The sequence below is a fragment of the Nerophis ophidion genome, linkage group LG01 (genome assembly GCF_033978795.1).
Source record: "Nerophis ophidion isolate RoL-2023_Sa linkage group LG01, RoL_Noph_v1.0, whole genome shotgun sequence".
Classification (NCBI taxonomy): domain Eukaryota; kingdom Metazoa; phylum Chordata; class Actinopteri; order Syngnathiformes; family Syngnathidae; genus Nerophis; species Nerophis ophidion.
The window spans coordinates 38894222-39178734 of record NC_084611.1 but is presented as its reverse complement, the minus strand read 5'-3'; the positions used below and the strand labels follow the sequence as shown (position 1 = coordinate 39178734).

The window sequence follows — 284513 nt, the reverse complement described above, 5'->3', positions numbered from 1 at the left end:
TATATATATATATATATATATATATATATATATATATATATATATATATATATATATATATATATATATGTATATAAATATTTAAAAAAAAAATATATATATATATATATATATACATACATACATACACACACAGGGACCATAGTCCCTGTTTACTTTATAGAACTTGTGTTGTGTAAAAGGGTACTGACCCCAATCAACAAATGAATTTCATTGCCCAGACCGAACGTCACTGCTGTGCTGCAGCCGTCGTTGTGGTATTCCTCAGTGGAGCAAAAGTCTATCTTGATGACACTCTGAAGCTGCATCAAGAAAAAGTAGCAAAAAAAGTTTTTTCAAGTCGTTAAATATACTATAATTACAAACCCCGTTTCCATATGAGTTAGGAAATTGTGTTAAATGTAAATATAAACGGAATACAATGACTTGCAAGTCATTTTCAACCCATCCATCCATCCATTTTCTACCGCTTATTCCCTTTTGGGGTCGCAAGGGGCGCTGGCGCCTATCTCAGCTACAATCGGGCGGAAGGCGGGGTACACCCTGGACAAGTCGCCACCTCATCGCAGGGCCAACACAGATAGACAGACAACATTCACACTCACATTCACACACTAGGGCCAATTTAGTGTTGCCAATCAACCTATCCCCAGGTGCATGTCTTTGGAAGTGGGAGGAAGCCAGAGTACCCGGAGGGAACCCACGCATTCACGGGGAGGACATGCAAACTCCACACAGAAAGATCCCGAGCCTGAATTTGAACCCAGGACTGCAGGACCTTCGTATTGTGAGGCGGACGCACTAACCCCTCTGCCACCGTGAAGCCCATTTTCAACCCATATTCAATTTAATATGCTACAAAGACAGCATATTTGATGTTAAAACTGATAAATATATTTTTTTTTTGTTGCAAATAATCATTAACTTTAGAATTTGATGCCAGAGTGCGGGTACTTTCCTGGCCTGCCTGCAGTCCACACCTGTCTCCCATCGAAAATGTGTGGCGCATTATGAAGCGTAAAATACGACAGGGGAGACCCCGGACTGTTGAACGACTGACGCTCTACATCATTGGTGTCAAACTCTGGCCCGCCGTGTAATTTAATTTGGCCCTTGAGGCATTATCAAATTAACATTAGAGCTGGCCCGCCGGTATTATACAGCCGCGTTCACTGCTAATACTCATACTTGCCAACCCTCCTGATTTTCCCGGAAGACTACCAGATTTCAGTGGTCCTCCCGCACAACTCCAGGGGGCAATCATGTTCCCGAATTTCTCCCAATTTCCACCCGGACAACAATATTGGTGGCGTACCTTTGACGTCCACTTTTAAGACATAGAACAGCGTGCTGGCCCAGTCACACAATAAATGCGTTTTTTACACACACACACACACAAGTGAATGCAAGGCATACTTGGTCAACAGCCATACAGGTCACACTGAGGGTGGCCGTATAAACAACTTTACCATTGTTACAAATATGTGCCACACTGTGAACCCACACCAAACAAGAAGGAAAAACACATTCCGGGAGAACATCCCCACTGTAACACAACATAAACACATCAGAACAAATACCCAGAATCCTTTGCAGCACTAACTCTTCCGGGACGCTACAATATACACCCCCCGCTACCACCAAACCCCGCCTACCTCTGGTTGCCTCAGCTCAAAGCCTGAGCCCCGACATTAATAAACTAGCATCCAAGAAAAGATGCCAGGGCACATCAGATTAGATTAGTGGGTCGCAAATTGAGCAGTAAAAAGGCCTGAATGGTTGATTTATTCAATATTTTATTTTCAAATTTATTAGCCTGTGAAAAAATTTAATTTTGATATTTACCTCAGAAGGCTGCAAATAGAAAAGAGGCGTTCAATGTTTTATTTAACATTTATTTAATATACCATTGATGTTTTTTTCGATTGTTTTTTGAAAGTTAATTTTGCACTATTAAGTTATATAAGCGTTGCTTGTTCCATATTCAGTGTTGAAGCAAATCAGTGTAGCAAACTGAGCAATAATTAACGTTTTATTTATGCACTTTCTCTTGCTACTTCAAGGCTTGAATGTTTCATTCATTCATTATTATTTTATTTTGACATGAATTATTAGCCTGTGGACAAAGATTTTGATATTTATCTCAGAAGGCTGCAAATAGAAAAGAGTCATTCCATTTTTATTTAAATGTTATTTGATATGCCATTGATATTTTTATTATTAATATTATTATTTAAAACTCGATTTTACATGTCATTATAAAATTATATAAGCCTTGCTTGTTCAATATTCAATGCAAAACTTGTTTGGGTACCTATTAAAAGGTTAATTTGTTCAATCTTGGCCCGCGGCTTTGTTCAGTTTTACATTATGGCCCACTCTGTATTTGAGTTTGACACAATGCTCTACATAAAACAAGAATGGGAAAAAATTCCACTTTCAAAGCTTCAACAATTAGTTTCCTCACTTTCCAAACAGTTATTGAGTGTTGTTAAAAGAAAAAGTGATGTAACACAGTGGTGAACATGCCCTTTCCCAACTACTTTGGCATGTGTTGCAGCCATGAAATTCTAAGTTATTTGCAAAAAAATAAATAAAGTTTATGAGTTTGAACATCAAATATCTTGTCTTTGTAGTGCATTCAATTGAATATGGGTTGAAAAGGATTTGCAAATCATTGCATTCCGTTAATATTAACATTTAACACAATTTCCCAACTCATATGGAAACGGGGTTTGTAACACCAACATTTTGAATTAGTTGCCAAGTTTTTGTACATACAAATACGCATGCACGCACACACACACACACACATAAATAGTGTAAGGAATTTTCACATTTCAGATATAACGGTCTCTCGCTAATTATTACCTGCTTGTAATTATCCTCTGTGCAGTTTCAACAAACTTCCAGGCTATAATTACAGCATTTGTACATGTACTTTTATTTATTTTTTTAACTTACGTTTTTCAAAGCGGAAATATCCATACTTTCATTGGCTGGGACAAAAAGAAAAAAACAGCGTTAATAAAAAGGCTCTAAGTTGTATTGGAGTGTTGTATTGTTGCATACCTGTTTTGATCTTTGCCAGATAAAGGTTCGTAATATGAAAGAAGCCATCGTTCGTGACAAGAAACACGTGGTACAATCCTATAAGGGGGGGAAAAAAATGACACTTTGCACGTGTGGAGCAGAAATGATGCAATAAGACATTCACGGTCAGAGTTCACCTTGTGACGCCGTGTCTTCCTCGGTGATGAGAGAATGATATGTTTTCATCACCCCACTGCTGGCATTGGCTACCAATGTCTGGAATCACAACATACAGTCATACTTATCTGTACATATTTAAAAAGAGCATTGATGTACAGTAAAGATACACGTGACCTGAATGAACTCATACTTTGGTGAAGAGAATTCTCTTCTGTGGAACAAAGATCAAATGGAAGTTCCCATTTCTTTCGCACACCACCACAAACTGTCCTTCCAGGCACACGTCAATGGCGTCAACATCAGTTTCTGGAGAAAAGAAACCAGACGATTTGATATCACAGCAAGGTGAATATGGCGATGAAAATGGCATTTTGTCACCTACCAAAGTGAAGCAGCAGCAGTATTGTCTGACAGTTCTGGTCGAAGAGGATAACCGTCTTGTCAGCAACAAGAATAGTCCAGTTTGAGCCATTGATTGAGGAAAGTTGGGGGTCAGACTGCACCTGAAAGGCAAGTCAGCATTGTTTTAGTTACCCTAAAATGACTTAAAAGTGACACATTTGTGACAAAAGTCCTGTTGAAAGTGTCATTGTTGAACCATCAATGACAGTATTTGTGTTTATATATACCGTTTTTCCTTGAATAGCCGCCAGGCATGTAATATGCGCCTGCCTTGGATTACTGCCGGGTCAAACTCGCTCCCCATTTATTAGCACATGCTTACTTTTACCGCCGGGTCAAATTCAAGACGTCACGAGTGACGCTTCACCTGTCGTCATTTTCAAAATGGTGGGGGAGGTTTTTTTAGTTGTTACAATATGTAAACCAGAAGTTTACACATTGTAACAACTAAACAAACAACTAAATAAACCAGAGGTTTACACATTGTAATACGCAGTCATACAGATCACACTGATGGTTGTGATATAAAACAACTTTAACACTCTTACTAATATGTGCCACACTCTGTGAACCCACACCAAACACATTTCGGGAGAACATCAGCTCTGTAACACATTATAAATGCAACAGAATAATTACCCACAATGCCATGCATCCATGACTCTTGGCTATATTATACACCCCACTAGCACCAAACCCCGCCCCCCTCTTCGTGCGTCGGTTGAGGTGGGCGGGGTTGGGTGCGCGTGTATAATATAGCCAAGAGTCATGGATGGATGGCATTGTGGGTAATTCTTATGTTGCGTTTATGTGTTACAGAGCCGATGTTCTCCAGAAATGTGTTTGGTGTGGGTTCACAGAGTGTGGCACATATTAGTAAAAGTGTTAAAGTTGTTTATATCACAACCATCAGTGTAAAAGGTATGGCTGTTGAGCAAGTATGCGTTGCAATCTCATATGAGAAGCAGCGAAATGCATGCGTCCGGGCGGCACGCTGATAGCGTTGTGTAAAGACGGTCGTGATGACATGTTGTAGAGCAGTGGTCCCCAACCACCGGGCGCGGCCGCAGAAAATTTTTTTATAAAAAATTTTTTCTAATCACACTCAATTTTTTACTGCAGGCCATTGGTAAGCGCAGGGGTGAGAAGAGGTTTTAAAATTATTAGCGCCTGAATAAGCGCAGGAGTGAGAAGAGGTTTTAAATTAATTAGCGCTCCGGCGGCTATTCATGGCAATACGGTATATATATATACACATATATATACACATATATATACACACATATATATATATATATATATATATATATATATATATTTCATTTTCTATTTCGCACAGAGACAAATCTGCGATATATCGCCCAGCTCTAATATATATACATATATATATTTATTTTTTATTTTTTATTTTATTTATTCATTCAGAAGATCATCGGCCCCCCTCTCCCCTCTCTGATGGACATCTACACCTCCCGCTGCCTCAACAGAGCCAGTGCCATCATCAAGGACAGCACTCACCCTGGCTCTGACCTGTTCCACCTGCTGCCCTCTGGGAAGCGCTACAGGTGCACTAAAACCAAGACAAACAGGCTAAAGAACAGCTTCTTCCCCAGGGCCATAACCACCCTGAACGGACTGCTCCATTGACCCTCATAACTGCCTTCTCTTCGGTGCAATAACCCATTCCACCAACCACCCTGTTTTTTCATGTAGATATTCATGTATATATTAATTTCACCCACTGTATAGTGGACATTTGTAAAAAAACACTTCTATATTTTTTTATCACTTCTATACTTTTTATCACTTCTATATTTTTTCTTATTTATATATTTACACCTTGTTTTCTTGCTTGCACACATCGCACTGTATGGAATGGCCTCAATCTCGTTACCCTGCGTAATGACAATAAAGCTGATTCTGATTCTGATACTGATGCGCATCTAGCGTCATATGCTCTCACCGACCAGAGAGGTAGCAGCATGGCTAACGTTAGCTGAGGCAGGTCGTACAAGCAGAGCGGAGCAGAGCTTGTGACAATACAAGAGAGAGAAGGTGCGAAACTGATCACAAATGGAGGAAGAACAATAAATGCCCAAAATAAAGAGCAGGGTATCCATCCTCAGGCGGTGGTTTGGCATCAAGTGGGAAGATATTCAGCAGACAACAGCAATAAGCAAAGTATGCAGCAGGAGTGTTACTACAAAAAGGTAGCAGCTAGAACTATTAATTTGTTCTTTCATTTAAAAAGTCACCCGGGAGAGAAGGTAGAGTTTTTAATAAATACAGTTTTGGTCAATTGACTTAGTTGTGATTTCCCTCTCTGCATGAAAGTTTAAAAGTAGCATATATTAATGCAGTATGAAGAAAAATGTTTTAATGTATACACACGGGGGGGTTGGTCATCTAGCAAAGCTGAATTCGACCAAGCAACCCCCCCCCGTACCAGAAAGCACTTGATGAAAGCGGATACAACTTCACCCTCACATATGAACCCACTCCAGGAAACCAACCAAAAAAGAGCAGAAAACGAAACAACATCATCTGGTACAATCCGCCATTCAGCAAAGACGTCTCAACCAACATCGGCCGCAAGTTCCTCACTCTGATCGACAAAAACTTCCCCAAAGGCAACACCCTAAGAAAAATATTCAACAAGAACAACATTAAATTGAGCTACAGCTGTATGAATAACATGCAACAAACCATTTCAAACCACAACAAAGCAATTGCAAAAGGACTGCCTACCCCCAGACTAAACGACTCTGAAACCAATAATGAATGTAACTGTCGCAAGAAACCTGATTGCCCTCTCAACGGAAGGTGCTTACAGACATCAGTCGTTTACCAAGCAAAGGTAACACGCAAGGACATTAACACATCCGACACGTACGTAGGATTAACCGAAGGAGCGTTCAAAACAAGATGGAATAATCACAACGCCTCCTTTAGTAACCAGACTTTGCGGAATTCTACAGAACTCAGCAAACACATTTGGAACCTCAAAGACAATAATGTTGAATATTCAATATCAATCAATCAATCAATGTTTACTTATATAGCCCTAAATCACTAGTGTCTCAAAGGGCTGCACAAACCACCACGACATCCTCGGTAGGCCCACATAAGGGCAAGGAAAACTCACACCCAGTGGGACATTGGTGACAATAATGACCCAGTGGGACGTCGGTGACAATGATGACTATGAGAACCTTAGAGAGGAGGAAAGCAATGGATGTCGAGCGGGTCTAACATGATACTGTGAAAGTTCAATCCACAATGGATACAACACAGTCGCGGGAGTCCAGTCCAAAGAGGATCCAAGACACAGCAGCGAGAGTCCCGTTCACAGCGGAGCCAACAGGAGCGGAGCCAGCAGGAAACCATCCCAAGCGTAGGCGGACCAGCAGCGCAGAGATGTCCCCAGCCGATACACAGGCGAGCAGTACATGGCCACCGGATCGGACTGGACCCCCTCCACACGGGAGAGTGGGACATAGAAGAAAAAGAAAAGAAACGGCAGATCAACTGGTCTAAAAAGGGAGTCTATTTAAAGGCTAGAGTATACAAATGAGTTTTAAGGTGAGACTTAAATGCTTCTACTGAGGTGGCATCGCGAACTGTTACCGGGAGGGTATTCCAGAGTACTGGAGCCCGAACGGAAAATGCTCTATAGCCCGCAGACTTTTTTTGGGCTTTGGGAATCACTAATAAGCCGGAATCCTTTGAACGCAGATTTCTTGCCGGGACATATGGTACAATACAATCGGCAAGATAAGATGGAGCTAGACCGTGTAGTATTTTATACGTAAGTAGTAAAACCTTAAAGTCACATCTTAAGTGCACAGGAAGCCAGTGCAGGTGAGCCAGTACAGGCGTAATGTGATCAAACTTTCTTGTTCTTGTCAAAAGTCTAGCAGCCGCATTTTGTACCAACTGTAATCTTTTAATGCTAGACATGGGGAGACCCGAAAATAATACGTTACAGTAGTCGAGGCGAGACGTAACAAACGCATGGATAATGATCTCAGCGTCTTTAGTGGACAGAATGGAGCGAATTTTAGCGATGTTACGGAGATGAAAGAAGGCCGTTTTAGTAACGCTTTTAATGTGTGCCTCAAAGGAGAGAGTTGGGTCGAAGATAATACCCAGATTCTTTACCGTGTCGCCTTGTTTAATTGTTTGGTTGTCAAATGTTAGAGTTGTATTATTAAATAGAGTTCGGTGTCTAGCAGGACCGATAATCAGCATTTCCGTTTTTTTGGCGTTGAGTTGCAAAAAGTTAGCGGACATCCATTGTTTAATTTCATTAAGACACGCCTCCAGCTGACTACAATCCGGCGTGTTGGTCAGCTTTAGGGGCATGTAGAGTTGGGTGTCATCAGCATAACAGTGAAAGCTAACACCGTATTTGCGTATGATGTCACCTAGCGGCAGCATGTAGATGCTGAAGAGTGCAGGGCCAAGGACCGAACCCTGGGGAACTCCACACGTTACCTTAACGTAGTCCGAGGTCACATTGTTATGGGAGACACACTGCATCCTATCAGTAAGATAAGAGTTAAACCAAGACAGGGCTAAGTCTGACATACCAATTCGTGTTTTGATACGTTCTAATAAAATATTATGATCGACGGTATCGAAAGCAGCGCTAAGATCGAGGAGCAGCAACATAGATGACGCATCAGAATCCATCGTTAGCAATAGATCATTAGTCATTTTTGCGAGGGCTGTCTCCGTCGAGTGATTTGCCCTGAAACCGGATTGAAAGGTTTCACATAGATTGTTAGACGCTAAGTGTTCATTTAACTGCTCCGCAACAATTTTTTCAAGGATTTTTGAAATAAAGGGAAGGTGAGACACCGGTCGGTAATTTACCATGAGGTCAGGATCGAGGTTAGGTCTTTTAAGAAGAGGATGAATAACCGCTTTTTTGAATGCTAGGGGAACAGTGCCCGAGGAGAGTGATAAGTTTATAATATTTAGCACTGATGGACCTAATAATACAAAGAGTTCCTTGATCAGTTTCCCAGGAAGAGGGTCAAGTAAACATGTTGTCTGTTTTATTCCCTTAACACGTTGTAACAATTCCTCTAATGTTATTTCCTCAAAACGAGAGAAACTATTTTGGAGGGCAGTATCCGCCGTATATGCAATCGTGTCAGTGTTAATAGAACCCCGTTGTAGCTGGGACGCATTGTCTTTAATCTCCTTTCTAATGACTTCAATTTTCTTACTAAAGAATTGCATAAAGTCATCAGCTGAGTGGGTTAAGCTACTGGAAGGAGTCCCTTGTTGGGTTAGCGATGCTACCGTACTAAACAAAAATTTAGGATCGTTTTTATTACGGTGGATGAGATTTGAGTAATATTTAGCTTTAGCTAAGGTAAGCATGCGTTTATAAGTTATTAAACCATCACTCCATGCTTGATGGTGCACCTCAAGTTTAGTCGTGCGCCATTTGCGTTCCAGCTTTCTGCATAATAATTTCTGAGCTCTAGTTTCTTCTGTAAACCACGGGGTGCGCTTTTTTGGAGCCTTTTTTAACTTTAGCGGTGCTATGTTATCAATGGTTTCGCGCAGGGCGTCGTTAAAGTTGTTAGTGAGGTTATCAATAGAGCCCACATACTTTGGGAATGGTGCCATTACCGAGGGCAGTAGGTCCGCAAGAGTTGTCGTTGTGGCTGTATTAATGTTGCGGCTGCTATAGCAGTTATTATTATTATTAGTTTGACGAACATGCGTCTGAACCTCGAATTTTATAAGGTAATGATCGGACAATACTTTAGTATACGGGAGTATCGTAACTTTGGAAACGGTGATGCCCCTGACAAGCACTAGGTCTATCGTATTACCGTTGCGATGCGTGGGTTCATTTATTATTTGTGTGAGACCACAGCTATCAATTACAGTCTGGAGCGCTACGCACGGTGGGTCCGATGGGGTATTCATATGGATATTAAAGTCCCCCATTATGATTATATTATCGGCGTGTGTCACTAGATCAGCAACGAACTCTGAGAATTCATTAATAAAGTCCGAATAGGGCCCTGGGGGGCGGTAGATAACAGCCAGGTGTAGAGGCAGCGGTGTGACAGACCTCATAGTAAGCACCTCAAACGATTTATATTTATTATTTATGTTAGGACTAAGGTTAAAGTTTTCGTTGTATATTAGTGCAACCCCCCCACCCCTTTTGAGCGGACGGGCAATATGCGCATGTGTAAAGTTAGGAGGACATGCCTCATTTAGCGCAAAAAAGTCGTTTGGTTTAAGCCAGGTTTCGCTGAGACCGATGACGTTAAGATTGTTGTCTCTGATAATATCATTAACTAACAACGTTTTGGGAGACAATGATCTTATGTTTAAAAAACCTACATTATAGGTAGTGGGCTGTTTTAGGGAGTTTTTGATCAAATTATCCGTAGTAGCAATATTAATAATGTTGTGTTTATTATGCCCAGTGCATTTAGTATAGTTACGACCATATCTAGGAATTGATACGACAGGAATTTTCCGATTGTTTGATTGTTGCTTTGATAAACTGCACGCATCATGGTTAGCCACCTCAGTAACGGGGATTTTCCGATTGTTTGTTTGTTGCTTTGATAAACTGCACGCATCATGGTTAGCCACCTCAGTAACGGGGATTTTCCGATTGTTTGTTTGTTGCTTAGATAAACTGCACGCATCATGGTTAGCCACCTCAGTAACGGGGATTTTCCGATTGTTTGTTTGTTGCTTTGATAAACTGCACGCATCATAGTTAGCCACCTCAGTAAAACACATGTCCAACTCTGAAACACTCAAAGCAGAAACAACTTGTTCTAATTTAACTGACTCCTTACCCAGACCAGTAGTCGCGCATTTTCCATCTAAATCCGTCTTCGGGATGGAGGAAAGTGGTGTTCTGTGGGGATTAGCCTTCTGCTTTGTTTTTAGCCCCGCTCGGCATCCGCGTTTCCGATCACACCGCTGGCGTCTGCTCCGTAGACGGCCCCCACTGCTACTAGACTCCCCTGCTTCACAGGCCGCTGGATGTAGCCGCCGATGTAATCCCATGCTAGTTAGCAAGTCTAGCACGCAAGTGTCTATCGGTCCAAAACGGCCCGATGTGTCCACATCCAGAAGTGTCTGGCGGTCGTACGTGATCACGGAGTGACCACGATGTGAGCCAGCCATAAAGTTTGTGGAATTGTCCGGTATTTCTGCCAAATGTTCCATCTTTAGCAGCAGCTCCTCGAGAGCGCAGCCCGTCCGGGCGCCGCCATCTTGGATAACATGGCAAATTCTTGCATCCAGCACACCTTACAACAGTGGTAATAAAAGATGCAACCTATGCTTAAAAGAGAAACTGTTTATTATATATCATCCAGATCTATCATCCCTCAACAAGCGCAGTGAAATCTTTTCAACATGCCGCCACAGACAGAAACACCTCCTAGGTAACACATGAGCCAATCACCACACCCTACGCCTGCTTGTACCCACCCACTCTGTGCCCTATATAAACCATTGTATGTGAATGCTTCCATTAAAATCTCCTGATGATTGAGGGAACCCCTCATGAAACAGTTCTGTAGAGATGAAGTAGTCTTGTGATTTTTTCCCACACCTATATATATATATATATATATATATATATATATATATATATGTGTGTGTGTGGAAATTGTGTTAGATGTAGGGCTTCATGGTGGCAGAGGGGTTCAATCCCGGGCTAGGAATCTTTAAGTGTGGAGTTTGCATGTCCTCCCCGTGAATGCGTGGGTTCCCTCCGGGTACTCCGGCTTCCTCCAACCTCCAAAGACGTGCACCTGGGTATAGGTTGATTGGCAACACTAAACAGTCCCTAGTGTGTGAATGTAGTCTGTCTATCTGTGTTGGCCCTGCGATGAGGCGTCGACTTGTTCAGGGTGTACCCCGCCATCCGCCTGATTGTAGCTGAGATAGGCACCAGCGCCCCCCACGACCCCAAAAGGAATAAGCAGTAGAAAATGGATGGATGGATGAGTGTTAGATGTAAATATAAATGGAATACAATGATTTGCAAATCATTTTCAACCCATATTCAGTTGAATATGCTACAAAGACAACATATTTGATGTTCAAACTGATAAACTTTTTTTTTCGTGCAAATAATCATTAACGTTAGAATTTGATGCCAGCAACACGTGACAAAGAAGTTGGGAAAGGTGGCAGTAAATACTGATAAAAGTTGAAGAATGCTCATCAAACACTTATTTGGAACATCCCACAGGTGTGCAGGCTAATTGGGAACAGGTGGGTGCCATGATTGGGTATAAAAACAGCTTCCAAAAAATGCTCAGTCTTTCACAAGAAAGGATGGGGCGAGGTACACCCCTTTGTCCACAACTGCGTGACCAAATAGTCAAACAGTTTAAGAACAACGTTTCTCAAAGTGCAATTGCAAGAAATTTAGGGATTTCAACATCTACGGTCCATAATATCTTCAAAAGGTTCAGAGGATCTGGAGAAATCCCTCCACGTAAGCGGCATGACCGGAAACCAACATTGAATGATTGTGACCTTCGATCCCTCAGAATGTACTGTATCCAAAACAGACATGGCACTGTATCCAAAACAGACATCAAACTCTAAGGGATATCACCACATGGGCTCAGGAACACTTCAGAAAACCACTGTCACTACATACAGTTCGTCGCTACATCTGTAAGTGCAAGTTAAAGCTTTACTATGCAAAGCGAAAGCCATTTATCAACAACATCCAGAAACGTCGCCAACTTCTCTGGGTCCGAAATGATCTAAGATGGACTGATGCAAAGTGGAAAAGTGTTCAAGTCCACGTTTCAAATTGTTTTTGGAAATATTCGACATCGTGTCATCCGGACCAAAGGGGAAGCGAACCATCCAGACTGTTATCGACGCAAAGTTCAAAAGCCAGCATCTGTGATGGTATGGGGGGCGCATTAGTGCCCAAGGCATGGGTAATTTACACATCTGTGAAGGCACCATTAATGCTAAAAGGTACAAACCCCGTTTCCATACGAGTGGGGAAATTGTGTTAGATGTAAATATAAATGGAATACAATGATTTTCAAATCATTTTCAACCCATATTCAGTTGAATATGCTACAAAGACAACATATTTGATTTTAAAACTGAATAAAAAATTTTTTTTTTGCAAATAATCATTAACTTTAGAATTTGATGCCAGCAACACGTGACAAAGAAGATGGAAAAGTGGCAATAAATACTAACTAAGTTGAGGAATGCTCATCAAACACTTATTTGGAACATCCCACAGGTGTGCAGGCTAATTGGGAACAGGTGGGTGCCATGATTGGGTATAAAAAAACGGCTTCCATGAAATTCTAAGTAATTCACAAACAAGGATGGAGCAAGGGTCACCAATTTGTAAGCAAATTGTCGAACAGTTTTCTCAGCGAGCTATTGCAGGGAATTTAGGGATTTTACCAACTACGGTTCGTAAAATCATCAAAAGGTTCAGGAGAAATCACTGCATGTAAGGAATGATAGTACGGACCTTTGATCCCTGAGGCGGTACTGCATCAAAAAGCGACATCAGTGTGTAGAGGATATCACCACGTGGGCTCAGGAACACTTCATAAAACCACTGTCAGTAACTACAGTTGGTCGCTACATCTGTAAGTGCAAGTTAAAACTTTACTATGCAAAGCGAAAGCCATTTATCAACAACACCAAGGAACGCCGCCGGCTTCGCGGGGCCCGAGCTCATCTAAAATGGACTGATGCAAAGTGGAAAAGTGTTCTGTGGTCTGACGAGTCCACATTTCAAATTATATTTGGAAACTGTGGACGTAGTGTCCTCCAGAACAAAGAGGAAAACAACCATCCAGACTGTTATTGACGCAAAGTTCAAAAGCCAGCATCTGTGATGGTATGGGGGTGCATTAGTGCCCAAGGCATGGGTAACTTACACATCTGGGAAGGCACCATTAATACTGAATGGTCCATACAGGTTTTGGAGCATTATATGTTGTCATCCAAGCAACGTTATCATAGACGCCCCTGCTTATTTCAGCAAAACAATGCCAAGCCATGTGTTACAACAGCGTGGCTTCGTAGTAAAAGAGTGCGGGTACTTTCCTGGCCCGCCTGCAGTTCAGACATATTTCCCATGGAAAATGTGTGGGGCATTATGAAGCGTAAAATACGACAACAAGACACCGGACTTTTGAACAACTTAAGCTGTACATCAAGCAAGAATGGTAAAGAGTTCTACTTTCAAAGCTTCAACAATTAGTTTCCTCAGTTCCCAAACGTTTATTGAGTGTTGTTAAAAGAAAATTTGATGTAACACAGTGGTGAACATGCCCTTTCCCAACTACTTTGGCACGTGTTGCAGCCAGGAAATTCTAAGTTAATCATTATTTGCAAAAAAAAATAATGTTTATGAGTTTGAAAATCAAATATGTTGTCTTTATAGTGCATTCAATTGAATATGGGTTGAAAATGATTTGCAAATTGTTGTATTCTGTTTATATTTACATCTTACACAATTCCCCAACTCATATGGAAATGGGTTTTGTACATACAGGTTTTGGAACAACATATGCTGCCATCTAAGCGCCGTCTTTTTCATGGACGCCCGTGCTTATTTCAGCAGGACAATGCCAAGCCACATTCAGCATGTGTTACAACAGCGTGGCTTTGTAAAAAAAGAGTGCGGTTACTTTCCTGGCCCCCCTGCAGTCCAGACCTGTCTCCCATCGAAAATGTGTGGCACATTATGAAGCGTAAAATACGACAGCGGAGACCCCGGACAATTGAACGACTGAAGCTCGACATAAAACAAGAATGGGAAAGAATTCCACATTCAAAGCTTCAATAATTAGTTTCCTCAGTTCCAAAACGTTTATTGAGTGTTGTTAAAAGAAAAGGTGATGTAACACAGTGGTGAACATTCCCTTTCCCAAATACTTTGACACGTGTTGCAGCCATGAAATTCTAAGTTCATTATTATTTGCAACAACAAAAATAAGTTTATGAGTTTGAGCATCAAAAATCTTGTCTTTGTAGAGCATTCAATTGAATATGGGTTGAAAAGAATTTGCGAATCATTGTATTCTGTTTATATTTACCAACCCTGTTTCCATATTAGTTGGGAAATTGTTTGAGATGTAAATATAAACGGAATACAACGATTTGCACATCCTTTTCAACCCATATTCAGTTGAATGCACTACAAAGATAAGATATTTGATGTTCAAACTCATAAACTTTTTTTTATTTGCAAATAATAATTAACTTAGAATTCCATGGCTGCAACATGTGCCAAAGTAGTTGGGAAAGGGCATGTTCACCACTGTGTTACATTACATTTTCTTTTAACAACACTCAATAAACATTTGGGAACTGAGGAAACTAATTGTTGAAGATTTGAAAGTGGAATTATTTACCATTCTTGCTTGATGTACAGCTTAAGTTGTTCAACAGTCCGGGGTCTTGTTGTAGTATTTTACGCTTCATAATGCGCCACACATTTTCCATGGGAGACATGTCTGGACTGCAGACGGGGCAGGAAAGTACCCGCACTCTTTTACTACGAAGCCACGCTGTTGTAACACGTGGCTTGGCATTGTTTTGCTGAAATAAGCAGGGACATCCATGATAACGTGGCTTTGATGACAACATATGTTGCTCCAAAACCTGTATGGACCATTCAGCATTAATGGTGCCTTCACAGATGTGTAAGTTACCCATGCCTTGGGCACTAATACACCCCCATACCATCACAGATGCTGGCTTTTGAACTTTGCACCTAGAACATTCCTGATGGTTCTTTTCCTCTTTGGTCCGGATGACACCACGTCCAGTTTCCAAATATAATTTTAAATGTGGACTCATCAGACCACAGAACACTTTTCCACTTTGCATCAGTCGATCTTAGATGAGCTGGGGCCCACGAAGCCAGTGTGTTGTTGATAAATGGCTTTCGCTTTGCATAGCGGAGTTTTAACTTGCACTTACAGATGAAGCGACCAACTGTAGTTACTGACAGTGGTTTTATGAAGTGTTCCTGAGTCCATGTGGTGATATCATTTACACACTGATGTTGGTTTTGATGCAGTACCGCCTGAGGGATCAAAGGTCCGTAATATCATCGCTTACGTGCAGTGATTTCTCCATATTCTCTGAACCTTTTGATGATTTTACAGAGCGTAGATGGTAAAATCCCTAAATTCCTTGCAATAGCTCGTTGAAGAATGTTGTTCCAAAACTGTTCAACAATTTGCTTGCAAATTGGTGACCCTTGCCCCATCCTTGTTTGTGAATTACTTAGCATATCATGGAAGCTGCTTTTATACCCAATCATGGCACCCACCTGTTCCTAATTAGCCTGCACACCTGTGGGATGTTCCAAATAAGTGTTTGATGAGCATTCCTCAACTTTATCAGTATTTATTGCCACCTTTCCCAACTTCTTTGTCACGTGTTGCTGGTGTTGTAAGCATTTTGCTGGTGTTGTAAGCATTTCACCAATCTCGCGGACTTTGCAAATTATACGTTATTTCCATTGTGCGCAAGCAATTTGCATATCGCAAGACGAAATATAAGACAAGATTGTGTTTAAAAATGGCGCGACCGTGCAAATGGATGGTTTGAGGACGGCTGAAGAAGAATTTGCGGAATTCTGCACAGAAAGCTACATCGAACAGAAGAAGAACAGCAAAACAGTCTCCCAACACTGTGTGGATGGCATCAAGGGTTAGGGTTAGTAGCCAGAACGTCCAACACAATCAATATATAGCTGGAAGCAATTTCCAAAATTGACAAAAAGATTGTGCAAATTTGTATAATGCACAATCAGGTTGCGCATTTTGCAAATTGTGCCCGTTGATTTGCAAAATGTGAACCACACATTAGTCAAATATATAGCTGGAAGCAATTTGCAAAAAGATTGCGCATTATACAAATTTGCAAAAAGCGGTTGCGCATTTTTGCAAATTGCTCCCATTGGTATTGTGCTTACAACACCGGCATCAAATCCTAAAGTTAATGATTATTTGCAAAAAAAAAATTATGTTTATCAAGTTTGAACTTTAAATGTGTTGTCTTTGTAGCATATTCAACTCAATATGGGTTGAAAATTATTTGCAAATCATTGTATTCCGTTTATATTTACATCTAACACAATTTTCTCAGAGTTCGTTGCTGATCTTGTGACACACGCCGATAATATAATCATAATGGGGGACTTTAATATCCATATGAATACCCCATCGGACCCACCGTGCGTAGCGCTCCAGACTGTAATTGATAGCTGTGGTCTCACACAAATAATAAATGAACCCACGCATCGCAACGGTAATACGATAGACCTAGTGCTTGTCAGGGGTATCACCGTCTCCAAAGTTACGATACTCCCGTATACTAAAGTATTGTCCGATCATTACCTTATAAAATTCGAGGTTCAGACGCATGTTCGTCAAACTAATAATAATAATAACTGCTATAGCAGCCGCAACATTAATACGGCCACAACGACAACTCTTGCTGACCTACTGCCCTCGGTTATGGCACCATTCCCAAAGTATGTGGGCTCTATTGATAACCTCACTAACAACTTTAACGACACCCTGCGCGAAACCATTGATAACATAGCACCGCTAAAGTTAAAAAAGGCTCCAAAAAAGCGCACCCCGTGGTTTACAGAAGAAACTAAAGCTCAGAAATTATTATGCAGAAAGCTGGAACGCAAATGGCGCACGACTAAACTTGAGGTGCACCATCAAGCATGGAGTGATGGTTTAATAACTTATAAACGCATGCTTACCTCAGCTAAAGCTAAATATTACTCAAATCTCATCCACCGTAATAAAAACGATCCTAAATTTTTGTTTAGTACGGTAGCATCGCTAACCCAACAAGGGACCCCTTCCAGTAGCTCAACCCACTCAGCTGATGACTTTATGCAATTCTTTAGTAAGAAAATTGAAGTCATTAGGAAGGAGATTAAAGACAATGCGTCCCAGCTACAACGGGGTTCTATTAACACTGATACGATGGTATATACGGCGGGTACTGCCCTCCAAAATAGTTTCTCTCGTTTTGAGGAAATAACATTAGAGGAATTGTTACAACGTGTAAATGGAATAAAACACACAACATGCTTACTTGACCCTCTTCCTGGGAAACTGATCAAGGAGCTCTTTGTATTATTAGGTCCATCAGTGCTAAATATTATAAACTTATCACTCTCCTCGGGCACTGTTCCCCTAGCATTCAAAAAAACGGTTATTCATCCTCTTCTTAAAAGACCTAACCTCGATCCTGACCTCATGGTAAACTACCGACCGGTGTCTCACCTTCCCTTTATTTCAAAAATCCTCGAAAAAATTGTTGCGGAACAGTTAAATGAACACCTAGCGTCTAACAATCTATGTGAAACCTTTCAATCCGGTTTCAGAGCAAATCACTCCACGGAGACAGCCCTCGCAAAAATGACTAATGATCTATTGCTAACGATGGATTCTGATGAGTCATCTATGTTGCTGCTCCTCGATCTTAGCGCTGCTTTCGATACCGTCGATCACAATATTTTATTAGAACGTATCAAAACACAAATTGGTATGTCAGACTTAGCCCTGTCTTGGTTTAACTCTTATCTTACTGATAGGATGCAGTGTGTCTCCCATAACAATGTGACCTCGGACTACGTTAAGGTAACGTGTGGAGTTCCCCAGGGTTCGGTCCTTGGCCCTGCACTCTTCAGCATCTACATGCTGACATCATACGCAAATACGGTGTTAGCTTTCACTGTTATGCTGATGACACCCAACTCTACATGCCCCTAAAGCTGACCAACACGCCGGATTGTAGTCAGCTGGAGGCGTGTCTTAATGAAATTAAACAATGGATGTCCGCTAACTTTTTGCAACTCAACGCCAAAAAAACGGAAATGCTGATTATCGGTCCTGCTAGACACCGAACTCTATTTAATAATACAACTCTAACATTTGACAACCAAACAATTAAACAAGGCGACACGGTAAAGAATCTGGGTATTATCTTCGACCCAACTCTCTCCTTTGGGAGGGACGGCGTGGCGCAGTGGGAGAGTGGCCGTGCGCAACCCGAGGGTCCCTGGTTCAATTCCCACCTAGTACCAACCTCGTCACGTCCGTTGTGTCCTGAGCAAGACACTTCACCCTTGCTCCTGATGGGTGCTGGTTGGCGCCTTGCATGGCCGCTCCCTCCATCAGTGTGTGAATGTGTGTGTGAATGGGTAAATGTGGAAGTAGTGTCAAAGCGCTTTGAGTACCTTGAAGGTAGAAAAGCGCTATACAAGTACAACCCATTTTGGAGGCACACATTAAAAGCGTTACTAAAACGGCCTTCTTTCATCTCCGTAATATCGCTAAAATTCGCTCCATTCTGTCCACTAAAGACGCTGAGATCATTATCCATGCGTTTGTTACGTCTCGCCTCGACTACTGTAACGTATTATTTTCGGGTCTCCCCATGTCTAGCATTAAAAGATTACAGTTGGTACAAAATGCGGCTGCTAGACTTTTGACAAGAACAAGAAAGTTTGATCACATTACGCCTGTACTGGTTCACCTGCACTGGCTTCCTGTGCACTTAAGATGTGACTTTAAGGTTTTACTACTTACGTATAAAATACTACACGGTCTAGCTCCATCCTATCTTGCCGATTGTATTGTACCATATGTCCCGGCAAGAAATCTGCGTTCAAAGGACTCCGGCTTATTAGTGATTCCCAAAGCCCAAAAAAAGTCTGCGGGCTATAGAACGTTTTCCGTTCGGGCTCCAGTACTCTGGAATGCCTTCCCGGTAACAGTTCGAGATGCCACCTCAGTAGAAGCATTTAAGTCTCACCTTAAAACTCATTTGTATACTCTAGCCTTTAAATAGACTCCCTTTTTAGACCAGTTGATCTGCTGTTTCTTTTCTTTTTCTTCTATGTCCCACTCTCCCCTGTGGAGGGGGTCCGGTCCGATCCGGTGGCCATGTACTGCTTGCCTGTGTATCGGCTGGGGACATCTCTGCGCTGCTGATCCGCCTCCGCTTGGGATGGTTTCCTGCTGGCTCCGCTGTGAACGGGACTCTCGCTGCTGTGTTGGATCCGCTTTGGACTGGACTCTCGCGACTGTGTTGGATCCATTGTGGATTGAACTTTCACAGTATCATGTTAGACCCGCTCGACATCCATTGCTTTCCTCCTCTCTAAGGTTCTCATAGTCATTATTGTCACCTACGTCCCACTGGGTCATTATTGTCACCGATGTCCCACTGGGTGTGAGTTTTCCTTGCCCTTATGTGGGCCTACCGAGGATGTCGTGGTGGTTTGTGCAGCCCTTTGAGACACTAGTGATTTAGGGCTATATAAGTAAACATTGATTGATTGATTGATTTCCCAACTCATATGGAAACGGGGTTTGTAGTAATTCCAGTCAGACTTGGCAGTGAGTGTTTGGCACTTTATAAACAAACATATCTCAATAAGTGTGAGGTAAAATCGAAATGTTTGATTTCAATGTCCAAATAGTCATTACCTTGCCTGAAGATGAGATCTTGACCAGAGTGTCTACTTGGTACAAACTGCTGCCATTTTCCTCTGACACACTGCCGCAGCGGACATTGTTTGTATCATCGTTGATCAGAGGCTCTATGTCGTCCCACATCACGACTGTTTAGAAGCTCAAACATATAAAGACTGATAAACTATTACCACTGTTAGATAACACCCCGTGGAGTTATAATACATGGATCATTGATGACATGTTGTCCCACTTCATCCAGAGCAATGGAAGTCAGATTTTAGCGGGCAATTATCCCTACGAGTTCCTCATCACAGTCTGTCAGGCACGGTTTCATGCCTGAGAGGACGCGTAAGCCTCTAGTTTTGTTGGGATTGCCGCATGTTAAACCCAAACCTCATACCTACTGTTGCTATAAGATATTATATATCAAGAAAAATACGTTTTCTAAAATAAAATATAGTTAAATACAAGATACCGGTGAATAGCGTCTGCCTGAAGATGGAAACCCAGGGCAATGTACTACATAAGCGATAAAGGCTCGCCCAATTAAAGTGCGCATGCGTCGCTTTGAAAGGAAACCTGTCTGTCTACGCATGCGCGACGGGTACATCGCTTCCTATCAACTTGTTTCATTTTCGTGCACGCTGGCATAAACATCTAATTTTATTTTTTTTATTTTTTTATTTTACAAACCGTTATTTATAAATTTCATCATCTACAAACAGTTGAGAAATAATCGAAAGAGTAAATGAAACCAAATTTCCAGGTATAATGATTGAGGCTAAATTGGACTGGAAATCTCATGTAAAAAATATACAACATAAAGTAGCAAGAAACACATCAATAATGAATAAAGGAAAACATGTTCTAGACCAAATATCACTTCTTAGGTTCTACTGCTCGTTTGTGTTACCATATCTGAGATACTGTGTAGAAATATGGGGAAATAATTACAAAAGTACTGCGATGAGGTGGCAACTTGTCCAGGGTGTACACCGCCCTTCGCCCAAATGCAGCTGAGATAGGCTCCAGCACCCTCTGCCACCCCGAAGGGAATAAGCGGTAAAAAATGAATGAATGAATTAATGTTCTAAACCAGGGGTGTCAAACTCATTTTAGATCGGGGGCCACATAGAGAAAAATCTACTCCTAAATCGGCCGGACTGGTAACTTCACGGCACGATAACTTAAAAATAAAGACAACTTTAGATTTTTTTCTTTGTTTAAAAATAGAACAAAGACATTCTGAAAATGTACAAATAATAATGTTGTTGGGGGTTTTTTTACACTTACTTGTTGCGGTTAGTAGTATTGATTGATTGATTGATTGAAACTTTTATCAGTAGATTACACAGTACAGTACATAATCCGTACAATTGACCACTAAATGGTAACACCTGAATAAGTTTTTCAAATTTTTGAATTCGGGGTCCACGTTAATCAAGTAATGTTTTTTTTTTCTTTAGTTGTCGTTATTTATACTTTCTGAAAAAATTACGTGATAATGTTCATCAGTTAACTCATTGGAGTTCTTTTTCAATCTATCAAGATAAAACAATGATATCAAACCAAATAAAAAGATGTTATTTATGTAGTTTGCTCATTTTCCTTGACTAGTGCACTAACATCAAGTGGTTTATTTATTTTTTACATATGTAGCATCATCTGCAAAGATACAAAGAATTGCTATTGTGACATCTAGTGGACACATTTAGAAAAGCAGTTTCTTTCATTCAAAAATTACGGCTCGATTTTATACTTAGCAAACTCATCCCCCGGGCCAGATAAAACCTGTTGGTGGGCCTGATCCAGACCGGGGGCCACACGTTTGACACCCCTGTTCTAGACCAAAAATCACTTCATATTCTCTACTGCTCGCTCGTGTTGCCATATCTGAGTTACTGTGCAGAAATATGGGGAAATAATTACAAAAGTACTGCGATGAGGTTGTTACTTGTCTAGGGTGTACGCCGCCTTCCGTCTGAATGCAGCTGAGATAGGCTCCAGCGATCCCCAGCGTCCGCAAAAAGGGACAAGCGATAGAAAATGGATGGATAGAATTACAAAAGTACACTTCATTCACTAACGGTGTTGCAAAAAAGATCAGTTACAATAATACATCATGTTGGATACAGAGAACATAAAAATAATTTATTTATTGACTCAAAAATACTGAAATTCCACCACATAGCAGTGACTGGTGTCAGGGGAGGCAAGTGAGGCAGTGCCTCCCCTTGCCACCATGAGGGGTAAAAGGCTTAACTATGAGATGTTCAAAAAACAGAGTAATAAAATAAGTTTTAATATTTCTCTTTTGGTCTATGCTTTCTATGTGATTTTGGTGTGGTTCCTGTATATTTGGATCATTTTCATGGTCAAAATCGCGGAAAGTCTGTGTTTCCTGATCAAAATAACGCAGCAGACCAGATGTGAGGCAGACAAAGGTGGTGCCTCCACGGCTACACACAAAGTGTATTGAGCGTGTGCGTGAGAGGGGGCGCGTTGTTGATGCCATGAGGAAAAGGCAGGCCATGAGGTGGCAAGTACCTCTGCCTCAAAGTAGGGGGCGATATATTGTTCAATGCCTCAGCAGTACTCTGACTCGCCACACAGGGAGAAATGGGGGCGCTAAAGCTAGCAGACACATGTCTCTCCAGCGGAAGCCAGCATTTTTTCTTTTTTCTTTATTAAACTGTATTTATAACAAACATGGCATTTTTATTAGAGTAAGCCAGCGTTTGTGGGTGTTATTGCTGCTTCAGGTACAAATACAGAAAGGTAAGATACACTCACAATACTTGATTTATTTTGTTAAAAGAAAATGGGACCAAAATGTAACAACTTTGTCAAATACTTTTTGGACCAATTTGTCAAACCATATTATCATTATGATAACGTTTTTATGAAAGCAAATTACTCCCTTTGTTTTCTTGTTATTCTAATGTGCAACCTCAATCAACAAAGGTAGGAACTGCTCATATGAATTTAAGTAAAAAAAATTTAAAAAAGAAGAAAAAAAAACTCTAGAAGTATCTATGTCTCACCTGGTGTATAGTTCACCGCACGTCACTGCCACATAGTGAATTTGCAAACAGCTAATTTTATACACAAAGCAAACTATAACCTGCTACCCAAGAATATACAACAAAAAAAGAGGAGAAATATAATCCAAGAGAAAAATGTAATTTAAAACATTTGTACGCACGTACAACACATAAGACCTTCAGTATACCAGTATGTGGAATTAAATAATGGAATGGATTAAGCAAAGCAATCAAACAATGTACTAATATGATCCACTTCAAGAAACTCTTCAAATTTAAAGTGTTTACAAAGAACAAAGACGAAGAACCATGATAAACATTCTGAATTTATCTCATCCATCCATTCATTCTCAAAATAATCTTACTTATCTCATCATATGAACTATAACTTGTTTTGCCAATTATTATTTATTTATTTATTTATTTATTTATTTATTTATTTATTTATTTATTTTTATTGTGATTACTTATGGAGTATATTGTGGATAAATCGAGAACAGGAAGTGAACAAAGGTTTTAGCAACTGTTGTGTAAAGGACAAAGGGTAGGATTAAATAAGCTGTGCTTCTTCCGACTCCTTTTCCAACATGTTGGAAAGAGAAACTGGAGATTGTGATGTATCATGTTGTATGTTTGCATGTTCCAAATAAACTCAAACTCAAACTCAACCTCAAACTCAATAATAAACAAAGTAAGTATAAAAATATTACAAAAACAGGACAAAAACAGCACAGAACAGTAGCAGGGTGGTTGTAAATTCAAAGTAACGCCGCAGAGGCCACCACAGTGCATATGTTCGTTTTACTTTTTATTCATTGCTGTATTTAGAAGTGGCTGGTTGCATCAGCTCTGCTCTTTTAATGTTGTTAATGTTATTTGTCTTCTTTGATGTTTGATGTTTCCCTCTTACACACATGTAAGAGGGATGTGTGCTATGGCTATACGTTGTTTTTTCCCTTGGCCTCAGTCTGGACCCCCTCTCCAGGGGCCCAGACTTTGACCGATTTTTTGACCCGCCCAATGTTTACCTGTATCTCACCTCTTTTGTAAGGGGCGCCAGAAGTTGGCAGACCCGTCAGCGATCCTATTCTGTCTCCCTGTAATGTTTGTCTGATCTTGAATGGGATTGTGATGAAAATTAAAATTTCCCCTCAGGAATTAATAAAGTATTTCTGATTCTGATTCTGTAACTAAAATACAATGCAATATATATATATATATATATATATATGTCTTGATTGGATTATCCAGAGAATAGTGCTCGATACCGTGGTAGAGCGCAATATGTAGGTGTGGGAAAAAAATCACAAGACTACTTCATCTCTACAGATCTGTTTCATGAGGGGTTCCCTCAATCATCAGGAGATGATTGAGGGAACCCCTCAATACAAGTACAACCCATTTATCATTTATTCATTATATATATATATATAATGAATAAATGATAAATGGGTTGTACTTGTACAACCCATTTATCATTTATTCATTATATATATATATATAATGAATAAATGATAAATGGGTTGTACTTGTATAGCGCTTTTCTACCTTCAAGGTACTCAAAGCGCTTTGACCCTACTTCCACATTTACCCATTCACACACACATTCACACACTGATGGAGGGAGCTGCCATGCAAGGTGCTAACCAGCACCCATCAGGAGCAAGGGTGAAGTGTCTTGCTCAGGACATATCGGACGTGATGAGGTTGGTACTAGGTGGGGATTGAACCAGGGACTCTCCGGTTGCGCACGGCCACTCTCCCTGCGCCACGCATCTCCATAGAGCTTTTCAACAGATACAGCTTCAATAGCTGTATTCCCATGGTCAAGTCACTCCTGAACTCTAGACAATGGAAGTTCCCTCAGTCAGCAATGGTTTGGGGAGCCATGTCAGCTGCTGTTTTTGGTCCACTGTGTTTCATCAAGTCCAGAGTCAATGCAGCTGTGTACATACTTCCATCTGTTGTAAAGCTCTATGGAGATGATGATTTAATTTTCCAGCATGATCTGGCACCTGCTCACAGTGCCAAAACGAGCAGTAACTGGTGTACTGACCATGGCATTACTGTCCTCCATTGGCCTGCCAACTCTCCTGACCTAAACCCCATTGAGAATTTGTGGGATATTGTGAAGAAGAAGCTGAAAGACACCAGACCCAATAATGCAAATGAGCTAAAGGCCGCTATTGAAGCATCCTGGGCATCCATAATACCTCAGCAAAGCCGATTGCCTCCATGCCATTGCCGCATTGATGCAGTAATCCGTGCAAAAGGATTCCCAACCAAGTACTGAGTGCATTAATTGACATTTTCAAATGTTTGATTTTGTTTTGCTGTTATAAATCTTTATTTTTACTTAGTCTGAGGAAATATTCAAATTTTTTGGGATAGGATTTTTGAGTTTTCTTAAGCTGTATGCCATAATCAGCAATATTAAAATAATAAAAGGCTTGCAATATTTCAGTTGATGTGTAATGAATCCAGAATGTATGACATTTTCATGTTTTAGTTGCATTACAGAAAATAAAGGACTTTATCACAATATTCAAATTTTCTGAGACAGTCCTGTATGTATATATATCCATCCATCCATCCATTTTCTACCGCTTATTCCCTTTTGGGGTCGCAGGGGGCGCTGGCGCCTATCTCAGCTACAATCGGTATATATATATATATATATATATATTAGGGGTGTGGGAAAAAATTGATTCGAATACGTTGTACAATTCAGAATCGATTCTCTTTTTTTTTTTAATCGATTTTTTTTTTAATCCAACAAACCACTACACAGCAATACCATAACAATGCAATCCAATTCCAAAACCAAACTTGACCCAGCATCACTCAAAACTGCAATAAACAGAGCAATTGAGAGGAGACACAAACACGACACAGAACAAACCAAAAGTCGTGAAGCAAAAATGAATATTATCAACAACAGTGTCAATATTAGTTATATTAAAAATCCCTCATCGACATGATCGTTAGACAATTATAAAAAAAAAAAAAAAAGATCAATAGTGTCACAGTGGCTTACACTTGCATCGCATCTCATAAGCTTGACAACACACCGTGTCCAATGTTTTCACAAAGATAAAATAAGTCATATTTTTGATTCATTTAATAGTTAAAACAAATTCACATTATTGCAATCAGTTAAAAAAATATTGTCCTTTACAATAATAAAAGCTTTTTTTTTTTTAAATCTACTACCCTGCTAGCATGTCAGCAGACTGGGGTAGATCCTGCTGAAATCCTATGTATTGAATGAATACAGAATCGTTTTGAATCGGAAAAATATTGTTTTTGAATCGAGTATCGTGTTGAATCGAAGAAATCGATATATTATCGAATCGGGACCCCAAGAATCGTTATTGAATCGAATCGTGGGACACCCAAAGATTCGCAGCCCTAATATATATATATATATATATATATATATATATATATATATATATATATATATTATATATATATATATATATATATATATATAAAAAAAAAATATATATATATATATATAAAACAAAGTGCACAGGCATACGCTCACATACAGTGAGCGTATGGCTGTGAGTGTAAGTGAACATAATCTGGACTGGACCTGGTTTTAAGAACCCTTTAATCCAGAGGTCGGAAACCTTTTTGGCTGAGAGAGCCATGAAAGACAAATATTTCAAAATGCATTTCCGTGAGGGCCATATAATATTTTTTAACACTGAATACAACTAAATGCGTGCATTTTTAAGTAAGACCAACATTTTTAGAGTACAATAAGTCTCTTATTCTTTTTAATAATATTTTTATTCTGAAGTTAACCAATAATAAATATAATAATTCCTACCAATAATGCGACATCTTGGACAGGTGCGATAGAAAATGGATGGTTGGTTTAAAATGCATGAAAATGTTTTATAATTTGAACTTTATTTTTAACACTGTGATTACCAGCGGAATTATTAATTACTTATCGTGTTAAGCAATGTCAGCTAAGATTTATCTGAGAGCCAGATGCAGTCATTAAAAGAGACACTTCTGGCTCTAGAGCCATAGGTTCCCTACCCCTGCTTTAAACAATCTAATTTTATTGACAGCCTGGTCTGGTGAAGATTAATTGATGGATTTATTGAGTGATTGAAACTTTTCTTAGTACATTGCACAGTACAGTACATATTCCGTACAATTGACCACTAAATGGTAACACCCAAATAAGTTTTTCCACTTATTTGGGTCCACGTTAATCAATTCATGGTAAAAAATATATATATATATAAAGATATGGTCCTTTTTAAAAAAAAATTAATAAATAAGATCAATAAATAAAAAATATTTTCTTGAATGAAAAATAAAGTAAAACAATTACACAAAAAATGGTAATTAATGAAAATGTTAGTGGACCAGCAGTTTCTATTTTTTTTTTTTATAATATTTTTTTTATTAATTTAATAGAGAACTCATGATACAGGTACTGAGAAAACAGACACTTTCCCCCCGCACCCCCCCCCCCCCTCAAAAAAAGAAAAAATGTATTTAAAAAAAATACAAAAATAAGGAACAACAAGGCACTAACCAGCACCCATCAGGAGCAAGGGTGAAGTGTCTTGCTCAGGACACAACGGACGGGACTAGGTGGGGATTTAACCAGGGACACTCGGGTTGCGCACGGCCACTCGCCCACTGCGCCACGCCGCCCCCATTGTTCTCTACCACATGTCAACTGGCAGGTTTCGGTGAGAAAATTGTGGTAATAAGTCGGCTCTTGTCGTAGACATGAGCGGAGCTTGTGTCGTTCCTCCTGCAGCTGTCAAAGAGGCAGTTGCGACTCTCTTGCCTCCTCCGTGGCTTCCCTCAGAGACACTGGGGGTCACCACACCCGTGGCCACACCCCTCCGACTTTCAGGTACGACTATATAATCTCACTAAAACACTAGTAACACAATAAGCGGATAAAGGATTTTCCAAAATTATCCGAGTAAATGTGTTTAATAACATCTGAATCGCTCCCACTGCCCTGTCCTATTTTTTTTTTTGTAGTCCTTCACTCTCACTATCGTCATCCACAAATCTTTTATCCTCGCTCAAATTAATGGGGAAATCGTCGCTTTCTTGGTCCGAATCGCTTTCGTTGCTGATGGCCATGATTGTAAACAATGTGAGGATGTGAGGAACTCCACAACCCGTGACATCACGCGCACATCGTCTGCTACTTCCGGTACAGACAAGGCTTTTTTATTAGCGACCAAAAGTTGCGAACTTTATCGCCAATGTTCTCTACTAAATCTTTTCAGCAAAAATATGGCAATATCGCGAAATGATCAAGTATGACACATAGAATGGACCTGCTATCCCCGTTTGAAAAATAAAATCTCATTTCGGTAGGCCTTGAAAGAACGATAATTTGTCGTTTCCCATCTGGCAACACCGACAGAGCTCAAGCGGTGTTAGCTTCGAGTTAATTAAGCTTCGCAGCGAAGAGACGTGGCCTCCAAACTCCACACAAAACCTCATTTTCCAATTTCACCCTCGGGATATACATTTCATACTTCTTTTATCGTCATCATCATTTTTTCTTCATCGTCATCATTTATTTCTATTCCTTTCATGAAAATGCATATATGCAAGCCACGTACAGTTGACACTTTCATTGTTTTTTTGTTTCTTATACATTTCCATGATCAGTAAAGAGCAGATGGAAGAATACTATTTTTATATTTATTTATTTATGATGTGCTTTTTATACTTATTTTTTGTAAATTATTTTTGCCCGTTTTTTGCACTAACCAGTTGGAAGCTAATGAGCTGGCTTAAAAGAGAAGAAAATTCCTGTCGAAAGGTAAGATCTCGCCTAGACAACCATATACTAGTATTATGACATTAATATTTTCTCCTTATATTTACTGTTGATGTATATAACAATGTTATACATGGTATACATGTTTAAAAATGAAATATGCATTAGTGACTGTGCATTTTTTGGGGGGGGGGCTTCACGATGGTGGAGGGGTTAGTGCGTCTGCCTCACAATACGAAGGTCCTGCAGTCTTGGGTTCAATCCCAGGCTCGGGATCTTTCTGTGTGGAGTTTGCATGTTCTCCCCGTGACTGCGTGGGTTCCCTCCGGGTACTCCGGCTTCCTCCCACTTCCAAATTCATGCACCTGGGGATAGGTTGATTGGCAACACTAAATTGGCCCTAGTGTGTGAATGTGAGTGTGAATGTTGTCTGTCTATCTGTGTTGGCCCTGCGATGAGGTGGCGACTTGTCCAGGGTGTACACTGCCTTCCACCCGATTGTAGCTGAGATAGGCGCCAGCGCCCCCGGAGACTCCAAAAGGGAATAAGCGGTAGAAAATGGATGGATGGACTGTGCATTTTTGCACTTTAACATTACAAGAAATGTTCAAACTAAGATATGCTTGTATTGTTTGGTTTATCAGTGCAGGTACTGAAAAATTACTATGACCAATTGCTGTGCGTTCTACTTAAGTTTCAGTTACACTATTGCTTATAACGTGACGAACTGGCGCCTTTTTTTAAATGTGTAGACTTCATGTTTATTTTAAAAGTGATGTAGTAACCACTTCACGTCACTTGGTGGCGGCAGCGTTATTCTCAGTGGCACAAGAAGAAAGCCGGAAGTCGTATGTTGACACAAAGGCGGGCTCGACGATTGAATTGATGAAATGTTGATCGAACTGCTAGTTTGCTTTTTGCAATGATGATCTACAAACAAACAACAGTTATGTATTTTTCATTGAAGACTATGCATTGGTGTTTTTGGTTGAATGGCACCGTTATGAGGCGAATGTATGAAATATTTATTTCTCCGCTTACTATTGGACCGACGTGAACCACGTGACCATTAGACGCTAGACAAACCGGCAGCAATTCCGTTCATAAAAAGTATTAACGTCATTCAAAACAATGCAGTCATTCACCAACTGCATGGTTGTTGTTTGGTGTGTTGATACGTGACGTCATCGGTATTTGCTGTGTGTGTAACAGTCAGTTTAGATTGTTGTGTTAGGAATGAGTTCCTCCCTCCTGATTGTTGAACGGCATCGCTTCTCGGCCGTTTGGCTAAGATCAAGTGTAGTATATGTACTTATCGCGTTAATGTCTGATACGTCCCCTCTCCGGGTACCATACATTGAAATGATTTTTGGAATAGGGAGACGGAACAGGGGCCTGCCCCGTCCACTCCACGCATCGTCCTGGTATTGCAGTACTTCTAGGAATGGTGCACCCCCCTGTATTGTTACAATCAAATATAAAATGCTGTAATGGCATACTAATTTTATTTTACTCCTCAAATTTAATATTAGGTATTGTCAGCTGTGTATTTAAGCGTTAATCGGATTAATTTACTCTCTTAATGTAAAGTGCCCGAAAACCTGGCCAGCCAGCATATAGGAGTTCTTCCTTTAAGAAGAAAAAAAAAAATATATATATATATAAAGTTACAGGCCTACTGAAATGAGCTTTTATTGTTTAAACGGAGATAGCAGGTCCATTCTATTTGTCATACTTGGATTAGATTAAATTAGATAGTACTTTATTAATTCCGTCAGTAGAGTTCCTTCAGGAAAATTACAATTTTCAGCACAATGCCATTCAAGATCAGACAAACATTACAGGGAGACAGAACAGGATCGCTGACGGGTCTGCCGGCTTCCGGCGCCCCTTACAAAAAAGATGAGATACAGGTAAACAAGGGGGGGATGGGGAAAAAAATAGAAGGTTAAAATAAAATTAAAAAATCAAAAAAATAGAAGGTTAAAATAAAATTAAAAAATCGGTCTTAGCCTGGGCCCTGGAGAGGGGGTGCAGACTGAGGCCAAGGGAAAAAAACAACTCATAGCCATAGTACACATCCCTTTTATATGTGTGTAAGAGAGAAACATCAAACATCAAAGAACGCAGAGGACATTAAAGACATGATCATTTCTTGATCATGTCTTTATGATCATACTTGATAATTTCGCGATATTGCCATATTTTTGCTGAAAGGATTTGGTAGAGAACATCCACGATAAAGTTCGCAACTTTCGGTGTTGAAAGAAAAGCCCTGCTTCTACCGGAAGTTGCAGACGATGACGTCACACGTGTGGGGGCTCCTCACATATTCACATTGATTTTAATGGGAGCCTCCAACAAAAAGTGCTGTTCGGACTGAGAAAACGACAATTTCGCCATTAATTTGAGCGAGGATGAAAGATTCGTGTTTGAGAATATTCATAGTGACGGACTAGAAAAAAAAACGTGATTGCATTGGGACGGATTCCGATGTTTTTAAACACCTTTACTAGGATCATTCTGGAAAATCCCTTATCTTTCTATTGTGTTGCTAGTGTTTTAGTGAGTTTAATATTACCTGATAGTCGAAGGTGTGTGTCCACGGGTGTGTTGACGCTAATGTCTCAGGGAAGTCGACGGCAGCTTCATGGACGGCCCAAGCTCAGCTTTTCTCCGGTAAGAAGCGACTTTTTAACCACAATTTTCTCACCGAAACCTGCTGGTTGACATTTGGTCTGGATTCATGTTCGCTTGACCGCGCTCTGATCCATAGTAAATTTTCACCTCCGGGAATTTTAAACAAGTAATCATTCACCAACTGCATGGTTGTTGTTTGGTGTGTTGATACGTGACGTCATCGGTATTTGCTGTGTGTGTAACAGTCAGTTTAGATTGTTGTGTTAGGAATGAGTTCCTCCCTCCTGATTGTTGAACGGCATCGCTTCTCGGCCGTTTGGCTAAGATCAAGTGTAGTATATGTACTTATCGCGTTAATGTCTGATACGTCCCCTCTCCGGGTACCATACATTGAAATGATTTTTGGAATAGGGAGACGGAACAGGGGCCTGCCCCGTCCACTCCACGCATCGTCCTGGTATTGCAGTACTTCTAGGAATGGTGCACCCCCCTGTATTGTTACAATCAAATATAAAATGCTGTAATGGCATACTAATTTTATTTTACTCCTCAAATTTAATATTAGGTATTGTCAGCTGTGTATTTAAGCGTTAATCGGATTAATTTACTCTCTTAATGTAAAGTGCCCGAAAACCTGGCCAGCCAGCATATAGGAGTTCTTCCTTTAAGAAGAAAAAAAAAAAATATATATATATATAAAGTTACAGGCCTACTGAAATGAGCTTTTATTGTTTAAACGGAGATAGCAGGTCCATTCTATTTGTCATACTTGGATTAGATTAAATTAGATAGTACTTTATTAATTCCGTCAGTAGAGTTCCTTCAGGAAAATTACAATTTTCAGCACAATGCCATTCAAGATCAGACAAACATTACAGGGAGACAGAACAGGATCGCTGACGGGTCTGCCGGCTTCCGGCGCCCCTTACAAAAAAGATGAGATACAGGTAAACAAGGGGGGGATGGGGAAAAAAATAGAAGGTTAAAATAAAATTAAAAAATCAAAAAAATAGAAGGTTAAAATAAAATTAAAAAATCGGTCTTAGCCTGGGCCCTGGAGAGGGGGTGCAGACTGAGGCCAAGGGAAAAAAACAACTCATAGCCATAGTACACATCCCTTTTATATGTGTGTAAGAGAGAAACATCAAACATCAAAGAACGCAGAGGACATTAAAGACATGATCATTTCTTGATCATGTCTTTATGATCATACTTGATAATTTCGCGATATTGCCATATTTTTGCTGAAAGGATTTGGTAGAGAACATCCACGATAAAGTTCGCAACTTTCGGTGTTGAAAGAAAAGCCCTGCTTCTACCGGAAGTTGCAGACGATGACGTCACACGTGTGGGGGCTCCTCACATATTCACATTGATTTTAATGGGAGCCTCCAACAAAAAGTGCTGTTCGGACTGAGAAAACGACAATTTCGCCATTAATTTGAGCGAGGATGAAAGATTCGTGTTTGAGAATATTCATAGTGACGGACTAGAAAAAAAAACGTGATTGCATTGGGACGGATTCCGATGTTTTTAAACACCTTTACTAGGATCATTCTGGAAAATCCCTTATCTTTCTATTGTGTTGCTAGTGTTTTAGTGAGTTTAATATTACCTGATAGTCGAAGGTGTGTGTCCACGGGTGTGTTGACGCTAATGTCTCAGGGAAGTCGACGGCAGCTTCATGGACGGCCCAAGCTCAGCTTTTCTCCGGTAAGAAGCGACTTTTTAACCACAATTTTCTCACCGAAACCTGCTGGTTGACATTTGGTCTGGATTCATGTTCGCTTGACCGCGCTCTGATCCATAGTAAATTTTCACCTCCGGGAATTTTAAACAAGTAATCACCGTGTGTTTGTGTGGCTAAAGGCTAAAGCTTCCCAACTCCATCTTTCTACTGTGACTTCTCCAATATTAATTTAGCAAATTGCAAAAGATTCAGTAACACGGATCTCCAAAATACTGTGTAATTATGGCGTTAAAGCAGACGACTTTTAGCTGTGTGTGTGCGTAGCGCTCATACTTCCTAAAAACGCGTGACGTCTTGCGTACACGTCATCATTACATGACGTTTCCAAGATGAAACTCCTGGGAAATTTTAAATTGTAATTTAGTAAACTAAAAAAGCCGTATAGGCATGTGTTGCAATGTTAATATTTCATCATTGATATATAAACTATCAGACTGCGTGGTGGGTAGTAGTGGGTTTCAGTAGGCCTTTAAAGGTAAAGTGCCAATGATTGTCTCATACACACACTAGGTGTGGCGAAATTATTCTCTGCATTTGACCCATCACCCTTGATCCCCCCCTGGGAGGTGAGGGGAGCAGTGCCAAGGAGGGAGGTAATGTGTCCCATTTTTATGGTCTTTGGTATGACTCGGCTGTGTTGACATTTAATTTCGAATTGCACAAAAACTTGCAAGATTAAACTTGATTATTTTACACAATTTGCCAATATGGACTTTAAAGGCCTACTGAAACCCACTACTACCGACCACGCAGTTTGATAGTTTATATATCAATGATGAAATACTAACATTGCAACACATGCCAATACGGCTTTTTAGTTTACTAAATTGCAATTTTAAATTTCCCGCGAAGTATCCTGTTGAAAACGTCACGGTATGATGACGCGTGCGCGTGACGTCACTGATTGTAGCGGACATTTTGATCCAGCCCCGTTCCCAGCTATAAGTAATCTGCTTTAATCGCATAATTACACAGTATTCTGGACATCTGTGTTGCTGAATCTTTTGCAATTTGTTCAATTAATAATGGAGACGTCAAAGAAGAAAGATGTAGGTGGGAATCGGTGTATTGCGGTTGCCTTTAGCAACACAAACACAGCCGGGGTTTCCTTGTTTACATTCCCTAAAGATGACGTTGAAGCTTTACTATGGAACAGAGCGGTCAAGCCAACATGGTTCCCTACCACATGTCAACCGGCAGGTTTCGGTGAGAAAATTGTAGTAATAAGTCGGCCTCTACCGTAGACATGAGCGGAGAGCTTGCGTCGTTCCTCTTGCCCCTGTCGAAGAGGCAGCTGCGGACTCTTTTGCCTCCTCCGACCGGCCTCCCCCAAACGTGGGATGCTTCCACCGTGGAGGAGGGGAAAAATAAATAATCTCAGCCCGGCCCCAACGGCTGCCTTCGCTTCGCCTCGTCGAGAAACGTGGCTTCCCTCAGAGACACTGGCGGTCACCACACCCGTGGCCACACCCCTCCGACTTTCAGGTACGATTGATTGATTGATTGATAGATACTTTTATTAGTAGATTGCACAGTTCTGTACATATTCCGTACAATTGACCACTAAATGGTAACACCCGAATAAGTTTTTCAACTTGTTTAAGTCGGGGTCCACGTTAATCAATTCTTGGTAACGACCATATAATCTCACTAAAACACTAGTAACACAATAAGCAGATAAAGGATTTTCCAGAATTATCCTAGTAAATGTGTCTAATAACATCTGAATCGCTCCCACTGCCCTCGTCTTTTTTTTTTCTTCTAGTCCTTCACTCTCACTTTCCTCATCCACAAATCTTTCATCCTCGCTCAAATTAATGGGGATATCGTCGCTTTCTCAGTCCGAATAGCTCTTGCTGCTGGTGGTAATGATTGTAAACAATGTTCAGATGTGAGGAGCTCCACAACCCGTGACGTCACGCGCACATCGTCTGCTACTTCCGATACAAGCAAGGCTTTTTTATTAGCGACCAAAAGTTGTGAACTTTATCGTCAATGTTCTCTACTAAATCCTTTCAGCAAAAATATGGCAATAATGCGAAATGATCAAGTATGACACATAGAATGGACCTGCTATCCCCGTTTAAATAAGACAATCTCTTTTCAGTAGGCCTTTAATGGATGGATAGTGAGAATTATTTTTAAATACCGCAAAATTATTTATCATAAAATAATTTTGGTTGCACAGGGGTTAGTGCAGGGGTCAGCAACCTTTACCACTCAAGGAGCCATTTTGACCCGTTTCACAAATTAAAGAAAACAGTGGGAGCCACAAAACTCTTTTGACGTTTAAAATGAAATAACACTGTCTAATCCCCATCTTATCCCCACAATTTCCCCATCTGTCTTACTTTTTTTCCTCTTTCTATCCCCTCCCGGCTGCACCAAATGATACTATAAATACATTTAATAAAGTCAAATTTAAATAAGGCAACAAGAGAAGTATCCTACACTTCTCTTTTGTAAAGTAAATCTGAACAGCCGATATGGGCATCTACATCAACAATATGATTTAGATATTTATACCATGAATTGATTAACGTGGACGGCGACATAAACAAGTTGAAAAACTTATTTGGGTGTTACCATTTACTGTGGGGCTAAAGAGTATTTAGTCAGCCACCGATTGTGCAAGTTCTCCCACTTAAAATGATGACAGAGGTCTGTAATTTTCATCATAGGTACACTTCAACTGTGAGAGACAGAATGTGAAAAAAAAAAATCCAGGAATTCACATTGTAGGAATTTTAAAGAATTTATTTGTAAATCAACTGTGAGAGACAGAATGGGGGGAAAAAATCCAGGAATTCACATTGTAGGAATTTTAAAGAATTTATTTGTAAATTATGGTGGAAAATAAGTATTTGGTCAACCATTCAAAGCTCTCACTGATGGAAGGAGGTTTTGGCTCAAAATCTCACAATACATGGCCCCATTCATTCTTTCCTTAACACGGATCAATCGTCCTGTCACCTTAGCAGAAAAACAGCCCCAAAGCATGATGTTTCCACCCCCATGCTTCACAGTAGGTAAGGTGTTCTTGGGATGCAAGTCAGTATTCTTCTTCCTCCAAACACGACACATTGAGTTTATACCACAATGGATACATGGATGATACAGCAAAGGATTGGGAGAATGTCATGTGGTCAGATGAAACCAAAATAGAATTTTTTGGTATAAACTCAACTCATCTTTGTTGGCATCTCCGTCCTGCAGCAGCCTGTGTGCTGCCATGGGCGTGTCCCAAGGTTTAACAAGCAGAGCGCAAGGGTGAGGGCGCATTCCAATGCGCCCTGGCCGTGACAGGCTGAGTCGCATCAGAGTGATCAAAGAGCCGCATGCGGCTCCGGAGCCGCGGTTTGCCGACCTCTGGGTTAGTGCATGTGCCTCACAATACACAGGTCCTGAGTATAATATCAGCAGGCCGATAAATGCTTTAAAATGCCATCCATCCATCCATCCATCCATCTATTGTCTCCCACTTATTCCTTTCGGGGTCATGGGGGATGCTGGAGCCTATCTCAGCTACAATCGGGCGGAAGGCAGGATACACCTTGGACAAAACGCCAGGTTAGACAGACAACATTCATACTTGCCAACCCTCCCGATTTTCCCGGGAAACTTCTGAATTTCAGTGCCCCTCCCGAAAATCTCTCAGGGCAACCATTCTCCCCATCTCCATTCAGACAACAATATAGGGGGCGTGCCTTAAATGCACTGTCTTTGTGTTTCTGACTAATCACATAATATCTACCGTTTTTCACACACAGATGAGTGAATGCAAGGCATACTTAGTCATCAACCATACAGGTCACACTGAGGGTGGCCATATAAACAACTTTAACACTGTTACAATTTGATTGATTGATACTTTTATTAGTAGATTACACAGTTCAGTACATATTCCGTACAATTGACCACTAAATGGTAACACCCGAATAAGTTTTTCAACTTGTTTAAGTCGGGGTCCACGTTAATCAATTCATGGTAAAAATAAATATACGCCAGACTGTGAACCCACACCAAACAAGAATGACAAACACATTTCGGGAGAACATCCGCACCGTAACACAACGTAAACACAACTGAACAAATACCCGGAACCCCTTGCAGCACTAATTCTTCCGAGACGCTACAATATACACTCCCACTACCCCCCCACCTCATCTTCCTCATGCTCTCTCAGGGAGAGCATGTCCCAAATTCCAAGTTGCTGCTTTGAGGCATGTAAAAAAAATAATGCACTTTGTGACTTCAATAATAAATATGGCAGTACCATGTTGGCATTTTATTCCATAACCTTGTTACATTGTTTAATGCATCCAGCGGTGCATCACAACAAAATTATGCGTAAAAATATATTAATTCCACAACTGTATATATCGGTGTGGAGAGACGGAGCCGACGAGCCGACAGCAGGTTCGGACACACGGTGGTCCTGCCCAAGATGGCGGCGAGAAGGCGGAGCATGCAATGAAGCAGAGAGGCGGGGCGCACTCGGAGCGACGCTGCAGCCAGCCGAGTCAGGTGCTTAAACTACACTGTAAGAAATTTCACCGTTTAATTACAGTAACCTACTGGCAGCTAATGGTTCCAGTATATAACTGTCTTTCTACAGCACACATACTGTGATTTATCACTACAGTATATTACTGTAAAAGGTATCACAGTACTGTGCTGTATCAAATATACGCTTCACAGCATAATACTGTCATCTGTTTAGCGGCATTACACTGTTATTTTAGTGTATCTACTGTAATATGCATGACAGTTAATTACAGTAAAATAATTGTAAGCACTATAGACTGAGCTTTACAGTATAATGCCACAAGAAGTTAATGAGTTGAACTTTTAATTTTTCAAAATCAAAACCCCTGCAATCTGCTGGCATAAAAATGACTGGAGAAATGGCCTTGCAAATTTATGCTTTTATTAACCAATTATTTTTAAGCGCATCAAACACATTTAATGTACATTTAGTGCATTCTTCTTTTTTTCAGTGAAGCATTTTAACATTTAGAACAATGTTAAGCAACTTTAGCATCAGAACAGTCCATAGAACTAGATAATCAAAATGAAAATGTCCATTTAGATATCCTCCCACCAGGACACACCCACACCCCCAAACATAGTGCCTCTGTTGTACCATCCGAGAGAGCACACACATTTTAAATTAACATTTTAACATTTAAAACAATGTTAAGCAACTCCTGCAATCGGAACAAACGATGGCATCAGAGAACGTGGTTCCTACATCCGGATAACAATCAAAACGATCAAAATGAAAATGTCCATTTGGATATGATGTAAACATCCCCCCCACACACATCTCCATACATAGTGGCTCTGCTTCACCGTCAGAGAGGGCACACACATTTTCAAAGAACATTTTTAACATTTAGAAAAAAACAAGTTGGGATCATGTGCAATAGAAAAATTTGTAATACAAAACTGAACTGCACAATTGACTAAACTAACAGAACATGACATACCCAGTGTTCAGTGGTCGGGCAACATAAAGCACCACCAAAGTCTGTGAGAATTTTTATAAGGGTGGCTACGTGAGGATTTACAGTTGCTGCCTTTTTCTGGACCAGCTTCCTGGTCTTCTTGGACACCACCTTTCCGTTCCCCTCTCAGGGTTAATGCCAATGAATCGCCTAAAAAACAGAGAAAGCATATAAGATATTCTGTTGTGATTGAAGATTACTTGCAGTCGATACAGAACTCTCCTCATATTGTTAATTTATGAATATGCACTGCACAAATATTCATATCAATTTTAGGATATATGTGAGCCTATACCATAACCACAGCTATAGATGAGTGAATGCTCTAAAACCCATTAAGACAAATTCAGAGAGGAAGGCAATGCTAAAACCTCCCAAATCCCTCTCTCTATTTATGTATTTCTCTCCGTCTATCTTTTGCCATCTTTTGATAGCACATTTATAATTCCTTCATTGGCAGACAAAACAACCATGTAATACATTGTGTTTCTGTCATATTACTGCACAGGAGCATGCAACATGGATACTTCTTTGACACGTTTACATAATTACCTCTGCCTAGGAGGTTATGTTTTTGTTGATGTTAGTGGATTTGCAAAATTTGGAAACAGCTCAAACAGATTTTGATCATATATTCGCACAAGGTGGGTATCCAGAAAAAGAACAGATTGTTAGATTTTGGTGGAGACCCGGATCACTGTCTGGATCCAGCATTTTCTTTTTAAGGATTCTGTCAGAGACCCCACTGTTATAAGCTGTGATAGAGGCTAAGAGCCAGGAGTAGTCCCCAGCGCACTAGAAAATAATTTCCTACCTAAGGTCATATCTGGACACACCAAAATATTGCTGCCAGTGACCTTATTGTGGTGGTCTGCACTCTTCACATGCTTTTCTAGTTGGTTATGTAGTGTTTTGGAAACTTACCTACTGTAATACAACTTAATCTGTTGTAATGCATGCCAAAAAAAACAACAAAAGGCAGGGTATCACAAGAGGGAGGGCAGAGACAGATTCATTCTCTTCACCTGGCTTTATGTCCATTTCAAAGCACAACCCGCCTCATTTTGGTAACCATGTTGGTCGACTGGATTGTTCAGACCGGTTGGAACAAGTTGCACAAAGATGAGGTAGCTGTGGTTTGAGATGTTGATATGTTTGACAGACTTAGGTCTGGTGGCCAAAAAGAATTACTCTAGATCAAAAAACATTTAATGTGGTAATAATTCATTCACTCTGAATCCAGCATCACACTTTGGATGAACATGCCATCTTCAACTTGCTATCAAAAGAAACATTTGTAATAAGAAGGTCCACAAAGGAACAGAAGAGTCATTGATTTAAGGCACAAAATTGGGGAAATGACAAGTGAAATTCCTGAACAGAGGTGAGAAAAGGGGCAAAATATCCTAACAGTATTTAACAGTATCAAGAGGATTTACCTTTGAACAAATTCCAATGTCCGAGCACCTTCATCTTGGTATTCCAAGTTGAACACATAGTAGGTGGCAAGAAGGGCAGCAAGCCCTTAGATGAAGCTAGGTTGGACGCCTTCGCAGATGACATCACCTTCCATGCTGATCATCTAACGTTTTATTGTGACTTTGTCACCAGCAACTGGAACAGTCAAGAAATGCAGTTTATGTTCCTAAACAGTATCCAATATGGGTAGCATTTTAAAGGTATTTTGAATGGCCACATTACACCCAAAAATATATCGCTTTCTCTTTACTCTGTTTACATCTAGTCTCCCAAGGCAGTGTTTCTCAACCTTTTTTCAGTGATGTACCCCCTGTGGACAATTTTTTAATTCAAGTACCCCCTAATCAGAGCAAAGCATTTTTGGTTGAAAAACAGAGATAAAGAAGTAAAATATAGCACTTTGTCATCAGTTTCTGATTTATTAAATTGTATAACAGTGCAAAAATATTGCTCATTTGTAGTGGTCTTTCCTGAACTGTTTGGAAAACAAAGATACAAAAAAAAAAAAAAAAATGTGTTGAAAAATAAACAAGTGATTCAAGTATAAATAAAAATTTCTACACAGAAATAATCATCAACTTAAAGTGCCCTCTTTGGGGATTGTAATAGAGATCCATCTGGATTCATGAACGTTAATTCTAAACATTTCTTCACAAAAAAAGTAATCTTTAACATCAATATTTATTGAACATGTCCACAAAAAATCTAGCTGTCAGTTCATAAACTGTGAAAATAAATGCAACAATGCAATATTCAGTGTTGACACCTAGATTTTTTTGTGTGGACATGTTCCATAAATATATAATTTATTTTTTAACACTTTAATGAGTAGGATCCTTTTGGATCCCCAATAATTTTAGTGTGATTTGTTTTTAAGTGTCATTGCTCGAAAAATAATAATGAATTAAAATCAATCGTGATATTAGTTATTGACTTTTTTTTAAGGCTCCAATTAATAATCTCAAATATTTCACTTGAAAAAGTTATTGGGTGAAAATATTGCATATTTTGTGATTTTTCCATTAAAAAAAAACATTTTGTGACAAAAAAAGGCATACAACTTAAATATTTAAAATCATTATATTGACAGATAGACCTAATGCAGATCTGGAGATTTAAAACTTGAATAATAATAAAAAAAAATTATACTGAATAATGACACATTTTTATATATTTTTGACCAAAACCCTTTGGAGTCCCTGGGATCAAGCCTGAGTGGAGACATGTATATTTTTATACATATATTGTATTGTTTTTTAAAATAAAAAATATGAAAATGGCCCCCGCTTGCTTTGATTTTTCAGTGTGCGGCCCACAGTGGATAAAGTTTGGACACCCCTGTAAAGTAGACCGAGTAGTGGAGTTGCCAGGTCACATGAGTTTCAGTATTTTGGTAAATTATTAAAAGTAAAATACTTTCCATTCAGACCCCTAATACCTGTTCATATAGTTTTTAAGTTTAATCATTTAAAGCGTTCTGGGTTGTTTATGCTCTACTTTTGCGATACATTGTTTTCAGCATTACTTTATGTTTTGTGAGGGTAATCGGGTGAAATCTGGCAACTCGTTTAAACCAGCTTCCGAACTGGCTAGCAGCTTAGCATTAGCATGCGTGTACTTGATATGAGTCAGTCGGACGACGACGAATGCTACAAAGAGTTGTCCTCTATTTTGTCTGTAAGTATCATTACTAAACTGTAAAGACGACGCACATTGATAAGGTATCATTCTAGAAACAGTGTTATGTACTTTGCGATGTTTAAACATCGTTTGTCCTAAAAATCGCAAAAAAGCTATCATTTTAAACGTTGGAGGCCCAGCTAGGCCACATGACTGGTCGACAGAAGAATGTTTTATCATTTATTGGGATAAATAATTTTTTATTTTTGGCCGGCTGGGCAGATAATGTCTATTTAGGTTCGACACACTAAGACAAATGTGGTTTATTCTTCTAAGGTTACTTAACGGTGGCTACAAACCACCCAGCTAGTAAAATGACTACTCATCAAAACGTACTGTTTACCCATGGCAACGTATCGTTGGACTGCTATCAAAGCTAAGCAACTAACATGTTCTGTGGGCCAACTTTGTAAGAACCCTTTGCTATTGATTTGTGTTTACATTGTATTTTTTTATCTCTTTCAAATTGCAAGCCTTAAGTTTCACACGCAAGGATCTTCGATACCACAGGAAAGGTTTGCAATTTGGATGACCAACTACTGGTACGTGACATCCAACCATCCATTTTCTAGAAAAAAGAAATTAAAATGACACCATTGCAAAGACCTAGCAACAGGATATTTGGACTATTGTGATTGGCCCAAAATTAGGGGGAGATATAAATATTTGAAATTCAAAATTGAATAGTGTTTTTGTCCTGGATTATCCCTTTAGGACAGGGGTGCTAATTACGTCGATCGCGAGCTACTTGTCGATCTCGGAGGATGTGTTAGTCGATCGCCAGCCAGGCATTTAAAAAAGTAGACCTAAAAATTTGCGATCATCAATCTTCACCAAGACGTCACTTGATTGACATTCGCGGCACCCGAGGGTCTTGTGAGATGACACTGGCTGCTGCGAGCTTATTATTAAGAAAAAGTGATAGACAGGAAGGCAAGGAACACTTTTTATTTCAACCTATTCACGCCGTACCTGCTGTCAAAACTCTAAAGACCGACTGCACAGTTCCTATCTTAACAATAAAGTAGGCGGTGTACACCCTGGACATATAACCCGGCGTGGCGAAGTTGGTAGAGTGGCTGTGCCAGCAATTTGAGGGTTACTGGTTCAATCCCCACCTTCTACCATCCTAGTCAAGTCCGTTGTGTCCTTGGGCAAGACACTTCACCTTTGCTCCTGATGGGGTCCTGGTTAGCGCCTTGCATGGCAGCTCCCGCCGTCAGTGTGTGTATGTGAATGGGCGATTGTGGAAATACTGTCAAAACGCTTTGGGCTCCTTAAAAAGGACTAGAAAAGCGCTATACAAGTACAACCCATTTACCATTTAAAATCACTTAATGGAATACATTAAAAATAGGTTGATTGGCAACACTAAATGGTCCCTAGTGTGTGAATGTGAGTGTGAATGTTGTCTGTCTATCTGTGTTGGCCCTGCGATGAGGTGGCGACTTGTCCTGGGTGTACACCGTCTTCCGCCCGAATCCAGCTGAGATTAGCTCCAGCGACCCCAAGCGGTAGGAAATGGATGGAAAACATAAAAAATGTGATTGATTGATTTTTAATTATTTAATTAAGTCAAATGACATGCACCTGGGGATTGGTTGATTGGCAACACTAAATGGTCCCTAGTGTGTGAATGTGAGTGTGAATGTTGTCTGTCTATCTGTGTTGGCCCTGCGATGAGGTGGCGACTTGTCCATGGTGTAACCCGCCTTGCGCCTGAATGCAGCTGAGATAGGCTCCAGCACCCCCCGCTCTCCAAAAAAGCACAAGCAGTAGAAAATGGATGGATGGAACACATGAAAAATGTGGTTGTTTGATTTTTAATTATTTATTTAAGTCCAAAGACATGCAACTGGGGATAGGTTGATTGGCAACACTAAATGGTCCCTAGTGTGTGAATGTGAGTGTGAATGTTGTCTGTCTATCTGTGTTGACCGTGTGATGAGGTGGCGACTTGTCCATGGTGTACACAGCCTTCCGCTCGAATGCAGCTGAGATGGGCTCCAGTACCCCCCGCAACCCTGAAAGGGACAAGCGACAGAAAATGGATGGATGGATAATTAAGTTGAGGAGAAACATTACAATTATACAAAAAATAGTTCCTTAATGTCTATATTTCCTGGAATTTTCAAATGGGGGTTTCAACAGAGGGTATCTTTCAAAAGGCAATCTAAAAACAAACCTTTTACATTAAAAAACATCATAAAATGCCATTTAGAGCGAATTGAATTAAATGATGGCAGCGAGAATCATGGCTGCTGCCTCGAAAGGACCTAAACTATGATGGAATTTGCAGACAGACTTCATATTTCAGTATTGTAAAGACAGACATATATACACACAGTACCATATATAAGTAAAGCGATATTAACTTATCTTAGTGTATATTTCTTCACGGTCGTGTGATGTACAATTTTGCGTGTTGATTTTTTTTTGTCGTCCTTTTACAGACCTGAATGTTTCGATGTCGAGGCACTTCCGTAAAATGTGAACTTTGTCCTCTACCTATGTGCTCGTCAATTGGTACAAAAATAACCCTAAACAGAGAAAACGACGACGCACATCACAAATCACCTCAAACTGGCCGGTCACAAGCCACTGCAGCAATAGAGATGAGTAGGTCAGCGGCAGATATCACGTACCAACCTACTGCAGAAACTGTAGTCAAAGATCCACAATATTATCTACCGCAGAAACGCTGGCCAAAGATCCTCTAAATTCGAATTCTGAATCAGCTTTACTGGCAAAATATGTTTAACACAGGGAATTTGACTTGGTAGACTGCACTTTGTTCAATGTAAACTACATATTACTATTAAATAATAAATAGGAACATTGCGTTCTGCTGTGTTTTTAAGGACTTACTATAAGAACACTTGTCAAAGGTCCTATCTACCGTATTTTTCGGATTATAAATCGCTCCGAAGTATCCGTCGCACCAGCCAAAAATGCATAATAAAGAATGAAAAAAACATATACGTCGCACTGGAGTATGAATCGCATTTTTGGGGGAAATTTATTTGATAAAATCCAACACCAAGAATAGACATTTGAAAAGCAATTTAAAATAAATAAAGAATAGTGAAAAACAGGCTGAATAAGTGTACGTTATATGACGCATAAATAACCAACTGAGAAGGTGCATGGTATGTTAACGTAACATATTATGGTAAGAGTCATTCAAATAACTATAACATATAGAACATGCTAGACGTTTACCAAACAATCTGTCACTCCTAATCGATAAATCCCATGAAATCTTCTTCCTCGATGTCGCTTTTAAACAACTCTGCCAACTCCAAAGGTATGCGCCGCTTCCTCTTGTCGTTTTCTGCTGCATATTTCACTACGTCCATCTTGTAATCTGCAGTACATGATTTCCTTTTCGGTGCCATTTTTGTTCAGCCCTTCTCAGTTTTTATAAGTTACCGCCAACGTTAAATGATCCATTTTAATAGCTACGTCAGTAGCATATAGCAGTTAGCATCCCATGACCCACAATGCACTTCTGCCATGACCCTCCCCCGCCAAATTCTTATTGGTTGACGTATATGTGACAATTGCTGACTTTTTCTTTGTCTCTTCCACGAATGGGATGAATAATATTATTTGATATTTTACAGTAATGTGTTAATAATTTCACTCATAAGTCGCTCCGTACTATATGTCGCACCCAAACTATGAAAAAAAACTGCGATTTATAAGTATGAAAAATACGGTAATCTGCTGCAAAAAGTTAGTTTCTCATACATTTTGAACTTTACACCTAAGCCAGTCTAACAACACTCAGGTATCGTAATTGGACCTTGAACCACCAGTTGACCAGCCCTGTACTAGCAGGTGGAATATTGCAGAAAAATAAAAAGTTTTGTCTATTGGATAATGATACATTCACTCACTGTGTGCTTCTGAATGCTAGCTTGTTACCCAACGTTCAATAATAATATAATATAATATTTTCAGGAAGGTGACCACTCTGTAGACAATAGCAGATCTGACTCACCAGTCCACCACAAAAAAAGAAGCAGCATGGACTCCTCCAAATCTCCCAGAAGATCCAAACACTGCCATTCTCGCTCACGGTCTCGCTCCAGGGACAGAAAAAGTGAGTAATGATCACAGCAGCACGCTTGTTCCCCCTCCCTCTTTCTGTAAGACTTCTTAATCCTTATGCTTTCATTGTTGTTTGCAGAGAACCGGAAGCACAGATGCAGTCGCAGCAGGAGCAAAGAGGTGATTAATTAGCAGCTTCATTTCTTTGATTAGAAGCACATGAATGTGACTTTGAAGCTCATCAGTCATAGCTGTAGTTAAATAGTAAATCAAGGTGAGTATGTTAGTCAGTAACCAGGGAATAGATGATTTGACATAAAGGTTCATTCTGAGATATTTGTCAATGTTTGCAACCATATATTGTGGTGAAGATGAGACATAAATATATATATAGAAATATATATTTTTGTAAAATTCTGTGTAGATCACATGATAACATTTCTACAATAAATCATACTCAGCGTGCTAAAGCACGAAGATACTGAACAGAGGACCCTGCTGACATAGCAAAATAATATGTCTACCACGGGGACAGGTAACTATCTGCTATTCAAACCCTTTTTTTTCCTGACACTTTTGTTGGAAAGAATGCAATTTACTTTTGCATCTGTTGCAGCTACAAATCGCTTTCACTGAATGTAGTTTTTAAAAACTGTAATGCAGATTTACCTGACGTCTTCCTCTTTAGTTTTGTCATGTCACGTTCACGTTTCGTGTTGGCGACTTCACGCCAGATAAACATGTGGAAACGCCTGATTTTTAGAAGATTAATAACACTCCTATGATTTCAGGGGTGTCCAAACTTTTTCCAAAGAAAGACTGAGGGGATATTTTGATACATTATGTGCATTAAAGGCCTACTGAAATTAGATTTTCTTATTCAAACGGGGATAGTAGGTCCATTCTATGTGTCATACGTGATCATTTCGCAATATTGCCATATTTTTGCTGAAAGAATTTAGTAGAGAACATCGACGATAAAGTTCGCAACTTTTGGTCGCTAATACAAAAGCCTTGCCTGTACCGGAAGTAGCAGACGATGTGCGCTTGACGTCACGGGTTGTAGGGCTCTTCACATCCTCACATTGTTTGTAATCATAGCCACCAGCAGCAAGAGTGATTTGGACCGAGAAAGCGACAATTTCCCCATTAACTTGAGCGAGGATGAAAGATTCGTGGATGAGCAAAGTTAGAGTGAAGCACTAAAAAAAAAAAAGGCGACGGAAGTGGGAGCGACTCAGATGTTATTAGACACATTTCCTAGGATATTTCTGGAAAATCCCTTATCTGCTTATTGTGATAATAGTGAGATTATAAAGTCATACCTGAAAGTCAGAGGGCTGCGGTGACCGCCAGTGTCTGAGGAAAATGGAGGCGCCAGGATCACAGCTGCCTTTTTGACAGCTGCTGCAGGATGCCGTATAATCCGCTCAAGTCTGCGGTAAGAGACGACTTAATATCACAATTTTCCCATCCAAAAACTTGCTGGTTGACGTAGGGAAACATGTTTGCTTGACCGCCCTGTGTCAAAGCTTCACAACAAACAAAGAAACACCGGCTGTGTTTCAGTTGCTAAAGGCAGCTGCACTCCACCGCTTTCCACCAACAGCATTCTTCTTTATAGTCTCCATTATTAATTAAACAAATTGCAAAAGATTCAGCAACACAGATGTCCAAAATACTGTGTAATTATGCGATAAAAACAGACTACTTTTAGCCGTGAGTGCTGCTGGGAGAACATGTCCGCTCCAACCAATAACGTCACAAGCACACGTCAACATAAGCGTCATCATTCCGCAACGTTTTCAACAGGATACCTTGCGGGAAATTTAAAATTGCAATTTAGTAAACTAAACCGGCTGTATTGGCATGTGTTGAAATGTTAAGATTTCAACATTGATGTATAAACTATCAGACTGCGTGGTCGGTAGTAGTGGGTTTCAGTAGGCCTTCAAAGATGATAAAACCAACCAAAAGTAGCTCAATATATGCAAAGCTATCTGAAATTTTTTTTTACATATTAGTGTAATAGTAGTTATTAATACATTCATTTTATTCTTGTAATATGCCAGTGGCCAATTAGAAAACTATATGGGCCATATGCAACTCTTTGGCCACCCCTGCTTTAATCCATTTTACTGCACACTGTACTTGTCATTTTCTAAAACATTATCATTGTGAGGTGTAGATACCAATAAGACATTTTCAGAGTACTCCGATCAAAGACGTGACATTATTGTCCTTTATTCCCCCAAAAATATGCGAGCAATGGATGTGAAATGAAAATGCTTTTTCATCTTGTCACATTTATTTGCATACATTCTGCTGTGCAAGCCATGGTACTAACTCTCTTTGTTGCACTATTTTCCTGAAAGAGACAACTTCTTCTTAAAACAGGCACGAAAGAGGGACTCTGACAAGCCGCCCAAGTCTCACAAGCACACGGAAGACCACCACCACGAGAGACTTTCGGCCGAGGACGGAGACGAGCGGTCCAAGCGCAAGGAGAGAAAGTCCCCGAGAGGGCGGAGCTCTTCCCGGTCGCACTCCCGGGACAGGTCAGTTTGACGCGCATTGCCTGTGCAGAGCAGACGTGGCAACTGTAAAGCTGGCAGTTAACGATTCATCGATTTTTAAATGCATCGCAATTCGGACATGGACAGTTATAGAATCGATTGGTAAACGTCAATAATGGATTTATTTATTGTAAATAAAGTCATGCAGACAGTTATAACATTTGGCTGGCTGCAGTGAGCCACCTCACCGAGAGATCCCACCAGCTGCTTTATTAAAGGGCAGTTATTTTCCAGTTTTGCACACATTTTCATTAATTTAATAAATGTGGTAATTAATTTTACTGTTTCTTATCACAAATGCACTTTTTTTTAAAGTTGCCAGTAGGGGTGTAATGGTACACAAAAATGTTGGTTTGGTTCGGTTCATTTTCGGTACAGTAAGAAAACAACAAAATATAATTTTTTTTGGTTATTTATTCACCAAATTTGCAAAATCTTCCACCAAAAATATTTTTCTTAGTGGAATATTTGATGTGAAGTAATGGGAACCTTGGATAGGTCAATAATTCATAATAACATTGATTTTGATTCAATATTATGCTTTGAGCAATGACCGTTTGAAAAAAAAAAAAAAAGCTTTGTTTTATTATTCAACAGTGCAAGTTTTTCTAAATTACATTTAACCTTCAAGTTTTTTATTTCACCTTTGTTGTGTTTTTGTTTATTTTAATAGTATTTTTAGAATGTGCCGTGGGCCTTTAAAACATTAGCTGTGGGCTGCAAATGGCCTCCGGGGCACACTTTTGACACCCCTGCTAAAGATAATAAAAGATTAAATCTGATAAATCAATGGATAAAAAACAGAGCCTGTAGACGCATGCGCGTTTATCATAACTCTCTCGCTCTCAGCCCCTCCTTCACGAATGCTGCTGCTGCGCGCACAATTTGTTTTGTTTTTAACCGCTTCTTAACCCTGAACGTACATTGTTAATTAATACACGCAACCATAACTCAAAATGCCGGACATTTGAGGCATTTAAGAAACTCTGCCCTGGCAGCCCCGCAAAGGAGGACATGTCCGGTAAAAAGAGGACGTAAGGTCAGTCTATCCTAGCCCGATCGCTGCTAGCACCGGACATGTCCTCTTTTGCTAGCATGCTAGCAGTGACCGGGCCAGGATAGACTGACCTTACGTCCTCTTTTCACCGGACATGTCCTCTTTTGCGGGGCTGTCAGGGCAGAGTTTTTTAATGCCTCAAATGTCCGGTATTTTGAGTATTGTTAACGCTACTAAATATGTCTGTGTGGAAACTCGTTTGGTACACCTCCGCACAGAACCGAAACCCCTGTACCGAAACGGTTCAATACAAATACACGTACCGTTACACCCCTAGTTGCAAGTGATACACACATATTTAGTAAAACAAAAAGAAATGTAAAACTGAATCAATATGCATAAATTAAAGATGCATCAATTATGGATTTTTAATCAAATCGTAGCCATTGAATCGTGAGTTGTTCAAAGATTCCCACCTCCAGTTAAGGCATTATGTGACCCTGGCCATTCTTTGAGAACATATGGTTGTAAACCGTTTTATTAATGGTTTAATGTTAATTAAATTGACCAACTACACCATTGGTAGAGCGGTTACACTGCAATAAGCAGGAAAATGCATGCTAGATGGTGTCGCGTTATGATGCAGCCACAGAGCACATTATGCAGACTCAAAACTGGAAAAATTTAGTTATTATTCAATCAAAAAACATGAACAATCATTTGGAAGCCGTGTTATAACAATTTGACTTAATTTACCTTAGTGGTTTGCTAAATTTGTGCAAGAGTTATTGTATTACAGCGGGCAAAAAAGTATTTAGTCAGCCATCGATTGTGCAGGTTCTCCCACTTGAAATGGTGACAGAGGTCTGTAATTATCATCACAGGTGTGCTTAATTGTGAGACAAAATGTGGAAAAAAATCCAGGAAATCCTATTTTAGTGTTTTAAAAGAATCTATTTGCAAATTTTGATGGAAAAAGTATCTGGTCAACAACAAAAGTCCAACTCAATATTTTGTAATACAACCTTTGTTGGCAAAATGTTTCTTGTGAGCATTCACCAGGTTTGTACCCAATTTAGCCGGTATTTTGGCAAATTCTTCAATGCTGATCTCCTCTTGAGCAATGTGTTAGGGCTGTCGCTGGACATCACAGACATTCAACTCCCTCCACAGATGTTCTATTGGGTTGAGGTCTGGAGACTGGCCAGGCCACTCCAGGACCTTGAAATGCTTCTTACAGAGCCACTCCTTTGTGGCCTGAGCGGTGTTTTGGGGATCATTGTTATTCTGGAAGACCCAGCCACGTCTCATCCTCAATGCTCCGTTGATGGTAAGCGTTTTTTGCTCAAAATCCCACGATACATGGCCCCATTCATTCTTTCCTTACACGGATCAGTTGTCCTGTCCCCTTTGCAGAAAAACAGCCCCAAAGCATGATGTTTCCACCCCTATGCTTCACAGTAGGTATGTTGTTATTGTGATGTAATTCAGGATTTGTCTTCCTCCAAACACCTCAGGTTGGGTGTTTATCAAAAAATTCTAGTTTGGTCTCATCTGACCACATGACATTTTACCAATCCTCCTCTGGATTAACCACATGGTCACAGGCAAACATTAGATAGGCCTGGACATGTGCTGTCTTAAGCAGGGGGCAGACACGTCTTACACTGAAGGATTTGATTTCCTGTCGGTGTTACTGATGGTGGCCTTTGTTACTTTGGTCATTCACGAGCTCCCCCTATTTAGTTTTGGGAAATTTGCCCACTGTTCTCATGATCAGTTTGATCCTTCTGGGTGAGATATTGCGTGGATCCCCAGCTCTATGGAGATGATCAATTCCCATGTATGTTTTCTACATTACTAATAATTCCTTCCACGGTTGATTTATTCACACTGAGCAGGTTGCCTATTGTAGATTTACTCTTCCCAGCCTTGTGCATGTCTACAATTCTCTTCCTAGTGTCCTTCAACAGCCCTTTGTTCTTGGTCATGGTAGAGTTTGGAGTATGACTGTTTGAGGATGTGGTCAGGTTTCTATTATACAGATAAGCCAAAATAGCAGCTACAGTGTGTGAAGACGTACTGGAACCGTTTGACCTCTGTCATTTCCAACAAGACACTGATTTGAACTTTTGTTATTAACAAAATACTTAAGTTTCACTTTTATTTGCATATAAATTATTTAAAAAATCCTACAATGTGATGTCCTGGAATTGTTTTCACTTTCTGTCTCTCACAGTTGAAGTGTACCGATGACGAAAATTACAGACCTCTGTCATCGTTATCTGATGACCTCCTGGTGTAGATGGCTCCTGTGATAACATGTCTCCTCTGTACTCAGCCATGCATTCATTTGTTCATATATACATAGGCATATGTGCATACTTGCCAACCTTGAGACCTCCAATTTCGGGAGGCGGGGGGCGTGGTTAAGAGAGGAGGAATATTGTCACATATGCATGATTGATTGATCGAAACTTTTATTAGTAGATTGGACAGTACAGTACATATTCCGTACAATTGACCACTAAATGGTAACACCCAAATAAGTTTTTCAACTTGTTTAAGTCGGGGTCCACGTTAATCAAATCATGGTACAAATATATACTATCAGCATAATACAGTCATCACACAAGTTAATCATCATAGTATATACATTGAATTATTTACATTATTTACAATCCGGGGGATGGGATGAGGAGCTTTGGTTGATATAATATAATAATAATGGATTAGATTTATATCGCGCTTTTCTATTGTTATATACTCAAAGGGCTCACAGAGAAGTGAGAACCCATCATTCATTCACACCTGGTGGTGGTAAGCTACATCTGTAGCCACAGCTGCCCTGGGGTAGACTGACGGAAGCGTGACTGCCAGTTTGCGCCTACGGCCCCTCCGACCACCACCAATCATTCATTCACCAGTGTGAGCGGCACCGGAGGCAAAGGGTGAAGTGTCCTGCCGAAGGACACAACGGCAGCGACTTTGATGTCAATAGGTGGGAAGCGAACCTGCAACCCTCAGGTTTCTGGCACGGCCGCTCTACCCACTACGCCATGCCGCCCCTCAAAACGTGAACAATCATTTGAAAGCCATGTTATGACAATTTGAGTTATAACAGTACTTCAGTCATCAACAATTACATCAACAGAGAAATGGACATTGAAACCCGGTCGGTCTTACTTAGTAGGATATGTACAGCGAGCAGAGAACATAGTGAGTTCAGATAGCATAAGAACAAGTATATACATTAGAAATACATTCGATTATTTACATTAGGTTATTTACTATCCGGGGAGATGGGATGTGAATGGAAGAGGGTATTAGTAAAGGGTTGAAGTTGCCTGGAGGTGTTGTGGTGCATGTACAGTAGATGGCAGTATTGTTCTGTTTAAGTGTCACAACATTGCGGTGTACGGCAGACGAACTGCTTTACGGTAGACGAACTGCTTTACGGTAGACGAAAACTTGACTGCTGTTGTGTGTTGTTACTGCACTGGGAGGACGTTAATGAAACTGCCTAACAATAAACCCACATAAGAAACCAAGAACTCGCCTTCAAACATTCTACAGTTATAACGTCATTGGGCCGACACTCTGTTTATATCGTGGGAAAGCGGACGTGAAAACAGGCTGTTCTCACTCAAGTCCACATGGAGCTGGAGGGGGCGTGGCCTCCAGCTCCGCCTGAATTTCGGGAGATTTTTGGGAGAAAATTTGTCCCGGGAGGTTTTCGGGGGAGGTGCTGAATTTCGGGAGTCTCCCGTAAAATCCGGGAGGGTTGGCAAGTATGTGTGTTTGTGGTAGTTGTGTGTGTGTGTGTGTGTGAGCGATAATGGAGGATGTGGGTTATTGGGGTATTGTTTTTAAGTTTGTAAAGCACTTTGTGTTGCATTGCATTTATGTATAAAAAGCACTTTATAAAAAAAATTTGGTTTGATTATAAGTGGGAGAACTCATTAGTATCGCGGTATTGTTGAATGCATTCAAAATGTACTTATGCACACACTGAAATCTTTTGACCAAGTTTTTTTTTAATGACTGAAATGAATAGACACTGTTAAAAATCAGTGTTGTGCATGTTTTGTGTTTCTTATGCTTCACTAACAGTGTTTTAGTCTGAGTGTGTTTTAATGGCTAAGCTTTTATTGTTTTGCACTACGGCACTTCTAAAATTTATTTAGATAAAAATTTGTAACAAATCTATCGTTATTATTTGTCATTTCTGGCGGGCGTTTTGTCGTCCTGGTTCGCAGCAATCTTTAAACGGACCGTAAAAACACATCTGTCTCGTATTCTTGAGTATAGAAGAATAACTCTGTTCTAAGCTGTATTAAAAGAATAAAACAACTCAATTTAGTGAAGATTAACTGTTTTTATAAGTTGAGATATAAATACAACCCTGGACTCCAAAGGGTTAATCATGCTTTTAATGCTTTTTATATGTTGGGAAGTATGAGGAAAGCTTAGAAAACAAAACATTGTAGGAGACTACAATTAGAAACTATTTACAAAAGAAAATTTGTACATTAATGTATCTGTTTGTTCAGGCGTCATCACAGCAGAAGCAGAGATAAGCGACGATCGCGATCACACAGCCGTGACAGGAAGAGGAGGCCTCGCTCACGTTCAAGGTCCAAACACCGGCATCAAAGCAGAAGTCGCAGCAAGAGCAGGTGTGCACCGTCAGCATCTTTTTCTGTCGAGACTTGCGTACGTGTCTCATGTCTCATTCCGCTCATTCCAGGGAGCGAAAGAAAAAAAGCGAAAAGGTGCGCAGGAGGAGTCGTAGCGGGACGCCTAAACTGCTGGTCTTCCGCGGCCGAAACACAGCGATGGACGCACAAGAGGCTCTTGCCAGAAGGTAAACGCTCGTCTTTGTTGCTGCAGTTTCGGCCAGCAGGACACTCCACTCTACATCCTGGTGATTCTTCAAACAATGACTGCGTCATAAAATGTAGAAATGGTTCAAGATGACCGCATCGTCACCCACTGGTCATGCTCCAATTTTTTATAGTAGTGTAAATTAGTGGTTCTCAAACTTTTTCACAAAGTACAACTTCAAAAAACGCTTGGCTCTCGAAGTACCACCATAATGACCAACATTAAAATACATTAGTGTGGTAGGCTTAAGAACATGTTAAAACAAGACACAGGTTTTATTCAACAATCCTATTTAATAGTTTGGGCCATACATTCACACAGTTTGAACAGTGACACTGGTAAGTTAAAACGTTAAAGTACCAATGATCGTCACAAACACAGTAGGTGTGGTGAGATTATCCTCTGCATTTGACCCATCACCCTCAACCCCTGGGAGGTGAGGGGAGCAGTGAGTAGCAGCGGTTGCCGCACTCGGGAATACTTTTTGGTGATTTAACCCCTAATTCCAACCCTTGATGCTGAGTGCCAAGCAGGAAGGGAGTGGGTCCCATTTTTTATAGTCTTTAGTATGACTGAGTTTGAACTCACAACCTAACAATCTCAGGGCGGGGACTCTAACCACAAGTGTTTAAATATAGGAAAACAAAACACTGTACTTCAATCAAGGGGTTCTTTGGCGTACCACTAGATGGCACCTACGTATCACTAGTGCAGGGGTGTTCAAACTATGGGCCGTCGACGTCTTCAAGTTGACACGAGCGATACGTTAGATTAATAGGGATTCGAAACCACTTGGAGATTGCAGTCGTTTTAATAGTCTGACAATTGTGAAGATGCTATTATGGCATCATTTAGTGTAAAACCGGAATAATGCACTCTGTGTGGGAGTGTTTGCATCATGCACTAATATTACCTAATGCAAACAACCCTCCCGAGTCATGGTGCAAAATTAAAAAAACAACAACACAACATGTCAACAGACATGGTGAAAAATAACACAACCTGTTCACTAAACTGTGTGGACACCATACAAATGTCCATACACCATAAAAAAATTCTAAATCACTCCGGATGGGGAAAATGCAAAAACACTCCACACTTACCCATTTTTGGCGCATTACAGCTGCTTAATATTTGATCGATGACAAAACTTTCAGATGGTCGTCACGGATGCAAATAAGGTAGAAGTTGAACTTTAACATATTCTTAATATCCAGTTATTTTAATTATTAATTATTTATCCATTATATTAATATAACATGTACACATATGTACAGGCCATTTATCCATATACACACACACACACACACATACATATATATATATATATACACACACACACATATATATTTAATATGCAGTCGGCTTTTGGCCCTAGGCCAAATTTTTTTAGTCCAATGCGGCCCCCAACCACAGTTTGAGAATAACTGATGTAGATTAAGGAGAAACATAATTGTGTTATTGATATTTAAAAAAATGTTAGTGTGGAATTAATTATTTACCTTAAATGTTCTGATACTAGCCGAAGTATTTACTTAACCAGCAAAGAGAATGGGGCATTAATTGGCAGCAGGCTGATGATTTGAAATGAATGAGAAAGTACAAAGAAAAATATAGCAATGCCACAGCCATTTAGAAACATTTTAAAGCGTATGTAGAGTTAGATTAGTAGCTGCTAAATACTGATCATTCAATTTTAAAATGTAGCTGCTGCCATCTTGTGGAGTTAAGCCTTGTGTACCGGTAATCCTGGAGCCCAAAATGATCATTGCTTGTTCCTTATGTGATATATACATTTTATAATATTGCATTGGGTTTTTAAATCCAACATAGTTAAAATAGGATAAAAAGTAAAGTATTCACACTTTCTCTGAAGAACTCTTTTGGCCCATTGACTCTCATTATAACTGTTATTTTTAACAGACTGTAGTCCGGTAACCCCATAACCATCAAATGATGCATAATTCTCAGTGTTTGATGAGTGTAAATAAGATTAACTGAAACACCGCTCAAATTGAATGCAAAAGATCTTAGGCAGTCATTTATTAAATGGCAGATTTATAAAAAATACTTGTTTGAATCCACACTTAACCAAGTCTTGCCAGTTTTCTCTCTCTTTTTGGCTGGCTGTAAAAATATATTTTTTGTCGATGTTTCCATGAATTATTGACTTTATTTCTGTCAAAATGGTCTTTAAAATATAAAACTTTGTATTAATAGATGGATCTCAAGTTGTTAAAATATTTCAAATTATATACATTTACATATAAATGTATTTCTGACTTAGGGAACTTTTTCGGAGCGGGTCCCTTTTGGATCTTAAGAGTGTGTACAGTCAATCTTAAGCTTGCGTAAGGGTTATTAAGAACTACATCACTTTAATGAGGTCGTTTGTCCGTGCTTCCAGGTTAGAGAGAGCCAAGAAACTCCAGGAGCAGAAGGAGAAGGAGTTGTTAGAAAAACGACAGCAGGAGATTGTTGCAGGTGAGGAGTTTGTTAAAAAAACATATATACTTTTTTTGTTGAATTACCTCATAATGACGTGAATATTTGTCATAGTCGCTTCCCCGGTTGCTGCAGCATCCGCTGCTACCTCATCAAACCCCGCCCTCAACGTGGCGGCTCTGTTGGCCTCCGGGACACAGGTGACGCCGCAGATTGCCATGGCGGCGCAGATGGCGGCGCTTCAAGCCAAAACGCTGTCAGAGACTGGCATCGCCGTTCCGAGTTTCTATAACCCGTCTGCCGTCAATCCCTCAAAGTTTGCCGAACAGGAAAAAAAGAGGAAAATGTTGTGGCAGGGAAAGAAGGAAGGGGTAAGTTGTTTTTACTTGCCGCATCTTAATGTTGGCTTTGTTTTGCATTTGTGTTTGATTTACTTTCTGTCTTTCCAGGACAAGTCTCAGACAGCAGAGTTGTGGGAGAAGTTGAACTTTGGAAACAAGGACCAAAATGTTAAATTTCGCAAATTAATGGGGATTAAAGTAAGTATTCATTACCAGATAAAGTGGACAAGTAGCACGCCAGCCTCCATCTTTCAATAACTGTTGGAACAAAAACATGCATGTTAGGCTAATTGGTCAGCTGGGATAAGCTCCAGCACTCCCATGAGGAGTGTACACCATATTAAAAAAAAAACGATGAATGATTGTAAATATTCTTTAATTAAGTCACGACCAGTCTGTTCTTCTCATCTGAAGTCAGCTGGGATAGGTTCCAGCTAACCCGTGATACCACTGAGAAAAAGGGGTATCAATAAAATAATCTAGTCTGTGCCTCTTGGACTAAGTCTGCTGTGGTAGGGTCCAGCTCACTTGTGATTCTGAAATTGATTTTTTTTTTTTTTTTTTTTTTTTTTTAATGTATGAATGAGTAGCTGTCTACAAATGCTCTATGATTAAGTTGCAACAAGTTAGGCCCTCTCATGCTAAGTCAGCTGGGATAAGTTCCACTCCTCCTTAGACCATAATGCGAACAAGGGGTATTAAAAAACGGATCAATGGATGGGTTGTATGTAAGTGCCCTATGATTGACTATTGACTGGTCTAGGCTTTTTTCCCCTCAAAGTCAGTATGACTAGATATATGTCCGATAATATCGGACTGCTGATAAATGCTTTAAAATGTAATATCGGAAACTCTCTATCTGTTTCAAAAAGTAAAATTTATGACTTTTTAAAACGTACACGGACGTAGGGAGAAGTACAGAGGACCAATAAACCTTAAAGGGACGGCCTTTGCGTGCCGGCCTTTGCGTGCCGGCTCAGTCACATAGTATCTTTTCACACACACACACAAGTGAATGCAATGCATACTTACTTGGTCTACAGCCATACATGTCACATTGAGGGTGGTCGTATAAACAACGTTAACACTGTTACAAATATGCGCCACACTGTGAACACACACCAAAAAAAGAATGACAAACACATTTCGGGAGAACATCCGCACCGTAACACAACAGAACCCCTTGCAGCACTAACTCTTCCGGGACGCTACAATATACACCCCCCGCTACCTTGCCCGCCTCAACAACCTCATGCTCTCTCAGGGAGAGCATGTCCCAAATTCCAACCTGCTGTTTTGAGGCATGTTAAAAAATATAATGCATTGTGTGACTTCAATAATAAATATGGCAGTGCCATGTTGGCATTTTTTTCCATAACTTGAGTTGATTTACTTTGGAAAACCTTTTTACATTGTTTAATGAATCCAGCGGGGCATCACAACAAACTTAAGCATAATAATGTGTTAATTCTACGACTCTATATATCTGTATCGGTTGATATCGGAATCGGTAATTAAGAGTTGGACAATATCGGATATCGGCAAAAAAGCCATTATTGGACATCTCTACTTATGACCCTAGTGGATACTCGCGCTATAGAAAATGGATGTTGAAAGCTGTTTCCGTAGTGACTCCAATGTTTGTCCTCACAGGGTGAAGATGAGGGGCAAGCTTCCAAACCACTAAACGACGAAGGAATCAGGACACTCCAAAAGCAAGAGGAAATGTTTCGGAACCTTGACGTCCAATACGAGATGGCTCGATCGCAGACTCACACCCAGCGAGGAATGGGCCTGGGCTTTTCCTCAGCTTTTTCCCACGGAATGGATTCCTTCTAGCGCTGTGATCCACACCCGATACCAACATCGTACGGGACTTCCGGCTCACGGCTAGCTTGCATGGATCATTTATTCATAGAAGAAGATGAATATATAACAAGAAGCTGAACTCAGCTCTGCATTCATCAGTGTTCAGTACATGAAGCATCACCTTAAAATGGATGATGGTACTTACAAAATATGATTTTTGTGGATTACTGTGGTAGTTTTTTTTTTTTTCTAACTTGTGATTGGCTGAAAATGACATGCATTAACATGAACAATGTTTACGACCAATTAGCAAAAGGGTACTAAAAAGATTCCATACAGCATTTCCATTCGGATTTGGGAATGACACCACATGATGGCTTGTCTTAAGGCCGGTTGTGCAAAATTGCTCTGGCATTTATTTTAACAGGAGGGGGTTCTAAACAGGATCAGCCTTACTTCTTGTTTTCAGGAACGATTTGGAAATACCAAACAAAATTGAAAAAAAGTATAATGGTACTCACAAATAAATTTAGCATCTGAATTTGTATTAAGTGTCAAAGTAATCTTGAATTATATTTTTTTCTCTGACTAATTAAAGTTGTAGCTTTGGAAAAGTCATTGTGGGGAAAAAATCTTAAACATTTTTTTTTTTACTGACCTTTATTTTTATATGTAGCACATGCATTATCAGAAATAGAGTTAATCGACATAAGTGTCTTAGAACAAGAAGTTTTCTTTATTACAATTTTTGTGAATGTTGGTCTTTAGGCGTCTTTAAAAGTATATTATACCACCAAAAAGGGACAAGGATATACATTTGAACCAGATCAACCCTAAATAATGTGTTTAGACAATTACTAGTAATTTAAATATAGCACAGTAAAAGTAGTATTTAAATTTAGTCATTAATACATGTTTGTTTTAGAATATTTGATTGTTGCCATTTTCTGTTCGATGAATGTATTTTTACATTATTATGTTGACATCATGGCACTATCAGCTATGGAAGACTTTCCTACTATGTGAAGCACTTTTTTCTGTTAATGGTTAGGGGCCTTAGGGGGTTATAAAATGGTACAAATTAATAAGATATATAAATATACAGTACAGGATAAAAGTTTGGACACACTTCATTCAATGCGTTTTCTTTTTTTTCATGACTTTTACATTGTAGATTGTCACTGAAGGCATCAAAACTATAAATGGACATGTGGAGTTATGTACTTTAACAAAAAAGGTGACCTAACAGAAAACAGGTCGACAGGCGGATTGGTGCGGCGTCTTCAGTAATGCGGACGCTGTATCGATCTGTTGTGGTGAAGAAGGAGCTGAGCCGGAAGGCAAAGCTCTCAATTTACCGGTGGATCTACGTTCCCATCCTCACCTATGGTCATGAGGTTTGAGTCATGACTGAAAGGACAAGATCATGGGTATAAGCGTCCGAAATGAGTTTCCTCCGGCGGGTGGCGGGGCTCTCCCTTAGAGATAGGGTGAGAAGCTCTGCCATCTGGGGAGAGCTCAAACTAAAGCCGCTGCTCCACATGGAGAGGAGCCAGATGAGGTAGTTCGGGCATCTGGTCAGGATGCCACCCGAACGCCTCCCGAGGGAAGTGTAAGTGTTTAGGGCACATCCGACCGGTAGGAGGCCACGGGGAAGACCCAGGGCACATTGGGAAGACTAAGTCTCCCGGCTGGCCTGGGAACGCCTCGGGATCCTCCGGGAGGAGCTGGACCAAGTGGCTGGGGAGCGGGAAGTCTGGGCTTCCCTACATAGGCTGCTGACCCCACGACCGACCTTGGATAAGCGGAAGAAGATGGATGGGTGGAATGACATTTTAATTTCTTCAAAATAGCCACCCTTTGCTCATTACTTTTCCGCATACTTTTGGCATTCTCTCGATCAGCTTCAAGAGGTAGTCCCCTAAAATGGTTTTCACTGTACAGGTGTGCTTGAATCGCCCTGCGATGAGGTGACGACTTGTCCAGGGTTTACACTGCCTTCCGCTCAAAATGCAGCTGAGATAGGCTCCAGCGCCACCCCGAAAGCAACAAAGCGGTAGATAATCGATGGATGGATGGGTATGCTTTAATCTGAGATAATGCAAAGCAGTAATCATAGCAAAGGGTGGCTATTTTGAAGAAACTAGAACAGAAAACATGTTTTCAGTTGTTTCACCTTTTTTGTTAAGTACATAACTCCACATGTGTTGTGACGTCTTCAGTGACAATCTACAATGTTAAGTCATGAAAATAAAGAAAACGTATTGAATGAGAAGGTGCGTCCAAACATTTGGCCTGTACTGTATATAGTGTATATATTGGTTTTAGACCGCATGATATTTGAACAAAATGTGACAAATATAGCAGTGGTCCTCATCTTGTCTTATAGTTGTACTGTAAAAAGTCAGTGTTCAAAAACAAGAAAAAAAAATTACAAAAATGAAGGGTATTTTATTTCCTTCCATCCATCCATTTACTACCGCTTATTCCCTTTGGAGTCACAGGGGGCGCTGGTGCCTATTTAAGCTACAATCGGGCGGAGGAAGGCGGGATACACCTCATCGCAGGGCCAACACAGAAAGACAACATTTACACTCACATTCGCACACTAGGGACCATTTAGTGTTGCCAATCAACCTATCCCCAGGTGCATGTCTTTGGAAGTGGGAGGAAGCCGGAGTACCCGGAGGGAACCCACGCATTCACGGGGAGGACATGCAAACTCCACACAAAAAGATCCCGAACCCGGGATTGAACCCTGACTACTTTTCTTGGTAGAAAAAAAAATTAGACCTTTTTGCTCAATATGTATAAAAATATTCTTAAATGAAGTAAATGCTAGTGCTGTTATCTTGACATACCAATATGCGCTCAGCATCATGATTTTTTTTTTCATGCTTGAAGAAATTATTACTTTAAAAAAGTAGTTTTATACAAACCCCGTTTCGATTTGAGTTGGGAAATTGTGTTAGATGTAAATATAAACGGAATACAATGATTTGCAAATCCTTTTCAACCCATATTCAATTGAATGCACTACAAAGACAAGATATTTGATGTTCAAACTCATAAACTTTTTATTTTTTTGCAAATAATTATCTTAGAATTTCATGGCTGCAACACGTGCCAAAGTAGTTGGGAAAGGGCATGTTCACCACTGTGTTACATCACCTTTTTTTTTTTAACAACACTCAAACGTTTGGGAACTAAGGAATCTAATTGTTGAAGCTTTGAAAGTGGAATTCTTTCCCATCCTTGTTTTATGTAGAGCTTCAGTCATTCAACAGTCCGGCGTCTCCGCTGTCGTATTTTACGCTTCATAATGCGCCACGCATTTTCGATGGGAGACATGTCTGGACTGCAGGCGGGCCAGTAGAGTACCTGCACTCTTTTTTTATGAAGCCACGCTGTTGTAACACATGGCTTGGCCTTGTTTTGCTGATATAAGCAGGGGCGTCCATGATAACGTTGCTTGGATGACAACTTATGTTGTTCCAAAACCTGTATGGACCATTCAGCATTAATTGTGCCTTCACAGATGTGTAAGTTACCCATGCCTTGGGCAGTAATACACCTCCATACCATCACAGATGCTGGCTTTTGAACTTTGCGCCTATAACAATCTGGATGGTTATTTTCCTCTTTGTTCCGGAGGACATCGCGTCCACAGTTTCTAAATATAATTTGAAATGTAGACTCGTCAGACCACAGAACACTTTTCCACTTTGCATCAGTCCATCTTAGATGAGCTCGGGCCCAGCGAAGCCTGCGGCGTTCCTGGGTGTTTTTGAAAAATGGCTTTCACTTTGCATAGTAGAGTTTTAACTTGCACTTACAGGTGTAGCGACCAACTGTAGTTACTGACAGTGGTTTTATGAAGTGTTCCTGAGCCCATGTGGTGATATCCTTTACACACTGTCAGTTTTTGATGCAGTACCGCCTGAGGGATCAAAGGTCCGTAATATCATTGCTTACGTGCTGCGATTTCTCCAGATTCTCTGAACCTTTTGAGGATTTTACCTAACGTAGATGGTAAAATCCCTAAATTCCTTGCAATAGCTCGTTGAGAAATGTTGTTCTAAAACTGTTCCACAATTTGCTTACAAATTGGTGACCCCCGTCCCATCGTTGTTTGTGAATTACTTAGCATTTCATGGAAGCTGCCTTTATACCCAATCATGGCACCCACCTGTTCCCAATTAGCCTGCACACCTGTGGGATGTTCCAAATAAGTGTTTGATGAGCATTCCTCAACTTTATCAGTATTTATTGCCACCTTTCCCAACTTCTTTTGTCACGTGTTGCTGGCATCAAATTCTACAGTTAATGATTTGCACAAAAAAAAATGTTTATCAGTTTTAACATCAAATATGTTGTCTTTGTAGCATATTCAACTGAATATGGGTTGAAAATGATTTTTAAATCATTGTATTCCGTTTATATTTACATCTAACACAATTTCCCCACTCATATGGAAACGGGGTTTGTATTTGTGAGTGTTGATGACACAGCTTTGCAACAGTTGATATTCTAGTTTCAAGCATGCTTTACTCAATATAGGTCATCAAAGCTCAACAACAAGCTGTAATATCTTACTGAGATGATTTAGGACCAAAACCTTTAAAACGAGTAAAAGACTCTTAACACAAAAGTGAGAAGAATTATCTTATCAGACAGAAAATAAGCAAATATTCTTATTTGAGATATTTTATCTTACTTCAATTTCAGTTTTTGCTGTGTGAAAGAAGATGCAAAATCATTCGATTCCAAAACGTTAAACAAAAGTATCTTTGACTAAATAACTAGGACATTTATTTGCATATGAGCGTGGAGTAGAGGACGTGAGCCACGCCGGTGATGAGGTTGTGGTTGGCGAACTCCAGGATGAGAAGCAGGATGGGATACTCGCTGCGTCGCTTGGCCGCGTCCGCCTCTTGGCTCAGTCCCATCCAGTGGAGCAGCAGCGTCCTCATGGCCTCTGGGAAAAGCTCGGCGGCCACCTCCTCGGCCGGCGGCAGCTCGCTGATCCTCTCGATGTGCCGCTCCTTGAAGCCCTCCACGCCGCGGCTCACGCTCCCGTTGGCCGAGCTGAACTGGCCGCCCAGCCACCTGGCGACGGCGTCCAGCAGCGGGCTGGAATAAACGCAGCTCCATTCTTTGGACTTGAGCAGCGCCAGCACCGAATCCGCCACATCTTGTTCCTCCAACGTCCCGCCGAGGCATCGCTCCGTGTGATCCAAAAAAAGCAGGATTGTTTCCAACTGCTGCTCGTTGAAGCTCTCAGCCTCGGAGGAAAGTTTAGCATCCAAGCGCTGAAGTTTACTCTTGAGCGTCAACACAAGCGGACGCCTTTGCTGTGAAAAGTAGCAGTGGTCGTGTTCTTTTGAGATGTTTGCTGTGTTGGCCTCCAGATCCAGACCGTCCATCCTGGTGTCGGAGGGATCAGCGTCCAGCTGCATGCTGAGGCTGTAGCTCGTCTTCAGCGGGCTGTCGTTTATTTGAGACTTCCACAGGTCCTACAGAGGGATCAAGTACAAGCTCTAGTACAAAGGCAGGGACGCAGAACCAAATTATGGGCACCCATCCCAAACTAAACCCAACTATTGCGTAAATGTAGCTTTTTGACCAGCTATTAAAAACATTTTCCCCCTTATGTGGGGTCTGAACCGAGAATGTCGTTGTGGCTTGTGCAGCCCTTTGGGACACTTGTGATTTAGGGCTACATAAATAAACTGATTGATTGATGACATTTAAAACCATACAGGTTTTTTTTTTTTTTAGTTCAAAACATGAGAACATATCTAAAGAACCCTACAAAATAATTGTTAAAAAAAAAATTTGCACAAAAAAGTGCCAACAACAGTGGTTTTATGAAGTGTTCCTGAGCCCGTGGGGTGATATCCTTTACACACTGATGTCAGTTTTTGATGCAGTACCGCCTGAAGGATCAAAGGTCCGTAATATCATTGCTTAAGTGCTGTGATTTCTCCTGATTCTCTGAACCTTTTGATGATTTTACGGACTGTAGATGGTAAAATCCCTAAATTCCTTGCAATAGCTCGTTGAGAAATGTTGTTCTAAAACTGTTCGACAATTTGCTTACAAATTGGTGACCCTCGCACCATCCTTATTTTTGAATTACTTAGCATTTCATGGAAGCTGCTTTTATACCCAATCATGGCACCCACCTGTTCCCAATTAGCCTGCACACCTGTGGGATGTTCCAAATATGTGTTTGATGAGCATTCCTCAACTTTATCAGTATTTATTGCCACCTTTCCCAACTTCTTTGTCACGTGTTGCTGGTATCAAATTCTAAAGTTAATGATTATTTGCAAAAAAAAAAGGTTTATCAGTTTTAACATCAAATATGTTGTCTTTGTAGCATATTCAACTGAATATGGGTTGAAAATGATTCGCAAATCATTGTATTCCGTTTATATTTACATCTAACACAATTTCCCCACTCATATGGAAACGGGGTTTGTATTTGTGAGTGTTGATGACACAGCTTTGCAACAGTTGATATTGTAGTTTCAAGCATGTTTTACTCAATAATGGTCATCAAAGCTCAACAACAAGCTGTAATATCTTACTGAGATGATTTAGGACCCAAACCTTTAAAACAAGTAAAACACTCTTAACACAAAAACTGCTTAGTGAGAAGAATTATCTTATCAGACAGAAAATAAGAAAATATCACTCTTATTTGAGATATTTAATCTTACTTCGATTTCAGTTTTTGCAAAATGAATTTAAATAATCATAAGTTGCGGCCCACAGGTGTCAAATTCTAAAAGTGCAGCTCGGGTTTTATTTTCCCGCAAAAAACACTAGAAAAGTATAAAGAAAATTAAAAAAAAAAAATAGATATGGTCAAAAATTTGTGATGGAATGAGAAAAAGCTGACTATTTGATACTAATTACTCAGGGGTGTACTGTAAAGTCAAAAAGGGGGCCATATTTCACTGTTTGCTGATTTGTTGTTACGTTTCACTTGATTGTAAAATATGTCAATAGAAGGGGGGTGTAGCATTCATATTTTGTCAATATTCAGTGTTGTATCCATAGAAAAATGTAAAATTCCATTACGTTTTTAAAGACAGTCCGTCACAATGTTTTTAGCATTCAATAAGACATTATTGTGAGGTTTTGTATTAGTGATCCTAAAAATAGATATACCGGCCCCCAGACACATTTTTCTCTCTAAATGTTGCCCCCGAGTCAAAATAATTGCCCAGGCCTGTCTTAGACTTTGTTCCTGCAATGTTATTATTGAACTTTCACAGCTAGATTTATTTCACATTAGTGGGCCTGTCTCCTCTATACTCAACCATACATTAATTAAAAAGCATTTTGTAAATTAAGTTTGAATGGATTTAAAGTTTGATATGTGAGGATATGTGACATTAGATTTAGGGCAGGCCTAGGCAATTATTTTGACTCGGGGGGCCACATTTAGAGAAAAAAATGTGTCTGGGGCCGGTATATCTATATTTAGGGACACTGATACATAAATTCCCAATAATGTCTGATTGAATGCTAAAAACGTTATGACAGACCGCCTTAAAAAACGTAATGGAATTTTACATTTTTCTATGAAGGATAAAACACTGAATATCGACAAAATATGAATGTCACACCGCCTTTTGATTTACATATTTTACAATCAAGTGAATCGCAACAAAAAAAAAAAAAAGGAAATATGAACGAAGGGTACAAAATAAACCGACCTACAATCTGACACATTTGATACATCATTAAGCTTTAGAACTTCGTTGTGAAAATCTCCTTCCGCGTCTGTGGAAACGCTTCCCGACCACACTGCTTGGTGCCTCGTCTGAGCAGCTGTGACGTAGATTACCATAATAACTAATTAGATTACCATAGTAACTAGTATATCATGCAAAAGTGCAGATTCCAACCATTGAAATACTTTGTATAAATGAAGACTTACGGTCATGAGAAAACATCTCTGTACATTATAATGGCAGCTACACTTTCCATCATAAAGATCTAAACAAATATTTGGGAATGTCCGGCGGGCCAGATTGAAAAGCTCAACGGGCCGCATGTGGCCCCCGGGCTTTAATTTGCCCAGGTCTGATTTAGTGTGAAGTGCGGGGAGTCTATTCATAATAATAAGAAAAAAATGCGAAAATTGCATGACGCAAACTCTGCATTAGTATAGTGAAGTAACATTTAAAAAAAGCTGTTTTGGTTACCACCTGGGGAGTTCAGTCATACCTGGAAGTTCTCCACCACGGCAAGCTGCTCCTGCTTGGTGTACGTTTCAAAAGCCACTCGAAAAAGCCCGTGAATGCTGTAGAACCAAAGGCTGTTGTTGGACGTGGGCACCTTCAAGCCACGGAACCTAAAGGCTAAAACACATCAAATGCCGGTCAAGATCACCCGATTGGGGGTGACTTTGTTTTTATTTTGTTGTTACCGGAAGAAAAATTTATTTTGGTGGCGAGGCCCTTCCTGGCATATTTGGCGTGACAGCGGGGATGATTCTCGGGCCGGATATCGGAGTTGGAGAAGAGATCGGCTCCTAAAAAGAGCGGCACCGCCGCCGCACCCTGAAACACAAATCCTTTTGTTGGTCATGTTACAATGAATTGATTAACGTGAACCCCAACTTAAACAAGTGGAAAACTTATTCGGGTGTTAGCATTTAGTGGTCAATTGTACGGAATATATACTGTACTGTGCAATCTACTAATACAAGTTTCAATCAATCAATCAAAGTTGTGTATTAAAAAGCATGTCCAACTACTTCCAGCAAGGGCCACTCTAAGATGATTGACGTGAAGCTTTTATGAGTAGATTGCACAGTACAGCACATATTACGTACAATTGACCACTAAATGGTAACACCCCAATAAGTTTTTCTTGTTTAAGTGAGGGTCCACGTTAATCAATTTATGGTACAAATATATACTATCAGCATAATACAGTCATCACACAAGTTAATCATCAGAGTATATATATTGAATTATTTACAGTATTTACAATCTGGGTTGGTGGGATGAGGAGGGATGAGAAGAGGAAGTTGATATCAGCACTTCAGCCATCAACGATTGCATCATCAGAGAAATGGACATTGAAACAGTGTAGGTCTGACTTGGTAGGATATTTACAGTGAGCAGAGAACATAGTGAGTTCAGAAAGCATAAGAACAAGTCTATACTTTTGATTATTTACATTTCATTATTTACAATCCGGGAAGGTGAGATGTGGTGGTGTTAGGGTGTTAGTCTAGGGTTGTAGTTGCCTGGAGGTGTTCTTTTAGTGCACCTTTGAAGGAGGATAGAGATGCACTTTATTTTACACCTGTTGGGAGTGCATTCCTGGTGTTGTGGTTATGGCGGTCATTCACGTTCTGGAAGTATTTGACATGCACTTCGGTATCAGGGAGGTGTAGCGGATTTTATAGACTAGGCTCAGTGCAAGTGGTTGTACGCTGTCCTCCACCCTGAGCCAGCCCCCTTTGAGAAGTGGGTAGGAGTGAGGTGTGATCTGGGGTGGAGGTCTAGAACAGGCCTGTGCAAATATTTTGACTCGGGAGGGCCAGGTTTAGAGAACAAAATGTGTCTGGGGGCTGGTATATCTATTTTTAGGGACACTAATACAAAACTTCACAATAATGTCTGATTGAATGCTAAAAACGTTATGGAATTTTACATTTTTCTATGAACGATAAAACAGTGACTATTGACAAAATATAAATGTCACACCCCCTTTCGATCGAAATATTTTGCAATCAAGAGAAACGCAACAAACAGTGAAATATGAACGCAAAGGGTACAAAATAAACCCACCTACAATCTGATATATCTGATACATCACTAAGCTTTAGAACTTCGTTGTGAAAATCTCCTTCCGCGTCTGTGGAAACGCTTCCCGCCCACACTGCTTGGTGCCTCGTCTGAGCTGATGTGACGTAGATTACCATAGTAACTAATTAGATTACCATAGTAACTAGTATATCATCCAAAAGCGCAGATTCCAACCATTGAAATACTTCGTATAGTTCAAGAGTTACGGTCATGAGAAAACATCACTGTACATCATAAATGCGGTTACACTTTCCATCTTACAGATCTAAAAAAATATTTGGGAATGTCAAGCAGGCAAGATTGAAAAGTTTAACGGGCTGCATGTGGCCCCCGGTCTAGAAGTAACCTGACTAGCTTGTTCTGGGATGTTTGGAGTCTACATTTGAGGGTTTTGGAGGTGCTGGGGTACCAGGAGGTGCATGCAAAATTGAAAAAGAGTTGAATAAGAGTTACCGCTAGAACAGACCTGGGCAAATTAAGGCCCGGAGGCCACATGCGGCCCGTTAAGCTTTTCAATCTGGCCCACCGACAGCCGGTCCCTGAAAGTAATGCCTATATTAAACCAACCCGTGGTGCAAAAAAGGTTGGGGACCACTGCTCTGACTCACTACATGCATTTTTTTTTTGGTCAGATCCAAGAACATTGTTTACAGCTGGCTGCAAATAGTGAGGATTATATATCCGGGATCAAATACTTCTCCAAACTGGACTTACATACAAAACAGAATTGTTCATACAAAGTTTTCATGGGGGATAGTTGATCAACTAAATCTGCAAATTAAAGGAAAGTCCACCAATGTTTTTAAATTATATCAAAGTAAATAAATGGGACCAAGAAGTATTCATGAAACTTGTATTAACAGTTATTATGGCATATTGATTTAATTAAAAACAAAACAAAATTAATGCCTCACTTGACGTAAAAGTCACTGCACTTGACTGGAAACAGATACATTAAATTTCACTTGTATTGATTCAACAGCCCTAAAATGGAGTGAAAAAAGACTAAATATCTGAAAATCCATTGGATCACTCAATGCCTACACGATCCATACCAGCGTTTTTCAACCTTTTTTGAACCAAAGCACGTTTTTTGCGTTGAAAAGATCCGGAGGCACACCACCAGCAGAAATCATTAAAAAAAAATGAAACTCAGTTGATAGAAACCCACTACTACCGACCACGCAGTTTGATGGTTTATACATCAATGATGAAATCTTAACATTGCAACACATGCCAATACGCCCGGTTTAGTTTACTAAATTGCAATTTTAAATTTCGCGCGGAAGTATCATGCTAAAATGTCCTCTACAATGCGTGCGCGTGACGGCACGCATTGTACAGGACATTTTGGTCCAACACCGTTCATAGCTATAAGTCGTCTCTTTTCATTGCATAATTCCACAGTATTCTGGACATCTGTGTTGCTGAATCATTTGCAATTTGTTCAATTAATAATGGAGACGTCACAGAAGAAAGATGTAGGTAGGAAGCGGTGTATTACGGCTACCTTTAGCAACACAAACACAGCCGGTGTTTCCTTGTTTACATTCCAGAAAGATGACGGTGAAGCTTTACTATGGAACAGAGCGGTCAAGCGAACATGGTTCCCTACCACATGTCCACCGGCAGGTTTCGGTGAGAAAATCGTGGTAATAAGTCGGCTCTTACCGTTGACATGAGCAGACAGATTGCGTCGTTACTCCTGCACCTGTCAAAGAGGCAGCTGCGGACTCTCTTACCTCCTCCCACCGGCCGCCTCCGACCGTCGGATACTTCCACCGTGGAGGAAGCATTGGCTGCCTTCGCCTTGTCGAGAAACGTGGTTTCCCTCGGAGACACTGGTGGTCACTACACCGGTGGCCACACCCCTCCGACTTTCAGGTTGTACAGGTGCGACCATATAATATCAGTAAAACACCAGTAACACAATATGCAGATAAGGGATTTTCCAGAATTATCCTAGTAAATTTGTCTAATAACATCTGAATCGCTCTGCCGTCTAGTTTTTTTCTTTTTTTCTAGTCCTTCACTCTCACTTTCCTCATCCACGAATCTTTCATCCTCACCTAAATTAATGGAGAAATTGTCACTTTCTTGGTCAGAATCGCTCTCGCTGCTGGTGGTCATGATTGTAAGCAATGTGAGGATGTGACGTCACAGGTTGTAGAGCTCCTCACATCCTCACATCGTTTATAATCATAGCTTCAAGCAACAAGGGCTATTCAGACCGAGAAAGTGACGATTTCCCCATTAATTTGAGCGAGGATGAAAGATTTGTGGATGAGGAAAGTTAGAGTGAAGCACAAAAAAAAGGAGAAAAGAAAAGAAAAAGCGACGGCTCCGGGCGCCGGCAGTGTGAGCGTTTCATATGTAATTAGACACATTTACTAGGATAATTCTGGAAGATCCCTTATCTGCTCATTGTTTTAATCGTGTTTTAGTGAGATTGTAAAGTCATACCTGAAAGTCGGATGGCTGCGGTGAACGCCAGTGTCTCTGAGAGAAGCCAATGGAGGAGCCAAGATCACAGCTGCCTTTTTTGACAGCTGCTGCAGGAGGAAGTATAATCCACTGATGTCTCCGGTAAGAGCCGACTTAAAATCACAATTTTCCCATCCAAAAACTTGCTGGTTGACGAAGAAAAACATGTTCGCTTGACCGCTCTGTGTTAAAGCTTCACAACAAACAAAGAAACAAAGACTGTGTCTCGGTTGCTAAAGGCAGTTGCAATCCACCGCTTTCCACCAACAGCATTCTTATTTGACTTCTCCATTATTAATTGAACAAATAGCAATAGATTCAGCAACACAGATGTCCAAATTACTGTGTAATTATGCGATGAAAAGAGACGACTTTTAGCCGTAAGTGGTGCTGGGCTAATATGTCCACTACAACCCGAGACGTCACAAACACGCGTCATCATACTCGTCATCATTCCGCGACGATTTCAACAAGAAACTAGAAACGCAGTCTGATAGACTGCGTGGTCGGTAGAAGTGGGTTTCAGTAGGCCTCTAAGCTTCAATGCCTTTTCTTAGGGGCACTCACCTTTTGTTTGTTTTTGGTTTTAGCATTAGACACCTTTTTTTACCTGTACCCTGCCTCCCGCTGTTTCCAAAATAGTATGACACGGTTAGACTGCCGAGCTCTAGACAGCGCAGACACTCAAAAACTACACATCATTTGCAGACTATAATTACTGGTTTGCAAAAAAATATTTTTAACCCAAATCGGTGAAATTACAGCGCCGTGAAAAACACTGACTTTACGTACCTTTCGTGGACACTCTGTCAGAGCAAAAGACGAATCATTGACCAAGTAAATAAAACGAATCTTTTTGAAGCCTCCATCCCAGTGGGGTAAAGACAAATAGACAATGTTTGACATTTTTTTTAAGAGTTGAGAAGTTTACTCAACTACAGGAAATATAAAATGTAGCAAACAGAATAAGATAGCATGACGCATTGAGCAGGAGACAACACACGTCTTGGGTTGTTAAACCCAGAAGTTTGTCTTACAGGATAACATTAACGAAGATCACGTCTTTGGGTGACGTCACTCACGAAAATGGTTTTGTCAGGCTATGTTAAACCAACGTTCCTTTTACGAATAGTTTATTAGGGCTTCTAGAAATATGTAATATAAAAAGTGATTTTCGAACATTATTTTGTAAAGAAGACATTGGAATACGCGACATAATTACAAACCAGACAGCAATTCGCCTACACATTCAGATTATTATCGATGTGTTTAAGTAAGTTCAGGTAGTATTTTGTCTGGTGTGTCCGTGTTTATCTTTCTGCCATGGTGCGTGAATAATACAGCACATGTGAGAGTCTGTAAAACCACATTGTGGGCTAAACTTTCGCCACTCTTAGACCATGTGATATGTCACGTGACTTAAACAACCAATGAACGCCAAGCGTTCTCTCCTGCAGCCAGAGCCATCGAGCGGGATGACAAAAACAAAAATGGCCGACGTTGATTTTGGAGATGTGGAACTCTTTCAACAATTAGATGACTGTGTGCCACCGGCCCCTACCCACATTCGCTTCCAGGATGACGCAGAAGACCACGGGGAAGTGTCGGTGTTGCAGGGCCGGTTGGAAGAATGTGATGGGAACATTGAGAAGCTAACTGAGGAAAATATCCTTTCGGCTAACGAGCGGCGCTCACATGCTAACTGCTAGTGAAGCGTCCACCTTAGGAACATTCTTTAGATAGTTAACGACTCTCTTCGTTATTATTATTATTTCGTATATAATGTGATGCTTTAAAATTTCACTTCACCATGAGGCTGAAGTAGTCATCTTTTTCCGCTTATCTGGGGTCGGGTCGCGGGGGCAGCAGCCTAAGCAGGGAAGCCCAGACTTCCCTCTCCCCAGCCACATCGTCCAGTTCTTCCCGGGGTCCCCGAGGCGTTCCCAGGCCAGCCGGAAGACTTAGTGTATTTCCTTGAATTGCCGCCGGGGCGCTAATTAATTTAAAACCTCTTCTCACTCCTTCGCTTACCAAAGACATGCGGTAAAAGTAAGCATGCGCTAATTATTTTAAAACCTCTCCTCACTCCAGCACTTACCAAAGGCATGCAGTAAAAAATTGAGTGTGAGCCTGGACCTTAAATCATACTTAATAGCTCTTAATCTTCTTCCCTTCATGCGATTTCAAATTACCGGTAATGAAATCAGCCTCCTCCATTTTAAAAATGATGACAGAGGAAATGTCACTCGTGACGTCACGAGTTTGACCAGGCGGTAATAGCAAGCATGCGCTAATTATTTAGCGAAGCGAGTTTCAAGGCAGGTGCATACTATATGCCCTGCGGCAATTCAAGGAAATACGGTAGTCTTCCCAACCTGTCCTGGGTCTTCCCCATGGCATCCTACCGGTTGGACGTGCCCTAAATGCCTTCCTAGAGAGGCGCTCGGGTGGCATCCTGACCAGATGCCCGAACCACCTCATTTGGCTCCTCTCCATGTGGAGGAGCAGCGTTTTTACTTTAGGTTCCCCCCGGATGGCAGAGCTTCTCACCCTATCTCTAAAGGAGAGCCCTGCCACCCAGCGGAGGAAACTCATTTCGGCCGCTTGTACCCTTGATCTTTTCCTTTCGGTCATGACCCAAATATCATGACGATAGGTGAGGATGGGAACATAGATCGACCGGTAAATTGCTTCCTCCCACCTCCAAAGACATGCACCTGGGGATTGATTGGCAACACTAAATTGGCCCTAGTGTGTGAATGTGAGTGTGGATGTTGTCTGTCTATCTGTGTTGGCCCTGCGATGAGGTGGCGACTTGTCCAGGGTGTACCCCGCCTTCCGCCCGATTGTAGCTGAGATAGGCGCCAGCGACCCCAAAAGGGAATAAGCGGTAGTAAATGGATGGAAAATGGATGCGTGGCTGGTTATGGTTTGAATTCATATCCAACAATTGCAACAATGACTTTTTACTGTCAATATCAACTCCCGAGTTTAAATTTTTAATGTTTTCTGCTGGTGGTGTGCCTTTGCATTTTTTTAATGAATAAAAATGTGCCTTTCCTCCAAAAAGGTTGAAAAACACTGCTCTAAGATGCAAATTTAGGAATCTGTGGCTGTCAAGTGTCAACCCAATACAAGACCAGTGTCACTAATACCATTTCCATAAAGCGCACAGCCTTAACTTACAGCTCACATAAAGCTTTGAGAAGAAAGTTGAACATTCTGACACGCCCTAGGTGATAACTTTCCCTTTCAATTTCTAACCAAAATGAAAATGCTGATGTTTATAATGTTTTGTGTTCGTCTTTACAGTGGTATTACTATCGAAGATGTCAACATCGACGGGCCAGTCGTTCAAATTATATATTCAAACAATGTCATATCAAAGTAAGTTACCATTTCTGCCAAGTCAAAATGGACTTATTTAAAGTGGGCCATTATTGATATCTGAGGTATATATATTGGGGCGGTATAGCTCGGTTGGTAGAGCGGCCGTGTCAGCAACTTGAGGGTTGCAGGTTCGATCCCCGCTTCCGCCTTCCTAGTCACTGCCGTTGTGTCCTTGGGCAAGACACTTTACCCACCTGCTCCCAGTGCCACCCACACTGGTATAATTGTAACTTAGATATTGCGTTTCACTATGTAAAGCGCTTTGAGTCACTTGAGGAAAAAGCGCTATATAAATATAATTCACTAATTCACTACTGCAAATGGAGATGCCTCAGATACTGGTCTTCCTGGATTCTAAGATGTCAACCATACCTAGATAAAATCTCCTGTCAAGTGTGAATTAAAACTCCAGAAAACCTATTGGAGTTGATAAAGTGTCCTTTGGATTTCTCAGCTCTTCCAAGTTGAGGCATGCTCGATCACACAGTAACTTGATCATTTTTATGCGCTTATGTCATTTTAATGTAGTTGTCCAACTCAAACATAAGTTTGCATTATTTATGTTTGAAATTGTGAAGTATTCTTGTGTACTACTTAATGTAAATGTTACCTCCTTCAGTTTATAGCGCACTTGTGTAGTTTTTTTAAGCTACTAGAAAGTAAAAAACAATTTATTATTCAGGCAATGCCGGCAAGAAATCGAAGATAGCATCTGCAGTGTCATACAGCGACAACAGACAGCAGGCAACACAAAGACCCATTCCTCTTCCACCTACTTGAAGCCTCAGGTATGTGCGTGAAGATGTAATATTTATATATATATAAATTGTAAGTACTAAATAATATTATCTGTCCACTTTGAAGCCTTCTTCATTTGCAATGGATGAAGACCCAGAGAAGTCAGCCAGCACTAGTGTCAGAACAACAACAGAAGCCTTTAAAGTGAGTACATACGCAATGATTGTCACATACAGTGGAACCTCTTAAGTAGGGCTGCACAATGACTACGATTTTTCTCACAAATTTGGCGGCCACGATTAAATTAGGTAAACGTCGGCAGTATTGACATTTAAAAAGCAGGCTTTGCTGCATATCAAATCAACCCCTTTCACAGCTGCGCGATGGCAGGAGAGCAACAGTGGACTGAGTAATTGTGTACGGGCACAGAGCTCCATGACTTCGCCGACAGGTATCAATAGACTTCCTGGACTGCCGCAGCCGGTTGCCTCGTTTACCGACTTTTGTGGAGTCTAACCCGGAGTCAGAGGTGGGTACGAACGCGCTACATGTACTCCGTTACATCTACTTGAGTAACTTTTGGGATAAATCCTACTTATAGGAGTAGTTTTAATGCAACATACTTTTACTTTTACTTGAGTATATTTATAGTGAAGAGATGCTACTTTTACTCCGCTCCATTTATCTACATTTAGCTCGCTACTGATTTTTATCGATTTGTTAATGCATGCTTTGTTTTGGTTTGTCAGACAGACCTTTAAAGTAGGATCCATCACATGCCTGCGTTTCACCAATCAAATGCAGTCACTGGTGACATTTGACTCCTTTTCACCAATCAAACAGCCAGGCGGTCACATGATTAACTGCACATTTTTTTAATAAACCTTTATTTATACATTTCAACATTTACAAACAGTTGAAAATAAAAATCAAAGTAAGTACAAAACAGTATAAAAACCGTGCAAAACAGTGCCAGATGGTTGTAAATTCAAAGTAACTAAAATAGAATGCAAAAAAAAAGTGCAAAGCCATAGGCTCACTCAATTTCAGTAAATAACTTAAATTTGGAACACAACATCATCGTTTTCACAGCTTTTTGGTTGTTAGAGGTTGAGTGTTTTAATGTAGAGTTTTAAATCTTTTTTAAAGGCACAAAAAACAGGTCGGGTATTGAAAAACTTACATTTCATGAATATGAATCTTAAGCCAATAGTATAATGAGGTTGCAAAGGTGAAATTCATTTTCAATTTTTTTTTCAATAGAGTGTAAAACCAAATATATATTATTTAATATATATTATTGTTTTAGTTGCTTAAGAGCTATTCCTGGCTCAGAATTTGTCATTGCTATTTTAATGTTTTTGTGCATTACTTGTTACCGTCATTAAACGAACAGGTTACTCAGCACTTGAGTAGTTTTTTCACAACATACTTTTTACTTTTACTCAAGAAATATTTGGGTGACTACTCCTTACTTTTACTTGAGTAATAAATCTCTAAAGTAACAGTACTCTTACTTGAGTACAATATCTGGCTACTCTACCCACCTCTGCCCGGGGTGCATCAAAGATTGATCAGCTGTCCTTAGATGACAACAGGTGTGGACACCAGCACAACACGCTGCTTTACTTGTCTGCTTGGACACACATGCAACCCATTTTTCATCTGGTGCATCTTGAAACAGCCACACTACATTTTTTCAGAGAGTCCTGTATTTCAGCTGAAGTTATTTGTGGATTTTTCTTTGCATCTCGAACAATTTTTCTGGAAATTGTGGCTGAAATCTTTGCCGGTCTACCTGAATCCCTCATTTTCCACTTTTTAATCAGCATTTGAACACTGCTGATTGGCATTCTCAATTCCTTGAATATCTTTGTATACCCCTTTCCTGTTTTATGCAGTTCAATTACCTTTTCTCGGAGATCCTTTGACAATTATTTTGCCTTCCCCTATGACTCAGAACCCAGAAACATCTGTGCAGCACTGGATGAAAGATGCAATGGTCTGTCAGAAGCCCAGAAACTCACTGACCTTTTATACCCACACATTAATTACAAACAAACAGGTCACAGGTGAGGATTGGAACCTTGATCAGCCATTTAAACCTGTTTGTGTCACCTTTTGTGCATGTTATCAGATCATAGTATGTAAACTTTTGATCAGGGTTATTTGGGTTCTTTTGTCATTTTGATTTAAAAAGAGTAAACACAGTTGTTTGCCAATTAGTAGCTTCACACAACCGTTAAGCATGAGTGGAAGAAAGGCTTTTGTGTTCATATTCTCTGAAGAATGGCCAAGAAATCATAAACTCTCCCAGGGTATGTAAACTTAATGAGCACAACTGTATATATAAAATTGTTTTAGCCAAATGCAGCCCTCAAGTCAATAAGTTTGGACACCCCTGATGTAGCCCCACTCTGAAGTCGGATTCCGGCCTCTATTGTGGGGAACAAAAAGTCTATAAAGTTACACAAAACTGTCATCTTGTGAAGTAGAAACATATTTTTCCGCGAACAGTAACTTATGAAGTTTCACGTTTTCATGACGCCAGCAAAGAAAAGCCTATGTGGTTGTTTATTGAGTATGTCATAGTCAGCTCCACATCATACATGTAGTACATTATATACATTATTGGACCCCAGGAAGAATAGTCTCCTCTGCGGTGTAGACTAATGCGGATCCTTAATAAACTAAACTAAAATATACATACATATCTCCAGAGAACAATGTTGTGCTCAATGGCAATATTATTATTTCACAAAAAAGAAAATTAAATTAAATTAAGCATATCTCAAAAGGGTGATGGAAAGAAGTATACACTATTTTAATCCCCTCCTAGGGTGTGTCCTGTTGACAAGTGCAAAGCCTACTTTCTCCATCCATCCATTTTTCTACCGCTTGTCCCTTTTTGGGGTCGCGGGGGTGCTGGAGCCTGTCTCAGCTGCAGAGGTCCAACAGCTGGCTTCATGGTGTGCTAAAAACAACTTGGTTCTTAACACTAACTAAACCAAATAACTAATTGTAGACTTCCGCAGGAAATGGCAGAAAGAACACCCTCCACTTGTAATTAATAACAATTTCATAGAAAGGGTCAAACAATTCCAATTTTTAGGAGTGACCATCACAGAAGATCTATGCTGGGACATTAACACTGCTTCTACAGCCGGAAAGACCCAACAACGTCTTTTCTTTCTAAGGAAACTAAAATGCGCAAACATTCCGCAGAAATCAATGGTAAACTTCTACAACTGTGCAATCAGCAGTGTCCTCACCTACGGCTTTTTAGTGTGGTTTGCTAGCTGCACTAAAGCAAACCAACAGGCCCTCCAGCGAGTGGTTAAAACGTCAGGGAAAATTACAAGGACTATACTCCCAGAGATGAGTGCCATGTACACAGCTCGCTTCTTAAAGCGAGTACGCAAGATCCTGAAGGACAAATACCATCCAGCACATGGCCTCTTCAACCTGCTACCTTCTGGAAGGAGATACAGATCGATTCGTGTCAGGACCACCAGAATGTCTCACAGTCTGTATCCCCAGGCTGTGAGACTGCTAAATGAACAGCATGCCCCTTTACTGCCCCCGACCATCTTATTACCTCACTCTTCACCACCTCAATAATTGTGCTCTGGACATTGCAAAGCTGCAGCATCAACGCAACACCCATTAGACATCTGAATGTCCCCCACGCCCCACGTCCCTCTGTACGTGTTCTCATAGACAAATGCTAAGCTAAACTGTTAACTATGGTCAACCTGCACATCAATGCAGTTTCTATGCCGCTAGACAAAGCTCAAACAAAATCTCGTTGACATGTATGACTTAAGTGTTATTTATGACAATGACAATAAAGGAATTGATTGATTGATTGATTCAGGCGGAAGGCGGCATACACCCTGGAGAAGTTTCTCGTGGTTGTAAAAAAAAAAACAGCTGAATAAGCCTGCTGCTTGTATAAATTCTCCAATTTCAGCAAATACCCTAACCTAGCACAATGTTGCTGTTAAAATGTGAATGTGATAGTAGCGCTGTAACTGATACATGCTAGTGGCGATAATTTCTGTGTCCTCCTGTCCCACTCCTCAAGGTTACATTGTTGTATAAGATTATGGCGTGTATTACGTTGGACAAGGGAACACTTACAGTGTATATGTAAAAAGTAGGTTCTCCTATGAGAAACCCTAATGGGAACACACATAATTTATGTCCGTAGCTTTAATGCTAACGAGCTGTGTTTCTCTCCGACAACGCGTGTCCAATACACCTCTTAGGTAGACTGTTTTATGGAATCTTCTGTATGTTTTTATGTCACAGGTGGTTGGAAGCGTCTTGTACTTCACCACTTTCAGTGTGGACAAACTCGGACAACCCTTGCAGAATGAAAACCCTCAGGCGACTGAGGGGTGGGAAGTGCCAAAGTATCTTTCAAGGGACGTAAACCGGTGTGTGCTTGTCATGATGTTCTCCAAGTTTGTTTCGTAGTGTCAAAATAAGCAGAAAAAAGCGCAGAAACTTCCTTAAATGCTGCAAAGCTATCAGCAGGTTTTCAACCAAGTCATTGGCACAGATGGGCAGGACATAGAGACAAAAGAGAAAAGGTGCATTTAAAAAAAAAAAAAAGTACTTCCTTGTATACATCTTTAGCCTCTCGATTAATTAATATCCCATTATCCCTGCAGGCTCAAATCTATGTGTTTTAACTGTGGATCAAGTGGCCATCAAATGAGAGACTGCCCTAAGGTGAGTAAACCTACATTTGCTACAAAAGCACACATTCCACCTTTACAGATTTGATCGATACATTATGAGAGAGCTTACATTTTGTTTACTGTATTGACATCAGAAGAGCAAAATATGTCTTATATACAAGCAGCTGTCAGTATGATGCAGTTCTGTACGTAAATGTACTAATATGTATGTTTTTTTCACCCTATACCAGGGGTCGGGAACCTTTTTGGCTGAGAGCCATGAAAGCCAAACATTTTAAAATGTATTTCCGTGAGAGCCATATAATATTTTTTAACACTGAATACAACTAAATGTGTGCATTTTAAGTAAGACCAACATTTTTTGAGTATATTAAGTATCTTATTCTTTTTAATAACATTGTTAATCTGAAGCTAGTAATAAATAGTAATAGTAAATAGTAAACCAGTAATAAATAAAATAATTCTACAATTAATGCAACTTCTTGAACAGGTGCGGTAGACAATTGATGAATTGATTAAAATGCATGAGAATGTTTACTATTTTGAACGTTATTTATATTTTGAGCCTAATTATTAATTACTTATTGTGTTTAGCAATGTCAGCTAAGATTTATCTGAGAGCCAGATGCAGTCATCAAAAGAGCCACATCTGGCTCTAGAGCCATAGGTTCCCTACCCCTGCCCTATACTGTTCAGCTTTTTAGCTAGTGCCATCTTGTGAAGTTAATCAATAAATAATTACTTATAGGGGCCCTATAATGCAAAACCAAAATGTTTTCACCTATAAGTACCTGCTTTTGTGCATTTGGGATCTGCATAAGTTCAGAAAGTTTGAAATCAATGCGTGGAGGCTTTGCGGAGATATTTATCTAATTGGTAACATTGTCAGCGGATAATCCATATTCGGTATACAGTGAATCTAACCAAACTGCCTTGCTTATATGTTATGCATCCGTAGATAAGGAAACAAAATGGCCAAGATACTAACTGAAGGATATTATAATGTTATTGGTTGTATTACCAAACTCAGGACACTATTTAAACCAACAGTTTCATCTGAAAAGGTTAAAACGGCCTGGCTGACGTTTTTGTTTCGTGGCAATGTGGTTTTCACAGTGAAGAAGTGTGTGGGAAAAAAATAGTCCTGCTCTACCCACAAACCTACACAAAAAGATGGATTTTCTGAAAAAACTTCTTTAAATGGTGCCAACTATTTATGGCAATGGATGAAGCAATGAAACAGTGAGTAATAACTGTAGGTTAAAAATGTGTGAATGAGACATTAGCAATGTTACCTCAAATTTGTTGTGTAGCAAGCTTAACCTTCTACTGTAAGACAATAGCATCACCTTCCTCTGGCACAAAAAAGAATGTCATCCATTTTCTACCGCTTGTCTCTCTCGGGGTAGGATTCTCATTGAAAACAAAAAAAATAGTTTTAAATGGATCAGTGCCTACTGTCTTTGGCAATGGACGATTAATTTGTACAAACCCCGTTTCCATATGAGTTGGGAAATTGTGTTAGATGTAAATATAAACGGAATACAATTATTTGCAAATCCTTTTCAACCCATATTCCATTAAATGCACTACAAAGACAAGATATTTGATGTTCAAACTCATAAACTTAATTTTTTTTGCCAATAATAATTAACTTAGAATTTTATGTCTGCAACACGTGCCAAAGTAGTTGGGAAAGGGCATGTTCACCACTGGGTTACATCACCTTTTCTATTAACAACACTCAATAAACGTTTGGGAAGTGAGGAAACTAATTTTTGAAGCTTTGAAAGTGGAATTCTTTCCCATTCTTGTTTTATGTAGAGCTTCAGTCGTTCAACAGTCCGGGGTCTCCGCTGTCGTATTTTACGCTTCACAATGCGCCACACATTTTCGATAAGAGACAAGTCTGGACTGCAGGCGGGCCAGGAAAGTACCCGCACTCTTTTCCACGCTGATGTAACACTTGTCTTGCTGAAATAAGCAGGGTCGTCCATGATTACATTGCTTGGATGACAACATATGTTGCTCCAAATCCTGTATGGACCTTTCAGTATCAATATTGCCTTCACAGATGTGTAAGTTACCCCTGCCTTGGGCACTAATACACCCCCATAATATCGCAGATGCTGGCTTTTGAACTTTGCGCCTATAACAATCCGAGTGGTTATTTTCCTCTTTGTTCTGGAGGACACCACGTCCTCTGTTTCCAAATATAATTTGAAATGTGGACTCATCAGACCACGGAACACCTCTCCACTTTGCTTCAGTTCATCTTAGGTCAGCTCGGGTCCAGCCGAGCCGGCGGCGTTTCAGGGTGTTGTTGATCAATGGGTTTGGCTTTGCATAGTAGAGTTTTAACTTGCCCTTACAGATGTAGCAACCAACTGTAGTTACTGACAGTGGTTTTATGAAGTGTTCCTGAGCCCACGTGGTGATATTCTTTACACACTGATGTCGGTTTTTGATGCGGTACCGCCTGAGGGATCAAAAGTCCGTAATATCATCGCTTACGTGCAGTGATTTCTCCAGATTCTCTGAACTTTTTGATGATTTTACGGACCGTAGATGGTAAAATCCCTAAATTCCTTGCAATAGCTCGTTGAGAAATGTTATACAACTGTTCGACAATTTGCTTACAAAGTGGTGACCCTCACCCCATGCCTGTTTGTGAATTACTTATCATTTCATGGAAGCTGCTTATATACCCAATCATGGCACCCAACTGTTCCCAATTAGCCTGCACACCTGTGGGATGTTCCATATAAGTGTTTGATGAGCATTCCTCAACTTTATCAGTATTTATTGCCACCTTTCCCAACTTCTTTGTCACGTGTTGCTGGCATCAAATTCTAAAGTTAATGATTATTTGCACAAAAAAAAATGTTTATCAGTTTGAACATCAAATATGTAGGGGTCAGAGGCTCACGGAGCCTCTGAAAGGGAGAAAAAAATGGCTTGAAAATAGGTCTGAAAAACAATATTTTTGCAAATCATTCCGTTTGTGATTATTACCCAAGCCCAAAGACATGGCTGCCATTACTGAGAGGCGAAAGGAGTTTCAGAGCAACAACCAGTCCCTGCAGAGTAACCAGCGGTACCACGCTGATGAGGTGGAAGAGCGCTTCTCTAAATACAAGCCTGGAATCTTAAGGCAAGATGTATTGTTATTTGGTCATGTGACACACCCTTGTATGTTGACTAACAAAAGTTTTTTTCTGTGTCTTTCATGCAGCGAGGAGCTTTTGTCGGCGCTGGGAATCGACACAAACACTCTCCCTCCTCTCATCTATCGCATGAGGCTGTTGGGATACCCGCCGGGTTGGCTCAAAGAGGCAGAAATGGAGGACTCAGGTTTAACACTGTATGACGGAAATGGTACTTTGCATTTATGTATCTATGCTATTTTATGGGAAAACTGCACTTTTTTATTTATTTTGTCTATAGTTCACAATCCTTAACATGTAGTTGTACAAACTTTGTTTCCATATCAGTTGGGAAATTGTGTTAGACGTAAATATAAACGGAATACAATGATTTGCAAATCATTTTCAACCCATATTCAGTTGAATATGCCACAAAGAAAACATATTTGATGTTCAAACTGATAAACATTTTTTTTTGTGCAAATAATCATTAACTTTAGAATTTGATACCAGCAACACGTGACAAAGAAGTTGGGAAAGGTGGCAATAAATACTGATAAAGTTGATGAATGCTCATCAAACACTTAGTTGGAACATCCCACAGGTGTGCAGGCTAATTGGGAACAGGTGGGTGCCATGATTGGGTATAAAAGCAGCTTCCATGAAATTCTAAGGAATTCACAAACAACGATGGGGTGAGGGTCACCACTTTGTAAGCAAATTCTCGAACAGTTTTAGAACAACATTTCTCAACGAGCTATTGCAAGGAATTTAGGGATTTTACCATCTACGGTCCGTAAAATCATCAAAAGGTTCAGAGAATCAGGAGAAATCACTGCACGTTAGCGATGATATTACAGACCTTTGATCCCTCAGGCGGTAATAGATCAAAAACCGACATCAGTGTGTAAAGGATATCACCACATGGGCTCAGGAACCCTTCATAAAACTACTGTCAGTAACTACAGTTGGTCGCTACATCTGCAAGTGCAAGTTAAAACTCTACTATGCAAAGCAAAACTCATTTATCAACAACACCAAGGAATGCTGCTGGCTTCGCTGGGCCCGAGCTTATCTAATATGGACTGATGCAAAGTGTAAAAGTGTTCTGTGGTCTGACGAGTCCACATTTCAAATTATATTTGGAAACTGTGGACGTGGTGTCCTCCGGAAAAAAGAGGAAAATAACCATCCGGATTGTTATAGGTGCAAAGTTCAAAAGCCAGCATCTGTGATGGTATGGGGTGTATTATTGCCCAAGGTATGGGTAACTTAGACATCTGTGAAGGCACCATTAAGACTGAATGGTCCATACAGGTTTTGGAGCAACATATGTTGTCATCCAAGCAACGTTATCATGGACGCCCCTGGTTATTTCACCAAGACAATGCCAAGCCGTGTGTTACAACAGCGTGGCTTCGTAGTAAAAGAGTGTGGGTACTTTCCTGGCCCGCCTGCAGTCCAGACCTGTCTCCCATCGAAAATGTGTGGCGCATTATGAGGCGTAAAATAAGACAGCGGATACCCCGGACTGTTTAACGACTGAAGCTCTGCATAAAACAAGAATGAAAAAGAATTCCACTTTCAAAGCTTCAACAATTAGTTTCCTCACTTCCCAAACGTTTATTGAGTGTTGTTAAAAGAAAAGGTGATGTAACACAGTGGTGAACATGCCCTTTCCAAACTACTTCAGCACGTGTTGCAGCCATGAAATTCTAAGTTAAATATTTGCAAAAAAAAAATAAAGTTTATGAGTTTGAACATCAAATATGTTGTCTTTGTAGTGCATTCAACTGAATATGGGTTGAAAAGAATTTGCAAATCATTGTATTTCGTTTGTATTTACATCTGACACAATTTCCCAACTCATATGGAAACGGGGTTTGTAGCTTGTGCAGCCCTTTGAGACGCTATATAAATAAACGATTGATTGATTGACTTAATAAAGACATGACGGATTAATTTTTTTAATGCATTCTAAATAACAAACATAAATTAAAAGTCCGCTTACAGCAGAAACAATGGAATACAATCCGATAAATCATTCAAAAAGCGCCAACAATACTCTATTTACATTTTGTGACTTGAATATTAACCAAGTATTAGTAATATTGTAATAAGCGTTAACACAGACTAACTATATTGACGACATGATCACTTCCATATGTGCCTATAATAACATCATCGAGTGGTCTGCTGCTTATCCCTTCCCTGTTCCTTGCAAATTTAATCTAGATCATAAATCATGCATGGTAAATGATAAATGGGTTGTACTTTTATAGCGCTTTTCTACCTTCAAGGTACTCAAAGCGCTTTGATACTACTTCCACATTTACCCATTCACACACACATTCACTCACTGATGGAGGGAGCTGCCATGCAAGGCGCTAACCAGCACCCATCAGGAGCAAGGGTGAAGTGTCTTGCTCAGGACACAACGGACTTGACGAGACTGGTACTAGGTGGGGATTGAACCAGGGACCCTCGGGTTGCACACGGCCACTCTTCCACTGCGCCACGCCGTCCTGGAAAGTAGATGGCTGAGTATTTAATCCGGCAAATTGGGACACTGACAGCCATTTACAGTTGTGATCAAAATTATTCAACCCCCACACAATTTTGGTGTTTTAGCAAGTTGGACATTTATTCCGTATTTTGTTTATAGTCATATCAAATAAAGATGTGTCAAATAGACAAATGCAACTTAAATTGTAACACTGTATTTCACAAAATACCCAAAAAAGGACATTTTTCTTAATATCTCATTGACAAAATTATTCAACCCCTGAGTTACATGCCTCTTTAGTACTTAGTAGAACACCCTTTGGCAGTAATTACATCCTTCAAACGTGATACATAACCGGACACAAGCTTCTTGCAACGATCTACAGGTATTTTAGCCCATTCCTCTTGGGCAAAGGCCTCTAGTTCATTCATATTCTTGGGCTTGCGTGCTACAACTGCCTTCTTCAAGTCCCACCACAGGTTTTCTATAGGATTTAGGTCTGGCGACTGTGAAGGCCACTCCAGAGTCTTCCAGCCCTTCTTCTGCAACCACTCTGATGTCTATTTGGAGGTATGCTTGGGATCGTTGTCCTGTTGGAAGGTCCAACGTCTCCCAGGCCTCAGCTTTGTCATTGACCTCATGACATTTGCAGCTAATATATCCTGGTAGGAAATAGAATTCATAATGCCTTGAACGCGCTGGAGATTCCCGGTACCTGAGGCAGAGAAACAGCCCCAGAGCATGATTGATCCCCCACCATGCTTAACAGTAGGAAAGGTGTTCTTCTCTTTGTAAGCTTCATTTTTTTCTCCTCCAGACATAATGTTGATTCATAGGCCCAAAGAGTTCCAGTTTTGTCTCATCACTCCATAGAACAGTTTCCTAAACGTTTGGGGTTTGTCCAGATGATTTTTGGCATACTGGAGTCTATTTTTCTTGTCCCTGGTAGTCAGAAGTGGGGTGCGCCTGGGAGTTCTGGCATGGAGGCCTTCATCTCGTAGTGCGCGCCTTATTTTCTGGGACGAAACCTGTGTTCCCCCCTCTGCAATGTCCTGTTGTAGTTCCTCAGCTGTTACCCGGGGGTTTTTCACCACTGTACGCTTCAAATACCGTACAGCAGTTGCACACAGCATCCTCTTTCTACCACGCCCAGGTAGTGTTTCCACTGTGCCTTTGGCTTTAAACTTGCGAATTATGCTCCCAACTGTGTCTCTTGGAATGTGTGATGTCTTTATTTTCTTATATCCATATCTTTTCTTATGAAAATAAATTACCTCCTCTCTTGACTTCTTTGACCACTCCCTGGACTTCACCATGTTGCAAATACACCATTGACCATCTACAAGAAGCTTAGCGTCACAGTCTATTTCAATCAGTTTAATTGTTGCTTGTTATGGTTCTAATCACATCTACAGGTGTTTTCAACACCCTATTGAAAAGACCTTGTTCAAATTCTGTTCTTAAGAGTTATGATCTTTAAGGGGTAGAATAATTTTGTCAATGAGATATTAAGAGAAATTACACTGGTATGTTACAAAATATACTGTTGTAATTCAAGTTGCATTTGTCTGTTTAATGCATCTTTATTTGATATGACTATAAACAAAATACGGAATAAATGTCCAACTTGCTAAAACACCAAAGTTGTGTGGGGGTTGAATAATTTTGATCACAACTGTAGGAACTGGCGAGAAAGACATGAAAAGCGCTCGGTCCCCTCTCCGGCGGCCCCAACGCTTTTCCTTTGCAAGGCTTATGAGACATTTTTTCATTTAAATGGGAATATATGAACATCTAAACAGTCGGCATCCTAATGACAGCAGACCTTATACCAGTGGTCGGCAACCCAAAACGTTGAAAGAGCCATATTGGACCAAAAATACAAAAAACAAATTTGTCTGGAGCCGTAATAAATCAAAAGCCATATATATGTTATAATGAAGACAACATACGATGTAAGTGTCTACATATGCTATCATAGCCTACTATCAAAATGACTATGTGTCGCAGGCTGAAGCAAATCTTAGTTGACAGAAATGTTGAAATTTAATATGAATTCCTAAAATTTTTACATTAGAAACCATTAGTAAATCAGAGGCTACTCAGCAGGTGAGGTAACTCTTGGAAATTACTGGCTTTTAATGGCCAAAGGATTAGATGTGTGTGTCCAAGTTAAAAGAAACGTCAGGCTGTCTTCTCTAAAATATTTATTACAATATTTGGCAAGCGAGGTAATGTTTGCTGTGGTCTGGAACCACATGGCACGCAAACAACTATCTGAAACACAGTCAGTATTACATATAGGTAATGTGGATGGAGACATGCAAAACTAAATTATATACAAAGAGGATAAAAGTAAAGGATATTACATGAGCTCAAATACACCTACAAACAAGGAATAATGATGCAATATGTACATACAACTACCCTATATAGCATGTTAGCATGGATTAGCTTGCAATCATGTGCTTACCAAAATGCCTGATTAGCACTCTACAAAAGTCAATAACAAGGATCACCTTTGTGCATTCACGCACAGTATAAAATGTTTGGTGGACAAAATGAGACAAATAAGGAGTGGAAGATTGTACATGTAAACAAACTGTTGCGTTTGTTTGTATTCCCCCCCCATGTTGTTGAGTTTTCAATCCTTTTTAAAAAAAAAATGCTCCTGGGAGCCACTCGGGCGGCACATAAGAGCCGCGGGTTGCTAACCCCTGCCTTATACAGTATGTGATGTTTTATTATGTTTGTTGGCTCTCAAAGTCTGCAGTGGGCAGAAATCAGTGATAAAGAAAAAACCCCCGCAAACTTTGTGATGCGTTATTGAATTTAATGTGCAGCGAATGCTTAAAATGGTCAAAATATGTAAATATTGAATGTTATTAATGTGCCTGTTTTTACATTACATATATACTTTCACCATGTTTATAAAACCTTAATGGAGGTGTTTAGATGTTTTTAGGGGCTCTATAGGCAGAATTGAGCGGCTCCCATAGACTCCATTGTAAGCAAACTTTTGATCACATTTATTTAATATTTAGAATGCATTAAAAAACATCCATTGTCATGTCTTTCATGATATGACTGTGGATGATAGGTAAAATTCCCAAAAAAGGTGCAGTTCCTCTTTAAGGGTTCACATTTTTTTAAATAAATGTTATTCTTCTTGAGTGCCCAATGACAGCATCGTGACCAACAGCACCACGACATATGACGTTACCAAACTGGTAGACTTTCCAGGCTTCAATGTGCCAGTGCCGCACACAATGAAAGACGTAAGTCCATGCCAGAGTTCTCCTCAATTCTTGTTAACAGTGTGTAATTTAACTTGAAACCAATGATGTGTGTGAGTTGCCAATGAATAACATTGTTCACAATTTAACTATTGTCGGTTAATGTGATATTCAATGTTATTTTGTAAATGCAGGAGTTCATGCGCTACAGTTCCATTCCAATGCAGAGCAACCACATGAAGCAGAATTATGCTGCCTACCTGTCCAGCAACTTTGCTTCGGTAACTATGTCAGCTCCTATCCCCACACCACCCTACCTCTCAGTATTTGGGTGTATCCTGTTGACAAGTGCAGGACACACCTTTCACTTGTGTTGTTAAGTACTAATGCAACCACAAAGTACCAGTAAATATTTATTCACTATTATAGTTCCATGCTATATTGTCACAACTCTGTATTGCAGGGGTGACCAAACTACGGAACATCTCGAAATATTTAATAACCTAATTAATTACTTGCTCACGTACATTGCGAATATTGTTAGTGACTGACCATGTATACAACATTAAACATTTAAGAGCATAGTATGTATTTATATGAAACAATCCATACAACCTTTCCCACTCGATGCAAATTAATAAAAGCCAACACATCAAGTTAACATAACATAAACAATGTTACCTGCCCACTGAAATATGTGGACATTATGAAAATTAAATGTTCAAGCACCATATATCATTGGTCCCCAACCTTTTTGTATCCGCGGACCGGTCAACGCTTAATAATTTGTCCCGCGGCCCGGGGGGGAGGTTGTGTGTCCTTTTTTTTTTTCTTCTTTTTTTTCTCTTCTTTGTCATGAAAAAGGGACGTTTTTGTCATGAAAAAGGGAGGTTTTTGTGGTTGGTGCACTAATTGTAAGTGTATATTGTGTTTTTTATGTTGATTTAATAAAAAAAAAAATTTTTTTATTTATTTTTTTTTTTTTTTAAATAAAAAATTCTTCTGCGGCCCGGTACCAATCAGGCCATGGCCCGGTATCGGGCCGCGGCCCGGTAGTTGTGGACCACTGCCATATATGATTCAAAGTTACACCCATCCAACGCCACTACAAAGCATGATGGTTAATGTGCCAAACTTTGCATCACCACACTTTATCATATTTGACGCATTTTATCTGTATTTGATGTTTCTGATTCATCACAAAACGTTTAGGAAGTTGTCAGGGATGTAAACAATGTTGAAGTTGAACTTTCATATTTTATTATTTAATGTTTTATCGTTTGTACTTCATAGTTTGTCAGGGATGTAAACAATGTTGAAGTTGAACTTTCATGTTTTATTATTTAATGTTTTATCGTTTGTACTTCATAGTTTAGTGTAGTTACAGTCAAATGGGAAAGAATTTCTTCATTGCAAAAACAAAACGGGCTACTGTCGACTGCGACCAGGCCATAACAACATCCGCAAACTCAACAGTCCTCAGTGCGCACCAACAGACACACAGTGGCGTATTCACAAAACTCTACGCACCGCTTTCATAAGTGGAGCAAACAAGTGAGGAAGATGGTAGGTGTTTGTCACATTTGGTCTTCATAAAGAAGCTCTAGGGCAGGGGTCTCAAACTCACTTTCCCTGGGGGCCAGTGGATGCAGAGTCTGGGTGAGGCTGGGCTGCAATAAAAGATTAAAAGAAAAAATGTTTGCATACTCCTCAGCATGTCCAGTTGTATAATGACATTTCAAATTGTATCGTTTGTGCACCACAACTTTCTTTGTGCAAATAAGACACATCGGGGTGCCCCTGACCTCAAAGAAATATTGCATCTCCCACTTTTCCTGTTATTACTGACGGACAGGCACGTAAGAAAACCCTTGTCTCCATTGCAACGTCTCCGTCGCTTTCATTAATTTTCCGCTTTTCCACTAATCCAGGGGTAGGCAACCCAGAACGTTGAAAGAGCCATTTTGGACCCAAATAACACAACGCTGTCAAGCGCCATTCATATAAAACTTGCGGGCCGCACTAACATTAAACTTTCGTATTAAGGTGGGGGCCGCAAAATAACATATTGCAGCCCGCAGACCGCGTGTCTGAAACCCCTGCTCTAGGGGCATATACGGTATTGTATTACTTTACAAATGTCATCATCAAAAAGTCATAGGGGCTGTGGTTAAAATGTACATTTGTCTTTTCAAACAGCCTGATGGTCCAAGCAACAAGAGACGACACGAGTCGGACTCATCTCAGTATCACAGGAAGAAGCCAAAATCCAGCCCTGATGGGAACTCTGATATGGATATTGAATCAGGTAAACATTTCCTTGATGCATTGTTTGATGTTCTCCTGTTCAGTCCAAATTTGGTCCCCAGATCCTGGAACACCTTACAACAGTCGCCGTCAAGGTGACTTTCTTTTCCAACCGCCACTGCCGCCTGGCTCGCCGTGTGTCGGCTCGCCCCCTCCTCTACCCCACGGCACCCCGCCTGCCACTCCCACACGCCCGCCTCTACCGAAAAGCACGCCGCCTCACACGCCCACCAATGGGTCCCCCAGGACAGTGCGGGGATCCAACTGGGTGGCGGCGGACAAGGCGGGGGAGGGAAAGGAGGACGATCTCACTCTGGAAGAGTTGGAAGAGCAGCAGAGATTGATCTGTGCGGAGCTACAAAACACTGACACCACCACAAGTAGCGACTCGGAGACGCCTGTGGCGGGAACTCCCATGGGAAGTTCGCCGAGCGTGTCCACCTCGGCGCGGGGCGATTCTGAAATGGATGAGGTTGAAGAAGTGATGGACAAAAGGCTTCCTAGTGACAAGAGTCAGACCCCGGTTGAAGGGCAGAACGACAGCCCTCAAAGTCCCGATCCAATCGAACCCCAAGATAGTCTTGCTGTGGCCAAATTTAAAGATAGTCCAGGTCCACCTAAATCCGAAGATAACAGTTCTGTTAAATCCCAGGAGAACAGTACCCAAAGTCCTGATGCCATCAAGCCTCATGAAGACAACCCCGAAAGTCCTGGCCTCGTCCAATCACATGAAGACAACCCCGATAGTCCTGGCCTCGTCCAATCCCAGGAAGACAACCCCGAGAGCCCCAACCCACCAGCCTCACAGGATGTAAACGGATCCTCCCCAAGCACCAACAGGGTTTCAGCGGTTCCTCATCGGCACAAGTTTGCAGAGGGCATCGTGCCTTTCGAGGACACTCCGGAATACACAGAGGTGGCCGAAGCCACGGGGACGTACCTCCGCATTAGAGACGTGCTTAAGAGTTCCCCCCGAAGTTTAGCTAAGAAAAAACCGGAGTGAATACTTTCTTGGCCATCTTATGAGATAATGCTTTTTAACTCACTTTTTGGAGGTACAGTGTCTTGGAGGCAAGAAGGGACATTGAACCACACAACAAACATTTTTGTATTTTATTTTTTTTTATTGTATTTTTATTTGTGCAAAAATTTAATTTATTGACAAATTAATTTTTTGCCCACCATGTAAATTACGTTTTGAAGTAAACATTTCTGATTTGCATCTGTGTGGTTTTTTTGTTCAATATAGTCCGGTGTGATGACTAATATGAACGGACATGATAGAAAATGGACAAATAAACGTGCCATTGGGGGCGGTATGGCGTAGTGGGTAGAGAGGCCGTTCCAGAAAACTGAGGTTTGCAGGTTTTCACCCCGCCTCTTGACATTCAAATCGCTGCCGTTTTGTCCTTGGGCAGGACACTTCACCCTTGTCCCCAGTGCCGCTCACACTGGTGAATGAATGATGCATAAATGATAGGTGGTGGTCGGAGGGGCCGTAGGCACAAACTGGCAGCCTCGCTTCCATCAGTCTACCCCAGGGTGACTGTGGCTACAAATGTAGCTTACCACCACCAGGTGTGAATGAATGATGGGTTCCCACTTCTCTGTGAGCGCTTTGAGTATCTAATAATAGGAAAGCGTGATATAAAATCTAATACATCATCCATCCATCTTCTTCCGCTTATCCGAGGTCGGGTCACGGGGGGCAGCAGCCTAAGCAGGGAAGCCCAGACTTCCCTCTCCTCAGCCACATCGTCTAGCTCCTCCCGGGGGATCCCGAGGCGTTCCCAGGCCAGTCGGGAGAGATAGTCTTCCCAATTTGTCCTGGGTCTACTCCGTGGCCTCCTACCGGTCGGACGTTCCCGAAGCACCTCCCAAGGGAGGCGTTAATACATCCATCCATCCATTTTCTACCGCTTCCCTTTTGTGTTTGCGGGGGGCGCTGGTGCCTATCTCAGCTACATTCGGGTGGAAGCCTTAGTACACCCTGGACAAGTCGCCATCTCATCGCAGGCGTTAATACATTATTATTATTATTTTTAAATAATTGTTTTTAATGGCTTTATTGGGTCACAAACACAAACGTGTTGCTTTTTGTGTAGCATTTTTATACTAGACAGTATTGATGATGGGTACATTATATATTAAAAAATTTAATTTATATACTGGACATTTTTCTAATGAGCCAATATATCACTTTTTTTTGTCTTGCTGACATTTTATGCAATTGGTATTGTCGATAGATGGACAAATATGTGATCAAAATTGCAGTTATAATGGTTTATTTTGCACAGGGGTTAGTGCATCTGCCTCACAATACGAAGGTCCTGAGTAGTCCTGGGTTCAATCCCGGGCTTGGGATCTTTCTGTGTGGAATTTGCATGTTCTCCCCGTGACTGCGTGGGTTCCCTCCGGGTACTCCGGCTTCCTCCCACCTCCAAAAACATGCACCTGGTGATGATAAGTTAATTGGCAACACTAAATGGTCCCTAGTGTGTGAATGTTGTCTGTCCATCTGTGTTGGCCCTGTGATGAGGTGGCGACTTGTCCAGGGTGTACCCTGCCTATCGCCCGAATGCACCTGAGATAGGCTCCAGCACCCCCTCGCAACCCCAAAAAGGAGAAAAACGGTCGAAAATGGATGGATGGATTTTTAGTCATCACATAAGTGTCATTTTATTTTAGTGTTACTATTTATTACGGCTGCAAATCTTTGGGTGTCCCATGATTCGATTTTATATTGATTCTTGGGGTCGCGATTCGATTATATATTAATTTTTTTCGATTCAACGCGATTCTCGATTCAAAAACGATATTTTTCCAATTCAAAACGATTCTCTATTTATTCAATACATAAGATTTCAGCAGGATCTACCCCAGTCTGCTGACATGCTAGCAGAGTAGTAGATTAAAAAAAAAAAAAAGCTTTTATAATGATAAAGGACAATGTTTTATCAACTGATTGCAATAATTTAAATTTGTTTTAACTATTAAATAAATAAATGGGTTGTACTTGTATAGCGCTTTTCTACCTTCAAGGTACTCAAAGTGCTTTGACACTACTTCCACATTTACCCATTCACACACACATTCACACACTGATGGAGGGAGCTGCCATGCAAGGCGCCAACCAGCACCCATCAGGAGCAAGGGTGAAGTGTCTTGCTCAGGACACAATGGACGTGACGAGGTTGGTACTAGGTGGGATTTGAACCAGTGACCCTCGGGTTGCGCACGGCCACTCTCCCACTGCGCCACGCCGTCCCTATTAAATGAACCAGAAATATGACTTATTTTATCTTTGTGAAAACATTGGACACAGTGTGTTGTCAAGCTTATGAGATGTGATGCAAGTGTAAGCCACTGTGACACAATTGTTCTTTTATTTTATTTTTCATAAATGTCTAATGACAATGTCAATGAGGGATTTTTAATCACTGCTATGCTGAAATTATAACTAATATTGATACTGTTGTTGATAATATTCATTTTTGTTTCACTGCTTTTGGTTTGTTCTGTGTCGTGTTTGTGTCTCCTCTCAATTTCTCTGTTTATTGCAGTTCTGAGTGTTGCTGGGTCAGGTTTGGTTTTGGAATTGGATTGCATTGTTATGGTATTGCTGTGAAGTGGTTTGTTGGATTGATAAAAAAAAAATCGATTTAAAAAAAAATGAGAATCGATTCTGAATCGCACTAATTATTCGATTTGATTCGTATTTGAATCGTTTTTTTTCCCACACCCCTACTATTTACATTCCATTCTTATGCATTCAACACAGTCACAATGGTTTAGTATTAAAATGGCACAAAACTGGTTGAGGGTTCATTTTAAATTTTCATAATTGAACTCTTTTAATTTATATTTTGGTAAACACATTTAGATCAACGCCTTGTAATATTGCGGCAGAGCAGTTGTCCCTCTTACTGACACACGATCTTTGTACACGGACGTCCGTCTCGGTCGTTTTTTTTTTTTTTTTTTCCCAACAGGTGATCTGAATTAGATTTAAACTCGGTGTACTCGGTTCTTTAAAAATGCATGTTAACTGTTTTATTAATGTACATTCACCCGCATACTAAAAATAATTGTCTTGAGTTTCTCAATAGGGGGCGTTTTATGTGCCAGAAAACATGTGCCGAGTGCTCCCTCGTACCCAACATAAAACATCTTTGTGCACGCACAAGACGTCAACGTTGTAGGAAAGTCTCGTTCACGCGCCGGTGTCAGCCGGGAGTGTGAAGAAGTCGCTTGCCGGAAAACTCTTCTCCTCTTCGGGGGTGAAAGTGGTGGGCTCCTCGCACCCATAACCAGGTTGGTGTTCTCTCGCTACGTGTCATTTTTTTTCACGTCTATTAAAAAAGTCAACATATTGTACCATTAAAGGAGTTGAGTTGGCACAAGTTGTCCAGGTAACGTCGACTCGACTTGAGGCGTCAGGTCGGCTAAGAAGCTAGCTAGCTAAGGCAGCCCTTCCCTCGGCTGTGACTACTGTTGTGTTGCCTGGGCCTCCTCGTTGTCGCTTTTACCCTGATAATAAAATATATTCTTGGATTTGAAAAGCTGATTATGATCGTGGTGGAAGGAGAAGAGGTTTATTTTTCTTTTTCTTTTTGCTCTGTAAAAGTTAGCGGGGGAGCTGTCGTGACAAAGCGGTCACTTTGGCCAGAGATGAGGACTGGTCGCCGGCCGCAGTTACTGTGGTCGATGGGTGAATTGATGAAATAATATACTAATACTAATAATAATAATGCCACTTGAATATTTGCCCATTTTATCAATAATTTAAGTTGAAGCTTTTCTTGGTGCCATTTCCTCTTCTTTCCAGATGTGCCACTTCACCTCAATCCGTTAGCTTCCAGTATAAAAGTCACCTTACCATTTAACTTTTATAGGTTTTTTTTTTTATCAGTCATTTCAGATATATATAAAGCAGGCCTGGGCTATTAATTTGACTCGGAGGGGGTCACATTTAGAGAAAAAAATGTGTCCGGGGGGGCTGGTATATCTAATTTTAGGGACACTAATCCAAAACTTAAAGGCCTACTAAAATGAGATTTTCTTATTTAAACGGGGATAGCAGGTCCATTCTATGTGTCATACTTTATCATTTCGCAATGTTGCCATATTTTTGCTGAAAGGATTTAGTAGAGAACATTGACGATAAAGTTCGCAACTTTTGGTCGCTAATAAAAAAGCCTTGCCTGTACCGGAAGTAGCAGACGATGTGCGCGTGACATCACTGGTTGTAGAGCTCCTCACATTGTTTACAATCATGGCCACCAGCAGCTAGAGGGATTCGGACAGAGAAAGCGACAAATTCCCCATTAATTTGAGCGAGGATGAAAGATTTGTGGATGAAGATAGTGAGAGTGAAGGACTAGAAGGGAAAAAAAGATGAGGGGAGTGGGAACGATTCAGATGTTATTAGACATATTTACTAGGATAATTCTGGAAAATCCCTTATCTGCTTATTGTGTTGATAGGGTTTTAGTGAGATTATAAAGTCATATCTGAAAGTCGGAGGGCTGCGGTGAACATTGTTCGCTTGACCACTATGTGTTAAAACTTCACAACAAACACCGGCAGTGTGTTTCGGTGCTAAAGGCAGCTGCAATCCACCGCTTTCCACCAACAGCATTCTTATTTGACGTCTCCATTATTAATTGAACAAATTGCAAAAGATTCAGCAACACAGATGTCCAAAATACTGTGTAATTATGCGATGAAAAGAGACTACTTTTAGCCGTGTGTGGTGCTGGGAGAACATGTCCGCTTCAACCAATAACGTCACAAGCACGCGTCAACATAAGCGTCATCATTCCGCGACGTTTTCAACAGGATACCTCGTGGGAAATTTAAAATTGCAATTTAGTTAACTAAACCGGCTTTATTGGCATGTGTTGCAATGTTAAGATTTCATCATTAATTTATAAACTATCAGACTGCGTGGTCGGTAGAAATAGGTTTCAGTAGGCCTTTAAGTTGAAGCTTTTCTTGGTGCCATTTTCTTTTCTTTCCAGATGTGCCACCTCCTCTCAATCCGTTAGCTTCCAGTTAACGGCGTGCGCAACCCGAGGGTCCCTGGTTCAATCCCCACCTAATACCAACCTCGTCACGTCCGTTGTGTCCTGAGCAAGACACTTCACCCTTGCTCCTAATGGGTGCTGGTTAGCGCCTTGCATGGCAGCTCCCTCCATCAGTGTGTGAATGGGTAAATGTGGAAGTAGTGTCAAAGCGCTTTGAGTACCTTGAAGGTAGAAAAGTGCTATACAAGTACAACCCATTTATTTATTTATTTATTTATTTAACCTCACCTTACCGTGTAACTTTAATAGGGTTAGTTGTTTTTAACAGTCATTTCCGATGTGTATAAGGCTGGCCTGGTTAATTATTTTGACTCAGGGGCCACATTTAGAGAAAAAAATATGTCTGAAGGCCGGTATATGATGTATTTTTAGGGACGCTAATACAAAACTTCACAATAATGTCTGATTTAATGCTAAAACGTTATGACAGACCTCCTTAAAAAATGTAATGGAATTTAAATGTTTTCTATGAACGATGAAACATTGAATATTGACAACATTTGAATGTCACACCCCCTTTCGATCGACATATTTTGCAATCAAGAGAAACGCAACAAACAGTGAAATATGAACGCAAAGGGTACAAAATAAACCCACCTACAATCTGATATATCTGATATATCACTAAGCTTTAGAACTTTGTTTTGAAAAGCTCCTTCCTCGTCTGTGGAAACGCTTCCCGCCCTCACTGCTTGGTGCCTTGTCTGAGCTGCTGTGACATGGATTACCATAGTAACTAATTACATTACCATAGTAACTAATTAGATTACCATAGTAACAGGTATATCATCCATAAGCGCAGATTCCAACCATTAAAATACTTAGTATAGTTCAAGATTTACGGTCATGAAAAAACATCACTGTACATCAGGCCAGGGCAATTATTTTGACTCAGGGGGCCACATTTAGAGAAAAAAATGTGTCTGGGGTGCCGGTATATCTCTATTTTTAGGGACAATAATACAAAACTTCACAATAATGTCTGATTGAATGCTAAAAGACCCCCTTAAAAAACATAATGGAATTTTACATTTTTCTATGAACGATAAAACACTGAATATTGACAAAATAAGAATGTCATATCCTCTTTTGATTGACATATTTTGCAATCAAGAGAAAATCTTAAAATAATTGTCCTCTATTCTAAAGTCACTGTACATTGCTCCATTCATCTCAGTCTAGTCACGGAGATTACAAAGAAGCCGCTGTCAAATATTTCAGAGCTGCGGCATTTCTCTGTGGAGAGAGAACCTTCCATCCATCTTCTTCCGCTTATCCGAGCTCGGGTCGCGGGGGCAGCAGCCTAAGTAGGGAAGCCCAGACTTCCCTTTCCCCAACCACTTCGTCCAGCTCCTCTCGGGGGCTACCGAGGCCTTCTCAGGCCAGCCGGGAGACACAGTCTTCCCAACGTGTCCTGGGTCTTCCCCGTGGTCTCCTACCGGTCGGACGTGCCCGAAACACCTCACGAGAGAGGTGTTCGGGTGGCATCCTGACCAGATGCTCGAACCACCTCATCTGGCTCCTCTTGATATGGAGAGCAGAACCTTTCAGAAGGAAAACCATCTCTGCAGCAAACCAACAATCAGGCCTGTATGGCAGAGTGGCCAGACGGAAGCCATTTCTTAGTAAACATTTTGCCAAAATGCACCTGAAAGACTCTCAGACCATCAGAAGCTAAATGATCTGGTTTGATGAGACAAAGCTTGAACTCTTTGGCGTGAATGCCAGGGGTCATGTTTGAAGGAAACCAGGCACCGCTCATCCCCAGGCCAATACCATCCCTACAGTGAAGCATAGTGGTGGCAGCATCTTGCTGTGGGGATGGTTTTCAGCGGCAGGAACTGGGACATTAGTCAGGATAGAGGCAAAGATAAATGCAGCAGTGTACAGAGACAACCTGGATGAAAACCAACGTTTCCCATCCCAACTGATGACGCTTAAGAGGTGCTGCAAAGAAGAATGGGTAAATCTGCCCAACGATCGGTGTGCCAAACTTGTGACATCGTATTCAAAAATACCTAAGGCTGTAATTGTTGCCCAAGGTGTATCAACAAAGTATTGAGCAAATAGTTTGAATACTTATGTACATGTGATTTATGAGGGTTTTAAAAAAATAAATTAGCAAAAAATTCAGCTTTTTTTTTTTCTTTTTCTTCTCCCTGTCAGGATTGGGTGCTTAGTGTTTAATAATGGGAAATAAAATCCACTTTTTTTATTTTAGCGAATTGGCTGCAAGGAATCAAAGTGTGACAAATGTAAAGGAGTTTGAACACTTACCATACCCACTGTCTAGTTAATCAGTGACCGTGTAGTCTAAGGGGAGCTACATTTTTCTTTCCACCTCCTCATCCAGGTTAGAAAAAATAACAAAGGAAATAAATGACTCTCCAATTAGCACCTGCCTTCTTAATTATTTGTTGCTTAATGGAATTAGCGCCCTGTGTATTAGTAGGACTTTAAGGTAGAGCAATTAGTGTATCTGAATGTGTGATGCCGTGCACACACATTTATGGCATTATATGGCTGTAGTGCTCTTCATGGATAACTAAGTCCATTTTTTTTTAGCGCTTCTCACAGTGAGCTCTCACAAAGTACTTCACTTGGTTCAAATACTAACAGTACAATCAAATATCAGTAAATAGCATAATTAAACGGACATAACAAATACAATTATAGGAATACGAAATTGTTGGAATATTAAAGTACCGTATTTTTCAGATTATAAATCGCTCCGGAGTATACGTCGCACTGGCCGAAAATGCATAATAAAGAAGGAAAAAAACATATATACGTCGCACTGGAGTATAAATCGCATTTTTTGGGGAAATTTATTTGATAAAATCCAACACCAAGAATAGAGATTTGAAAGGCAATTTAAAATAAACACCCAACGGAAAAGGTGCCTGGCATGTTAACGTAACATATGGTAAGAGTCATTCAAAAAATAACTATTACATGTAGAACATGCTATGCGTTTACCAAACAATCTGTCAATCCTAATCGATAAATCCGATGAAATCTTCTTCCTTGATGTCGCTTCTAAACAACTCTGCCAACTCCAAAGGTATGTGCCGCTTCCTCTTGTCGTTTTCTGCTGCATATCTCACTACGTCCAGCTTGTAATCTGCAGTACATGATTTCCTTTTTGGTACCATTTTTGTTCAGCCCTTCTCAGTTTTTATAAGTTACCGCCAACGTTGAAATGATCCACTTTAATAGCTACGGCAGTAGCATATAGCAGTTAACATCCCATGACCCACAATGCACTTCTGGCATGACCCTCCCCCACCGAATTCTTATTGGTTGACGTGTGTGTGACGATTGCTGACATCTTCTTCGTCTCTTCCGCGAATGAGATAAATAATATTATTTAATATTTAACGGTAATGTGTTAAAAATTTCACACATAAGTCGCTCCGGAGTATATGTTGCACCCCCGGCCAAACTATGAAACAAAACTGCGACTTATAATCCGAATAATACGGTAATATAACTGAAAACGCACGCCTAAACAAATGTGAGAAATTGCCTTAATGGGCAGCTCTCAGCTCATATAGTAATGCATTCCACCATTTCTACTATCGGTCTACCCCAAGGCAATTGTGGCTACAAATGTAGCTTACCACCATCATGTATATGTGGAGTAAATTAATTATGGGTTCCGCTTTTCAGTGTCATCCTCCTTTGAGTCGCTAGAAAAAAGTGCTCTAAAAACTATTATAATTATTAATTAGAAGGAAGTTGGCAGCTGACTCAGAGGCGCTCTCACCTTTTTTTAGTTAAATTGTGCGCAAGGTATATCAAGTACAAGGCAGTTAGCAGGCTGCACTGACATAACAGGACAGTGAAAAGACACAAAATCTACGAAGCATGCAGGCGCCTGACCATATAGGACCCTGTATGTGATGGATTTCATGTTGCATTATATTCTCAAATTCACAGGGAGCCAGTTGATAGATGCTAAACCTACTCAGTGGCCTAGTGCAGTGGTTCTCAAATAGGGGTACGCGTACCCCTGGGGGTACTTGACATTTTTGAAAAATATTCTTAAAATAGCAATAATTCAAAAATCCTTTATAAATATATTTATTGAATAATACTTCAACAGAATATGAATGTAAGTTCATAAACTGTGAAAAGAAATGCAACAATTCAATATTCAGTGTTGACAGCTAGATTTTTTGTGGACATGTTCCATAAATATTGATGTTAAATATTTATTTTTTTGTGAGGAAATGTTTAGAATTAAGTTGATGAATCCAGATGAGTTTCTATTACAATCCCCAAAGTGGGCACTTTAAGTTGATGATTACTTGTATGTGTAGAAAGCTTTATTTATAAATGAATCGCTTGTTTATTTTTCAACAAGTTTTTAGTTATTTTTATATATTTTTTTCCAAATAGTTCAAGAAAGACCACTACAAATGAGCAATATCTTGCACTGTTATACAATTTAATAAATAAGAAACTGATGACATAGTGCTGTATTTTACTTCATCTTTTTTTTTCAACCGAAAATATTTTGCTCTGATTAGGGGTTCTTCAATTAAAAAAATGTTCACAGGGGATACATCACTGAAAAAAGGTTGAGAACCACTGGCCTAGTGGTTAATGTCCGCCCTGAGATCAGTAGATTGTGAGCTGAGTCATACCAAAGACTTATAAAAATGGGACCCTCTACCTCCCTGCTTGGCACTCAGCATCAAGGGTTGGAATTGGGGGTTAAATCACCAAAACTGCTCACCTGACCTTCCAGGGAGTGAACAAGGGGATGGGTCAAATGCAGAGGACAAATTTCACCACACTTAGTGTGTTACAATCATTGGTACTTTAACTTAACTTTAACTAAAACGGAACCAATATTGAATCTGAAATCTTGAGCAGAGCCTGGTGGCAGCGTTCTGGTCTAATTACAGGTGACCTATTAAGGTTTTGCTGGAAAATTAATGATAATTTCTAGCTCGGAATAAAATACTACGTATCTTGAGTTTTGAAATGTTTCTGAGGTAGAAAAAAGCAGGACTGTTATACTTTTGATAAGCTCATCAAAAACATGGTGTGATCAAATATGACCCCAATATCTCTCAAAATAGCGGGCACATTTGTACCAAGGGAGTGTTGGCAGTTGGCTACTTTTGAAGTTGCAGTGTCAGGTGCAAATGCCAGATTGACAGTTATGACAATGCTAGATTTCTGTGTAAAAGGGACTTCATTAAGATACTTGTCCTGCCAGGGTATTTCCCCACCTTCCTGCCAGTACTTGGGGCCTCCATCATAATAATCCGCCCAGCAGATGTTTCCTCAAAAAGCAAGACTTTCGGCTTACTATGGGATAGGGCTGGGCGATATGGCCTTTTATTAATATCGCGATATTTTTAAGCCATGTCACGATACACGATATATATCTTGATATTTTGCCTTAACCTTGAATGAACACTTGATGCCTATAATCACAGCAGTATGATTATTCTATGTGTCTACATTAAAACATTCTTCTTCATACTGCATTAATATATGCTCATTTTGAACTTTCATGCAGAGAGGGAAACAGCAATTAAGTCAATTTACCAAAAGTGTATTTATTAAACAGTTATTAAGCAGTGGCACAAACATTCATGTCATTTCAAAACAGAAAGTGCAAGATTGTCAGAGACATTTTAAAACCAGCTATGAGTGCACTTTTGTGCATGATGTCACTAAGATTACATATCACAACAACACTAAATTAAAGTGCACTTTTCGTACAGAACACCACGACAATAGTTAAAAACAAATAAAGTGCACTTTTGTGCATGATGTCACAGAAGATATTTCAATAACTGTCCAATAAAAATGAGCTGCGTAACAGGAAATCAAATAGTGTATGTCCTTTGCTATGTGGTAGGTTACTACGGACGTTATTAAATTCTGTTGTTGACTATTTTTTTCATACGATCTGGAAATTGTTGCTTCGGCATTTTGTGGGTATGGCATTGAACAGAGATGTTGACATCCAGTTTCAAGCACTCTTCTTTTCTCTATCGGGGGACTTTTCAAATGATGCTACAAATTAGCAGTAGGTGCTACTTTTTGTAACAACGCTTTGGCCGCATACTTGTTCGACATATTCCCGCTTGAAGCCAAACCACCGCCAGACAATGGACCCCATGCTGTTTTTATTGGGAATTAATTCTTCCTTCATTTGTTACCAGATTGGCACCTTCTTTCTCTCCTATTACCACCCTCACCACTCCGCTAGCATCACAGCTAATGTTACCCATGCTGCTACCTCTCATGCCAGCAGCTACAAGCAACTGGGTGAGAACGTATACTCGAATATCACGATATAGTAATTTTCTATATCGCACAGAGACAAACCCGCGATATATCGCCCAGCCCTACTATGGGATTAATATGATCAAAAAAGCTAAGAATATGAATGAACGTAAAGGTGTGAGGTCATATTTTTGTGCTGTTGTGAGTTTTTTTTTTGTCAGGTTTGCAAGTATTTGCTGAGGAAACTTAAAAGGCTAGCAGAGTAGTTCAACATGGCAGTTTATCTTTTTGACCATCTGGATTAGCCGAGGCCAGTCGTTAGTTTGTTTTACGTTTGTGTAAATCGTGGGCTCCATCGTTTGGCTTCCCTCCTCTTTGCCACAGATTAGCGCAAGTGGAGTCGCGGCTCAAAGATTAACATTACTGTAGTGGGAACCTCTCCAGACCTAAGTGGATCATTTCACATGAATGCATCCACTCACCACTCCATGATCTACTTCTCCATCTTTTTTGAGAATGAAGACATTATAAGGGTGAATTAGCACCCCCACCACGATATCATCAGTGATGTCTCTCTCTTCTTGACTGTCCCGACAACCCGAGGGCACACAACGCTATCCTTCAATGGCACGGCGGGTGAAAACTAGAACGCTCTTGTTAAACTGGGTCGTTGCTGATGGCTGCCCTTCATTCTTCTGGCTGAGACACGTCTTGGGAGAATGTGTGGAAGAAAGAGTGAACTCTTGCTTACTGGAAGCGAGTGCACACATTGAAAAATATGCTGGTAATCAGGGGTTGGTGTCTTAGCACATTATAGTTGCCCACAGAAATCATCAGTTGGTGTTTGAGAGAACTGTTTTAAACTTTCAGTTTGTTTGGAGTCCAAATACATTTGAGGAATTGAATCTTAACGATAGATTGCACTAGTAGGATCGTCTCCCCCAGTGCTAATATTATACCAGTACGTCACCCACTTTTACAGCTCTTGGTTGGGCAGTTGTGAGGAACACCCAAAATCCTGCTGCGTTACCGAGCCATGAATTGACAGTAATGCGATTGCTCCTCAGTCTTAACTTGTTCAATATGACAACAGTCATCATGCGATTGAACATCAGTCCTTAGTAGGGATATAATGATAAGTAGTATAATGATCAACCTCGGTAAAACTTCCGACAGTTGAATCCCTCCATCCATGTTCTTCCGCTTATCCAAGGTCGGGTTGCGGGGGCAGCAGCCTAAGCAGGGAAGCCCAGACTTTCCTCTCCCCAGCCACTTTGTCCAGCTCTTCCTGGGGGATCCCGAGGCGTTTCCTGGCCAGCCGAGAGACATAGTCTTCCCAACGTGTCCTGGGTCTTACCCGTGGCCTCCTACCGGTTGAACGTGCCCTAAACACCTCCCTAGGGAGGCGTTCGGGTGGCATCCTGACCAGATGCCCGAACCACCTCATCTTGCTTCTCTCCATGTGGAGGAGCAGCGACTTTACTTTGAGCTCCTCCCGGATGGCAGAGCTTCTCTCACCCTATCTCTAAGGGAGAGCCCCGCCACCCTGGGGCGGAAACTCATTTGGGTCGTTTGTATCCGTGATCTTGTCCTTTCGGTCATAACCCAAAGCTCATGACCATAGGTGAGAATGGGAACGTGGATCGACCGGTAAATTGAGAGCTTTGCCCTCCGGCTCAGCTCCTTCTTCACCACAACTGATCGATACAGCCTCCGCATTACTGAAGACGCCGCACCGATCCGCCTGTCGATCTCACGATCTACTCTTCCCTCGCTTGTGAACAAGACTTGTAGGTACTTGAACTCCTCCACTTGGGGCAGGGTCTTCTCTCCAACCCGAAGATGGCACTCCACCCTTTTCCGGGCGAGAACCATGGACTCGGATTTGGAGGTGCTGATTCTCATCCCATTTGGGATGTAATGATGAATGGTATAATGATGAACCTCGGTAAAACTTTCGACAGTTAAATTACTGTTTTAAATGAAAATTATTGTAAAACCGTGGTTTATAACCACACTTTGATATACTCACGGACCGGTGACACTGTTCATTTAACGGAGAAGCCGCAAGCTTAATAGCTAGCATGAATACAAGAGTCATTAATGCCTTTCCCCATTACGACATACCCCAATCTGAACTTATATAAAAACATTGCTGTCCAAGCAACTATATTCCATTGTGCTCAATGAACCTCAAGGCTGTGCTATTTAAGAACAAAGTGATTGTTTCATACTCTTGAGATTTATTACATGGTGTCCACAACAGGAAGTGAACTTGTGTGACATCACAAACTGTAAGTGAAGCACCCAACACCTGTTTATCCTCATTTAAAAAAACAAGAACTTTACAAAGTAAAATGGAAGAATATACACATATTTAAACACTCAAATAAAATATTTATTGCTCTTGAAAAGGCCAAAACCATATATAATGTTTATTCTGCCTAGAAAGTAGATGGTGTGTCTATTTGACATGTTTTATACGTTAACATTTTGTAAAAATATTTCAGTGTTTACATAAGTACTTTTTCAGCACATTAAACAATACTGACCATCACATTAACAATAGGATTTAGGGATTTAGGATAGGGATGTGCCAATCGATTGGCCACCGATCAGTATCGGACAATTTTCCTGAAAATGTATATGATTGCTAATAGTGTATCTTCATTCACAGTGTGACGACACTCCCCTAAGTTAATCACCAACTTCGTTACAACAAAAAAACACAATTTCTTAGTATATTTAGTAGGGGTGTAACGGTACGTGTGTTCGTATTGAACCGATTCAGTACGGGGGTATCGCTTCGGTTTGGAGGTATACCGAACGAGTTTCCACACAAACATATTAAATAGCGTACTGCACGTTGTGTTAACAATGCACAACACACAGCATGCTAGCAGCGACAGGGCTACGATAGACTCACCATACCTCCTCTTCACCGGATATGTCCTCTTTTGCGGGGCTGTCCGGGTGGAGTTTCTTAAATGCCTCAAATGTCCAGCGTTTTAAGTTAAGGTTGCGTGTATTTTCAATGTACGTTCGGGGTTAAGAAGGGGTTGAAAACAAAACAAATTGTGCACGCAGCAGCACTCGTGAGGGAGGGGGAGACAGAGAGAGCGAGAGAGTTATGATGAATGCGCATGCGTCGCCAGGCTCTGCTTTTAACCCATAGATTTATCAGATTTTATTTTCTATTATCTATAGCAGGGGTGTCAAAAGTGTGCAATGGAGGCCATTTGCGGCCCACAGCTAATGTTTTAAAGGCCCACGGCACGTTCTAAAAATATTATTAAAATAAACAAAAACATAACAAAAGTGAAATAAAAAAGCTTAAAAGTTAAATTTAATTTAGAAAAAGTTGCAATGTTGACTAATAAAACAAAGCTGTTTTTTTTTCTTTCAAACTGTCATTGCTCAAAACATAATATTGAATCAAAAACAATGTTTTAATGAATTATTGATCTATCCAAGGTTCCCATTACTTCACATCAAATATTCCACTAGAAAAAAAAATTTGGTGGAAGATTTTGGAAATGTGGTACATAAATAACCCAAAAAATTATATTTTGTTTTCTTACTGTACCGAAAATGAACCGAACCGTGACCTCAAAACCGAGGTACCTACCAAACCGAAATTTTTGTGTACCGTTACACCCCTAAGATTTAGTATTATTGGTATTAGGACAAGGTTAAACATGTTGCACAAATAGACACCAAGAGAAAGTAGGAGCAGGCTTGCTAAGCTTGCTAGCCGTTAAGACCGCTCGAAAAAACAGAATGAATAAATTCATAATAAAATTTAAGAAGTGTAGATAGAAGCACCTAACAGCAGAAAGTAAGCAGTTATTTACTGGAAACTAACGAGTAGATAAATAAACGCTAGCGAGTGGATAATATAGCAGCTGCTAAATGTGTCAGCATTGTTGCAGTCAGAAGTGAACAACACTTTAGGAGGGTGAATTAATCCATGAACTGGTGGTGTCAACACCAAGGGAAATATCAGAATATGTTCGATACTAGAGTGATTATTTTTATTTTCCTAAACAATTTTTGTTTAGTTTTTGTTATGGTTTTCAAATTCAGCAAATAATTATTTGGACAAAGGGGGGCTTTAAGGGCAAAAACCCAAGCCTTTAAATGAGTAATTGATGGTAGTTTTTTCTTTTTTTTTTAGTTAGTTATTGTGTGGTATTGAATTTGTTTTGATCTAACAATCGTATGTGGGGAAAAATCATCCATCCATCCATTTCCTACTGCTTATTCCCTTTGCCTATCTCAGATACAATCGGGCGGAAGGCGGGGTAGACCCTGGACAAGTCGCCCACTCATCGCAGGGCCAACACAGATAGACAACATTCACACTCACATTGAGTTAATTTAAATATTATGCTGATATTTTTCAACTCAATAGTACTCACTATAATAAAATAATAGAAAAATGTACAGGTAGGACTTGTGATCAGTATTGGTATTGGCCAATCTCTCTAGTATCGGAATTAGCAGCATAAATCTCTGATCGGAGAATCCCTAGTCTCGGGGGTCAGCAACCCGCGGCTCTCGAGCCGCATGCGGCTCTTTAGCGCCGCCCTAGTGGCTTTCTGGAGCTTTTTCAAAAATATGTGAAAAATGGAAAAAGATGAGGGGGAAAAAAAACCTATTTTTTGTTTTAATTTGGTTTCTGTAGGAGGAAAAAAATGACACAAACCTCCCTAATTGTTATAAAGCACACTTTATATCAGTGGTCCCCAACCTTTTTGTATCCGCGGACCGGTCAACGCTTAATAATTTGTCCCGCGGCCCGGGGGGGGGGGGGGGTCCTTTTTTTTTCTTTTTTTTTTTTTCTTCTTTGTCATGAAAAAGGGATTTTTTTGTGGTTGGTGCACTATTTGTGAGTGTATATTGTGTTTTTTATGTTGATTTAATAAAAAAAAAAAAATATATATATATATATATTTTTTTTCTTTTTATAAAAAATTATTCTGCGGCCCGGTGGTTGGGGACCACTGCTTTATATTAAACATGCTTCACTGATTCGAGTATTTGGCGAGCGCCGTTTTGTCCTACTAAATTTGCCGGTCCTTGAACTCACCGTAGTTTGTTGACATGTATAACTTTATCCGACTTTCTAAGACGTGTTTTTATGCCGCTTCTTTGTCTTTCTCATTTTGTCCACCAAACTATCAACGTTGTGCATGAATCCACAAAGGTGAGTTTTGTTGATCTTATTGACTTGTGTGGAGTGCTAATCAGACATATTTGGTCACTGCATGACTGCAAGCTAATCGATGCTAACATGCTATTTAGGCTAGCTGTATGTACATATTGCATCATTATGCCTCATTTGCAGGTATATTTGAGTTCATTTAGTTTCATTTAGGGCATACTGTACATACTATGATGATTAACTTGTGTGATGACTGTATTATGTTGATAGTATATATTTGTACCATGAATTGATTAACATGGACCCCGACTTAAACAAGTTGAAAAACTTATTCGGGTGTTACTATTTAGTGGTGAATTGTACGGAATATGTACTGAACTGTGCAATCTACTAATAAAAGTATCAATCAATCAATCAATCAATCAAAAGCCTCATAATTCAATTGATATCTCATGACACGCTATCTGAAGGTAATATGGCTTTTAATTTTTTGCGGCTCCAGACGGATTTGTTTTTGTATTTATGGTCCAATATGGCTCTTTCAACATTTTGGGTTGCCACCCCTGCCCTAGTTCTATTCGGTTAAATATGATAACTGTCACGTTTTACGAAAGAAATGGGTAACTCCGAAAGAATGCAGTAAGACAAAATTGTCAAAAGGCTTGTCCGTCCCTAAAGTTTTGTTCTGTTTTTGTTTTTGTTTGTATGGTACTGTTCTTGTATTATATTGTTTGTTAATTGTGGTATGAGTGAGAAGTGTTGGGATATTATAAGCATCTGCTTCATCCAACCCCTTTTTAAGCCTTGCAGAAATGTCTCTGCCAAGATGTAAGCAAAATGTGTTGTACTGTGCAGCTTTGAAATAAATACCTCAATTGAAGTACTGTATAGGAGTTAACTAATGTGTCAGTGTAGTTAATTGTCCTGAAAGTGGAACATGAAGGCAATCTTGTCTTTGAATACTGCTTTTGGTGATTAGTTCTATAGTCTGGCTCATCGGTGACACCATTGTGAAAGACACACACACAAAAGGCAAATAAAATACTTAAGCTATAGGCCTACTGAAATGAGATTTTCCTATTTAAACGGGGATAGCAGGTCCATTCTATGCGTCATACTTGATCATTTCGCGATATTGCCATATTTTCACTGAAAGGATTTAGTAAAGAACATCGACGATAAACTTCTTAACTTTTGGTGCTGATAAAAAAGTCTTGCCTGTTCCGGAAGTAGCAGACGATATGCGCGTGACGTCACGGGTTGTGGAGCTCCTCACATCTGAACATTGTTTACAATCATGGCCACCTCCAGTGAGAGCGATTCGGACCGAGAAAGCGACGATTTCCCCATTAATTTGAGCGAGGATGAAAGATTTGTGGATGAGGAAAGTGAGAGTGAAGGACTAGGAAAAAAAAAAGACTATACAGTGGGAGCGATTCAGATGTCATTAGACGAATTTACTAGGATAATTCTGGAAAATCCCTTATCTGCTTATTGTGTTACTACTGTTTTAGGGAGATTATATGATCGTACCTGTACGACCTGAAGGTCGTCCCTGCACCTTTCTACAGCACCAGTCGACAAGCGGTGGCGATGCCCATCTCTGCACTTCGCAAGGGACCCTACGAAACACGATCTTTCAAAATCATTGCTGTATAATACACTGTACTTTTTGTGTGTGTGGTCCAATCCAACCGTGTTCGCTTGACCGCTCTGTTCAATAGTAAAGCTTCACCGTCATCTTTCAGGAATGTAAACAATGAAACACCGGCTGTGTTTGTGTTGCTAAAGGCTGCAATACACCGCTTCCCACCCACAGCTTTCTTCTTTGACGTCTCCATTATTCATTGAACAAATTGCAAAAGATTCAGCAACACAGATGTACTGTGGAATTATGCAATGGAAACAGACTACTTATAGCTGGGAACGGTGCTGGAACAAAATGTCCTCTACAATGTGTAACGTCACGCGCACGCGTCATTATACCGCGAGGTTAGAGCAGGATACTTCTGCGCGAAATTTAGAATTGCAATTTAGTAAACTAACCCAGCCGTATTGGCATTTGTTGCAATGTTAAGAATTTAATCATTGATATATAAACTATCAGACTGCGTGGTAGGTAGTAGTGGGTTTCAGTAGGCCTTTAAGCTATAGGCTGGTTTGCTGGTATAGTTGTGTACCTATTTCCCTTTCAATTTGAAACCTACCTCCATATTTTTTAACTTGGGCAATCACTTTGCTGCAGTGAAACATTTAAAATGACCTCAGCCTGACTTCTGCTGCCTAAAGGAGTATTGATTTGATAGAACTAGTGTAATGAATGTCTCAAGTGTTTTGAGACCTGAGGTCCACCATTAGTCAGTTTGTATCTAGATTTACCAGATAATCCATCTTGATGTGACGGGCACACCATAAGGTAAAGAATCTACTCAGAGGGTGCTTAATTTAAAATTGGACATGCATCCAATTGCTTTTTTGCAAGGCGCTAATCCGAAAAATAGGATTATCCGATGCTGCTGGTGGTCGTTTTCCCACTCCATCCGCTGTAATCCAGTTTTAGCTGCCGGACTAGACTTGCAGATTTTTTTTATTTGGCAAAATGAAATTGTGCGACACCGTGTTAGTTGACGGGGTGGTGCAGGAGATGAAAAGGTATTAGTTGTGCCGGCGTATCGTCTGGCCTCTGGCGGATATTTTTAGGTCGGTGGTCTTTGCTGTCATAACAGGAACAGAATGCCTCCTATGATGGGGCTAGCAAAACACAGTTGCTGTGCATGACCTGAGTAGTTGTACTAACTTTTTTATTTTCTGTAGTAAGTTAGTTAAATTACTGCCAACTGTGCTATCTGCAGCAAATGTCACCCTAATAAAGCCTTTTTTAATTTTCTCTCTCTTATCCAAACAGGGTCCTCTTCCAGAGCACCATTTTTTTTACCCCCTACCCTACTCCCTTTTTGTATTGTTTTTTCATTACTGTTGTTTTCTTGAGGATAAGAGAAAACTTCACTGTCCAAGAGCCTTAAACGGTAGTTTACATGGTCTGGGTTCAGACTGTGTCTTTTGACGGACAACAGCCTCGTGGCTCCATCAGATCACAAGAGGAAATATGAGCTCAGCCAAGCCCAGTGGGATCAAAGGGCCCAGTAAGATAGCCAGACCACTTGGGACAGGCGCACCTAAGACCAGCCACAGCACAGGTAGGATCATCAATATCTAAATAAAAAAAATATTTGGCCTGTATGGGAAAAAAAAAATGCTTAGTTCAAAATTTGCACTGTGAGGTGTTTGTAATAAAATGACTTTCTTGTCTTAATTAAAATAACAAAAATATGAAACACAACTGTCAATATGAATTTGACAGTTTGGAAGCAACCTTTTAGCAATTGTTAGCCAACTTAAAGACTTGGTTGCGCTGTAAATTATGAATTTTTGTGGCCCATTACATGTTGTTTTTCTTGGCCCTGTGCACAGTCCAAAGCAGGTCTTCAACAGGGGTCCGCAGAGGTACTACAGTGTGGTCGTGACATTTTTGGTTGATTAGGCTTTTAACAACATTGTATTTTAGGGATGTTACAATCAACATTTATGGCCTTTGATCCCAATCCGTTTTTGTTTTTTTTGCATCAGATCCAATCCTATTTCGAGTCCCGATCCTAAAAATAGGTGCACCACAATATTGTGCGCTCTATTGGTGCAGTCTTGCGCTTATTTTACTCTAACAAACCTTGGAAGCAACAAAATACAAATCAAATATTTTTTGTCATTGAATTTCTCGATTAATGATTGCCGCCCTAACTGGGTCACAGCCGTGGTAAAGATCGGCTGGGCTCGGCAGCTCATCAGCCGATCACCAATCATTTAAAAATGGCAAAAATCGACCCTGATCTCATTCCATGTTCGGGATCTGGACACCTATTGCAGGGTTTCCAGCAGCGCTTTGTTGCTAAGGCGGCCGCCTTAACAACAAAGAGCCACTGCCTAAACTCACGTTTTAACAAGATCTCCAGCCACATGTGCGCATTTAAAAAACTATCTCTGTCCCCAAGCAAACGCATACACTGAGTGTCATACACATGCCAAAATACTGGGGGCGCTGTAGCCTAGGACTTAAGACCATTTTAGCCAATCAGAAACATCCAAAACGTTATTTCCGGAGGCGGCATATAGCAAAAATAGCGGGTTACAGCAAGAAAGAATAATATATGTGGACTGACAGAAGTAGAGCTACAGCCACAAGCATGACAGACTAAAACGAAAACTTCCAAGTTGTTGAATGCAGTAGAAGAAGATGTCCAGATAAAGAAGAGACTTCTGAACATGATGGAGACATCAGAGAAGCGATCGTCTGACAATTTAGACAAACTAACATCAAATTACGAAGTCAAAATATTGACTTACTAATAATGACATACTTGGTATCTCAGGTAATTCGGACTGTTTTGTTTATACCTCACGGAAAAAATACCAAGATATATATTTGGGTGTGGGAAAAAATCGATTAGAATTTGAATCGCGATTCTCACGTTTTGGGATTCAGACTCTATTCTCATTTTAAAAAAATCGATTTCAAATTTTTTTTTTTATTATTATTTTTAATTTTTTCAATCAATCCAAAAAAACAATACACAGCAATACCATAACAATGCAATCCAATTCCAAAACCAAACCTGATCCAGCAACACTCAGAACTGCAATAAACAAAGCAATTCAGGAGACACAAACACGACACAGAACAAACCTAAAGTAGGGAAACAAAAATGGATATTATCAACAACAGTATCCATCCATCCATCATCTTCCGCTTATCCGAGGTCGGGTCGCGGGGGCAACAGCCTAAGCAGGGAAACCCAGACTTGCCTCTTCGTCTAGCTCTTCCCGTGGGGTCCTGAGGCGTTCCCAGGCCAGCCGGGAGACATAGTCTTCCCAACGTGTCCTGGGTCTTCCCCGTGGCCTCCTACCGGTTGGACGTGCCCTAAACACCTCCCTAGGGAGGCGTTCGGGTGGCATCCTGACCAGATGCCCGAACCACCTCATCTGGCTCCTCTCGATGTGAAGGAGCAGCGGCTTTACTTTGAGTTCCTCCCGGATGGCAGAGCTTCTCACCCTATCTCTAAGGGAGAGCCCCGCCACACGGCGGAGGAAACTCATTTCGGCCGCTTGTACCCGTGATTTTATCCTTTCGGTCATGACCCAAAGCTCATGACCATAGGTGAGGATGGGAACGTAGATCGACCGGTAAATTGAGAGCTTTGCCTTCCGGCTCAGCTCCTTCTTCACCACAACGGATCGGTACAACGTCCGCATTACTGAAGACGCCGCACCGATCCGCCTGTCGATCTCACGATCCACTCTTCCCTCACTCGTGAACAAGACTCCTAGGCACTTGAACTCCTCCACTTGGGGCAGGGTCTCCTCCCCAACCCGGAGATGGCACTCCACCCTTTTCCGGGCGAGAACCATGGACTCGGACTTGGAGGTGCTGATTCTCATTCCGGTCGCTTCACACTCGGCTGCGAACCGATCCAGCGAGAGCTGAAGATCCCGGTCAGATGAAGCCATCAGGACCACATCATCTGCAAAAAGCAGAGACCTAATCCTGCGGTTACCAAACTGGAACCCCTCAACGCCTTGACTGCGCCTACAAATTCTGTCCATAAAAGTTATGAACAGAATCTGTGACAAAGGACAGCCTTGGCGGAGTCCAACCCTCACTGGAAATGTGTTCGACTTACTGCCGGCAATGCGAACCAAGCTCTGGCACTGATCGTACAGGGAACGGACCGCCACAATAAGACAGTCCGATACCCCATACTCTCTGAGCACTCCCCACAGGACTTCCCGAGGGACACGGTCGAATGCCTTCTCCAAGTCCACAAAGCACATGTAGACTGGTTGGGCAAACTCCCATGCACCCTCAAGAACCCTGCCGAGAGTATAGAGCTGGTCCACAGTTCCACGACCAGGACGAAAACCACACTGTTCCTCCTGAATCCGAGGTTCGACTATCCGACGTAGCCTCCTCTCCAGTACACCTGAATAAACCTTACCGGGAAGGCTGAGGAGGGTGATCCCACGATAGTTGGAACACACCCTCCGGTCCCCCTTCTTAAAGAGAGGAACCACCACCCCGGTCTGCCAATCCAGAGGTACCGCCCCTGATGTCCACGCGATGCTGCAAAGTCTTGTCAACCAAGACAGCCCCACAGCATCCAGAGCCTTAAGGAACTCCGGGCGGATCTCGTCCACCCCTGGGGCCTTGCCACCGAGGAGCTTTTTAACTACCTCAGCGACCTCAGCCCCAGAAATAGGAGAGTCCACCACAGATACCCCAGGCACTGCTTCCTCATAGGAAGACGTGTTGGTGGGATTGAGGAGGTATTCGAAGTATTCCTTCCACCTATCCACAACATCCGCAGTCGAGGTCAGCAGAACACCATCCGCACCATACACGGTGTTGATAGTGCACTGCTTCCCCTTCCTGAGGCGGCGGACGGTGGTCCAGAATCGCTTCGAAACCGTCCGGAAGTCGTTTTCCATGGCTTCCCCGAACTCTTCCCATGTCCGAGTTTTTGCCTCCGCGACCGCTGAAGCTGCACACCGCTTGGCCTGTCGGTACCTGTCCACAGCCTCCGGAGTCCTATGAGCCAAAAGGACCCGATAGGACTCCTTCAGCTTGACGGCATCCCTCACCGCTGGTGTCCACCAAGGGGTTTTAGGATTGCCGCCCCGACAGGCACCAACTACCTTGCGGCCACAGCTCCGATCTGCCGCCTCGACAATAGAGGTGCGGAACATGGTCCACTCGGACTCAATATCCAGCACCTTCCTCGTGACATGTTCAAAGTTCTTCCAGAGGTGGGAATTGAAACTTTGTCTGACAGGAGACTCTGCCAGACGTTCCCAGCAGACCCTCACAATGCGTTTGGGCCTCCCAGGTCTGTCCGGCATCCTCCCCCACCATCGCAGCCAACTCACCACCAGGTGGTGATCGGTAGAAAGCTCCGCCCCTCTCTTCACCCGAGTGTCCAAAACATGAGGCCGCAAATCCGATGACACAACTACAAAGTCGATCATGGAACTGCGGCCTAGGGTGTCCTGGTGCCAAGTGCACATATGGACACCCTTATGTTTGAACATGGTGTTTGTTATCGACAAACTGTGACGAGCACAAAAGTCCAATAACAAAACACCACTCGGGTTCAGATCCGGGCGGCCATTCTTCCCAATCACGCCTCTCCAGGTTTCACTGTCGTTGCCAACGTGAGCGTTGAAGTCTCCCAGTAGGACAAGGGAATCACCCGGGGGAGCACTTTCCAGTACTCCCTCGAGTGTTCCCAAAAAGGGTGGGCACTCTGAACTGCTGTTTGGTGCATAAGCACAAACAACAGTCAGGACCCGTCCCCCCACCCGAAGGCGGAGGGAGGCTACCCTTTCGTCCACCGGGTTGAACTCCAACGTACAGGCTTTGAGCCGGGGGGAAACAAGAATTGCCACCCCTGCCCGTCGCCTCTCACTGCCGGCAACGCCAGAGTGGAAGAGGGTCCAATCCCTCTCGAGAGAAGTGGTTCCAGAGCCCTTGCTGTGCGTCGAAGTGAGTCCGACTATATCCAGCCGGAATTTCTCGACTTCGCGCACTAGCTCAGGCTCTTTCCCCCCCAGTGACGTGACGTTCCACGTCCCAAGAGCTAGCTTCTGTAGCCGAGGATCGGACCGCCAAGTGCCCTGCCTTCGGCTGTTGCCCAGCTCACAATGCACCCGACCTCTATGGCCCCTGCTATGGGTGGTGAGCCCATTGGAGGGGTGACCCACGTTGCCTCTTCGGGATGTGCCCGGCCGGGCCCCATGGGAACAGGCCCGGCCACCAGGCGCTCGCCATCGTGCCCCACCTCCGGGCCTGGCTCCAGAGGGGGGCCACGGTGACCCGCGTCCGGGCGAGGGAAATCTGGGTCCATGGTTTTTCATCTTCATAAAGGTCTTCGAGCTGCTCTTTGTCTGATACAACAGTATCATTAGTTATAATTTCAGCATAACAGTGATTAAAAATCCCTCATTCACATTATTATTAGACATTTAAAAAAAGAACAATAGTGTCACAGTGGCTTACACTTGCATCACATCTTGACAACATACTGTGTCCAATATTTTCATAAAGATAAAATAAGTCATATTTTTGGTTCGTTTAATAGTTAAAACAAATTTACATTATTGCAATCAGTTGATAAAAAATTGTCCTTTAAAATTATTACAAAAGCTTTTTTTTTTTTTAAATATACTACTCTGCTAGCATGTCAGCAGACTGGGGTAGATCCAGGCTGAAATCCTATGTATTGAATGAATAGAGAATCCTTTTGAATCGGAAAAATATCATTTTTGAATCGAGAATCGCGTTGAATCCAAAAAAATCGATTTATAATCGAATCGCTACCCCAAGAATCGATATTGAGTCGAACCGTGAGACACCCAAAGATTCGCAGCCCTAATGTATATCGCCATTCTGCAAATGGAGCGGAAAACAACCAAAAATTGTAGGCTTCTTTATTTCTGTAATATTTTATTATAAGATATTATTTGGTTACTTTTTAATAAACAGAGTGTTCAATGTAATCAGTCTGTAGTTTATTAACCCCCACCCCTGTCCCAGGTTGTGGTGGCAGCAATGAGGTGGAAACGTGATGGCGACACCACCTTAACTAACACATTTTCTGGGAGAAACACTGTTTTATATTCATTTTATTGTCTTTCAATACACATTAACATCCATCCATCCATTTTCTACCGCTTATTCCCTTTCGGGGTCGCGGGGGGTGCTGGCGCCTATCTCAGCTACAATCGGGCGGAAGGCGGGGTACACCCTGGACAAGTCGCCACCTCATCGCATTGGTTTATAAATGGTAGTGACATAGCCACTTGCTCACTGTACCTTGGAGGTTAAAAAACTAATACATAATTATACTGTATTTTTGTAATAATCTTAGCATGTAAGACAGCTAGCTGTTAGTTCTCTAGTTGCCAGCTACCTATTAGCCGTGCTATACTGAATTCTTTGAATGAAAACATTGAAGACCCCCTGGTCTAAAAAGTAAAATTAAACACATGTAATAAATTTTAATTTTTTATTTTATACTTTTTCCTAACTCCTCTGGTTAAGTGTTCTTATGCAGTTTTCCTAATAATCAGCTGATTGGTACTGTACATTTTCTTTATTGTCCTTTGTCATATTGTTAACAGGAAGTAAGGCTGCACCAGCAGAAAAATTTCCCGCCGACGTTGAAGATGCCCTTAGTGCCGGCGATGCCTTCAGGATGGGGGAGCGAGTTTGGGTGAATGGGAACAAGCCGGGGTGCATCCAGTTTTTGGGAGAGACACAATTCGCCCCTGGACAGTGGGCTGGCATCGTTTTGGACGAGCCCATTGGAAAGAATGATGGTTCTGTGGCCGGCGTGCGCTATTTCCAGTGTGAAGCTTTGCGGGGGATATTTACCCGTCCTTCTAAGCTGTCCCGCACGGAAGGGGAGGCCAATGGAACTCAAACGGCACCATCGTCCCGCGCCGCGTCCCCCACCCCATCAGTGGGCAGTGTCTCCTCCCAAGCGCATGCACCAAAATCAACACTTCCCTCGTCAGTAGTAGCCAAAAAGGCCTCAACCCCTGCTCGACCTGCGCCCGCTACGGCGTCTTCTAACCTGGCTTGTACGAACAGTGAATCCACCTCCAACCTCTCAGAGAGCGGATCAGTCAAAAAGGGAGAGCGGGAGCTGAAGAATGGCGACCGTGTGTTGGTAAGATTTGTTATATAAGTACATAACGGTAGTAATGATAATAATAATCTCACTGCTGAACTGCTATGCTTAAAAGGGTGAACATTTGTTGAAACACCCCAACTTTTCTTCCCTGTGCTATTATATTTCTGACGAATGTGCCACATGGCGACACTCTTATTCAGCCCCGAAGTTTGACTTGACAAAGCAAAACATTTTTGCATTGGCACCAGTAGGATTTAGCAAACTAATTGTCCATAAGTCACTTCAGAATCAGAAATACTTTATTAATCCCCTAGGGGAAATCAAAATTTTCAGCACAATCCCATTCAAGATCAGACAAACATTACAGGGAGACAGAACAGGATCAAAGATTACAGGGAGACAGAACAGGATCGCTGACGGGTCGGCCGACTTACAAAAAAGGTGAGATACAGGTAAACGTCTTTGTTACATGTATGCTGACATGTATTCCAAAGCATTTTGACCGCAACCAACTAGGTGGCGACACTAGTTCTAATTCCATCCATCCTTTTTCTACCGCGTGTCCCTTTTTGTGGTCGCGGGGGGTCGCTGGTGCCTATCTCAGCTGCATTCGGGTGGCAGGCAGGGTACACCCTGGACGAGTTGCCACCTCATCGCAGGGCCAACACAGATAGACAACATTCACACTCACATTCACATACTAGGGAAAATTTAGTGTTGCCAATCAACCTATCCCCAGGTGCATGTCTTTGGAGGTGGGAGGAAGCCGGAGGGAACCCACTCAGTCATGGGGAGAACATGCAAACTCCACACAGTAAGATCCCCAACCTGGGATTGAACTCAGGACTACTCAATTATCCGATTTCTTTATTGATCCCTACATTCATATCACCAAACACTGAAAAACACAAAGGGTATAAAAAAAGAAAAACTGAAAAAAACTTCAGTTGGTTGTGTTTCTGACGACACAGCAGTGTTGCCCACAGATCGGCAATCTATTTGTGACAGTGGGGGCGTGGCCAGGGGTGTGGCGTTGTCAATATGACGCCATTTATGATTTGCATAGATGGCTATGATGCATTTATTTTCTTTTAAAAAGGCTAAAAAGATGTAAAAAGGAACAAGCTGTAGAAAATGGATGGATTGGTGATTTATAACATAATATATTTAAAAACAAATCAATGTTAAAATATGTTTTTCTAGTTACATTATGTCCTTTTGCTGTTATTTTCAATGATTGCTGTTTATTTTATGACTACAAAGTAACACAGGTTACACTGTGTACACCCAACGTCTAATGACATGTAATATACTATCTGTCCTCCCTGAATGTTGGAATTAAGTTTGGCAGCTATGTAAACTGTCCTGGAGTAATAAACAGGAAAAAAAGCAATGATATGATATAGGACATGGGTACCCAAACTTCTATGGGCCAAACATTGATTTTAAGCTTACAGCTGCACAATAAGGGAGTAGTTTAATCGCATACCGCCATTATTTAAGGTAGCGGAGATTATTACGTTTGACAGTTGGCAGCTTTTTAGCTTTGCGGACATGCCAGCAATAATTTTGTGAGCTTAAAAGAGTATGACTATGTATTGAATTAATGGAAGCCACCCTTTGGCTGCCCAAAATAAACTACTCTGGAGTCCAAATTTGGCCCGCGGGCCCCACATTGAGCATAACTGATGTACTATAGGATAAAAGTGACCTCTTATGCCGCTAGCTTAATGCTAACATACAATAGACGAGGCCATTGACAGGCTAACGGAAATTAGCATTGCAATGGTTTTAAAGTTGTACAATCATTTAACAAATTATATTTTAAGGCAATAACATTTACATAAAGGAAAAAATGAATTTTTACTGCGAGGCGCATAATTACCAAACTTTGTGGGACTAAATATTGACTTATAATTTTGTACTACTAGTCCAGTCTGTTGTTTTCCGCACTCTGGTATCTTGCTGAAACCTCAAACTCATTTTTTTTTTCATAAAATAATGCTATTAAACTAAACAATTTAGTGGAACAATATTACCCAGAAGGCGAAGTGTTACTCTCTTTTATCGCAAAATATTAAAACAAAAAGTTTTTTTTGAATGTATAGGAAACACTGTATGGTATGATGTCACTTTTGCTTCTTTTAAAAGTGCTGCCCTTAACCATTTTCCAAACTTCCCAACTGTGTGTTCAAATAGTTGAAGGTCAAAAATGAGTTGCCTATGTTGACAGTTTGACCTCAATCTGTTCAAGGATGGCACATGTTTGTGTTACTTTGATGGAATTATGTCATTTAGGATTTTATTCTAGCAAAGCTGATTACTCCCCAGGGACTCTCTTATCTACTGAGGAGGGGCTTAAATATCGACTAAGGTACCGCGTTATATCTTTCAGGTTGGTGGAACCAAGGCAGGAGTGGTCCGTTTCTTGGGAGAAACAGATTTTGCCAAAGGCGAGTGGTGCGGCGTGGAACTGGATGAACCTTTGGGAAAAAATGACGGGGCCGTGGCAGGCACAAGGTACAAGCGCTCAGAAATCTCTGCGCTTGAGCGTCTGTCCATCGTGTCATGAAATGTTTCAATTGATCACTTTGCTGTCGGCAGGTATTTCCGGTGCCAACCAAAGTATGGCTTATTTGCGCCAGTGCACAAAGTCACGCGCATAGGCTTCCCTTCCACCACGCCTGCCAAGGCAAAGACGACGGTTCGTAAAGTGGTGGCCACCCCAACAGGGTTGAAGCGAAGCCCCAGTGCCTCCTCCATCAGCAGCATGAGTTCCGTGGCCTCCTCTGTCAGCAACAAGCCAAGCCGCACAGGCCTGGTAAGGTTCTTTTCAAAGCTGTAATCGTCTTTTGTTATGGATGTTGTTGACCTGTTATCCTTTTTGTCTGTATGACTGCAGCTAACAGAGACGTCGTCGCGGTACAATCGCAAGATTTCAGGCACCACAGCCCTGCAGGAGGCGCTGAAGGAAAAACAGCAACACATTGAGCAGCTTATGGTGGAGAGGGACATGGAGAAAGCCGAGGTTGCCAAAGCCACGGGCCAAGTTGGGGAGATGGTGCAAGAAATCACGCTGCTCAGGGACGACCAGGAGCAGGTTGCCTACCGTTATTGTTTAATGCTTTTAGATGAACTACAATCAAGTATTGGACAGGACGTCGGAAATGTGTAAACAAAGTTGTACTTTATACAGCGAGGCAAAAAAGTATTTAGTCAGCCACGGATTGTGCAAGTTCTCCCGCTTAAAATGATGACAGAGGTCTTTAATTTTCATCATAGGTACACTTCAACTGTGAGAGACAGAATGTGGAAAAAAAAAATCCAAGAATTCACATTGTAGGAATTTTAAAGAATTTATTTGTAAATTATGGTGGAAAAGAAGTATTTGCTCACTTCAAACAAGGAAGATCTCTGGCTCTCACAGACCTGTAACGTCTTCTTTAAGAAGCTCTTCTGTCCTCCACTCGTTCGTTACCTGTATTAATGGCACTTGTTTGAACTCGTTATCTGTATAAAAGACACCTGTCCATAGCCTCAAACAGTCAGACTCCAAACTCTACTATGGCCAAGACCAAAGAGCTGTTGAAGGACACCAGGAAAAGAATTGTAGAACTGCACCAGACTGGGAAGAGTGAATGTACAGTAGGCAAGCAGCTTGGTGTGAAAAAATCAACTTTGGGAGTAATTATCAGAAAATGGAAGACATACAGGACCACTGATAATTTCCCTCAATCTGGGGTTCCACGCAAGATCTCATCCCGTGGGGTCAAAATGATCATGAAACGGTGAGCAAAAATCCCAGAACCACACGAGGGGACCTGGTGAATGACCTGCAGAGAGCTGGGACCAAAGTAACAAAGGTTACCATCAGTAACACACTACGCCGACAGGAAATCAAACCCTGCAGTGCCAGACGTGTCCCCCTGCTTAAACCAGTGCATGTCCAGGCCCGTCTGAAGTTTGCCAGAGAGTACATGGGAGAATGTCATGTGGTCAGATGAAACCAAAATATAACTTTTTGGTATAAACTCAACTCGTCGTGTTTGGAGGAAGAAGAATACTGAGTTGCATCCCAAGAACACCACACCTACTGTGAAGTATGGGGGTGGAAACATCATGCTTTGGGGCTGTTTTTCTGCTAAGGGGACAGGACGACTGATCCGTGTTAAGGAAAAAATTAATGGGGCCATGTATCGTGAGATTTTGAGCCAAAACCTCCTTCCATCAGTGAGAGCTTTGAATGATTGACCAAATATTTTCCACCATAATTTACAAATAAATTCTTTAAAATTCCTACAATGTGAATTCCTGGATGTTTCTTTCACATTCTGTCTCTCACAGTTGAAGTGTACCTATGATGAAAATTACATACCTCTGTCATCATTTTAAGTGGGAGAACTTGCACAATCGGTGGCTGTCAAAATACTTTTTTGCCCCACTGTATAGAAAAAAATGGGGATACAAAACGATACAAATCGATCCTTTTATCTTTTTATCTGTCGTTCATACATTCACCGTAGGCTCGTAATGCTGAATCTCAACAACCACAATGCACTTGCTCCCAGTCTTTTTTTTAACATCCGGTTTGCCGCAATGAATTGTAGAACCTTCAGTATCTTAGTTAGCCCGTTGTTAGGCTATTGAGTAGAAAACAACTCAACTCACTGTCAGTGTTTCTCAAATAATCAATATCCAATACATGTATACCGGTAATCAAATCAATTCCCTTTTAACTCTTTAACTGTGAATAATAATAGATTAATTTATCAGCAATTAAATGTAGTATGCAAATTATGAATGATCATCACACATGAATTATATAACCCATAAGTTACAACAATGCTGCTTTATCTCACTGATAGATGGCTGACTTGAGTGCTAACTTTCCACCGTGCTGCAAACCCGCCTCTTCCTGCTCGAGCATTAAAAATACGAGTGCTTATTATCATCAATCAATCTAAGTTTACTTATATAGCCCTAAATGACGAGTGTCTCAAAGGGCTGCACAAGCCACAACGACATCAATTAGTTATGCTTGTTGCCTGTTATGGATAATGATTTGGCAAAGTTTAGCTGAATGTAGATACGATTAATCAATTAATTTGAGGAGAAAAAAGCTTAGGTTTTTTTTATTTTTGCTTCGGTTATCCATTTAATGATTCTGATTATTAGAGCGCATATTACAGCAGTGCTGTGGGTTGCGCTGTAGTTGGAACAGTGATGTAGTGACGGCGAGAGATGGCTCAAAGAAAAACAATGGGGGTAAACACGAGAGAACGTTTTCTGCGATTGTTTCAAAATGAAAAACCTGAACAGTGCTGGCATTTTAAAATAGCACTTCATCAATGATCTTCCCCCTGGGTATAAGTTAGACTCTAACTTGTCACCAGAAAGAAACCTTCGAATGTTCTGAGATAGCAATTAAAACCTGTTAAAAGTCTATTTCTGCCTACTAACACTGCCTTCTCATTGATCAGACTTATATGAGGAGGCAAGATATCCTGTTGGTTGATGAGTTCTTTGTATACCAAAGGTGTCAGGTTATCAAGACCTTGTTACATACATACAACAGCTTCCGTGTACCGTCAACAATATTCTCAAATCAACTTCCTGCTCCCATTCCTACAGGATCATGGGAAATGTAGTTCTTTTTCGCCTAAAGAACAACCCTGCAATTGCTCTTTTCAGTCTTATCGCTATATAAATGAGTACACATTGAAATACGTGAATATAAACAGCTCAGCATTAATCATATAAACATATAATTCAAATGAGCTGTTAAACAATATACCGAATTTTTCGGAGTATAAGTCGCTCCGGAGTATAAGTCACACCTGCCGAAAATGCATAATAAAGAAGGAAAAAAACATATATAAGTCGCACTTTTGGGGGAATTTTATTTGATAAAACCCAACACCAAGAATAGACATTTGGAAGGCAATTTATAATAAATAAAGAATAGTGAACAACAGGCTGAATAAGTTTACGTTATATGACGCATAAATAACCAACTGAGAAGATGCCTGGTATGTTAACGTAACATTATGGTAAGAGTCATTCAAATAACTACGACATACAGAACATGCTATACGTTTACCAAACAATCTATCACTCCTAATTGCTAAATCCGATTCAATCTTATACGTCAAGTCTCTTACATGAATGATCTAAATAATGTTTTTTGATATTTTACGGTAATGTGTTAATAATTTCACACAAAAATCACGCCTGAGTAACTATGAAAAAAAACTGCGACTTATATTCCCCAAAAATACGATACTTCACAACAGATGGCATAGGCAAGTCTGAGTTCAGAGCAAGTTGACATGTTAACGTTTTGCACTACAACATTGAATTATCTTAAAAACAAACTCTGACTGTTCTAATTGTCATTTGGAAAGCATTTTTGTTAATTTAATTTGTCAATTTTTCTTATATTTACCAGGTTTTGGGCAATGATCGTTTTTTTTATGAATTTTTAAAAAAAAATATTTTTTACTTTCGAACCTTTTTTTTAAATGTTTCAAGCACCGGTATATCAAGTTAAAATGCAATGACGTAAATTTATAGGAACAAGGGATAAAGGTCATCAGGAAAATAATATTTAAACTATTTTCTCTAAAGTGAGGCTACAAAGTTTGTTTTATTCAATTACTTGATTAATTTAAAAATATATATTTATTTGTTTCATAAAATAAAAAGTGTTTATTTTTTTTAATTTAATTTTATTTTATTTTATTAATTTAATTTTAATTTTAATTTTGCTAAATAGCTGCAGCTCTGATTGAATGCATTTTCACAACAGCTTGACCTCAAATTATTGAATGCGTCTGAGACCGCTTTTGTGTGTGTTTGCATGCTCCGTGGACATGTATGTTTATGCCTGACGGCCGTGAGTAACAGCCATGATTGCCAATCATCCTATTGGGATTAATTAACAATTTACAACCATATTTATCGAGTTTTAATTTGAAAAAAAAAATATATATATATATAGTATAACTTTTTTTTTGTACAACATAATCCTTTTAAACCACTATTGGTAACATATGCAAACCGGTGGTAGTCTTTCTGTATTTTTTGCTTGAAAAATACTTTTAAGACATAAAGCAGCTATAAAAGCAGTCTTTTGGCTTGTTTAATAATAACTAAAACAATACACCCTATTTGACCTGAACACACAGGATGTCGAACCAAGCCCTTTTTCTGTGTAATTTGTAACATCATTAATTCCTCTCAGGTATAGTTTAAGCTCCTTGCGTTGACATATTCTACCCTTCTATTTTGACAGTTACGTGCCTTGGTGGAAGTGGCAGACAAAGACAAGGTCGATCTGATGAACCAGCTTGAGGAGGAGCGTAGGTAAGCAGTACTTAAATGCTAAATAATACTTCATATTATGTGTGTTTTGAGCTTTTGAAATGTTTTGTTTTAAATAGAAGGGTTGAGGACCTTCAGTTCCGTGTAGAGGAAGCATGCATCACCAAAGGGGACTTGGAGGTAAATTTGTGTCACAGAACCACATGATTACAATGAAAACATCAATTAAACTAGCCACTTGACAGATTAATTTCAATTTAAGATGATTTCCGTATTTGAAAATAATTTGTGTTTTTCCACGTTTGTCATATCATAATGTTCCAACTGTCATAACTGTAACTCTACTGTATTACTGGAACTAAATCTGATCTAAGGATTTGTGGTTTATTACTCTGCAGTGGGACCAACTTCATTAATCTGCAGAGCCCGATCTCAAACTCTAGAGCTTTAAAATGAGTCAGGGTTAGACTACGTATTTTACCTTTTAATATGTGTGCACTAACCGTTTGACTCACAACTGTTGACACCTTCAGAGTGTGCATGGAGCTACTCATAAAAACGTAACAGACCAAACTCCAAACATATTAAAAGCTAGAATAAATAATAATGCAGTGTTGACTGCACGCCAGTCAGCGTGTACTAATTTTTCATGCTTTAACTTTTCATTGATGTGATATCACTTTTTCTTCCCTCTTGTCCTTTTTATTCGTGTTGGTCCAGTGCTTAGCATGGAACCACTGGAGATGCTCCCTTGTCATCACACTACCCCGAGTCACAGACCTAATTTGATGTGTATGCAGAATAGCACTTCCGCAAAGAGAGTGTACTTTAAAGACATCACAATTTTACAATAAAGTCTCCACAGTAGATCACAGCAAAATGCAGTTTAACGCACCACAGTTTCTTGTCGAGTATGCTTTTTTAACCATGTCCACCTAAATTTAGTCATCCTCTGCATTCCAAGTGAATGTCCAAGAACAGAAGTTGGTGCCATATTTCTTCAAATAGTGGCTTGGAGAATGTATTTACTCAACCACAGAGTACAAGGCATTAATCATACTGTAAAGCAGTGGTTCTCAAACTTTTTTATACCAAGTACCACTGCAGAAAACACTTGGCTCTCCAAGTACCACTATAATGACCAACATTAAAAGACAGTAACGTAGTCCACCTAAAAATTCATTAAAACAAAGCGGAGGTTTTATTTAACAAGTTTATTTAACATTTTTGGTTAATGTAACATTACAAACCGTTTGAAAAGTAACACTCTTTGAATATTTAATTGATTATTTGGTGTATCACCAAATGGAGCCCGCGGACCACAGTTTGAGAATCACTGTTATAGAGGAACACAAATGTGTTTATATTGTATGTGATATAATTACCGTAAATGCTATAAATATATTATGTATGATACATTGCCCAACAAAGACAAGTGTAACATACTGGGATTGAACACAAACAGCTGATTATCAACATTTTGAAGCATATACAGATGTAGATTACAAGCCACTGGGTGCTGACTACTCCACTTTAAAGTACCATTAGAGTGGAAAAACAAATTGCCTCTATATTGAAGCTTTTACCATATATATCTTATTTATGACACCAAAAGACTTCCAAAGTTTGCGAATAAATAGCTATGATCAAAATAGGATCAATCTCAGAGATTCCCGAGCCATTTTGAGAGTTAATGAGGAAGTGATCTGTGACGTAGCACTAGGAACTACGGATCCCTTCCCTATCAACAACAATGCTTATCAAGCAGACTTTGTGAGAGCCAACAACGATTACTTTGGGGAAAAATGATGATCCAGAACCACATTATTTTGAGCCTAAACATAGAGGATGAGCAGTAAGTTTTAGAAGCTGAACACTAAACTAATGCAGATTTATTGTGACACTTTAGCATCAGCAGCATTGCTAGGTACTAAACATACAAATAAAACAAACTATTACTGTAATATTGCCACTTTTGCTGGGATGCCGACCGATGGGACGCTCACATAATTCCGTTTAAATTAAAATTCAATCTCAATCCTCACAAAGGGTTACATTTTTTTTTTTCTGCAACTATCATCTTTTTGCCATTTCTGGGATGAAAAAGTTGACCAGCCTTTCAGTCCATGGCCACATTTGTCCATTACCACGCATTAATTATAATTTCAAATTTTGTTTTAGCAAGTTTGAGACGAAGCAGAAGCAACCACCAGCTCAGTGTGTTAACAATAGTAGCGTAAACCGGGAATTAGCTCACTGCTATCAATGGGACTCTAAAATAGGCTGTCTCCGTTGGCGCTTATAACTATTTAACTTATATTTGGTTAACTTTCAGGTCACGACATGCATTGTTGGCGGTTTCTCAATGTTTTTAGAGAGGATATAATGGGCGTAATAGAGGACCCTCTATCTGTTGACTCAATTGTTAGCTATTTATTTATGATTTTGAATGCGTAAAAAAAAGCTAAGCAAATGTGTTCTTGTCTTACATAAGGATCGTGAATGATTAACAGTGCATCTCTTTCCAATATTTGCATATTTCCAGTATGACTGCTCTAATAAGAATTTCAGAGTGCAGAAGCGTTACTACACTGATGTAGAATCTACGGAAATTGCCGAAGATATTTGGAGCGGACTATTAAAAATGGCTGACTGAATTTGTTACATTTTGTGATGTGTATTTGTACTTTGCGGATTTGTAAATACAATTGGATATGGTTTATTGGACACAATGAAAAACAAAAGCATATAAAGTCAACTTGGTTTTCCACTCTTATAGTACATCACATCAAAAATGCAGCTTCTGCTAACTTGTGCAGTTAAAACTAAAACAGTTAGTTGCTTACATAGCCGTAACTGTTATTTTAATTTTTTTTTTGCCGTGGTGCTAATTCGAAAGATTAATATTTCAAGAAATGTAGTAGGGTTTTTTTTGTTAGTTTTTTTAAATTGCTATTTAAAGTTATGCACCTTGTGGTCTGATAACTGGTCTTTTTTTGTTTTGTTTTACACAGTACTTACATTAAGCGAAGGGTATCAAAACGATAGTAACCAGGCCGAAAAATGAAGACGCTGTCGGCGCCTCATTTTGGTGCTAAATTAATGTAGACTCAACCATCTGCAACAAGTGCTTGGTGGTGATATCGTGTTATGGCGAACAAGGTACATTCACAACCCCGCCACAATTATGGGAGTCAAACCTAACAACACGAACAAGTCGTTTTATATTGTGTATGGCAGCGGTATTCGCTACAAGATTGTTTGTAGATTTAATTTTTAAATGTATTACTTAATTATCATTTAATTTGTATATATTAAATTACTAGTCTTTAATGACAGAACATTTCATAAAAGTAAGGAATTTATTAAAACATTTTTAAATAAAAAATGTGTATGTTTAAAACAAAATTGAAGTACCAGTTTGGGCATGGTTTTTAGAAATACCAATTTAATACTAGTATTGGCTAAAATGTAAACAATACCTGTACCTACCTACATTACACAGTGTGGCCTCAACAACAATGAGAGAAAGCAGTGTGTTTCTTCATAAGCATAATCTCAACAAAACATTGAATATGTGACATGTTCACAATGAATGTTATTACAGAACATGATAAAAGGTTACATGTTTAAAGGTATAATTATCCATCAAAACACTTAAAAATTGCATCATGTGTTTGAGCGCCGCAAGCACTTGTTTCTCTCCTGGTCATTGCTGCTCTACTGACCTGCCTGGTTTTACTGGCTTGAAAGATTCTTTGTATCGTAACACTCAAATGTGCTTTGTTTTCACCAGGTGTCAGTTTGCATGCTGTTCTTTATATACTGCCCCCATCAACCAACCTGCATATGAGCATCACATGCTCTTTTGCTCCCTGTCCCACTGCATATTTTCTATCTTTCATCACAATTCCTTGTTTACCGAACAACCTGGGCATTCTGCACAGGGATGTCTTCCCATTTCCACGCACTTACTACCACCCTGCAAACCCTCCGTCACCCCACCACAAACCCTCTTCGTCCTACCTCCTCACCTTTCAGTTCTCAAACTTTACATCCTCTGGCCTGTCTCCTTCGTTTCAGTCTGTGTTGGGCTGGCATGTGATGGTGGCACTGGTGTGTTCTCCTTCTCTCCCCCTTGTTTACTAACAGACGCAGACCAGACTGGAGCATGCCCACATTAAGGAGCTTGAACAGAGCCTGCACTTTGAAAAGACCAAAGCTGAGAAGCTCCAAAGGGAGTTAGAAGACACTAGGGTAACGAATTGAGCTCAGCGGGCTTGTGCGAAGGATAGTGTACACTGGTTGTATCCGGGGTTCCCGTAACTGGAACTCCACTTTGAATGGGTTTGTGGACAATGAAACCAAAGTTGCATTTATTGGCTTTACGCCCAGAGTTATTTCTTCAAAGTTGATTTCCATTTTCAAATGACTTCAGAGGATTAATAATGTTTCATAAGCACACCGAGAGTCAAGAAGCTTTGACTGACAGCTCAAATAACAATCCTATCACTGCTAAGCCAGATAGACACATGTCTCTCGTGACCCCAGCGAATCGTTTTCTACTTCTCCCAGTCCTTCCTGACATCCAAGTGTGCTGCTTATTGTTTGATAGTCATAAACCTGTCCTCCCCTGGTGCTCTCCTTTTCATATTGAAGTAATTGTTGGAAATTAAATTTTCATTTGGAGCACAAAATAATGCAGATTCTAGGCAATTGTTCTGCAAAAACTTAAGCACGTACAAACTGTTACATTTACTGTTTTGGCGTAATAGTCATGACCTAAATATACTGTTATTAACTGTTGTATAGGTGTAAGGAAAAATACTAAATTGCAGAAGTTATGAGGTATCTATAAGTTTAAGCTGTTTGTCAGGGGTGAGGCTGTTATTTGTACTAATGGATGCTTGTATTAATACATTGAAAGCTTTTTTTTTTTTTTTCACAAATAGGGATTTACTTTTAAACACTGTAAACCTCAGCTTTTCAGATGCCATGCCAGCTGTGATAGTAGTGTATTGTGCAACAATGGCACAGAGTTAAACTATCACTGTTATTTTATACCTACGGCCGTTAAAAGGAAAGGTCTAGTTAAACAGGGCCATTTATTTAATGATGTTGATTAATTAGGTCCTGGCACTTTTTGGAGTCAAGGCCATTATCTATAAAAACACAGTGTACATAATATACACTAATCACGAGAGCACACAGACATAAATGAATAAAAACTAATTGCCAATAAATAGATTAAAACAATGAAGAGAAGCATTTTATTCAGACAAACCGCAACACAGTAGCAATTTGACTCTAGAGGCCAATGTGGATTTAACGCACTGGTAGAGCTCCATACATGCTTCCAAAGTTCACTTCCATTGTTTGACTCATGCCACAAGGGCTCATTTTAATGTCTTGTCATGCACATAGCTCACTGGGTCACTGTGTGACATGAGGATCTATTTTTCAATTTAAGATTTCTGCTTTTCAAGGTTGCTACGGTGTCTGAAAGATCCCGTATTATGGAGCTTGAGCGGGACCTCTCACTTCGAACCAGGGAGGTTGCTGACCTGCAGCTCCGTCTAGGGTCCCAACAGGTGTCTGGTGACTCAAACGCCGGCCTTTCTCCTCTCCTGGAAGAGATAAGCTCTCTGAGGGATCAGTTGGCATCTCTGGAAGCCAAGCAGCAAGATGAGTTGTCCACGTACAAGGAGAAGCTGGAATTTCAAGAGAAGGCCCACAGTGAGGCAGCCGCCCAGCTTCAGGCTGCAATAGTCAGGCTGTCCGGTGACAACGAGCAGCTGAATATGCGCTTAAGCCAGGCTGAGAAGGAGAACAGCGATGTTGCTGAGATGTGGCGTTCCAAGTTGGAGTCGGCCATGGCCTCCCACCAGCAAGCCATGGAGGAGTTGAAGTTGTCCTTCAGTCAGGATGAGGGTGCTCAGGCTGCAGAACTTGTGGAGACCAAAAGTGCACTTGAAAGGTGGAAGCTGGAACATACACTGGTTCTGGAGGCCACTGCCAAACATGAAGCTGATGCCACAGCTCGCATGCAGGAGATAGAGACTTTGAAGGAGCAGCTATCTTCACTGACTGATGACAAAGAGCGCCTGGAGGACGCACTACAGTCCAGCGTGGAAAAAGCAGAGAATCAGCACCTTGTAGAGATGGAGGACGTCCTTGGTAAGCTTCACACTGCCGAACTTAGAGTAAAGGAGCTTGAGGAGAATGCCGACAAGCTTGCACAACAGGCCCAAGACAAGGATAGAGAGACCAAAGAGATGGTGTCTGCAATGGCGGACCTTAAGAGCCAAATGACACAAAGCAAGCAGGATCTTGAGTGTCGGCTGGAAAATGTTCAGAACAAAGAAAACTCGCAGGGTACCAAGGTGTGTTCTGTTCCCAAACTCCCGAAACACACACGTTCTTAGTGAAACCCATGTTTAAAGTGTATAATGTGCTGCAGGTGAGTGAACTGAGCTCACTTTTGGCCGACAAAGAGAAAGAAATTCTCTCACTACAGCAACGTTTGGCCACTGCACAGCAGGAGAAGGATGGTGTGGAGCAACAGCTTGGAGGCTTGGTGAGCTTTCTAACTTTGTCATTAACCAACATATCAGTAGTAGGCTGGGAGAAAATATCACATGGAAAATGTCTTTTGTCCACAGAAACAGCAGTTGTCTGAAAGCACAGAGGAGCAGAGTAAATCTGCCAAAACTATGCAAGGTTAATTATCGCTTTTTGTTGATATATTTTCCCGACCTTCTTCCTAGTACCTTCTGTTTTACAAATTCCTCCAAAGTGTAAAATATACAATTCTTCACTGGCAGAAACCATTGAGCAGCTTAGCAAGAAGGAGGAGCAATGCACATCCTTGAGCACAGAATCAGATTCCCTCAGGAGTCAGCTTAATGGTGAGAACCACCGACGTCTTTTTGACTTTGAAGCAGAATAAACTTTGGGACCAACTTGCTTCCATGCTTGTCCACATACAGGACTAGAGAGGAAGCTGGTGGCTGCAGATGAGAAGCTGGAGCAGCTCACCAAGGACAAAAGCAAACTGGAGACTGACATTTCGGACATGATGAAGGCGTCCGGGGATAGTTCAGTGCAGCTGACCAAAATGAACGATGGTCTCCGACAAAAAGAAAGGTTCTAATTATTCTATCAGTAATGAAAGTAAATTGTTCTCAATGATTACTTATCCCTGTGTTCTTGTTCCCCCTCACCCCCCATTACTTAGGAGGCTAGAGGAGTTGCAGAGTCAACTTGCGGAGGAAAAGACAAGAGTGGTCGAGTTAAATGAGCAACATAAGCAGGCGCTTTCTCGCAAAGACCAAGACCTGCAAGAAACACGAGATACACTCAATTCTCAAATCACAAGTCTCCAGGCGAAGATTACAACCTTGGTTAGTAGTATATAGCACTCGATAAGGTCTATGTGTGATAAAGTCTTCAAAAGATGTCCTATTGGTGTATCCTTAGTCACGCGTTTCGTTTCTGTTCTCAAGGAGAAAACTGTGCAACAGGATGTCAGCCAAACTGAGGAGTTAAAGGCTTCTTGTGGGAAAGAAGTTAAGGTGCTGCAGGATCTGGTTGATCGCCTAGAGCAGGAGCTGTCCTCCGCCAAGGAAAAGAGCCAGGAGCTAGAGAAGGTGGTGTCTGAGCTGCTGCCATACAAAAAGCAGCTTCAGGTACGCACACACCCAAAGCAAAGGTTCATATGGTATTTTAATCCCATCTGTACCAACCTACTTCACATTTACCAGCATTATTTGATATGTCATAGTAATACTGTACGTCATTGTTAAGTAAATACTTCTGATAATGCATTTGAATATGCTGTTACTGTATATGATAAACTTAACAAAAATGTTAAAATTTTTGGAATTACATTTTATTGCCAGGTTTGTCTTGTATTGAAGTTGTGGTTTAAGTGAGTTCTAATAAATAGTAGATACTATGTTTAGTCACAAAACCCAATCAGTCACTGCTTTTTAAATGTATGCCTGCTAGCGTTGTTCTTCAACCATTTGAGCAGAACATTTTCACTTCGAATTTGATTAAAATATTTACTTCATGTAGAAGATTGAAGAACATTTAGAGTTAAACTGCATCAATAAGCTGGAAGTAGTGAACTTGTACATAGAGATATAATTCAAAATTTCTCTTACCAACACAGTGACCTTCTTTAATCAATGATTAGTCTTTAATTCTGCTTTTTACATTTCATTATTATTAAATGCTAAAGTGAAAATGTTTGACTTGATGGTTTTGGTGTTTTGCTGCGGTGTAATCTTTGAAATTTTTGAAAAAAAGCTTCTGCAGTTTAACCTTGCCATTTGCATTCAACCATATAAGCTTGGTTTGTTTTGGAGTCATCTTATATTTTCCCTCGGTTTGCATACATTTCCCTACTTTTTCACCTTCATTTCCCCCAGTGCCTTTCTGCTGAGCTTGACTCCTCCAAGCATGATGTTGAACACTTGTCCAAAAAACTGGAGAAGCAGACTCTAGATCTGGAACAGAAGTGTAAGGAAAGGGAGGATGTTTATGCTGAGAAAGGCAAACTGGAAAAAAAACTATCAGATGTGGAAAACAAGCTCCTCGCTCTGGAGCCTCGCCTGCGGGACCTTTCTGCCCAAAATGAGGAGCTGTTAGTGACCATAGCAACACTTTCACAGAGTAAAGAGGAATTACTTGACAGCAACAGGCATTCTGATCAAGAAATAACCTCTTTGAACAAGAAGGTGGAGGAGCTTATAAATTCTCTTCAGGAAGTACAGACTGACAACACAAACCTGAAGAAAGCTAATGGAACTCACCAGGCTGATATTGCAGAGCTCCAGAAACAGAATGAGAAGAAACTTCTGATTGAAGCTAAAAACAAGCAGCTGCTTGAGGACTATGAAAATGTCTGCAAAGAACGAAGCAGGCTTGAAGAAGAACTCAAGGAAAGCTGGTCTAAACTCACGTGTGAGAATGAAAGTCTCATTTTAGAAAGAGATGCTGCTAAAAATGCCAAAAATTCTCTTGATGCTAAGAATGCTGAGTTGCAGGCCAAACTGCAATCACTAAACTTGGAGAAAGAAGATCTGACAATGAAGATTAGCCAGCTGCAGGCCCTCACAGAGACCTTAACTAAAGAAAAGGACACCATGTCTTCTGAAATCAGTGATGCCACTCTGGATAGGAAGAACCTGGAGAGGATAAAGGAGGAGCTTGAAAATAAGCTCAGTCTCACCAAAAAAGACTTGGATGGTTCTGTCCATGAATGTGAAGACCTGAAGGCATCTAGACTTAGTCTCGTCCAGATGCTGGAAGAATTCAAGACCAACAGTCAGGTTACTGATTCCGAAAGGTTTCAGCTCATTCAGGAAAAGGCGGACTTACTCGCCGTCCAAAGAAAAGTATGCAAAGAGAAAGTAGAGCTTGTGAAAGAAATTGAAGAGCTAAAGGAAAAGCTCCAGGTGTCCGCTCAACAGCTGACTCAATCCAGTGACAAGCTGAACGAAGCATTGGTATCGTTTGAACAAGAAAGACAGCTGTTTTGCACGCAGAATTCCGAAAACGCTGAGGCTCTGCATGCTTTGAGAAAAGAGACACTGACTCTAGAGGCGGTGCTCGAGCAGCACAAAATGGACTATGATCGCCTGGCGGGCGAGAAGGGAGAGTTAGAAGGGCAGCACACAAAGGCCTTATCGGACATTAGTGTTCTTTCACTTGAACGCGATAAGCTAGCAAGCGATGTCCGAACAACAAAAGACCAGTTGGACAGCTGCTCCAGAGCTAATGCTGATCTTAGGCAAGTGGAGTCTCATTTGGAATTGACACTGCAGGAAACTAAATGCCAAAAAGAGGTAGCAGAGACCGAGTTGACCTCCTTGAGAAAGGAAAAGGCAGAACTCCAGAACCAGCTGAAGAAATGCTTTTCAGATATTGAGCTTCTCGAAAAGTCCAACGCTGATCTTGCTCAAGTGCACAGCAGGCTAGAAAAAAAATCTGAGAACTCGATAGCAGATCTCACAACATATTGCAAACAACTGCAGTCGTCACAGGTTGAAGCCGTTACAAAAATGGAGTTGCTGCAGACCGTCGAGAAAAATCTGCTCCAGGAGATCCAGGAGCTGAAAACACAGACTGCATCGTTGTCCGAGGCAAAGCGTCATCTTGAGGACCAGCTACAGGTGGAATGTAATGAACGTTCTAAAACCACATTTGACAAGGACGGTCTCTCTAAACAAGTAGAAAAGCTGCAAAACTCCTTGTCCAAACTTCAGAAGGACAATGAAGAAATTTCCTCTCAGCTCAAGAACAAAAGTGAGCAAAATGTGTCTTTAGTGGCAAAGATGGAAGATATGAAAGGGCAACTGAAGGAGCAAGAGCAAGAAGGTCACCAATTGTCTGAAGGTAAACAAGAGCTTTTATTAAAACTTGACCAGATGGATAAACAGATGACTGCCTTAATGACCGAGAAAGAGGACCTATTGTCAGGACTGCATCGGTTAAAGGAGGATATTTCTTCTCTACAATCTAGCCAAGAAAAATGGCTTGCAGAAAAGTCCCAAATTATTAGAGAGTTGGAGAAGTCTCAGGCAGGCCACAAGCAGCTGGAAGAGGACGTTAAGGTCTACCGAGCAGATAAGGCCGCATTGAAGAAGCAGTGTGAGGCAGTTAAGGCTCAACTTAGTGCTTCTGCCAGCGCCCGAGACGAGATCTCTTCCAGCACCGCTACTTTAGCAGCCGCAAAGGACACACTGAAAGCGGAGAGGGACGAGGCCGCCCAGCAGGTTGCACAGCTCCAGTCCCAACTGAAACATGCCGTTGCTAAGCAGCTCGAGGTATTCCTTCGGTAGTTCTGATAGTAGTCGCCACTGACACAAACACCTTCATGTTGCTGGGCCAATGACAGTGTCACTGCATGCTTGCTCCTTTCCCAGCTTTTTATTTGCATGTCATAATTTTCATCCTCCATTTACTAACCATACTTTGTGTCCAGCCTTTTTACCTTCACTCCTGTGGGCTTATAACGTGATCCAACCTGAAACGTATTGTGGGACTTTTGTTGGTGTTGACTCAATGAAAAGCTTTCCAAAGTCCTGTTCTGCATTGGTGACAAATCCTTACATTTTTACTTTTGACACCTAACAAAATCCAACACTCAAAATGTATCATTTACCAAATTTAGTACTTTTATAGGCACAGACAGAATTCCATTAGTACTACCGGGTATCTATTTACGTGAAATGAAATGATGCCATATTTCGTCACGTCCAGTTGCAGGAAACAACAACTCAAGCAGCACTCAGCATGGTTTCAGCCAAACTCCCTCTAACTAATGTTTTACGCCAATAAAGTGAGTGTGCTTGGTATAAAAATGCTCGAACATAAAGTAAAGCACCCCCCTTCCATGCACTGACTTGATGCTAATTTAAATTAGATTTGCCAGAGACAGGCGATTTTTACATGGCGATTTCAAGACCTCCAATTTTGGTAATGAAAACTACAACTAAGATGAATGTTACAATCAAACAGCAGGTGGGTAATAAGTACAATACTTGCAGTATAAACACTTTGTAGCTCACAACGTAATTCATTCAGCGCCATTGAAAAACCTAAATAAATAAATAGCCTATACAGTACTGCCATCTAATGTTTTGGAAGGGCAACTGTGAAAACCAGACTGAAGTTAAAGTAAAAGTACTCATGATTGTCACACACACACACTAGGTGTGGCGAAATTATTCTCTGCATTGACCCATCACCCTTGATCCCCCCCTAGGAGTGGAGGGGAGGAGTGAGCAGTGTAATAAGAAGACCGGATATACCAACTTGACAGCACAGTTAAGATAAAGTGCTAATTTTTAAATGTCACATTAAAAATAAACATTTTATTATCAAGCAATTAACAAACACAAAAGTACTGAAAATTGTTACCGTTTAGTATCTATCGGTTACCAGGATTTGGTAATGTCACGGTTCAAATGAGAATGATACCCATCCCTACCCATAGTTGGAGTAATTCTTCTTCTTAATATTGCAAACAGTGTCTGTGCCGGTTGCTCGCAAGTAGTGCACTCTATTTTGACTTCAACTTTTGCTTCAAGACGAGCCATTGGATGGAATTTTAGGTAATCAGGATTTCTACTTTTGATTGACACTGACAGAGATGTAATAATATGAGCAGTTATAACAGTTGTCGGGTGAGAAGCCTCCATCTATATCCGTTCTAAGGCCACAGGTTCTCTGTAAACGTTATTGTCCGTTATTCACACTAGATATTTCTGTTTGAAGAAATGTATCGCAGCATTCTATATCACTAATTTTATTCTTATAATATCAGCATGCTGTCAATTTAAGTGATAAAATGTTGTCTCTAATCAAACATTGTCTTAGCAATATCGTCCTAACATGACCTACTAATTATTAGTTAAGGTTTTCAAACATTAAAACCCAACAAGCGATTCTAAAATGTTCCAACTTGGTTTAGGCCTCTGAGGCTTCTGGTAAAACTGCTGAGGCTGTTGATCAACTCACTCAAGAGAGAGATGCACTGGTTCATGAGAAGAGTGAAGCCAAAGCTCTGCTGGAGGGACTTCACACATCTAAGCAGGACCTGAAAACACAGGTAATGCCGAAATGATGACTTAAGTGTCTTAAAAAACAGAAAACACATTTGTTCATGTGTTTCTGGTTTAGCTTGAAGTGCTGAAACAAGAAAGTTCTAAGTACCAGGAAGACCTAACTGCATCCAAAGAGCATCTTTGCACAGAGACACAGAAGACAAAGAGTCTGTCTCAGGAAATGTACGTGTGCCAACTGCCATTCACAGGCCACTGCATCAGTCTACTTTTTGTCTGTGTGCAATATTAACGTGTTTACTTGTATTTAGAGAGAAGCTTAAAGAAGTGCTTTCCACAAAGTCACAGTCCCTGCAGACGTTGCAAGATGAGAACAAGAAACTGACTCAGAACCTTCAGAACAATCAGCAGGACCACAGCGAACTTGGGAAGGTGGTACTTTTCACACTTCTATTATTCAACTTTAAGCATGTGAACATTGTCAATTTTATCATGACTGAACTTTGTATGTTTTTTCAGCTCAAGGATGAGTGTTCAAAACTCCAAACACAGTTGAAGGAGCTGGAGAAAAGGTGAGGGTTTTAAATCTCACCAATCATAATTTAAATTGACAGTTGCTAAGAAACAACGCTTAATGTATGTCAAATGCTTTTTTTTTTTTATACATATTCCTTTCAAAGCCTGCCAAGTTATGCCTTCAGGTTCTTCATTCGTCATCCTGTGGTCGTCATGACATGATAATAGCACGCATTTATCACTCAGGGTTCCAGAGAATTAGATACCTCCAATAAAAGCGCCATATGGTAATAACTCACTGTACGTTATAATCCTTTCTAAATTTGCATGATGTCCCTGTCTGACAGCGAGAGCACCTTAAAGAAGAAGATGGACAAGCAGAAGGCCGAGTCCCAGAAGTCCGCCCATAAAAACAGTGCCTTAATGTCAGAGAAGGAGGAGCAGATGGAGGCAATGAAGATTGAGGTGAGGCAAATTGAAGCATTTATGGCAAAGTCTGCCATGCATACATTATTTTCCCTTTCAGTTTTAGTTGGAGTTATTGGCATGTAGGGATGTATACTGTGAACCGGTATTTTTTGGTACCGGTACCTAATTGGGTCGATCCAGGAAGACCGTTAAGATTCTAGACCAGGCCTGGGCAATTATTTTGCCTCGGTAGGGGGCCACATTTAGAGAAAAAAATGTGTCTGGGGGCCGGTTTATCTATTTTTAGGGACACTAATACAAAACTTCACAATAACATCTGATTGAAGGCTAAAAACGTTATGACAGACCGCCTTAAAAAACGTAATCAAATATTATTTTTTTCTATGAAATATAAAACACTGAATAAAATAAGAATGTCACACCCCCTTTCGATCGACATATTTTACAATAAAGAGAAACGCAACAAAAATGCAACGAACAGTGAAATATGAACGTGAAGGGTACAAAATAAACCCACCTACAATCTGATATATCTGATATATCACTAAGCCTTAGAACTTTGTTGTGAAAAGTTCCTTCCTCGTCTGTGGAAACGCTTCCCGCCCACACTGCTTGGTGCCTTGTCTGAGCTGCTGTGACGTAGATTACCATAGTATAACCATAACTTTAATCTCGTTATATGCAAATGTAATGACAATAAAGTCCATTCTATTCTATTCTATTCTAACTAATTAGATTACCACAGTAACTAGTACATTACACATAAGCGCAGATTCCAACCATTGAAATACTTAGTATAGTTCAAGACTTAGTCATGAGAAAACATCACTGTACATCATAGCGGCAGCTACACTTTCCATCTTAAAGATCTATAAAAATTATTTGGGAATGTCCGGCTGGCCAGATTGAAAAGCTTAATTTGCCCAGGTCTGTCCTAGACTAATGATACTGCAGTCCGTATGTTTTTTTTTTTTTTATCCAGCTGACTGTCGTAATTATGATACACTGTCATATTCAGCCCAAGTGTCGCTACAATAGATGATTATCAACTTGGAAAAATCACAAAAAAGAAAACAACACCACACTAAAGTTTGTAACACAACAATTATACTTCCTAGTCCCCAAAGTCACGCCTGCTAATAAGCGTTAGTGTCAGAAGTGAATGGCACTTGACTCACAACCCGACTGTCCTCTATGCGATCCACTAATAACCCGCAAAGATTGAACATTTTAATTAATCACTGAGTCTTTTTATTTGTATGATACCCAGCCGACACACACACAAACATATGTTGGTTGCTGTCAGGTTGGTGTGCAATAGAAACACGAATAACAATTTGTATTATTACAAAATGAACACTCACCTAACACGCTAATTGATTTATATTATATATTTGACATGATATGTCAAAAGTCTGTGAATGAACATGAATACCACACATTAATATCCATCCATCCATTTTCTACCGCTTGTCCCTTTTGAGGTCGCGGGGGGTGCTGGAGCCTATCTCAGCTGCATTCGGGCAAAAGGCGGGGTACCCCCTGGACAAGTCGCTACCTCATTACAGGGTCAACATAGACAGACCATATTCACACTCACATTCACACACTAGGGCCAATTTAGTGTTGCCAATCAACCTATCCCCAGGTGCATGTCTTTGGAGGTGGGAGGAAGCCGGGGTACCCGGAGGGAACCCACGCAGTCACGGGGAGAACATGTAAACTACACACAGAAAGATCCCAAGCCCGGGATTGAACTCAGGACTACTCAGGACCTTCGTATTGTGAGGTACATGCACTAACCCCTGTTCTACAGTGCTGCCCTACATTAATATTATTTTACTTAATTTTTTTATTATTATTTTTAATGTTATAGGGACAAGCGGTAGTAAATTGGATGGATATACTGAGTGTCATTTTAATGAAGAGAAACACAGTGATGCATCTGTGTGGTCTTTATAAGATAATGACATAACAACTGCATTGCACCTTGCACATGTACACATTAGGCCCTTTCCACCAAAAGGTTCCTGGATCTGTAGGTTCCTGTAGAAGTGTGTGTGGTTTGTCTTTCCACTGCATTTCACGGTTCACTGTAATTTATACAAATCCGGATGAAGACTTTTGGAGGAGTGGTTTAGTATATCTCTACACTGATACCATGTAAATAAACAGACAATATTGGGTCACAGTTTTTTTTTACAAATAAATTAGGAAAAGAAAACACAAAACAATAATATACAAAACAAAAAAAGGGTGTACTGAATTGTTAATAAATAGTCAGGCTTTTGTCCACAATGTCCAACAGTCAAAAAATCGTCCTCTCAGTAAATGATGAATTCATAAAGGTCAGGCGTTCCTTTTGGTCCATTTCAGCTGTAAATAACAATATATAAATAGTAAATGTCAGTGTTTATCTCACACCGACAACATGAACACATCAGCTTAGCGTTAGCTTGTTAGCCTTAACCCGGCTGAACAGAAAGATTATGCTAACTACAAAAATGGAGTGCCACTGACTACTTTTACAATATTCAAATATGTAAATAGTTAATAATTATTGCCATGTACCTTGTGTACTGCCTCCTTTATTTCACATTTATCCAACGACGTCAGAGTAATAAACAGCTGAAATCATTGCTACGAGTCCAGCTTCATAAATACGTTTAAAATAGTCCGTCCACTTCTCGCAGCTTTGCGTATCAAAATGAAATTTGTAAAAATAATAAACATTAAACTGCATAGATATATTTTAAAGACTATTGCTGAGTAAAAAACACTGCAAGATAGATCCACTTATCAGTGTTCTTCAGCACACAGATGCTCCACCAAAGTTGCTGCAAGTCGAACGTTCCTTTTGTTCTTCTTTCTCTTCGTTGTAAAGTTTGTTGTAATATAGAAATACACAAGAAATAAGTCGTTCTCACATAATCTGAAATGGCGGTCATCTGTTTGAAAAATATGTTTTAGGAACGCCCCTAAAGGTGTTCAACCAATCAGCGCTTAACAGCACAGCCCGCCTCCGAACAGGTTTAGGGTAGTTTCGAAAAGTCCCACCTAACTAGGAGAAACTCCGAAATGTTCCTGAAGAATTAAATCTACCTAGGTAGTTTTTGGTGCAAACACAGGGGGAACTTTATGCAAGTGGGAAAGTTCCTGCGGTGGAAATTGCCCTATTGTTGTTTTAGACCTAAAAAGCAGGTGTTGATAATATACTTTTTGCTGTAAGATGTTACATCATGATGTTACTGGTGCACAACCGCTTGTGCTAATAAAAAATGTTCACATCTTTATTTACACTAATTACATATAGTACTGATAAGAGTACCGATAATTTCCGGTATCGATAAAATCCTAACGATATGCATCCCTATTGGCATGCAGGTTTTCCACAAGTGCTTGAAATGTATAAAATGCTTTGATTCTAATGTTGCATTCAAGGTTCACAGCATTGCAACAAAAAAATCCAGACACCGACACTGCTTACGTTTTGACATTTCATAACTGACAAAAGTCCCACTACTATTCCCCTAAATATGCATTATTTATGTGAAGTATACTAACATTATTACTACATTCTCATAACAAAAACACTTAACTGTCATAATATATAGTAATAAATAATAATAAAATGTATGTCAATTTTACCTTTATATTATATTTTCAGTGTGAGTCTTATTATTCTTACAAAAAATATTTAGGGTGGAAAGTGATGCACCAGGATACTTCAAAGGAGGTGCAGCTTGATAAAATAAACATAATATATAGAGATGTCAGATAATGGCTTTTTTTTGCCGATATCTGATATTCTGATATTGTCCAACTCTTAATTACCAATTCCGATATCAACCGTTACCAATATATTCAGTCGTGGAATTAACACATTATTATGCCTAATTTTGTTGCGATGCCCCCTGGATGCATTAAACAATGTTACAAGGTTTTCCAAAATAAATCAACTCAAGTATGGAAAAAAAATGCCAATATGGCACTGCCATATTTATTATTGAAGTCTCAAAGTGCATTGTTTTTTTCAACATGCCTCAAAAAAGCAGCTTGGAATTTGGGACATGCTCTCCCTGCGACAACATAAGGAGGTTGAGGTGGGCGGGGGTGTATATTGTAGCGTCCCGGAAGAGTTAGTGCTGCAAATGGTTTTGGGTATTTGTTCTGTTGTGTTTATGTTATTTTGTATTACGGTGCGGATGTTCTCCCGAAACGTGTTTTTCATTCTTGTTTGGTGTGGGTTCACGGTGTGGCGCATATTTTTAGCAGTTTTAAAGTTGTTTATACGGCCACCCTCAGTGTGACCTGTATGGCTGTTGTCCAAGTATGCTTTGCATTCACTTGCGTGTGTGAAAATCCGTAGATATTGTGTGATTGGTCCGGCACGCAAAGGCAGTGCCTTTAAGGTTTATTGGCGCTGTGTACTTCTCCCTACGTCCGTGTACCACTCCGTAAAGCGGCGTTTTAAAAAGTCATACATTTTACTTTTTGAAACCGATACCAATAATTTCCGATATTACATTTTAAAGCATATATCGGCAGTCCGATATCATCGGACATCTCTAATCCTATAATGTACTGCAGAAAATCTATAAAAATATGAAACTGTTTTATACCAATTTCTCCACTAGGTGAAGCCACTACACTAACTGATCAACATTTGAACTAAAAGGCATGAGAAACATCGCCAATATGTTTGCTGAGAAACGTGTTTATTTATGCATTGTTTACCAAAGTATATTGACATGTCATAGTATTAAATCACCTGAGTTTGCTTGAAATGGATCCTAAAAGTTCTCGGATTTTCCCAGGTGTCGGAACGCTGATCATAAACGTGTGTTGTCAGTCATGCGTTTGTTCCTGATCTACCAATGTGGTGTGTTCTTGCAGCTAGCCGCTTTGCGTGGCAAAAGTGCCTCGGCCAATACGTTGCAGGGAGTTATTGATGCCTTGGAGCAAGACAAGGCTCAGCTCAAGGAGCGCGTGGAAAGACTGGAACAGCAGCAAGCTGCCCCCTCAGGTTTTGTTTTACTTAGTTAAAAAAAATATATATATATATATACATATTATTATTATTAGGTGTGTCAGCAGTCTTTTCCACACAGTGACACATTTTAATTGTTCCCATGTTTGCAGGTGATGCAGTTTTGGACCAACTGAGAGAAGACAAGGACACTGCAGTGAGTCAGGTACACTGTCATTTTCATTGTGTGTTCTTACTGGATGGGTCATGGATTGTGTGCAAATTTGCTTCCCTTCCCTACCCTGCCCCATAAAGGTGTTTTTAATCAAGGTTTTTTTCAAATGTTCTATCACTTTTCATATTTGGAGGAACCATGACATGAGTTAAGTGTTGATTGTGACAGTATAATTTTTTAAAGAGGTTAAAATGGTTGGGGACAAACCAACACCGATCTCCTTTAGAATGTTATACTGTGTCATGAATAATCTGTGTTGTGTAGGTGGGTTCTAATCGGAACCTTTTATTTTTTTTTCCCTTCTCTTTAAATCCCAACGCTGTCCTCTGTCTCTGATGTTGCCAATGCTGCACCACCTACAGGCAGCGGTTTGTTGACGTTTCGCTTCACTCATGCATGCGTTTGTGTCACGGTCAACACATCTCACTTATTTGTCAACACTGGCCTCACCTGGGCGATAAATCAAATTTATTGATAAATACAATTTTTTTTTTGTTGCAGACCATTTAAAAAAAATAATAAAAAAATGAAAAAATCTATTTTTTTCTCCTCTTGCCACAGCATTTTTGTGAGCTTCCATAGCTTCCAATGTCCCCCTTACTTCCCTGGCAATGATTGACATGCCTAGCAAAGGAGAGCAAGGCATTTGTTCCAAAGAAAGGAATAGTTGTTGTCAGTGGTGACTGCATGCTGCAAAGTTTGTTAGAAAAAAAAAGACAGCAGCACAACAAACTTATTTCAGCATCTGATATCGAAGCGATAAGTCGAGTGCGGGGAATTCAACTCCTTACAAGGTGAACAAGACTGTAACAACAAACTCCCACTAAAAAGCAGCTTAATAATTTAAATAAGGTACGATGTAGCTAAAGATGTGATGCCCAAACATTGAAAAAGCGTGTTTTTATCCATTTACTAAACTATAGAGATGTTACATCTTATTGTTTGTAATTATTTTATTCATCCATCCATCCATTTTTCTACCGCTTATTCCCTTCAGGGTTGCAGGGGGCTCTGGAGCCTATTCAAGACAGGCGATTAAGTATTATCGATCTCAAAGTTGAAGTTGAATTATTTGCATCCAATGATATGCTACATTTTTGTTTACATAAGTCAATCAATCAATGTTTATTAATATAGCCTTAAAACACAAGCCACAACGACATCCTCAGTTCAGATCCCACATAAGGGCAAGGAAAAACTCACAACCCAGTGGAGACCGGATGCAATGGACGTCGAGTGGGTCTAACATAATATAGTGAAAGTCCAGTCCATAGTGGATCTAACATAATAGTGAGAGTCCAGTCCATAGTGGATCTAACATAATAGTGAGAGTCCAGTCCATAGTAGGGTCAGCAGAGGACCATCCCGAGCGGAGACAGGTCAGCAGCGCAGAAATAACACCAACCGATGCACAGGCGAGCGGTCCAACTTGGGTCCCGATTCTGGACAGCCAGCACTTCATCCATGGCCACCAGACCTGTGCCCCCCCTCCACAAGGGAGAGGAGGGCAGAGCAGAAAACAAAGGAAACGGCAGATCAACTGGTTTAAAAAGGGTTTATTTTAAGGCTAGAGTATACAAATGAGTTTTAAGATGGGACTTAAATGCTTCTACTGAGGTAGCATCTCTGTTACCGGGAGGCCATTCCAGAGTACTGGAGCCCCAATAGACGATTATTATTGATCCACATATGAGCAAAAGCATCACAGTATACATACCAGAATTAGCTACAACAGCTAAAATTAATTTTAGTTTTTAAAAAAATGTTTTCTAAAAAGTTCAATGTATCTGTTAAAAAAAAAATAATTTAATTTTGATAACTGTAATATGCAGTGTCATTTCATTCTACTAGTTTTTGATTATATAAAAGAAAAACTTGTTTTTATATCAAATCTGTCATTTGAATTCATTGGTTTTTCTAAAACTTAAGGGGAAAAAAATGGTTAATCATATTTTTTGGTGAAAAAAATCTGAGATTTGATCTTGATGCCGTTTCGCCCAGGCCAAGGCTGGAATGTTCCTCGTACTCACTTTAAAGCACTCATCTCTTTGTCACATGTCTGTTGTTCGTCACTGAAGCCTTCCTTGGTTATAATAAAGGGATGGGCATTTTATAACTGTAATATATACTGCTAAGCACTGTGGCAGCAACCAGCAGAGGGCGCCATTCATTTGGACTCTTGGCCTGCATGTTGCTCTTTAAAGGCCTACTGAAATTACATTTTCTTATTTAAATGGGGATAGCAGGTCCATTCTATGTGTCATACTTGATCATTTCGCGATATTGCCATATTTTTGCTGAAATTATTTAGTAGAGAACATCGACGATAAAGTTCGCAACTTTTGGTCGCTAATAAAAAAGCCTTGCCTTTACCGGAAGTAGCAGACGATGTGTGCGTGACGTCACGGGTTGTAGGGCCCCTCACATCCTCACATTGTTTATAATCATAGCCTCAAGCAGCAAGAGCTATTCGGACCGAGAAAGCGACGATTTCCCCATTAATTGGAGCGAGGATGAAAGATTTGTGGATGAGGAAAGTTAGACTGAAGCACACAAAAAGAAAAAGCGACTGGTCCGGGCGGCGGCAGTATGAGCGTTTCAGATGTAATTAAACACATTTACTAGGATAATTCTGGAAGATCCCTTATCTGCTTAATGTTTTAATAGTGTTTCAGTGAGATTGTAAAGTCACACCTCAAAGTCAGATGGCTGCGGTGAACGCCAGTGTCTCTCACAAAAGCCGAGGAGTCAAGCTCACAGCTGCCTTTTTTGACAGCTGTAGCAGGAGGTCCCATAATCCACTGTCTCTGGTAAGAGTCGACTTAATATCACAATTTTCCGAACCAAAAACTTGCAGGTTGATGTAGACAAACATGTTCGCTTGACCGCTCTGTGTTAAAGCTTCGCATTAAACAAAAAAACTGAGGCTGTGTCTCGGTTGCTGAAGGCAGCTGCAATCCACCGCTTTCGACCAACAGCATTCTAATTTGACGTCGCCATTATTAATTGAAAAAATTGCAAAAGATTCAGCAACACAGATGTCCAAATTACGGTGTAATTATGCGATGAAAAGAGACTACTTTTAGCCGCAAGTGGTGCTGGGCTAATATGTCCCCTCCAACCTGAGACGTCACAAACACACGTCATCATACGCGTCATCATTCCGCGACGTTTTCAACAAGAAACTCCGCGGGAAATTTAAAATCGCAATTTAGTAAACTAAAAAGGCCGTATTGGCATGCGTTGCAATGTTAAGATTTCATCATTGATATATAAACTATAAGACTGCGTGGTCGGTAATAGTTGGTTTGAGTAGGCCTTTAAAAAGTATATCGCACAAGCTTTCCTCAAATCTAAGCTTGTAACTGCAGCCAAATATAAAAAATAAGCTACATATTCAAATAAGAAGATTTAATCAAAATGCACTAATGTAAATAAAAACCAGGTATGTCTTATTTTTGGTGGGGATGGAAGTATATAAGTGTGCATAATTTTGTTCTTATCCTAATGTTCATTCTTCTCCACTCGCCTGCTTGCTCACAAACACTCAAACGCCACGATTCCTTTGGCTGTGTTGGAGCTCTGCACTTTGCTCACAGTGTTGTTGAAAGCTGACATACACTGAAATACTTTTTAAGTCTGCTCCTGCTAATTAGCACCGGTAGTTTCACAAGGTGCGTAACTCTAAAAACAATATCTAACAGCAATTTCTATTTATAGTTTTTATTTTTTCAAATGCCCATCCTTTATTTGGCTTTTCTTTTCTTAAAAAAATTGTTTAAAAAAACATTTTCCTGACTGTTCTGCATGTGTTTTCCTTCAAACAGATTGACTTCTTGAATTCAGTCATTGTTGACCTCCAGAAGAAAAATAAGGAGCAAAAGGAGAAGCTGGAGAAAATGGCCGCCGCTGCGCTCAACGGCAACAACGAGCTGGACAGCTATGGCGGGTAAGTCAAGTAACTTGGCGTAGCTCAGTGGTTGTCTCTTGTGTTATATTTACTGTATGTGATGTGAGAGCTGCTGGTCATGGCTTTCTTTGCACTCAGTGATTATTATGTAGCCTACTTTTCTATAAGTTCTCAGTAAACCATTGCACATTTTCCTGGTGTAAAATCTACACAGCAATATCTACTGCAGCCTTCTGCGATAACCATACGCATCACAACGTGTTATTTGGTGTATTAATAAGAGAACCATTTCAAAACTGGTTACAAAGGCTCCCATGCGGTGACATCTTGCATCATTTCCAGTTATTCCATTATTTTCTCAGGCTATTATTAATCTATGTACTCACCTCCTGTTACTACCTGCTTACTTTTTATAATGTGTCTATTTATACTTCTGGTCAAATGTAAGAAGCACTTCATTTTCTGTTCTTTGGATACTTTGCATTAGTTTTGGCTGACACTAAAAATGTGATTATCGATCCAATACCAAGTAGTTACAGGGCCAGTACTGGTCATACCAATGTTGATACTGATACTTCAAATTTTCACGATCACGGAGTAACAGTTTTAATCACAATTATGATGGCGGTGTAACAATATCAATTAAATATTTAAATTATTTCCTACTATTGAGTCTGATTTAAATCATTTGTTTTTTTACCCTGATTATTATTTCTAAACAATAACACAAAATATCGATATAACTAGAGGTGTCCGGTAATGGCTTTTTTGCCGATATCTGATATTGTCCAACTCTTAATTAGCGATTCCGATATCAACTGATACTGATATATACAGTTGTGGAATGAACACATTATTATGCCTAATTTTGTTGTGATGCCCCGCTGGATGCATTAAACAATGTAACAAGGGTTTCCAAAATATATCAACTCAAGTTATGGAAAAAAATGCCAACATAGCACTGCCATATTTATTATTGAAGTCACAAAGTGCATTATTTTTTTTAACATGCCTCAAAACAGCAGCTTGGAGTTTGGGACATGCTCTTCCCGAGAGAGCATGAGGAGGTTGAGGGGTTATATTTTAGCGTCCCGGAAGAGTTAATGCTGCAAATGGTTGTGGGTATTTGTTCTGTTGTGTTTTTGTTGTGTTACGGCGCGGATGTTCTCCCCAAATGTGTTTGTCATTCTTGTTTGGTGTGGGTTCACAGTGTGGCGCATATTTGTAACGGTGTTAAAGTTGACCGACCCCCCCAATCTCCCAAGTTCTGAGATCTCAAAGTTGGCAAGTATGGTGCTGCGTTGAGAGCGTCCTTGTCAAATTTGTAAAAAGCTCTATTGTCGGCCAAATTTGTGTCATAAATCGTCCATATCGCCCAAGTGTTGTTAATTAGTTTGAAGACTGCTGCCATGTAGCTGTAGGTTTATGTACCTACTCAGTGGCTCTATTGGTTAGAGTGTCCACCCTGAGATGGGTAGGTTGTGAGTTAAAACCCCGGCCGAGTCATACCAAAGACTATAAAAATGGGACCCATTACCTCCCTGCTTGGCAGTCAGCATCAAGGGTTGGAATTGGGGGTTAAATCACCAAAAATTATTCACGGGCTTTGCCACAGCTGCTGCTCACTGTTCCCCTCACCTCCCAGGGGGTGAACAAGGGGATGGGTCAAATGCAGAGGAAAAATTTCACACCTGGTGTGTGTGTGACAATCATTGGTACTTTAACGTAATACTGAAAGTCCCCCACCCACCCCACTTGTAAGAAGTACTGTTGTGTGAAGTCTTTGATAATAATTAGTAACCCAGTAGACCAGGGGTCGGGAACCTTTTCGGCTGAGAGCCATGAAAGCCAAATATTTTAAAATGTATTTCCGTGAGATCCATATAATATTTTTTATCACTGAATACAACTATGCTGCAAAAATTGAAATCTAAGTAAGATGAAATATCTCAAATAAGGGTGATATTTGCTTATTTTTTGTCTGATAAGATAATTCTTCTCACTAAGCAGATTTTATGTTAGTTTTTTACTTGTTTTAAGTGTTTTGGTCCTAAATGATCTTAGTAAGATATTACAAGTTATGAATAGAATCGGTGACAAAGGACAGCCTTGGCGTAGTCCAACCCTCACTGGAAATGTGTTCGACTTACTGCCGGCAATGCGGACCAAGCTCTGGCACTGATCGTACAAGGAGCGGACCGCCACAATAAGACAGTCTGATACCCCATACTCTCTGAGCACTCCCCACAAGACTTCCCGAGGGACACGGTCGAATGCCTTCTCCAAGTCCACAAAGCACATGTAGACTGGTTGGGCAAACTCCCATGCACCCTCAAGAACCCTGCCAAGAGTATAGAGCTGGTCCACAGTTCCACGACCAGGACGAAAACCACACTGTTCCTCCTGAATCCGAGGTTCGACTATCCGGCGTAGCCTCCTCTCCAGTACACCTGAATAAACCTTACCGGGAAGGCTGAGGAGTGTGATCCCATGATAGTTGGAACACACCCTCCGGTCCCCCTTCTTAAAGAGAGGAACCACCACCCCGGTCTGCCAATCCAGAGGTACAGCCCCCGATGTCCACGCGATGCTGCAGAGTCTTGTCAACCAAGACAGCCCCACAGCATCCAGAGCCTTAAGGAACTCCGGGCGGACCTCATCCACCCCTGGGGCCTTGCCACCGAGGAGCTTTTTAACTACCTCAGCGACCTCAGCCCCAGAAATAGGAGAGTCCACCACAGATTCCCCAGGCACTGCTTCCTCATAGGAAGATGTGTTGGTGGGGTTGAGGAGGTCTTCGAAGTATTCCCTCCTCCTATCCACAACATCCACAGTTGAGGTCAGCAGAACACCATCCGCACCATACACGGTGTTGTTAGTGCACTGCTTCCCCTTCCTGAGGCGGCGGACGGTGGTCCAGAATCGCTTCGATGCTGTCCGGCAGTCGTTTTCCATGGCTTCCCCGAACTCCTCCCATGTCCGAGTTTTTGCTTCCGCGACCGCTGAAGCTGTACACCGCTTGGCCTGTCGGTACCTGTCCACTGCCTCCGGAGTCCTATGAGCCAAAAGGACCCGATAGGACTCCTTCTACAGCTTGACGGCATCCCTCACATTTTCAAATGTTTGATTTTGTTTAGCTGTTATAAATCTTTTTTTTTTTTACTTGTTTTAAGTGTTTTGGTCCTAAATGATCTTAGCAAGATATTACAGCTTGTTGCTGAGATTTAATGACATATGTTGAGTAAAAAATGCTTGAAACTAGAATATCCACTTTTGCAAAGCTGTGTCATTAACACTCACATGTATAAAACTACTTTTTTTTTTAAGTAATATTTTCTTACTTCAAGCATGAAAAAAAAAAATCCTGATGCTGAGCGCATATCATTATGTCAAGATAATGGCACTAGCATTTAGTTAATTTAAGAATATTTTTCAACATATTGAGCAAAAAGGTCTATTTTTTCAACCAAGAAAAGTGCATTTGTTATTAGTGAGAATATACTTATTTTAAGGTATTTTTGGGTTCATTGAAGTTAGCTAATTTTACTTGTTTTGGAAATTCTTGACAAGCCAAATTTTCTTGCTCTATTGGCCGATACTTTTGCTTTTGTTTAAATAAAATAGCCATCTTTTTTATATATTTTTTTCTTGTTTTTGAACCCTGACTTTTTGCAGTGCAAATTCATGCATTTTTAAGTAAGACCAACATTTTTAGAGTATAGTAAGTTCTATACTCTTTTTAATAACATTGTTATTCTGAAGCTAACCAATAATAAATAAAATACTTATTACCATTAATGCAACTTCTTGAACAGGTGTGGTAGTGTTAGGTTCAAACACTGATGACATTTAATAATCAGACAAGAAGCAAGTAATCATACAGAGACAGATTTCAATTTAGCTCATGGGGAGACGCGTGTTTTGGGCTGTATTCTAGTTACAGATCCAAACTACGTTCTAAAAGTCAAGCCTGTGCATTTCCTTTTATTTATTTGGAAAGCCCTGTCATATCACTGAAGCTGTCGCTGAGAGAAGGGGGTAATCTTAACAATTCCATCTAGACACAATATATGATCATACAAAAAATGTAAATGTGTTGATGCTGGTGATATCGCCTTGTCTCTGCTCTGTCTGCGTCACGGCGGTGTTCGGCCTTGGCCATCAGCAGGCCGAGTCTGGACACAACACTGATTAAAAAACAACTGGCAATCTTTTGGAATACCAGCTTGCATAGATACAAAAATACCACTTCAGCACAATTGACAATAATTTATATCAATGGCCCTTAAGCATAAAGTTATGATGATAATATACAGGACTGTCTCAGAAAATGAGAATATTGTGATAAAGTCCTTTATTTTGTGTAATGCAACTAAAAACATGAAAATGTCATACATTCTGGATTGATTACACATCAACTGAAATATTACAAGCCTTTTATTATTTTAATATTGTTGATTATGGCATACAGCTTAAGAAAACTCAAAAATCCTATCTCAAAAAATTTGAATACTTCCTCAGACCAAGTAAAGAAAAAGATTTATAGCAGCAAAAAAAAAAAAATGTCAATTAATGCTCTCAGTACTTGGTTGGGAATCCTTTTGCACGGATTACTGCATCAATGCGGCATTGCATGGAGGCAATTGGCCTGTGGCATTGCTGAGGTGTTATGGATGCCCAGGATGCTTCAATAGCGGCCTTTGCATTATTGGGTCTGGTGTCTTTCAGCTTTTTCTTCACAATACCCCACAAATTCTCTATGGGGTTTAGGTCAGGAGAGTTGGCAGGCCAATCGAGGACAGTAATGCCATGGTCAGTACACCAGTTACTGCTGGTTTTGGTACTGTGAGCAGTTGCCAGATCATGCTGGAAAATTAAATCATCATCTCCATAGAGCTTTACAACAAATGGAAGCATGTACACAGTTGCATTGACTCTGGACTTGATGAAACACAGTGGACCAAAACCAGCAGCTGACATGGCTCCCCAAACCATTGCTGACTGAGGGAACTTCCGTTGTCTAAAGTTCAGGAGTGGCTTGACCATGGGAATATGGATATTGAAGTTTTATCTATTGAAAAGCTCTATGGAGATGATGATTTCATTTTCCAGCATGCCAAAACCACCAGTAACTGGTGTACTGGGCATCCATAACACCTCAGCAATGCCACAGGCCGATTGCCTCCATGCCACGCCGTATTGATCTAGTAATCCGTGCAAAAGGATTCCCAACCAAGTACTGAGTGCATTAATTGACATTTTCAAATGTTTGATTTTGTTTTGCTGTTATAAATCTTTTTTTTTTTACTTGGTCTGAGGAAATATTCAAAATTTTTTGAGATAGGAATTTTGAGTTTTCTTAAGCTGTATGCAATATTAAAATAACAAAAGGCTTGCAATATTTCAGGTGATGTATAATGAATCCAGAATGTATGACATTTTCATGTTTTTAGTTGCATTACAGAAAATAAAGGACTTTATCACAATATTCTAATTTTCTGAGACAGTCTTGTATACCATATTTTTCGGACTATAAGTCGCAATTTTTTTTCATAGTTTGGCCAGGAGTGCGACTTATACTCGGGAGCGACTTATGTGTGAAATTATTAACACATTACTGTAAAATATCAATATTATTTAGCTCATTCACGTAAGAGACTAGACGTATAAGATTTCATGAGATTTATCGATTAGGAGTGACAGATTGTTTGGTAAACGTATAGCATGTTCTATATGTTATAGTTATTTGAATGATTTTTACCATAATATGTTACGTTAACATACCAGGCACCTTCTCCGTTGGTTATTTATGTGTCATATAACGTACACTTATTCAGCCTGTTGTTCACTATTCTTTATTTATTTTAAATTGCCATTCAAATGTATATTTTTGGTGTTGGGTTTTATCAAATAAATTTGCAGTGCGACTTATGTTTTTTTCTTTCTTTATTATGCATTTTCGGCAGGTGCGTCTTATACTTCGGAGCGACTTATACTCCGAAAAATACGGTACATAATTATTCTAACAGGTAGAAAAACGGATGGATGGATTAAAACGTTATTTTTTTAACACTGATTACCAGTAGATTTTTATTTCATATTTTTAAATGTTTTTTTTATTTAGCCTTTATTTAATCAGGTAAAATCCCATTGAGATCAGAGATCTCTTTTCCAAGGGAGACCTGGCCAAGAGGGCAGCAGCAAAGTTACATTAAAAACAGTAAACAACACATAAAACATGAAATGTACAACATTAAAAGTTGCTCACATGACACACGTGCATACAGACAAGCTTTAAACTCATTTAATGTACAGTATTTTTCGGAGTATACGTCGCACCGGCCGAAAATGCATAATGAAGGAAAAAAACATATATACGTCGCACTGGAGTATAAGTCGCCTTTTTGGAGGAAATTTATTTGATAAAATCCAACACCAAGAATAGACATTTGAAAGGCAATTTAAAATAGTGAACAATAGGCTGAATAAGTGTACGTTATATGACGCATAAATAACCAACTGAGAAGGTGCCTGGTATGTTAACGACATTTTAAACAACTCTGCCAACCCCAAACGTATGCGCCGCTTCCTCTTGTCGTTTTCTGCTGCATATTTCACTACGTCCACCTTGTAATCTGCAGTACATGATTTCCTTTTCGGTGCCATTTTTGTTCAGCCCTTCTCAGTTTTTATAAGTTACCGCCAACGATGAAATGATCCATTTTAAAAGCCACGGCAGTAGCATATAGCAGTTAACATCCCATGACCTACAATGCACTTCTGCCATGACCCTCCCCCGCCGAATTCTTATTGGTTGACGTGTGTGTGACAATTGCTGACGATTGTGTGAGAAGATCGCTGACGTGTGTGTGACGATTGTTGTTAAGCCTGCCACTGGGCGCAGGTGGCATGGTGGGCTCCGTGTGTGTGACGATTGCTGACATTTTCTTTGTCTCTTCCGCGAATGAGATACACAATATTATTTGGTATTTTACGGTAATGTGTTAATATTTTCACACATAAGTCGCTCCGAAGTACAAGTCGCAACCCCGGCCTAACTATAAAAAAAAACTGCGACTTATAGTCAGAAAAATACGGTAACAAGGGCTTGAAGTTGAAGATTGGATTGTAGGTTATCCCAAGCCTTCGGTGCTGAAAACCTATATGCTTTCCTGCCCAGTTCACTTCTTACTTTGGGGACCACAAATTGCAGAACATTGATTGAACGATTGATGCCGCAGGGGGGACAAGGAGCCCGTGAAAAAGAAGCTGCCGCCACGACTCTTCTGCGACATCTGCGACTGCTTCGACCTGCACGACACCGAGGACTGTCCCACGCAGGAGCAGATGCCCGACTCGCCGCCGCACAGCTCCTACCACGGCAGCAAAGGCGACGAGCGACCGTATTGCAACACCTGCGAAATGTTTGGCCACTGGACCCACGCTTGCAACGATGACCAGACCTTCTAATGGCGCTCGCACAATCACTGCCTTCCTCCTTTTTCCCACCAATGCTGGATGACTGTTGGAGTGTTCAAAGAGTTGTATTTTAATCGGCCATGCGACCCCTTATTTAAATAAGTACGCCATCTTCGCACATCTCATGAAGCGATTGTCAGAGTTGACTTTATTGATCCATATCTTGATTGTTGTTTGCACAGCTTGTGGACAAATATCTATAAATATATATATATATATACAAATCAAAAGTCTATTTGTGGAATGACGCCGTGGAGTGTCGTTTTGATTGAAAATTGGCAAGCCATAGTTTATTTTTTTAATGCTGGGAAATACTTTTAAAGGTTTGATAACGTGCATGTAAAAGAGAGGAAGACACAAGGACATTTTGGCTTTATTAAAAACATTGAACACTTAAAAAAACACCTCACACGATCCTTGCGTCTTCTTGGTTCTGTGTGTGAGAAACACATGAATCATGTTTAGGTTTTTTTAGTAATAAAATGACGGTTTTGATGTCCATGGGAAGAAATGAATAAAAGTTACGTATTCAAAATCTTCCTAGCGTCTTTCCATCGACCCGGCTGTCTTCGTTCCGGAGGTAACAGCGGTGCCACTTCACACGTGTTGCGCCATTTCTTTAGTTCCACGCTCAGCTCCACCGTCACTGTGGTCGACTCCGCTCCTGTGTTGGTGTGTGGAGTCACAGTTGTCACTTTCTTTTCCTTTCACTGAATCACACACACACACACACACACACACCACCCACCCTCACTTGATATATATGACCACTATATTAGGAACCCAAGGGGTTGTGTGACAAGAACCCACCCATCCATCCATCCATTTTCCTACCGCTTGTCCCTCTCGGGATTTTGGGAGGTGCCTAAGCCTATCTCAGCTGCATTCGGGCGGAAGGCACGGTACACCCTGGACAAGTCGTCACCTCATCGCAGGGCCAACACAGATAGACAGAAAACATTCACACTCACATTCACACACTCAGGACTATTTAAGGTTGCCAATCCATCCATCAATCCATCCATTTCTACCGCTTGTCCCTTTTGGGGTCGCTGGAGCCTATCTCAGCTGCATTTGGGCAGAAGACGGCGTACACCCTGGACAAGTCGCCACCTCATCGCAGTGCCAACACAGATAGACAACACTCACATTCACACACTAGGGACCATTTAGTGTTGCCAATCGTCCATCCATTTTCTACCGCTTGTCCCTTTTGGGGTCACTGGAGCCTATCTCAGCTGCATTTGGGTGCAAGGTAGGGTATACCCTGGACAAGTCGCAGCTCATCGCAGGGCCAACACAGACAACATTCATACTCACATTCACACACTAGGGACCATTTAGTGTTGCCAATCAACCTATCCCCAGGTGCATGTTTTTTGAGGTGGGAGGAAGCCGGAATACCCGGAGGGAACCCACGCAAGATCCCGAGCCCGGGATGGAACCCAGGACTACTCAGGACCTTTGTATTGTGAGGAGGATGCACTAATCCCTCCTCCACCGTGCTGTTGCCAATCAACACATCATATACCGGTATGTGCAATATTGATTATTTATTGCTCATTTTTGGTTTTTAGCAGCACATATTTGTGTTCTTTGATGTTTCTATTTTGTTTTAATGTGTTTTCACCTCATTTTGGGGGACTTTTTATACCCGCATTGTGAGATAAGTCTTGTCTATCCTATCTCATACTTGACAACCTTCCCAATTTTCCCGGGAGACTCCTGAATTTCAGTGCCCCTCCCGAAAATCTCCCGGGGCAACCATTCCACCGAATTTCTCCCGATTTCCACCCAGACAACAATATTGGGGTGTGCCTTAGAGGCACTGCTTTTAGCGTCCTCTACAACAGTGGTTCCCAACCACCGGGCCACGGCTCGATTTGTACCGGGCTGCGGAATAATTTTTAAAACATTTTTTTATTTTTGTAATTAAAAAAAAAAAAAAATCTATTTTTATTTTATTTTATTAAATCAACAAAAAACACAAGATACTCTTACAATTAGTGCACCAACCCAAAAAATCTCCCTTTTTCATAACAAAGAAAAAAAAAAAAAAAAAGGAGACATGTTGGGGACTGCAGTGGTGGATTCTTTTTTTTTTTTTTTTTTTTTTTTAGGGGGGAGGGGATTTTATTAAAAAAAATTATTTGTCATGAAAAAGGGAGGGTTTTTTGGGTTGGTTCACTAATTGTAAGTGTATTTTGTTTTTTTATGTTGATTTAATAAAAATAAATAAAAATTTATAAAAAATTCTTCTGTGGCCCGGTACCAATCGATTGGTTGGGGACCACCGCTCTACAACCTGTCGTCACATCCATTTTCCCTCCTTACAAAGAGCGTGCCAGCCTACTCACATAGTATAGACGTCTTTTGCACACGTACACACAAGTGAATGCAAGGCATACTTGGTCAACAGCCATACAGGTCACCCTGAGGGTGGCTGTATGAACAACTTTAACACTGTTGCAAATATGCGCCACACTGTGAACCCACACCAAACAGGAATGACAAACACATTTTGGGAGAACATCCGCACCATAACACAACATAAACACAACAGAACAAATACCCAGAAACCCTTGCAGCACGAACTCTTCCGGTACGCTACAATATACAACCACCAAACACCGCCCCACCCCCCCCAGTTCAGAGGTCTCAAGGTTGGCAAGTGTGTCCTATCTTATCACATACTTGCCAACCTTGAGACCTCCGATTTCAGGAGGTGGGGGACGGGGCGTGGAGTATATTTACAGCTACAATTCACAAAGTCAAGTATTTTATTTATATATATATATATATGTATATATATATATATATAAATAAAAGAAATACTTGAATTTCAGTGTTCATTTATTTACACATACTGTATACACACACACATAACACTCATCTATTCATTGTTGAGTTAAGGGTTGAATTGCCGTATTGAGGTGGCGACTTGTCTAGGGTGTACCCTGTCTTCCACCCAATTGTAGCTGAGATAGGCACCAGCGCCCCCCGCCACCCCAAAGGGAATAAGCGGTAGGAAATGGATGGATGGATGGGTTGAATTGTCCATCCTTGTTCTATCCTCTGTCACTATTTTTCTAACCATATGCATGTACAGTAGATGGCAGTATTGTCCCGTTTAAGAGTGTCACAACATTGCTGTTTACGGCAGACGAACTGCTTTACGGAAGACGAAAACATGACTGCTGTTGTTGTGTGTTGTTACCGTGCTGGGAGGAGGTTAATGAAACTGACTAACAATAAACCCACATAAGAAACCAAGAACTCGCCCTCGATCATTCTACAGTTATAGCGTCATTGGGCAGGCACGTTGTGGGAAAGCGGACGTGAAAACAGGCTGTCCTCACTCAGGTCCACATGGAGCTGGAGGAGGCGTGGCCTCCAGCTCCGCCTGAATTTCGGGAGATATTCGGGAGAAAATTTTTCCCGGGAGGTTTTCAGGAGAGGCGCTGAATTTCGAGAGTCTCCCAGAAAATCTGGGAGGGTTTGCAAGTATGTCTTATCATCCATTCATCCATCCATTTTCTATTGCTTATTCCTTTCGGGGTTCCCGGGGGATGCTGGAGCCTATCTCAGCTACAATCGGGCGGAAGGCGGAGTACACCCTGGACAAGTCGCCACCTCATTGCAGGGCCAACACAGACAGCAGCATTCACACCCACACATATATCCTGTATAATGTTATTTGATGAGATGTAAAGTTTCACTGAGATAAAAATGGCGATAAAACAAGTACTCCATGGCCAAAGTGGTGTGGAAATCACCTCTGACCACCGCAGCTTTCTTGTTGGCGGGACGGCCGCCCGCTTTCTTCTTGGGCTCCTCCTTGGCCTTCTTCTCCACCGTGGCGTTCTTCAAGAGAGCGACACACACCATGACCGTCAAGCAGTGACCCCCCCCCAAGGTAACCCCACCCCCACCACACTTGCCTCCGGAGGTGTGCGAGGGTCTTCTGCGGAAGGATCTGTGTGCAGCACACCAAAGTTGCAGAGGGCGCTGACCTTGTGACAGCCGCTGAGTAGCAGCTGGTGCAGCGGCACGTGTGCCGACGCCACCAGCGTGTTGATGGGGGCGTCTGGGATCAGCACCGTGCACGCCTTCTTCTTTTTCTTGTCCTTCTTCGCCGCCTGCGGGTGGACAAGTCCGTCAGCTTGGGGACCGGCCCGAGGGATTTACAGATTTGACTACTGTTTTTGTTGCAGGACATTGTAATATAGAGGATCTTTGACTACTGTTTTTCCTGTAGGTCTTTGTAAATATTGTATATAGAGGATCTTTGACTAGCTTTTTTTTTGCATAGGTTTCCTTTAACGACATTTTTGTTTTCCTGTATGGCCCTAACAAAAATAGCAGAGCACTCCTGGTCAGTCAGAGGATCTTTGACTACTGTTTTTGCTGTAGGTCCTTGTAAACATGATATAATATAGAAGATCTTTGACTATCTTTTTTTTGCATAGGTTTCCTTTAACGACATTTTTGTTTTAATGTATGGCCCTAAAATGTCTTCGACTACTGTTTTGGCTGTAGGTCATTGTAATTGTTGCAATATAGAGGATCTTTGACTACTGTTTTTGCTGCAGGTCCTTGTAAACGTTGTAATATAGAGGATCTTTGACTATTGTTTTTGCTGCAGGTCCTTGTAAACACTGTAATATAGAGGAGCTTTGACTACTGTTTTTGCTGTAGGTCCTTGTAAACGGTGTAATATAGAGGATCTTTGACTACTGTTTTTGCTGCAGGTCCTTGTAAACGCTGTAATATAGAGGATCTTTGACAATTGTTTTACCTGCAGGTCATTTTAAACATTGCAATATAGAGGATCTTTGAGTACTTGTAAACATTGTAATATAGAGGATCTTTGACCACTGTTTTTTTCTGTAGTTCCTTGTATGTAATATAGAGGATCTTTGAGTACTTGTAAACATTGTAATATAGAGGATCTTTGACTACTGTTTTTGCTGCAGGTCCTTGTAAACATTGTAATATAGAGGATCTTTGACTACTGTTTTTTTGCTGTAGGTCCTTGTAAACGTTGTAATATAGAGGCTCTTTGAGTACTTGTAAACATTGTAATATAGAGGATCTTTGACTAGCTTTTTTGGCATAAGTTTCCTTTAACTGCATTTTTGTTTTCCCGTATGGCCCTAAAAAAGATAGCAGAGCACTCCTGTCACATAGAGGATCTTTGACTACTGTTTTTGCTGTAGGTCAATTTAAACATTGTAATATAGAGGATCTTTGACTAGCTTTTTTGGCATAAGTTTCCTTGAACTGCATTTTTGTTTTTCTGTATGGCCCTAAAAAAAAAGATAGCAGAGCACTCCTGTCACATAGAGGATCTTTGACTACTGTTTTTGCTGTAGGTCATTTTAAACATTGTAATTTAGAGGATCTTTGACTAGCTTTTTTTGCATTGGTTTTCTTGAACGGCATTTTTGTTTTACTGTATGGCCCTAACAAAAATAGCAGAGCACTCCTGTCAAATAGAGGATCTTTGACTACTGTTTTTGCTGTAGGTCCTTGTAAACATGATATAATATAGAGGATATTTGACTAGTTTTTTTTGCATAGGTTTCCTTGAACGGCATTTTTGTTTTACTGTATGTATGGCCCTAAAATATATTTGACTACTGTTTTGGCTGTAGGTCCTTGTAAACGTTGTAATATAGAGGATCTTTGACTACTGTTTTTGCTGTAGGTCCTTGTAAACATTGTAATAAAGAGGATTTTTGACTACTGTTTTTGCATCTTTGACTGCTGTTTTTATTGCTGTAGGTCCTTGTAAACACTAATGTAGAGGATTTTTGACTACTTTTTTTGCATCTTTCACTACTGTTTTTGCTGTAGGTCCTTGTAAACATTGTAATACAGAGGATCTTTGACTATTGTTTTTGCTCTAGGTCCTTGTAAACATTGTAATAAAGAGGATCTTTGACTACTGTATTTGCATCTTTGACTACTGTTTTTGCTGTAGGTCCTTGTAAACATTGTACTATAGAGGATCTTTGACTACTGTTTTTGCTGTAGGTCCTTGTAAATTCTAATATAGAGGATCTTTGACTACTGTTTTTGCATCTTTGACTACTGTTTTTGCTGTAGGTCCTTGTAAACATTGTAATATAGAGGATCTTTGACTACTGTTTTTGCTGTAGGTCCTTGTAAACATTGCAATATAGAGGATCTTTGACTACTGTATTTGCTGTAGGTCATTGTAAACACTAATATAGAGGGTCTTTGACTACTGTATTTGCTGAAGGTCCTTGTAAACATTGTACTACAGAGGATCTTTGACTACTCTTTTTGCTGCAGGTCATTGTAAACGCTGTAATATAGAGGATCTTTGACTACGGTTTCTGCTGTAGGTCCTTGTAAACACTGTACTATAGAGGATCTTTGACTACTCTTTTTGCTGCAGGTCATTGTAAACACTGTAATATAGAGGATCTTTGACTACTGTTTCTACTGTAGGTCCTTGTAAACATTGTAATATAGAGGATCTTTGACTAGCTTTTTTGGTGTAGGTTTCCTTGACCTGCATTTTTGTTTTCCGGGTATGGCCCTGGAAAAAGACAGTAGAGCACTCCTTATCGGACACCTCTCGTTTTTACAGTAGCTCCTTAAAAGCAGCTCCTGTTGCACAGAGGCTCTTTGACTGTTGTTGTTTTTTTCAAAAACAGCAGGAAAAAAACGCAACCACTCACTTGTTTCCCTCCTTTTTTATTGGCTGGGTCATTTTTGGACAAGGGGGCGTCGTCAGGGACCTCGGCGGGCCATGACAGCACCTGAGCGTCACATTGAACAAAAGAAAACCGTCGTACTAAAAACACATCTTTTATTATTCCTTCCATTTGATTTGATGTATTGTTTGTTTCTTTGACGGCGTGGCTCACCTTCTCCTCTTCAATATGAACCTGAAGCCCTTGGCTGAGGAATTTCTTGAAGCCCCTCAGGTCTCTTATGACGAGCGTCAGCGTGTCGCTGAAGTCCACGCAGTCGGACCAGGGGTGGCGTGAGGTGCTGTGTCTCCACTCTGTGACTCACAAAGTGCAAACAAGACGCCGGAACCTTCCATGATTACGTATGACATCATTCACGTATCTCTATTTCCTCATCAGCCTTCCTGCAATCCTTCCTCTGTCACAATCAACAACCAAACATGGAATTAACATTTTCCCCTACGTCGTTTGGGTCGTGTCTAATTAAACATCTAAATGTCTTTTCCTGTCTCCTATTGCCTGCTTGTAAACATTTTATATTACATCTTTAGTTCATGTCTTATTACCTGTGACAATGTATTATTACATATAAATGCTGTAAATGTGTTGTTACATCTGCTGTGTTGTTGTTGTTAGTGTGTGTGTGTGTGTGTGTATGTGTGTGTGTGTTACAAATGTGTGTTTTCACATGTCTGAAAGTGTGTTAGTTCCATTATGTGTTACAAATGTACATGTGTTATAAGGGTCTGTGTGTGTGTGTGTGTGTGTGTGTGTTACAAATGTGTGTTTTCACATGTCTGAAAGTGTGTTAGTTCCATTTTGTGTTATAAATGTACATGTGTTATAAGAGTCTGTGTGTGTGTGTGTGTGTGTGTGTGTGTGTGTGTATGTGTGTGTGTTCTACAAAAGCGTCCTCCCCGCCCCCGATACAGATAATTTCCGATATTACATTGTGTGTGTGTGTGTGTGTGTGTGTGCGTGTGTGCGTGTGTGCGTGTTACAAATGTGTTTTTTTACCGATACCGATAATTTCCGCTATTACATTGTGTGTGTGTGTGTTCTACAAAAGCGCGACCCCAAAGGGAACAAGCAGTAGGAAATGGATGGTTTCCATCCATCCATCCATTTACCGATACCGATAATTTTGAAACCGATACCGACAATTTCCGATATTACATTGTGTGTGTGTGTGTGTTCTACAAAAGCGCCCCCCTGCGACCCCAATAGGAATAAGCGGTAGAAAAATAGATGGATGGATGGATGGATGGAAACCGATACCGACTATTTCCGATATTACATTGTGTGCGTGCATGTTACAAATGTGTTTTTTTACCGATACCGATAATTTCCGATATTATATTGTGTGTGTGTGTGTGTTCTACAAAAGTGCCCCCCTGCGACCCAAAGGGAATAAGCGGTAGAAAATAGATGGATGGATGGACGGATGGATGGAAACCAATACCGATCATTTTGAAACCGATACCGATAATTTCTGATATTACATTGTGTGTGTGTGTGTGCTACAAAAGCGCCCCCCGACTCCAAAGGTAATAAGCAGTAGTAAATGGATGGATGGATGGAAACCGATAATTTCCGATATTACATTGTAAAGCATTTATCGGCCGATAATATCATCAGTCTGATATTATCGGACATCTCCAGTTACTACTTGTTCTTGTAAATAAATGTGTTTTAAATACGTAGTTACATTTTCTAAAGAGTTATTAAATGTTTATGCTTTAGTAACTAGTGTTTTAGGGGTTACTACTTATTTTAAGTATAGTAAAGTGTTACTACATGTTTTTGCAAAAGTTAGGTCATATCATTACGTGTTTTCAAAGTAGGTGTTATAAATGTATTACACATTTATAACACAAACTTATTAAAAACTTTGAAAACATGTAATAACACATTTATAACACCTACTTTGAAAACAAGTAATAACACATTTACAACAACTACTTGGAAAACATGTAATAACACATTCATAACACCTATTTTGAAAACATGTAATGACACATTCATAACACCTACTTTGAAAACATGTAATAACACATTCATAACACCTACTTGGAAAACATGTAATAACACATTTATAACACCTACTTTGAAAACATGTAATAACACATTTATAACACCTACTCTGAAAACATGTAATAATACATTTATAACACCTGCTTTGAAAACATGTAATAACACATTTATAACACCTACTTTGAAATATGTAATAACGCATTTATAACACCTACTTTGAAAACATGTAATAATACATTTATAACACCTGCTTTGAAAACATGTAATAACACATTTATAACACCTACTTTGAAAACATGTAATAATACATTTATAACACCTGCTTTGAAAACATGTAATAACACATTCATAACACCTATTTTGAAAACATGTAATGACACATTCATAACACCTACTTTGAAAACATGTAATAACACATTCATAACACCTACTTGGAAAACATGTAATAACACATTTATAACACCTACTTTGAAAACATGTAATAACACATTTATAACACCTACTCTGAAAACATGTAATAATACATTTATAACACCTGCTTTGAAAACATGTAATAACACATTTATAACACCTACTTTGAAATATGTAATAACGCATTTATAACACTTACTTTGAAAACATGTAATAATACATTTATAACACCTGCTTTGAAAACATGTAATAACACATTTATAACACCTACTTTGAAATATGTAATAACGCATTTATAACACCTACTCTGAAAACATGTAATAATACATTTATAACACCTGCTTTGAAAACATGTAATAACACATTCAGAAAACCTACTTTGAAAACATGTAGTAACACATTTATGACTTATTTACAAAAACATGTAATAACGCATTCACACCTACTTGGAAAACATGTAATAACACATTTATGACTTATTTACAAAAACATGTAATAACACATTCACAACACATACTTGGAAAACATGTAATAACACATTTATAACACCTATTGTGAAAACATGTAATAACACATTTATAACACATTTTAAAAAAATGTAACACATTTATTACACCTACTTGGAAAACATGTAATAACACATTTATAACACCTACTTGGAAAACATCCAATAACACATTTATAACACCTACTTGGAAAACATGTAATAACACATTTATAACACCTACTTGGAAAACATGTATTAACACATTTCTAACACCTACTTGGAAAACATGCAATAAAACATTTATAACACTTGGAAAACATGTAATAACACATTTATAACACTTACTTGGAACACATGTAATAACACATTTATAACACCTACTTTGAAAACATGTAATAACACATTTATGACTTATTTACAAAAAACATGAAATAACATTTGTTATGGATGCATAAATAAATTGGTTATAAATGTATTACATGTGTTTATTCATGTAAATATGTTATAAATGTGTTATTACATGTTTTCAGTGTAAATGTGATACAAATGTGATACAAATGTTATTTTATTTTTTGCGTAAATATGTTATAAATGTGTTATTACATGTTTTCAGTGCAAATGTGATACAAATATGTTTTATTTTATGCATAAATATGTTATAAACGTGTTATTACATGTTTTCAGTGTAAATGTGATACAAATATGTTATTTTATTTTTTGCATAAAAATGTTTTAAATGTGTTATTACATGTTTTCAGTGAAATGTGATACAAATATGTTATTCTATTTTTTGCATACTTATGTTATAAATCTTTTATTACATGTTTTCAGTGTAAATGTGATACAAATATGTTGGTTTATTTTTTTGCATAAATATGTTATAAATGTGTTAGTACATGTTTTCAGTGCAAATGTGATACAAATGTTATTTTTATGCATAAATATGTTACAAATGTGTTATTACATGTTTTCAGTTTAAATGTGATACAATTTTTTGCATAAATGTTATAAATGTATTATTACATGTTTTCAGTGCAAATGTGATTCAAATATGTTATTTTATTTTTTCTTCAAAAATGTTATGTGTTATTACATGTTTTCAGTTTAAATGTGATACCAATATGTTTTTTGCATAAATATGTTATAAATGTGTTATTACATGATTTCAGTGTAAATGTAAAACACATTTTATTACATTTTTTGCATAAATATGTGATATGTTATTACATGTTTTTAGTGTAAATGTGATACAAATGTTATTTTAATTTGTTGCATAAATATGTTTTAAATGTGTTATTACATGTTTTCAGTTTAAATGTGATACAAATGTTTTTTGACATAAATATGTTATAATTGTGTTATTACATGTTTTCAGTGTAAATGTAATACACATTTTATTAAATTTTTGCATAAATATATAATATGTTATTACATGTTTTTAGTGTAAATGTGATAAAAATATTTTTTTTGTATAAATATGTTACAAATGTGTTATTACATGTTTTCAGTTTAAATGTGATACAAATGTTTTTTTCCGTAAATATGTTATAATTGTGTTATTACATGTTTTCAGTGTAAATGTAATACTTTTTTTTTTTGCATAAATATGTTATAAATGTGTTATTACATGTTTCTAGTGTAAACGTGATACAAATGTTTTTTTTGTTTTTTTTGCATGTTATAAATGTGTTATTACATGTTTTCAGTGTAAATGTGATACAAATGTTATTTTATTTTTGGAATAAATATGTTATGAATGTGTTATTACATGTTTTCAGTTTAAATGATATACAAATATGTTTTCTTGCATAAATATGTTATAAATGTATTGTTACATGTTTTCAGTGTAAATGTAATATAAATTGTATTTTATTTTTTTGCATAAATATGTTTTAAATGTGTTATTACATGTTTTCAGTTTAAATGTGATACAAATGTTTTTTGGCATAAATATGTTATAATTGGTTTATTACATGTTTTCAGTGTAAATGTGATACAAATGTTATTTTATTTTTGGAATACATATGTAATAAATGTGTTATTACAAGTTTTCAGTCCAAATGTGATACAAATATGTTATTTAAATTTTTGCATGAATATGTTATAAATGTGTTATTACATGTTTTCAGTGTAAATGTGTTAAAAATGGGTTATTTCGTGTTGAAGAGTTTGTTAGTAAAAATGTTACATGTGATGAACATGTGCGCCGGGTGTTATTACCAAAAGTTATTAACAAACCCGGTATTACCACGTGGAGCGTCATGGCAGCTGTCCTCAGATTTGACACTGTCGTCGGATTTGGAACTTTCTTTTTCGCTTTTGTTGTTCGGCAGCAGAGTTTCGCCGTCGTGATTTTGGTACTTCACCTCGCCGTCGACTACCTGTGGAGAGTGGCGTCTACGTGTCAGGTGGGCGCCTTCAGACGATTGCTGTCAGCTTCAGGAAGAATATGTTGCAAGGTTTATAGTCAGCATGTGAGCGCTTCTACCTGGTAGGAAGTGGTGTGATGACTAAAGAACATGTATGTGATCAGGTAGTTGTAACTTATGACGGGGAATTCCGCAGCGTTGGGATCTTCAGACATGAGAGGGTCGGGGATTCCCCGCATGGAGCCCACTCGCACCGTGGCCGACGCCCACTCCACCATCACCGCTGTGACGACAGAACATGGACGTGATGGCCGTAGGGTCAAAGGATTGGTAATGTTAATGAATCTCACAGCTCATCTTGGCCATCCCTCTGTAGCGATGCCTCTCCTCGGGGGTGATCCACGAGGCATCCAGGTAGGAGAGGCGGGGCAGGGCGTCCACCGTGAAGCCGGGGTAGAAGGGGGTGAGGGTGAAGGGGTTTCCCTCCAGCACCAAGGTCCTGAGACAAGGCATGGTGCTCAGGGCCTTGAGGAGGGGCCGCTGGGCCTGGAAGTCGCAGTCGCTCAGGTCCAGACACACCAGCTGAGGCCTCAACACACACACACACACACACACACACACACACAAACACACACACACACAAATTGTTCTTGTTGCTGCAATGTATTGGAATGAAAGTGGAAAACTATACGGAGACTGTTTTTGCTGCAGGTCCTTGTAAACAGCGTACAAACCCCGTTTCCATATGAGTTGGGAAATTGTGTTGGATGTAAATATAAACAAACTACAATGATTTGCAAATCCTTTTCAACCCATATTCAATTGGATGCACTACAAAGACAAGATATTTGATGTTCAAACTCATAAACTTTATTTTTTGTTGCAAATAATGATTAACTTTGAATTTCATGGCTGCATCACGTGCCAAAGTAGTTGGGAAAGGACATGTTCACCACTGTGTTACATCACCTTTTCTTTGAACAACACTCAATAAACGTTTGGGAACTGAGGAAACTAATTGTTGAAGCTTTGAAAGTGGAATTCTTTCTCATTCTTGTTTTATGTAGAGCTTCAGTCGTTCAACAGTCCGGGGTCTCCGCTGTCGTATTTTACGCTTCGTAATGCGCCACACATTTTCGATGGGAGACAGATCTGGACTACAGGTGGGCCAGAAAAGTACCTGCACTCTTTTTTTTACGAAGCCACGCTGTTGTAACACATGCTGAATGTGGCTTGCTGAAATAAGCGGGGCGTCCATGAAAAAGACGGCGCTTAGATGGCAGCATATGTTGTTCCAAAACCTGTATGTACCTTTCAGCATTAATGGTGCCTTCACAGATGTGTAATTACCCATGCCTTGGGCACTAATGCACCCCCATACCATCACAGATGCTAGCTTTTGAACTTTGGGTCGATAACAGTCTGGATGGTTCGCTTCCCCTTTGGTCCAGATGACACGATGTCGAATATTTCCAAAAACAATTTGAAATGTGGACTTGTCAGACCACAGAACACTTTGCATCAGTCCATCTTAGATGATCTCGGGCCCAGAGAAGCCGGCGGCATTTCTGGATGTTGTTGATAAATGGCTTTCGCTTTGCATAGTAGAAATTTAACTTGCACTTACAGATGTAGCGACGAATAGTATTTAGTGACAGTGGTTTTCTGAAGTGTTCCTGAGCCCTTGTGGTGATATCCTTTAGAGATTGATGTCGGTTTTTGATACAGTGCCGTCTGAGGGATCAAAGGTCACGGTCATTCAATGTTGGTTTCCGGCCATGCTGCTTACGTGGAGTGATTTCTCCAGATTCTCTGAACCTTTTGATGATATTATGAACCGCAGATGTTGAAATCCCTAAATTTCTTGCAATTGCACTTTGAGAAATGTTGTTCTTAAACTGTGACTATTTGCTCACGCAGGTGTGGACAAAGGGGTGTACCTCGCCCCATCCTTTCTTGTGAAAGACTAAGCATTTTTGGGGAATCTGTTTCTATACCCAATCATGGCACCCACCTGTTCCCAATTAGCCTGCACATCTGTGGGATGTTCCACATAAGTGTTTGATGAGCATTCCTCAACTTTATCAGTATTTATTGCCACCTTTCCCAACTTCTTTGTCACGTGCTGCTGGCATCAAATTCTATTTGCTGGCATCAAATTCTATTTGCAAAAAAAAATGTTTATCAGTTTGAACATCAAATATGTTGTCTTTGTAGCATATTCAACTGAATATGGGTTGAAAATGATTTGCAAATCATTGTATTTCGTTTATATTTACATCTAACACTATTTCCCAACTCATATGGAAACGGGGTTTGTAATATAGAGGATATTTGACTACTGTTTTTGCTGTAGGTCCTTGTAAATATTGTAATATAGAGGATATTTGACCAGCTTTTTTTGCATAAGTTTTCTTGAACGGCATTTTTGTTTTCCTGTATGGCCCTGGAAAAAAAATAGCAGAGTACTCCTGTCACATAGAGGATCTTCGGCTAGCATTTTTACAGTAGGTTCTCAAAAGAGCCGAATGCTAGTGCTCTGTGTATTCTGCTGCAAAAACCCAAGACAAAGATCATCTATAAAACGGGAAGGCGCTTTGCTGTTTTTAGTAATACACTGCAAAAAACACCAGTTAAATGACAGTGTATTCTGCTGGTTTTAAGATTTTGATGCAAAAGCACTAGTCAAAGATCATCTACAGTACGTGACAGGAGTATTCTGTTATTTTTAGTAATTCACTGCAAAACCAATAGTCAAATATCATCGATGTGAGATGAATATTGAGCTGTTTTTAGGGAATCTTAATGGAAAACCCAAGTCAAAGATCGTATATAAAAAGGGTAGTGCTTTGCTGTTTTTAGTAATCCACTGCGAAAAACACCAGTTAAAAATCATCTAAAAGACAGTGTATTCTGCTGGTTTTAAGATTTTGCTGCAAAAGCACTAGTCAAAGATCATCTACAGTACGTGACAGGAGTATTCTGTTATTTTTAGTAATTCACTGCAAAACCAATAGTCAAATATCATCAATGTGAGATGGATATTGAGCTGTTTTTAAGGAATCTTAATGGAAAACCCAAGCCAAAGATCTTCTATGAAACAGGAGCGCTTTGCTGTTTTTAGTAAACCACTGCACAAAAACTAGTCAAAGATCATTGATGTGACAGGAGTATTCTGCTGTTTTTAGTCATCTGCTGCCAAAAAGCTGATTGATACAAGCTAATGAAAAAGTACAGGTGTGCCTAATGTTGTGAACTGCTCGTGTCAGATCCATGGCGTGGTCCGGAAGTTGGATTCATGAGAAAATATGGTCTCTTGCCTGACAAAGGCCTTCTGAACATGTCGGATGGAGCCTACCCCATGATGCAGCGCTGCCTGTTACGCAATATCAAAGTCGTCTTCTTGCTTTGATCTACGGCGCGGTGGTGAATTGACGGTGCCTCAGCGTGACCTCGTTGACAAGCCACTTCCTGTTTGAGTGTGACCCCTACCAGTGTCTTCCTGTGAGATGAGTGACGTCCCGGTGAGAGCCCAGTCCGTTGGACGCCAGGCCGAGGTACTGCAGACGAGGCGGCGGGGAGTTGGCCAGGCGGCCCAAAGCAGACAGAGAGTTGGCCCGCAGCTCCAACACCTGGCGGACGCACAGACGCACACTCAGCGGGTGGATTGTTCGGCTTTGTGACAAAGACACTTACCTTCAAAGTCCTGGGAAGATTCTCCGCTGAAATCTCAGAGATTTTGTTGGCACTCAGCACAAGTTCTTCCAAGTTACAGAATTTCAGCAGGCAGTCGTCAATAACTGACACCTTGAAGATATCATCAAATCCATCAAAAACTCATCAAAAACTCTTTTATCCCACACGGCATGTGACTAAGTCCTCTCTGGGGAGGGGGGCACCAGGATGACAGGGGATGCAAAACAATAACAGTGCAATACTTTTTCATAACATGGTCACTACTGCATAGTTTCTCTTGTTATATTATTATTTTACAGTTAAATTTTTATTCCCATTGTTTCTTTTTATTTTTATTGTTATTGTAATATTTTTCTATTTTGTTTCCATTTATACCCCTTTATTTACTTTTTAAATTGATCTCAGCTCTGTACACTGTTGCTGGAATTTTTATTTTCCTGAAGGAATCAATAAAATACTATCCATCTATCTATCTATCTATCTGTCTGTCTGTTTGTCCGTCCATCTATCTATCTATCTATCTATCTATCTATCCATCCATCTATCCATCTATCTATCTATCTATCTATCTATCTATCTATAAAAGGTTAAGTAGACTAGATAGCTGTCAAAGGAACATCATATTTACTATTGTTTTTGGCATGTAATAAAGTATTTTAAATACATTGCAGCTGTTTTGATATTACAATTAATACTACAAATACTATAATATAATTTGTTGGTTGATTGATGATTACGTTATTACTATTGGCAACTGCAAATTATTTTTTTTCAACTCAGCAATTATTTCATTCTTGAATTGACTCATTAAAATTCATTCTCCATCCATCTTTTTCCGCTTATCCGAGGTCGGGTCGCGGGGGCAGCAGCCTAAGCAGGGAAGCCCAGACTTCCCTCGCCCCAGCCACTTCATTCAGCTCTTCCCAGGGGATCCCGAGGTGTTCCCAGGCCAGCCGGGAGACATAGTCTTCCCAACGTGTCCTGGGTCTTCCCCATGGTCTCCTACCGGTCGGCCGTGCCCGAAACACCTCCTTAGGGAGGAGTTCGGGGGGCATCCTGGTCAAACCATCTAATCTGGTTCCTCTCCATGTGAAGGAGCAGCGGCTTTACTTTGAGATCCTCCCGGATGACAGAGCTTCTCACCCTATCTCTAAGGGAGAGCCCTGCTACCCGGCGGAGGAAACTCATTTCGGCCGCTTGTACACCGTGATCTTGTCCTTTTGGTCATAACCCAAATCTCATGACCATAGGTGAGGATGGGAACGTAGATCAACCGGTAAATTAAGAGTTTTGCCTTCCGGCTCAGCTCCTCCTTCACCACAACGGATCGATACAGCGTCCGCATTACTGAAGACGCCGGACCGATCCGCCTGTCGATGTCACCATCCACTCTTCCCCCACTCGTGAACAAGACTCCGAGGTACTTGAACTCCTCCACTTGGGGCAGGGTCTCCTCCCCAACCCGGAGATGGCACTACACTCTTTTCCGGTCGAGAACCATGGACTCGGACTTGGAGGTGCTGATTCTCATCTAAAATTAATTTTTTTAAAATAACATTCATCAATTCATAAATTCTGTAAGTATTTATTTATTGATGAAACTTTGTATTTATTAATTAATGTATTACATTGTTTATTTAGCGATCATTACTGTTTATTTACATTTAAATAAACATGTTTAAGTCCGTCTACCTGTGTTGGCCCTGCGATGAGGTGGCGACTTGTCCAGGGTGTACCCCGCTTTCCGGCTGAATGCAGCTGAGATAGGCTCCAGCACCCCGTGACCTCAAAATGGACAAGCGGTAGATAATGGATGGATAGATGGATGTTCAATTAAATAAACTACAAGCTTTGATGACTCATCTTACCTTGACTGCAATTTGTAAAATCTTTGAAATTCATTTGTGTAATTTTCTTTATGAAACTGTGTTTTAAAAAAAAAATTATTTGTTATTTACTTATGAATTATATTTATAGTATGCAATTATATTTGAAATCTGGACAAGCAAAAATGTTCATTGAACTATACACTAAACCACATACATTTTATCAATGTTTTAAAATCCAATTTAGTAGATACATTAAATTAATAAGATATTCATTACTCAGTGGCCTAGTGGTTAGAGTGTCTGCCCTGAGCTCGGTAGGTTGTGAATACAAACCCCGGCCGAGTCATACCAAAGACTATAAAAATGGGACCCATTACCTCCCTGTTTGGCACTCAGCATCAAGGGTTGGAATTGGGGGTTAAATCACCAGAAAGTTTTCCTTGGGTGTGGCACCGCTGCTGCCCACTGCTCCCCTCACCTCCCAAGGGGTGAACAAGGGGATGGGTCAAATGCAGAGGACAAATTTCACCACACCTAGAGTGTATGACTATCATCGGTACTTTAACTTTAACGTGTTTATCTATGATATCATTTATTAATTTATGTATCAAATAAACCTGTGATCCAAAATGATTTTAAGGTAGCAAAGCTTAAACATAGTTGTGAATAATTTTGTGATTGCATTATTTGAGCACTAAACATGCTTAAAACGATCATCACTAAAAACTGAATATGATTGGTATCTTTTAAACACTTAATGTGTAATTTGTCATATCAGGAGCAAAAGTGTTGACTTATTTTTTTACGGGTTTTAGAATAGTTTATCTATTGTATAAAAAATTAGGAGCAAAAGTGTTGACTTGTTTTTTTTTTACTGGTTTTAGAATAGTTTATTTATTGTATAAGAAAACTAGGAGCAAAAGTGTTGACTTATTTTTATGGGTTTTAGAATAGTTTATCTATTTTATAAGAAAATCAGGAGCAAAAGTATTGCCTTTTTTTTTTTACAGGTTTTAGAATAGTTTATTTATTGTATAAGAAAATCAGGAGTAAAAGTGTTGACTTATTTTTTTTTTTTTTACAGGTTTTAGAATCGTTTATGTATTGTAAAAGAAAATCAGGAGCAAAAGTGTTGACTTATTTTTTTACGGGTTTTAAAATAGTTCATCTATTGTATAAGAAAATTGTTTGGAATTTTAATGAACAAAAAAACATTAAGGGGAGAGGTTTCGGGCATATTTGTGAATAATCATTTAATAACTATTGTCTCATATCCAACAGTGTAATACATTTTAAATCTAATTAAAAATAAATATATATACTATTTATATTTGTCTGAAAAGATTACATTCATGACAGTATAAGGCTGAACCATAAACACAAATCAAGCTTTTATCAAGAATGCAAAGATTACTGTTGCTAGGCAGAACTAAGTAGAGGCAGAAAACTTCACTGCCTCAGGTCTAAGAGAAAGGACAAGGACATAAAGTAACTAAGCTAGCCGGAAAAAAATGGGCGATGTTCAGTGCACTCACGTCCTTGTCCACAATGCGTATCGTGCTGAAGTAGCTGCTGATGAAATCGGCGTTGATGCGTTCGGGCGCCACCACTGCTACCCGTCTGAGGGCGGCGGCCTGCGGGCTCCACAGCTCGTCCATCCTCCACGGCGAGTGGGGACAACTCAGCAAGTCCAAAAGCATGTCCGTGTCATCCGTGTCCACCTCCTCTGTGTTGACTTTGATCTTCCTCTGAGAGGAAACAGCATGTTATGTTCTGTTGCTCACCCACCTTCTCTATCATTTTGTCCCTGCTCTTCCTAATTGGACACACCTGATCCTAATTTGTCACTGGGCTATTTAAGCAAGGCACAGACAGTTTTTCTTTGCTGGCGTGCTGCTTCCTGTGCCTTTTAATGCCTCATATTTATGGCTTCCATGCACGCAGGTCAGTTGTGATTTAAAAATTTTTTTTTTTTCATTCTAACCTCGATTTTTTTAATCTCTCCAGAAGTTGAGAGTTTTCCTTTTGTGGGCAGAAACTAGTCCCGGTATGTCTTGGCTGTCCCCTCGCGAACATTGGACGCTCCGATTATAGATTATAAAAGAGGAGAGAAGAAGAAAGAAAATAAATTATACAGTATAATGGTAAAACTAGATCAAGCTCAGCAGTGTTAAGGTAAAGTTAAAGTACCAATGATAGTCACACACACACTAGGTGTGGTGAAATTTGTCCTCTGCATTTGACCCATCCCCTTGTTCACCCATGTAAGGTGAGGGGAGCAATGAGCAGCAGCGGTGACGTGCCGGGAATCACTTTTGGTTATTTAACCCCCAATTCCAACCCTTGATGCTGAGTGCCAAGCAGGGAGGTAATGGGTCCCATTTTCATAGTCTTTGGTATGACTCACAACCCCTTGCTCTCAGGGTGGACACTCTAACCACTAGGTCACTGAATCGATGTGTGCCATGGATTTGAATGAGTGTCAAAGTATACGTATGTATAATTAAGTTTGTTCAAGCATGTGTATGTATAAATGTGCGTATCTATATATGTATATATACATACATATATGTATACATACATATATGTATATATGTATAGATGCATATATGTATACATATACATATATGTATATATAGAAATATATACATATATATACATATATGTATATATATAAATATAGACATATATATATACATATATGTATACATACATACATATATACATATATATATATATATATATATATATATATATATATATATATATATATATATATATATATATATATACATATATGTATACATACATACATATATACATATATATATATATATATATATATATATATATATATATATATATATATATATATACAGTGGGGCAAAAATCTATTTAGTCAGCCACCGATTGTGCAAGTTCTCCCACTTAAAATGAAGACAGAGGTTTGTAATTTTCATCATAAGTATACTTCAACTGTGAGAGACAGAATGTGAAAAAAAATCCAGGAATTCACATTTTAGGAATTTTAAAGAATTTATTTGTAAATTATGGTGGAAAATAAGTATATGGTCAACCATTCAAAGGAGGAAGGAGGTTTTGGCTCAAATTCTCATGATACATGGCCTCATTCATTCTTTCCTTAACACGGATCAATCGTCCTGTCCCTTTAGCAGAAAAACAGCCCCAAAGCATGATGTTTTTTTATACTAAAATGGATATATGGATGATACAGCAGAGGATTGGGAGAATGTCATGTGGTCAGATGAAACCAAAATATAACTTATAAGGATGAGTAAAAAAACACAATCTAGACTGGGCTCCTAAGGGGCCCCAGTCTGGAGAGGAAAAAAAACCTCCATAGCAAAGCACATTTCTTCACGTTTGACTCCCTCGATCGGTCTTGAAGCTGTGGAAACAGGACCAGGCAGTTCTGAAAACACCCCCGGGGACACCTCAATGATAGACGCTTTTGACCTCCCGCCCTCCTCAACGACACCTGGAGTCGAACTTTTGCAGATCGGCTTCAGTCTAAAAAATATTACATCATCACACCCAAGACACACACACACCCCACCGCCTACCCCACGCCTTCACCACCGATTTTTCCCCTCGGGGTGATGGTCGGATGGCAGCGCTTCAAAGCAGCAGTCGCTATCCAGGGCCCCAACTCCCCACCTCTCTGTTGCAAGTTTGTAGTGATTAAATGTAATGTGTATATGTGTGCATTGCACGGAGGTTTTTTTCCCACTCCAAACTAGGCCCCCCTAGGAGCCCAGTCTAGATTGTATTTTTTTACTCATCTTCTTCCCCAGCGTTTTACCTTTCCCCATCTTTTACGGGGCGCCTCGTGGCAACCCATCAGCATTCCAGTTCTGTAACCCTGTACGCTGTTTGTCTAATCATGAACGGGTTTGTGCTGTAAACAAAAATGTTGTTGTACTTGTTGCAATGATAATAAAAACCTATCTACCTATTATTGTATTCCGTTTATATTTACATCTAACACAATTTTCTTAACTCTTATGGATAACGGGGTTTGTATTTTTATGTATTTGTACCTTGTTTTTTCTGTTGTACCTCGGTTTTACTGTTGTACCTCGTTTTTAACCGTTGAACCTCGTTTTTACTGTTGATCTTTGTTTTTAACGACTACTGCTGCAAACCAAATTGCCCCTAAGGGACCATAATGATTTTGTAAGTCTAAGTCTGAGACTAACAGAGGCAGGGCTATGGTTTGTTCCACACCTTCACATGGTTCTTCCTCATAGGAATTAATTGAGCGTGAGCGAACTCCAGCAGGGTTAGGATCGCTCTCAAAAAGCACGAGTACGGACACGAGAAGAGAGTTGAGAAAGAGACCAGGAGTAGGAGCAGCGGAGCAGGGGCCATCGACATTAAAAAATATTTTTCTAAAAATGGTAAGAGTGAAGCCGGAGTACCCGGAGGGAACCCACGCATTCACGGGGAGAACATGCAAACTCCACACAGAAAGATCCCGAGCCTGGATTTGAACCCAGGACTGCAGGAACTTCGTATTGTGAGGCAGACGCACTAACCCCTCTGCTCCCACTTCCAAAGACATGCACCTGGGGATAGGTTGATTGGCAACACTAAATTGGCCCTAGTGTGTGAATGTGAGTGTGAATGTTGTCTGTCTATCTGTGTTGGCTCTGTGATGAGGTGGCGACTTGTCCAGGGTGTACCCCGCCTTCCGCCCGATTGTAGCTGAGATAGGCGCCAGCGCCCCCCGCGACCCCGAAAGGGAATAAGCGGTAGAAAATGGATGGATGGATGGATGGTAAGAGTGAAACTACAGAGGGCTGAAATATTTAGCCTACTTGTCCATTCATTTAATGTCTGTAACATTACCTATGACGGGGCTCAGGCTGGACTCTGGAACCTACATTAGCTGTCATCTGGCCGTACTACACCGTTGGCAAGTCGCCAGTTAATTAAAAAAAATAGAAAAAAAAAGTCCAGTTCATTGTAGAGCAAAGGTGTGACTGTTACACACATATCATTGTTGGCAGCACACCAGAATGCGCCCATACACAGGCTGCATTTAATGGTATAATGACGCATTCAAGTTTTACTGGGTAATTAAAAAATACTGAGTACTTATTCAACATTATTATTAATAATTGATAATTACTGAGTAACTGAATAATGACCTTCGTCAGATGCTCATAATTGCTAATTATGAGCATCTGACAAAGGTCAGTTAAGTTATCATGATGTGTTCAATGTGGTCTTGTAAAATGTATTACTTGGACATTTGATAGCCTAAAAAAGTTAAATGTTAAAAGATTTCTTGTTATTTGTTTTTATACTAATAGAAAATACAAGACACCATAATGGCAACAAAGTAAAAAAACGACTATTTAGAATTTTGGAAAGATTACAGAAGGGATGTCCGATAATATCGGACTGCCGATATTATCAGCCGATAAATGCTTTAAAATGCAATATCGGAAATTATCGATATCGGTTTCAAAGAGTAAAATTAATGACTTTTTAAAACGCCGCTGTGTACACGGACGACGGGAGAAGTACAGAGCGCCAATAAACCTTAAAGGCACTGCCTTTGCGTACCAGCCCAATCCCATAATATCCACGGCTTTTCACACACACAAATGAATGCAATGCATACTTGGTCAACAGCCATACAGGTCACACTGAGGGTGGCCGTATCAACAACTTTAACACTGTTACAAATATGCGCCACACTATAAACCCACACCAAACAAGAATGACAAACACTTTTCGGGAGAACATCCGCACCGTAACACAACATAAACACAACAGAACAAATACCCAGAACCCAGTGCAGCACTAACTCTCCCGGGACGCTACAATATACACCCCCCCCCCCCCCTCACCTCAGCCTCCTCATGCTCTCTCAGGAAGAGCATGTCCCAATTTCCAAGCTGCTGTTTTGAGGCATGTTAAAAAAATAATGCACTTTGTGACTTCAATAATAAACATGGCAGTGCCATGTTGGCATTTTTTTTTTTTATAATTTGAGTTGATTTATGTTGTAAAACCTTGTTACATTGTTTAATGCATCCAGCGGGGCATCACACCAAATTTAAGCATAATAATGCGTTAATTCCAAGACTGTATATATGGGTATCGGTTGATATCGGAATCGGTAATTAAGGAAATATCGGATATCGGCAAAAAAGCCATTATCGGACATCTCTAGTTCAGAGTGACTTTTTAATATTTTAAAAATATGTTTTGCCAGGGAAGGTGAAGCTGTCCGCCTTTAGCTAAAAAGCTTATTCATATTATGTCCAACAATGGGTTAGTTATGCATCAGTTTTTCCATGTATCATAACCAGAGGTGGGTAGAGTAGCCAGAAATTGTACTCAAGTAAGAGTACTGTTACTTTATAGATGTATTACTCAAGTAAAAGTAAGGAGTTGTCACCCAAATATTTACTTGAGTAAAAGTAAAAAGTATGTTGTGAAAAAACTACTCAAGTACTGAGTAACTGATGAGTAACCTGTTAGTTTAATGATTACGACAACAAATAATGCACAAAAACATAAAAATGGCAATGAGCAAATTCAGAGCCAGGACTATCTCTCAAGCAACTAAAACAATAATATATATTTGGTTTTACAATGTATTGAAAAAAAATTTGAAAATGAATTTTACCTTTGCAACCTCATTACACTATTGGCTAAGTTTTATATTCATAAATGTAAGCTTCTCAATACCAGACCTGTTTTTTGTGCCTTTAAAAAAGATTTAGAACTCTACATTTAAACACTCTACCTCTAACAACCAAAAAGCTGTGAAAACGATAATGGTGTGTTCCAAATTTAAGTTATTTACTGAGATTGAGTGAGCCTATGGCTTTGCATTTTGTTTATGTTATATATACTGTATATGTATATTTTGCATTCTATTTGAGTTACTTTGAATTTACAATCCCCTGGCGCTGTTTTGTACGTTTTTTATACTGTTTTTTTTACTGTTTTTGTAGTTACTTGGATTATTATTTTCAACTGTTTGTAATGTTGAAATTTATAAAAAAAGGTTTGTAAAAAAAATAAAAAAAAGTGCAGTTAATCATATGACCGCCTGGCTCTGTTTGATTGGTGAAACGGAGTCAAACGTCACCAGTGACTGCATTTGATTGGTGAAACGCAGGCATGTGATAGACCCTACTTTGAAAGTCTGTCTGACACAACAAAACAAACAAAGCGTGCATTAACAGATCGGTAAAAATCAGTAGCGAGTAGCGAGCTGAATGTAGATAAATGGAGCTGAGTAAAAGTAGCGTTTCTTCTCTATAAATATACTCAAGTAAAAGTAAAAGTATGTTGCAATAAAACTACTCTTAGAAGTACAATTTATCCCAAAAGTTAATCAAGTAGATGTAACGGAGTAAATTTAGCGCGTGGTTAAAAGGGGAGAAGTATATTTACAGCTACAATTCACCAAGTCAAATATTTCATATATATATATATATATATATATATATATATAGATAGATAGATAGATAGATAGATAGATAGATAGATAGATAGATAGATATATTAGAGGTGTGGGAAAAAAATCGATTTGAATACGAATCGCGATTTTCTAGTTGAGCGATTCAGAATCGATTCTCTTTTTTTTTAAATCGATTTTTCTATTTATTATTATTATTATTATTTTTTTTAATTAATCCAAAAAACCAATACACAGCATTACCATAACAATGCAATCCAATTCCAAAACCAAACCTGACCTAGCAACACTCAGAACTGCAATAAACAGAGCAATTGAGAGGAGACACAAACACGACACAGAACAAATCAAATGTAGTGAAACAAAAATGAATATTATCAACAACAGTATCAATATTAGTTATAATTTCAGCATAGCAGTGATTAAAAATCCCTCATTGACATTATCATTAGAACTTTAGAAAAGTAAAAAAAAGAACAATAGTGTCACAGTGGCTTACACTTGCATCACATCTCATAAGCTTGACAACACACTCTGTCCAATGTTTTCACAAAGATAAAATAAGTCATATTTTTGGTTCGTTTAATAGTTAAAACAAAATTACATTATTGCAATCAGTTGATAAAACATTGTCCTTTACAATTATGAAAGCTTTTTAAAAACAATCTACTACTTTGCTAGCATGTCAGCAGACTGGGGTAGATCCTGCTGAAATCCTATATATTGAATGAATAGATAATCGTTTTGATTTGGAAAAATATCGTTTTTGAATCGAGAATCGCATTGAATCGAAAAAATTGATATATAATCGAATCGCGACCCCAAGAATCGATAGTGAATGGAATTATGGGACACCCAAAGATTCACAGCCCTAATATATATATATATACATATATATATATATATATACATATATATATATATATGTGGTTGTGTGTATATATATATATATATATATATATATATATATATATATATATATATATATATATATATGTGTGTGTGTATATATATATATATATGTGTGTGTATATATATATATATATATATATATGTGTATATATATATATATATATATATATATATATATATATATATATATATATATATATATATATATATATATATATATATATATATATCTTGATTGGATTATCCAGAGAATAGTGCTCGATACCGTGGTAGAGCGCAATATGTAGGTGTGGGAAAAAATCACAAGACTACTTCATCTCTACAGATCTGTTTCATGAGGGGTTCCCTCAATCATCAGGAGATTTTAATGGAAGCATTCACATACAATGGTTTATATAGAGCACAGAGTGGGTGGGTACAAGCAGGCGTAGGGTGTGGTGATTGGCTCATGTGTTACCTAGGAGGTGTTTCCGTCTGTGGCGGCATGTTGAAATGATTTCACTGCGCTTGTTGAGGGATGATAGATCTGGATGATATATAATAAACAGTTTCTCTTTTAAGCATAGGTTGCATCTTTTATTACCACTGTTGTAAGGTGTGCTGGATGCAAGAATTTGCCATGTTATTGAATATTCAACATTATTGTCTTTGAGGTTCCAAATGTGTTTGCTGAGTTCTGTAGAATTCTGCAAAGTCTGGTTTCTAAAGGAGGCGTTGTGATTATTCCATCTTGTTTTGAACGCTCCTTCGGTTAATCCTACGTACGTGTCGGATGATTGATGATTGAGGGAACCCCTCATGAAACAGATCTGTAGAGATGAAGTAGTCTTGTGATTTTTTCCCACACCTACATATTGCGCTCTACCACGGTATCGAGCACTATTCTCTGGATAATCCAATCAAGACATATTCCGCTCCAAATTGACATTTGTTGAGCACTGTACGACGATCCGAAATGGAAAAGTTCAGCATCGACTACTCCACGAAGAACATTCCCATACCCGGGCAGAAGGACTACAAGCAAAGACTCATAGAAAAGACGGAACACTTCCTAAGAAGGATGCGGTGGAAAGCACACTTTTTCCTCCACCCTGAAACAAAAGGAACGCAAAAGGAAACTTACGGATTCAAATCTACCAAGAACCCACCCACAGTCAAGGAATTAAAGGACTTTGAGAACGACATGCTCAAAATGATACAATCAGTCAAATTTAAGCCAGCCCGCAACCCATTCCTCACCAAGCTGAAAAATGACACGGAGCGCATCAAGAAAGTAAGCAACCTCATCATAGCCGCCGATAAAACCACAAACTTCTACAGAATGGACATACCAGAACATAACTCTTTACTGGACAAAAGCATCACCAAATCATACAAAAAAGCGCAACCCAACACTTTACAGAACATCCACCTGGAAAACAAGCGGATCGCAACCGAACTGGACATTGAGGACAGGGTGGACGCCACAGCCAACAAAGAAGCCTTCATCACATTGAAGGACCACAAACCCAACTTCGCAAATAACCCAACATGCCGACTAATAAACCCAACTAAATCCGAAATAGGAAAAATCAGCAAAATAATCCTGGACAGAATCAACGCAAAAATCAAGGACAAAACACCACTCAACCAATGGAGAAATACAGCAGCAGTAATCAAATGGTTCAACAACATCCAAGACAAACAACAACACAACTTTATCTCCTTCGACATCGAATAATTTTACCCTTCCATCACGCAAGACCTACTGACCCAAGCACTAAACTTCGCCTCGGACTACGACTCAATCACAGGCAACGAAAGAAACATCATCATCCACGCAAAGAACTCCATACTCATCCACAACAGTACACCATGGCAAAAAAAGAACAATTCAACATTTGACGTTACTATGGGGAGTTTTGACGGAGCAGAAACGTGCGAACTCGTTGGGAGTTTCCTCCTCCCCCAGCTTGCTAGCCTCAACCTGAACGTTGGTATTTACCGTGATGACGGACTGGCAGTGTGCCGCGCCTCGCCAAGGAGCAGCGAGAACACCAAGAAGCGCATATGCCAAATCTTCAAAGAAAACGGCCTACGGATCACGATTGAAGCCAACAAGCAAACCGTCAACTTCCTCGACGTCACTTTCAACCTGAGAAATAACAGCTACCAACCATTCACGAAACCCAACACAACACTCCAATATGTGCACCATGACAGCAACCACCCACCCACCACGACAAAAAGAATACCTACCGGAATTAATAAAAGGCTATCGATGCTGTCATCCAGCAAAGCTGAATTCGACCAAGCAACCCCCCCGTACCAGAAAGCACTTGATGAAAGCGGATACAACTTCACCCTCACCTATGAACCCACTCCAGGAAACCAACCAAAAAAGAGCAGAAAACGAAACAACATCATCTGGTACAATCCGCCATTCAGCAAAGACGTCTCAACCAACATCGGCCGCAAGTTCCTCACTCTGATCGACAAACACTTCCCCAAAGGCAACACCCTAAGAAAAATATTCAACAAGAACAACATTAAATTGAGCTACAGGTGTATGAATAACATGCAACAAATCATTTCAAACCACAACAAAGCAATTGCAAAAGGACTGCCTGCCCCCAGACTAAACGACTCTGAAACCAATAATGAATGTAACTGTCGCAAGAAACCTGATTGCCCTCTCAACGGAAGGTGCTTAAAGACATCAGTCGTTTACCAAGCAAAGGTAATACGCAAGGACATTAACACATCCGACACGTACGTAGGATTAACCGAAGGAGCGTTCAAAACAAGATGGAATAATCACAACGCCTCAATTAGAAACCAGACTTTGCAGAATTCTACAGAACTCAGCAAACACATTTGGAACCTCAAAGACAATAATGTTGAATATTCAATAACATGGCAAATTCTTGCATCCAGCACACCTTACAACAGTGGTAATAAAAGATGCAACCTATGCTTAAAAGAGAAACTGTTTATTATATATCATCCAGATCTATCATCCCTCAACAAGCGCAGTGAAATCATTTCAACATGCCGCCACAGACGGAAACACCTCCTAGGTAACACATGAGCCAATCACCACACCCTACGCCTGCTTGTACCCACCCACTCTGTGCTCTATATAAACCATTGTATGTGAATGCTTCCATTAAAATCTCCTGATGATTGAGGGAACCCCTCATGAAACAGATCTGTAGAGATGAAGTAGTCTTGTGATTTTTTCCCACACCTACATATATATATATATATATATGTATATATATATGTATATACAAACCCCGTTTCCATATGAGTTGGGAAATTATGTTAGATGTAAATATAAATGGAATAGAATGATTTGCAAATCATTTTCAACCCATATTCAGTTGAATATGCTACAAAGACAACATATTTGATGTTAAAACTGATAAACATTTTTTTTGTGCAAATAATCATTAACTTTAGAATTTGATGCCAGCAACACGTGACAAAGAATTTGGGAAAGGTGGCAATAAATACTGATAAAGTTGAAGAATGCTCATCAAACACTTATTTGGAACATCCCACAGGTGTGCAGGCTAATTGGGAACAGTTGGGTGCCATGGTTGGGTACAAAAGCAGCTTCCATGAAATGCCAAGTAATTCACAAACAAGGATGGGGCGAGGGTCACCAATTTGTAAGCAAATTGTCGAACAGTTTTAGAACAACATTTCTCAACGAGCTATTGCAAGGAATTTAGGGATTTCACCATCTAGTGTCGGTAAAATCATCAAAAGGTTCAGAGAATCTGGAGACATCACTGCATGTAAGAGATTGATATTACGGACCTTTGAGCCCTCAGGCGGTACTGCATCAAAAACTGACATCAGTGTGTAAAGGATATTACCACATGGGCTCAGGAACACTTCATAAAACCACTGTCAGTAACTACATTTGGTCACTACATCTGTAAGTGCAAGTTAAAACTCTACTATGCAAATCGAAAGCCATTTATCAACAACACACAGGAACGCCGCCGGCTTCGTTGGGCCCGAGCTCATCTAAGATGAACTGATGCAAAGTGGAAAAGTGTTCTGTGATCTGACGAGTCCACATTTCAAATTATATTTGGAAACTATGGACGTGGTGTCCTCAGAAACAAAGAGGAAAATAACCATCCGGATTGTTATAGGCGCAAAGTTCAAAAGCCAGCATCTGTGATGGTATGGGGGTGTATTAGTGCCCGAGGCATGGGTAACTTACACATTTGTAAAGGCACCATTAATGCTGAATGGTCCATACAGGTTTTGGAGCAACATATGTTGTCATCCAAGCAACATATCATGGACGCCCCTGCTTATTTCAGCAAAAAAATGCCAAGGCATGTGTTACAACAGCGTGGCTTCGTAGTAAAAGAGTGCGGGTACTTTCCTGGCCCGCCTGCAGTCCAGACATGTTTCCCATCGAAAATTTGTTGCGCATTATGAAGCCTAAAATACGACAACAAGACCCCGGACTGTTGAACAACTTAAACTGTACATCAAGCAAGAATGGTAAAGAATTCCACTTTCAAAGCTTCAACAATTAGTTTCCTCAGTTCCCAAACATTTAGTGAGTGTTGTTAAAAGAAAAGGTGATGTAACACAGTGGTGAACATGCCCTTTCCCAAATACTTTGGCACATGTTGCAGCCATTAAATTATAAGTTAATTATTATTTGCAAAAAAAAAAAAAAAGTTTATGAGTTTGAACATCAAGTATCTTGTCTTTGTAGTGCATTCAATTGAATATGGGTTGAAAATGATTTGCAAATCATTGTATTCCGTTTACATTTACATCTAACACAATTTCCCAACTTATATGTAAATGGGGTTTGTATACATATATATATATATATATATATATATATATATATGTGTGTATAAGAAATACTTGACTTTCAGTGAATTCTAGTTATATATATATTATATATATATAAATGTACATATATATATATATATATATATGTAAATATATACATATATATAAAAGAAATACTTGAATTTCAGTTTTAATTTATTTACACATATACACACACATAACACTCATCTACTCATTGTTGAGTTAAGGGTTGAATTGTCCATCCTTGTTCTATTCTCTGTCACTATTTTTCTAACCATATGCATGTACAGTAGATAGCAGTATTGTCCTGTTTAAGAGTGTCACAACATTGGCCTCCAGCTCCGCCTGAATTTCGGGAGATTTTCGGGAGAAAATTTCTCCTGGGAGGTTTTCAGGAGAGGCGCTGAATTTCGAGTCTCCTGGAAAATCCGGGAGGGTTGAACAACACACTCTCGTTGTTGTTATGCTCCGCTCGCGGCGGTTTGATGAGGTCATCAAGAGTCGCAAGTAAACATCTCATGCTGCAGTCGTCAACTCCTGCGTTGTGTGTGAGAGAGGTGATATGGGAGAGGGGAGGGGCTTTTGACTGGGCGACGCAATATCCGCGTTTTACCGGATATGTGTATCGCTCAGGAAAGCGGCGTTTTAAAAAGTCATTATTTTTACTTTTTGAAAGTGATACAAAAAATTTCCGATATTACATGTTAATGCATTTATCGGCCGATAATATTGGGCTTTCCATATTATCTCTAGTCAAGATGAGTCCATACAGGTTTGGACTTTATATATGTACCTGTGCTTTGTATTAATTATTCTCCAGCAATATTATTACATTACCTGTCTGCCTACCTCGCCTATTCCTGTCGGTAAATCTGGCAACACCTGTTCCGGCTTCTTTATATGCCAGCCTGCCCAAGAACAGGGCTGGATCATTTTTCTGTGTTAAAGCTGCTCTAATGAGACAGTACGTGTTGATTTCCTAAGAAGTTTATTGTCTTGTGCACTTCCTAACTGGATGTGCCTTCTTTTTTTTTTTTTTTTTTTGGAATATACTTTTTACCTGTCCCACGCCTGCCGTCTCTGCATCTTGGGGGTTCCAGACCGATAGGATGCAACAATTGTAAAGCCTTTTTAGTGCTTTTAGATCTTACAGCTGCCTTTGACACAGTCGACCACACAATTCTTTTAGACCGCCAGAGAGACTGTGTGGGCATTAGGGGGACTGCATTACAGTGGTTCAGATCTTACCTGTCTGAGAGGTCCTTCTCTGTCAGGCTGGGGGACGCCACCTTTTCTTCTGCCCCGCTTTACTGTGGTGTCCCCCAGGGATTTATTTTAGGCCCCATCCTGTTCGCTCTTCATCTCCTCCCTCTTGGAGATATTTTTAAGAAACATGGAGTGTTTTATCACTTTTATGCAGATGACTGCCAAATTTATATGCAGATTTCAAAAGGCCACGGCCTCCTGACACCCCTTCTTAACTGTCTATGCGAAGTCAAGGCTTGGTTAGCCCAGAATTCTTTAATGATGAATGAGGGAAAAGCGGAAATTTTAGTTTTTGGTCCGGCCCTCACTGACTTGGGACCATTGCAAAATTATGTGCGTCCCAAAGTCACCAACCTTGGCGTCACTATAGACAGCGATTTTAAACTAGACAAACAAGTCAATGGCGTTTTAAAATTGTGTTTTTATCACCTTCGTCTTTTAGTAAAGGTTAAACCGTTTTTATCTTTTAACCTTTTTGAACAAGTCGTGCATGCTTTTATTTCAAGTCGCCTGGACTACTGCAATGCACTTTATGCTGGCATTAGCCAAAAAGCTCTCTCCCGGTTGCATATAACCCCAATTCTTTAGAGTTTGCACTGGCTCCCAGTTCATTTTAGAATTGATTTTAAAACATTGCTGTTTGTTTTTAAATCTTAACATGGACTGGCACCTGAGTATATCTCGGACCTCATCCAAATTTACATTCCTGCGCGCGCTCTGAGGTCCGAGAGCCAGTTCCAGCTCGTGGTGCCCAAGACCAGACTTAAGACCAGGGGAGACAGGGCCTTCTCTGTGGTCGGCCCTAAGCTCTGGAACACTCTGCCCCTCCATGTTCAAACTGCCTCCACAGTGGAGTGTTTTAAGTCTCGTCTTAAGACCCACTTTTATTCTTTGGCTTTTAACACTCTGTGAGTTGTGTGGTCCTCTGTCCTCTGTTGTCCTTTGTGTTTTTTATACACTTTGATTTCTATTTTACTGTTTTAATTGATTTTACCCTTTAAAATTGTTTTTAATCATATTTGTTTTTATATTGTTTTTTTTAATATTGGTTTTATATTTATTTATTTTTTGTTTTTATTCAGTCATTGGTGGAGCATAATATTGTTTTTTTAATATTGTTTTTAACATGGCTGTGCAGCACTTTGGAATCGTTATTGTTGTTTAAATGTGCTATATAAATAAAGTGGATTGGATTGGATTGAATTTAGTAACTTTTTGTAGAGTTTAGCAGCATGTTGTACTATTTACTCGTGTTTAGAAGCATTTAGTAGTCTTTAGAAGCATTTTTGTAGAGTTTGGTAACATTTAGCAGCATTTTGGATCAAAAAGTAGGGCATGCAATAATTTTGTAGTGCACTGTTCAGTAGAAAATTGACCTTTGACTTAGAAATGATGGAGATGACGATTTCATTTTCCAGCATGATCTGGCACCTGCCCACAGTGCCAAACCAGCAGTAACTCCATTGGCCTGCCAACTCCCCTGACCTGAACCCCATAGAGAATTTGAGGGGTATTGTGAAGAAGGAGCTGAAAGACACCAGACCCAATAATGCAAATGAGCTAATTGAAACATCCTGGGCATCCGTAACACCTCAGCAATGCCACAGGCCGATTGCCTCCATGCCACGCCGCATTGATGCAGTAATCCACGCAAAAGGATTCCCAACCAAGTACTGAGTGTATTAATGGACATTTTCAAATGTTTGATTTTGTTTTGCTGCTATAAATCTTTTTTTTTTACTTGGCCTGATGAAATATTACAATTTTTTGAGATAAGATTTTTGAGTTTTCTTAACCCGATGCCATAATCAGAAATACTAAAATAATAAAAGGCTAGCAATATTTCAGTTCATGTGTAATGAATCCAGAATGTATAACATTTTCATGTTTTTAGCCACCGGGGTTCGTGCATCTGCCTCACAATATGAAGGTCCTGAGCAGTCTTGGGTTCAATCCCAGGGCTCGGGATCTTTCTGTGTGGAGTTTGCATGTTCTCCCCGTGACAGCGTGGGTTCCCTGCGGATACTTCGGCTTCCTCCCACTTCCAAAGACATGCACCTGGGGATAGGTTGATTGGCAACTCTAAATGGTCCCTAATGTGTGAATGTGAGTGTGAATGTTGTCTGTCTATCTGTGTTGGTCCTGTGATGAAGTGGTGACTTGTCCAAGGTGTGCACCGCCTTCCACCCGAATTCAGCTGAGATAGGCTCCAACACCCCCCCGTCCCCCCAAAAGGTACATGCGGCAGAAAATGGACAGATGGATGGATCACAATATTCTAATTTTCTGAGACAGTCCTGTATATATTGTAGCATATCTTGCTGGATGGTAGCTTTAGCATTCATTTTTTAAAATTTAGCATGAAAGCAAATGCCCATTGAACCAAAATGTAACCATGCAGATTATTAGCTGTTAGCATACTAACTATTAACAGGTAGCATATCCATTTTTATAAAAATTATTTAACCATGTACAAACCCTGTTTCCATATGAGTTGGGAAAATGTGTTAGATGTAAATATAAATGGAATAGAATTATTTGCAAATCATTTTCAACCCATATTCAGTTGAATATGCTACAAAGACAACATAATTGATGTTCAAACTGATAAACATTTTTTTTTGTGCAAATAATCATTAACTTTAGAATTTGATGCCAGCAGCACGTGACAAAGAAGTTGGGAAAGGTGGCAATAAATACTGATAAAGTTGAGGAATGCTCATCAAACACTTATTTGGAACATCCCACAGATGTGCAGGCTAATTGGGAACAGGTGGGTGCCATGATTGGGTATAAAACAGCTTCCCAAAAAATGCTCAGTCTTTCACAAGAAAGGATGGGGCGAGGTACACCCCTTTGTCCACAACTGCGTGAGCAAATAGTCAAACAGTTTAAGAACAACGTTTCTCAAAGTGCAATTGCAAGAAATTTAGGGATTTCAACATCTACGCTCCATAATATCATCAAAAGGTTCAGGGAATCTGGAGAAATCAATCCACGTAAGCGGCATGGCCGGAAACCAACATTGAATGACCGTGACCTACGATCCCTCAGACGGCACCGTATCAAAAACCGACATCAATCTCTAAAGGATATCACCACATGGGCTCTGGAACACTTCAGAAAACTACTGTCACTAAATACAGTTCGTCGCTACAGCTACATCTGTAAGTGCAAGTTAAAGCTCTACTATGCAAAGCGAAAGCCATTTATCAACAACATCCAGAAACGCTTCTCTGGGCCCGAGATCCTCTAAGATGGACTGATGCAAAGTGGAAAAGTGTTCTGTGGTCCGACGAGTCCACATTTCAAATTGTTTTTGGAAATATTCGATATCGTGTCATCCGGACCAAAGGGGAAGCAAACCATCCGGACTGTTATCGACGCAAAGTTCAAAAGCCAGCATCTGTATTGGTATGGGGGTGCATTAGTGCCCAAGACATGGGTAACTTACACATCTGTGAAGGCACCATTAATGCTGAAAGGTACATACAGGTTTTGGAACAACATATGTCAATCAATCAATCAATCAATGTTTATTTATATAGCCCCAAATCACAAATGTCTCAATGGACTGCACTAATCATTACGACTACAACATCCTCGGAAGAACCCACAAAAGGGCAAGGAAAACTCACACCCAGTGGGCAGGGAGAATTCACATCCAGTGGGACGCCAGTGACAATGCTGACTATGAGAAACCTTGGAGAGGACCTCAGATGTGGGCATACTTATTTCAGCAAGACAATGCCAAGCCACATTCAGGACGTGTTACAACAGCGTGGCTTCGTAAAAAGAGTGCGGGTACTTTCCTGGCCCGCCTGCAGTCCAGACCTGTCTCCCACCGAAAATGTGTGGCGTATTATGAAGCGTAAAATACGACAGTGGAGACCCCGGACTGTTGAATGACTGAAGCTCTACATAAAACAAGAATGGGAAAGATTTCCACTTTTAAAGTTTCAACAATTAGTTTCCTCAGTTCCCACACGTTTATTGAGTGTTGTTAAAAGAAAAGGTGATGTAACACAGTGGTGAACATGCCGTTTCCCAACTACTTTGGCAGTGTTGCAGCCATGAAATTCTAAGTTAATGATTATTTGAAAAAAAAAAAATAAAGTTCCTGAGTTTGAACATCAAATATCTTGTCTTTGTAGTGCATTCAACTGAATATGGGTTGAAAAAGATTTGCAAATCATTGTATTCTGTTTATATTTCCATCTAACACAATTTCCCAACTCATATAGAAACGGGGTTTGTACTATAAATAATATCATACTCCCAGTCGACATATTCCTCATGTTAATGATTATATAATCATACATTTTTGGTGTTTTATTTGTACTAATTTAATAAAATGTAGTATACTACATTAAATAATCCTATTTTTTGGGACCCTTTCCTATACTCACCCAGGTGCCTTTTCCGCAGGGAAACTGATTGAGACACAGACGACTAATATGTTTGTCCAAAACGACCGAAAGCGCCATGGAGCTTATCCTCACGGACTGGGCTGACTCCTTCCCTTTTGCCGGCTGAGTTTGTCACCAGAGGCGTCCATGGTTCCGAAAGGGACTTTTGGTCTTCTTGCCGCCCGGGGTCGAGGCTCCTTGTTGGGCTTGGGTTGCTTGGCGACAGTCGGGGTTTGCTCCAGCAACAGTGTGTCAAGTGTCTCTGAACGGGCCACAGCTGCATTGTCATCGCTGAGCAAGGAAGAAGACTCGAAAGACTTTAGTTGGATGCATTTCTACCATCAATATTTGGACTTTTGAAGTTAAGACTTGGCTTGTATTAGCAGCGTGCATGTTTTAATAATACCCCGCATAGCTTTTGTACAGGCAGTGTTTCATCATCTTCGTGTCATCACCAACACATCATCAAAGACCTTCTTCTTCCTCACTTGAATTTACTAAACCAACAAAATATTATTGGAGGGGAGAGAAAAATTAAGGAGCATAATTTAAAGAGAAATAAACTTTGAAGGGTGACTTCAAACATTTATGACAATGCCTCACGTATAACGTTCTGGTAAAATTGCAGCCATGACACTAGTTTACTACTGAAGGCTTTTTATTGTTGAATATTTTAATGTGTCAACTCCAGCAATGTTTTTAAAATATAAAATAAGATTAAAATAAATAAATAAATATGAAAATTAACATTGAAATAAAGATTAAAAACATTTTTTATTTTAATTTATTGACAATTAAAATAAATTAAAAACTGAATAAAATACCACACCATACAATACATTAATTATTCAATTAAATACAATAAAATAAACAAAAAATATAATTTAATTTAATTTCATCTGATCTATAAGTAAAACTAATAAAACAAAGAAAATCCAAAAAATACAACCATTGATTACTTTAATGAAAATTTTAGTAAAAAGAAACACCACAATTTCATTTGATTTTATCTTAATTGAGGTGGTTGGACATATTGCGAATGTTATTCCATATCAAATTGAGCAATCAGTTGGTTAGCCGTGTTGGATAAAATAAAAAATAAGATAAAAATAAAAATTACAGTGAAAATAATTATGAAAATGAACATAGACAAAAACAAACATTTACATTTTTATTTTATTCATAAATAAAATAAAATAAAAATGGAATACCATACCACACAATATATTACATTAATTATTCAATAAAATAAAATAAAACAAACAACAAATATGATTTGATTTAATTTAACCTGATTTATAAATAAAAAATAAAACAAAGGAAATCCAAAAAATACAACCATTAATTATTTAAATGAAAATGTTAGTAATAAGACCACATTTTTTAATTTTTGTTTTTATTTCTAATGTGATTTAATTGGTGTGCTGTTAAAAAAAGGTCTCCTCTTCCTCCTATCCAGGAGATCGCAAAAAGCCGCTGCCTGACCAGGGCTCAGAAAATCTGCAAAGACTCCTCCCACCCCCACCAAGGACTGTTTTCACTGCTGGACTCTAGGAAGAGGTTCCGCAGCCTCCGTAGCAGAACCTCCAGGTTCTGTAACAGCTTCTTCCCTCAGGCCGTAAGACTCTTGAACGCTTCATAATTAAATTATCCCCTCAGCTCCCCCCAAAATGGATTAACGCATGTGGAAAAAGTGAAATGTATTTATTTGTACAGTAATCTATTTATTTATATCTGCACCTTATTGGGTTTTTTTTTTATCCTGTACTACCAAGAGCTAATACAACAAAATTCCGTTCTTATTTGTACTGTAAAGTTCAAATTTAAATGACAATAAAAAGGAAGTCTAAGTCTAAGTCTAAGTCTATTGCGTATGTTATTCCATTCCAAATTGAGGAATCAGCTCTGGTTGGGTGTGTTAAATAAAATAAAAAATAAACATTAGATGAAAATAAAAATGAAAGTGAAAATAAATATGAAAATGAACATAGAAATAAAAATGTTAAACATTTTTTATTTTATTTTATTCATAAACAAAATAAAAATAAAAACTGAATACAATACCACACCATACAATAAATTAATTATTCAAATAAATACAAAAAAATTAACAAAAAATACAATTTAATTTAATTTAATCTATTTGATTTATAAACACAACAAATAAAACAGAAAAAAAATACAACCATTGATTACTTTAATGTAAATATTGGTAATAGGACCAATTTTTTTAATTTTAGTTTTTATTTCTAATGTGATTCCATTGATGCATTATTAAAAAAAAACAAAAAAAAAACACCACAATTTAATTTGATTTTCATCTTAATTGAGGTAGTTAATAATAATAATGGATTAGATTTATAACGCGCTTTTTTATTTTTAGATACTCAAAGCGCTCACATTGAAGTGGGAACCCATCATTCATTCACACCTGGTGGTGGTAAGCTACATCGGTAGCCACAGCTGCCCTGGGGTAGACTGATGGAAGCGTGGCCGCCAGTTTGCGCCTACGGGCCCCTCCGACCACCACCTATCATTCATTCATCATTCATTCACCAGTGTGAGCGGGACCGGGGGGAAGGGTGAAGTGTCCTGCCCAAGGACACAACGGCAGCGCTATTTTGGATGTCAATAGGTGGGAAGTGAACCTGCTACTCTCAGGTTTCTGGCACGGCCGCTCTACCCACTACGCCATGCAGCCCCAGGTAGTTGGACATATCGCGTTTGTTATTCCATTTGAACTTGAGTAATAAGATCTGGTTTGGGGTGTTAAATCAGTGGTCCCCAACCTTTTTGTATCCGCGGACCGGTCAACGCTTAATAATTTGTCCCGCGGCCCGGGGGGGTGTCCTTTTTTTTTCTTTTCTTCTTTGTCATGAAAAAGGGATGTTTTTGTCATGAAAAGGGGAGTTTTTTGTGGTTGGTGCACTATTTGTAAGTGTATATTGTGTTTTTTATGTTGCGGCCTGGTACCAATCGGGCCACGGCCCGGTACCGGGGGACCACTGTGTTAAATTAAATTGAAAAAAAAAAGATGAAAATAAAAATGAAAGTAAAAATAAATATGAAAATTAACATAGAAATAAAAATGTTAAACATTTTTTATTTTATTTTATTCATAAACAAAATAAAAATAAAAAATGGAAACAAAACCACACCATACAATAAATTAATTATTTAAAAAAAACAAAACATTTTATTTAATTTAATCTGAGTTATAAATACAACAAATAAAACTAAGAAAATCCAAAAAATACAACCATTATTTATTTATATAAAAATGTTAGTAAAAGGACCACATTTTTTAATTTTTGTTTTTATTTCTAATGTGATTCCATTGGTGCGCTGTTAAAAAAACAAAGCACCACAATTTCATTTGATTTTATCTTAATTGAGGTGGTTGGACATATCGCGCACCATACAATAAATTAATTATTAAATTAAATATAATAAAATGAACAAAAAATACAATTTAATTTAATTTAATCTGATTTATATATACAACAAACAAAACAAAGAAAATCCCAAAAATACAACCATTAATTACTTTAATGAAAATGTTAGTAATAGGACCAAATTTTAGAATTTTAGTTTTTATTTCTAATGTGATTCCATTGGTTAGCTGCAAAAATGTGATTTTATCCTAATTGAGGTGGTTGGAAATATTGCGTATGTTATTCCATTTCAACTTGAGTAATCAGATCTGGTTTGGCGTGTTAAATGAGCGCTGACTGGCAACAGCCACAATTGTGAAACCCAAACAATTATACTGCAAGATTTTGTCATTGATATTTCCTCCGAAATAGTCTGACGACAACATAACTGCAGAGAGAAAAAAGTCCCAGGTTTGATTATAAATAAGCAGTGTGTGCCAAGTCATGTCATGTAGTTTACTTGCATGATGTCTGCTGTTAGAGGTGAGCATTGGGACTTCATTTTTACCGATGATAATGATAATAATTAGTTAGAATAGGGTCTTCTATATGTTATTTTATGTGACATTACATTTGTTGTCGTCAGAGCTGCTGCTGCTGATGGTGACGCTCATTTCTCATCTCTTGGCGTCCCAAACCAGCGACTTGGCAACGCTTCAGAACCACCTGATGGACGTGGAGTTGGCTTTGTGCAACCTCGTCAAGGCAGAAGAAGATTATGTGAGTACGACACGTAACTCAGCCCCGATTTTAATACTGCTTTTGACTTAACACTTGGGTTAAGGCAGGGCTGCTCAACTGGCGGCCCGGGGGACAAATCCAGCCTGGGAATGACGCCGTACCGGTTGGTTTAGTTCAAAACATTGGGAGAAAAACCTTTTCGCAGCAAATTCCTAAAGACGCTAGAGTGCTCTTGTTCTATAAAGAACCTTGGACCACTGTAAACACGATTCCAGATCCTTGATTTGACCTTTTAACATCGCTGGCAAACATAGAAAACTGGGTTCCAAACCCTTCATTTACAAACCCCATTTCCATATGAATTGGGAAATTGTGTTAGATGTAAATATAAACGGAATACAATGATTTGCAAATCCTTTTCAACCCATATTCAGTTGAATATGCTACAAAGACAACATATTTGATGTTCAAACTCATAAACTTTATTTATTTGTTGCAAATAATAATTAAATTAGAATTTCATGGCTGCAACACGTGCCAAAGTAGTTGGGAAAGGGCATGTTCACCACATTTTCTTTTAACAACACTCAATAAACGTTTGGGAACTGAGGAAACTAACTGTTGAAGCTTTGAAAGTGGAATTCTTTCCCATTCTTGTTTTGAGCAGAGCTTCAGTCGTTCAACAGTCCGGGGTCTCCGCTGTCGTATTTTACGCTTCATAATGCGCCACAGATTTTCGATGGGAGACAGGTCTGGACTGCAGGCGGGCCAGGAAAGTACCCACACTCTTTTTACGAAGCCACACTGTTGTAACACGTGCCGAATGTGGCTTGGCATTGTCTTGCTGAAATAAGTATGGGCGTCTATGAAAAAGACGGCGCTTAGATGGCAGCATATGTTGTTCCAAAAACTGGATGTAACTTTCAGCATTAATGGTGCCTTCACAGATGTGTAAGTTACCCATGCCTTGGGCACTAATGCACCCCCATACCATCACAGATGCTGGCTTTTGAACTTTGCGTCGATAACAGTCTGGATGGTTCGCTTCCCCTTTGGTCCGGATGACACGATGTCGAACATTTCCAAAAACAATTTGAAATGTGGACTCGCCAGACCACAGAACACTTTTCCACTTTGCATCAGTCCATCTTAGATGATCTCGGGCCCAGAGAAGCAGGCAGCGTTTCTGGAGGCTGTTGATAAATGGCTTTCACTTTGCATAGTAGAGCTTTAACTTGCACTTACAGATGTAGCGACCAACTGTATTTAGTGACAGTGGTTTTCTGAAGTGTTCCTGAGCCCATGTGGTGATATCCTTTAGAGATTGATGTCGGTTTTTGATACAGTGCCGTCTGAAGGATCGAAGGTCACGGTCATTCAATGTTGGTTTCCGGCCATGCTGCTTACGTGGAGTGATTTCTCCAGGTTCTCAGAACCTTTTGATGATTTTAATGGACCAAAGATGTTCAAATCCCTAAATTTCTTGCAATTGCACTTTGAGAAACGTTGTTTTTAAACTGTTTGACTATTTGCTCACGCAGTTGTGGACAAAGGGGTGTACCTCGCCCCCTCCTTTCTTGTGAAAGACTGAGCATTTTTTGGGAAGCTGTTTTTATACCCAATCATGGCAACACCTGTTCCCAATTAGCCTGCACATCTGTGGGATGTTCCACATAAGTGTTTGATGAGCCTTCCTCAACTTTATCAGTATGTATTGCCACCTTTCCCAACTTCTTTGTCACGTGTTGCTGGCATCAAATTCTAAAGTTAATGATTAGTTGCAAAAAAAAACATGTTTATCAGTTTGAACATTAAATATGTTGTCTTTGTAGCATATTCAACTGAAAAAGGGTTGAAAATGATTTGCAAATCATTGTATTCTGTTTATATTTACATCTAACACAATTTCCCAACTCATATGGAAACAGGGTTTGTACATAACAGGCGTTCCTCAAGGCATCCCTTTAAGTCCGCTTCTTTTTTTACTGTTACACATTTTTTTTTGCAATGTATTGCTGTGGATTCTTTTAGATGCAGTCAGCAGTCATTTGTTGAACTTCTTTATACTAGTGGTGTTCCTCAAGGTTCCATTTTAGGTCCTCTCTTTTTGACTCGCTGTGACGCAGAAGGTTCTTAAAACCATCAGACCGCTCATGTAACTCTGACAAAATAAACAGACCAAAATCAAATGTCTACTGGAAGAAGTCCAGCCCCTACAGTCCTTAGCTGAATATGTCTTGGTTTAGGTTTTGTTAGGGCCTAGGTGTCAAAGTCAGATAAGTTTCATGAATGAATGATCCATGGCCCCCGGGTTGATATTTGATTAGTATTAGAATCGGCCCGCAGGCCACAGCCGCCTGCTGCTGTTTTGCACGCACCTATACTCAATCAGTGTTGGTGCTAGGAATTTTCCCAGGGTCCCCATCAAGTCATAAAAATGGGGTCCCATTTTTTTTAACCGTTTTGAAAACAAATGAAAAATATATACATTATCCTGTTATAGCTCACATTTTATATTGTGTTTTGGAAAAAAGTTTGTCACACACGCATTAAAAAAAATAATACTGTCAGGTTTAAACATCGATGACATCTATTAAAACAGACAAGAAGCAAGGAATCAAACAGAGACAGAATTCAATTTGGCTCAAATGTATACATCTGTACGCTTGCACAGTGTCATTACGCTCTGCAAAAGATTGTACGCCTCCTTCTTTGATTTGGACCTTCCCTGACCACATGGCAACAGCTGCTTCCAAAGGAACAGGGTCGTAAACAGCCATCGCCTTTGATTACGAAACAGTTCAAAAGAAAAGGTCAGTTTAAAAAAGGTCGTAAAATAGTTAAAAAAAGAGGTTCGTAAAAGAGTTCAAAAAAGAGGTCTTAAATGAGTTCATGGAAAAATGGGCTCCCATAGTACATTTTGGGGGTCCCACTTTTTTGTAACCGTTTTGAAAACAAATGAAAAATGTATGCATTATCCTGTTATATCTCACATTCTATATTGTGTTTTGGACAACAGTTTGTCAAAAACGCATTAAAAAAACTAATACTGTCAGGTTTAAACATCGATGACATCTATTAAAACAGACAATAAGCAAGGAATCAAACAGAGACAGAATTCAATTTGGCTCAAACATATATATCTGCACCCTTGTACTGTGTCATTACACTCTGCCAAAAGACCTTCCCTGACCACATGGCAACGGCTTCTTCCAAAGGGACGGGGTCGTAAACAGCCATCGCCTTTGATTACGAAACAGTTCAAAAGAAAAGGTTGGTTCAAAAAAAGAGGTCGTAAAAGAGTTCAAAAAAGAAGTCGTAAAAAAGTTCATTTTCAATTTGGCTCAAACGTATACATCTGTACGCTTGCACAGCGTCATTACGCTCTGCTTAAAGATTATACATCTTATTCTTTGATTTGGACCTTCCCTGACCACATGGCAACAGCTGCTTCCAAAGGGACAGAGTCGTAAACAGCCATCGCCTTTGATTACAAAACAGTTCAAAAGAAAAGGTTGGTTAAAAAAAAAAATGGGGTCCCATTGTAAATTTATGGGGTCCCACTTTTTCGTAACCGTTTTGAAAACAAATGTATACATTTTCCTGCTATATCTCACATTCTATATTGTGCTTGGGAAAAAAGTTTGTCACACATGCACAAAAAAAAAAAAAAAACTTTCAGGTTTAAACATCGATGACATCTATTAAAACAGACAAGAAGCAAGGAATCAAACAGAGACAGAATTCAATTTGGCTCAAATGTATACATCTGTACCCTTGTATAGTGTCAGTGTCATTACGCTCTGTCAAAAGACCTTTCCTGACCACATGGCAACAGTTGCTTCCAAAGGGACGTGGTTGTGAACAGCCATTCCCTTTGATTACAAAACAGTTCAAAAGAAAAAGTCGGTTCAAAAAAGAGGTCCTAAAAGAGTTGAAAAAAAGAGGTCCGTAAAAGAGTTCAAAAAAGGGTGCCTGGAGGAGAGTCTAGTCCTGCTTCCTCTTCGCTTTTGTAGTTCTTGGGTCATACAATATCTTTCTGAAAGAAACACAAACCCCCTCATGTTGCTTCCCCCCCTACACAGTGGCGTTTTACAAGCCTTCTTCTAGGTAGGTTCCGAGACAGCTTTTGCTTCTCGTCGGGAACTCATTGAAACACAACATTTTTGTGATCACTTAGATACAATTATTCTAACAAATACAACAAAAAACAAATGTTTATGCATATGTAAATGTATTCAGTTATAAACATTCATTCACTTTCTTCTTTCCTTCATGGATCTAAACATTTTTTTTTCTGTTTTTTTTTTTGTAATATTTTCAGAATGTGTTCGTTCTATTTTCAGCCAAAGAAAACAATCTGAAGTTGTCATTATTTTTTAGTTTTAATGCCATGATTTTAATAGTCCGGCGAGTGCAAAATTTTTCCTCCATGCGGCCCCTGAGCTCAAATAAGTTTGACACCCCTGTGTTAGAGTTGAGGTCTAGGTCCTTGTTTTGGTTCGAATTGAGATTAACATTCAGATTAGGACTATGGAGTATCCTGTACTGACTCAAGGACTTTGACTCTTACCTTCAGATCAAACACATCTACAACGAAAACCCGCCGTTAAAATACAAGCTAAAGATATTGGAGCCGATCTGCGGAATAACCATCCCCGTGGTGAACACCAGCGCCAAGGTCCAGGAGTCCATCTTCTCGATCAGCGACTACCTGGACAACTACCTGCCCGCCATCATCAGGAAACAGAGTCAGCAACACACGGACGAGCTGCTGGCCAACGTCAAGGCCTTTCACATCCAGTTCAGAGCCGCGCTGGAGTTGACGGCACGACGCCCCAACGCCATGTCTGCGCCAAGTCACTGCCATAAACAGCTGACCGCATCACATGACTATATGTTAAAAAAACGCGGCCTCCAAATCATCTCCTCCACCCGCCAGTGGATGGAAGGCTTCACAAACTCACAACCCAATTGTTCTTAGAACCAACAATGTTTACTGCACATCAATAATGTATTTATATTTATTACGCACTTTTTGCTGTTATCTTATTGACAACGTATAAGTAATACGATATGACTATCAGACTGTGGATGCTTTTAAAAAAGGCTTAAAAACCCTTCTTTTGATAAAAAGCCTTTTTATAGAAACAGACAAGAAGCAAGGAATCAAACAGAGACAGAATTCAATTTGGCTCAAACGTATACATCTGTATCCTTGTACAGTGTCATTACGCTTTGCCAAAAGATTGTACGCCTCCTTTTATTTGGACTTGTTCTAGCTATTAGGCTGTTCTAGTTTTCATATTTTATTTATTTTTATTATTATTATTTTTTAATACATTGTAGCACCTTGAGGTTGTTTGCTCAATGTAAAGTGCTTTTTACAAATAACATCTATTATTGTTAGTATATTTATTCAATCTATTGATGTTGTTTAATTTTTTAAATGACTTGAAATATTACAATAAATTGCAAAGGTAACATTTGTATTCATGTTGGGAAAAAATAATGAAAATATTTATTTAATATATATGTTTTTAAATATACAGAAAAATAATAATAGGTTATGCAATTAAATCACTTAAAATTCCAGCGTTATTTATTGATCAGTTTTGATTGATTGAAACTTTTTTTTAGTAGATTGCATATATATATAATAACATATAAGTATCAGAATTTGGATGCTTTAAAAAAAAGGCTTAAAAACCCTTCTTTAAAAAAAAAAAGCCTTTTATAGATATATGCATACTAGTTCTAGCTATTAGGCTGTTCTAGTTTTTATATATTTTTATTTTTTTTAATACACTGTAGCACTTTGAGGTTTTCTGCCAATGTAAAGTTTTTTTGTTTTTTTTTACAAATAAAATCTATTATTATTATTACTAGTACATTTATTCAATCTATTGATGTTATGTTTTATTTATATTTTTTTAATGACGTGCGATATTACAATAAATTGCAAAGGTAACATTTGTATTCATGTTGGGAAAAAATAATGAAAATATTTATTTAGCATATATGTTTTTAAATATACAGAAAAATAATAATAGGTTATGCAATTAAATCACTTAAAATTCCAGCGTTATTTATTGATCAGTTTTGATTGATTGAAACTTTTTTTTAGTAGATTGCATATATATATAATAAGATATAAGTATTGGAGTGTGGATGCTTTTAAAAAAGGCTTAAAAACCCTTCTTTAAATAAAAATGCCTTTTATAGATATATGCATATTAGATCTAGCTATTAGGCTGTTCTAGTTTTAATATTGTATTTATTTTTATTACATTCTTCGAATTTTTTTTAATACACTGTAGCACTTTGAGGTTGTTTGCTCAATATAAAGTGTTTTTTTTCATAAATAAAATCTATTATTATTATTATTAGTATATTTATTCAATCTATTGATATTATGTTTTATTTTTTTAAATGACATGCAATATTACAATAAATTGCAAAGATAACATTTGTATTGTTGGAAAAAATAAAAAATATTTATTTAGCATATATGTTTTTAAATATACAGAAAAATATGAATAGGTTATGCAATTAAATCACTTAAAATTCCAGCGTTATTTATTGATCAGTTTTGATTGATTGACACTTTTTATAGTAGATTGCATATATATATATATATATATATATATATGTATATATATATATATATATATATATATATATATATCTTGATTGGATTATCCAGAGAATAGTGCTCGATACCGTGGTAGAGCGCAATATGTAGGTGTGGGAAAAAACCCACAAGACTACTTCATCTCTACAGATCTGTTTCATGAGGGGTTATTTGTATTTTTTAATGACATGCAATATTACAATAAATTGCAAAGATTACATTTGTATTCATGTTGGGAAAAAATAATGAAAATATTCACTTAGCATATATGTTTTTAAATATACAGAAAAATAATAATAGGTTATGCAATTAAATCACTTAAAATTCCAGCGTTATTTATTGATCAGTTTTGTTTGATTGAAACTTTTTTTTAGGAGATTGCATATATATATATATAATAAGATATAAGTATAGGAATGTGGATGCTTTTAAAAAAGGCTTAAAAACCCTTCAAAAAAGCCTTCTTATGGATATATGCATATTTGTTCTAGCTATTAGGCTGTTCTAGTTTTTATATCATATTTATTTTTATTATATTATTCTTTTATTTTTTAATACACTGTAGCACTGTGAGGTTGTTTGCTCAATATAAAGTGCTTTTTTCACAAATAAAATATATTATTATTATTATTAGAATATTTATTCAATCTATTGATGTCATGTTTTTTTTTCTAAGTGACATGCAATATTACAATAAATTGCAAAGATAACATTTGTATTCTTGTTGGAAAAAATAAAAAATATTGATTTAGCATATAAGTTTTTAAATATACAGAAAAATATTAATAGGTTATGCAATTAAATCACTTAAAATTCCAGCGTTATTTATTGATCAGTTTTGATTGATTGACACTTTTTTTTTAGTAGGTTGCATATATATATATATAATAAGATATAAGTATCAGACTATGGATGCTTTAAAAAAAGGCTTAAAAAAAGGAAAGCCTTTATATATATATATGCATACTAGTTCTAGCTATTAGGCTGTTCTAGTTTTTGTATATTTTTATTTTTTTTAATACACTGTAGCACTTTGAGGTTTTTTGCTCAATGTAAAGTGTTTTTTTTTTTACAAATAAAATCTATTATTGTTATTAGTACATTTATTCAATCTATTGATGTTATGTTTTATTTGTATTTTTTTAATGACATGCAATATTACAATAAATTGCAAAGATAACATTTGTACTCATGTTGGGAAAAAATAATGAAAATATTTATTTAGCATATATGTTTTTAAATATACAGAAAAATAGTAATAGGTTATGCAATTAAATCACTTAAAATTCCAGCGCTATTTATTGATCAGTTTCGATTGATTGAAACTTTTTTTTTTAGTAGATTGAATATATATATATATATATATATATATATAATAAGATATAAGTATCGGAATGTGGATGCTTTTAAAAAAGGCTTAAAAACCCTTCTTTAAAAAAAAAAAAAGCCTTTGTATGGATATATGCATATTAGTTCTAGCTACTAGGCTGTTCTAGTTTTTATATTGTATTTATTTTTATCATATAATTTAAAAAAATAAAATTTTAATACACTGTAGCACTTTGAGGTTGTTTGGTCAATATAAAGTGCTTTTTTCACAAATAAAATTTATTATTATTATTATTGGTATATTTATTCAATCTATTGATGTTATGTTTTATTTTTTTTCAAATACATGCAATATTACAATAAATTGCAAAGATAACATTTGTATTCTTGTTGGAAAAAATAAAAATATTTATTTAGCATATATGTTTTTAAATATACAGAAAAATAATAATAGGTTATGCAATTAAATCACTTAAAATTCCAGCGTTATTTATTGATCAGTTTTGATTGATTGACACTTTTTTTTAGTAGATTACATATATATATGATAAGATATAAGTTTCAGACTGTGCTTTAAAAAAAGGCTTAAAAACCCTTCTTTAAAAAAAAAAAAGCCTTTTTATAGATATATCCATTCTAGTTCTAGCTATTAGGCTGTTCTAGTTTTTATATTTTATTTTTATTAGTATTATTTTTTTGTTAAAACATGTTTAATACACTGTAGTACTTTGAGGTTGTTTGCTCATTGTAAAGTCTATTATTATTAGTAGTAGTATTTTTATTCAATCTATTAAAGTTTTATTTTTTTAAATGACAAGAAAGTATTTGTTTTCTTGTTGAAAAAAATAATGAAAATATTTATTTGGCATATATGTTTTTAAATATACAGCAAAATATTAATAGGTTATGCAATTAAATCACTTAAAATGCCAGCATTATTTACAGATCAGTTTTGATTGATTGAGTGAAACTTTTATTAGTAGATTGCACAGTACAGTACATATTCCGTATAATTGACCACTAAATGGTAACACCAGAATAAGTTTTTTAACTTCTTTAAGTCGGGGTCCAGGTTAATCAATTCATGGTAAAACACTAAACTAATTATAGGTATTTGTTCTGATATCAAGAACTGACTAATGTGTGTTTATTTAAATCTTTATCTTCTATGGTTAGTAAGCCCCATTACTTTAAAAAAACAAAAAAAATTTTTTTTTTTTTACATTTTCCTTCCTTCCTGGCAGGCAATCAAGTATTTGAACCTCGTGGGAATCTGCCCAGATGGAATTTCCCATCCGATAAATTGCAAGTCAATACAAAGATAATGCAACGAACGTGCAATCTTCCAGTTATCTCAAATTGGCGTAGGTTTATCAATCAATCAATCAAAGTTTATTTATATAGCCCAAAATCAAAAGTGCCTCAAATGGCTGCACGAGCCACAACGACATCCTCGGTTCAGAGCCCATATATGAGCAAAGAAAAACTAACAACCCAGTGGGAGGTCAATGTGGATGACTATGAGAAACCTTGGAGAGGACCGCAGATGTGGGTGACCCCCCCTTCCCCTTTTGGGGGACACCGGATGCAATGGACGTCGAGTGGGTCTAACATAATAGTGAAAGTCCAGTCCATGGTGGATCTAAAAAAATTGTGAGAGTCCAGTCCATGGTGGGTCTAACATAAGAGTGAAAGTCTAGTCCATGGTGGGTCTAACATAATTGTGGGAGTACAGTCCATGGTAGGTCTAACATAATTGTGAGAGTCCAGTCCACGGTGGGTTTAACATAATAGTGAAAGTCAAGTCCATAGTGGATCTAAAATAATAGTGAGAGAGTCCAGTCCATAGTGGATCTAACATAATAGTGAGAGTCCAGTCCATGGTGGGTCAAACATAATCATGAGAGTCCAGTCCTTGTTGGGTCTAACATAATAGTGAAAGTCTAGTCCATGGTGGGTCTAACATTATTGTGAGAGTCCAGTCCATAGTGAAGTGAAGTGAAGTGAATTATATTTATATAGCGCTTTTCTCTAGTGACTCAAAGCGCTTTACATAGTGAAACCCAATATCTAAGTTACATTTAAACCAGTGTGGGTGGCACTGGGAGCAGGTGGGTAAAGTGTCTTGCCCAAGGACACAACGGCAGTGACTAGGATGGCGGAAGCGGGAATCGAACCTGCAACCCTCAAGTTGCTGGCACGGCCACTCTACCAACCGAGCTATACCGCCCCATAGTGGATCTAACATAGTAGTGAGAGTCCAGTCCATAGTGGATCCAACATAATAGTGAGAGTCTAGTCCATAGTGGATCTAACATAATAGTGACAGTCCAGTCCATGGTAGGTCTATCATAATTGTGAGAGTCCAATCCATGGTGGGTCTAACATAATTGTGATAGTCCAGTCCATGGTGGGTCTGACATAATAGTGAAAGTCTAGTCCATGGTGGGTCTAACATAATTGTGAGAGTCCAGTCCATAGTGGGTCTCACATAATAGTGAGAGCCCAGTCCATAGTGGATCCAACATAATAGTGAAAGTCCAGTCCATAGTGGATTTAACATAACGTGAGAGTCCAGTCCAAGGTGGGTCTAACATAATTGTGAGAATCCAGTCCACGGTGGGTCTAACATAATAGTGAAAGTCCAGTCCATAGTGAATCTAACATAATTGTGAGAGTCCAGTCTATAGCGGATCTAACATAATAGTGAGAGTCCAGTCCATAGTGGATCTAACATAATAGTGAGCGTCCAGTCCATGGTGGGTCTAACATAATTGTGAAAGTCCAGTCCATAGTGTTTCAACATAACAGTGAAAGTCCAGTCCATAGTGGATCTAACATAATAGTGAGAGTCCAGTCCATAGTGGATCTAACATAATAGTGAAAGTCCAGTCCATAGTAGATCCAACATAATAGTGAGAGTCCAGTACATGGTGGGTCTAACATAATAGTGAAAGTCCAGTCCATACTGGATTTAACAAAATTGTGAGACCCCAGTCCATGGGGGGTCTAACATAATTGTGAGTGTCCAGTCCATGGTGGGTCTAGCATAATTGTGAGAGTCCAGTCCATGGTAGGTCTAACATAATAGTGAGAGTCCAGTCCATAGTGGATCTAACATAATAGTGAAAGTCCAGTCCATAGTGGATCTAACATAATAGTGAAAGTCCAGTCCATAGTAGATCCAACATAATGGTGAGAGTCCAGTACATGGTGGGTCTAACATAATAGTGAAAGTCCAGTCCATACTGGATTTAACAAAATTGTGAGACCCCAGTCCATGGGGGGTCTAACATAATTGTGAGTGTCCAGTCCATGGTGGGTCTAGCATAATTGTGAGAGTCCAGTCCATGGTGGGTCTAACATAATAGTGAGAGTCCAGTCCATAGTGGATCTAACATAATAGTGAAAGTCCAGTCCATAGTGGATCTAACATAATAGTGAAAGTCCAGTCCATAGTGGATCTAACACAATAGTGAGAGTCCAGTCCATGGTGGGTCCAACATAATTGTGAGAGTCCAGTCCATAGTGGATCTAACATAATAGTGAGAGTCTAGTCCATGGTGGATCTAACACAATAGTGAGAGTCCAGTCCATGGTGGGTCCAACATAATTGTGAGAGTCCAGTCCATAGTGGATCCAACATAATAGTGAGAGTCCAGTCCATAGTGGATCTAACATAATAGTGAGAGTCCAGTCCATAGTGGATCTAACATAATAGTGAGAGTCCAGTCCATAGTGGGTCTAACATAATTGTGAGAGTCCAGTCCATAGTGGATCTAACATAATAGTGAGAGTCTAGTCCATGGTGGGTCTAACATAGTTGTGAGAGTCCAGTCCATGGTGGGGCCAGCAGGAGACCATCCAGAGCAGAGACTGGTCAGCAGCGCAGAGATGTCCCCAACCGATGCACAGGCGAGCGGTCCACCCCCCCAGGTCACGACTCTGGACAGCCAGCACTTCATTCATGGCCACCGGACCTGTGCCCCCCCCACCCACCCCTCCACAACAGAGAGGGGGACAGAGCAGAAAAGAAAAGAAACGGCAGCTCAACTGGTCTAAAAAGGGAGTCTATTTAAATGCCAGAGTGGACAAAAGATGGGACTTAGCTTTTTTGCTCCCTCAAACCCTTCATACAGGCACACATCCACTCACATGCACACTTGAGGAGAGAGGTGCACTTGAACTTCAACAACTCAAGGTTTACAGCTGAGAAGTTATTAGAAAAAAATACCAAGATATTGTGTCATTTCTTTGTGATCATGTTTTGTTTGGTTATGTTCTGTTGGTTTTTGGACTCTTTTTTTGGTCACCATGACACCCATTAGTTTCACCTGTCATGTGTACGGACTCACGCACCGGTCACTAATCATGTCTGTATTATTTAAGCTTGTAGTTGCCAGGCAGTCGGCCGGGCGTTGTTGATTGTTTCATGCTCGGTTCACACATGTTTACTGGGCGCCTTATGGCGACCCATCAGCGTTCCTGTTCTGTAACCCTGTACAGTTTGTTTGTCTAATCTTGAACGGGTTTGTGCTGAAAAAGTTTTGTTGTACTTGTGCAATGACGATAAAGACCTACCTAACTACCTTTCATAGTTCATGCTGCTCTGCTCTCGTCACCGTAAGTGTGTTTGTTTTATGCCCATAGTTCTGCCTTAGTGTTAGTTTTGTACCCTGCGTTAAGATTTGTGTCTCCGCCTTGCGCGCACCTTTTGTTTCCGCTTTTATAGTATAATTAAAACATGTATTTACCTTCACACCATGTCCCGTCACCTTCTTTTGCATCTCGGGAAAACTATCCACGCTGAAAACGGCACCAAAGTCCTCGTTTTGACATATTGTATATACATATACCGTATTTCCTTGAATTGCCGCCGGGTATATAGTATGCGCCTGCCTAGAATTAATTCCGGGTCAAACTCGTTTCGCAAAATAATTAGCGCATGCTGAGCATTACCGCCAGCCCAGGATTAACGCAGAGTCAAACTCGTTTTGCAAAATATTATTTTTATTAGCGCATATCTAGAATTTCTGCCGGGTCAAACTCGTTTCGCAAAATAATTAACCTATGCCTAGAATTTCCGCCAGGTCAAACTCGTCACGTCACGAGTGACACTTCACCTGTCATCATTTTCAAAACGGAGGAGGCTGATTTCAATAATTTGAAATCGCATAAAGGGAAGCAGATTAAGAGCTTTTCAGTAGGATTTAAGGTCCAAGCTATTGAATATGCTAAAAAGAACAGTAAGCAGCTATGTTTTATTAATCTACCGTAGCTGCGCGTGTCAAATATGAGTCATTAAATGACTCCCGGCTCCTGGTGGTAGAGGGCGCTAGTGATCCTTCTTGAGACTACTCGGCTGCAGAAGAAGTGACAACAAGCAGCAAGAGTGAGCAGCGTGTTTATTTTTTGCTCTCGCTTGCACTTTTACATGGAGGATTACATATCTAAAATAAAACTGTTTTTTAAACTGGACTTCCAATGGAAGCAGGAGGTAATAAAGATCTCCATCGAGACAGAGGGACTTTTATAACTGAAGAAAGATAAGGAAGACTTCTATAAACATGTTATCGATGCTTTTGATCAGAAGGAGCTGCGCATGGACTTTATTTATAAGTAAAGGTAAGACCATAATAAAGTTTTTTTATCAAATGTGGTTCATGATGGTATCCTTACATCACTCTCAAATTTTTAAGTGCAGGCCTAAATTTACCGCATGCCTTTAGTAAGTGCTGGAGTGAGAAGAGGTTTTAAAATAATTAGCGCATGCTTGCCTTTACCGCAAGCCTTTGGTAAACGCCGGAGTGAGAAGAGGTTTTAAATTAATTAGCGCCCCGGTGGCATATTTCTGCTCTGGTTCAGGATCAGCAGGTTATCCAGACTATAGCAAAATGGATGAATATTCCTCGGCATTAAGGAGCCTCAGGAAGTGATCACAAGATCACCTCCCGAGGACCTCTCCATCATTCACACTTAAAAAAGAAAAAAAAAAAAGTCACAGAGCTTGATTAGATGCAAAACCATACAAAATAAAAAGCCACAAAAAAAAAAAAAAAAGCAAGTACACAGTGACAAAACCATATCAAAAGTGACACAAGAAAAGCAATAGAAGTGTAGGATCAATACAAAAAAATAATAACAATAATAAAACAAAAGGAATACAACTACAAAAAAGACAGCAGTTTTGTTTTTTTCCTTTCTTTAAATGTCTAAGGAATCATGCAGAGACAGAGTTCAATTTAGCTCATGAGGAGACACGTGTTTTGGGCTGTATTCTAGTTACAGATCCAAACTACGTTCTAAAAATCAAGCCCGCGCGCCTCCTCTATTTATTAGGAACGTCCCTGTTACATCACTGTCGCTGAGGGAAGGGGGTAATCTCGACAACTCCAGTTAGACACAGGATATAATTATAGAATAAATAGAAATTAGGTGACGCAGGTCATATCGCCTTGTCTCTGCTCTGTCTGTGTCACGGCGGTGTTTGGTCTTGTCTCTGCTCTGTCTGCGTCACGGTGGTGTTCGGCCTTGGCAGGCCAAGTCTGGACACAACACTGATAAAAACAACTGGCAATCTTTTGGCTTGCCAGCTTGCATAGATACAAAAATACCACTTCAGCACAATTGACAATTTATATCAATGGCCCTTAAGCATAAAGTTATGACGATAATACATCAAAATTATTCTAACAGTTAGTTCCCATTTATTCATATTTGTAGAGTTTATAAAACTTATTTTTTAAGAGTCATTACATTCAAAAGTTAATTTAACTAGTTCCTGAAGTTGGGTGCAAAGGGGGTTTTCCAGTCTTTGAGAAGGAGTCTTTTGGCCAAGAGCGTCCCGAGCAGAAACATAGTTGTAATATATTTTGGAAGTTTTTGCATTTCCGTTTTCTTGGCGTTAAGTTGGAAAAAGTTAGCGGACATCCATTGTTTGATTTCACTAAGACACGCCTCTTAAGTTTTGGATTAGAGACGCGAAAAATGTCCGAACTCAGAATGCATTGAAAAAGTCAAAGTTTAGGTTTGTTTTTGTTGCTTTTATTGCCATCCAGAACAATTTTAAGGCATCTTGTTGCATGAAAACATTTCGGGAACTTCGGAAGAAAAGGATTCAGTGTACGAAAACGTTGACTTTTAAAGAAATGAAAATCACCATCAATACGTGTGCAGAATATTGTCCTGGAGTAGAAAAGACAAAGCATGTCACAGTAGACAACACTATAAAAAAAAGATAGGAGAATACTAAAAGAAATGATGCAAAAGTACAAGTTTCATTGTAGTGAAGTGAATTATATTTATATAGCGCTTTTCTCCAGTGACTCAAAGCGCTTTACATAGTGAAAACCCAATATCTAAGTTACATTTAAACCAGTGTGGGTGGTCACTGGGAGCAGGTGGGTAAAGTGTCTTGCCCAAGGACACAACGGCAGTGATTAGGATGACGGAAGTGGGGATCGAAACTGGAACCCTCAAGTTGCTGGCACGGCCACTCTACCAACCGAGCTACACTGCCCCATTGTAAACCATCATGTCACTGTAACTTTGTTTGCATACAAAGTTCGACTTAAATGCACTTTCAGCATAAAACAAGAACGTGTATTGTTGGAAGAAGTCACCATGTTCGCTCCTGACTACACTTGTTCACACACTTGCACTCGCCAGTGCGGTCCTGAGACACCAACAAAAAAAGAGAGGTTGATTGACATCAAAAACCGCACAAGAACAAAATTAAAACAGCCGTAACGAGCCTGGACGTAGAACTCCAGGCAGGTAGAAAAAAAATGACTTTCACACATAGACGCTGTACTGTACATACTGTCTGGATGTGGAACTACAACATTGCCACTCAGTTTTGGCATCTTCAAGAAGAAAAAAAACGACACTGAAAAAAACCCCATACAAACATTTAAATAAATACATTTGTGATATCATATTTCAGTTTCAGTCTTCTTATTTCACATGTCCAAAATGTTTGATTTTTTTTCCTTCAAATTCAGTTTTCTACTTTAAACTTAATAGCAGTGGCTTTCCAGAAGGGAGTAGAGCGCCCTCCGCTGTGAGTAGCTTTTGGAAGCCACTACAGCAGGGGTCAGGAACCTTTTTGGCTGTGAGAGCAAAAAAGCCAAATATTTTCAAATGTATTTCTGTAAGAGCCACATAACATTTTTTTTTTTAACACTGAACACAACTAAACACGTGCATTTTTAAGTAAGACCAACATTTCTAGAGTATAACAGGTCTCTTATTTGTAATAACATTGTTATTCTGAAGCTAACTGTGGAGGGGGCGTGGCCTGCGGGCCTGCAGCGAACTGGGGTGTGCCAGGACCGGCCTCAAAATCAGCGACAGGTGCGTATATGGTCCACCTGGGCCTTGTTATCTAATCACCTGTCGCTCTGTTATAAGCAGCAGCCAGGAGGAGGGACGGGGTTGGGGCTGGAGCCAGAGTGCGAGCGAGAACGAAAGAGAAAAAAGACAATTGCTGGAAAGCAACTGAGAGACTTATTGAAAAATAAAACTATATTGTAACCCTGAAAAAGGCTCTCATGTCGGTGCTTGGTGGTCTGAGGAACCCCCAGGAGGGCAAGCCCCACACTAACCAATAATAAATGAATAACTTCTTACCATTAACACAACCTCTTGAACAGGTGCAGTAGAAAACGGATGGATGGATTAAAAATGCATGAGATTGTTTTATATTTTGAATGTTATTTTTAACACTGATTACAAGTGGAATTATTCATTACTCATCATGTTAAGCAATGTCAGCTCAGATTTATCTGAGAGCCAGATGCAGTCATCATAAGAGCCACATCCGGCTCTAGAGCCATAGGTTCCCTACCCCCGCACTACAGCAACCAGATAGAAACTCCATCCATTTTCTACCGCTTGTCCCTTTTGGGGTCACGGGGGGCGCTGGAGCCTATCTCAGCTGCATTTGGGGGGAAGGGGGTGGGGGGTACACCCCGGACAAGTCGCCACCTCATCACAGGGCTCCTGGTTCAATTTGAAGTGAAGTGAATTATATTTATATAGCACTTTTCTCTATTGCGGGGGTAGGGAACCTATGGCTCTCGAGCCAGATGTGGCTCTTTTGATGACTGCATCTGGCTCCCAGATAAATCTTAGCTGACATAAGTAATGAATAATTACACTGGTAGTCACAGTGTTAAAACTAACTTTCAAAATATAAAACATTCTCATCCATTTTAATCCATCCATCCGTTTTCTACCGCACCTGTCCAACAAGTCACGTTAACGGTCAGAAGTATTTTATTTATTATTGGTTAGCTTCAGAATACTGATGTTATTAATAAGAATAAGAGACTTATTATACTCTAAAAATGTTGGTCTTACTTAAATATGCACACATTTATTTGTATTCAGTGATAAAAAAAATATGATATGGCTCTCATGGAAATACATTTCAAAATATTTCGCTTTCGTGGCTCTCTCAGCCAAAAAGGTTACCAATCCCTGCTCTAGTGACTCAAAGCGCTTTTACATAGTGAAACCCAATATTTAAGCTACATTTAAACCAGTGTGGGTGGCACTGCTAGGAGCAGGTGGGTAAAGTGTAGGGCTGTGAATCTTTGGGTGTACTACGATTCGATTCAAATTCGATTCTTGGGGTCACGATTCGATTCAAAATCTATTTTTTTTTTCAATTCAACACGATTCTCGATTCAAAAACAATTTTTTCCTGATTCAAAAGGATTCTCTATTCATAGGATTTCAGCAAGATGTACCCCAGTCTGCTGACATGCAAGCAGAGTAGTAGATTTTTGTAAAAGGCTTTTATAATTGTAAATGACAATGTTTTATCAACTGATTGCAATAATGTAAATTTATTTTAACTAATAAAAGAACCAAAAATATAACTTATTTTATCTTTATGAAAACATTGGACACAGTGTGTTGTCAAGCTTATGAGATGCGATGCAAGTGTAAGCCACTGTGACACTATTGTTTTTTATTTTTATTTTGATAAATGTCTAATGATAATATCAATGAGGGATTTTTAATCGCTGCTATGTTGAAATTATTAGTAATATTGATACTTTTGTTGATAATATTAATTTTTGTTTCACTACTTTTGGTTCGTTCCGTGTCGTGTTTGTGTCTTCTCTTAATTGCTCTGTTTTTTACAGTTCTGAGTGTTGCTGGGTCAGGTTTGGTTCTGGAATTGGATTACATTGGTACGGTATTGCTCTGTATTGTTTTGTTGGATTGATTAATTAAAAAAAATAAAATTAAATTAAAAAAAATAAATATTTATTATTTTTTTTAAAATAATCGTTTCGAATTTGAATTGATTTTTTCCCACACCCCTAGTAAAGTTTCTTGCCCAAGAACACAACGGCAGAGACTAAGATGGCGGGAGCGGGGATTGAACCTGGAACCCTCAAATTGCTGGCACGGCCACGCTACCAACCGAGCTATACTCCCCACCCTCTACCATCCTAGTCACGTCCGTCGTGTCCTTGAGCAAGACACTTCAACCCTGCTCCTGATGGGTGTTGGTTAGCGCCTTGCGTGGCAGCTCTCGCCATCAGTGTGCGAATGAATGGGTGAATGTGGAAATAGTGTCAAAGCGCTTAGAGTTCCTTAGAAAAGGTAGAAAAGCGCTATGCAAATATAACCTATTTACCGACACAGATAGACAGACAACATTCACACACTGTTGCCAATCAACCTATCCCCAGGTGCATGTCTTTGGAGGTTGGAGGAAGTCGGAGTACCCACGCAGTCAAGGGGAGAACATGCACACAGAAAGATAGAACCAGGGACCTTCGTATCGGGAAGTACATGCACTTACCCCAGCACCACCGTGCTGCCAGGGATAGAAACAAGTCTGTTTAAAGACCCCTCAGGACGTGCCGAAATAGGAAAAAAAAGGAACAAATCAGAAGACTGACATTGAAAAACACATTCTAAAGAATATTCGCGTCCTACGTTTTTTGTGTTATGTCTACAATGCCAAAACGTTGTGGTAATGTTCTGCCTCCACGCGTATAGAATTTTGTATTGCTGTATGTCACTGCTCCCTATGAGGGCTGTAGTTCAAGTCGCTCACCAGAAAAAACGCTGAGCAAGCCAAATGTGAAGGACAGAAGAAAAACATTCAAAACAATTGACTTGTACAAAATTCCTGAACCTCTGCATTTCTTTTTTTGAACAATTTGCTGCTTGTTGTTCGCATCCCTGCAGTCGCCTCTGAAATATTGTTCACTGTCCGCGGCGCACAAGGCAAAGGTGGTGCGCTCACGCTAATACACGGCTCAATACCAACACATAATCAACTTACGATCGAAAAATAAGGCCTCCTGTGAGCATGAGGAAGACATGGCAAGTCGTCCATGATGAGGATGAAGAGCTTCATCACCTGGCCTGAGAGGGAGGCCTGACGTTTGTGCACGTTATGGCATCGATGGCTTCTTTGCGTAAAAGGGAGGGTTCGCTCAGGATGGACGTGCTGGTGCTCAGGTGGCAGAGGGTGCTGCGGACCACTGGAAAGAGATGCGCCCACGTTTAGCCAACATGCCAGCTGATAGCGTCCTACATTTGCATAAAGCTAACCACGCATGTGACGCTCTACTGCAGGGGTGTCCAAAGTGCGGCCGGGGGGCCATTTGCGGCCCGCAGCTAATTGTTTAGTGGCCCGCCACACATTCTGGAAATGCTATTTGAAAAATAAAAAAATAAACACAAAAAATAGTAGAATGAGGTGAAATCTAACGGGGGAAAGTCTCGATGTTGACACAAAGCTGCCATGCAGGTTGTTTGTTTTAATTTTGTCTTTCTGTATTTTGCTCTTATTTCAAATGCTAAAAAAAAAAAAAAGGTTAAAAAAAATAGTTTTTTATAATAAATTATTGACCTATTTAAGGCTCCAATTACTTCAAATATTTCACTTTATAATGTTTTATGTGGAAAATATTATGTGCATATATTGTGTGGTTGCCATATAAAAACAGTGTTTTCTTTTGACAAAAGAGCATAAAACCAACAAAATAATAGTTCAAACGTAAAATCGACAGATATATCTGAAGTTGATCTCGTAACTTAAATGTTGAAAGTAAAACAAATAATAATAAAAATGTATCACTTTATGAGTGGGGGACCTTTTGGATCCCAAAGATATTTAGTGTGATTTTATTAATTTTTTTACTGTGATTACTCAGAAATAATAATAATACATTTAAATCAACAGCTTCGAAGCGATTCTGGACCACCGTCCGCCGCCTCAGGAAGGGGAAGCAGTGCACTATCAACACCGTGTATGGTGCGGATGGTGTTCTGCTGACCTCGACTGCGGATGTTGTGGATAGGTGGAAGGAATACTTCGAAGACCTCCTCAATCCCACCAACACGTCTTCCTATGAGGAAGCAGTGCCTGGGGAATCTGTGGTGGACTCTCCTATTTCTGGGGCTGAGGTCGCTGAGGTAGTTAAAAAGCTCCTCGGTGGCAAGGCCCCAGGGGTGGACGAGATCCGCCCGGAGTTCCTTAAGGCTCTGGATGCTGTGGGGCTGTCTTGGTTGACAAGACTTTGCAGCATCGCGTGGACATCGGGGGCGGTACCTCTGGATTGGCAGACCGGGGTGGTGGTTCCTCTCTTTAAGAAGGGGGACCGGAGGGTGTGTTCCAACTATCGTGGGATCACACTCCTCAGCCTTCCCGGTAAGGTTTATTCAGGTGTAGTGGAGAGGAGGCTACGTCGGATAGTCGAACCTCAGATTCAGGAGGAACAGTGTGGTTTTCTTCCTGGTCGTGGAACTGTGGACCAGCTCTATACTCTCGGCAGGGTTCTTGAGGGTGCATGGGAGTTTGCCCAACCAGTCTACATGTGCTTTGTGGACTTGGAGAAGGCATTCGACCGTGTCCCTCGGGAAGTCCTGTGGGGAGTGCTCAGAGAGTATGGGGTATCGGACTGTCTTATTGTGGCGGTCCGTTCCCTGTACGATCAGTGCCAGAGCTTGGTCCGCATTGCCGGCAGTAAGTCGAACACATTTCCAGTGAGGGTTGGACTCCGCCAAGGCTGTCCTTTGTCACCCATTCTGTTCATAACTTTTATGGACAGAATTTCTAGGCGCAGTCAAGGCGTTGAGGGGTTCCGGTTTGGTAACCGCAGGATTAGGTCTCTGCTTTTTGCAGATGATGTGGTCCTGATGGCTTCATCTGACCGGGATCTTCAGCTCTCGCTGGATCGGTTCGCAGCCGAGTGTGAAGCGACCGGAATGAGAATCAGCACCTCCAAGTCCGAGTCCATGGTTCTCGCCCGGAAAAGGGTGGAGTGCCATCTCCGGGTTGGGGAGGAGACCCTGCCCCAAGTGGAGGAGTTCAAGTACCTAGGAGTCTTGTTCACGAGTGAGGGAAGAGTGGATCGTGAGATCGATAGGCGGATCGGTGCGGCGTCTTCAGTAATGCGGACGTTGTACCGGTCCGTTGTGGTGAAGAAGGAGCTGAGCCGGAAGGCAAAGCTCTCAATTTACCGGTCGATCTACGTTCCCATCCTCACCTATGGTCATGAGCTTTGGGTCATGACCGAAAGGATAAGATCACGGGTACAAGCGGCCGAAATGAGTTTCCTCCGCCGTGTGGCGGGCCTCTCCCTTAGAGATAGGGTGAGAAGCTCTGCCATCCGGGAGGAACTCAAAGTAAAGCCGCTGCTCCTTCACATCGAGAGGAGCCAGATGAGGTGGTTCGGGCATCTGGTCAGGATGCCACCCGAACGCCTCCCTAGGGAGGTGTTTAGGGCACGTCCAACCGGTAGGAGGCCACGGGGAAGACCCAGGACACGTTGGGAAGACTATGTCTCCCGGCTGGCCTGGGAACGCCTCGGGATCCCCCGGGGAGAGCTAGACGAAGTGGCTGGGGAGAGGGAAGTCTGGGTTTCCCTGCTTAGGCTGTTGCCCCCGCGACCCGACCTCGGATAAGCGGAAGATGATGGATGGATGGCATTTAAATCAATGGTATCCTGTATTATTGATGTTTTTAGGGCTCCTATTACTTAAGATCAAACATTGCTTTCTGAATGTTTTGGGCAATGGGGGAAATACTGCATATTTCAGTTTTACTATAAAAAATAAAGTTGTCTTTGACGGAAAAGGCATAAAACCTTTTTTTTTTTTTAAACTTTATATCAACCTGAAGTTGATATAGAGATTTACTGTCAGCGTTAAAAATGAAAATAATAATTTGACTTATTTTTAACATGTTAATGACGGAGACCCTCTATGGTCCCTGGGAGTCCTAAAGGTAAAAAAAAAAAAGAATCCATATATTTTGTTATGGTTTGAAAATGAAAAATATCAAAACGGCCCCTGCATGGAAAAGGTTTGGACACCCCTGCTCTACTGTAATGCCCATGGCCAATGTCTTAATAACAGCGGAACCTCGATTTACGAACCCCTTCGCTGTACAAACTTTGAATAAAAATACGCTTTGGTGTACAATGTTTCATCCGACCAATTTGTGCCCATTGTGGGCGGGGCTGATCGAGCTCCGGTGCTCATTTAATCACCCCAGCAGTGTTGTTGTTAGCCACTGTGCTACTTTGTGCGCTTTTAAGGGTTTTTTAAAGCTCCTTTTTAACAGCATTTATCTAGTTTTGCGAGCTCAATATGAAAGAGCGATGGGAGAGAGGTGTATGGTCAGAGAGTGTTTGGGCCTGTGTGTGTGTGTGTGTTTTGTCTCGTCTCATAGTAACAGTGGTACTATCGTATTGTTAGTGTAGAGGAGTTTTTCTTGTTTTTGTTTAAATACCGTATTTTTCGAACTATAAATCTCAGTTTTTTTCATAGTTTGGCCAGGGGTGCGACTTATACTCAGGAGTGACTTATGTGTGAAATTATTACACATTACCGTAGAATATCAAATAATATTACTTAGATTATTCACGTAAGAGACTAGACGTATAAGATTTCATGGGATTTATCGATTAGGGGTGACAGATTGTTTGGTAAACGTATAGCATGTTCTATATGTTATAGTTATTTGAATGGCTCTTACCATAATATGTTACGTTAACATACCAGGCACGTTCTCAGTCGGTTATTTATGCGTCATATAACATATACTTATTCAGTCTGTTGTTCAATGTTCTTTATTTATTTTAAATTGCCTTTCAAATGTCTATTCTTGGTGTTGGGTTTTATCAAATAAATTTCCCCCAAAAAATGCAACTTATATTCCAGTGCAACGTATATATGTTTTTTTCCTTCTTTATTATGCATTTTCGGCAGGTGCGACTTATACTCCGGAGCGACTTATACTCCGAAAAATACTGTAGGATTGTTCTTGTATTATATTGTTTTTGTTAAATGTGGAATGAGTGAGAGGTGTTGGGATATTATAAGCATCTGCTTCATCCAACCCCTTTTCAAGCCTTGCATAAATATCTCTGCCAAAATGTTAAAAAGAAAAAAAAAAGTGTTTTGTTGTACTGTGCAGGTTTGAAATAAATATTTCAATCCAAACCAAAGAAAGCAACAGACATTTTGGATGTGTGGTTTGAAAATAAGCGTTGTCGACACTAGGGCTGGGCAATATATCGATATACTCGATATATCGCAAGTTTGTCTCTGTGCGATATAGAAAATGACTATATCGTGATAGTCGAGTATAGGTTCTCTCGCAGTTGCTTTTGGCTGTGGGCATTACACTGCAGGCTCTTCTCACTCTTTAATGACTCTCCTTCTCACAGACAGCAAGCGTACCTTCTTACATACGTCACATACGTATACGCCCTCGCGTAGCAGAGAGGTAGCAGCATGGGTAACGTTAGCTGTGGTGCGAGTGGTAATACGAGAGAAAGAAGGTGCGAATCTGGTAACAAATGAAGGAAGAATTAATTCCCAAGGAAAACAGCAGGGGGTCCATCGTCTGGCGGTGGATTGGCTTCAAGTGGGAATATGTCGAACAGACAACCGTAATTTGTCAAGGGTGGGGCAAAAGCGTTGCTTCAAAAAGTAGCATTACTGCTAATATGTAGCATCAATTGAAAAGTCACCTGCTAGAGAATGAAGAGTGCTTGAAACTTCGCATGTCAACATCTCCATTCGGTGCCACACCCCCTCACCATCAAAATGCAGAGGCAAACATTTCCAGATCAACAACTATTATATAACATACATCCATGAACGTGGATGCATATGCAAAAGTGCAATATATTTATCTAATATTCGAGTATACGTTCTCACGCAGTTACTTTTAGCTGCAGGCATTACACTACAGGCTTTTGTCACTCTTTCCTGTCTCTCCTAACAGACAGCAAGCGCACCTTCTTACATACGTCACATACTGTCGCGTCATACGCCCTCGCATGAGAGGTAGCAGCATGGGTAACATTAGCTGGGATGCTAGCGCAGTGGTGCGAGTGGTAATACGAGAGAGAGAAGGTGCCAATCTGGTAACAAATGAAAGAAGAATTAATTCCCAAGAAAAACAGCACGGGATCCATCATCTGGCGGTGGTTTGGCTTTAAACGCGGAGATGTCGAACAAGTGTGCGGCAAAACCGGTTGAAGTAACACCTACTGCTAAATTGTAGCATCATTTGAAAAGTCCCCCACTAGAAAATGAAGAGTGCTTGAAACTGCATGTCAACATCTCCATTCGGTGCCACACCAACAAAATGCCAAAGCACGATCTCCAGATCGTATGAAAAAAATAGTCAACAACACAAGGAGATAACGTCCGCAGGAACCTACCACATAGCAAAGGACATACAGTATTTGATTTCCTATTATGCAGTTCATTTTTATGAGTTATTGAAATATCTTGTGTGACATCATGCACAAAAGTGCACGTTACTTGTTTTAAACTACTGTAGTGGCGTTCTGTACAAAAAGTGAACTTTAATTTAGTGTTGTTTTGATATGTCATCTTAGTGACATCATGCACAAAAAGTGCACTCATAGCTTGTTTTAAAATGTCTCTAACAAATTTGCACTTTCTGTTTGGAACTGACATGAATGTTTGTGCCACTGCTTAATAACTGTTTAGTAAATAAAGTTTTGGTAAATTGACTTAGTTTTGATTTCCCTCACTGCATGAAAGTTTAAAAATGAGCATATATTAATGCAGTATGAAGAAGAATTTTTAATGTAGACACATAGAATCATTACACTGCTGTAATTATATGAATCAAGTGTTTATTCCAAAATATCGAGATGTATACCGTGTATCGTGACATGGCCTAAAATTATCGAGATATTTAAAAAAAAAGCCATATCGCCCAACCCTACGTTTATCATTTACGCACTTTGAACGTTCTGTCAGTCGAAAACCAGCACAGGGCCTTTTTCATCGAGAAATGCTAAATGGTGCCTAGTACCCATTGAATACAAAGCTAGCTTGAACACCACGTGTATTTAATGGGCGGGACGTGAGCCGGACGTGACGTCAGTAACATCCCAGTAATTGCATGCTTAGCTTTTCCTAGACCTACAACACTTGTATGTAATGCAGTTTATTTGCCACCATGTAGGCATGTAGGATTAAACACACATAGGGAATGCTTTTTTTTTAGTCACATTGAGTTTTAGCATTGTGAGAAAGAGACAGTGAACTCACTTGGTCTGAGCGCCATGAGGGAGCAGTGGCGCTCGAGCCACTCCAGCGTGGTCCTGCGAAGCTCAGCTAGGCTGGTGGTGGACACCATGTTGTTGAAGGACTCGAAGAGAGGCTTGACGATGGCGCTGAACTGAGGGAGAGTGACGTCAAGGCTTAACACGACAACACTGAATTTTTTAAAGGCCTACTGAAACCCACTACTACCGACCACGCAATCTGATAGTTTATATATCAATGATGAAATATTAACATTGCAACACATGCCAATACGGCCGGTTTAGTTTACTAAATTGCAATTTTAAATTTCCCGCGAGGTATCCTGTTGAAAACGTTGCAGAATGATGATGCGTATGATGACGCGTGCGCGTGACGTCACGGATTGTAGCGGACATTTTCTTCCAGCACCGATCACAGCTATAAATCGTCTGCTTTAATTGCATAATTACAGAGTATTCTGGACCTCTGTGTTGCTGAATCTTTTGCAATTTGTTCAGTGAATAATGGAGACTACAAAGAAAATAGCTGTTGGTGGAAAGCGGTGTATTGGTGTATTGTAGCAACACAAACACAGCCGGTGTTTCTTTGTTTAGATTCCTTAAAGATGACGGTGAAGTTTTAAAATGGAACAGAGTGGTCGAGCGAACATGGTTCCCTACCACATGTCAAACGGCAGGTTTCGGTGAGAAAATTGTGGTAATAAATCGCCTCTTACCGTAGACATGAGCGGATAGCTTGCGTCGTTCCTCGTGCACCTGTTAAAAAGGCAGCTACGGACTCTCTTGCCTCCTCTGACCGGCCGCCCCCGACCGTCGGATGCTTCCACCGCGGAGGAGGGGAAAAAAATAAATTCTCAGCCCGGCTGCCTTCGCCTCTACGAGAAACGTGACTTCCCTCAGAGACACTGGCGGTCACCACACCCGTGGCCACACCCCTCCGACTTTCAGGTACCATATAATTTCACTAAAACACTAGTAACACAATAAGCAGATAAGGTATTTTCCAGAATTATCCTAGAAAATGCGTCTATTAACATCTGAATCGCTCCCACTACCCTCGCCTTTCCCCCCACCCCTATTCCTTCGCTCTAACTTTCCTCATCCACAAATCTTTCATCCTCGCTCAAATTAATGGGGAAATCGTCGCTTTCTCGGTCCGAATCGCTCTCACTGCTGGTGGCCATGATTGTAAACAATGTGAGGAGCGACACAACCAGTGACGTCACGCGCATATCGTCTGCTACTTCCGGTACAGGCAAGGCTTTTTTATTAGCGACCAAAAGTTGCAAACTTTATCGTCAATGTTCTCTACTAAATCTTATCAGCAAAAATATGGCAATATCGCGAAATGATCAAGTATGACACATAGAATAGACGTGCAATCCCCGTTTAAATAAGAAAATCTCATTTCAGTAGGCCTTTAAGAGATGTTACGTGTTTTTGTTTTCTTAAAATCCCTATCTCGACAAAAACGCAGCTTTAATTCCAGGGGGGATTGAAGCTGGCGTCACTACAGACGGCAATTTTAAACTTGACAAACAAGTCAATGGCATTTTAAAATCATGTTTTTATCATCTTCGTCTTTTAGCAAAGGTAAAACCGTTTTTATATTTTAACCTTTTTTTGAACAAGTCGTGCGTGCTTTTATTTCAAGTCACCTGGACTACTGCAATGCACATTATGCTGGCATTAGCCAAAAAGCCCTCTTCCGGTTGCAGTTAGTCCAGAACGCGGCAGCACGACTTTTAACAGACACCAGGAAACGCGAGTGTTGGAGCCTATCTATATTATTTATTTATTAATTGTTTTGACAATTAAATCCAATAATGCCATTGATGATGTTGATGAATTATTGGTTGTTTTGGATCAGGGGTCCCAGACAAGCGGCCCACGGGCCAATTGCAGCCCGCGAGACGTTATTTTGCGGACCACACCTTATTATGAAAGTTTAATGTTAGTGCGGCCCGCAAGTTTTATTCAAATGGCGCTTGATAGCGTTGTGTTATTTGGGTCCAAAATGGCTCTTTCAACGTTCTGGGTTGCCTACCCCAGCGTTGGTGGAAAAGCGGCAAGTGAGTGAAAGCAACATAGACGTTGCCATGGAGACGAGGGTTTTATTAAGTACCCGGCTGCAGTCACACTGTGACACCTGTCCGTCAGTAATAACAGTCCCTGATAACCTGGACCAATTCAAACCGCTATTACCGTATTTTTTGGACTATAAGTCACAGTTTTTTTTATAGTTTGGCCAGGGGGGCGATTTATACTCAGGAGCGACTTATGTGTGAAATTAACACATTACCGTAAAATATCAAATACCGCATATACTTAAATAGCCGCCGGACATGTAATATGCGCATGCCTTGAATTACTGCCGGGACAAAGTCGCTCCCCAAATTAATAAGTGCATGCTTACTTTTACCGCGGGATCAAATTTGTGACGTCATGAGTGACGCTTCCCCTGTCGTCTTAATCAAAATGGCGGAGGAGGTTTTTTTGCTTTTACTATGTGTAAACCTGGGGTCTTGTTCCACAGCCATACAGATCACTCCAATGGTTGTGATATACAACAACTTTAACACTCTTAATACACTTACCCAGAATGCAATCCATCCATGACTCTTGGCTATATTAGCACCAGCCCCCCCCCCCCTTTGGTCAGTTGAGGTGAGCGGGGTTAGGGGCGCGTGTAGATGCATGGCATTATGGGTAATTCTTATGTTGCGTTTATAATCTGTTACAGAGCCAATGTTCTCCAGAAATGTGTTTGGTGTGGGTTCACAGAGTGTGGCGCATATTATTAAGAGTGTTAAAGTTGTTTATAATGCAACCATCAGTGTAAAAGGTATGGCTGTTGACCAAGTATGCATTGCAAGCTCATATGAGAAGCAGCGAAATGGATGCATCCGGTCGGCACGCAGATAGCATGGTGTAGAAGTGGGTGCGATGACATGTTATAGAGAAGCGGTCCCCAACCACCAGGCCGCGACCTCAGATTAATTTTAAATATATATATATATATTTTTTTTAATCACAATTTTTTACTGCATGCCATTGGTAAGCGCAGTGGTGAAAAGAGGTTTTAAAGTTATTAGCGCCTGCTTACTTTTACCGCATGCCTTGAATAAGCGCAGGAGTGAGAAGAGGTTTTAAATTAATTAGCGCCCCGGTGGCTATTCAAGGAAATACGGTAATATTATTTACCTCATTCACGTAAGAGAATAGACGTAAAATATTTCAAGGATTTATCAATTAGGAGTGACAGATTGTTTGGTAAACGTATAACATGTTCTATATGTTATAGTTATTTGAATGGCTCTTACCATAATATGTTACGTTAACATAACAGGCACGTTGTCAGTTGGTTATTTATGCGTCATATAACGTACACTTATTCAGCCCGTTGTTCACTATTCTTTATTTATTTTAAATTTCCTTTCCAATGTCTATTCTTGGTGTTGGGTTTTATCAAATAAATTTCCCCCAAAAATGCGACTTACAGTATACTCCAGTGCGACTTATATAGGTTTTTTTTCTTCTTTGTTATGCATTTTCGGCAGGTGCGACTTATACTCCGGAAAATACGGTATTTTTTTTTATTGTTTAATTTGCATTGCCTCACACAAAGATCACTTCATATATTTATATATGACGCCGGATAACACTCCGGGGGCCGTCACTTTTTTGCGCTCACAATCCCTATTATTCACCGACCGCCGTGCTGATGTAGGGAGGAAAAGCGTAACAACACACATTGTGGAAATAACATTATTCTCCTTGCGTCGGCTAAATACAACTATATTCCACAACCCCAAAAAGGTATTTTTCAAAGCCTGCAGTGAAGAGAAAGGTTCGTGATGAGCAAAGACAATTCCAGGAAAAGTGGGAGATGCAATATTTCTTTGTTGAGCACAGGGGCACCCCGACGTGTCTTATTTGCACAGAGAAAGTTGTGGTGCACAAGGGATACAATTTGAAACATCATTATACAACTAGACATGCTGAGGAGAATGCAACATTTTTTTTAGGAAACATTTTCTTGCGGCCCAGCTTCACCCAGACTCTGCATCCAGTGGCCACTAGGTAAAGTGAGTTTGAGACCCCTCTTTTAGATGGATTATGATTGACTGATTGTTTTCAGCTGCTCACGCTCCTCCTGGTGAGCCACTTCCTCCTATGACTAAAAAGACAGGACAGCTGGGGGCTCCCTTTGTCTGTCTGTCATGTTGAAGGAGTGAGGAGTGAAACAGTTTATTTACCGCTAAATAACTTATTTTGATTATGTTGAAGTCAACCACCGAGAATAATTTTTGTTTGTGAAAATAAACTATGATCACTTGGAATCTAGAAATATCTCGGTGAGTGCTTAGTAAGGAATTTAGTGAGTCATAAACCTCCTCCTTAGGACTACTCTGCTCGCTTTATTTTTTCGAACTCTTTTGGAACGCAAGAGATGACTATATAATCTAGTATGGGGCAGTGTACTATCTGGTTACTTCTGCAACAATATGCAGTACAAAACCGTAGGTTGACTGTAAGTTGACAAGGCCATGGAGATTCACGCCCTCGGCTCTTATTGTGAAAAGAGTGGTTCATTCTGTGAACAAAACAGAAGCCAGAACTTTTCCTACTGCCTTAGACTTGGAGTGTGTGACATCTCTCGTCAGATCTTTGAGTAAGAACTGAGCATGGAAATCAAGTCTAAAAATGGTCCAAAGTAACTGATTTGGGTCCTGCTAATTTGTATTTTAATTTTAGGAATTTATAGAAAATGTTTTCTGGCCAGGTGATGTACATTCCTGCTAAATGACATCTCAACTAGAACAACTTGCGGTACCTTACTTGTGCAGCCATTGGGGAAGAAAAAAAGGATACAATCCAGAACTTCCAGTTCTGCAGAGTGCGCTGCTTGATGTACTCATTTAAGTCGTACTGCATGTATCCCTGCGTAACCAGTGCTCCGGTCTCTGGCAGTTGGTCATCACAAAGACTGTGATGGAGACAAAAACGGAATACGAGCAGTGACGCTACTGCGTGTTTGTGATTAAATAAGTTAAAACAAGCATGTACACGTACCTGATGGAGGCGTTGAGATCCGCAATCTCTCCCTGGAGTGTCCTAATTTCCTTCTCCATTTCCTCCCTCTCCTGCTTGAGCTTTTTAATGTACTGCACTGTCTTCTGTATCGTGTCCGCATTACTCTGCATGACATCACAGTGATTGTCAACTATTCTGTCAAACAGCGGTTACACAACAAAGAGTAAAAGTGCACCCATTGTAAAAAAAAGGTACGCCTACACACTGCTATGTAAACAGCCGCGTTCCAGCATGTTTGCTTGTGTCACCACTGCATGACTTTCATCTACGCATTACTTTCCTGACTATATTTTATAATTTGAGGTGTTTTAGAGTACATTCCTCACAATTTTAGCAACAGACAATAATATAGGAAACAGGAATGTGCGGTTAGGGCGGAAAGTTAGGCACTTAAGATGATAAATAAAAAAATAAATAAAAAAAACTTGGACAAAAACTAGAAAAGCATTAGGAGAATGCTGAGCTACATGGAGGTAAATGTGTGTCTTTATTACAATAATAATAATAATATTACATTTTATTTGGTATAGCGCTTTTATGACTACTCAAAGACGCTTTACAGGATAAAAAATTAAAATATAAAACACTTCAAAGTAATAGTATAAAATACAATACCTTACAAAAGTTTTTTTTGACAATGAATATATGTAACTGAATTTTTTGCCGTTTGAATTTAGTGAACTGAAATGTTGACATTAAATTATACTGACAATTTCATTGAAAAATTTCAGCGTATAAAAATTGAGTGTAAAAAAAAAAAAAAAAAAAAAAAAAAAAAAACAGTTCCCGAAAATTTCGGTACTTCAAAAAGCAAGAGTCACTTTCGGTAAAATAAGGCTAAAACAGGGGTCACCAACGCGGTGCCCGCGGGCACCAGGTCGCCTGTAAGGACCAGATGAGTAGCCCGCTGGCCTGTTCTAAAAATAGCTCAAATAGCAGCACTTACAAGTGAGCTGCCTCTATTTTTTAAATTTACTTTATTTACTAGCAAGCTGGTCTCGCTTTGCTCGACATTTTTAATTCTAAGAGAGACAAAACTCAAATAGAATTTGAAAATCCAAGAAAATATTTGAAAGACTTGGTCTTCACTTGTTTAGATAAATTCATTTATTTTTTTTACTTTGCCTCTTATAACTTTCAGAAAGACAATTTTAGAGAAAAAATACAACCTTAAAAATGATTTTCGGATTTTAAACACATATAACTTTTTACCTTTTAAATTCCTTCCTCTACTTTCCTGACAATTTAAATAAAAGTTCAAGTATATTTATTTTTTATTTAAAAGAATAATAATACATTTTAATTTAATTCTTCATTCTAGCTTCTGTTTTTTCGACAAAGAATATTTGTGAAATATTTCTTCAAACTTATTATGATTAAAATTCAAAAAAATTATTCTGGCAAATCTAGAAAATCTGTAGAATCAAATTTAAATCTTATTTCAAAGTCTTTTGAATTTCTTTTAAAATTTTTGTTCTGGAAAATTTTGAAGAAATAATTATTTGTTTTTGTTAGAAATATAGCTTGGTCCAATTTGTTATATATTCTAACAAAGCGCAGATTGGATTTTAACCTATGTAAAACATGTCATCAAAATACAAAAATTAACCTTAATCAGGAAAAATTACTAATGATGTTCCTTACATTCTTTTTTTAATTTTTTCAAAAAGATTCGAATTAGCTAGTTTTTATCTTCATTTTTTTCGGTTGAATTTTGAATTTTAAAGAGTCGAAATTGAAGATAAACTATGTTTCAAAACTTAATTTTCATTTTTTTTGTGTTTTCTTTTCTTTTAAACCGTTCAATTAAGTGTTTTTTTCATCATTTATTCTCTACAAAAAACCTTCCGTAAAAGGAAAAAAAATGTACGACGGAATGACAGACAGAAATACCCATTTTTTTAATATATATAGATTTATTTATTAAAGGTAAATTGAGCAAATTGGCTATTTCTGGCAATTTATTTAAATCTGTATCAAACTGGTAGCCCTTCGCATTAATCAGTACCCAAGAAGTAGCTCTTGGTTTCAAAAAGGTTGGTGACCCCTGGGCTAAAGCAATCGATCCTGTTTTAGAACCAGCCAATGAGGTGTCAGGTTTGAAGTCACGTGACATGGGTCTTGCAAAACAGGAAAAAGCGCTATATAAATATAATTCACTAATTCACTAATTCACTGGATAATGATGCTCGATGTGACATAACTGTTACGCAGAACTTTGAAGAAAGTTCTGCAGAACAGGTATATTACATACCTGGAGCGAGCATTTCCTGCGGTCCACTCCAAGGTTTATCATTGTCCCATTGGGTTGAGTTTTTCCTTGCCCTGATGTGGGATTTGAACTGAGGATGTCGTTGTGGCTTGTGCAGCCCTTGAGACACTCGTGATTTTGGGCTATATAAATAAACATTGATTGACAAATTATTATTATTGTAACATTTTAAGTACCGTATTTTCCGCACTATAAGGCGCACCTAAAACCTCAAATTTTCTCAAAAACTGACAGGGCGCCTTATAATCCGGGGCGCCTTATACAGGTATATGGACCAATATTGAGCCACAATAAGCGGTAGAAATAGATGGATGGATGGATGTCTCACAACTACGGTAAACAGCTGCCAACTTAATTTTCCCCCGTTGAAGAAGAAGTGCTCTTCTTCTTCTACGCTTCCTCTTCTTCTACAGCCGCCGACCTTATTTTCCCCCGTAGAAGAAGAAGCGCGCGGTGCATGCTGGGATATATAACTGCGGGAGGCGGGCCGTTTCTGTGTTTACTCTGATGTTTAAAGACCCCAAATTGGCTCCTACTAAGAGACACGCTTACGACGCAGAGTTTAAACGAATCAATGGTGCGGAAGTGGAGGAAGCAACAAGGGTGGATTGACAAAACAACTCCAGCTGCTAGATATTGGTGTCAACAGGGCATTCAAAGCTAGACTGCGAACTGCGTGGGAACAGTGGATGACAGAAGGCGTACACACGTTCACCAAGACAGAGAGACAGCGCCGGACGACATACGCCACTATCTGCCAGTGGATCGTAAATGCCTGGGGCTGATATATCAGTCTCAACTTTGGTCCGAGACTGATATATTAGCAGCCGTATTAGCCTAACTGTTTGATTCGAACACTGAAGAAGAAGAATTTGAGGGATTCGTGGATGAGGAATGACTTAACAAAGTGAGCTGTACATGTTTATTTTGTGTGTTGTGTTGTGTGACATTAACGTTTGAGCAACGTTGAGTTATTGATATATTGTTATTGCTTTGCACTATTTTGTTAGCATGCTAATGTTGCACTCATGTTTGATTTACCGTAACAGTATATTAAACATGTTATACCTTGCTGTTGTTGAAAGATAAACGAAATACCACGTCACTGAATTTACCTCGGGGAAAATAATAAAACAGCTGTTTATTAATTTTGGGAGTGAACGGAGTTGTTAGAACGCTGGTTTGTAATCTATTAATAAAGTTTGACTGACCTATCTGACTGTTTTGTTGACTTTCCCTTTAGCGCAGCTCCATCTAATGGATGCATAACGTAACCACAGCCTCTACTGTAGCACCTATTCTATGCGCCTTATAATGTGGTGCACCTTATATGTGAACAAAGTTTTTAAATAGGCAATTAATTGAAGGTGCGCATTTTAATACGGTGCGCTTTATAGTGCGGAAAATACGGTAAGTATAATATTTTGGATTCAGATAATTATCAGATATTCATGGATGTTTGCCTTATTTTTAGAGTTCTAAATAAAATTGTTCCCTCTCCCTTAATAGATTGTATTAATTAAAAAAATAGCAGTCAAGTAAACACCAGAGCAGTGACCAGAGGAGACTGCAACGTACATAGGCGCAGGACTAAATTGGGCCAAATGGTGGGGTTATCAGAGGCATACAGTCATTTAACAGGCTGCCAGCCCATGTTAGAAACTGAGACCTATCAACATTTAAAACTGCACTGAAACAGTGGTTGAAAACTAATCAGACATGCACGCACAATTAGATTATTCACATGTATTTTATTTTGTTTGTTGTATTTTATTTTAGTACTATTTTTGTCCAAGATCTGTACTTATCGCATGCTCGTAATGTGTTATATTTTTGATGTATTCTTTTGTATCATGACCTGTTGAATGTTTACTGTATTAAACTGCCTTAAGACAACGGATGAAAATTAGCTATTGTGCTAACTCCGGCATATTTACATTGTTGCTCTATGTTGATGAATATGCATTGTCCTAATTCAAACAAATAAATAAATATATCGAATAAGTGGATTTTTATTTTTTCTCCCGCCTTTATTTTTCGCCGTGTTTGTTGCATGTTTGTTGATTATAAAAGATGTTGATCAAGGTGGTGGTCTGGGAAGTAGAAGAGTAATATGGAGGATATTATATCCGAGATCAAACACTTCTCTCAACTGGACTTTAAGACAAAACAGAGGTGATCATAAAAGTTTTCATGGAGGAAAGGTGCATATGGTTATTATATTGTTATCTTAATGAGTAAAACATATTAATGATTAGTGCATAGTAATTTAAAGTTTAAAAAACAAAACAAAAGCATCAGTGCTTCAGCTGGCGTGAAAGGCACCGCATGTCACTTAGAGGAAGTTAACTTGTAAATACTGTGTCTTTGAGTACAGGTAGTCATTACATATCTTGTATCGGAATACAGATTTACTATGCATTGAAATAGAGTCAACACAGCAACTGTCGCTTTACTCACAGGACACCTGAAGTTGAGGGTGGGAACCAGGCAGCGGAGCGTTTTGTAGCGGCTGTTCATAATTAAACGTCTCTTCTGCTGTGCTTGGTGAGATCTGCTTTGGCTGTGCTAATGACACAGACACACAAATATAATTTTCTTTCATCCATTCTTACCAACTAACTAACACGGTTGAGCCAAACATGTTAAGCCAAACATTAAATTAGACTAAAAGTGTTTTTTTTTTACCTGAGGTGTACCGCTAATGATTGGAGACTGCTGACTGGGATCCAGATCAAAAGAACAAGGTAAATCTTGACATGACAATCCTGGCTGATCCTGAACTGGAGACAGAGAAAACCCCCACAGTAAAACAAGACTGCAATTTATTTCGTTCAACAAGAAAACTAAAACAACCATCAGCAAACTCTTTAAAAAAAGGGCAGAAAGACATAAAAAGGAGAAAAAACAGGAACTGTTAAATTGAACAAAACTTACAATAATTTGTAACCTACAGCACATAGATGATATACAGGCCCGTTTTATCGTAAAATTCAGAGGTACCTCAGTTTTCCCTCTCTGACAACATTTTTTGCCCCGTTTTTTTTTTACATCGTCCCATATAGTGTAAAGCCTAACAAATTAGTCCTACAAACTAAAAAATACCACACATTGGTGACTCAGTCTTAGTGCTTTTTAAATTGAATTCAACTCCAAAATAAACAACCATGGGGCCAAATAAAGTAGCAGGTGCCAGCACTCTGATAGAGAAGGTGTTGCTATAGTCAGAAGTAGTTTAATAAGTCCTATTAAGTGTTTGCCTGTAAGTATTATACTTATGGCATATCAGCGGTTTGATCACAATGTTTATCTTTGCTTTATATTTCATTGTCCTATTTGGAGGTTTTGAACATCCCCTGTGAAATCGCCAATTCAAACAGGCAGACTCCATTGGTGGATCCAATGTAAAAAACCATAAAGCTAGCGCATTTTTTTGAATCAATTTCTTTTAATTGCTGGAATCTCAAAGAGAAGTTTTTACCTCATAAATTATATTGACATACTTTCTTTCTGTGTGTCCAGTTTTGCAGTGCTTTTTTTGACAACATGCTATCTGTCTGCGAAGCCAGCTGGAAGTGACGTTAGCATGAGCAAAAAATTAGCGGAGTTATGGAGTACGTTGTAAGCTTTTCATTAATTTGTTAGTGTTTCCCCCCTGAGACGAGGCTACCACGGGACAAATATTGCATTGAGGTGAGTTTCAAGTCTTTTTGGTAAATGAGCCCACACTTTTAAACATTTAGCATTGAACTAGAGGCAGAGAGGCGTTATGTCATTACTATAGTGGCTAGCTGATTAAAAAATACTCTTTCCAAGGTTTCCGCAGCTACCAGCAAATATAATTATCGGTAATGCTTTTTAACGCCTTTTTAATGCCACTAAAAATAAATTTAATGACCATGTCCTACTACAGATAGTCATATATAGTCAAAAGCTTACAACTGTCTTTATAGACACAATTGTAAGCATCTGACAATGATGATTCTGAATAGTTAAAACATTTACAATCACTGTTACTCTCGAGTGAAGTACAATTGGCTGACAAGACTGTTTAAGTAAAGGCTGAACCAGGTGGAATTGTATTGAATTTTTTAACGCCTTTGGACATCAAATGTTATGCTTTTAAAGGCCATTTAAGTAAGGCCTAAACTTTAGCAAAATCCATTTAATGACATTTAATAACCTGCAGAAACCCTGTCTATTATTTGCAGGGGTGTCAAAGTGGGATTTTTTTTCTGCCATTTAAATATGTAAGTTATAAAAAATACATTAAAATGTTAATATAAAATCGAAATATCCGTGAAAGTTCAATAATAAGGCTTTCTTAAGTCAAATTAACAATGTCTAGAACAAATATAATAAATCTAACCCTGACAGCATTGGAGAAAGTTATTCACAAGTTTCACTTTTGCATCTCATTCACGTAATTGTGTTTTTTTCGCGGTGTGCAATAGGGTTGTTAATATTTTTTTGCTGAATTTGATCTTCTATCCATACATATTACTGAGTCATATGTAGTATTTATTACTATTTTTTGTTTTTCATTACGCTTTACTTCTGTTACTGTATGTGAAAACCTGCACTACAACAATGTAATTTCCCCATCGTGGGCTAAATAAAAGTGTATCCTATCCTAATTGTGGTGCATTAAAGATCTGATTAAAGTTACAAACAGTATTGACACAGTCACCAGTCACTCAAGGGGGGGGTCCCCACATCTGCGGTCCCTTCCAAGGTTTCACGTTGTACTTTGGGGTGAGTTTTTTATTTTTCTGTATCATCTTTGCTATAGCTAAAAGGCAAACGTTTGCAGTTTTTGCAGCTGTTAGAATTGAGCAAACAGATTAAAAAAAAGCTGCACAAAAATGTGGAACACAGTGCGCAGACAAAGTGACGGTCTAAAAAGAAAAAAGGCGATTATGGCTTGCAAGCCTCCAACAGAATTTGGATGTGAATAAAGTGGATAACATTCAAATTTGCTTAGCTCAATTTGTATCTGCCATGTGTTTATACATGTTTTGCCTGTTTATTGTGACTTTTTAAAAAACATTGTAAACAAACAAGGACTGTTTTTTATTTCAGTATAGCAAGATAACTGACATTGACAAATCTCCCTTGCTTTCCTCACCCAGCCATAAACCAGCCTTAAACACTAAAAAGACAACCTTTATAGCTTTTAATGTCAGTTGCTGTATAAACTTTGGGAAAAGGTTTGGCACGACACGCTGACCTGAAATTGTTGAAATAAATAACAGAAATATATATCAGAATTAATTTTTTATCGTTTTACAACAACAGCAAATTTGCATCAGCAGATACAATATATACACAATAGGCTTCAAACATGCATTAAATGATACGTTCTGGAGCCACAAATCAATTAACTTGCACTTCCCATTTTATGCAAGTAATTAAGCTTTGTCGTGGGCTTTCGTAAATGTTTTTTTGCTGCTATGCTTAGCTAACCACACTGGCTGGTAGTGCGTGATACATTTTGACTGGGCAGCACAGGTAGACTACTTAAGTTCTGTTTTGTAGTTACGTTGTTGCGTCCTCAACAGTCGAAACATTTAAAAACAAAACAAAACTTTATGCATGTTTGAAATAAAAAATAACATTAATAGATTTTTAAGACCTTTCAAAATGTGTATTTGAGACCTTTTATGAGATTTTAGGAGAATTTTAGACAGTTTAAGGCCTTAAATTAAAATTGTGGGATTTAAGACTTTTAAGAGCCTGTGAATACCCTGTGTATAGCACTTTATATTGTATTCACAGTGTACAAACCCTAACTAAAATAGGGACTTTTGTCGAGGAAGGAACCCAAAATTAATTTTTACATTGTTTCTTCTGGTGAAAGTTGGTTCGTAATCTTTCCATTTATTAACCCTGTTCAAGAACTGACTAAGTTCATAAATCGACGTTCTATGTATAGAAAAACAATGCCAGTACACACCAAAATGCATCAATTTTCATTTGCTTTTAATCAGCCGCTTTTATATTATAAAATGACATCGCTGAATAGAGGTGTAATATTTTTCATTTTTAACAGTCCTTATTTGTTCTCAAACACACACTTAGGACGGAGCTACAGGGTGATTCACCTCCTTTCTCACAGCTGTTTCTGCACAACGCCCAAAGTACAATTTTCATCTTGATAAATCTCACCGCACGTGCTAAATCATTTAATTTTCTCCTCCCAATATTATGGGCGTTGTGATGCTCAACATGTATTCTGCATATTAATGAAGCCAGACACCCTAAATCAGGCCTGGGCAATTATTTTAAAAAGGGGGGCCACATTTAGGGAAAAAAATGTGTCTGGGGGGCCGGTATATCTATTTTTAGGGACACTCATACAAAACCTCACAATAATGTCTGATTGAATGCTAAAAATGTTATGACAGACCTCCTTGAAAAAAGGAAATGGATTTTTTAAATATTCTAAGAACGATAAAACACTGAATATTGACAAAATATGAATGTCACACCCCTTTTCGATCGACATATTTTACAATCAAGTGAAAAGTAACAAAAATGCAACAAACAGTGAAATATGAACGCGAAGGGTACAAAACAAACCCACCAACAATCTGATACATCTGATATATTACTAAGCTTTAGAACTTTATTGTGAAAATCTCCTTCCGTGTCCGTGGAAACGCTTCCCACCCACACTGCTTGGTTCCTCGTCTCAGGTGCTGTGATGTCGATTACCATAGTAACTAATTAGATGGCCATAGTAACTAATTATATTACCATAGTAAGTGATATATCATCCAAAAGCGCAGATTCCAACAATTGAAATACTATGTATAGTTCAAGCCTTATGGTCATTAGAAAACATCACTGCACATCATAATGGCAGTTACATTTTCCATCTTAAAGATCTAAAAAAAAATATTTGAGAATGTTCGGCGGGCCAGATTGAAAAGCTTAACGGGCCACATGTGGTCCCCGGGCCTTTATTTGCTCAGGTCTGCCCTAAATGGAATGCGCTTTCAATTTTGCTTATTTGAGAGACACATTCCTCTGCGCACAAGTTTAGTAGATCAGCTTTGCATGTGCTATCAAGTTTGCCCGTGTTTTAATAAATGCAAACCTTTCGTAGATCAGACCCTGTGTATGGGACAGCAACACTAGGTGTAGGGTGGGAAGTGGGGGCCTTTGAGGAGTCTTGTGTATGGGGGCCCCAAAATTAGTGGTAAGCCACTGATCATTCATGCCGAATCTTAACCCATACTGCCAAGCTTGAGACCTCCGATTTCGGGAGGTGGGGGACGTGGTTAACAGGGGAGGAGTATATTTACCTTACCGCTAGATTCACCAAGTCAAGTATTTCCTATATATATATATATATATATATATATATATATACATATATATATATATATATATATATATATATATATATATATATAGGAAATACTTGACTTTCAGTGAATTCTAGCTATATATATATATATTAAAAAAAAAAAAAAATATATATATATATATATAAAAGAAATGCTTGAATTTCAGTGTTCATTTATTTACACATTTACACACACATAACACTCATCTATTCATTGTTGAGTTAAGGGTTGAATTGTCCATCCTTGTTTTTCTAACCATATGCATGTACAGTAGATGGAAGTATTGTCCTGTTTAAGGGTTTCACAACATTGCTGTTTAAGGCAGATGAACTGCTTTACGGTAGACGAAAACAGACTGTTGTTGTTGTGTGTTGTTTTACCGCGCTGGGAGGACGTTAATGAAACTGCCTAACAATAAACCCACATAAGAAACGAAGACCTTGCCCTTGATCATTCTACAGTTATAACGTCATTGGGCAGACACGCTCTTTATACACGTCACTCAGGTCTGCATGGAGCTGGAGAGGGCGTGGCCTCCAACTCCGCCTGAATTCCGGGAGATTTTCGTGAGAAAATCTGTCCCGGGAGGTTTTTGGGAGAGGCGCTGAATTTCGGGAGTCTCCCGGGAAATCCGGGAGGGTTGGGAAGTATGTCTTAACCGGTACCAAAAAGTACCTGTTCTCTGCATTAATCCTTGTGTAAAACTATAATTATTCTCAATAAAATGTGTTTTGTACTTATATTCTAGGTGTATGGAATGGATTAATTGGATTGACATTATTTCTTATGGGACAAAATGCAACAGTTTTTGTTCAATTAGTTTTTAATTTAATACCAAGGTACCACTGTATAACGACTTAGCAATGCTAAAAGGGTTGGTCTATTTACAAAATTAAAGATATTTTTATACAGGTTAGGACTCTGTTGCTGATAAAAGGTGGAGGGTTTTGGTGCAAGAAGGAATCCTCACCGACACGGGGGGGCGATTCCTGCTTTAGGGTGTTTGAGGGGGCGATGTACTGAGAACACTTCTGGGTTTGAGGTAGGACAGGGAATCCATAAGTCTGATGGGATACATAAACAAAGCATGTCATCATATGAGAGTTGCATGGCTTTCATGTAACATGAGATACATCTGCTTCACAGGTGTACTAGTATAGTCATATGAAAGCATAGCTCTTCACACTGCTCTTAGATTGTATACACGGTGTGCCTAACGATACACCGTATTTTTCGGACTGTAAGTAGCAGGTTTTTTTTTTATAGTTTGGCCGGGGGTGCGACATATACTCCAGAGCGACTTATGTGTGGAATTATTAACACATTACCGTAAAATCCATCCCCATCCATTTTTTACCGCTTATTCCCTTTGGGGTCGCTGGTGCCTATCTCAGCTACAATCGGGCGGAAGGCGGCGTACACCTTGGACAGGTCGCCACCTCATCGCAGGGCCAACACAGATAAACATCATTCACACTCACATTTACACATTTGGGCCAATTTAGTGTTGCCAATCAACCTATCCCCAGGTGCATGTCTTTGGAAATGGGAGGAAGCCGGAGTACCCGGCGGTAACCCACGCAGTCACGGGGAGGACATGCAAACTCCACACAGAAAGATCCCGAGCCTGGGATTGAATCCAAGATTACTCAGGACCTTCGCATTGTGAGGCAGACGCACTAACCCCTCTACCACCAGGCTGCAAAATATCAAATAATATTATTTATCTCATTAGCGGAAGAGACGAAGAAAATGTCAGCTATCGTCACACACACGTCAGCAATCGTCACATAAACGTCAACCAATAAGAATTTGGCGGGGGAGGGTCATGGCAGAAGTGCATTGTGGGTCATGGAATGCTAAGTGCTATATACTATATGCTACTGCTGTAGCTATTAAAATAGATCATTTCATCGTTGGCGGTAACTTATAAAAACTGAGAAGGGCTGAACAAAAATGGCACAAAAAAGGAAATCATGTACTGCAGATTACAAGCTGGCCATAGTGAAATATGCAGCAGAAAACGACAAGAGGAAGAGGCGCATACCTTTGGAGTTGGCAGAGTTGTTTAGAAGCAACATCGAGGAAGAAGATTTCATCAAATTTATCGATTAGGAGTGACAGATTGTTTGGTAAACGTATAGCATGTTCTATATGTCATAGTTATTTGAATGACTCTTACCATAATATGTTACGTTAACATACCAGGCACCTTCTCAGTTGGTTATTTATGCGTCATATAACGTACACTTATTCAGCCTGTTATTGACTATTCTTTATTTATTTTAAATTGCCTTTCAAATGTCTATTCTAGGTATTGGATTTTATCAAATAAATTTCCCCCAAAAATGCGAGTTATACTCCAGTGCGACGTATATATGTTTTTTCCCTTCTTTATTATGCATTTTCGGCCGGTGCGACGTATACTCCGAAACGACTTATAATCCGAAAAATACGGTATCTGGTGAAAATTATGAGAACGTACCGTGAACATCACCGCTGGAGGTTGGGTCGCATCCATTTTCACAGCTGAGATCACAGTTAAAGGGGAAGAAGAATTTTAAAAAAAGACGCACACAAATAACTAACTAACTACCAACCTGTGAAGTAAGGCGGCGAGGGCTTGACTGGTTGGGCTGGGCTTATCTTCTTCAAATTTTGTTTTTTGCTGGTGCTGGCCCGCTGCAGGCTAACTGGGACGGCGAACTGCGGGGGATACACGGCGGAGGTGGAAAGCTGATTCAAGGGCAGCAGCCTGGACTGAGCAAGTGGCGCTGGTGTGCACGCAGAGCGGGCGGCGGCCGCGGAGGGGTGTGTGATGATAGAGGGCGCTAAGGTCTCATCCAAAGAATCCAGTGGAGGGGGAGGCCGAGGTTGTGCCACCAAGTCCTGAATGGGAAGGCACGAAGACACCATGGTATTGAGGGCGGATACGTCTTCATGGTTGCCCAGCGCCACTTGGCTGGGATATTGAGGCAGGTAGCTCTCCACAATGGCGCTATCACTGACATCACAGGCATCAGTAGTCTGAGAGGTCAGGGGTGAGGAGATGGCCATGGGATACATTAACTGGTCCTGCTGGAAAAAAACACATTTCCTCCTTAAGTCTCTAATTGGTGCTTCAACTGTTGTTTATTACCTTATCATCTGTGTAAGTTTGTGTGAATCTCCTGGCTAAAACTTTTGATGAATTAACCATGATCAGGGCCGCCCCTGGTTATATTGGGATCCTAAGCAGGAATATATTTAGATTGCTTTAATTTTTAATCAAACTTGAATTTATATTTGATGCATGTTTTGTACCAACATTCATGGGAAATAAATTGCTGCTGTTATTTAGTGTAAAATAATACATTTAAGATACTTTAAACACATATTTGCGTATCTTTCTGACACACTTCTAAACAGGATTTAATCTCAGTATGATCATTTACCAGCCCAGCACTATCACTGTGCGCCAAATGTACAATGTGTATGTCGAGGGGAATTTGCAATTATTTTGTCGTCAGTGATGGGGTAGGAAGGACAGAAATGATATCTGTGGTAAAACTGGGAAGCACTCTGTAATTCATTCATCGACATTATACATGGGTCTATTCACACAAAACGGGGCCCTCCACTAGTCGCGAGGCCAAATGCACAACAAGTGATACACATTCAAACAACGTAATCTCCATCATTAATCAATAAAATCCTAAGTCAATTTGAATTAAATGTAAAATGTATATATTCGATCTGAGGCTGTTTAATCTAGCTCTGATGTAAAGTTAAAGTTAAAGTACCAATGATTGTCACACACACACTAGTTGTGGTGAAATTTGTCCTCTGCATTTGACCCATCCCCTTGTTCACCCCCTGGGAGGTGAGGGGAGCAGTTAGCAGCAGCGGTGCCTCGCCCGGGAAAAATGTTGTTGATTTAACCCCCAATTCCAACCCTTGATGCTGAGTGCCGAGGAAATGGGTCCCATTTTTATAGTCTTTGGTAAGACTCGGGATTAAACAACTGGTAGCGAAATTAATTGGAATGTATTACTACGGGTGTAATGGTATTGTAAATACAGCCGATACAGCTGCACCCAAGCGGAAGGCAGTGCACACCCCGTGCAAGTCGCCGCCTTATAAAATGACCCCAGGCACGCACGTGATGCACCTATGTTTTGTACAGCACTTTGTGATTTTTATCTGTAAAAAGTGCTTTATAAATAAAATGCACTTACTTAAACATTGAACTTTAAGAAAAATTACTTAAACATCGCCATCTACTCAATTTTATGGATTTAATACATTGTAAGATTTCCTCATGAGGAACCCTGAAATATTGTGAACATTTAAATAAAAATTATTCGGGGGTCCTTCAAGTAGATTATGATTGAGACATTGACATAATTTCTTCCTGGATGTTATAGAAAGTAAGATAATTTGTGAGCTGTTGCCTTCTCTTTAGTTATTAAAAACGTCTCCTATTTGTCAAGATATTTACATCAAGTTTAGAATTTTGACAGAGATATCGTTTTTGTCGTCTTCATATCCATCCACCTCTGTCACAGAGTAATTTGATTGAGTTACAGAACATAAAAATACTTTAATGAGCCTACATTCCGAGTGTTGGTGAGGCTTGTCAAGCAGACTTGATTGCTGCAGTAGCAAAAACAAAACAGGACCAGGAAAACTCTAGGATAGAAGGACAAAAATTGGATTTCCCAGGCAAAAATTGGATGTTTTGACAGGATTTGCAGTGATGTACCGTGTCGGGGAACCCGAACTGCATTAGAAGGGGAGAAAGGAGGGCATGGGCACGTGAGCACTGCAGTGAAACCAGCTGAGCAGACCGGAGAAGAATTCTTACAAGAACGTAAATAAATGCCCCTATACATATCAAAACATCCATCCGTCCATTTCCTACCGCTTGTCCCTTTCGGGGTCGCTGGAGTCTATCTCAGCTGCATTCGAGTGGAAGGCGGGGTACACCCTGGACAAGTCGCCACCTCATCGCAGGGCCAACACAGATAGACGGACAACATTCACACTCAAATTAAACATATTTGTGGGGAATTGCTGAAAATTAAATAGAAAAAAATAATGGGCTCCAGCAAACACAGAACTTTTCTAATACAGGGCAAAAAGACATAAGCAGTCTTTATTAATTTCTACTTCATTAATTATCTATTTTTTAAATACTTGCATATATACTTGTGTATATATTGTATCTGCTGATGCAAATTTGCTGTTGTTGTAAAAATTTTTAAATAAAAATAAAAAAAAGCTGATATCGATTAAAATACCAAATATTGGCTCGGCCTACAATCTGTCCATCTCTACTTATTGCCACAATTGTCTACTGTTCATTGTCTAATGTCTGACAGAATTTAAGATATCTAGATGCATCACTTCCAGATTCTGCATTTGGATTTGCGGTTTACCACCTTTTAGGAATGAAGATGACTTGTATTGATCTGACTTTTGCACTATTTTCTAAAAGAAAGAAACAAAATTTCCTAGGTTTGTTAAGCAGACTAGTCGTGTGCGATAATTCAGTTTAGTATGATTACTATGTTACAGGGATTGGGTTTGTGTCACTACCTAAAGGGAGAGAGAAAAGCAAAATACAAGATGGAGGTACAGAATCTTACACTTCCTGCTTGTGGTGGTAGTCGTGAAAGTGGTGGTGTGTTAAGGTGCTGAGAACTCTGTGTTACCTGCGACTGAGAGCTGCTGCTGGGCATAGGGGGAACTGATGGTGCAGTGGGGGAAACAAGGGGGAAGACGGGCGGACGGTAGCTGTGAAATAAGTCTGGAAACAAGAGTCTCTATGTTAGCAAGTGGTTAGTAAAAAATATAAAAGAAGTAATTACACTACTTTCTGGGTTAGATTAAGCCAACTACTATGCAACTGAGTTACTGCAACACGTTTGCGCGATTCCCATAAGTGTGCACAATTAGTGTGTGTATGTTGGTGTCTGTATTTGTTAATATACAGTATTTGCACCACATAACAAAAAATATCTTCACCAGAGACAATAATGCATGAAAACAAAACATTAAACTCATGAGATCACTGTCTCTTTTTATCGGTGGTAAGGGTGTGAACAGTAAAAAGGCTTGGTGTTTCCAGTGTGTTTAAACAGTGCAAGGAAACAACAACTTGATTTGTTGATCAATACAACAGACAATAAAGCAGGTTTCAGTGCACTAGTAAATGGTCTAGTGCAGTGGTTCTCAAATGGGGGTACGTGTACCCCTTGGGGTACTTGAAGGTATGCAAAGGGGTATGTGAGATTTTTTTTAAATATTCTAAAAATAGCAACAATTCAAAAATCCTTTATAAATATATGTATTGAATAATACTTCAACAAAATATGAAAGTAAATTCATAAACTGTGAAAAGAAATGCAACAATGCAATATTCAGTGTTGACAGCTAGATTTTAGTGGACATGTTCCATAAAGATGGATGTCAAAGATTTCTTTTTTTGAAGAAATGTTTAGAATTAAGTTCATGAATCCAGATGGATCTCTATTACAACCCCCAAAGAGGGCACTTTAAGTTGATGGTTACTTCTATTTGTAGAAATCTTTATTTATAATTGAATCACTTGTTTTTTTCCAACAAGTTTTTAATTATTTTTATATATTTTTTTCCAAATAGTTCAAGAAAGACCACTACAAATGAGCAGTATTTTGCACTGTTATACCATTTAATACATCAGAAACGGATGACATAGTGCTGTATTTTACTTCTTTATCTCTTTTTTTCAACCAAAAATGCTCTGCTCGGATTAGGGGGTACTTGAATTAAAAAAAATGTTCACAGGGGTTACATCACTGAAAAAAGGTTGAGAACCACTGGTCTAGTGCACTTGAAGGGGACATCATGACCAATTATCCCAGGACATACTGTACAGGCGAAACCAAGCCTTATCTGTGGAAACGCTGCCAACAGCACTAAGGGGAAAACTAACTGGATGAAAAGGGTGCAAGCGTGAAGGTATAACTGTTACCAACAATGCTAAACAGTAATGATAAAAGGTGAAAGCAAAGTTGTTGGGCTCAGTTCTGGCGACTGGAGCATCTACTCACAGAAAAAGTCAAAACACAAACAAAATGTGATTATGAATCAACAAGATTGAACCTCAGTGCATACCAAGCCAGGTTAGGCCAACGGTTGATTTACTCAAGTCAGGTAGAACAAACAGTACAGTTATTATGGCTAAATCACTGTACTTTCACACAAGTTAACCACTAGGAGTACCTTGGAGAGGGTCAGAAGAGTCCATAAAGTCGAGGTTGGGCTGCAAGGGGTTGAGTCTCGGTTGGATCATGTCTGCATTCAATGCATACGCTGCAAAATGGTAGAGGTGGAGGTCAGTGTTTCCAATACATTCATTTATTTGTGGCAGCCCGCCACCAATAAAATTTGGCTGCCACAAATAAATATGTATTTTTTAATACTACATTTTTTGTTTGAGATTTATAGTTACAAGAAAATAGCCCTTCCCCTTCCAGGTTGTTTATAGTGCATCTAGAAAGTAATCACAGTGCTTCACTTTTTCCACATTTTGTTATGTTACAGCCTTATTGCAAAATAGAATACACTCTTTTTTGTCCTCAAAACTCTACACACAATACACCATAATGGTAATGTGAAATTAATAAAAAGAAAAAAACTAATACACATGTACATAATTTTTCACAGCATTTTCCATGAAACTCATAAAATGAGCTGAGGGGCATCCTGCTTTAACTGATCATCTTCAAGCTGTTCCTACAGCTTAATTGGAGTGCACCTGTGGTAAATTGGACATGATTTGGAATGGTCCACACTTGTCGTATATAAGGCTCCTCATATAAGGTCCCACGCTTGACAGTGCATGGCAGGACACAAACAAAGAATGAAGTCGAAGGGATTGTCGGTGGACCACAGAGACCGGATTGTCTCAAGGCACAAACCTGAGGAAGGGTACAGAAAAATATCTGCTACCTTGAATGTCCCAATTAGGGCTGGGCAATACAGCCTTTTTTTAATATCTTGATATTTTTAAGCCATGTCATGATACACAATATATATCTGGATATTTTGCCTTAGCCATGAATGAACACTTGATGCATATAATCACAGCAGTATGATGATTCTACGTGTTTACATTAAAACATTCTTCTTCATACTGCATTAATATATGCTCATTTTAAACTTTCATGCAGAGAGGGAACTCACAACTACGTCAATTGACCAAAACTGTATTTATTAAACAGTTATTAAGCAGTGGCACAAACATTCATGTCATTTCAAAACAAAAAGTGCAAGATTGTCAGAGACCTTTTAAAACAAGCTATTAGTGCACTTTTGTGCATGATGTCACTAAAATGACATATCAAAACAAAACTAAATTAAAGTGCACTTTTTGTACAGAACGCCACTACAATAGTTTAAAACAAATAAAGTACACTTTTGTGTCAAATAAAAATGAGCTGCATAATAGGAAATCAAATAGTGTATGTCCTTCGCTATGTGGTAGGTTACTGCGGACGTTATCTCCTTCTGTTGTTGACCATTTTTTCATACGGTGTTGATCTGGAAAAGGTTGCCTCTGCATTTTGCGGGTGTGGCACCGAACGGAGATGTTGAAATGCGGAGTTTCAAGCACTCTTCATTCTCTAGCGGGTGACTTTTCAAATGATGCTACACATTAGCAATAATGCTACTTTTTGTAGCAACACTATTGCCCCACACTTGACATATTACGGTTGTCTCTTCGACATATTCCCACTTGAAGCCAAACCACCGCCAGACGATGGACCCCGTGCTGTTTTTCTTGGGAATTAATTATTCCTGCTTTTGTTACCAAATTCGCACCTTCTTTCTCTCGTATTACCACTCACACCACAGATAAAGATAACATTACCCATGCCGCTATCTCGCTGCTCCGCAAGGGCATATACGTATGTGACATTCGTAAGAAGTTGCGCTTGTTTTATGGCGATATATCGCCCAGCATTAGTCACAATGAGCATAGCGGCGTCCCTGATCCGTATATGGAAGAAGTTTGGAACTCCCAGGACTCTTCCTACCGCTGGCGAGCCAGTCGTCCAAACTGAGCGATTGGGAGAGAAGAGACCTAGTTAGAGAAGTGACAAAGAACCTGATGGTCACTCTGTCAGAGCTATAGCGTTCCTCTGTGGAGAGAGGAGAAACTTACAGAAGGACAACAATCTCTGCAGCAATCAACCAATCAGGCCTGTATGGTTGAATGACCAGATTAAAGCCATTCCGCTGTAAAAGTCTGCCAAAAAACCTCTCAGACCATGAGAAACAAAACTATCTGGTCTGATGAGACAAAGTTCGAACTCTTTGGCGTTAATGCCAGGCATCATGTGTGGAGGAAAGCAGGCACCGCTCATCACCAGGTTAATACCATCCCTCCAGTGAAGCATGGTTTTGGCAGCATCATGCTGTGGGGATGTTTTTCAGCAGGAACTGCGAGACTGGTCAGGATAGAGGGAAAGATGAATGCAGCAATGTACACAGATATCCTGGGTGAGCACTCGAACTCCGGCTGGAGCGACAGTTCATCATTCGACATGGAGCCAAGATATCAAAGGAATGGCTTAAGGAAAACTCTGTAAATGTCATTGAGTGGCCCAGCCAGAGCCCAGACTTGAATCCGATTGAACATCTCTGGAAAGATCTGAAAATGGCTGCGCACCAATGCTTCCCATTCGACTTGATGGAGCATGAGAGGTGCTGAGGAATGGGCAAAACTGGCCAAAGATAGGTATGTCACGCCTGTGAAATCATATTCAAAATGACTTGAGGCTGTAAACAAAGTATTGAACAAAGGCTGCTAAAACTTATGAACATCTGATTTCTTATTTTTTTTAAACATTTAATTAATTTACATTAAAAATAAAATAAAATAAAAAGCTGTTTCACATTTACATTATGTGTAGAATTTCAAGGGACAAACATGAATGTATTCTATTTTATAATAAGGCTGTAACTTAGCTAAATGTGGAAACAGTGAAGCACTGTGAATACTTTCCGGATGCACTGTATGTGCTGCCCTCTCCTGGCAATCATATTTAACATAACATTGACTACGTTATTTGTTTTAAAGTTTGAGTTTGAAGTTTTACACAATAGGCTTCTTAAAACTCATTTGTAACCTCTAGCCTTTAAATAGACCACCCTTTTAGACTAGTTGATCTGCCGTTTCTTTTCTTTTCTCCTCTGCCCCTCTCTCCCTCGTGGAGGGGGAGGCACAGGTCCGGTGGCCATGCATGAAGTGCTGGCTGTCCAGAGTCGGGACCCGGGGGTGGACCGCTCGCCTGTGCATCGGTTGGGGAAATCTTTGCGCTGCTGACCCGTCTCCGCTCTGGATGGTCTCCTGCTGGCCCCACTATGGACTGGACTCTCACTATTATGTTAGATCCACTATGGACTGGACATTCACATTTTGTTAGACCCACTCGACGTCCATTGCATCCGGTCTCCACTGGGTTGTGAGTTTTTCCTTGCCCTTATGTGGGCTCTGAACCGAGGATGTCATTGTGGCTTGTGCAGCCCTTTGAGACACTTGTGATTTAGAGTTATATAAATAAACATTGATTGATTGATTGACTGTTGTGTTGCAGCTTGCTACAAATAAAGAACGAATAAAGTTGTCATTCTGCGAGGCAAAACTGTCATCTTTTCCATGAGTCAAGTCAGTTTCGGGCAAACACTGACGCCTGCCTGTAGATGTTTTACGGACGGCAAAGCACGATACACATCACACTGTTGCCGTTCAGCAGCCGTCACGTATCCCAAATGAGCAGGACCAAGTTCATTTGCTTCTGCTCTTCTAGAAGGACAGAATAAACTGTGGTTTGCTTTACAACAACTCCCCTTATCACGTGATTATACACAGATTCACAAGATCCTGGAAAAGTCTGCGACATTCCCCTGCACGGCGGAGACCCCAACCATGTGCATCAGAACAGCAGTGGGGATAGGCAGACGGCGGAGATGTTCCGTGGCGGTGCCGTTCAGCAGTCGTTATGTATCATGGGGGAATCTAGGGTAATAAAGTCGAGGGTGTACAAATTTGGGCCCTGGGAGCTTTTGCGGGCAGGAACTTGTTTTGTTATTTTAAAAGGGCCCTGTTTAATCAAGCATGATGTTGCTGTTAAAATGTGAGTGTAATGTTAGCACGCTCGCTCACATTGCTATGCTAATGTTGCAAATCTATGTGTTCGCTTATCACACCTTAATGTTACATTGTTTTATGTGATATGTGGCATCAATTTTACACTGTATATCTTCCTGAGAACCACAGTCCTTTCAATCAATCAATGTTTATTTATATAGCCCTAAATCACAAGTGTCTCAAAGGGCTGCACAAGCCACAACGACATCCTCGGGTTAGATCCCACATTAGTTCAAGGAAAAACTCACAACCCAGTGGGATGTCAATATGAGTGACTATGAGAAACTTTGGAGAGGAACGCGGATGTGATCCCCCCCCCAACGGGAGACCAGATGGACATCAAGTGGGTCTAGCATAATATTGTGAAAGTCCAGTCCATAGTGGATCTAACATAATAGTGAGAGTCCAGTCCATAGTGGGGCCAGCAGGAGACCATCCCGACCATCTAGTCCAGGGGTAGGGAACCTATGGCTCTAGAGCCAGATGTGGCTCTTTTGATGACTGCACCTGGCTCACAGATAAATCTTAGCTGACATTGCTAAACACGGTAAGTAATGAATAATCACAGTGTCGAAAATAACGTTCAAAATATAAAAGATTCTCATGCATTTTAATCCATCCATCCGGTTCTACCGCACCTGTTCAAGAAGTCGCATTAATGGTAAGAAGTATTTTATTTATTGTTGGTTAGCTTCTGAATAACAATGTTATTAAAAAGAATAAGAGACTTACTATACTCTAAAAATGTTGGACTTACTTAAAAATGCATGCATTTAGTTCATCATCATCATTTATATTTATTCCTTTCATGAAAATGCATATATAAAAGCCACGTACAATTGACACTTTCATTGTTTTTTTGTTTCTTATACATTTCCATGACCAGAAAGGAGCAGATGGAAGAATAATATTCTTATATTTATCTGCCCCCTTTTTAACACAAATTATTTTAGATGACTTTATAACTCCAACATACTTTCCAACTTTCCTTTAAGCATTTTCACAATGACACGTCCAATCTAAATCAAAATTAAGTTTGATATAGTTCCAGTTTTCTCTTTTTATAACTCTTATTAAAAACAAAGATATTCTTACAGCTTTTTAAGTCTTTGTTTAGAGAATTCCATGCTTTCACACCAACAACAGACAAGCACGTTAGTTTCAAATTTGTTCGCACTCTTGGATGTTTAATGTCATACGGCCTTCTGTGGTTCTCATCTTCAGATGTGAACACATAACTTTTGTATGTCCTTCGGACGAATTTTATTTCTTGCTTTGAACATCATTAATAGAGTATTAAATTCTACAATGTATTTTAGTAATCCTGACCTAATGAAGAGTGGATTTGTGTGGTCTCTATATCCTACTTTAAAAATGATACGAATAACTCTTTTCTGTGAAATAAAGGCATTATTATGATATGTATTTCCCAATATTTCTGCACAATAATTGAAATAAGATACAATAATAGTTGTATTCAGTCTTAAAAAATATATTATATGGCGCTCACGGAAATACTTTTTAAAATATTTGGATTGTATGGCTCTCTCAGCTAAAAAGGTTCCCGACCCCTGATCTAGTCCTTTGCAATAGAGTAGATATTTGTGTTTTTTATAATAGGGTTTACTTTTGGGGGGACATTTTTAACTGTGACGAGTACACAGCTCATTACCATTAAAGCTAGAGACACACAATGCAGTTTTTGCCAGTAGGAATTACTTAAACCACTTGTATACTGTCCAAGTTCCAGTATGATTCCAATACAATATTGTGGGAACTTTAGGACTAATATGAAATGGTCAAAAAACCTTATATAATGAGACCGTTCATATATTATTCATTCCAAAATGTCTATTTGTAAATGATGGCATAAAACAAAATAAAACTCCTACTTAGCTCCTTGGGGCTGGGCCAGGTCGTGGACTGGTGGAAAGTGGTGAACAACGTGTCTGAGAACCCCGAAATCAAAACCTCCATGTCAAAGAGGCTCTCCAGGTCTGTGGGGACTGGCAATTCACTCTCTTCATCCTGATAAAAGGAGACACGATGCATGGCTGGAGGGATTTCCCCAAACAACGATAACTGCTCCTTGGGCCCCTTTAGTGAGTAAAAAAGCAAGCAGCAAGCTGGTTAATGACACACGCATGCAGGGTTGAGCGGAGCTAACAGGCAAAGTGTACAATTACTAAACATATGTTTGTCGTACACGAACATCAGTGATGTGCTTTCCTGCCAGCGAGCGGTACATAGCACTAAATTCAAATTATGGATAGGCAGAATCGCAATGAATTATAACAGTCTTGCTCTTGTTCAAATCAATGGACTGAGTTAGCAACTAACCCATAAGCAATTTAGGCATGACTGGAATTGGCAGTAATCAGAAGATGGTGCAATGAATTCAGACTTAACCAGTTTGTTTCCTAAACGACCTGCAAAGCAAACCAAAGGGGAAACGTCTGTTATGTGTCTTTCCGGCCACCTCAGATGGTGAGTAGTTTTATTTATCATATTTTTATACACCGGTAACTGCACTTTTTAGAGCAAGGGCATCAGACTTTTTTTCATACCGAGTGGGGGATATGTGCAATTTTAAAAATAATTACATTGCCGTATTTCCTTGTATTAGCGCCGGAGCGGTAATTAATTTAAAACCTCTTCTCACTCCGGCGCTTCCCAAAGGCATGCGGTAAATTTAGGCATGCACTAATTAATTTAAAACCTCTTCTCACTCCGGCGCTTACCAAAGGCATGCGGCAAATTTAGGGGTGCGCTTGTAAATTTGAGTGTGATGTAAGGATACCATCATGAAAAGCACATTTAATTAAAAAAAAAAACTTTATTATGTAGCATTAAAAATGCAGATGACCTTAAAACGCCACAACAGTCACCGTATGTAAGTACCCAAAATAAAGACTCGACATAAATATAAATTCAATCGGATCAGAAACATTGGAGGAAACGGAACTAAAACCTGATGCTAACCGCCTATAGAAAATACATGGGTAGGGCTAGTAGCTACTATTAGCAAATAAATTCACTTACCAACCCGGCTTGATATCTTAACATCGCCACACGGCCCTGATGGTCGACACCTATAAGTTTACAATTAGTTGTAAAATGTTGGATGGTTGTTTTTACGATATGCAGGCAAACGACAACTTTAAAACATACCGGCTTCAGATGTCCCCAGGCTTAGCCACCGCATCTGGCAGCCACCTTGGAATGCTGGATTATATAGAGCGCCATAGGTTGCAGTGGGTCACATGAGCGCCTGTGTTATGCTCGCGAGATAAAACGTGGAAACGGCGCAGGTAATATGAGGGGATGCCATGAGAGGAAATATGGCTTATTTCCCACCCGTGTTACACACTCGTGACGTGACGAGTTCGACCCAGCGGTAAAACGAGGCATATGCTAGTTATTCTGCGAAACGAGTTTGACCCGGCAGTAAACCGAGGCATGCGCTAATTATTTTGCTAAACAAGTTTGACCCGGCAGTAATTCTAAGCATACGCTAATTATTTTGCAAAACGAGTTTGACCCAGCGGTAAAACGAGGCATGCAGATAATATATACCCGGCGGCAATTGAAGGAAATAGAGTATTTCAAACCACGTGGCCGTCAATGTGTACAGGCTGAGAGCCCTGGCTGGTGACTGGATGAGTGTGAGGAAGAGGGGGAGCCGGTGTGTGTGTGTGAGTGTGTGTGTAAGTGTGCGGTGAGAGGGATGTCTACAACCCTCACGGTAAGGTAACCATTAATACGTCTCAAAAAAAGAGAGTTTAGTTCGGTATGGACGGATTAAGTTGCCTTCACAGTATAAGACGCTGGTTTACCCATATGCCTGATATGTGATAACAAAACATTTAACGGTCAAACCCATTTTTAAAAACCAAGATTTTATGAAACGTACTCATTTAAAAGTAGCCCTACTCTTTTCACTGTATTCTCTTATTAAAACTTAAAATAAAAATTTTACAACTTTTAAAAGATTACTGGTGAAACTCAAAAATTTGAATATCATGCTAAAGTCCATTCATGTCAGCAATTCAACTTTAAATGTGAAACTAATTTAAACTCATTATACATGCAAAAGAAGATGTATCAAGCATTTATTTGTTATAATTTTGATGATCACATTTTAGTTTTTGAAAACTTTAAATTTTCCGAGATTTTTGATTCAAGGTTTTTATAAACTGTAAGCCATAATCATCAAAATATAGATATATTAGTTTCACTTGGTAAATCTAATTCCTGGAATAATCTAACATTCGCAAGATATTTTTTTATTTTTTGAGTTTCATCTGTATAAACTGTGTCTTGTGGCTCCAGACAATTTTTTCTTCAATGGAAGAGGACACAAAATGGCTATTTTGATTAAAAATGGCTGTCTAACCCAGGTTTAGAGTGCTAAAATGGTATGTGTTAATCAATGACCTCATCACTTTACATTATATCCTATGGGAAAATATGTCCATGTTGTCATACTTGTTTACTTTCCTGACCCACTGACATAAAAAAATGTAGTCCAACGTCCATCCATAGTATGAATTGACAAATGCGTTAATGCTTAAAGGCCTACTGAAATTAGATGTTCTTATTCAAACTAGAGGCTTACTGAAATGAGATGTTCTTATTCAAACGGGGATAGCAGGTCCATTCTATGTGTCATACTTGATCATTTCGCGATATTGCCTCTCTGGGACGGGGGACGGGGGGTATTAGGATGACAGGGGATGCAAAACATTAACAGTGCAATACGTTTTTCATAACATGGTCACTACTGCCTACTTTGTCTTGTTATATTCTTATTTTACTGTTATATTGTTATTCCCATGGTTTTTATTCTTTTTGTAATATTTCTCTATTTTGTTTCCTTTTAAACCCCCATTATTTACTTTTTTCTTTAAATTGATCTCAACTCTGTACACTGCTGCTGGAATTTTAATTTTCCTGAAGGAACTCTCCTGAAAGAATCAATAAAGTACTATCTATCTATCTATCTATCTATCTATATTTTTGCTGAAAGGATTTAGTAGAGAACATCGACGATAAATTTCGCAACTTTTGGTCGCTAATAAAAAAGACTTGCCTGTACCGGAAGTAGCAGACAATGTGTGCGTGACGTCAAGGGTTGTGGAGCTCCTCACATCCTCACATTGTTTATAATCATAGCCACCAGCAACAAGAGCGATTGGGACCGAGACAGAGATGATTTCCCCATTAATTTGAGCGAGGATGAAAGATTCGTGGATGAGGATAGTGAGAGTGAAGGACTAGAAAAAAAAAAAAAAAAGGCGAGGGCAGTGTGAGCGATTCAGATGTTATTAGACACATTTACTAGGATAATTCTGGAAAATCCCTTATCTGCTTATTGTGTTACTAGTGTTTTAGTGAGATTATATAGTCATACCTGAAAGTCGGAGGGGTGTGATGACCGCCAGTGTCTCTGATAGAAGCCACGGAGGAGGCAAGAGAGTCGCAGCTGCCTCTTTGACAGCTGCAGGAGGAACGACACAAGCTCCGCTCATGTCTACGATAAGAGCCGACTTATTACCACAATTTTCTCACCGAAACCTGCCAGTTTACATGTGGTAGAGAACCATGTTCGTTTGACCGCTCTATTCCATATTAAAGCTTCACCGTCATCTTTAGGGAATGTAAACAAAGAAACACCGGCTGTGTTTGTGTTGCTACAGCCGGCCGCCATACACCGCTTTCCACCGACATCTTTCTTCTTTGTAGTCTCCATTACTAATTGAACAAATTGCAAAAGATTCAGCAACACAGACGTCCAGAATACTGTGTAATTATGCGATAAAAACAGACGACTTTTAGCCGTGAACGGTGCTGGAAGAACATGTCCGCTACAACCCGTGACGTCACGCGCACGCATCATCATTCCGCGACGTTTTTAACAGGATACTTCGCAGGAAATTTTAAATTGTAATTTAGTAAACTAAAAAGGCCGTATTGGCATGTGTTGCAATGTTAAGATTTCATCATTGATATATAAACTATCAGACTGCGTGGTCGGTAGTAGTGGGTTTCAGTAGGCCTTTAAGTCCATTTAAGTGAGAGTGTCAAGTGGCATGCATGGTTTTAGTCTCTGCATACCTTGAGCAAACTTGACAGGTCATCATCCTTGTGTTTCTGCAACTGAAAAAAAGCCAGTGAACATCAATATGACTGTGTATGCTTGAAATAATCAAACAAAACAAAACACCAAAACGAGACTGGACGACATTTATACATTTAATGAAATCTCAACTCTTTTCTTGAAGTATGTCCTCCACTTGTGATACTCTCTGATGACAATTTCTATTCTTCTCCTCCAGCATTTGCCCTCGGTGGTGATCATCTGCAGAGGGGGGATGGTGACATTGTTTTCTAAAAATTAACTTAGACAAGTCATTTATGTAAACATTTTTGCCTTATGTTTGCCATGTCTTTGTCCAAACAATGTATTTATTAATTATATTTGTTTATTTTTCAAGTGATGCAAAGCAGACATTCTGTTTAACAACAAATGCAACATTTAAAGCTCTTGGGGGCAATTGGCTCGCATACAAGATGATTTTAAAATACTATTGGCACAATAAATATTTTTTGTACAGTTGTTTATCTTGTAAAATATTTTAGTGGTAATATTAATAAAATAAATTACACAGGGGCTGTGTATGTGCAGCGTGCATGCTGTGAGTGCTGAACATTTGCACTCCAACTGTGTTATAAACTGTAAATGTTTTGAAAAAGATAAATGTAATCATTTACTAAATTCATAGCATGATTTTGTCTAATGAAATACTGCGCTGCAATTAATATTTTTTGGTCTGCAGTCTAAAACAAAATTTTTCACTGTGCGGCACACAACAAAGTCAAAAAAACGCACTCCCCAACCGAATTACACATTGTTATGCCATTTAATTAAAAATGCCATTTATGCCAATCAATTAAGAATGAGCGAAATAAACAATACTTCATTGAATCACAACATTATAAAAGCATGTACAATATAACAAAATTATAATGATCATTTAATTAAAAATAAGCAAAATAAACAATACTTTAATCATTCACAACATTATAAAAGCATGTACCGATTTTTTTCGGATTATAAGTCGCACCGGCTGAAAATGCATAATAAAGAAGGAAAAAATATATATATATACGTCGCACTGGAGTATAAGTCGCATTTTTGGGGGAAATTTATTTGATAAAATCCAACACCAAGAATAGACATTTGAAAGGCAATTTAAAATAAATAAACAATAGTGAACAGGTTGAATAAGTGTACGTTATATGACGCATAAATAACCAACGGAGAACGTGCCTGGTATGTTAACGTACGGTAAGAGTCTTTCAAATAACTATAACATATAGAACATGCTATACGTTTACCAAACAATCTGTCACCCCTAATCAATAAATCCGATGAAATCTTCCTCGATGTCGCTTCTAAACAACTCTGCCAACTCCAAAGGTATGCGCCGCTTCCTCTTGTCATTTTCTGCTGCATATTTCACTACGTCTAGCTTGTAATCTGCTGTAAATCATTTCCTTTTCGGTGCCATTTATAAGTTACCGCCAACGTTGAAAAGATCCATTTTAATAGCTACGGCAGTAGCATATAGCAGTTAGCATCCCATGACCCACAATGCACTTCTGCCAAGACCCTCCTCCGCCAAATTCTTATTGGTTGACGTGTGTGTGAAGATTGCTGACGTGTGTGTGACGATTGCTGACATTTTCTTTGTCTCTTCCGCGAATGAGATAAATAATATTATTTGATATTGTGTAATCTGCAGTACATGATTTCCTTTTCGGTGCCATTTTTGTTCAACCCTTCTCAGTTTTTATAAGTTACCGCCAACGATGAAATGATTCATTTTAATAGCTGCGGCAGTAGCATATAGCAGTTAGCATTCCATGACCCACAATGCACTTCTGCCATGACCCTCCCCCGCCGAATACTTATTGGTTGACCTGTGTGTGACGATTGCTGACGTGTGTGTGACGATTGCTGACATTTTCTTCGTCTCTTCCGCGAATGAGATGAATAATATTATTTGATATTTTACGGTAATGTGTTAATAGTTTCACACATACTTCGCTCCGGAGTATATGTCGCACCCCCGGTCAAACTATGAAAAAACTGCGACTTATAGTCAGAAAAATACGGTACTATATAACAAAATTATATTTGTTTTTAAATTTGTGGTGAAAGTTAAGTATGTAAGTTAAGAACGCAATCCCCTGTTGACGCAACTTTTTAATGTTCACCTCTGTAGTACGATGCTCCAAGTCTATATTTCCATGGAGAGGAGTCACAAAGTGGCAGACTGGATTTTTTCTTCTCACCACATCTGCAGACAGAAAAACAGTTACTCAAACATGATCAATAAAACTAACTTTCCGTGTCTTCTCAAGGCAGAGGGGGTAGCCTTACACTGCATGTACCAGGCCCTCCAGATGGCGTTGTTGAGACGGATCTTGTCTCGCCAAAGCAGCTTCAGACCCTTGAAGTTTTTCCATTTGGGAGACACCAGCTCACCACTGTGGACAAATAACCAGACATTAACGCTCCAAAGTGCTTCAAATCTGGTATTTTTCACATTAGATTCAGGCCACATCAGAAGGAAATCTGATCTTTTCAAATGTGACTACAGTCTAAACCAGGGGTTGGGAACCTTTTTGGCTGAGAGAGCCAAGAAGCCAAATATTTTAAAATGTATTTTCGTAAGAGCCATATATAAAAAATGTTTTAACACTGAACAGAACTAAACGTGTGCATTTTTAAGTAAGACCAACATTTGTAGAGTATAACAGGTCTCTTATTCTTTGTAATAACATTGTTATTCTGAAGCTAACTGTGGAGTGGCGTGGCCTGCAGCGAACTGGGGTGTGCCAGGACCAGCCTCGAAATCAGCGACAGGTGCGTAGATGGTCCACCTAGGCCTTATCTAATCACCTGTTGCTCTGTTATAGGCAGCAGCCAGGAGGAGAGACGGGGTTGGGGCTGAAGCCAGAGTGCGAGCGAGAACGAAAGAGGAAAAGACAATTGCTGGAAAGCAACTGAGAGACTTATTGCAAAATAAAACAATATTGTAACCCTGAAACAGGCTCTCATGTCGGTGCTTGATAATCTGAAGAACCCCCAGGAGGGCAAGCTCCACACTAACCAATAATAAATAAATAACTTCTTACCATTTACGCATGGATGGATAAAAAATGCATGAGAATGTTTTATATTTTGAATGTTATTTTTAACACTGTGATTACAGGTGGAATTATTCATTACTTATGTTGTTAAGCAATGTCAGCTAGGATTTACCTGTGAGCCAGATGCAGTAGTCAAAAGAGCCACATCTGGCTCGCGAGCCATAAGTTCCCTACCCCTGATCTAAACGCAATGCAACCTGACTTTTTTTTATCAGCTTTGGGCGAGCTACGTCATTCGTGCGCGCAGGTAAAGATACAGCCCGCCACAGCTGGATATTTCCTCACAACATTCGGTTTTGGTGAGCTGAGTCTATTTTCGATGGACGAATTTTCGGTACATCACTTGTCCATAATGCGCAAAAAATTGGCTATATGTAACATATGAATACATATTTTTATTCCGAAGAAATGGCGATTGTTGACGGACCAAAATTAAAACTGTGGCGTATTTGCTTACATGTTAGTTGAAAATGGTGACTCAGCATTCCGAATAACAGAACATGACGTGAGGAGAACCTTTGGGGGTGAATACCAGGAAAGCCACAGGGCCAGACGGCATACCCCGTTGTGTCCTAAAAGTCTGTGCTGACCAACTGGCACCGGTATTCACAGACATTGTCAATCTGTCCCTTGAACAGTCCGTCATCCCCACCTGTCTGAAAAAATCCACCATTGTCCCTGTTCCAAAGAAATCTGCCCCAGCCTGCCTCAACGACTACCGCCCCGTAGTCCTCACCCCCATAGCCATGAAGTGCTTTGAGAAGCTAATCAAAGACCACATATGCTCCTCCCTTCCCCCCACTATAGACCCCCTGCAATTTGCATACCGCCCAAACAGGTCAACTGACGATGCAATCGCACACGTATTGCATACCGCCACGACACACCTGGTCAAAAGGCAGGGGAACTATGTGAGAATGCTGTTCATAGACTACAGTTCAGCATTCAACACCATAGTCCCATCCAAACTTGTCATCAAGCTAAAGGACCTGGGTTTGAACTCAACCCTTTGTCAGTGGGTCCTGGACTTCCTTACAGGCAGACCACAAGTGGTGAGAGCAGGGAACTGCACCTCATCACCCATTATCCTCAACACCGGTGCCCCCAGGGCTGTGTTCTGAGCCCCATCCTCTATTCAGTCTACACACGACTGTGTGGCTAAAAACACTACCAACTCCATTGTGAAATTTGCTGACGACACAGCTGTGGTGGGCCTGATCTCCAGAAACGATGAGACGGCCTACCTGAGTGAAGTGAAGAACCTGGCACTGTGGTGTCAGGAGAACCACCTCGCCCTGAACGTCAGCAAGACCAAAGAGATCATAGTGGATTTTAGGAGACGGGAGGCAAGGAACTACAGTCCCCTTAGCATAGAAGGGACGCTGGTCGAGAGAGTGACCGACTTCAAATACCTTGGAGTGACAATAACAGAAGACATGTCCTGGACCACACACACAGACAAAGTGGTGAAAAAGGCACAACAGCGTCTGTACTTCCTCAGGAGACTGTGGAAGTTTAAGCTAAACCACAAGATCCTCAGAAACTTCTACTCATGCACAACAGAGAGTGTTATGACTGGAAACATCACCTCCTGGTATGGGAATAGCACCGCACACGAACGCAACAGACTGCAGAGCTTGACCAGATCAGCCGAGCGCACCATCGGAGGTGTACTCCCAACCATCTGCAACATCTACACCAGGCGGTGTCGATCCAAGGCCAAGAGGATTGTGAGGGACTCTATCCACCCAAGCAACTGCCTCTTCTCACTGCTGCAGTCAGGCAAGCGCTACCGGAATCTCAAGGCCAACACGGAGAGACTCAGGAGGAGCTTCTATCCGCAAGCCATCAGACTGCTCAACTGCACCGCTGATTAACACTTATCACTATTGCACAAAACCACACGCACAAGATCACTTTATTTACCACTGTAATTACTGGACTACAACACTCTTCATTAAATGACCATAAATAATGTAGAAAATTATGTAAAAACACTTTACTTACCATTGTAATTATCAACTACAATACTTTTCATTCAATAATGTAAAAAAAATGTAAAAACAAGAGTATAAAGAAGTCATACTGTTCCATTACCTTTGTTCATACTACTGTCACTACTCAACTGCCAAAGAACTGTTGACACCTTCATATTTGTTCCTCTCCTATTCTGTATATACTGTTACACTATACACTTCTACTTGTACTGATACTTTTACCATAACTTCTGTGCAATGTACATCAGAGCTATTCAATTGTTGTATTTCTTTGTATTTAGTGTATTAGATTCTGCAACTAGTGTTTGGAACCCAATGTACGCAATATCTGAAGAGCATGGAAAAAAGCATTTCACTGTGGTGTAGTCTGCATGTGACAAATAAAAAATCTGAACCTTGATATAAAGCTAACGTTGGGCCATGCTGAGATATATATATATATATATATATATATATATATATATATATATATATATATATATATATATATATATATATATATATATATATATATACACATTCATACATTATATAACTTCACTTTATTTTCAAGTAAAAAACAAAAAAACACAATTTAAGGTGTATCTATGGTAGTACTAAGGCTGGGCGATATGGCCTTTTTTTAATATTTCGATATTTTAAGGTCATGTCACAATACACAATATATATCGCGGTATTTTGCCTTAGCCTTAAATGAACACTTGATGCATATAATCACAGCAGTAGGATGACTATATGTGTCTACATTAAAATATTCTTGTTCATACTGCATTAAAATATGCTCATTTCAAACTTTCATGCAGAGAGAGAAATCACAACTAAGTTAATTGACCAAAACTGTATTTATTAAATTGTTATTAAGCAGTGGCACAGACATTCATGTCATTTCCAAAACAGAAAGTGCAAGATTGTCAGAGACATTTTAAAACAAGCTATTAGTGCACTTTTGTGCATGATGTCACTAAGATGACATATCAAAACAACACTAATTTAAAGTGCACTTTAATTTAGTGCCCTAGCAACAACAACAGCCCTAGCAACAACAACAAGTTTTTTTTGTTTTGTTTTTTTTAAAACATGTCCTTTGGTCCTATCTTCCTATTATTGTGAGGCAGAATTTCACCAAGCATCGGATCGTTCACCAACTAATAGGGAACGTGAGTTGGGTTTAGACCGTCGTGAGACAGGTTAGTTTTACCCCACTGATGTATACTTAAAGGGACACTTTATAGTAAAGGTTAAAAAATTTACATTAATAAAACAATTGATACAAAAGTTGTTTATGTAAAATATAGGGGTGTAACGGTACGTGTATTTGTATTGAACCGTTTTCGGGTGTACTGAACGAGTTTCCACACGGACATATTAGGTAGCGCACCGCACGTTGTGTACACAATGCAGAGCGAGGCACAAACAAATGGCAGGCTAGCAGCGACCGGACGAGGACAACATGCAAAAGCCAGAGCTGGAAGACCATCCTGCCTTGTTAAGATCTCCCCTTTGGGAACACTTTGGCTGCGCGGTGCGATAAAACAATGGAGGACGGAGGTTTGCCGACATTGTTGAGCAGCAGTAGGGTATGCTTCTGTCAACACGTCAAACATGCAAACCCCTTTTGAAGCGGCACCACCGCATTCAAGCAGCCTCTCCTCGGCCAGCCAGGCAGGGCTGAAGCAACAACAAATGTTTTTATATCAGCAAATTTAAGACGATCCATCCATCCATTTTCTACCGCTTGTCCCGTCCGGGTCGCGGGGGGTTGCTGTATTGCATTAAAACAAGATTTTGACCCACTTCAATGGTGGAAGAACAATAAGCCCATATATCGTCTTAGTGCCAAGTTACTATCGGTCTTTACCAGGTTTGCACACACAGTACCTGGTATTTTGGCCCATTCGTCTATGCAGATCTTCTTGAGAGCAGTGATGTTTTGGGGCTGTCGCCGAGCAACACAGACTTTAAACTCCCTCCACAGATTTTCTATGGGGTTGAGGTCTGGAGACTGGCTAGGCCACTCCAGGACTTTCAAATGCTTCTTACGGAGCCACTCCTTCGTTGCCCGGGCGGTGTGTTTGGGATCATTGTCATGCTAGAAGACCCAGCCACGTTTCATCTTCAAAGCTCTCACTGATGGAAGGAGGTTTTGGCTCAAAATCTCACGATACATGGCCCCATTCATTGTTTCCTGAACACAGATCAGTCGTCCTGTCCCCTTAGCAGAAAAACAGCCCCAAAGCATGACGTTTCCACCCACATGCTTCACAGTAGGTATGGTGTTCTTGGGATGCAACTCAGTATTCTTCTTTTTCCAAACACCACACGTTGAGTTAATACCAAAAAGTTCTATTTTGGTTTCATCTGACCACATGACATTCTCTCAGTCCTCTGCTGTATCATCCATGTGCTCTCTGGCAAACTTCAGACAGGCCTGGACATGCACTGGCTTAAGCAGGGGGACACATCTGGCACTGCAGGATTTGATTTCCTGTCGGCGTAGTGTGTTACTGATGGTAACCTTTGTTACTTTGGTCCCAGCTCTCTGCAGGTCATTCACCAGGTCCACCCGTGTGGTTCTGGGATTTTTGCTCACCGTTCTCATGATCATTTTGACCCCACGGGATGAGATCTTGCGTGGTGCCCCAGATCGAGGGAGATTATCAGTGGTCTTTTATGTCTTCCATTTTCTGATAATTGCTCCCACAGTTGATTTTTTTCACACTAAGCTGCTTGCTTATTGTAGATTCACTCTTTCCAGTCTGGTGCAAGTCTATAATTCTTTTCCTGGTGTCCTTTGACAACTCTTTGGTCTTGGTCATAGTGGAGTTTGGAGTCTGACTGTTTGAGGCTGTGGAAAGGTGTCTTTTATACAGATAAGTTCAAACAGATTCCATAATACAGGTAACGAGTGGAGGACAGAAGAGCTTCTTAAAGAAGAAGTTACAGGTCTGTGAGAGCCAGAGATCTTCCTTGTTTGAAGTGACCAAATACTAATTTTCTTCCATAATTTACAAATAAATTCTTTAAAATTCTTACAATGTGAATTCCTGGATTTTTTTCCCACATTTTGTCTCTCACAGTTGAAGTGTACCTATGATGAAAATTACAGTCCTCTGTCATCATTTTAAGTGTGGGAGAACTTGCACAATCGGTGGCTGACTAAATACTTTTTTACCCCAAAGTATATGTATGTTATGCCATTGTTTACACATTTGGTAAATAAATAACCAAAACATTTATATTTTGTTGTTTTCTTACTGTACCGAAAATGAACCGAACCGTGACCTCTAAACAGAGGTACGTACCGAACCGAAATTTTTGTGTACTGTTACACCCCTAGTAAAATATGTCAACAACATAAAATAAATGCCTGCAACAGTATTGGCCTAGGGTGATAGTTCTCACTAAAGGGCACAGTCAACAAAAAAGTTGACTGTGTCTGCACTACTCGCTAGTTTGTTTTTTACTGCAGACTTAATATCAACCACGGTCAAACTCCCAGATGCCTTCCAGTTTCCTTTCAGTGCCGCCCTTTTTCCTGCCTGGCTTTTTTTGTAGTTGCTAATATTTTGAACACTCTCCTATTTAGATACTTAATAACACAGCTTTAAAAAAGTGTAGGGCATGGTTCAATTAAATATAGCTGAATGACAACAACAACAACAATAGTGACAGGTCTTGGTGCTTTCCTGCTCTATTATTAGTCCTGCCAGTGAGCCCGAGTCAGTGGTGCCAATTACAAAAAGGGCAGTGGGGAACCTCTTTTGGCCACAACACTGCAGCTGTAAATAGAAAGCCTCTTCATATATGGAGGCAAACTTTTCTTTAATACTTAATAACAATAACCAAGTTTTTTTACAGGCAACATTTGTTATATATTTTTTGATTAAAGGATGGATTCCCAAATCCAATGTATACAAAAAAAAAAAAACGCAGGCCACCAGAGACAAGTTAATAAACAATATTAGTTGTCAAAAGAGTATAGAGTTCTACAATGATTTTTAAACAACATACAATAAGTCTTCTAAACTTCTGGCCAAATGATTGGTCAAGTGAAAATCTACAGTATTATAAATGGGGTTTTATATCAGTTCTAGCATTATTTTCTCCAATTTTAGTTGCTTCCCCTCTCCTCTTGTACTTTCACTGCAGGTTTAGGGCAGTGAAAGAATAAGTATCGTATAACACATAGAATAAGTATATAGCTATAAGTATATAGTGCTATAAGCATATAGCACAACACAAACGTATATCATCAAACTGAAAAATACAATATGTTGTAAAATATGAGTTTAAAATGTTCTTTGTTCCTTTTAGTTATTTCATTGTAGATCTGTTTCAAACACTATATGAATAATAAAAAGTATAGAGCCCAACACACACATCTGATACTCTGAAATAGAAAAATGCAATAAAATATATTGCAAAATATGCATTTAAAATTGTTTTTTATTTTAGCATGTTTCAAACATCATATAAATGATAAAAACTATTTCAAATGAAGCAGTTGAAAAACCTAATGGAGGACTTTGGCACGTAAATAAGACCGCCCACAAAACAGTGCATTCTGAAGAGACAACCAGAAAGTGGCTTGAAGATGGTCTATAAAACATAATCTATAAAACATTTCTTACTAAAAAAAAACACCATTACACATTTTCTAGACCACAATGAAGTGTTTTAAAGGGGAACTTTACTTTTTCTGGAATTTTGCCTATCGTTAACAATCGATATGAGAGACAAGAAGACATTTTTTTTTTCGAAAAAAAGGATTGTTTTTGGTGACTAGCAATCGATTCTACCACTAAATAACTTTAAAAATGTGTTTAAAAAAACGTGACCAATACTCATTTTATGTTCTGCAACCTGTATACCAAACTGTAGCGACATTGTTCTTGTAAGCGCAAACAATGAGGGGCTCTTTTTCTATTGCAGTAACACATCGGAGCGCTTCCGTATTAGTCGTAAAAGCGAGCTACGAAAAAAGATAAGCTAGCTTCCACATCGGCACAAAATGAGTTTAAGTTGATAATGCGAAACACTGCGATAGGACATCAATCTGTACTGACTGAAAAACACGAACATTCATGTAACAGTATCTGTGAAGTATTAGCCAACATTTCCTGTTGTGTTTGTACACAGCGCGCCATACACGGTATGCTGTCCGTCATGATACACGCATGACGTGCTGCGTGTATCGTGATCGGTATAAAGTGTAACTCACTCGATGTGTATTGTGCATTGGCCTAAAACTATCGAGATATTGATAAAAGGCCACATCGCCCAGCCCTAATTAAAATGAACAAAATACAGTAAATATTGTACAAATTACATACTGTTACGAACGTGTCAATTACTACTAAGGATGTCCCGATCCAGGTTTTTGCACTTCCGATCCGATATCGATACTGGCCGATACTGGCCTATCCGAGCATGTATTAAAGTTTAAAGTTATTTAGCCTACTTAGTTGTCAGATTCATCTAGAAAAGGGTTTTAGTACTCTTGATAACAACTAGCCAGCTGAATTAGGTGAGTTTGAGTAATACACAATGGTTGGTATTCAAGGATAAACACAAAATAGAAAAAATTATACATTACCAACAGAAATGGCATCATTAACAGTAAAAAAAGTGAACAGTATAAAGGTGCAAATAATTCTGAAAACATTATTAAAAAAAGCAAAACACACAAACAACCTGAGTGGGATAAAATGTCTATAACTCAGCATCAAGACTAGGTCTTCAATCAATCAATCAATCAATCAATGTTTATTTATATACCCCTAAATCACAAGTGCCTCAAAGGGCTGCACAAACCACAACGACATCCTCGGTAGGACCCACATAAGGGCAAGGGAAAAACTCACCCCAGAGGGACGTCGACAATGATGACTATGAGAAACCTTAGAGCGGACCGCATATGTGACTCCTATTAGCCGCAACTTCCAAGCATTTTTTTTATCATCTTTAAAATAATAATTTTAAAGAAGACATGTTTTCTTGTCTCTCATAATGAGTGTGAACGATAGGTAAAATTCCAAAAAAGTGCATTTCTTCTTTAAGTCTTGACAGTTAAATGGAACTGCAAGTGAAAACACCGGGACCTGCGAGCGTTGCGTTATCCAACTGCATTATAACTCTGCTTTCAAACAATTTCTAGTTTGATCAGACTTGCTGAGCTTCCACCTCTTGATGAGGCTCTCTCTCGCTGCCTCACCCTTACAACCGCCTTGTATGTTGTTCAACCCCACCGACTGAATACAAGGAAGTTGTTTCCTTTAATCAAGGGCCCTGAACTAGATTAAAGTACTTTGAAATTACTTTACAGGAAATGGAAAACTTAAAGGGGAACATTATCACCAGACCTATGTAAGCGTCAATATATACCTTGATGTTGCAGAAAAAAAGACCATATGTTTTTTTAACCGATTTCCGAACTCTAAAAGGGTGAATTTGGCGATTTAAACGCCTTTCAATTGATAGCCTGTCGAGCGATGACCTTTCACCCGTGACGTCACAACATGACGCAATCTGCCATTTTGTCAATCTTATACACGCACCAAGTCAAAACAGCTCTGTTATTTTTCCGATATCCACACAAGAATGTGTGGATATCCTGCGACACTCAAAGCAGATGCATTTCCAACGATAAAGTCAACGAAATCTGCAATATTAGAAAATACACCACCACTGAATCTGCCCGAGTGCGAGCTATTCAGGGAAGGCGGCAGTCTCTTCCCACAGACGAGCGAGGTAAACCCCCTGGATATGATTTATGCCACTTCTTTTTCTGTCTCATTTTGTCCACCAAACTTATAAGGTGGAGCATGAATGCACAAAGGTGAGTTTTGTTGATGTTATTGACTTATGTGGAGTGTGCTAATCAGACATATTTGGTCAAGGCATGACTGCAAGCTAATCAATGCTAACATGCTATTTAGGCTAGCTGTATGTACATATTGCATCATTATGCCTCATTTGTAGCAACATTTGCACCCAACCTTTCCCTCCACCCACATTTAATGCCAAACAAACACATACCAATCATTGGTTGGAAGGCGATCGCTGAATTCGTCCTCGCTTCCTCCCGTGCCGCTGTCTGTCGTGATATGGGTCAATAGCTCCAGTTTCTTTTCAATTTTGTTTCGGCTACCTGCCTCCATACTCCAACCATCCGTTTCAATACATGCGTTATCTGTTGAATCGCTTACGGTGCTGAAATCCGAGTCTGAATCCTAGCTAATATCGCTATACCTTTCTGTGCTGTCCGCCATGTTTGTTTCTGTGTGATTACGCTGTGACGTCACAGGATAATGGACGGGTGGATATAACGACGGTTAAAATCAGGCACTTTGAAGCCGTTTTTCGGGATATTGCGTGATGGGTAAAATTTTGAGAAAAACTTTAAAAAATAAAATAAGCCACTGGGAACTGATTTTTATTGGTTTTAACCCTTCAGAAATTGTGATAATGTTACCCTTTAAGAGTTGAAAATGAAAGCTGCAATTGACAACATAGCCAATCAGGATGTCAAAGAGGTGGAACATTCACAGAAATGTTCCTACTTAAAATAAGTACCAGCAGAGTGGAAAAACAAGTTGCCTCTACATTGAGGCTATTATCATATATATCTGACCTAAGACACCGAAAGATTTACAAAGTTTGAGAGTAAATAGATGTGATCAAAATAGTATCAATCTGACAGATTCCCGAGCCATTTTAAGAAATTATGAGCTATCCAGTCACGTTATCGCGTGACGAAGAGTTAGGAACCGCAGATCCCTTACCCACCAACAACAATGCAAATCATGCAGACTTTGTGGAAGCCAATAACAACTAACTTAAGACATATGATGGTCCAGATCTGTTATATTTTTGATCATGAATGATTAAAAAGAGATTATCAAAATACCGTATTTTTCGGAGTATAAGTCGCTCTGGAGTATAAGTCGCACCTGCCTAAAATGCATAATAAAGAAGGAAAAAAACATATAAGTCACATTTTTTGGGGAAATTTATTTCATAAATCCCAACACCAAGAATAGACATTTGAAAGGCAATTTAAAATAAATAAAGAATAGTTAACAACAGGCTTAATAAGTGTACGTTATATGACGCATAAATAACCAACTGAGAAGGTGCCTGGTATGTTGACGTAACATATTATGGTAGGAGTCATTCAAATAACTATAACATATAGAAAATGCTATAAATTTACCAAACAATCTGTCACTCCTAATCGCTAAATCCAATGAAATCTTATAAGTCTAGTCTCTTACGTGAATGAGCTAAATAATATTGATATTTTACGGTAATGTGTTAATAATTTCACACATAAGTCGCTCCTTAGTATAAGGCGCACCCCAGACCAAACTATGAAAAAAACTGCGATTTATAGTTCGAAAAATACGGTAGTATCAATCTCACAGATTCTCAAGCCATTTTGAGAGATAATGAGCTAGCCAGTCATGTGGGACTACTTTGGGACAAATGATGGTCCAGATTTTTTATATTTTTAATGCTGAATATAAGGAGGGTTAGCTACAAGTTTTAGAAGCTCCGCTAACAGATCCAGCTTTAATATGGTTTAATGGATACAATGAAATACAATTAAGCATATAAAGTCGACCTGTCTTTCCACTCTACTGGTACTTTATGCCTGGTGGATACTCTCGCATCACGTAACTTGCTTCCCCAGCGTACCTTTCCACAAGCCTAGCCTGCACCCACCAAAAATCCTGGGGTCGCGTCAGCCAATCACAGCCGACCAGAGCTGTGATTGGCCAGCTTTTGAAGAGTTGGATACCCGACCACAGGAGAGTAGGGTTGGGTATCGAGTATTGATACCCAATACTTTCCGATTCTTCCGGAATTGTTCAAAAGTTTAAATTTCGATTCCTAGTTTCGATACCCAGTCCGCCGACCGGAAGAAGAAGCCGCTGAACACCAACGAAGAAGCGCCCACCGCCGGAAGTGTTAGCATAGCCGAGCTTATGTAGCCCAGCGAGTCAGTCAAGCATGGATAGCGGGCATCGGCGGTCGAAAGTGTGGCTTTATTTTACTAAAAAAAATGAAATATCACCGAAATTGAAGACGTGCGACAGGACTGTTTCGTGCTTAGGAGGGTGCACGTCGAACATGATGAAGCACCTCCGAGTTCATGGAGTACAAATAAATGCGTGTCCCGTCTTCGACGCGCTGCGCCGACCGTCCTCCTCTGCCTCTTCCTCTGGCTCTGGCTCCGACACCCAGCCTGGCACCTCGGTGACTGCACTGCAGTCCAAATCCGGTAAGTAAAACAATATATATGCAATAAATAATGTTTTTTGCGCCAACGTTGAGGCAGCTAACAAATTAGCCAGCATATTTTTTCATAGACAATTTACAACCTGCTAGCCAGGCTCCGCGATGTCCTCAGCGTACTCCGTTCACCGTAGCGGCAATGGGGAAGATGTCGGTGACACAGACAGAAAAGTGCCACAGAAAGGTCACTGCACACATAGTCAAACGACTGCATCCCTTTTCAGAGGTGGAATCTCCAACATTTAAGTTAGTTAAGCAATAACGTTAGAGCTAAGCTAATTGATACTGGGCTAAACAGTAACAGCAACATTACATGTTTGTTTATGTTTGCAAGGATATGGTGAAAACTCTCAACCCAAAATACATACCACCTTCCAGGGACTACCTGGCAAACACATTGATACAAGAACAATCGGAATCGAGAATTGTCAGGAATTGGAATCGAAACAAAGAATCGGAATCGTTCGAATTCAAACGATACCCAACCCTACAGGAGAGCAGACTGTGTTTAAAAGGCACAAATTATTATATGATATAAAGCCACAGTAATTAAACGTTTGCATGAAAACTGACATGATGTATCTTGGTGCGCCTTAAAATAATTACTTTATGTGTAATTTTTCAGCTTATTGTTTTTTTTCATCCAGAAGAAGTCAACTCTTTTTAACCTTTATTGACAACCTTGTGCAAACATCAGGTTTAATTCAGACACATTTCTCCTACTTGTGCGCACACTCCTTCCTTATTCGCTTACAATCACCTTTCAAGCACGTTATGTTTGCGGAAACTCTGAACAACAATAACGCCAGACCAGACACATTACCCCGGGATGTTGTTAATCTAAAATAAGTATTTAACATTGTAGTTTACTTTTAATTACATTATAGCTCTCGAGCGGCTTAATAGCGCTGCCAATAAAAGCTTCTTCTGATGCTTTTATGATAAGATGTTGCACAGTCCATCTTCACAAACGTTTTTTTCCTCTGGTTTATGAGTAAAACGTCCAATTCAAATTAACTGTAGAATCTAAATAGGGCTGGGCGATATGGCCTTTTATTAATATCTCGATATTTTTAAGCAGTATGCGATGAGGTGGCGACTTGTCCAGGGTGTACACCGCCTTCCGCCCGATTGTAGCTGAGATAGGCGCCAGCGCCCCCCGCAACCCCAAAAGGGAATGAGCGGTAGAAAAATGGATGGATGGATCACGATACACGATATATATCTCGATATTTTGCCTTAGCCTTGAAGAAACACTTGATGCATATAATCACAGCAGTATGATGATTCTATGTCTACATTAAAACATTCTTGTTCATACTGCATTAATATATGCTCATTTTAAACTTAATGCAGAGAGGAAAACCACAATTAAGTCAATATACCAAAACTGTATTTATTAAACAGTTATTAAGCAGTGGCACAAACATTCACGTCATTTCAAAACAGAAAGTGCAAGATTGTCAGAGACATTTTAAAACAAGCTATGAATGAGTGCACTTTGTGCATGATGTCACTAAGGTGACATATCAAAACAACACTGAATTCAAATGCACTTTTTGTACAGAACGCCACTACAATAGTTTAAAACAAATTAATTGCACTTTTGTGCATGATGTCACTCAAAATATTTCAATTACTGTTAAATAAAAATGAGCTGCGTAACAGGAAATCAAATAGTGTATGTCCTTTGCTATGTGGTAGGTTAATACGGACGTTATTAAATTCTGTTGTTGACTATTTTTTTCATACTATCTGGAAATGGTTGTTTCGGCATTTTGTAGGTGTATAGCCCTTACCTCTGGGCCGATACTGAGGGCAACTGTGTTGACCAGTTTGACGCGTGTAAATGATAGAATGTCCAGTACTGTAGAACTGTAATTGGATATGACAATCCTTTTATTTTTAAGCTAACAAATTAAATCAAATGTATGCTATAACACAAAAAGGTATGCTGACCTTGGCTGGCATATTAGTAAAGCATTGTCACAACAACTCACGGCACGACACGTTCGATGACACGGTCGAAAACTGTTTGTCTTCCAATTCCCCTGCCCGTGCTCACACCTGGACCCAATTTAAAAGGAGGTTACGATGGTAACCACCCCGTATCAACAGTCCCCTCCCTGTCAACACTTCTTGATACCTAGCAGGAAGTAGGCGGAGCAATCCACCAAAAAAGAAAATTCCCTTTGGGCTGAGGCCAGCAATCAATTAAAGAAAAGAAAATAAACAATGTAAACAAATAAGGACATTTGGCTCCAACACTGTGGCCCCCAATTGAGAAGGGCAGGATGCCATGAACAATTCAAAATAATAATAACAAAGGAGCCACAAATATAAACAAATAATCATATTTAAGTTTGGTTTTTCAGTGCAGTTTTAATGCGCACCATTTCCTGATCCACATTGTCATCACTTTGTGGTTTCCTCTTTTGACTCATCTCCAGTTGAGTCCTTATGTTCAGGATCCAGGCAACTGACCTCTCAGGGTCCTCCGCTGCGATCCCATACTCCAACATATCAGCTGGCCAACCCTCCTCTGTTTCTTCAGAAACATTTCCTGATCTACTTCAACTCCTCTTGAGGCTTTGTCTGCAGCATTTTGAGTGGTATTTATGTATCGCCATTGTGTGACATCAGATGTTTGAAATCTTTCCTTTTTCCCAAACCTCCTTTTCCGACCAAGTATGCGTTGCCTAGCAACGCACTGGTTTTTGAGCAGAGACAAATCATCCTTCTTTTTGAAGGGAAGTTCCAAAGTGTAGTGTCCATCTTGAAGTTTGCACGTATCAGTCATGACATTCAAGAACTTCAAGTAATCTCTAGAAATGTTTTCTTTGTTTTCGGATGACCTGTCGTTGAAATCATGGTGGTATTGATTGTGCGGATGATCCTCCAGCTTTGCTATGGAGATCCTGTTGACAGTAGGAGTGGAGCAGCCAATCTTACTCCTCTTCTCACTGTAGTCAGGAAAGCCATTAATGACCCACCCCAATAGGGTCTTAACGGCATACGGCCTATTTCCATGGCTGTTGATCACTTCCCAGGGTTCAAGCAGTTTAGAGGCATTGGTTCCAATCAATAGCTCTACTTCGGCTTCAATACGAGGAAGAGTGACGCCATCCAAGTATGGCCATTCAGTCAACTCTTCTTTATTGATGAGGTTGCTTGTCGTTACGGGCATCCTTTTTTGAGTGTAGACCTTGGGAAGGTCGTAGAACTGTTGTCCAGTGAGGCTTGAAATCTTTAAGTCCGTCAGCATGTAACAGGAAACTGATGTTTTGGGGCCCACGGTTAGGAGATTGATAGTAGTTTTTCTTCTTTTAAGTTGAGCTTTGTCGTTAAACTTTCAGAACAAAATGTATCTGTGCTGCTTGGATTCAGGAATGCATAAGTTTGTATGACTGTGTCCTTTGTTGGACTTTGTCTGTACAGGCAGAATTGACAGAGTTCCATTTCTGTTACCAGCCCCCTTTTGTTCACATGTTTGTACAGATGTGTGCATTAATCACAGATTGTTCCCTTGCCTTATTTTGGGTTGGAATTATGTTGCTTACTCATTCCTTCTGAACAATATGAAGCATACTTTGATGGTTTAGCTTGCATACCTTGCAGGTCAAGCGCTTGTCACAATAGCTGCTATGATGTCCAACATGAAGACACCCAAAACAGATTTCTTTCATGTTTTATGAAAGTTATCTTCTCCTTAAATCAATCAATCAATGTTCATTTATATACTGTAGCCCTAAATCACTAGTGTCTCAAAGGGCTGCACAAACCACAACACAAACCACTACGACATCCTCGGTAGGCCCACATAAGGGCAAGGAAAACTCACACCCAGTGGGACGTCGGTGACAATGATGACCCAGTGGGACATCGGTGACAATGATGACTATGAGAACCATGGAGAGGACCACATATGTGGGCAACCGCCCCCCTCTAGGGGACCGAAAGCAATGGATGTCGAGCGTGTCTAACATGATACTGTGAAAAGTTCAGTCCATAGTGGATCCAACACAACCTTGTGGGTCTTCTCCTCCAACTGAGGACACTGGTCAAGAGGGTGATTTTTAGAGCAGCAAATACAGGTGTTTGTGGTACGAGCAGGTGCACTTTGCTTTGGAGCAGGTTTGAATCTGGTTTGTTTTTACGGTTCAGGGGTTTTGATAAGGGTTGTGGCAAAACTACTACTTCGGAATTTGGGTTTAATTTGTGATTTTATTCCTGTGACAGGTTTACTTCCTGTACCTTGTGGTGTATTCTGGATGTCTCCAAAGACTGGGTCAGAGACAATTTTCACTTGCCGCTCAATGAATGCAACAATGTCTGAAAACTGAGGTATGCGATTGTGGTTTTCCATTATGTTGCATGCAGAGACTCTCCAGCTTTCTCGCAGCTTGTACGGCAGCTTGAATATCACAGTTTTCATGTTAGCTGGCATATTAAGTTCCTGCATGTACTGCACATTTTCCATGGCAGTGCAACATTCTTGAAGGTACAGTGAGTAGGCTTGCAGAGCTCGTACATCTTCGGACTTCACCACAGGCCAGTTAAACACTTTCTTCATGTAGGCTGCTGTAATCTGGTACTGGTCACCAAAGTGTTTTTCTAATAAATACTTTGCCATCTCGTATCCTCTATTTAGGGGCATGTGTTGACAGCTACGCACCAGTTCTTTAGGTTGACCCCTACTGTACATTTCCAGATAGTACAAACAGTCTGCTTTGTTGCTTGCGTTTTTCTCAATGCATTGCACAAATGCTCTGACAAAGGTTCTGTACAGTAATGGATCACCGTCAAAATAGGGAATCTGCCTTGGTGGGAGTAGATGAGATCTTTGCAACGACATTTGCAAAGTTGCGATCTCATTTTGCCTGTGCAATAAATTATATACAGGGGGGGTGCCATTGGTTTGAGGGGAAATGTTAGTTTGCCCTTCTTGCTGTACAGGGGGGTCCAAGGCTATGGTCCTGCACGGTATTCCAAAAGACCTGCTGCTGGTTTGGTATTGAAGGTGGTGGTTGTGGTTGTACCTGTATGGGTTTAGGGTGTGAAAGCATGAACTGTGTTGCTCCTGCCAAAATGTGGGTGGTTGAATGGGAGGTGGTGTCCTATATTGTAGTTGCCATGCTGTCATTTGTTGTCGCTCAGATGGATGGTGTATAGACTGTGGTGGAGGTTGTGGCGAAGCTTGGCTTGAATGCTGCTGCCTGAGGGGTTATTGATAGTCTTGAGCCTGGGGGTTGAGAGTGACTGGTGCTTTAGCCTGGGGGTTGAGAGTGACTGGTGGTTCCTTGGTTCCTTTTAAGTACGAGCTCATGCCGTCAGATGCTGTTTGTGAGGAAGAATAAAGGCTGAAAGCTTTTAAAACTGCTAATTTTGCATCAGCATCTTTTTTATCTTTTCCTCCTCCTCTTCCAAGGCATGTTTTTCTTTTACAGCTGCAGAGCGGACAGCGAGGGCAGCCCTTTTGGCCTCTGCCAGTCTGCGAGCTGAGGAGGTGCTTGATCTACTAGAACCAGAGTGTGTGTGACTGCCATGCGATTTGTGACTTGTAAAATTAGAAATGCTGTCATTTGGATTGATTTCGTTTTCCAAATCCTCCATATTTTCCAAGGTTGGTGTTTTTATCCAGGTGTTAACATGCACAATAAATTCATGTACATTGATTAATTTGGCTTTGTACCATATGTTGTGTTTAATTTGGTCCTCTGTAGGTAGAATTGGTAGGAGGGATTTGTGTGCATCTTCAGTTACCCTTATAACATTGAGATATTTGGTGAAAGCAGATTGCCCTTCCATTTTGTCCTCTCCATTTTCCATCATTTCCATGATGTTTCTGCATGTTGTTTGCCTTGTTTAATTTGGATCTCCTCTCCTTCTGAAGTGTTTAAATTCTGTGCATTAAGGCTTTTGGTGTCATTTTCACTGTGCGTTTTTTTACATCAGATGTTTGATCTGTGTCCACCAGTTTTTGCATCTCTCCAGGCTATGACTGATTTTCAGTCAGTTCTGACAATTCAACCGGTGAGGGTTCCATTTGACCTTTAATTGTGTCACAAATTGAATGCGTTACATTGGACTCTATGAACGCATGATCATGCATTTCCAAAGCATCATGTTTGCCTTTTCCAGGATTCAGGATTACACACAACCCACAATTCAAAATCAGATCAAATATATAGAAACATTGTTAATGTCACTCAGAACACCAAACATCAAAACCGCAATTATTCATTAATTATTCAAACCAAAACCTCACCCACGAACGGGCTTGCACAAAGAATCATAAACCACCTTGTATTTTAAATGTACCCACGAACAGGTTGCAATCATGCACAAAACCTCATAGAAAATACCCATTAACGGGTTCAATAAAAATAAATACTAACCACTAATGAATTTGATTTTTTTTGTTGCTTGTCTTTGTGCGCACACACTGTTACATGGCCATGTATTATCCTGTGTAGCGCGCTACATACATTTGGGTCTTGATGCTGGCCCGTTTGACTTTGTTCATGTCTTCAAAATATTGTCTTCGAAAAGAGTTCAATATCTTCGAAAAGAGTACAAAACTTCAAACAGCTCTGTGCGTCCCAGCGCTGCTCAGCTGTCCTTCCAAAACGGCGAGGGTCGCGGCCGCCGTGGCTGTTGTTCGATCAGCGCGGCGTCCTCCGTCTGCCGCTGCGTTGCTCCTGGCTCGGAACGACGATCCCGTCCGCAGTCCTCCCGTCTCCTGGTCCAAACGAGGCGAAACAGCCCGGCCTGTGGCTGAACACCGTCCCAGCGTGCGCTCCAAGTGCACACGCCGCGTGTTGATGCAGTCTAATTACTTCCTGTTTATAATGTCTTACTGAAGTTCAAACTTAGTCCTTTTCCAAACGAATGAAGACTAGTTTTCGACTTAATGAATAGCCCTTACCTCTGGGCCGATACCGAGGGCGACTGTGTTGACCAGTTTGACGCGTGTAAATGATAGAATGTCCAGTTCTGTAGAACTGTGATTGGATATGACAATCCGTTTATTTTTAAGCTATCAAATTAAATCAAATGTGTGCTATAACACAAAAAGTATGCTGACCTTGGGTGGCATATTAATACAGCATTGTCACAACAACTCACGGCACGACGCGTCAGAGCACGACACGTTCGAAAACTGTTTGTCTTCCAATTGCCCTACCCGTGCTCACACCTGGACCCAATTTAAAAGGTTACGATGGTAACTACCCCGTATCAACAGTCCCCTCCCTGTTAACACTTCTTGATACCTAACAAGAAGTGGGTGGAGCAATCCACCAAAAAAAGGAAATTCCCTCTGGGCTGAGGCCAGCAATCAATTAAAGAAAATGAAATAAGCAATGTAAACAAATAAGGACATTTGGCTCCAACAGTAGGTATGGCACCGAACGGAGATGTTGACATGCAGCTTCAAGTATTCTTCATTATCTAGCGGGGGACTTTTTAAATTATGCTACGAATTAGCAGTTGGTGCTACTTTAACGCCTTTGCCGCACACTTATTCGTCATCTTCCCGTTTGAAACCAAACCACCGCCAGACGATGGATCCCGTGTTGTTTTTCTTAGGAATTAATTATTCCTTCATGTGTTACCAAATTGGCACCTTCTCTCTCCCGTACCACTCCGCTAGCATCACAGCTAATGTTACCCATGCTGCTACCTCTCATGCCAGGGCGTATGACCCGACAGTATGTGACGTATGTAAGAAGATGCAATTCTCTGTAAGAAGGAGACAGGAAAGAGTGTTAAAAGCCTGCAGTGTAATGCCTGCAGCTAAAAGCAACTGTGTGGGAACGTATACTCAAATATCACAATATAGTCATTTTCTACATTGCACAGAGACAAACCTGCGATATATCGCGTATATTGATGTATCGAGTATATTTATATATCGCCCAGCCCTAATTCTAAATGATTACTTCTAGTGACAACAAAGATGTTGATGTTGTGGTTGTCAGCATTCTTCTCATGAAGGTAAATATCTAGTCCACACCAGCTATGGTAAATATCTAGTCCACGCCAGCTATGGTTGCTCCTCCTGAAAACACTGCTCCTTTGTGTTTTGGAAGAGAATTACGAGTCTGGCACCACCCCCAATGGCAGAACTATAAAAATCAAAGAAGATGCCGTCAGAGGAGAGGCAAGCTATAATACAGCCTTAAGCTCGCGATTGTACCAAGGAGAAGCCAGGCATTGAAAACCTTGTCTGTCATTCAAGTCTCATGTTGGGAACACTTACCCTTTAAAATGGGTACTATTGTGATTGTTTCTACATTCAAAACACTTCCATATGGTCTACATAACATGTAATGGTGGTTCTTTGGTCAAAGTTATGCGGATCAACTTTAAGCCGCTTTCTGACCGTCTCTTCAGGATGTCTTATTTACGTGCCCCCATTTCGACTGTATCTTCTCCCTGTCACCTATGTTGTAGTTTTTAGCGCTTCTATATTAAGTGTACTGACAGATATAAGTTAAAAACTTTATGCACCTTTTTATTAGCAACGGCAACAACAGAGGAGGCATGTGCATGCATAAGCAAGTCTGCCCCACGACAAGAGGATAGAGAAAAATAAGTACAGTAACCTGATTGGAGTTGTTGAGATAAAAATATTTTGTCTTGTTCCATGGCTAGACTTCACAATTTAGACTCTTATGGGATCCCAAATACTCAAAAACAGGTGTCAACAGGCAAGAAGAGTGTTTTTTGTTTTTTTAAATAACATCTCTTCAAACTACACTGCATTTATGGAAAAAGCCTATCCAATCCTTCAGTTTTGAGCAGGTCAAACATTTGTGATTCTGCCATCGGAACGTTTTTTGTCCCAAATCCTGCATGATTGAATGTAATGTAGAAATGGCATCAAATCAAACATCTTACTTTTGATCGATTGATTGAAACTTGTATTAGTAGATTGCACAGTACAGTACATATCCTGTACAGTTGACCACTAAATGGTAACACCTGAATAAGTTTTTCAAGTTGTTTAAGTCGGGGTCCTCGTCAATAAATTCATGGTAAAACTGTGCTCAACCTTGGCAGCAATGGCACAATGTAAAATCATGACAATCATGTCATGTTTAAAGATATAGAATGCATCTGCAATTGACATCAGGGGGCATTTTGGGGAATTTTGTCTATCATTCACAATCCCTGTATAAGACAAGAAAACTCTTCCTCTTTTTATGCATACTAATTTGTAATATATGGCAAGTATGAGGTGGCTAACAAATTGCGAAAATGGGATTTGCTCTATTCTGTCTATAAAGGGACGGCGTGGCGCAGTGGGAGAGTGGCCGTGCGCAACCCGAGGGTCCCTGGTTCAAATCCCACCTAGTACCAACCTCGTCACGTTCGTTGTGTCCTGAGCAAGACACTTCACCCTTGCTCCTGATGGGTGCTGGTTGGCGCCTTGCATGGCAGCTCCCTCCATCAGTGTGTGAATGTGTGTGTGAATGGGTAAATGTGGAAGTAGTGTCAAAGCGCTTTGAGTACCTTGAAGGTAGAAAAGCGCTATACAAGTACAACCCATTTATTTATTTATCATTTATAAAAAAACAAACATTTTATACACACAGAGTAAGTATATATGTAATGTAGGCACATTCAGAAAAACGTGTATTTACTAGGGGTGTAACGGTACACAAAAATGTCGGTTCGGTACATACCTCGGTTTAGAGGTCACGGTTCAGTTCATTTTCAGTACAGCAAGAAAACAACAAAATATAAATTTTTTGGTTATTTATTTACCAAATTTGTAAACAATGGCTATAACATTGGGAACACTATAATAATTCTGCCCACGTTAATCAACATTAAACTGCCTCAAGTTGTTGCTCAGATTAAATAAAATGACAAAACTTTTCTTTCTTTTACATATAAAAAATGCAACATTAAACAATTTCAAGTCAACTAATCATGCTTAGTTTATTACAGCATTTGGGAAGCCTGTAGTTGATTTTTATGATGTAAATGTTATATTTGTATCAACATGTGATAGCAGGGACTATGCCATTCAAACTAGGCTGCTACATTACTAATGATTGATGTAACTATAGCTGAAAAATAGTACAATAGCAATAGGAGAGACTATTCATTCCTGAACACCATGGAGTTCATGTAGGCTTAAAGGACTACTGAAACCCACTACTACCGACCACGCAGTCTGATAGTTTATATATCAATGATGAAATCTTAACATTGCAACACATGCCAATATGGCCGGTTTAGTTTACTAGATTGCAATTTTAAATTTCCCGCGAAGTGTCCTGTTGAAAACGTCGCGGAATAATGATGCATATGTTGACGCGTGCTTGTGAGGTTATTGGTTGTAGCGGACATTTTATCCCAGCACCACTCACGGCTAAAAGTCGTCCGATTTAATCGCATAATTACACAGTATTCTGGACATCTGTGTTGCTGAAACTTTTGCAATTTGATCAATTAATAATGGATACCACAAAGAAGAATGCATTTGGTGGAAAGCGGTGTATTTCGGCCGGCTGTATAAACACAAACACAGCCGGTGTTTCTTTGTTTGTTGTGAAGCTTTAATATGGAACAGAGCGGTCAAGCGAACATGTTTCTCTACCACATGTCAACCGGCAGGTTTCGGTGAGAAAATGGTGGTAATAAGCCGGCTCTTACCGTAAAACATGAGCGGAGCTTGTGTCAATCTTCCTGCAGCTGTCAAAGAGGCAGCTGCGACTTTCTTGGCTCCTCCGTGGCTTCACTCAGAGATACTGGCGGTCACCACACCCCTCCGACTTTCAGGTATAACTTTATAATCTCACTAAAACACTAGTAACACAATAAGCAGCTAAGGGATTTTCCATAATTATCCTAGTAAATGTTTTTAATAACATCTGAATTACTCCCCTAGTCTTTTTTTTTTCCTTGTAGTCCTTCACTCTCACTATCCTCATCCACAAATCTTTCCTCCTCGCTCCAATTAATGGGGAAATTGTCGCTTTCTCGGTCAGAATCGCTCGCGCTGCTGGTGTCCATGATTGTAATCAATGTGCGGATGTGAGGAGCCCTCACACCGGTGATGTCACGCGCACATCGGCTTCTACATCCGGTACAGGCAAGGCTTTTTTATTAGCGACCAAATGTTGCGAAATTTATCTTCGATGTTCTCTACTAAATCCTTTCAGCAAAAATATGGCGATTGCGCGAAATTATCAAGTATGACACATAGAATGGACCTGCTATCCCCGTTTAATAAGAAAATCTCATTTAAGTAGGCCTTTAGATAGATAGATAGATGGACAGACAGACAGACAGACAGACAGACAGATAGATAGATAGATAGATAGATAGATAGATAGATAGATAGATAGATAGATAGATAGATAGATAGTACTTTAATGATTCCTTCAGGAAAATAACAATTTTAGCAGCAGTGTACAGAGTTGAGATCAATTTAAAAAAGTAAAAATAATAATAATGGGAGTTGATGCAGTTACATTATTATATCAACCATCACAGACAGAAATTATTCATTTAAAATCATGTCCTTTTTTGCTGCTTCAACACAGCTCAATCAACAGAGAAAAAGGTAAAGTGAAATAACAAACAGACAGGGCTTTGCTGTCATAACACACGCACACACATGCGCTCTGAATACGCACTACTGATTGGCTCTTATCGCTCTGTATACGCACCGCTGATTGGCTTTTACCGCTTTGCGTGTAACCAATCAGATGGTTGTGTGGGTGGGACAATGCTGTGTGCTGTGTACAGACAGAGACAGAGGCAGAACGAAGCGGAGCAGCTTGTTAAGACATTAGAATAGGCGGCTACATGATATGGTTGTGTGCAAACTCGTTTGGTACACCACCGAACCGGACCGAAACCCCCGTAGCGAAACGGTTCAATACAAATACACGTACCGTTACACCCCTAGTATTTACATATTTTGGTCATTTTAAGCATACGGTAGTGCATTAATTTCAAAGAGTTATCACAATGTTCGCTATTTCATTCAGCAACAACAACAACTAATAATCATGACAGACTTAATGAGCGATAATGACTACTTTGGGACAAATGATGATCCAGAACCTGCTACGTTTGAGCCTGAATATAAGGAGGATGAGCTACAAGTTTTAGAAGCTGAGTGATAAGCAGCTTCAACAAGTTACACTATGGTTAAGTGCTAAACAAGAAATACAAACTACTGCGACCATAATTTAAAAACCACTTACTGTACAATGTCTGCTCTCATTTGGATGCCAATGAATGGGATGTTTATAGCTTCCCGTTTAAATGACGGATTTCACCAAAAAGCGGTACAGCAACTCATCGGCTTAGTACAGGGTTTCCCGCAGCTCTTTGTTGTTAAGGCGGCCGCACACACCAGCAGTACGATGATTCTATGTGTCTGCATTAAAACATTCTTCTTCATACTGCATTAATATATGCTCATTTTAAACATTCATGCAGAGAGGGAAATCACAACGAAGTTGATTGACCAAAACTGTATTTATTAAACAGTTATTAAGCAATGGCACAAACATTTATGTCATTTCAAAACAGAAAGTGCAAGATTGTCAGAGACATTTTAAAACAAGCTATGAGTGCACTTTTGTGCATGATGTCACTAAGATGACAAATCAAAACAACACTAAATTCAAGTGCACTTTTTGTACAGAACGCCACAATAGTTTAAAACAAATTAAAGTGCACCTTTGTGCATGATGTCACACAAGATACTTCAATAACTGTAAAATAGAGTGGGAAACACATGCAGTATAATGCCCGCAGCTAAAAGCAACTGAGTGAGAACATATACCTGAATATCACGATATACCGTATTTTTCGGATTATAAATCGCTCCGGTGTATACGTCGCACTGACCGAAAATGCATAATAAACAAGGAAAAAAACATATATACTGGAGTATAAGTCGCATTTTTGGGGGAAATTTATTTCATAAAATCCAACACCAAGAATAGAAATTTGAAAGGCAAATTAAAATAATTAAAGAATAGTGTACGTTATATGACACAAATAACCAACGGAGAATATGCCTGGTATGTTAACGTAACATATAATGGTAAGAGTCATTCAAATAACTATAACATATAGAACATGGTATAGAATTACCAAACAATCTGTCACTCCTAATCGATAAATCCGATGAAATCTTCTTCCTCGATGTCGCTTCTAAACAACTCTGCCAACTCCAAAGGTATGCGCCGCTTCCTTTTGTCGTTTTCTGCTGCATATTACACTACGTTCAGCTTGTAATCTGCAGTACATGATTTCCTTTTCGGTGTAATTTTTGTTCAGCCCATCTCGGTTTTTATAAATTACCGCCAACGTTTAAATTATATATTTTAATAGCCACGGCAATACCATATAGCATATAGCAGTTAGCATTCCATGACCCACAATGCAGTTCTGCCTTGACCCCCCCACCGAATTCTTATTGGTTGACGTGTGTGTGACGATTGCTGACATGTGTGTGACAATTGCTGAGCTCTTCTTCGTCTCTTCCGCGAATTAGATAAATAATATCATTCAATATTTTACGGTAATGTGTTAAAGGGGAACATTATCACAATTTCAAAAGGGATAAAAACAATAAAAATCAGTTCCCAGTGGCTTGTTGTATTTTTTTTCAAAATTTTACCGGTTCCCGAATATCCCTAAAAAAAGCTTTAAAGTGCTTGATTTTCGCTATTTGCGATGCGACTATCCATTTCCCTGTGACGTCATACAGTGCTGCCAATGTAAACAAACAAAGGCGGATACCACAGCAAGATATAGCGACATTAGCTCGGATTCAGACTCGGATTTCAGCGACTTAAGCGATTTAACAGATTACGCATGTATTGAAACGGACTGTTGGAGTATGAAAGTATTGAAGAAGAAACTGAAGCTGTTGAGCGAATAGCTATTGACGCTATTCATAGCCATAGCATGGCCGAATAGCTGGGTTAGCATCGCCGGTAAAATGTGCGGACCAAACGATCAGGACTTTCGCATCTCGTGACACTGGAGCAACTTAAATCCTTCGATTGGTAAGTGTTTTTTTCGCATTATATGTGGGTGGAAGTAATCGTAATATAGTTGCAAATGCATCTGCAGATTATCCATACATCTCTGTGCCATGTCTGCTTTAGAACTGCCGGTAAATAACATGTGAACATCGATTAGCGTAGCATGTTAGCATCGATTAACTGGCAGTCAACATCAACAAAACTCGCCTTTGTGATTTCGTTGATTTTATAGTTGCAAATGCATCTGCAGGTTATCCATACATCTCTGTGCCATGTCTGCTTTAGCACCGCCGGTAAATAGCATGTTAACGTCGATTAGCGTAGCATGTTAGCATCGATTAGCTGGCAGTCACGCCGCAACCAAATATGTCTGATTAGCACATAAGTCAACATCAACAAAACTCACCTTTGTGATTTCGTTGAATTTATCGTTGCAATTGCATCTGCAGGTTATCCATAAATCTCTGTGCCATGTCTGTCATTGCCGGTAAAATGTGGAGACACTTTGGCACATTCAGTGGGGGTCTGGCAGCAGACACTTTCGCATCTTCGGGCCAGTGGTGCAACTTGAATCCCTCCCTGTTAGTGTTGTTACACCCTCCGAATAAGTGTACGTTATATGACACAAATAACGAAGGCATGATGTCTCCAAAGTTCCAAAAAATAGTCGAAAAAACGGAAAATAACAGAGCTGAGACCCATCCATCCATCCATTTTCTACCGCTTATTCCCTTTCGGGGTCGCGGGGGGCGCTGGCGCCTATCGGCGACTTGTCCAGGGTGTACCCTGCCTTCCGCCCGATTGTAGCTGAGCTGAGACCCAATGTTTGTAATGTGTTGAAAATGAAAATGGCAGCTGTATTACCTCGGCGACGTCACGTTCTGACATCATCGCAAAAAGAGCGATAAACAGAAAGGCGTTTAATTCGCCAAAATTCACCCATTTAGAGTTCAGAAATCGGTTAAAAAAATATATGGTCTTTTTTCTGCACCATCAAGGTATATATTGACGCTTACATAGGTCTGGTGATAATGTTCCCCTTTAATAATTTCACACATAAGTCGCTCCGGAGTATATGTCGCACCCCCGGCCAAACTATGAAAAAAACTGCGACTTATAATCAGAAAAAAATGGTAGTCATTTTCTATATTGCGCAGAGACAAACATGCTATATATTGAGTATATCGATATATCGCCCAGCCCTAGTTCTTTTCTTAAATAAGGATTGCAATGACAGGCAAATTTGTTTAATATCCCATTGGATTGAGTTTTTTCTTGCCTTGATGAGGGATCTGAGCCGAGGATGTCGCTGTGGCTTGTGTAGCCCTTTGAGACACTTGTGATTAAGGGCTATATAAATAAACTTTGACTGATAGAATGATAAAAAAGGAAGTTCCTCTTTCAACTTTTGAGCACCTGATGAAAAGGGTTGTTTTGGTTTTAAAGGCCTACTGAAACCCACTACTACCGACCACGCAGTCTGATAGTTTATATATCAATGATGAAATATTAACATTGCAACACATGCCAAAACGGCCTTTTTAGTTTACTAAATTGCAATTTTAAATTTCCCGCGAAGTGTCCTGTTGAAAATGTCGCGGTATGATGACTCGTATGATGACGCGTGCGTTTGACGTCTCAGGTTGTAGCGGACATTATTTTCCAGCCCGATCCAAGCTATAAGTAGTCTGCATTAATCGCATAATTAAACAGTATTCTGGACATCTGTGTTGCTGAATCTTTTGAAATT

At 39.7% G+C, this 284513-nt stretch overlaps 7 protein-coding genes and 2 non-coding genes across 23 annotated transcripts in view; 5 read left to right on the top strand and 4 right to left on the bottom strand.

Moving 5' to 3' along the window:
• Positions 1-20659, bottom strand: part of kntc1 (kinetochore associated 1) — a 119975-nt gene extending 99316 nt beyond the window's left edge. The window contains exons 1-7 of one of the 2 annotated variants that reach the window (XM_061902424.1): positions 20163-20659; positions 3596-3716; positions 3404-3519; positions 3231-3309; positions 3073-3150; positions 2965-2999; positions 192-302 (exon numbers count right to left, since the gene is read on the bottom strand). In XM_061902424.1, the coding sequence (XP_061758408.1) occupies positions 192-302; positions 2965-2999; positions 3073-3150; positions 3231-3309; positions 3404-3519; positions 3596-3716; positions 20163-20291 (669 nt within the window). In that variant the 5' untranslated portion in view covers positions 20292-20659. The remainder of the gene's footprint in view (positions 1-191; positions 303-2964; positions 3000-3072; positions 3151-3230; positions 3310-3403; positions 3520-3595; positions 3717-20162) is intronic. The other variant, XM_061902416.1, reaches the window with a different exon arrangement.
• Positions 20660-30249: 9590 nt separating this feature from the next.
• Positions 30250-30440, top strand: LOC133562860 (U2 spliceosomal RNA). Its single transcript, XR_009808918.1, has one exon. It is a non-coding gene; the product is annotated as a U2 spliceosomal RNA (small nuclear RNA).
• Positions 30441-31922: 1482 nt separating this feature from the next.
• On the top strand, positions 31923-32113 carry LOC133562854 (U2 spliceosomal RNA). Its single transcript, XR_009808917.1, has one exon. It is a non-coding gene; the product is annotated as a U2 spliceosomal RNA (small nuclear RNA).
• A 9774-nt stretch (positions 32114-41887) lies between these two features.
• rsrc2 (arginine/serine-rich coiled-coil 2) lies at positions 41888-59770 on the top strand. 2 transcript variants are annotated; one of them, XM_061902381.1, is made up of 11 exons: positions 41943-42038; positions 42515-42583; positions 46008-46149; positions 46237-46277; positions 48495-48655; positions 54224-54349; positions 54421-54537; positions 56965-57041; positions 57117-57373; positions 57452-57541; positions 58997-59770. In XM_061902381.1, the coding sequence occupies exons 3-11, from the start codon at positions 46074-46076 to the stop codon at positions 59180-59182; spliced, it is 1131 nt and encodes a 376-aa protein (XP_061758365.1). In that variant the 5' UTR covers positions 41943-42038; positions 42515-42583; positions 46008-46073; the 3' UTR covers positions 59183-59770. The 2 variants fall into 2 exon arrangements, with proteins under 2 accessions (XP_061758356.1, XP_061758365.1); XM_061902372.1 differs by lacking the exon at positions 42515-42583 and having other exon boundaries at positions 41888-42038.
• On the bottom strand, positions 59326-73433 carry si:ch211-110p13.9 (uncharacterized protein LOC562347 homolog). Of its 2 annotated transcripts, none has more exons than XM_061902403.1 (4): positions 73288-73433; positions 67602-67734; positions 67400-67533; positions 59326-64668 (listed from the first exon to the last, which is right to left on the bottom strand). In XM_061902403.1, the coding sequence occupies exons 1-4, from the start codon at positions 73288-73290 to the stop codon at positions 63964-63966; spliced, it is 975 nt and encodes a 324-aa protein (XP_061758387.1). In that variant the 5' UTR covers positions 73291-73433; the 3' UTR covers positions 59326-63963. The 2 variants fall into 2 exon arrangements, with proteins under 2 accessions (XP_061758387.1, XP_061758378.1); XM_061902394.1 differs by lacking the exon at positions 73288-73433 and adding an exon at positions 72271-72523.
• Positions 72894-92732, top strand: zcchc8 (zinc finger, CCHC domain containing 8). Of its 2 annotated transcripts, none has more exons than XM_061902360.1 (14): positions 72894-73146; positions 74675-74714; positions 74791-74865; positions 75551-75656; positions 75733-75810; positions 79921-80024; positions 80139-80204; positions 80286-80346; positions 83336-83469; positions 83551-83693; positions 89142-89245; positions 89398-89484; positions 91403-91511; positions 91573-92732. In XM_061902360.1, exons 1-14 carry the CDS (start codon positions 72909-72911, stop codon positions 92511-92513), a joined length of 2286 nt encoding a protein of 761 aa, XP_061758344.1. In that variant the 5' UTR covers positions 72894-72908; the 3' UTR covers positions 92514-92732. The 2 variants fall into 2 exon arrangements, with proteins under 2 accessions (XP_061758344.1, XP_061758335.1); XM_061902351.1 differs by having other exon boundaries at positions 91555-92732.
• A 2833-nt stretch (positions 92733-95565) lies between these two features.
• clip1a (CAP-GLY domain containing linker protein 1a) lies at positions 95566-156735 on the top strand. 4 transcript variants are annotated; one of them, XM_061902268.1, is made up of 26 exons: positions 95566-95824; positions 111927-112218; positions 118250-118800; positions 121160-121284; positions 121369-121585; positions 121667-121864; positions 126059-126129; positions 126207-126267; positions 130240-130344; positions 131574-132470; positions 132548-132664; positions 132750-132807; positions 132912-132995; positions 133077-133233; positions 133325-133490; positions 133593-133775; positions 134523-136922; positions 138572-138709; positions 138781-138887; positions 138974-139094; positions 139182-139234; positions 139526-139643; positions 144504-144633; positions 144750-144793; positions 148639-148760; positions 155963-156735. In XM_061902268.1, the coding sequence occupies exons 2-26, from the start codon at positions 112128-112130 to the stop codon at positions 156189-156191; spliced, it is 6543 nt and encodes a 2180-aa protein (XP_061758252.1). In that variant the 5' UTR covers positions 95566-95824; positions 111927-112127; the 3' UTR covers positions 156192-156735. The 4 variants fall into 4 exon arrangements, with proteins under 4 accessions (XP_061758252.1, XP_061758247.1, XP_061758262.1 ...); XM_061902263.1 differs by having other exon boundaries at positions 95567-95824; positions 144750-144802; XM_061902278.1 differs by lacking the exon at positions 111927-112218 and having other exon boundaries at positions 95567-95824; positions 144750-144802.
• On the bottom strand, positions 156558-193006 carry LOC133553998 (leucine-rich repeat-containing protein 43-like). Its single transcript, XM_061902324.1, has 13 exons — positions 192649-193006; positions 175290-175502; positions 171926-172036; positions 171722-171861; positions 168580-168818; positions 168349-168512; positions 168109-168241; positions 163103-163242; positions 162914-162994; positions 160142-160339; positions 159977-160064; positions 156726-156864; positions 156558-156633 (listed from the first exon to the last, which is right to left on the bottom strand). The coding sequence occupies exons 1-13, from the start codon at positions 192724-192726 to the stop codon at positions 156594-156596; spliced, it is 1764 nt and encodes a 587-aa protein (XP_061758308.1). The 5' UTR covers positions 192727-193006; the 3' UTR covers positions 156558-156593.
• A 17110-nt stretch (positions 193007-210116) lies between these two features.
• mlxip (MLX interacting protein) overlaps positions 210117-284513 on the bottom strand; it is a 78203-nt gene continuing 3806 nt past the window's right edge. Inside the window, exons 2-18 of one of the 8 annotated variants that reach the window (XR_009807030.1) lie at positions 256661-256767; positions 256495-256577; positions 254465-254572; positions 254329-254370; positions 250104-250308; positions 244278-244367; positions 242726-242820; positions 239630-240107; positions 239515-239558; positions 238000-238093; positions 232363-232457; positions 232135-232242; positions 227382-227506; positions 227181-227295; positions 222310-222439; positions 216041-216242; positions 210117-211271 (exon numbers count right to left, since the gene is read on the bottom strand). Coding sequence is in view for 7 of the 8 variants with exons in the window: in XM_061902284.1 (XP_061758268.1) it covers positions 216115-216242; positions 222310-222439; positions 227181-227295; positions 227382-227506; positions 232135-232242; positions 232363-232457; positions 238000-238093; positions 239515-239558; positions 239630-240107; positions 242726-242820; positions 244278-244367; positions 250104-250308; positions 254329-254370; positions 254465-254572; positions 256495-256577; positions 256661-256767 (2047 nt within the window). In the remaining variant the exon portion in view is untranslated. Of the gene's footprint in view, positions 211284-211748; positions 216243-222309; positions 222440-227180; positions 227296-227381; positions 227507-232134; positions 232243-232362; positions 232458-237999; positions 238094-239514; positions 239559-239629; positions 240108-242725; positions 242821-244277; positions 244368-250103; positions 250309-254328; positions 254371-254464; positions 254573-256494; positions 256578-256660; positions 256768-284513 lie in introns of those variants that run through there. The other 7 variants (XM_061902305.1, XM_061902319.1, XM_061902290.1 and 4 more) reach the window with 7 other exon arrangements.

Excerpts from the sequence above, each read along its gene's own strand:
- si:ch211-110p13.9 (XM_061902394.1), bottom strand. The coding sequence starts at position 72,384 with ATGTCAAACATTGTCTATTTGTCTTTACCCCACTGGGATGGAGGCTTC. Across the intron at positions 67,735-72,270 it reads TGACAGAGTGTCCACGAAAG|GGTGCGGCGGCGGTGCCGCT; the intron begins GTACGTAAAGTC and ends TTTGTGTTTCAG. Across the intron at positions 64,669-67,399 it reads CCGTGGTGGAGAACTTCCAG|GACCTGTGGAAGTCTCAAAT; the intron begins GTATGACTGAAC and ends ATCCCTCTGTAG.
- LOC133553998 (XM_061902324.1), bottom strand. The coding sequence starts at position 192,726 with ATGGCGCTTTCGGTCGTTTTGGACAAACATATTAGTCGTCTGTGTCTC. Across the intron at positions 168,242-168,348 it reads ATCACACCACTTCCTACCAG|GTAGTCGACGGCGAGGTGAA; the intron begins GTAGAAGCGCTC and ends CACTCTCCACAG. Across the intron at positions 156,865-159,976 it reads GAAAGCTGCGGTGGTCAGAG|GAGCGGAGTCGACCACAGTG; the intron begins GTGATTTCCACA and ends ACACCAACACAG.
- rsrc2 (XM_061902372.1), top strand. The coding sequence starts at position 41,970 with ATGCGTGTACTTGATATGAGTCAGTCGGACGACGACGAATGCTACAAA. Across the intron at positions 54,350-54,420 it reads AGAAGTCGCAGCAAGAGCAG|GGAGCGAAAGAAAAAAAGCG; the intron begins GTGTGCACCGTC and ends CGCTCATTCCAG. Across the intron at positions 57,042-57,116 it reads ACAGCAGGAGATTGTTGCAG|TCGCTTCCCCGGTTGCTGCA; the intron begins GTGAGGAGTTTG and ends TATTTGTCATAG.
- clip1a (XM_061902263.1), top strand. The coding sequence starts at position 112,128 with ATGAGCTCAGCCAAGCCCAGTGGGATCAAAGGGCCCAGTAAGATAGCC. Across the intron at positions 112,219-118,249 it reads TAAGACCAGCCACAGCACAG|GAAGTAAGGCTGCACCAGCA; the intron begins GTAGGATCATCA and ends TATTGTTAACAG. Across the intron at positions 144,803-148,638 it reads AGGACACTGCAGTGAGTCAG|ATTGACTTCTTGAATTCAGT; the intron begins GTACACTGTCAT and ends TCCTTCAAACAG.
- zcchc8 (XM_061902351.1), top strand. The coding sequence starts at position 72,909 with ATGAACGCCAAGCGTTCTCTCCTGCAGCCAGAGCCATCGAGCGGGATG. Across the intron at positions 80,205-80,285 it reads ATAGAGACAAAAGAGAAAAG|GCTCAAATCTATGTGTTTTA; the intron begins GTGCATTTAAAA and ends TTATCCCTGCAG. Across the intron at positions 91,512-91,554 it reads TGATATGGATATTGAATCAG|TCCAAATTTGGTCCCCAGAT; the intron begins GTAAACATTTCC and ends TCTCCTGTTCAG.